A 256,649-nucleotide genomic window follows, 5' to 3' on the forward strand; every position below is an offset into this window, starting at 1 on the left:
TTATCAGTGAGCAGTCACCCAGAGATTTATGACACAAGTTCATACTTCAGACAGGAATAAAAAGGACCTCGCTCGGAAGAGTGTTGGTGAGGAGATTGGGCTACCTGGTAAGTTGTTAATACACATTTCACTTTTGAGTCACGTACACTTTTGTCGACCCGCGGCCTTCCCGCGACGCTGACCCCCACGCCGCTGTTCTGCTCTCCAGAGTACATACAAAGCGGTAGCTCTCTCGACGAACGCACGATCAACATCAGCCATCTTGCAAACAGACAACCGCCTAGCACTTGCCCCTCCCACAAGAAGCGGATTTCGCTTCAAACGCTTGTTTTTTACGCGCGTCTAGAGCGAATGCATTCGAAATGTTCAAGCGGCAAACTAGACGCGGTAGACGCGAATTTGACGCTCTATTCGCGTTTGGTGTGAACACAGCATTAGGCAGCTGTTCATGCTGTTATGCCGATAATTAGTCAGAATTAAAGAAATCTGATTAAAGAAAGAAACGCGAATTATCACCGTTGTGACCCGTGTTTTATTTATGTTAACCACGCCGAAGAGACTGGAGTGTTCACAGCAGAAAATAAGGTTTATAGACTGGTGGCAGCGGTTTCAAGTTCACGAGTTTCTGGAAGTTTCGCGGCAATGGCATTCAACTAAGACGGCGCATTTTTCAATGCACCGCGAAGCGTTGTGGTGAGTGAACTTTGATGAGACATTTACTCTGTTTAAAAGAGACTATTTCATCGCTCGCGCCGTTCGAAGTTAAACAGTGTCTAAATCTACGGGAAAATGTCTATTGATTCTCGCGTGCTTCCCGCACGTTCTTCGTCTCCCAACGAGAGCGATGGGGACGAATTGGACACAACAGCTCGTCGTACAGAGAGTGCGGCTTCAGCTAATCACACTACAAAAGTGCTGCACTTCAAAGTCGATCTTCGACCGTGTTTCCATGGGGACGGTAGGGACAAAGACAGTTTTTCCTTATGGAAAGCCCGATTAGAGCTTGCTGTTAAGGCTTGTGCTGATGTACAGACACAAGATTTGGCTGCCATTTTGCCTACGAGGTTGAGTGGAGATGCTTTAGCTTACTGGCTCTCCTTGGCTCCTGAGATACAACAGAATGAACTGTGTGTTGCTGCATTAAATTACGTTTTTGGAAGGAAGCAATTTTTGCTGCATTTTCAGACATTTGTGAATGCCAGACCACAAATGCCCAAAGAGCCGTTGGAAGTATTTGCTGCTGAGATCACAAGACTTGTTTTAGAACCATTTCCAAATTATGGTGAGTCTGCCATTGCTATGGAAAGATTTAGACGGTTCATAGCTGGTCTTGACCCTGTTCTTCAAGCAAAATGTCATGAACATGGTGCTACTAGCCTAGAGGAAGCTTTAGCCATTGCTTGTAAATGGGAACGGGCACAGGAAGTTCTCAGGCTTGCACCCGTTTCCACTATTAGTCAAAAGACCACTCTGACACCGAACACATCTGCAACTTCACCCAGCAGAGAATCGCTTTCTGCAATGGTGTCCACAAAGACAGCATCAACAGGGGACATTTCTTCTGAAATCATGACTGCAGTAAAGCAACTAACTGCTGATGTTAAGTCTCTCAGGATGGAAGTCAGTCAATTAAAGAAACAGCATGACCAAAGTTTTCAACATGCTTCCTCCAGACAGAGAGGCTACTCACCAGAACGTGGTAAAGACAAACATCGCTACTCTCCACTCTCATCTCTGAGGAGATACCCATCATCACCTGCACCACCTCTACATCGAGATCGTCACGGCAGCCCATCTCCACATTATCAAGATTGTCATGTCAGCCCATCTTCACGTTATCGAGATCGTCATGTCAGCCCATCGCCACTTCATCGAGACACAGTGCTTCTCCACATCAAGATCGTCATATCGGTCTACCTCATCGAGATCATCATTCCAGGCTGCCTCCACATTATGCTGATCAACATGCCAGCCCTTCTTCTTATCATCGCAACCAACATGTTGGCCCCACTCTACATCATCACGATCGTTATGTCAGCCCGACTTCTGATCATCGAGATCATGGTTTACATCACGCCTCTCATCATCAGGATGGCCGTCGTACAACAGAATGGCCCTCCAACAGGTTCTCTGGTGAGAGATATGGCCGACGATCGTCTAATGACCATCCACCCTCATCTGGTGATCATCATGTCAGTTTCGTCAATGAGGATGTTGCTCTTCAGGGAAACGGCTGGTAGCAGGTACTACGGGATACCAGGTATCTGCTGAATCTATGAGCCGGCCCAAACAAACTGAACTGGTTACACCTGTCATTCCCAAACCTTATGTTTTTGCTATCATTGAGAACATTGTCGTACAAGCATTTGTAGACAGTGGTTCAGAAATATCTTTGATCAGCGAAACACTGAGAATGTCAATTACCTCTCTCACAAAAAAACAAACAAAAAACAATTCAGAAATCCTTTCTCTTGGCAAAATCAGTGACTGGTGACTATCTTGACACTCTTGGTATGTCACCTATTACTATTAGGCTTGGTGAGGAAGTGTTCTCACATGATGTTCAGGTGGTTAGGAATGCAACACAGCCAGTTATCCTTGGGTGGGATTTTCTTAGCAAACCTCATGCTGTAATTGATCTCAGAGAGAACAATTTAAAATTGTGGAACTGGACTGTTCCTCTCTTGTGTTCGCAGGATATAGTCCCTCTTCGGAGTAGTGCTGTGACTTTAGAGCCCATTCTGATCCCTGCCAGGTCACAGATGAACGTTTTGGCAAAGATTCAGCCCAATATTGGTGAAAAAGATTTCACATGCAATTATGTTGGACTTTTAGACCCTGAAAGTCAGACAGTTACAGGTCTTTTTGTAGCACGTACAGTAATCTCCGTAAAAGTAGGTGTGACTTTTGTTCGAGCCATGAATCCAACAAATGAGGATTGTCATGTTCCCTGTGGCACAAGGCTTGGTGAGTTTCATTCCTTAGTCACTCAGCCAGGTGAAGAATACACAATGTTGGAACCCACAGTAGCTTAGATACAGACACAAATTGAGCCCTGTCCAAAACTTAAAGTAGACCTCAGTCAGTCTGCATTGGACAGAGAACAACAGACTCGGCTAGAGACTCTGATTTTCAAATATTCAGATGTTTTTAGTGCAAATGATTATGACTATGGTTGTACAGATTTGGTCAAGCATACCATCCATACTGGGGATGTACAGCCAATCAGGCAGAGGGCTTACAGAACATCTCCACATATTCCAGCTGAGATAGATAGGCAAGTTCAGCAGCTCCTTTCGCATGATGTCATTGAGGAAAGTTGTAGCCCCTGGGCTTCCCCTGTCGTCTTAGTGAAAAAGAGAGATGGCAGTTACAAATTCTGCATTGATTTTAGAAAGCTTAATGCTTCATTGGAAAGTTTGTCTTGTTTACCTTGATGATGTGTTGGTGTTCAGTCGGACTTTCAGTGAATATCTTAATAGTCTTGAGGAGGTTTTCAGTCGCTTCCGTTCAGCAGGTCTAAAATTGAAGGTTAACAAATGTCATTTTGCTCGTAGTGAAGTGTCCTACCTGGGTCATGTTGTATCCAGCCAGGTTCTGTTACCAGATGCAAAGAACCTAGACAAGGTCCGATCATGGCCTACCCCTAGGACTGTCACAGAGGTGAGAGCATTTGTTTGGTCTATGCTCCTATTATAGGAGGTTTGTCAGAAATTTTGCTGTAGTTGCTGCACCCCTTCATGCTCTGACCCAAAAAGGTGCTGTCTTTAAATGGTCTAGTGAATGCGAGGAGGCTTTTAGATCACTGAAGCATGCCCTCATTAGTCGTCCCATTGTCGGTCACCCTATATTCACACAGCCTTTTCTACTATACACTGATGCTTCTCATGACTGTGTAGGTTCAGTGCTTGTGCAGACGCAGGATGGGAAGGAACGCGTAATTGCATATGCCAGTCACACTCTGACTCCTTCCGAAAAGAAATGGTCCACCTATGGCCGCGAGTTGTGGGCTGTGGTGTGGTCTGTCTGACATTACAGACATTTCTTGTCAGGGGCCCCATTCAAAATTATTACCAACCACAAACCCCTATTGAATCTCAAAAAGGCCTCAGTTGATAATGATCCGACTGGTAGAAGAGCATGTTGGATACTTGAAATGGATGTGTATGACTTTTCCATTCTTCACAGAGAAGGGAAGCAGCATAGTAATGCTGATTCCTTGTCGCGGCGCCCTAGCTTACCTGTGACAGAAACAAAAGCAGTGCAGTCTAGCCATACTACTGCTAAAAAAGTCTCCTCTCCTTTTGAAGTGCCAAATGTTTGTGTAGTTCTTCCTGACATGAGTCCGACACTGTCAGTTGATTTGGCTGAATTACAAGTTCAGCAAAAGGCTGACTTTTGTCTTAGTACTGTCATGGGCTGGAAAGAGAATGGTAATCAAAGACCACCATTAGGCAGACTGAAACATTCCCCAGCCACACTGAGGAAACTCTGGCATGAATTCCCCAAATTATCAGTCCAAGAGGGTATATTGTGTCGCAGAGTAAAGTCATCTCCTCATAGCCCTCCTGTTTACCAAGTAGTCTTGCCTGAAGTATTCATTCTAACCGCTCTTAAGTGTTTTCATGGGGAGAAGTTTAGTGGTCATTTGAGCACTGAGCGTGCCTTGTTGAGAGCCAGGAAAATATGCTATTGTCCATACATGTCCCGTGATATTCAGAAATTCTGTGCTGAATGTGTATCCTGTCAGTCATGTGCTTCTACCACTCCCCATGAAAGGGCCCCATTACAGTCCATTAATGCAGACAGACCATTTCAAAGAATTGCTGCTGACATTACCGAGCTACCTGTTACTTCACTTGGGAATAGGTATGTTTTAGTTGTAATGGACTATTTTACTCGTTTTGTCAATCTGTACCCCCTGAAAGATCAGCGTGCGACACCTATAGCACAGTGCATTTTTGAAGATTACATTAAGCAGCACGGGGTCCCTGAGGTAGTCCATACGGACCAAGGTAGACAGTTTGAGTCAGATTTGATTAAACATCTGTGCAGTCAACTTGGCATTGAGAAAACCCGTACCTCACCCTACCACGCCCAGTGTGATGGTATGGTCGAAAGACTGAATCGAACATTGAAAGACCAACTCGTCAAGTACATTTGTGAAAGTGGGGGTGAATGGGATAAATATCTGCCTCAAGTGGAACTGGCTTATAATTCCAGCGTTCACTCCAGCACTGGGTTCTTCCTTTCTTTCTTGCACATGGCAGAGAACCACGACTACCTGCCAATATCATTTTGAACTGTAGTCCGGCTATCACTTCCTGTACACCAGGCACCCCTGCAGACTATGCTCATGATGTGACCACACGTTTATCATATGCTTTCAAAGATGCTGCTGTGCGGTCCAATGCAGCTAAACTTAATCAGAAACGGCAGTATGATAAAAAGACATTTTTCCACCCACATAAGCCTGGTGACTTTGTGTTTTTGGATGACCCAGCTCAAAAGCAGAATAAACTGGCTCCTAAATGGAAAGGGCCATACAAAATTCTGAGGAGAATGGACAAGGATAACACCCCTGGTGTATCTTACGAGATTACGGACCCAAGAAATCCACAGTCAAGAAGGTGGGTGGTTCATCACAATCACCTAAAGCCTTACAAGGGTTCTTCTTGGAATTTACCTGCCGTTTCCTCTCCAGTATCTTTGCCTCCTGTTGTGAATAGTGCTGAGGCCCCTCACTCAGTTCCCCTCACTGCATTGTCTGGAGCTTTGCTTTTCCGACCCCCTACACCACCTTATGTGCCTAACCAAACTGCAAAGCAAATTTTTTGCGGGTCAAGAACTGACTATTCAGCTCAAACTCTTTCTTTGTCAGGGCCAGACTCTGTGCCAAGGCCTAATGTTTCCCCTACGGACTCTCAGGGTCAGGAGTGAGACAATTTACCATCAGTGGACCCACCTCAACTGACTCGTAGTGGCCGCATGGTTAAAAAACCTGTAAAGTTTAAAGATTTTGTATGTTGATGCACATATTTTGCATGTTGATATGCAGATATTGGTTGTCTGTGCACTGTACTTGCTGTACTATTTAATGCATATAACGAGTTTCATACAGTATTGTGTCATAGGAATGCAATACAGCATATGAGGAATGTGTTCTAAGGCTTTTGTGAAATAATTTGGTATATCACACAAATTTTGATGCAATACTGCACTTATGCACTTGTCACGTTAGTATGTTGTTGCTGTGTAACTGAGTTAAAGTTATGCAGGTGTCACAGACACGTCAGGTTCCACCTCACTTCCTTACCCACGCACTCAATCACCAGCCTACTAATCACCGCCACCTGCACATCATCACCGCAGTCATCAACCACAGGATAAAAGCCACACACTCACACACACACATCGTCCGGTCTCGTTTGTGATACAACCTGTTGTATGCTTACCTTCAAGGACTCCAAAAGTGATACTTACCTGTCTCCATTATCTCCTTCGTCTCCATCGTCTCCTGGTCTCCCTGTGTGCTTACCTTCCTGTGTGTGAGTGTGTTCGTCTGCCAGCTCCAGCGTCTTCCTCCAAGATCACCTGCACAAAGAACAAGGACAGTATTATCCATCATTCTCAGTCATAATCTTCGTATTCACCAGTCTACTCACCTGTGTCTCTGCTGATCACCTCAATAAACTGCATCATTACTTTTATCTCTGCCTCCGGTGTCTCTGTCATAACAGAAGACCGGACCTTAACAACTGTCGATCAGCATGAGCCATCACGACCCGTTTCAAAAGCTTGTGGATGCTCTCAGACGAGCTCTCACTCCACAACCACCATCACCGTCACCTGTATCCACCGCCGCGGCTGCTTCCGCATCCACCACCATCGCTGCTTCTCCTGTATTCACCGCCAGTCCCATGGCCAAACCGGCGCCCTTCTCAGGATCGGCGGAGGACTGCAGTGGATTCCTCCTTCAACGGGAGTTGGTCCTGGAGATGCAGCCGCACTTATATCCTACCGACATGGCGAAGATAGCGTTCGTGATTTCCCAACTGCAAGGCAAGGCTCTTCAATGGGCAGATTCCCTCTGGGCTCAGAAAGGACCTGTTGTAAAATCCTATGCTGCTTTTGTTTCTCACTTCAGAGAAGTTTTCGGTAGACCCTTGACTGATTCAACAACTGGTGAGAAACTGTATAATTTAAAACAAGGAAACAATACAGTTAACGATTATGCCTTGCAGTTCCGAACACTCGCCGCAAACAGTGGATGGAACGAACAAGCCCTCATCACCACCTTCCGACAGGGTTTGGAACCCAACGTGCGGCTGCATCTCGCTGCATACGAGGACTCCTTAGGACTCGAACGCTTCATCCAGCTTGCCATCAGAGTGGGTTCTCGTATGCAGTCGTGTCTCCTTGAGCACCAGGGCCAGCCACTCGCCGGCACGTTTCTCCGTCGGTCCGAACCCGTCAGCTCTCCAGAACCAGCCACCGAACCTATGCAGTTGGATAACTCCCGTTTATCACCAACAGAAAGACAGAGAAGGCTGACCCTGAATCTGTGCTTATACTGTGGATTACCTGGGCATGTCATCTCAACATGCCCAACCCGTCCTCCTCGACCTGTGGTGAGTGCCATCATTCCCTCTATTCAGAACATGAAACCACTCACTACAATTGTAAACCTTACTGCTGCTGACATTTCCATTCCAGTGGTGGCACTCCTCGACTCAGGGTCAGCAGGAAACTTCATCTCCGGCGCCCTCTGTCGACACTTCGGGCTCAAGACCTCGCCGTCTCCGACTCACTATCAAATCAACTCCATCACGGGCAAACCCCTGAGCCATAAGACGGTTCGCCGTATCGCTGGACCTCTTCAACTACAAGTGGGTATCTTCCATCATGAACTCATCCATCTGCTGGTTCTGGAGGAGTCCACCGCTGACGTGGTTCTAGGGCGCCCGTGGCTGGAGCTCCATAATCCCACCATCTCCTGGCGCACGGGCGAAGTCCTGAAGTGGGGCGACCACTGTTTCTCCAGCTGCTTTCCAGATCTTCCTGTTCCAAAGCATCCTCACCCCAAGAACCTCTCCATCAATGCTACCTCCATCGAAAGCCCTGTAGAAAAACGCTCCGTTGACATACCTCCCGACTACGCCCCCTTCAGTGACGTCTTCTGCCCACAACGCGCCTCCAAGCTTCCTCCACACCGGCCATGGGACTGCGCCATAGATCTGTTGCCGGGTGAACCAGTGCCTAGGGGACGCATTTACCCCCTATCAGTGCCGGAGGAGAAGGCCATGGAGGAATACATCAAAGAGGCCCTTAACCAAGGATACATCCGCCCGTCTACTTCCCCTGCTGCTTCAAGCTTCTTCTTCGTGGCCAAGAAGGACAGAGGCTTGCGGCCATGCATCGATTACCGGTCACTCAACAAGATTACAGTAAAGTTCCGGTACCCACTTCCCCTCGTCCCAGCGGCCCTGGAACATCTCCGTGGTGCCACTGTGTTCACCAAGCTGGACCTCCGCAGCGCGTATAACCTCATCCGGATACGCGAGGGGGACGAGTGGAAGACCGCCTTCGTCACGCCCACCGGTCACTACGAATATCTCGTGATGCCGTATGGCCTGGTCAACGCCCCCTCCGTATTCCAGGATTTCATCCACGAGGTGCTCCGGGAGTTTCTCCACAAGTTCGTGTTGGTATATATCGATGACATCTTGATATACTCCCGGAGCTTGGCCGAACATCGCCATCACGTTGCGGAGGTCCTCCAACGCTTACGGCAATACCATCTGTTCCTGAAAGCAGAGAAGTGCTCTTTCCACCAGCCCTCTGTCCACTTCCTTGGATACATCATCGATCACAGTGGCATCCGGATGGACGAGGGGAAGGTATCTGCCATCCAAAACTGGCCAGCTCCAAGCACCGTAAAAGAACTCCAACGATTCCTTGGTTTCTCCAACTTCTACCGTCGATTTATCAAAAACTACAGTACCATCGTTTGCCCACTCACCAACCTCCTCCGCAAGCAGCCCAAGTCTCTGTCCTGGTCCCAAACTGCCACAGAAGCATTTGAAACCCTCAAGAAAGCCTTCACCACCGCTCCCCTCCTCGTCCACCCTAACCCGGACCTACCATTCGTCGTGGAGGTGGACGCCTCCACCACAGGAGTGGGAGCGGTCCTTTCGCAGCAGCAGGGGAACCCAAGTAGGCTCCATCCATGTGCCTTCTTCTCCCGCAAGCTCAACCCGGCGGAGGTGAATTATGACATCGGGGACCGTGAACTCCTGGCTGTAAAACTCGCCCTTGAGGAGTGGAGGCATTGGTTGGAGGGGGCCAATCATCCCTTTCAGGTATTTACCGACCACAAAAACCTTGAGTATCTGAAAGCCGCCAAACGACTCAGCCCTCGCCAAGCCCGCTCGGCGATGTTCTTCTCAAGGTTCCATTTCACCATCTCATACAGACCTGGCTCTAAGAACCTGAAAGCCGATGCTCTTTCTCGTCTCCACTCACCAGAAGAAAAGAACGAAGAACCTGAAACCATCCTGCCAGAATCCATTTTCGTCAGCCCCATTGAATGGTCAGAAGAGACCTTACCCTCCTCCAATGCCTCCTCACGCACTCCGCCGGGTTGTCCCCAAGGCTTGCGCTACATCACCAGGACACGACGCACTCCACTTCTGCACTCCGTTCACACTTCACTTGGCACTGGTCACCCGGGGGTCAATGAAACCCTCTCGCTGCTCAAACAGCGCTTCTGGTGGCCAAACATGGCCAGCGATGTCAGGAGGTACGTGCAGGGCTGCAGGGAGTGCGCCATCTCCAAGAGCCCACGCCATCTTCCCACCGGCAAGCTTCTTCCTCTGCCCGTTCCTGAGAGACCCTGGTCACACCTGGGAGTAGATTTTGTCACGGATCTCCCCGAGTCTGATGGTAACACCTGCATTCTGGTCGTCGTAGACCGCTTCTCTAAAGCCTGCCGCCTTATTCCCCTGGAGGGTCTACCAACTGCTATGACCACAGCAGAGTTAATGTTCAACCATGTCTTCCGTCACTACGGAATCCCCGAAGACATAGTCTCAGACAGAGGACCATAATTCATCTCGCGGGTCTGGAAGGCCTTCTTCTCCCTCCTGGGTGTGACCGTCAGTCTGTCGTCTGGATACCATCCTCAGTCGAACGGGCAGACGGAACGGAAGATCCAGGAGATCGGCCGCTTCCTGCGTACCTTCTGTCATGGCCACCAGGACTCCTGGAACCAGTACCTGGGCTGGGCCGAGTACGCCCAGAACTCCCTCCGTCAAGCTACAACTGGATTAACACCTTTCCAATGCGTGCTCGGCTTCCAGCCCCCACTGTTCCCCAGGGACGGGGAACCCTCCAACGTTCCAGCTGTCGACCACTGGTTCCGGGAGAGCGAGAGGGTATGGGACTCAGCTCACCACCAGCTACAGAGAGCCCTGCGCAGGCGCAAGACGACAGCCGACCTTCGGCGCTCCCACGCTCCAAACTACCAACCGGGGCAGAAGGTCTGGCTGTCCACCAGAGACATCAAGATGCGCCTGCCCTGCAAGAAGCTGAGTCCCCGCTTCATTGGCCCGTTCACCATCCTGCAACAGATCAACCCTGTCACTTACCGGTTACAACTCCCAGCACAATACAAGAGAATTCACCCAACTTTCCATGTTTCACTATTAAAACCTCACCACCCTTCTGTTCTTCCTCCCACAGAACCTGACGTGACAGCCGTCGAGCCCCCCCTTCCACTCATTCTGGATGATGGAACAGCCTACGTTGTACGTGAGATTCTGGACTCCCGGCGCCGTGGTGGTCTTTTAGAGTATCTGGTGGACTGGGAGGGCTACGGGCCCGAAGAACGCTCATGGGTCCCCAAGAATGATATCCTTGATCCTGCTTTGTTACAGACCTTCCACACCAATCACCCAGACAGACCTGCCCCACGACCTCGAGGACGACCACCACGACGTCGGGGTCCACGGCCCTCTGGAGCGGGCCGTGGGAGGGGGGGTACTGTCACAGACACGTCAGGTTCCACCTCACTTCCTTACCCACGCACTCAATCACCAGCCTACTAATCACCGCCACCTGCACATCATCACCGCAGTCATCAACCACAGGATAAAAGCCACACACTCACACACACACATCGTCCGGTCTCGTTTGTGATACAACCTGTTGTATGCTTACCTTCAAGGACTCCAAAAGTGATACTTACCTGTCTCCATTATCTCCTTCGTCTCCATCGTCTCCTGGTCTCCCTGTGTGCTTACCTTCCTGTGTGTGAGTGTGTTCGTCTGCCAGCTCCAGCGTCTTCCTCCAAGATCACCTGCACAAAGAACAAGGACAGTATTATCCATCATTCTCAGTCATAATCTTCGTATTCACCAGTCTACTCACCTGTGTCTCTGCTGATCACCTCAATAAACTGCATCATTACTTTTATCTCTGCCTCCGGTGTCTCTGTCATAACAGCAGGATTATTTTGAGAAACGAGGACGTTTCTTGTTAAGCAGGGGACGACTGTAACCTTAAATTCATTATTTTATTTTAGTTTCAGTTTAATTCATTATTTGTTTTAGTTTGTTAATTCATGGTTTTATTTAAAAAAGGGAAAAGAAAAAGAATTTTGATGTGGTTGTGAAGACACTAATAATTGATTTAGTAATGTTTTCATTTATTTTCAAGTGTCTTATGCAGAGTTATATTTATATATTAGTTGGGAAGTTATTTTGTGCCTCGGCCCCTTTAAGGGAGCGCACTTGGGAAGAGAAGAGAAGCAAGTTGTACGAGGAGTTAGGCAGCTGTTCATGCTGTTATGCCGATACTTCTGACTCTGTTTAAAGAAAGAAACGTGAATTATCACTGTTGTAACCCGTGTTTTATTTATGTTAACCACGCCGAAGAGACTGGAGTGTTCACAGCAGAAAATAAGGGTTACATTAGTTTGACAACTCATCAAATAAATATTTTCCATCTTATATTCTGCATAATTGGGTGTTTTCAACAACACTGGCAAAAACTATACTATAAAACTATATGTTTTAGGGATGGACAATATGACGATATATAGAACAGCGGGAAAGTGACGTCGATGCATACCCTCTATAAATTTTGCACGTTCAAAGTCTAGTGTGACCGCGGCTTTATAGAGGGTATGCACGTGACGTCACCGTCGACCGTTACAACTGCGGTCACGTCCACTGAGTGGCAAAAGACTGAGCAGCAGCATTGGTTTTCAGTGTGAATGTCGTGAAAAACACACAAAACACATCCAAAACGGGAAAGAGCTTTGTGATTGACTGTACAAATAGCTTTGACACAAACCCTGAGGTATATATTTAAAGACCGCCGAAAGCTACAGAAAAAAGAAACAAATTGATCACTGTAATTCACAGAAACAACTTGACTACAGCAGATAAACATGGATTTGCAGTAATAATTTTTTTGTCAAATTGTTGGATTTTGAGGTAAAATCATACCGTATATATTGTATTGTTATATATTATGTTGACAACTCATCAATTAAATATTTTCCATCTTATATTCTGCACAATTGGGTGTTTTTAAATAAACAACACTGACAAAAGCTATACTATAAAAGTATATATGTTTTAAGGCTGGACAATATGACGATATAACATTGATATGTGATTACGCAGATTTAAACCTACCTATATTGTATAAAATATTCACAGGCAGATTTGCTTTATGTGTTTCCCTGCCGTCGAAATCAGGCACATATAAATGTCAGGAAACACGATTCCTGGCTGCATGCAATATCCATGGATTAGGTTTATTTGTCAAGTTGTAATGAACACATTCAATTCCAACCTTTAGTGTAATTCGTCAGTTTTACTCACGTTTTCGCAGTTTCCTCTATTAAATCCAGTCACGCAGCAGCTTCTTTTGCCACTCAGTCCAGCTGAGGGAGCGTGCTTTCGGCGGGAAAGTGACGTCGATACATACCCTCAATTGTGGCTGCGTTCAGCGCTCGTGACACGCATGAAGCGTTGCTATGGAAACATTAAAGGCAAACGTTCTAAAATAACGGTCGCCTTAAAAAAAACTCACTCTGGGGGGCACCTTTAATATATTCACTGACACATCCGTGCTTTATAATGGCAGTGAGCAAGACCAACGAGTATGAAGCTGAAGAAACTGCTTCCATCCACATTCATCCATAATAAATGTACTCCAGACGGCTCCAGGGAGTTAATAAAGGCCTTCTGAAGTGAAGCGATGTGTTTAAGGGAATTTGGACTTTGTGTTTCCTCATGTTTATATTCCCGTAGAACAGGAAGTCATTCCTGGACAATTTCATGTTCATGATCACCCTAGTTTGAAAGTAAAAAAGTAAAAAAAAATAAAATAAATAATAAATATGAATGGGAATATAGTTAGTATAGTGCCAATAATTGTGGCCAGCGTGTTTTGGAGAAAAACATTTATTTCATAATGTGATTCCCCCCCCCCCCCCACTTCAATTCCTTTCCTTCAATTTAAATGTTAGATTTTTGCAAATTTTATCAAAAGATCAAAAGTACAATGCAGATTTATTTTTATAGTCATATTTGATCATATTTACCAGGGATGTCAATAACTCTGACCACAACTGTATGTATTTATTTTTAAACCCATCTGAAATGCTGACAAAATTAAATAAAAAATAGGCCTACATTATTAAAATATTGACTCTCAATCTATCACAATGGAAGACAGTGACAGAATCATCTAGGTTGGTTGTTGAATGTTGAATGATTGTTTAGGACGGGATGCACAATGTACCGTGCACAACAACAGCACACTTGTTTGTGGCTATGGTTGTAGGCCAACAGTATAGGCTACTTTGTCACCTGAACTACATTTAACCTGACCAAAATAGCATATGAACGAGTCCACCAGTGTATGTAGGCCAAGTTTGCTCAATCAGTCAGCCATTTTAAGGGCTGTCTCAAAATCCTTCCAGTGCACTGAAACTTTCACTCCCTGAAAAAGTCCCACAATGTACCGTAAAACAAGGGAGCATCAATGTTCATTGTTACCTTAAAGCTAAATTTAAGAAGCCAAAGTTCAGATGCATTTTACATTGTCAGTTTGTTTTATGTACACAACTTTAGGATAACCAGACAGATGATCATGAGGGTGACCCTGACGAGCTCTCCATTGTGGTGTTCATTATTCAGAAGGAGGGGGAGAACTTCACGAACCATGTGCTGACATTGGCATTGTGATCAATGAAGTTCAAGTTTTGAATCAACTCACTTCACTCACATCGGCTTGTGCCCTGCTGCTGTGTATGATATACACCAACCTATAAAGGTTTATATTAAATTAAATAGTCATACATTTGAATTCAGCGTGTTAACCTTTTGTTTTTTTAAATCATATTTCAAGTTGCACTTAATGTTGTCCCGGTTTTCCAGGCTCTTCTCCTGAATTTTCCAAAGACATGTTTGAGCTGTTTTATCTGAAAGCAACTTGCACTGACATCTTAAAATTTTTGTCTCAAGACGAACACCAATAATGTTTTTTAATGTTTTCATTTTTATAAACGTTACTTAAATAATTGAACTAAGGTCTGATCCTCTGATCCATAAACATTAGCGTTCTTGTAATTTTCACACCAAAGAATCTTTTTATTTTTATTTATGTAGCTTATTTTATGTTTGTGTTATTATGTGCTGTGTACTTTAGACACTGTAATTAATTAATTATGCAAATATTAGTCAATGGAATATTGTAAAAAAAAATTGTTGTTGTTGTTGGTTTTTTTTTATTTATTTTTCATTTTTTGCAAATAAATTTCTTGGTTACCTGCTGCATTCCCCATGGAGAAGATGACAAAAAGAAGCAGGAAACTTCTCAGCATTGCCATGATGAACCTGAAATGAATAAGCAGGAAAAGTTAGATGTCTGCATGCACACATATGCTGGACACTGGGGATTCTCCAGTGCAAACCACAAAAATACTTTAGGTAGAAAATGTTTTCAGTAGGTCTCAGTTGCAAAAACTCACCTTGGTTTTCAAGCTGTTGTCTTCAGAATCAAGAATGATCAAGCTGACACAGAGCCAGTGAAATACCATAACATTCTCAGATTTATTGAAGGAAGATGCGTCATATTTATACCCATATGATCAGGCATTAAAGTCCAGGATGTCCTGGGCATCCAATCATACTCAAAGATCAAACCTTACCATATATGGCATATGAAGAATTATAGTAACAAGAGAGATCAAATGTTCAAATGTATGTGTGTGTCTTGTGTTCCTGTTTGCATGCAAGTGTGCCAATGTTCAAGGTCTATTTTTTGTTTTGTCTATGAAAAAAACAATATGTAAATTTTCTTTCGCAAGTTTTTGCACTTTTTTGTGTACTTATTTTTAAAAGCTAAGTTAAATTAACTAAGAGAATAAGTAAATTTAACTTGGCCAGTCAAAGTTCATTTATATTCATTTAAAGTTTACTTTGCAATACTTTCAAGTACTGAAAAAAATAATATGTAAATTCTCTTTCGCAAATTTTTGCAAGCAGATTTTAAAGCAAATTTCACATATGGAATTAAATCAAATCTACTCAATTAAGTTAAATAACATTAAAGAATATAACTTAACCAGTAAAAGTTGATATCATATCTACATGATAAGTAAAGTGCAGAGACCCCAATTGGTACACAACACACAATAACAGTAACAATCATTGGATAGTTTTTGAGAATGAATGAGTCATTTTGAGTAGAAAATCACCTCCAGGTGTCACGAAACCGCAAGATACTAAACCTAACCATGAAAGCAACCTACTCAACTTTTTTTTTTATCAGAAAATAACTTTAATACTTACTTAAATAATCATTGTAAACAAACAATTTCAAGTAAAATGCTTACAACTTCAAGCTTTAATTTCTACAATCTTGAATTTAGTTCTAATATAAAATCTTAATTTTTTAATTCTTGCCTGATTAACTTTTTTAATGTAGACATTGTAGAATTATTGTAGAAATAATGTAGAACTGTAGAAATAATGTAGAAATGTTTTTTTCAGTAGTATTTACTTCACCTCAGAATCATTCTTATCAGTAAATGTGTGTCCACGATGTGCACATAACATAACAGAAAGAAGTTACAAAAGAGCAGTCTTACACAAGAACGGTCAAAAGTGAAGTTTAAGAAATGAGAAAATATTAACATATTATTACAAATATTCCCCTGTCTTGTGTTTAAAGGATTAGTTCACTTTCAAATGAAAATTACCCCAAGCTTTACTCACCCTCAAGCCACCCTATAGGTGTATATGACTTTCTTCCTTCTGATGAACACAGTCAGAGATATATTAATATATTTACTGACACATCCGAGCTTTATAATGGCAGTGAGCGAGACCAACGAGTATGAAGCTGAAGAAAGTGCTTCCATCCACATTCATCCATCATAAATGTACTGCAGACGGCTCCAGGGAGTTAATAAAGGCCTTCTGAAGTGAAGCGATGCGTTTAAGGGAATTTGGATTTTGTGTTTCCTCATGGAACTGTGGAACAGGAAGTCATTCCTGGACAATTTCATATTCATGATCGCCCTAGTGTGAAAGTAAAAAAGTAAAAAAAAAAATAAAAAAAAAAAGTAAAAATATGATTAGGAATATAGTTCAGAGATATTTTACTCATAAAAAAATTCTAGGGGTGCCAATAATTGTGGCCAGCGTGTTTTGGAGAAAAACATTTATTTCATAATGTGATTTCCCCCCCACTTCAATTCCTTTCCTTCAATTAAATGTTAGATTTTTGCTAATTTTATCAAAAGATCAAAAGTACAATGCAGATTTATTTTTATAGTCATCTTTGATCATATTTACCAGGGATGTCAATAACTCTGACCACAACTGTATGTATTTATTTTTAAACCCATCTGAAATGCTGACAAAATTAAATAAAAAATAGGCCTACATTATGAAAATATTGACTCTCAATCTATCACAATGGAAGACAGTGACAGAATCATCTAGGTTGGTTGTTGAATGGTTGATCAGGACGGGATGCACAATGTACCGTGCACAACAACAGCACACTTGTTTGTGGCTACGACCTATGGTTGTAGGCCAACAGTATAGGCTACTTTTTCACCTGAACTACATTTAACCTGACCAATACAAACCCGATTCCAAAAAATACTGTACAAATTGTGAATAAAAAAGGAATGCAATAATTTACAAATCTCATAAACGTATATTTTATTCACAATAGAATATAGATAACATATCAAATGTTGAAAGTGAGACATTTTGAAATGTCATGCCAAATATTGGCTTATTTTGGATTTTATGAGAGCTACACATTCCAAAAAAGTTGGGACATGTAGCAATAAGAGGCCGGAAAAGTTAAATGTACATATAAGGAACAGCTGGAGGACCAATTTGCAACTTATTAGGTCAATTGGCAACATGATTGGGTATAAAAAGTGCCTCTCAGAGTGGCAGTGACTCTCAGAAGTCAAGATGGGCAGAGGATCTCCAATTCCCCCAATGCTGCGGTGAAAAATAGTGGAGCAATATCAGAAAGGAGTTTCTCAGAGAAAAATTGCAAAGAGTTTGAAGTTATCATCTTCTACAGTGCATAATATCATCCAAAGTTTACTTTGCAATACTTTCAAGTACTGAAAAAACAATATGTAAATTCTCTTTCGCAAATTTTTGCAAGCAGATTTTAAAGCAAATTTCACATATGGAATTAAATCAAATCTACTCAATTAAGTTAAATAACATTAAAGAATATAACTTAACCAGTAAAAGTTGATATCATATCTACATAAGTAAAGTGCAGAGTGCACAGACCTCAATTGTAGAAATAATGTAGAAATGTTTTTTTCAGTAGTATTTACTTCACCACAGAATCATTCTTATCAGTAAAGGTGTGTCCACGATGTGCACATAACAACGGAAAGAAGTTACAAAAGAGCAGTCTTACACAAGAACGGTCAAAAGTGAAGTTTAAGAAATAAGAAAATATTAACATATTATTACAAATATTCCGTCTTGTGTTTAAAGGATTAGTTCACTTTCAAATGAAAATTACCCCAAGCTTTACTCACCCTCAAGCCACCCTATAGGTGTATATGACTTTCTTCTTTCTGATGAACACAGTCAGAGATATATTAATATATTTACTGACACATCCGAGCTTTATAATGGCAGTGAGCGAGACCAACGAGTATGAAGCTGAAGAAAGTGCTTCCATCCACATTCATCCATCATAAATGTACTGCAGACGGCTCCAGGGAGTTAATAAAGGCCTTCTGAAGTGAAGTGATGCGTTTAAGGGAATTTGGATTTTGTGTTTCCTCATGTTTATACTCCTGTGAAACAGGAAGTCATTCCTGGACAATTTCATGTTCATGATCACCTTAGTGTGAAAGTAAAAAAAATGAGAATGGGAATATAGTTCAGAGATATTTTACTCATAAAAAATTCTAGGGGTGCCAATAATTGTGGCCAACGTGTTTTGGAGAAAAACATTTATTTCATAATGTGATTTCCCCCCCACTTCAATTCCTTTCCTTCAATTAAATGTTAGATTTTTGCTAATTTTATCAAAATATCAAAAGTACAATGCAGATTTATTTTATAGTCATCTTTGATCAAATATACCAAGGATGTCAATAACTCTGACCACAACTGTATGTATATATATATATATATTTTTTTTCACTTTGCTTCTTTTAAACCAAAAAAATAGGCCTACTTTATGAAAATATTGACTCTCAATCCATCACAACGGAAGACAGTGACAGAATCATCTAGGTTGATTGTTGAATGTTGACTGGTTGATCAGGACAGGATGCACAATTTACCGTGCACAACAACAGCACACTTGTTTGTGGCTATGGCCTATGGTTGTAGGCCAACAGTATAGGCTACTTTGTCACCTGAACTACATTTAATACTGTACAAATTGTGAATAAAAAAGGAATGCAATAATTTACAAATCTGCAATGCAAATAAATTACAAATTTTATTCACAATAGAATATAGATAACATATCAAATGTTGAAAGTGAGACATTTTAAAATGTCATGCCAAATATTGGCTCATTTTGGATTTAATGAGAGCTACACATTCCAAAAAATTTGGGACAGGTAGCAATAAGAGGCCAGAAAAGTTAAATGTACATATAAGGAACAGCTGGAGGACCAATATGCAACTTATTAGGTCAATTGGCAACATGATTGGGTACAAAAAGAGCCTCTCAGAGTGGCAGTGTCTCTCAGAAGTCAAGATGGGCAGAGGATCACCAATTCCCCCAATGCTGCGGCGAAAAATAGTGGAGCAATATCAGAAAGGAGTTTCTCAGAGAAAAATTGCAAAGAGTTTGAAGTTATCATCATCTACAGTGCATAATATCATCCAAAGATTCAGAGAATCTGGAACAATCTCTGTATGTAAGGGTCAAGGCTGGAAAACGTCTCAGGTTACGTATGTAACCATAGCTCCCTGAGAACAGGGAATGAGACTCTGCGTTCGATGACGCAATGGGGAACGTCCACGTGACCTGGTGTTTCGAAACCTCACTACCAAAAACTCCAATCCTATTGGACGGCCATAGTCACATGGTGCGAACCGGAAGTATAAAGCCGCGCCTATGGAAGCAGTCAGTATTCATCGTCTTTGAGGGACTGTTCCGCAGGCAGCTCCAAGCATGGTACAGAAACGCAGAGTCTCGTTCCCTGTTCTCAGGGAACTATGGTTACATACGTAACCTGAGACGTTCCCTTTCGAAGGGAACTTCTATTCTGTGTTCGATGATGCAATGGGGAACGATATACCCATGCCTCCATGCTTAGGGGAGTGCATGCCAAAGAATGGCTGAGACAGACGTCCGTACAGTTCTTATAGAAACTGTAGCAACTCCCCCTCGGGTCACACCAGACTTTCAGTGACAGCATTCCCTAAGGCCAACAGCCCAAGCTAAGCCTATAAGAGGCCTTCCTCACAGGAGAGAAGGCCTGATAAGGTCGCTGTTACATCCTGGTAGTTTGTGCCGCTGTGTGGTTTTTTTTTTCTTTTTTCTTCCCTCCTCCTTTCTCCTAGGCACGCCTACACGGGACGGTTATTGGTTCGGGAGGCTGCCAATCGTCATCAGCTCACATGATGACATGCTACCCGCTGCCAATCCTGTACGGGCGCCAGGGTTTAAAAGAGCGGCTTAACGGACGCAAAGATGGTTTTTTTGCTTTCCTGTTTTTGTGCTTGTTTAAATCTGCCCTTTTTGTTAAGTTTCTTTGGTGTAATGACACTCTTATGTTGTACAGTTTGGAGTTGTCAATTCTGTTCTTTTCTTTTATTTGTTTTCTTATTTATTTCGACTGTCATTCTAATCGCCTTATGGAAAATGGACAGGTAGTATGTCACGTGACGTACATGTTGCAACACTCAGTGACTTCAATGTATAGACACATCAGTTAGAAGTGAGCGCCACTTATGTATGTTTTGTTTGGGTAGAAAGAGTAGGTAAGTTATGGCGTTTGGCACGCTGAGGACTTGCTTTCTCTTTTTTTTTTTTTTTTCCATAAGTTAGGTTAGCTTTGATCTTGAGTTAGCTTGGGTTTTGTTTTTGTTCTTTTCTTTTCTTTGGCGCCGCTTTTTTGTCCTTTTTCCCCGGTTTATTACTTTTGTTTCTTTTCTTTTTATGTAAATATTGTCTTTGTTTTTTTTTTGTTTTTTTTTTTGTTTTGTTACTTTGTTAGTATTTCATTATTGTATTATGATCCTTATTATCTTATGTCTATTTCCTCTTTCTTTGATTGTAAAATAAATTCCGTTTTGTTGGCAATTCTCGTAGCGTTTTGTCTCTTGCTACCACCACCCGCACACGCAATGATCACAATTTAATGTTACCCCTTCTAACCCTAGACCAAAATTAGGAAGTTGTAACAGCCGCTAAGAGCTTCTGAGACCAACTCTTCCGCGGACAGAGTGGTCTCTTCTAGGGAATGAGGGCAGGGAGCCAAAGGGGACCCCGACCAGCCACTAGAGAGTTTCCAGAAGAGATCAGGTGTGCTCCAACAGTAGCCACATTAAAATCCAGACTCAAAACACATCTTTTTATCTATGCATTTGCTGATTGTGCTATGTCCGAACTGTTTGCACTTTATTTTATACGTATTATCTTTTTATTCTTTTAATTCCTTTTCCTGTTTTTATTTCATTTTTAATGTATTGTATCTCTTTAATGTATCATCTTGTTATTCTGACTTTTAATGCATTTTAAATACTGCTGTCTGGTTGAAAGAGCTGGGAGAATTAGGAAGAAAATGATTAGGTTAAAATTTGGTAAATTTGTATAAGAGGACAAACCATGGGAAATTTAAGCTGTAGTGCATGGTTAAGATATCTCTGGATTACAGTCAGGACACTTTCCAAAGGGGGAAATTTCCAAAGGGGAAATTTGAACTGCGTTGCATAGGTAAGATATCTCCGGAAGGGGGATTAGGGCTGTGTTGTGCAGTTTGAGGTGTCTTGGCAAAAGGGGAGATTGAAACTGTGTTTATCAGTTTGAAGTGCCTTAACAGGTAGCAGTCCTGTTGTGTGAGGAAGATCCATTCTGATCCGCTCTGATGGATAGATCCGTTTAGATCCAACTCTGATGGACGACAACAACAAACTCCCTGAGACTTCCTAGCTCTTCCATCCAGATAGAAATAACAGTAAAAACAGAGAATTTTGCTATTCCTTATGTTCTATTTTTATTATTCTTTTTTTATGTAAAGCACTTTGAATTACCATTGTGTATGAAATGTGCTATACAAATAAATTTGCCTTGCCTTGCCTATTACGTACACAACCCAAAGTACAAAGCTCGCCTAACAGGTAGACCATGCAATGGGCAAACAATCATGGAGGCCAAAGAGGGGCCTACAGCATGACAAAAACTGGATATGAAATAGCAGAATATTCACAAGGTGGCCTAGAGCAGTGGTTACCAACCACATTCCTGGAGTACCCCCAACACTGCACATTTTGCATGTCTCCTTGATCAAGCACACCTGAATCAAGTCATCAATTCATTAGCAGAGACTCCAAGACCAGAAATGGGTGTGTCAGACAAAGGAGACATGGAAACTGTGCAGTGTTGGGGGTACTCCAGGAATGTGGTTGGGAACCACTGGCCTAGAGGAGCCACCCCGAACATCTGTTATGTTCTGGAGCAGACAGAACACTTTGTTCGCTTGCATGACACTACCCAAAACCAACCAACGAGCAGTGTACTCGGTAAAAGCACCTTTTACTCTTTCAGCAAGAGTACCACCACATATGCCAACACTTCACCAAAGAAGGCCTATACAGGCCTGTCACCTCGACAAATGCATGGCATCAGGTCATGGCAGTGTTCTTAGGCACCAGAAATGATACTAACCGACACAAAGGAGGTTAACTACCATCCGGACCTGTGGCCAACAGCGTGTGTAAAGATCCTCAGATCAAAAATCACATCAACATATACAATATGTTGAGAAAGGCGGCCTATAAGGCTTAAAAACCTTTAAACATATGGCATAAGTCCATTGGCCTTTACTAGGAGCATAAAAAGATCCACCATAGACATCTAGGTACCTGGAGCTCAACTAGCATATTCTCATAGGCTCAGTGAGACAGATGTAGTAAGAAAACCTAACCACAGTAAGGTTCACTACAGTCTACTGAGGGTACTAACCACTCAGAGTACTCAGAAAACCCACTCGCATTCCTACAGCGAGAAGAGTACTCTAGCTGAACTCCAAATGCTACACCGGAGGCTGAGAAGGAGGCCTACCTTAGTATACATCTGGCATCAGCAAGTGGCTGCCACATCTAGACCACCAAAGAGCAGTGTATAAAACTTCCTCAGAAGAGATACACAGACGCTGCTTCCTGATGCAAAACAGGCCTGAAGTGGCCTGTTCGCTCAGGTCAGGCATGCTCTTAAGGTGGTCGCAAACTGAGCAAACCAGTCAACTAAAAAGGAAGGCCTCAGGAGGGCCAACGATCCTAGTAACAGGTGGCTTTACAGCAACTGTAATGTATACCAGACTGTGCCAACAAGTAAACTGAAAAAGGAAGCTCCTGGGAGCCGACCAAATGAGAAACAAGAGGCAGCAGCCCGATTGGAACACTAGAAACACACACCGTGCCATCACGGGGACAAGAAAGGAGGCTGAAGAGGGCCTACCCATTCTCGCCGCATGTGGCAACAGCTCGCAGACAGCACGTGGCTGCCAAATCTAGACCACCAAAGAGCAGTGCATCAAAACTTCCTCAGAAGAGATACACAAACGCTGTTTCCTGTTCGCTCAGGTCAAGCGTGCTCCTGAAGTGGTCAGATTCTAAGCACCCCACACAACAGGTCAGCCAAGAAAGAGGCTCATAGGGCCTACTATCCTAGTGACAAGTGGCGTTCGGCCATTGTAAATATACACTCGCAGACTGAGACAACCAGTCAACTAAAAAGGAAGGCCTAAGGAGGGCCAACGATCTTAGTAACAGGTGGCTTACAGCAACAGTAAGGTATACCAGACTATACCAACAAGTGAACTGGCAAGGAAGCTCCTCAGAGCCGACCAAATCAGAAACAAGAGGCAACAGCCCAATTGGAACACTAAGAGACACACACTGTGCCGACATGGGACTAGAAAGGAGGCCGAAGAGGGCCTGCCCATTCACGCCGCATGTGGTAACAGCTCGTGATCTAATAGGGAACCAAGCTACAGGAAAACAGCCTAAGCCCAAAACCTATGGGGAGCTAATCCTGAGCGACCGCTAATACACATTCCAACAGGCAATGAAGTACAATTGGCTAAAGGGAACCAACACAGCCAACATGGTCTAAAGGAGGCCAATAGGGCCTACGCTTCAAACAAGCACATGGCACAACCTGTGGCAGTGTAAGTAATGTAAGCATACAATGATCAAACCAAAGCAATGCTTACTTAGCCAATGCTAACTAGAGGCTATGTAACAAACAGGCCTACATTCTAAGCTAGAAAGATTAACCGAAGGGATGATCAGAAGCAGGAAGCTAAAAAAATCACCATCTTTCCTCAGAAAGTGGTAAAGCTACCCTGAGTATGCAATCCAACAGGTGATGCACTCAGTAACACCAATAAACCTATCAATGGGGAATATTAGGTCACCAATGTCTACAATAGTGGTTAAAAACAAGCCAGCTATCATGTGACAGGTGCCAACCTGTGGCAGCATACTAAGCTCACATACAAATATGTAGGGGAGGATCTAGAACTTAAAGCAAGCACACAGCAGCTTTAATATATGTCATTTCAAAAAAGGAAATCGTTCTTCCATACAGATTCTCAAATCTGTGCTAAGCCATAGAGGACAAAAACTAAATGATAGTAATGTCCACTCAACTTGATTGTAGCATACAACAAGTGTCCTAGAGGAGAAAACATCTTCCTTATGGACATAGCGTTCTAGAACGTGGGGCCTAGCAAAAACCTGCATAACTTATCTGCCTCAACAACATAAAGGCCTAATCCACCTGAGATAACAGAACAGGAAGTACCACAATAGTTTTACAACCTAGCTGTTAACTCAACCCATGCACCTACATAAATAGGGGATAGTGGACATGCGGCCTAACAACTCCCTCGGGAGGAGGCCAAAACTAGGAATATGTATGCAATGAGGATAATATAAATAAAGTTATTCGCAAATAACCCTCCTAGCTCTAGCCTAGCCGCTAAGCTTGTGGGCAAAGAAAAACAGCAAACAAAGCCTGTTTTAAATATCGCTTTCAATCCTTATAAAAACAGAGGAAAGCAACATACCCAAGCAAAAATGTCAGGCGGCCGATCAAAGCCGCAGACATTGTATAAACTGAAGTGACGAGTGCTAACTCAAACTACTCTAGAAACAGCAGATGAGACACTACTAAGCATGTGGCTAAGAGGCGGCCATTTTGTGGCCTGCACAACATATATAGCCACCTAACCGTTTCAGTTTTGCCCTGAAAAACCACTTAATTTTTTACTGCATGCTCAGAAAACTATACAGGAAAATAAGGTCTTATTTTAAACACATAAAATATAGACCCCTGCCTGCGGCTCAATGACCAAAGACTCCTAATACTCCTTCTCTCATGAAAGGGTGGAATCTAATGTTAAAAGATCCTCTTACTATCAAACAAAATAGCGGGCTGATTATTAATCTGACCATAAGCAGAATCTGATATGTGTGTGTGTATTTATATATATATATATATATATATATATATACATATACATACATATATGCATATATACATATACACATACATATATACATACATATATACATACATATATACATACATATATACATACATATATACATACATATATACATACATATATACATACATACATACATATATATATATATATATATATACACAAACACACACACACATATACATACACATATATACAGGAGGTGGAAGAAGAGGGAGAGAGGGTAGATAAAAAAAAATAAAATAAATAAAAATCGCCCTATTTTTGTAGCTGGGGAATCAATTACAAACGCAACGTTGTTTATAATCGTTCACCCATCTCACCCTCACCTCTTCCGCCTCCCGTCTGTCTGGGTTCAGATCTAAATCTGAAATGGCTAACGCGCTCTCACGGCAGCTGCAGACCGTCAAGAGGCACGTCCCAAACACACAGCGGCTTGCACGCACAAGCCAGAGGAGCACTCATCAGACGCGATGACGTCAAAAACGAACATCATCGTCATTCACTCATTCCGCCAAACCCCGAAGAAATTGAGAGAGAGAATACAATTCCCTCAAAACTCCCAACGAGCTCATCTGCGAGCCCTATGATTGTAGGCACGGTTTCGCCTCGGCATAACCCGGCCAGAACCACCAGGCACAGATGTAGACACCCCTTCCCTCGAGAAGAGTGTCAAACAAGAACGGAGCATCCACAGGGTGACGCTCACAATAAACAACACAGACAGCACCCTCAAACACTGTCTATGCGCGCTCCTCTCCAGACAGAAAACGCCCGGAAAAATGTGTATATCAAGTGTCAAACACGGGGACACAGATACACATACTCTCTTGAACGTTTATAAGGCATATGAACACATAGGGTGTGCGTGTATTCTGGTGTCAAGAATCTTAGACATGAATCAGCACACTTCCTAAAGTTCTTACCTTTCTCAGACATTATCTTGGATTGGAAGGAATTATTAATAAAGAATACACAGCAGAAAGTGACAAACGTCCCGAAAAGACGATGCATACTGACTGCTTCCACAGGCGTGCCTTTATACTTCTGGGTCGCGCCATGTGACTGTCGCCGGCCAATAGGATTGGAGTTTTTGGTAGTGACATTTCGAAACACCGGGTCACGTGGACGTTCCCCATTGCGTCATCGAACGCAGAGTAGAAGTTACCTTCGAAAGGGAACCATACTGGATGCCTGTGATCTTTGGGCCGACGGCACTGCATCACATACAGGAATGCTACTGTAATGGAAATCACAACATGGGCTCAGGAATACTTCCAGAAAACATTGTTGGTGAACACAATCCACCATGCCATTCGCCGTTGCCGGCTAAAACTCTATATGTAAAAAAAGAAGTTATATCTAAACATGATCCAGAAGTGCAGGCATTTTCTCTGAGCCAAGGCTCACTTAAAATGGACTGTGGCAAAGTGGAAAATTGTTCTGTGGTCAGACGAATCAAAATTTGAAGTTCTTTTTGGAAAACTGGGACGCCATGTCATCCGGACTAAAGAGGACAAGGACAACCCAAGTTGTTATCAGCACTCAGTTCAGAAGCCTGCATCCCTGATGCAATGGGGTTGCATGAGTGCGTGTGGCATGAGCAGCTTACACATCTGGAAAGGCACCATCAATGCTGAAAGGTATATCCAAGTTCTAGAACAACATATGCTCCCATCCAGACATCGTCTCTTTCAGGGAACACCTTGCATTTTCCACCATGACAATGCCAGACCACATACTGCATCAATTACAACATTATGGCTGTATAGAAGAAGGATCCGGGTACTGAAATGGCCAGCTTGCAGTCCAGATCTTTCACCCATAGAAAACATTTGGTGCATCATAAAGAGGAAGATGTGACAAAGAAGACCTAAGACAGTTGAGCAACTAGAAGCCTGTATTAGACAAGAATGGGACAACATTCCTATTCCTTAACTTGAGCAACTTGTCTCCTCAGTCCCCAGACGTTTGCAGACTGTTATAAAAAGAAGAGGGAATGCCACACAGTGGTAAACATGGCCTTGTCCCAAATTTTTGAGATGCGTTGATGCCATGAAATTGAAAATCAACTTATTTTTCCCTTAAAATTATACATTTTCTCAGTTTAAACATTTCATGTCATCTATGTTGTATTCTTTTTTGTCAAATGAGTTTATTCAGTCATAGAATAACTTTGCAATTATCAGAAATTCTAGGATTAGTTTTCTGATATGCACAAAAACTTACAAAAACAAACAAACAAAACAACAAAAAAAAAACAACACATTAAATGTAACACCCCTTCCCCAGCCTGTAAATTTACAATGCAGTGACAATCAAAACAGCTTTAAGTTACAATACATTGCGTTAAGGGATAGAATTCCTCTCGAGGTAACAGAAGAAAGGGTCCCAGATCTTGTGAAACTGTCCAATGTTGCCTTTTAAAAGGTATCTGGTTCGTTCCAGGTGCAGAGTAGATATCAGTTCTTCAAGCCATAGTTTAGCAGTAGGAGGATTAACCGTTTTCCAGAACAGTAATATCAGCTTCTTGGCGATTATCAAACAATATGTAAGGAATTTCTGTTGAACACTGTTAAATGAATATGTATAATCAGAATGCCCTAATATAATGAGCACTGGGTTTGGGTCCAAGTATACATCAAGGACATCTGAAAGCACTTTAAAAACCTCACACCGGGAGACTTCCGGGTGACGCCATGCTGACAGCAGCGTGAGGGAATCGCTCCGTCCAAAAGTTTAAAAATTTCCTAATAAAACCAGTATAATACTCGGCGATTCTTAATAAATTCGACATGTCGACAACTAGAGGTAGAGGACAATCTAAACAGGACTCAGTTAAGGAAAAAGGCGAAAACTTGAAGCAGCTAACTCTGATGCAAGCACAGAGTGCGCAATCGGATGTTAATATGCGAGACTCAGAGTCAAAAATTCTGGCAGAGCTCGAAAAGCTGAGGAAAGACAACCAAGATGGACACACTCAGACTCAGCTAACTTTAACAAGGTTGGAAACGTCTTTCGGGGAACTGAAAGGAGAGCTTATTGATCTACAAAAGAGAACCGCGGAGGCGGAGGACTGTATCAGTGCTAATGAAGACACAGCTAGGCGTCATGAGCGGGCCCTTCGTCACTTACTGCATCGAGAGATGGATTTGAATGCACGATGTGAAGATATGCAAAATCGTTTAAGGCAAAACAATCTGAGAATTTATAACGTGGCTGAAGGATGCGAGGGAAGAGATGTTAAGCGGTTTGTACATGATTTGCTTAATTCTGTTCTTCAGCTACAGGGCGCTCACTGCTAAGCCCAAAAACCCTGAAGCAGCCCCTCGTTCGCTGGTCGTTAGGTTTCTGGACTTTTCAGTAAAAGAAACCATACTGAGACAGGCCTGGGAGCTGAAAAAAGTTATGTACGAAGGAAAACAGATCTACTTCGATCATGACTTCTCTCCCGAGCTGCAGAAGAAAAGGGCACTGGTGCGTGATACAGTAAAGCAGCTAAAGATGAAGAACATTAAGGCAAAGTGTGTTTTCCCAGCTGAGAGTTTTTATGGAGGATGGCGTGAAGACCTACCCGACATTGGCAGACGCTGTGCCAGCGCTTGAGAAGTTGGGGGTGCATGCCCGAGTGGATGAGAGGGAGCGACTGGAGATGGAGCTGTGCCAAGACGGGTGGAATACAGCGGGAAGGAGACCCATTGGAGGACAAGCGACACTCACCAACGCCGAAATTAAAGCCTACTTCAACAAGGATAACTAATTTATATCTTCGCCGAGTACATCTATCTAATTAAACTAGTATAGTTAGGAGAAGAAAAGTGGGAATTTCCAATATGGACGAGATGCAAGAACTACTAAGTGGAGGACTACCTATCCACAACCAAGTCGCTAACGAAGCGCTCTGGGAGCGACAGCGATACCGCACACGGCGTGTTTTATCTTTTTTTTTTTTTATTATTAATTATTTTTTATTTTTTTTCCCCCACGGAGGACCAGTCACCAGCCTCCGTCGGGGACTGGGTCATTCAGGTTTGAGTCAAAAGATCCACGTTTTGACCCAGCTGGGTATATGGAAGCCTACATTGTTCAAATTGTTATTTATGTGTTCATTTGTAAATGTTTTTTTTTGTCCTGAGACTTTTGATGGGCCATATTGTTATTTTTAGTAATGACTCCTCTTATAGTGATCCTTACGAGATTCAAGAAAGGGTTATAGTAGTTGAATATACAACAGAATAACAGATGGATAGTTTAATTTGTGTTACGTATAATGTTAAAGGCTTAGGTAGTCCAATTAAAAGGAAAAAAGTGCTGAATCAACTGAAAAAGTTTAACTGTGCCATAGCAATGTTACAGGAAATGCATCTCTCTGATAAGGAGCATATGAAGCTGAGGAGAGAGTGGGTAGATCAGCAATATAGTTCCTCGGACCAAAGTGGGAGGAAAAGGGGAGTTGCTATACTTTTTAGCAAGTCAGTGTATTTTTGCCATGAGAAAACTTTTACTGATAAGGAGGGGAGATTTTTTATGGTTATTGGATGTATAGGGGGCATTAAAATGACTCTAGTGTATTTATATGCCCCAAATGAGGATTGTCCAATTTTCTTTAAAAATATTGCATCCTTGATAGCAGACAATGCTGAAGGGACTGTTCTTATAGGGGGAGATTTTAACTGTGTTCTGAGAGCATATGTAGATAGACTCCCTGCTGACTTTGGTCCAAGGACCAGGAAATCTTTAACTCTCTGTGCACTGATGGACGAGTTGGGTTTGATAGATGTTTGGCGTCGCTTGCATCCCAAGGAAAAAGATTTCACTTTTTTTTTAAATGTACACGGTAGTCACTCTAGATTAGATATGTTTTTGATGACAGGTGTAGATTTCTATAGAGTGACCCAATGTAATATTGAAGCAATTACCATCTCAGATCACGCTCCAGTCTCTTTGACATTAAAGCTGAGTCCTGAGTCCTGAGTAAATACTGGAGAGCAAATGTATCTATTTTAAATAACGAAGCGATTCAACAACAAATTAGGAAAGGGTTATTAGAGTATATTCAATTTAATGACAATGAGACCGTAAGTCCATCAATGTTATGGGAGGGAGCCAAATGTGCCCTGAGAGGAAACATTATTGCAATTTCATCAAGATTAAAGCGAGAGAGGCTTGCAGAACAATTAGAATTGGAAAATAAAATTAGACTGTTAGAGAAAGATTACCAAATAGTACAAAATAATGACACTTTTAATAAGTTGAAAGAAAATAGGCAGAAATTAAATGATTTATTAACCTATAAAGCAGAGGGGCAGCTTCGATTTACAAATCAAAAGTATTATGTAGTATTAAAAGTATTAGTAGTTGTCCATAGAATTAGGTGTCCAAATTCTGGGGAAATGCTATCGCAACCCAAGGATGTGGCAGGATGAAGCCGATCTATTGACACGCCCAATTACAAGAGAGGAAATAAAAAACAGTATTTTAAAACTTAAAAATAATAAATCTCCGGGAGTGGACGGCCTCCCAGGTGAATATTATAAAATGTTTGAAGGAGAGCTTACGCCTCTTTTGGATAAAGTTTATAATTATGCACTTTCAGAGGGGGATCCTCCTCAGTCATGGTCTGAAGCGATTATTAGTGTCATTTATAAAGATGGTAAAGATCCTACTTTGTGCTCGTCTTATCGCCCCATCAGTCTCCTCTGCGTGGATTTAAAGATACTGACTGCCATCATTGCAAATAGAATGCAAAAATATATGAGAAAAACCGATCAGACTGGCTTTATCGCCAGCAGACAGGGGACCGTCAATGTTCGAAGAGCTTTAAACCTCCAAATAGTGGCACAGAAAAGGAATACCCCATCAATGCTTCTCAGCTTGGATGCTGAGAAGGCTTTTGATCGGGTGGATTGGGGCTTCCTACAACAGGCATTGAGGCACATGGGCTTTAATGAGACGTTTATAAAGTGGATCCAAACTTTCTATAAGAATCCAAAGTCACGAGTAAGGGTTAATGGGCACTGTTCCAAATTTTTCCCACTGGGACGCGGTACCAGGCAGGGTGAGGTTCTTTCACCCTCTCTATTTGCTTTGAGTATAGAACTGTTAGCTGAACGGATTAGATCCAATCCTCTCATACAGGGAATAAGAGATGAATCAAATGTTCAGCATAAATTGTCACTTTTCGCTGATGATATTTTATTATTTCTGGAAAACCCTATTACTTCTGTTCCAGCTTTGCTTCACAGTCTCAAGGAATACAGTATGGTATCAGGTTATAAAATTAATACAAATAAATCCGAAGCCTTGATGATTGTGGGGACTTGGCCATTGCAGCTGGATAATCTTGTTTCATTTAGACACTCCAAGCATGGGTTTAGATATCTTGGAGTAATTCTTACCCCCAGGACTAAGCAGTTGTTTTCATCTAATTATGACAAATTGTTAAAGGAAATCAGATCTGATTTAAACAGATGGGATGTACTACTGCTTTCTCTTTTGGGTAGAATTGAATCTATAAGAATGAATATTCTTCCAAGACTATTATTTTTATTCCAAAATCTACCTGTTGTTGTACCACAATCTATTTTTAAATCTCTAGAAAAGCTATTGTCAAAATTTATATGGCAGAACAAAAGACCAAGAGTGCGCCTAAAAATTTTAATGTCGGCTAAGGAAAATGGGGGCTTAAATTTACCAAACTTCAAGTTGTATTATTGGGATGCCCAAATAAAAGCTGTAGTAGCATGGATCATCCGGGATCCGGAGTCACAGTGGGTATCTATGGAGGAATATTCGGTGCCGGGAATCTCTCTCTCTCAGCTCCCATTTCTCAACCTGCAGTCTCAGAAAAAAAATAATTTCAAATTTATGGGTCAAACATACTTTAAAGATTTGGAATAAGGTCCAAAAGCTGTTGAAGGGAAAGACTGCTTTATCTCGAGCTATGACCATTGATCGAATTATTGATTTCCTCCCATCCTTATCAGACATTAGCGGTTTTCGAGGATGGGCTGAGAGAGGTCTCCTCACAGTAAATCAATTATTTGATGGAAAAGTATTTAACCCTTTGAGCGGTACGGTCCCACATATGGGATTTTTATTTCAGTGCCCCTGGGCGTACGGTACCACATATGGGATTTCGAACGTTCAGCGACGTCACATAACTGCCCGATTCAAACTGTGCTTTCGCGCTCTGGCTACAAGACGGACGCGCGCAGCTCTTGTCATATATCACAGCTATGCAGTGTTTTCAGGCACATAATGTTTATTTTAAGGTTTCAGACATTTAAATATGCATAAGCACCATTAAAACAATACATTAAGCGTTTATAATTTACACATTGATGTCTGACATCAGTGGAAGCAGCAATAACAAATATAATTTGGCGACATTTATTCATATCAGACACACATAATGGGCCTAAGTAACTATAAAGTTTACTCTATTATTCTTCCAGTTCACCAGCCACTTACTTGCATATATTTCGGAAGAAAATTATGAATTAACCTATGTAAATCCGACTGACAGGACTCTGTGAACTGCAGCGCAAACTAAGATGGCGGCGCCCATCTCGCATTATAGATCAAGATAAAGATCGTTTATAAAGGTTTTAAAATGACAAAGCACACTCACTTACACATATTTGAGAATCGGAATATCAGATAGTTGATGACATGGTAAGCAATTTTGCGAATATTTTAAATAAAAAAGGAAAAACTAAATAATAGTGATCCATCTGTCATACAGTGTTATTGTTGCTGCATTCAGCGCTCGTGACACGCAAGACGCATCGCTATGGAAACATTAAAGGCGAACGTTCTAAAATAACGGTCGCCTTAAAAAAACTCACTCTGGGGACAGTTAGAATATTTTAAACTCACGGTCGAAAGGGTTAAAACCTTTGCCCAACTAAGAGCGAAATTTAAGTTACCCTCAAGTGATCTATATAAGTATTATCAAATAAGGAGCTATGTCACAAAACATAACGATTGGGACCTGATAAGAAGTGAACCTACAAATATAGAGAAACATTTTATTAATTTGATTGAAAATGGTGGTGTAATGAAAAAACAAATGTCCTTGCTGTACAAAAAATTGTTGCTTGACATGTCAGATAATACACAACATATAAAACAACAATGGGAAATGGAGATGAATGTTACCTTGGATGACAATGTTTGGGTTAATATATGTTCTGGTTGTCATAAGGGTGTGGGCAGTCAGATCTGGAGGGAATTTGATTGGAAGGCAAAAATCAGGTTTTTCAGGACTCCGTTGAAATCTTTCCTCACCAAGAGTAGTATGAGTGACAAATGTTGGAGGAAATGTGAATTGGTCTGTGATCAAACTCATATTTTTTGGGACTGCCCCATCATACATTGCTTTTGGAGGGACATTAAGGGCGTTGTGGAAAATTTACTAAAAGTGAACATATCTTTTGACTCCCAAACTTTTTTATTGGACATTTTTCCAGACAACCTTTCACAAGATCAAGCATTTCTTCTCCGTCTCTTCTTAATGACGGCTAGGAAAATGATAACAATCTGTTGGTTAAAGCCTGAGCCACCTACCGTTACGCAATGGATACAAAAGTTAAGACAAGTTTATTTAATGGAACGGTTGACAGTACAACTGCAACTAAAAGTCACAGCCTTTGAAAGAAGATGGGGTCCAGCTATTGACTTTCTGAAATAGGACACAATCTATGCCTTAATTTGTTTGTTTCTGATTGTAAATAATGTATGAAGCCCACTCTCAGGACAATGTTCATGTATTTTTTGTCTTTCTTTTTGTTTTGTGTGTATTCATAATAAAGTTCAAAAAAAAAAAAACTCACACCAGAATCCCTGTATTTTATGACAGAAAATAAAACTATAAACTAAATCGGCATCTTCTGCTTTGCACTTATCACAAATAGGAAAGACATTGGGGAAAATCCTATGTAATTTCTTTTTAGAGAAGTGTAATCTATGTAGGACCTTAAACTGAATGAGGCATAATCTAGTGTTGATCGATTGTTTATCAATATCCTCCAATCCACTCTGCCAAATCTCTTCTGAGATTCCAATTCCAATCTCTCGCTCCCATTCCTCTCTGGTCAACTTTGTAGTGGGGGAAATAATTGTTAGTAACCTTCCATAAATTAAAGATAGCTGACATTTGTTTTCCCTGAACTGTGTGAGACAATCATCAATGACTGAAGGTGGGATCTCGTCTAGGGAAACATTATGTGTACGCAAGTAATCCCTTATTTGTAAAAATCTGAAAAAATGTTTTTGGAGGTTATATTTCTGTTGTCTCTGTCTCCAAACACGTAATTGAGTCTTAATGACAATATTATTAACTGCTGCTTGATCTAGTATCACTGGGGAGAGTAACACTGCACCAATATCATAAGGATGGCAGTAATCTCGCTCTATCTGAAGCCAATCTGGGGCAATAGTGCAAAAACTTGTGAGTAGCCCAATAGTAAAGGCGAAAATCCGGCAAAGCCAAACCCCCCTCAAGTTTGGGTTTACAAAGATGAATTTTTTTGATTCTGTGACTCTTATAATTCCACGATCGAGTCTAAATGTTTAAAGAAGGACTTGGGCAAAAGTATTGGAATATTGTGAAATAAACATAATATTTGAGGAAGAAATATAATTTTTATTGCATTTATTCTGCCAATTAGAGAGATTGGGAGAGTCATCCAATACTGTATACAATTCTGTAACTTACACAATAAGGGGTTAAAATTAGCTTTGAAGAGCAGAGAGTATTTACACGTAACCACAATTCAAGTATACAATTTTTTCTGTGGAAACTTTAAATGGGGAAGAATGTATTACGGACAAATCCTTTAAACCAATGGGCATGAGTTCACTTTTTTCAAAATTAACTTTAAAGCCAGAAAATTTCCCAAAGGTAGTGATAATCTTGAGTACCACAGGAAGGCTCACCTGTGGTTGAGTAATATAAAGCAAAATATCGTCCACATACAGTGATATTTTATTAATGGTATTTGAAGTATTGAAGCCATGTGTGACCCTCTTTGGTTTTTCTCTGGCCCGTCTTGTCTCACCCTTCATTAACACGCAACTCAGAATACGGATGATCACAGTATTTATTTGTCCTGCACAGAGCAGTGGAAGAAATAGAGAGTAGTGAGTAAAGTTGTTTCAGCTCCATCCACAGCAGTTCTCTCTAGCTCTGCTGCTATCAATATAACAATAAACAATTTGGCTTCTTAAATTAAATGCTTTGTGATCGTATAGTAGTTTTCAATATCAGATAGTAATATGCATAGACAGAAATATTATAATATATTAAATATAAAGATATAATAATCATCCACTTTATATTAAACAGAATAAAATGACTAGAAATAAAAAAATTTTCGTAAAACAACATGTTCTACAAAATAGTAAATTCTTAAATACAAAAACAATTACCTGCACAGAGCAGTGGAAGAAATAGAGAGTAGTGAGTAAAGTTGTTTCAGCTCCATCTATACGAGACACTACACCAGTTCGGGAGGACATGGAATGACGCACATGGAAAGATTTGGTTCATTAAAAACGGAAATAAAACTACCAAATGCACAAAAATATGAACAGAAAACACACTCTATAAGTCAACTAGTGTTCAATGTGTGCAATCCACTTCGTACATCGTCTTACATTCGACATGAAACTTATATTTTTAACTTTTAATATGGAGCTGCAGCAGAAACGACTCACCCACAGCAGTTCTCTCTAGCTCTGCTGCAGATTGTTCGAACTCGGTGGGCTATAGCGCCACCAGCGCAACCAATAGGAAGCGTGAACACATTACAGCAGGATTTATTTAAAGAACCCTTGAACTATGATATTTATCCCGTTACATACACCCCCCTTAAATCCTGCTTAATGTGGAAATACCATAACAAGAAAAACCAACAGTGAACAAAGATAAAGAGAAAAACAGATATGGAACTCACACTTCATGTTTCCAATTACTAAAGAAGAGAAGAAAAACTGCGCACTGAGTAGGATTTTCTGTCAATCAAAAGATTCTTCCATAAGAAGTACCTACAGTCAAGGGTGGCGCCTAACCCCATTCTGAAAGTAGACTAAAGAGATGCCTGTTACACCTCAAAATTTCATAACGTAATAACTCAATTGATATCTAATCTCTGTATCAATCTGCTTCTTTTTGTGTACAACTTTGCATGAAATCAAATGTAACATTTTATGTGAAAATACTTTTAACTAAATAAACAAAAGAACTCACTGTAGAGTCTGGACTGTCTATGTGTTGTTTGTTCATTTCACAAATCAGTCTTTTAGTAGGTTTAATGACTCTGCCAAATCTAGCTTGAGTTACGACAGCCTCAACATGTCTTGGCTGTGTGCACACCACAGGTTCCTTTATAACGTCATTTGTGAATTGCTCTCCTTGAGTCGAGTCAGAATCTTGACCTTCCACTTCAGGTAAATCAAAATCAATTGTTACATTTTGATCACTTCTTTCGACATCAATTTCCATTCTGACATCACTTCGGTCATTCAGGTTCCCAGCACCAGCACTTGCAGAGTCCAGCATCACTGACACACAATCTGACGCATCAAGTGAATCTGTATGGATTGTATGAACATCCTCTTCAGCAAAATCATTAGGATTACTTAATATCCAGTTTGCAGTTCTGTCGTCATGGTCAATTCCATCTCCTTGAACTTCAATTTCATCATTCACATCATTGTCCTTTTGATCTGATTCCTGAGGTTCATCACCTGGTAAGAAGTTCACAGGTAACAAAAGATTTCTATGGACCACTCTCACTTTGTCTGAGTTGATTTCTCGAATCCTGTAAACATTGATATCAGGACACACAGCAATGACTTCATACGGAGATGAATCCCATTTGTCAGAAACTTTTCTTCTACCTTTTTCACCTCTGTTCGCAACCAACACTCTATCTCCAACAGCCAGAGGACAGCCCTTCACCTTTCTGTTGTAAAGTCTGCCATGCCGTTCCTGTTCTTTCAGAGTGTGCATCCTTGCTATGTGTGCTGCTTCACGCAAATCTTTCTTCAGCTTGGACACAAAATCTTTGTAATCCACCACATTCTCATTTGAAAGCACATTTTGAAACAGAATGTCAATTGGGAGACGAGGAACTCTGCCAAACATAAGAAAGAATGGTGCAAAACCCGTTGTCTCATGTTCAGTGCAGTTGTAACAGAAGGTAAGTTGCTGCAACATCTGCGGCCATTTTGCCTTTGCTTTAGGGGGCAATGTCCTGATCATGCTACCAAGAGTCCTATTGAACCTCTCAGCAATGCCGTTCCCCATTGGGTGGTACGTGTTGTGTGGGACTTGTCTACACCCGCCATGGTCAATAGTTCCTTGATTAGCTTGCTCTCGAAATTCGCCCCCTGGTCAGAATGAATTCTTTTGGGGAAACCATAAACTAGAAAGAAGTCATTCCAGAGTCTTTTTGCAACTTGTTTGGCCGACTGATTCTGGCATGGAAACGCATGGGCCATTTTTGTAAAATGATCCGTCACAATCAGCACATCTACAGACTTTCCTTCTTTGACCTCTGCCGACCAAAAGTCGATGCAAACCAGCTCGAGCGGTTCAGATGTTCGGATACTTTCTAAGTGAGCACAAGCATTGGGTTCTGAGGTTTTACCAACCACACATCGATGACAGTTCTTCACATAATCATCAATATCTTTTTTCATTCCAATCCAGAAGAATCTTTGTCTCGCCAATGACAGTGTCCTGCTACGTCCTTGATGACCCGCCGTATCATGGATTCCATGGAGAACTTGCGCTTTTAATGAAGCAGGTACAACAAACAGGTAGACTTTCTTGTTTAGCTTTGGATCTCTTTTCACCTTATACAGCACACCATCACGGACAACAAGTTTATCATGGTGTTTCAACAGTTTCCGCACACTTGTGGATTCCTTTGTTTGTTCTCTCTTAGATGGTTTCCGACGTCTTTCAATATAGTACAGAATCTGTCCTTCTCCTATTCATTCACGATGTTGCTGTGCTGCAAAGGAGGGCTAAACTGTTGTGGTTGTGAGATGGCTGGCACTGACCCCAATACTTCACTCAAACCCCCAGTAGTGTGCGCTGATAACACCGCAGAAACTTCCTGGCTCCCAGAAGAACCTGAAGGAAAGAGTGTATCACTGGTTGGATCACATGAACCTCTGCCATCCTTCTGCACCACCTGATGGTTACTTGTGCACTTGAAAGCATCTTGGACAGTGTCATCAATTACACCACTGACATCCTTCAAGAGAGATAAGTACGGTTCAGTGATAAGGCGATGTCCTATGCAAGACTGGACAAATGGCTCACGGCTCAAAGCATCCGCAACAACATTTTTTGTTCCTGGGACATACTTCAGATCAAAACTGTAGGAAGCAAGTTTTGCCACCCATCGCTGCTCACATGCATCAAGTCGGGGTTTAGTCAGGATATATGTAAGAGGATTATTGTCGGTCCATGCCGTAAAGTGCCGTCCTCTCAGCCAATGGCTAAACTTTTCACAGATAGCCCACTTTAAGGCAAATAACTCTAATCTGTGAGCTGGCTACAGGTCTGGCAATTTCTTCACCTGGCAGAACCTGCGACAATACAGCTCCCACTCCATCGAAAGATGCATCAACAGCCAAAATGAAAGGTCGGTCAAAGTCTGGATGAGCCAGCGTCACATTTTTAGTCAGTTCTAGTTTTAGGGTGTGCAAAGCTTCTTCACAATCAGCCGTCCAGTCAGCTGGGGAAAGTTTGAGGTAACTAATTTTCTTTCTTGGTCTACGTCCTTTTGTGACAGGAGTCTGTTTGACTGACCCTGATGTCAACTTGAATAACGGCTTAGCTTTTGCTGAACATCCTTCAATAAAATGTTGATAGTACAGAACCATTCAAAGAAAGGACCTGATCTTTTTTTGACATGGTGTTTGTCCATCAGGTTCCATCAAATCAGAAGCTTGAATATCGTTAATTGCCTCAACTTTACCAGGATCAGTCTTAATCCCTTCTTCACACACAATGTGCCCAAGAAATTTCACAGATCGTCGCAAGAAACAACATTTCTTTGGAGCCAACTTCAGGTTGTGATGTGACAAGCGCAAGAGAAACATTTCGAGACGTTGGAGGGCTACAGACTCAGAAGGGGCAAACACCATCAAATCATCAAGGTAACAGAGAACGCTGCTAAAATTCTCATCTCCAAAGATAGACATCATCATTCTCATGAAAGTGGCTGGGCTATTAGAAAGACCCTGAGGAAGCCTATTGTACTCATGGAGTCCAAATGGTGAAGAGAATGCAGTGTACTTTTTATGTTCTACTTCTAGGGGAACATTATAATACCCTGAGGTAAGATCCATGGTTGAGAAGAAGGTGTTTCCTCCCAATGCAGCTAACACATCAGACTGGTGTGGCAAAGGGTAGGCGTCTCTGACAGTCCTCGCGTTTAACCATCTAAAATCAGTGCAGATCCTGAGATCGCCATTTTTCTTCCAAACTAGTACGAGAGGGGAAGCATAGTCACTATGTGACTTGCGAATGATTCCTTTCTCCTCCATCTCATTTAACGCTGTCCTCAGTTTAGCATACTGGCTTGGCGGTATACGTCTATATGGGAAACGGAAGGGTCTGTCATCAGTTAAATTAATTCGATGGACAACGCCTTTGGCTTCTCCGCACTCCATTTTGTCTCTTGAGAAAACTGACTCGTACTTCTCAATGATGTGCAACAACTTGTCTTTCCAGAGGGATGACACTTCACATGACTCTAAATCAAGTTCACCAAGGTTCAAATCATTCAAGACACGCTTCATCTCTTTGCTGGATCTGTGTGGTAAGGGTTCCTCAGTACACTGCAGATTAGACTGAATTTGTATCGGCAGCGGCAAATCTTGCACAGCAATACACGGTGACACGTCAGCTATTTTTGCATTTCTCTTCAACACAACACGGTGATTAGTGGGGTTGATGACTTTCAAGGGGATAGAACCATCTCCCCATAGTGGTGTTATGACCCTCCCGACCAATATCTGTCTAGGTCTTGATTTGGACTCGGTCGGTTCTACAATGACAGTGCTTCCCACTGACAAAACAGAAGACTGAGGTAGCTTACCCCAAACTAGATGTTCAGTTTGTGGCTCTAACGTCACACTCCTTTGTAACTTTACAGTACAGATTTTCTCAGGTATGGATTCGCCTCTCCATCTTTCTGCATTTGAGAAAAGAGATAGAAACATACAGCACTCATCACTCTCATTGTTACTTGACTTAGACATGAGCCTCCAGTAACCGTCAGTTTCTCTCAGTTGCATCAGAAGTCTCTTTATAACGTTTGTGCCCAAAATCATCTCTTCGGTCTGCCCAGGCACAACTAAAGCAGGAATTATCATGGGGCAGCCGTACACTGTAGCTTTAAGATCATAGACTGCAGTAGGGGCAACACGATGGCCACCACAACCAACAATGAAAATATCTTGTGCTGACTGGCTTGTCATATCTGGAATACTTTCCAGCAACCTTTCTCCAGCAGACTTGCTAATTGTACATGCCATTGATCCACTATCAATTAAAGCTTTAAGGGTGATATTCTCAACAGAGACAGATGTATAAAACAAGCTATCAGCTTTGGGAACTCTCTGTACACCTTGGAAGATGACTGTTTTGTCTGAAGTTACATCACTGAACATTTGACATAAAGACTCATAATCCATTTCATCTTCAAAACTGTATATGGGAGATTCACTCTCAAGATCTACGTGATCCTCCCTCACACGTAGATCACTTAGTTTGACTGCTGGTTGACTGAGGAAGCATTCTTCCTTTCCTGTGGACACCGGAATCTGGGATGGTCAGGCGAAAAACACTGGAAACAGAGCCTTTTGTCTCTACAGTGAGTAAAAGCAGAATGTGAGGTGTCCTTGCACACTAAGCATGGTGTATCATTCAAGCCTGGAATTCTAGACATGGTGCTTCTCTTTCTATACTCCTTGCTCGCCTGCACATTACCACTATTATTCATCAGAACCTCCAGCATATTGATCACTTTTGTAGCGTATGCACACGTATCAGGATAATCAATAAACTTTGGAGTTTCCAGAACGCTTTTAACCTGATGAACTTTGTTTCTTAATCACTAAATCGGCTCCGAACTGTCTACTAAAGATGAGCCCACTTGACACCTTTGTGGCCCTCCGAGTTATCACAGCAGGCCCAATTTCCTTGCTCTTAGGACATCAAAGGGGCCCCTCATGTGGACTACGGGCCAGATCCACATTCCAGCACCCACACACACTGGCACATACAAAAACACACACACACAGACACACATACAGAAACACACAAACATACACTTTTAACTGCATATATATATATTATATATATATATATATATATATATATATATATATATATATATATATATATATATATATATATATATATATATAGCACCACTATGCTGAAATATATATTTCATATATTTTAGGGCGTATGCATGTTTCCTAGTGTTTAAATGAGTGTATTTGTGCTAGTGTGCATTTTAATGATATCATGTTGTCTGTAAACCATAACTTCTCTCCTATGCCTTTCTGACCTATCGAGTTTGATCTCGTTTCAAAGCTCCGGACTCGAGCTATTCATTGAGACATGTCACCAAACGGACAAATGTATTTTTCTATGTGTTTAATGATACTGTGAAGAACACACTCCGTTTGGAGATCTGATCTGGTAGTCATAAATCATTGGATTAAGTCGTGAGGCCAAACAATGGGAAAGCTTTCCCGCCAACTTTGCACCCATGTTATTGGCTACCCCACCTCAAGGAGGTGTGTCGGCTTATCTGTCATAAAAGCAAAGACGCACAATTTCTTGTGTGTTCTCTCCCGATTGTCTCACGAGCATCTCGTGCACGTTTTTCCCGGACCTCTCCGGTGACCACGCGCTGTCATCGCGCTCAGCTTCGGGATCGCCATCTTCCAGCGAAACTCACTCTCGTCCTCAGTTCAAACCTTCCCGCTGAACGGAGGAAGCCAACGACGTGCACCAGCGCTAACCTGAAATTCGACACACGCAACCAATGCAAGTATACTGCCGTTTCTCAATCTTAGATGATGAAACTGATTTCCGTGCTGGCTTAGGACTGGTTGTGAGTTTGCTACTTGCCTTCTCTCTTTCCTTCTCTACTTCTATTCTTGTACATAGGTGTGTATTTTCTTGTATATATATTTAGATGTATAACCTCTGTATTCGTAGTTTGCATATATTAAAACGTTATTCATGCTCGATTGTTCTGTTTGTTCTTTCAGCTGAAAACCAAGTCACTTTAACGCTTTTCGATCGCTTTATGCTTTGATGCTATAATAACAAGTTATTTTCACGGCCAGAGAATAACTTTGTTTATAATATTCGGTGAGGGACTTAGTTTGCTGGACAAACGAACAGTTTCTCTAAATAATTATTAAACCAGAACTATATGTAATTGATTACAATTCGTTGTAATTGATTCACAATATAAGTTTAATTCCCCGTTGGGTCGATATATGAATCATAATTTATTCATAACCTTATGAATTATTATATTCATATTTCATCCATAAATTGGTTAATAACCGCTACATTTCGTTACACTTTTTCCAGAGCCATGTTTTCTGACTGTTTTGACTGAAGTGAATCTTGTTCAGCTTTCACTGGGAATGGGCTAGGACTTACACGCATCTCATTCATAGCGATTTTCATCTCACATTCAATCTGTCTATTTCCTTGTCCAGCAGCTCTGAGACATTTCTCTGAATGATACTCGTTCAGGATCTCTTGTACTTCATGAGCCGTCCATTTGTCAATGGTTTTTGAATGAAATGTCAGCGCTAGATCTGAGTTTGGACAATTCCTAATGAACATGCGTGTGACTTCAATCAATTGGTTGTCTAGCACCTTCCCTTGTTGTTTTAGACACTCAGCTGTTATGTCAGCAGTATGGTTCAGGCGTAACCAGTAATCAAAGGGATCCTCCTGAGGTTCTGGAAGAGTGGTGTAGAAATCTTGCAAAGGGACAGGAGAATACTGTTGGCAACTGAAATGCTTCCGTAATAGGGTGTAGATTGCAACAGGATTTGTTCTGATATCTAATCCGCTAGACAACATCCCCACTTTAACAACATCTTTGGCTTTGGCTCTCAAGTGGATTAAAATTTCTTCACCCTGCTCTTCAGTAGGCAGGAACCCCTTTCTTATGAAGTTTTTCATGAGCTCCACCCACTCATCGAGTGTAACAGTGTCTGATGCGTCACCTCTGAAAATTGGAGGATCTTTAACTTCTCTCTGACGCACTACTTGAATCTGCGATGCACTTGACATGGAGCTCTGGTCAGGCGTGTATCTACTATTGTGGTTGTTTTGAGTATGCTTAGATGTTACTTCTGTTTGACTGTGCAAATTCAAATGTGCAAGTATACTGTCCGCCAGTTGCAGGCCTACTTGCTGCACTATGTTACCCATCTGACTCATCATGTCACTAGTAAGGACTGGTGTTGATGTACTAATGGGCTGCGTATTTACAGAACTGCTAAAATTTACATGAGCTGCGTTCTCATTGACATTTGGGGCAGGAAATGTGTTCGCTTCTAACCCATTGTTGGCACCACACATAACAGAGCTAGGGCTAATGTCTGGAAAGGGAATTGGTGTCGCTAACAGACCTCTCCCTCGACCAACACTAACTGGAGTTTCTAGATACTGAGATCCTGTCAACCTTGTGTTGTCCATAATCAACTAACAGGAGTGAAAAAATATTTTTAAAAAAAGAGGAAAAGAGAAAAAAAATTGTGTACACTATATTCTATTATGATACCTGGAGTCAATAAAAATATTAAACCACTTCAAATTGTCCATTCAAAAGTCTCTTCCCAGGTTTTTTTTTTTTTTTTTTTAAAGTCCAGGGACAACTATTAAAATCTTAGCTGAAAGTCCCGTGTAGTGAAGAATGATGACAGGCCTGCCGGTCCGATGTCGGATGATCTTCGACCACCTTGATTGAAGTCCTGAGTCACGGCACCAATGTGACCCTCTTTGGTTTTTCTCTGGCCCGTCTTGTCTCACCCTTCATTAACACGCAACTCAGAATACGGATGATCACAGTATTTATTTGTCCTGCACAGAGCAGTGGAAGAAATAGAGAGTAGTGAGTAAAGTTGTTTCAGCTCCATCCACAGCAGTTCTCTCTAGCTCTGCTGCTATCAATATAACAATAAACAATTTGGCTTCTTAAATTAAATGCTTTGTGATCGTATAGTAGTTTTCAATATCAGATAGTAATATGCATAGACAGAAATATTATAATATATTAAATATAAGATATAATAATCATCCACTTTATATTAAACAGAATAAAATGACTAGAAATAACATTTTTTTCGTAAAACAACATGTTCTACAAAATAGTAAATTCTTAAATACAAAAACAATTACCTGCACAGAGCAGTGGAAGAAATAGAGAGTAGTGAGTAAAGTTGTTTCAGCTCCATCTATACGAGACACTACACCAGTTCGGGAGGACATGGAATGACGCACATGGAAAGATTTGGTTCATTAAAAACGGAAATAAAACTACCAAATGCACAAAAATATGAACAGAAAACACACTCTATAAGTCAACTAGTGTTCAATGTGTGCAATCCACTTTGTACATCGTCTTACATTCGACATGAAACTTATATTTTTAACTTTTAATATGGAGCTGCAGCAGAAACGACTCACCTACAGCAGTTCTCTCTAGCTCTGCTGCAGATTGTTCGAACTCGGTGGGCTATAGCGCCACCAGCGCAACCAATAGGAAGCGTGAACACATTACAGCAGGATTTACTTAAAGAACCCTTGAACTATGATATTTATCCCGTTACACATGTATGCAAGAGTTAGATCAAATGGTTTCTGCAAGGGGCTCTACAGTTAACGCAAACAAAAGAGGTGAGAGGGGACAACCCTGTCTAGTTCCTCTTTTAAGAAAGAAAGAGCCTGAAATTGTTTTATTTGTTAAAGGGATAGTTCACCCAAAAATGAAAATTTGATGTTTATCTGCTTACCCCCAGGGCATCCAAGATGTAGACGACTTTTTTTCTTCAGTCAAACGCAAATTATGATTTTTAACTGCAACCGCTGCCGTCTGTCAGTCAAATAATAGCAGTCATTGGGAACTTTAACAGTAAGAGTCGAAAAAACTTCCATAGACAAATCCAAATTAAACCCTGCGGCTCGTGACAGCACATTGATGTCCTAAGACACGAAACGATTGGTTTGTGCAAGAAACCGAACATTATTTATATAATTTTTACCTCTAATACACCACTATGTCCAACTTCGTTCAGCTTCCGGCTAGTGAGGTCAGATCGCGCTCTGACAACGGAAGTGATGTCTCGCGCTGATTGAAGTATATGGGCGAGACATCACTTCCGTCACCAGAACGCGTTTTTTGACCTCACTAACAGGAAGCTGAACGAAGTTGGACATAGTGGTGTATTAGAGGTAAAAATTATATAAATAATGTTCGGTTTCTCGCACAAACCGATCGTTTCGTCTCTTAGGACATTAATGTGTCGTCACGAGCCGCAGGTTTTAATTTTTATTTGTCTAAGCAAGTTTTATTTACTGTTATAGTTGAAGTTCCCATCCACTGCTATTATTTGACTGACAGAGGGCAGCGGTTGCAGTTAAAAATCATAATTTGCGTTCAACTGAAGAAAAAAAGTCACCTACATCTTGGATGCACTGGGGGTAAGCAGATAAACATCAAATTTTCATTGTTGGGTGAACTATCCCTTTAAAACCCGTGCTGATGGACTACTGTATAAAATTTTAATCCAAGTTATAAACTCATCTCCCATATCAAATTTTTTCAAGGACAGCAAACAAATAACGCCACTCCACTCGGTCGAACGCCTTTTCGACATCCAACGATGCCTTATGGTGATAAATTATGTTAAATAGTCGTCTAATATTATGCATAGAGCTTCTTCTTGGAATGAATCCATTCTGATCTGTGTTAACCAATTTATTAATTAATTTACAGAGTCTATTAGCAAGTGTCTTGGATAATACTTTTTGATCAACATTTAGAAGGGAGATAGGTCTGTATGCCTCAACTTCTTCAGGATTGTTACCTTTTTTTGGAATTACCGTGATAATAGCCTCAGAAAAAGTCGGTGGTAGTCCAATTGTTAATGCTTGGTGAAAAATTTTAAGCAAATATGGAGTAAGGATATTGCTGAATTTTTTTATATAATTCAACTGGCAGCCCGTCAGGACCGGGAGTTTTCCCGCTCTTCAAAGTATTTATTGTGTTCTTTAATTCCTCTAAAGTAATGTCTTTATTAAGAGATGCCCGATCTTCTGGAGATAACGTGGGGAGTTTACAATTATGTAAAAATGTGTCCATTACTTGTGGGTCCAACTCAGAGTATAACTTTAAATAAAATTCCTTAAAACACTGGATTATCTAGTTGTGATACAGTGTGTCCCACCTTTGGTTTTAATTTTATGAATTGTCCTTTCACTATCTATTTTACGCAATTGTCTGGCTAGTAATTCATGGGGATTCTCTCCAAATTCAAAGTATTTCTGTTTAATGAAATAAAAAGATCTATTAATTTTAGTAGAGACTATATTATTGTATTCGTACCTTAACTGTAAAATTATCTAATGAGGGGTTTAGTGCATTTTCAATATCTAGCTGATGAATTTGTTTCCCTAAATAAATTAATTTTGTTTTGTATAATTTATTCCAATACCCTTGATATGATAAAACACAACCTCTTATAAATGCTTTTAACATTTCCCAGAGCAGTCCTGATGATGTCTCTGGCTTATTGTTACTATCGAAAAAAAAATTCCAATTGCGAACTCATGAAATCAACGAACTTAGGATCATTGATTAATTGAGGATCCATCCTCCATAAAGGGTGGATAAGAGATGTTTGATCGAAAACAACTTCAAATGAAACTGGGGCGGGGTCTGAAAACAGTATATCATGAAGTTTAGAGTTTAGGATATTGGAAATAAGGTTGCTGTCCACAAAAAAAAAAAAAAAATCAATTCGGGTGTATACATTATGTACATGTGAGTGAAATGTATAATCTCTTTCGGTTGGGTACATAAGTCTCCATATGTCTACCAAATTAGAATTATTAATAAAAGCATTCAAAAAATGTCTTGAATTAGATTGCGGAGAAATTGAGCGATGATCTATCAAGATATGCGTCAAGGACGCAATTAAAGTCCCCACCTATAACAAGATGTGTTTGAGACAATTTAGGAATGAGAGAAAAGACCTTTCTAAAAAATTCTGGATCGTCATAATTTGGACCGTAATCGGGAAACCATAAATCTCACCAGATAGAATATTATAACGACCCTCCCTATCCGTTTTCAGAGTGTTTTGTTTAAATGGAACCCCTTTTCAAAATAAAATAGCAAGATTGAGAGACCTGTCCTATCCAACTACCCTTTAGTTTATCTTTACAGTCCTCTTTGAGATGAGTTTCCTGCAGAAAGATTATATCTGAGGAAAGAGATTTTAGATGTGATAATGTCTTGCTTCTCTTAACCGGATGGTTTAATCCTTTAACATTCCACGAGATGAATTTGAGACCTTTTCTGTTACTTTGAGTTGTTATTTTTTGCTTGAATTGAAATCAGGTCAATCATCTTCACTGCATGTATATTACTTTGAGGTATTTCAAACAGGCCTCCATCCCACATTCCCCAAAACGTAAACATTAATCCAGTCATCTAACCGACCAACTAGAATTTTCGGCGCGATACGAAATTACACAAAAAGTAACGGAAAATAAAATAACAAATGATATAAAAGATACAGTCAAATAAAACCAGATACCTTCAAAAAGTGTCAAACCTTAAACTTCCAAAAACTTGTAACAGCACAGCTCCGTAATAAGGAGTCCAAGGGGAGCATCTCAGTATAACATAACACAATAAGAGTCACTTAAAGAGTCATGTAAAGAGTCAGTGTTTAAGATTAAAGTTCAGCAGTCACATTATTCTTATCTTAACGACATCCTTTACACTGGTCCTGAAACTTCAAAGTTGCTTTCAGCAAACCTGACAGCTTTATCTGGATCGTTAAAGTAGAACTCTTTGCCGTTGTATGAGACCCTCAGTTTAGCAGGGTATTGCAATCCATATTTGACTCCGGGTTTATCCTTCAGCAACCCCCTCGTGCGTTGCTTTACCACAGCAGGTAGATAGTCCGGAAAGATGTTGATTCTTTGGCCCCTGAAGACAATCTGCTGCATCCTGGCCACCTTTTGCATTATTTCTTCCATCTCGTGGACATAATGCGCAAGCGCAGAATGAAGGCACAAGGTGGTTCATCACTTCCAGGACAGGCACGTAGAGCTCTGTGGGCTCTGTCCACGTGCAGAGGTTTCTCTAACGACAAGGCCTCTGTGAGGAGTTGGTCAACGAAATCTCTAGGCTTCACTCCAGATTCAGCGCCCTCTTTAATGTTCAGTATGCGGATATTTTGTCTTCTGCTGCGGCTTTCGAGATCTATGCATTTTTCAGTAAGTTGCTCTACGGTACGCTTTAGCTTTCCCAAATCTTGTTCTATCTTGACCACTGTGTCAGAAGAAGTGGAAGCGTAATTTTCCAGGCTTGTTAATTTCACAGCATGCTCATCCATCGTAACCTTAATCTCAGAAATTGCTGCGCTGGCCTCGTTTTTAAATGCTGACAGTTCTCCTCTGATAGTGACAGCGAGCTGTTCGATCTTTGAGTCTATGATTTCCCCAATGTCTGATTTGATTGAAATAAGTTCCGCGCGAAGGGAAGAGATCGTGCTGAGGATGGCTGAATTACCCGCCTCTGGAGCATCTTCCTCAGGCGTTTCTTCCACACTAGAGCCGGAGGCTATCACAGCCTGGTCTGGGGTTTTCCGAGATTTGGCCGGCATGTTTAAAAAACTGGACAAGTTAAATCCTGAAGTCGGCTAGTAGTTTCTAGAATGTGAGACTATAATTTTATCAGAACTCACAATAACTGAAAAGATGTTCTGACGAAGTTATATTAGATTTTTTACGGAGCCGTCGTGAAGTCCATGCTACTCTCTCATATCGAAACCAGAAGTTCCTATTTATGTTGTATTCTGAATAAAATATTGAAATTTGAAACTTCCACATCATTGCATTCTGTTTTTATTCACAATTTGTACAGTGTCTCAACTTTTTTGGAATCGGGTTTGTACCATTCAATGACTGAACGAGTCCACCAGTGTATGTAGGCCAAGTTTGCTCAATCAGTCAGCCATTTTAAGGGCTGTCTCAATCACAAAATCCTTCCAGTGCACTGAAACTTTCACTCCATGTAAAAGTCCCACAATGTACCATAAAACAAGGGAGCACCAATGTTCATTTTTCCCTTAAAGCTAAATTTAAGAAGCTAAAGTTCAGATACATTTTACATTGTCATTCATTTCCAAATAAAGTAGGCTACAGTATTTTACTGATGCTGGACCAAGGTGTTTTCCTTGTGTTACCTTGGACAAAATCACTATAAAGTGCCTTATCAAAATCACTCAATCATCATGAACATAATGTGAAATAATGAAATTCTGAGGTTTTGTGATAAATGACCAAAAATTTACACACATACAAGTACAATGATAAGTCTCTTTAAATGTGCTTTTCTCATTTTACACCATTTTATTTGATTGGATGTATGTAATTTTGGCATGTCCCAGACACTGCTCAGCTAAATTCAGTGAGTGTAAAAAGTGGTTAAATGACACAAAATATAAATAATTTTTAAATATTGTTATTGTCTTCAACATGTTGTTTGACAAAACAAGTCAAATTGTTAATTTCACCCCGTTTGGACTGTTTACTGTTTTGCACCATTTCCTGCCAGTCTGTCATCATAGTTATGCAATTCACTAACTTGCGATTCAATTTGATAGCAGTTATTTTGGATATACTGCATATCAGGTCAGTACATGGCAAATTTTCTCAAGAAAAAAAAAAAGTCAGAATCAGTTGGTATTACATTAAAATTGAAGGTTAAAAAATGAACTGATTTGTATACAAACTTAAAGGATTAGTCCACTTTTAAATACACTTTTCCTGATAATTTACTCACCCCCATGTCATCCAAGATGTTCATGTCTTTCTTTCTTCAGTCGAAAAAGAAATTAAGGTTTTTGATGAAAACATTCCATAAAATTAAACATTTTACATGTGTCCCTGAAATTGCTGTCCACCCTGACCTTGGTCTTTCTTCAATTCTAGAATAAAACATCTGCTGCAAGTACACTGAGTATCTACAATCATATTTCCTAATTTTCATCATATTGTGTTTGTAGTTGGATTTTGTCAAGCTTACCATGTGCAGTCATAGTGAAATATTAATTAATATAATTAATATAAAAACTTAAAAAAAATGTATCACATGCAAAATATATATCACTTGCTATGAACTTACAATGAATCACTTGCTAACTGAAGGTACAGCATGTGTTCATTAAATGCTAAAGTTTGCCAAACATGTCATGTGCCATTTTCTGATAATGTTTTCACAAGGCTGTCGAGTTCATTTGGTGTGATTAATTATGGAAAAAATAACCAGTGATGGGAATAACGGCGTTATAAATAAATGGCGTTACTAACAGCGTTCCTTTTTTCTCCCGTTACAACGCCGTTACCGTTACTGACAAAAAAATGCTGCGTTACTATAATTGAGCTAGCTCTCTCTCAGCCATAGGACCTGTGTGTGACGATAGACCTGCAAATATAATTTTAAACTGATAATAATGTACAATGCTCTGTCTGGGTGGGTGGGTGTGTGGGTGTGTGTGTGTGTGTGTGTGTGTGTGTGTGTGTGTGTGTGTGTGTGTGTGTGTGTGTGTGTGTGTGTGTGTGTGTGTGTGTGTGTGTGTGTGTGTGTGTGTGTGTGTGTGTGTGTGTGTCAGAGCATGTGAGCAGAGCATGAGCTCAAACCAGAATACCCTTTGTGGCATGCTGGATCGAAAATATGTGAAATAAGTTTTTTCTATAGTCCACTAGTTGTTCATTTATGCCATTAACTTGATTTGACTGAGCACATTTATGTTAATTTGATTACTTTAATACTGGAGAGAATAAACCATAATAATGAGCGTTTACGTAATATAGCACTCAAGCGCACGCATAAAGCTTGCCATAAACAACCGGCAAAAGTTAAGATTATGAAAGTGACAAAAACAGCAAGGATACATTTTAATTGTTTATTATAGCCTAATGTTTTCTGAATCAATGTCAGCTGCAAAGATGAAGTTGACATTGCTGACTCTCATAATCTCCGCACAGTGGACGCGCCTATAGAGAGAATGCACATTTCTTTTAGATTGCATAATCAGAGAGTAGCCTGTTTATTTTTGGTTTGAATTATTTTGCTAAAAAGTAGACATTTCAAGCTTTCTATAGATATATTTATCATGGCTGTGAGGCAAGCAGCCTATAAGCTGAGTTTCGGTTCATTTAGCCTATAAGGCATTCACGCGCCAGTGATCGCGCTGGTGCCTCCATGTTATGATTATATTTTCTGCTATATTTGCTTCTTATTTATTAAATCCAGACAATTGGTTAATGAAACATTGATTAAAATTAAGATACATTTTTTACAAAACGAAATTCACTTAATCAAAACAAAACTTAATGAAGTGCTCAAAGCATGTCTGATCCAGTCCATGACATATATTGCGCATCCTCTTATCTTACTCATGCTGTTCATACATATCATAGGCTTATTTAAACATATGAAACTATGTTTTCTTTAATGGGTACCAACACGTATAGTAAAGTACAGAGAAATTTCATGTCGTGAGGAAGAGCGGATCATGAGTCACAAGTCGGATCAAGCATAATTTACTTTTAGATTATATTTAATATTGGGGGCATCCAAGTTATTTGGCATATTTGATTTTTTTTTAATAACTGTTACTAACTCAGTTAGGCTACTATTTGTGAGAAGTAACTAGTAACTATAATAACTTTTTTAAAGTAATGTGCCCAACACTGAAAATAACACGTTGAAATTAATGCATTTAGCGCACCCTGCCCTGGCCCAGACCTGTACACCTTTGCATGCAGTTTCATAGTGATGGAACATGATGTAAGGCAATGTCTCACTGTGTAAATTTAGCCTGTTAGAATGTGCCTAAAATTCAAAATATGAGTATAGAAAAATTGCCCCGAATGGGTTTTTGTCTTATATTTATATCATAAGCTATAGTTAAGCAAGCACACAAGCAAAAATGATGTTTTCCTGGATATCTGCTCGATTTGCAAATGTGATATTTTATAAAACATTAAAATAAACGAAGTTAATAAACACAATATCGTAACCTAAACAAAGCCACAGCAGAACTGTTGTGTGTCTCTAAGAAACACTCAGCTGTGTTTCATTACTGAATGAATCTGCGTTTTTCAACCAATCAAGAGAGCAGTTTTAGTTTAATATTTAGTAGGGGTGTAAAAGTACACAAAAATGGTGGTGTGGTACCTCGGTATTGAAGTCATGGTTCAGTACGGATTCAGTACAGTAAGAGGGAGAAAAATTAAAAATAATTGCTTTTTTTCTTCTTTATTTTTTAAACGGTGCTTTATTGAACAAAGTGTCTCTGTCTTTAAATAAATTAAATTATGATTAACATTTTCTTAAGGATAAAAAAAAAAAAATCTATCTCTGCTAATGCTGTAAACTATATATAGGGAGCCCTTTCTTGCACATTACTATAATATTAAAGGTTACAATTAACAAAAGAGCCCAAATTCCTAAATTAAGTTGCTATCAATTTTAAATATGATAATCAACACTCACATTGTATGCAGACATGTAAATTGCACATATAAGGCAGTTTTTGCAATAACTTCAAAATCTGTTTCTACTCCGATTCAATGTTAAAATCTAGTCATTTACAGCAGGGGTGTCCAGACTCAGTCCTGGAGAGCCACTGTTCTGCAGAGTTTCACTCCAACCAGCTCCAAAACACTTGCCTGTGGGCCACTGTCCTGCAGAGTTTAGCTCCAACCCTAATTAAACACACCTGAACCGAGTTTGGACACCCCTGATTTACACAGTAAATAACTTATTTTCATGACAGATTTATTTTAACATACAAGGTTAAATATGAAAGGTTAAGTGAAATATAATGAATATACAGTGGGTACGGAAAGTATTCAGACCCCCTTGAATTTTTCACTCTTTGTTATATTGCAGCCATTTGCTAAAATCATTTAAGTTAATTTTTTTCCTCATTAATGTACACACAGCATCCCATATTGACAGAAAAACACAGAATTGTTGACATTTCTGCAGATTTATTAAAAAAGAAAAACTGAAATATCACATGATCCTAAGTATTCAGACCCTTTGCTGTGACACTCATATATTTAACTCAGGTGCTGTCCATTTCTTCTGATCATCCTTGAGATGGTTCTACACCTTCATTTGAATCCAGCTGTGTTTGATTATACTGATTCGGACTTTATTAGGAAAGCCACACACCTGTCTATATAAGACCTTACAGCTCACAGTGCATGTCAGAGCAAATGAGAATCATGAGGTCAAAGGAACTGCCTGAAGAGCTCAGAGACAGAATTGTGGCAAGGCACAGATCTGGCCAAGGTTACAAAAAAAAAATTCTGCTGCACTTAAGGTTCCTAAGAGCACAGTGGCCTCCATAATCCTTAAATGGAAGACGTTTGGGATGACCAGAACCCTTCCTAGAGCTGGCCGTCCGGCCAAACTGAGCTATCAGGGAGAAGAGCCTTGGTGAGAGAGGTAAAGAAGAACCCAAAGATCACTGTGGCTGAGCTCCAGAGATGCAGTCGGGAGATTGGAAAAAGTTGTAGAAAGTCAACCATCACTGCAGCCCTCCACCAGTCCGGGCTTTATGGCAGAGTGGCCCGACGGAAGCCTCTCCTCAGTGCAAGACACAAGAAAGCCTGCATGGAGTTTGCCAAGATGGTGAGAAATAAGATTCTCTGGTCTGATGAGACAAAGATAGAACTTTTTTGCTTTAATTCTAAGCGGTGTGTGTGGAGAAAACCAGGCACTGCTCATCACCTGTCCAATACAGTCCCAACAGTGAAGCGTGGTGGAGGCAGCATCATGCTGTGGGGGTGTTTTTCAGCTGCAGGGACAGGACGACTGGTTGCAATCGAGAGAAAGATGAATGCAGCCAAGTACAGGGATATCCTGGATGAAAACCTTCTCCAAAGTGCTCAGGACCTCAGACAGGGCTGAAGGTTTACCTTCCAACAAGACAATGACCCTAAGCACAAAGCTAAAATAATGAAGGAGTGGCTTCACAACAACTCCGTGACTGTTCTTGAATGGCCCAGCCAGAGCCCTGACTTAAACCCAATTGAGCATCTCTGGAGAGACCTAAAAATGGCTGTCCACCAACGTTTACCATCCAACCTGACAGAACTGGAGAGGATCTGCAGGGAGGAATGGCAGAGGATCCCCAAATCCAGGTGTGAAAAACGTGTTGCATCTTTCCCAAAAAGACTCATGGCTGTATTAGATCAAAAGGGTGCTTCTACTAAATACTAAGCAAAGGGTCTGAATACTTAGGACCATGTGATATTTCAGTTTTTTTTTTTTTTTTTTTTTTATAAAGCTGCAAAAATATAAACAATTCTGTGTTTTTCTGTCAACATGGGGTGCTGTGTGTATATTAATGAGGAAAAAAATGAACTTAAATGATTTTAGCAAATGGCAGCAATATAACAAAGAGTGAAAAATTTAAGGGGGTCTGAATACTTTCCATACCCACTGTATAGGCTAATATAGAGAATAGCCTATGTAGCGAAAGAGTGAATTTCTCTAGCAACCTAACAAGCTGTGGACACTGAATGGCATTTCTGAGGTAAATGCTATAGGTTACATGATATCGTTTACAACCGTTTCATTGATGTCTTTCAACACTAATTGAGCAATTACACAAGATACATTTCAGTAAGTTGTACTATATCTTTCAACATACCTTCAGATGTTCATTTAAGTTTATTTTGTAGTATTAACTACAAAATAAAAAGACCGATCGTTTTGCTAGATAAGACCATTATTCCTCATCTTGTATCATTTAAAGCCCTTTGAAGCTGCAATGAAATGAATCATTTTGACCTTCAACAGTCTGGAGGCCATTGAAGTCCACTATAAGGAGAATAATCCTGGAATGTTTTAATCAAAAACCTTAATTTCTTTTTCGACTGAAGAAAGAAAGACATGAACATCTTGGATGACATGGGGGTGAGTAAATTATCAGGAAAAGTGTATTTAAAAGTGGACTAATCCTTTAAGTTTGTATACAAATCAGTTCATTTTAACCTTCAATTTTAATGTAGTACCAGCTGATTTTGATGCTGAAAGATTTTTTTTTCTTCTTGAGAAAATTTGCCATGTACTGACCGGATATGCAGTATATCCAAAATAACTGCTATCAAATTGAATTGCAAGTTAGTGAATTGCATAACTATGATGACAGACTGGCAGGAAATGGTGCAAAACAGTAAACAGTCCAAATGGGGTGATATTGTGACATACTGATAAGCCTCATCTATCCAATATTGTTACACACTAAAAATTGCTGGGTTAAAAACAACCCAAGTTCGGTTGAAAGTGGACAAACCCAGCAGTTGGGTTAAATGTTTGCCCAACCTGCTGGGTTTAGGGCGCGTTCACATTAGCACTTTTGGCGCGCACACGGGTTCGAATGACGTCAGCGTTCGGTACGTTTGGATGATGTGACACTGTCTTCTGAACTCGGGTGCGCAGCGCACCCGCGAACCGTAACGTTACCCGAATATAAAGGGTGGTCTGGGGTGCGGCTCGCTTCTGATATGAATGCACCAAATTGCGAAAGTGAACCACTATTAATGCCATATTATTTGATAAAAATGTGTGTTTGTGTGTGTTTCACTCACTTTTCCGACGACCGTGACTGACTGCCAGAAGAGAGCTGAAGCACAGCCCATCTCATTTCTGTTCGCCTTCAGCGTTCTACATTCGTGGCAGACAGACGCAAGCGATGTTTTGAACAAAACCAACGGTTCAAAAACAAAAGTATAAATGTGAGGAGAGCAACGTTATGCATTTTGCAGCCTTCTCTTGCACCATCGTTACAACGGAGTAAACAGCTTGATGACGCAAACAAACCGCAGTTCGGACCCAAATAATACACTTAATGAGCGCACAGTCAAAGAGCATACACTAACAAGAAGCGACAGTTAATAGATCGTTCCATTGCAACACCGGCACCCAGCAGCAGCCCTGCGTTTCCGCCATTTTGGGGTGAAAGCAAGTCGCAGTCCACTAGTTTCCATGGCAATATCAGCTGCTTTGATAGAACAAAACATACATTAAAGTAGTCCACTTTTAAATAAACTTTTCCTGAAAATTTACTCACCCCCATGTCATCCAAGATGTCATACACTGCTGGAATTCTAATAAAGGAGAAGAAGAAGAGAGCTAGTTCAAGATGAGCATTTAAGGTTAAAACTTATATAGCTAATTTTCAATTTTTTTCAGTAAATGAGCGATGGTTTCACTAGATAAGACCCTCATTTCTCATCTGGGATCGTGTTGAACAATTGGAAGCTGCAGAGAAACTAATTTTTACCTTCAACTGTTTGGTGCCCATTGAAGTCTACTATAAGGAGAAAAATCCTGGAATGTTTTCATCAAAAACTTTAATTTCTTTTCGACTGAAGAAAGAAAAATATGGACATCTTGGATGGCATGGGGGTGAGTAAATTTTCAGGAAAAGTTTATTTAAAAGTGGACTAATCCTTTAAAGCTGAAATCCAACCTGAATGATGACAACACAGAATAAAATACTATCACTAGTGATCATCAAATCCTTTTAACAGTTTATTTTAGGCTACTAACTTTGTGTTTAAATCTTCCACTTTTTTCACAAAACCTTTGCTCTCTAGAAACCAGGGGGGAGCAATCGAACTCGGGTTCTGTCTAGGCAACTGAACCAAGTGTGAAAGCACCCAAATAAACCCAAAATAGGTTGGAAATTGAAAATCAGACACACAACTAGCTACTATAGAAGCAACAATAATAATCAAAAGGTGAACAGTTATTAATAAACAATTTGTTTAATTATTATATTTAATATTAATAAATGTTATTTTCCAACATATTTTGGGTTCATTTTAAGCAAGCAATACAGCAATTTTTACACAATAGTCAAGTTAAATAAAACTACCCAGCATGATGGACAAACTTGCACTCTTAAAGGCACAATATGTACGATTTTTATATTAACCCAAATGCATGACTGTTTTGCCAATCATTCTTACATTCGGGTCTTTATCAACCCGGATCTATATATAACACGGAAGGATCTCTACCTGTTGCGATAATATAAAACTCCTCTGATATTAGAGTAGCAATTACAGAAGAATAAAATAAATCATATTTTGTTACCTTTTGGAGCTTGAAAGCTTTGAGCAATGTTTTATGCCATCATCACTGTCCTCGTCAGAGCTCATTTCCCAGTAAATTCAGCAAATAATAGGCTAGTTTTATGTTTGGGGTTGCAAATATGAGCCTATTCGCGATCTCAAACATATTCTCAGAACTATATAATTTTTAACATCTTCAAAATCAATATTTCAATCGCTAACAGCTTCACCAGATCCATCCAGTGACAGTTAGTCATATTTGATTGCGTTTAGTACTTGTTCTGCAATAAATCGCTGAGCCATTTCATGTTGTTCTTATTATTATTTCGTTTACTGTCTAAAGAGTTGTCACTCCAGCATTGTGTATCAGACATTGCCACCTTGTGGAATAAAGGTAAATTGCACTTATTCCGTCATCTAAGATTCAATTATTGTTGTGCAGAAAAAATATACGTACACTGATACACACCTCGGGTCGTTAGCGACCCTATACAATTTTTTACAAAAAATTAATTCAAAAATAAGAAAATGTTTTTTTTTTTTTTTTTTTATATTCTTTATAATGAATCGATTGAGGAATACCAAGAAGGTTGAAATCTAACTTTAAAAAAAGGGTAGTGAATGACGTCCCGAATCCTCTGAATCATCACACTTGGCTGGGATCCATTTGCATGCTTTTATTATATATACTTGTAGTCGTACAGGCAGGGTTAGACAGGAGCAGACAGGTAAGGAATAGGCAGAGACGTAGTCGAGTAACAGACAGTAAGTCAGGGCTGGCAGAAAATACTCACAGAACTGAGATAACAGGCAGAGATCAGGGGCTGGCAGCAAAAGATCGATAATGAGTAGCAACAGGATCAGTAACAGGCAGTCAGACAGGTAGATAACGCTCAGTAATGTTCACCACGGCAAAACAAGACTTCACGATTAATTGAAGTGTAAGGCAGTCTTTTATAGTCCTGGTAATGAGTATCAGCTGTAGGGTGATTAGTCCAAGGCACGGGCTTATGGGAAATGTAGTGTGATAGGGAAGCAGAGTGTCAGTATTTGGGAGAGGGCTCCCTCCGATGGTCAGAGGAGGGAGCTACAGAGTTTGTCTCTGTCACGGAGAGATGCATGTAGGAGAGATGCGGAAATGGTTAGGCAGAGCAAGACGGAATGAGACAGGTGTAATCTGATGGATAATCTTAAAAGGACCAATGTACCTTGGACTCAGCTTCTTACAAGGGAGTTTAAGGCACAGATCTCTGGTCGACAGCCATACCCATTGGCCTGGTTGGTATACGGGACCGAGACGACGGTGGCGATCAGCTTGTTCTCTCAGATGGCGCACAGCAGGTTGAAGATGAGTATGTGCCCTATCCCAGGTCTCTTCACTCCGATTCATCCAGTCGTTGATGGCCAGAACAGAGCTGTTCGGCTGTTTGCATGGCAGTTGGAAGTTTGGGTAATGGGATTAAACGGCAGGCTTTGGAGAAGCAATCAATGACTGTCAGGATGGTGGTATATCTGTCTGAGATGGGTAGATCCGAGATGAAATCTATGGCGATATGGGACCATGGGCTGTGTGGTAGTGGAAGTGGTTGTAACAGACCTGCAGGAACTTGGTGAGATGCTTTGTTAATATTACAAATGTGACAGGCTTTGACAAACTGCGTGGTATCTTTTGGGAAGTGATGACCACCAGAACCGGTTCTGCAGCATCTGAATGGTGGCGGTAATGCCCGGATGACCAGAGGTGTGGACCATTTCGAGGACATGGGTGCGGTAATTCTCTGGGACGTAAACCTTGTCGGTTGGACAGCTGGCGGGAACCTCGCCCTCGGCGTTGGCTTGTTCCAGTTCTGATATGATGTACCACTGAATGGGTGCAACGATGAGAGAGGTAGGTAAGACAGTTTCAGGGCTTGCAGAATTAGTCTCACCTTCAAACTGATGGAACAGGGCATCAGCTTTGCCATTCTTTGACCCAGGATGATAAGTTACGGTGAAATGGAATCTTAAGATCAGGGACCACAGAGCCTGACGAGGGTTGAGTCTTTTTGCAGTACGGAGGTACTCGAGATTCTTGTGATCAGTCAGAACAGTGAACGGGTGTTGAGCTCCCTCCAGCCAATGGCGCCACTCCTCAAACGCCGCCTTCATAGCCAGCAGCTCCCTGTCTCCAACGTCATAGTTTCATTTAGCAATCGAGAGTTTCCTGGAATGATAAGCACATGGATAGACTTTAGGCGGGTTACCGTGACGTTGTGATAGGACTGCTCCAAGACTGGTGCTAGAAGCGTCAACCTCGACCGTGAATGGGAGAGAGGGGTCAGGATGGTGCAGGATGGGAGCAGTAGTGAAGCGCTCTTTTAGTTGTTGGAAGTCGTTTATGGCTGCAAGAGACTACCTGAGATGGGACTGACCCTTCTTGACCATGGTGGTGAGCGGGCAAGCTATGGTGCTGAAGTTGCGAATGAACCACCTGTAGAAATTAGCGAAGTCAAGGAAACGCTGTAACTCTTTAACGGTGTTGGGTTGCGGCCAGTTGAGGATGGTTGACACTTTTTTTTCATCCATTGCCACACCGTTTCGGCTGATGATGTAACCAAGGAAAGAGATAACAGTTTTGTGAAATTCACACTTTTCGGCTTTGGCATAGAGTTGGAATTGAATCAATCGTTTTAAGACTTGTCTGACCTGCTGTACATGATCCTCCATGGTCTCAGAATATATTAGAATGTCATCGATATAGATGATGATGAATCGGTTAAGCATGTCTGTGAATACATCGTTAATGAAGGCTTGGAACACTGACGGACTGTTGACAAGGCCGAAGGGCATAACAAGATATTCATAGTGCCCAGTAGCTGTAAAGAATGCGGTTTTCCACTCATCTCCCTCTTTAATGCAGATTAGATTGTAAGCGCTGCATAGATCGAGCTTGGTGAAGTATCGGGCAGTGTGTAGCTGGTAACGGAACTTGACAGTTATTTTGTTCAGACCTCGGTAATCTATGCAGGGACGGAGACCCCCATCCTTCTTGCCCACGAAGAAGAAGCCCGTGGAAGCTGGTGAGGTTGAAGGACGGATGTAACCCTTTGCCAATTCTTCCTCTATGTATTTCTTCATTGCTTCTGACTCTGGTTGTGAAAGAGGAAAGATGAAAGGGAAAGGGAAAGACCCTTGGGAGATGTGGTACCTGGAATCAGATCAATCGCACAGTCGTAAGGGCGATGAGGTGGAAATTGTGAAGCACGTAACTTACTGAAGGCTAGAGAGAGGTCACGATATTCCTCAGGAAGTGACAGCTCAGGAATGGATTCAACGGGTTCACTGAGTTCATCTGTCTGAATGGTTCTTATACACAGAGGAGGTGAGTTTGACAGACACTTGGATAAATAGTTTGGATTCCAGTGAATAATTTGACCCTCTCTCCAGCATACGTGTGGGTTGTGGTTGCAGATCCATGGTAACCCCACGATGATAGATGGGCAGCACATGGAATTGAATGTTTTCGGTGTGAAATAAGCCTGTTTGCATAGTGATGGTTTGCGTGATGGTGTCAACACGTCCCGTACTCAGGGGCCGGCCGTCTATCGCTTCCACTGTGAGAGAAGAAGAGCATTTAATTAATGAAATCTGGTGTTGACCTGCAAAGTTGTGGGACATAAAGTTTCCCGCAGCCCCGGAATCCAGAAGGGAGCTGGTTTCAAGATGTTTGTTGTTGAATAGTAAGGTTATGGGTACAGTGACACATGTATCTGCAGTGTAATAAGGGTAAACATCACTCACCAAGCGAGGGTTCTCAGAACGGGTACGTACGGGGCAGTTACTCCTCACATGCCCGGGGTTGCCACAGTACAGACACAAGCGATGCATCAGACGACGCTTTTCTCTTCTTCAGATAGGTGATAAGCATTCACTTGCATGGGTTCATAAGTTTCAGGATCGACAGGTGACTGAGTACGTAAGTTATGTCTTTGCGCTGCTTTACGAGAGCGAATGAGGTTGTCAACTTGAATGGCAAGCTCGATAAATTGATCCAGACTCTTATCATCACGGCAGGCCAGTTCTGTCTGTAACTCATGAGTTAGACCTCTTCTGAAGCATGTCTTTAAAGTGTCACTCACCCAGTTAGTTTGAGCCGCGAGGGTGCGGAAGGCGAGAGCATACTCAGCCGCAGTTTGACGTCCCTGGGTCAATTCCATCAAGCGGTCACCGGCTCCCTTTCCGTCACTAGGGTGATCGAACACTTCTTTAAATCTCTGAAGGAAATAGTCATAACTGGGAAAAGCAGATCCGTCATCATTCCTTACTGCCGTTATCCAATCCAAAGCCCTCCCCGCTTTTATTAAATATACCCATAGTCGTACAGGCAGGGTTAGACAGGAGAAGACAGGTATATAAGGAATAGGCAGAGACGTAGTCGAGTAACAGGCAGTAAGTCAGGGCTGGCAGAAAACACTCACAGAACTGAGATAACAGGCAGAGATCAGGGGCTGGCAGCAAAGGGTTGATAACGGGTAGCAACAGGATCAATAACAGGCAGTTCTTCTGCTTCTAGAAAATGGAACGCAAAGAATATGCATTAGTTGTATGTTGCTTTTTTTATGTTTTTCAATTAATTTATGAAGCCATTGTAAACTTTATTGTTACAAATTACATTTTTACATTGTGATGCTATATTTTTTTTTTTTTTTTTTTTTTTTGCTGGTAATCAGCTAAATAGAAAAGCCTGACAATGTCACTGCTAAATACCTGTAAGTATTGTGGTATATCACTATGTTTCTGACTGACACGCCCCCAACGCGTACAGATCGGAGTTTAAAGAAAATTGCGAGCTTCCCACTGGTATTTACGACATTGTGGTGGCGTTCATGTCGGTACTGCTCGTAAATACGATCTTTCCAACATGACTTGAATGCACCATTAGTCCAAGGCATGGGCTTATGGGAAATGTAGTGTGATAGGGAAGCAGAGTGTCAGTATTCGGGAGAGGGCTCCCTCCGATGGTCAGAGGAGGGAGCTACGAAGTTCGTCTCCGTGACAATATGCTGGTAAGGTATAGGTTTTGAAGCTGGTATGTTGGATTGAGCTGGTTTATGCTGGTCAAGTGCTGGTCCTATGATGGTCCCGGACCAGCTTAGGACCAGCATAGGGTCAGCATGGACCAGCACAGGACCAGCACTTGCATATGCTGTTTTTTTTTTCAGCAGGGTGGTACGAATACGTGTACCGTTACACCCCTAATATTTAGAGTATCACATTTTGCTTAAGGGTTCTTCTTGTTCCTGTTGTTTCTCTTATGTTCCTGTTTTCTTCACCCATTAAAGTCTTTCTCCACCCTGTCATTTTCCACCTTGTCATCTTCAGTTAGCAAAACAGTTTGTGTGATTTCTTCATAAAGAAAATAAGGACAGTTTATATTGTTTAAAAAGTTTGACCAGATATCATTGTTGTTAGACGTTATTTAGAAAAGAAAGTACAACTTTCGCATATTTGATAGGAAAACAAATATTTTTCAGTAATTTCATTATTATCAAAAGACTTTTCTGATTAATTAAAAAGTATTGTTGAGAAGGGGACCAAATATCTTACTGAAAATCTACATTTTCATTGCATAATGATTATAAAATGTAGATTTTCAGTAAGATATTTGGTCCCTTTCTCAACAATACTTTTTTACAACAAAATCTTTTTTTGTCCATGACAGCGTGGACATATTTTGTGGTTTGCTTGTACATTGTCTGCTTGCAGTTAAGTTATAAAAAGTGCTGGAGCTTGATCAACATGCATTTCTAACAGCCTAAGGTCTCCTAATACAACAAATAAGAAGTTAAATGGAAAATCTCAGCTTTTTGTTTTGGAAATTGTGAAGTTTCAAAGGCATTTTATAGTGATTTGACCCAGTTAGTTATGTAAGCCGTTTAATCTACAAGTCCCTTCTGATTTAAATTAAACCTGTCTGTAACTGTTTATTTGGGACACTTATACTTACTTGTTTATTGTGCCCATTCTCTCCTTCAAGTGGAGAGGAAACAAACAAACAAACAAAAAATGTTTGCAATATGACTAAATGACTGCACCACATTTGATGTTCTGTTTGCAGCTCTCTCGCTCCTCAACAGAGGGTGGCAGTAGCACACTTCCATTACAACAAGAAAAATACGAGCTCTAGTGCACACACACACGCATAGATCTGTTTCTGTATCTTTTTTTACAGTCTATGACCTGTACGGGCTGATGATCGTGGATATACTTTGTGTTCTTGCGTGCGTATCTTTAATAACATCCAATGTGACTCAGAAAGCGTTTTAAAATGTCATGTATCTATCGATCGTTATTTCATAGTTGCTGATTGTGTAACTGCGCGCTATTTGTAAACACGCAGTTGTTACGTATTGCATTTTGTAGGGCAGCAATGTTTCATTTATTACGTCAAAAATCTACGTATAGAGCAACTATTAAATGCAAACATGTGGTCCACTATGAAACACTTCTGCAACGAAACCCAATCCATGGGGCATGGAGGAGGTCTTTCAACGCTGAACATGTAATTTTTTTTTCCTATATATCACATTCAAACCCCCAGAGTGTAAAACTAGTACAGACATGACATTTACTAACAGTTCATTGCAGTGAATTTCAACTCATTTGCATCTGTTTTTCTCAGACTTGCCTTGAATCAAGAGCACTTCCTTTAGTTCATCATGTCAAATACATATGTGACCTCCCTGAAAACCACAGGTTTCCCATGGAAAAGTTCCCCAAAGTCCTGGAGAGTCTGTTCAGAGATCAAGTCATAACAGATAAACAGGTTGGACATGTTTAGTGAATGTTAGTTGCATTAAAACATAGTTAACAAAACTTGATTCAGTATACTTATGTAATATAAATATAGGCTACTTGACACCGTCTTATAGGTGTGGGCCCCTAAGATTGCCTCCAAAGGACTTCTGGGATATGTTCATACTGAGGAGTACCTGTCCAACTTTATTGATGGAAAAATAAGGGAGAAAGATCAGAGACGGACTGGATTTCCTTGGAGTTCTGGTTTAGTACAACGCTGCAGATATGAAACAGGTCATTTAGTACATGTACACATGTGGAGTGAACCTCATTAATGTCTGGTTTATTTCTGCATTACAGTACAGGCCCCTTTAAAAATAATAATGTTACAATGGAAAAAGTTCATTTTCTTAAGCAAAACATTTTTTTTTTCTTTTGATTAAGGACTGAAATATTGTTTTTGTTCGTTTGTTTCTGTGAGTCTTCAGCACTATGTGTTGTTTAATCATTTAACCCATTTTGCTATTGCATACTGAAGTCAGTACTAGATTGTAAAACTACCGTATACTAGTTGTCCTCCCCCTTCAGCAGTCTCATGTAATGTATTTCTCTCATCTGAGATGTGGTCCAGGTGGCACTGTACTGGCAGGAGAGATCGCCCTGCAAAGGGGACTGGCGTGCAGTACAGCCGGAGGGACCCATCATGCCTTCCCAGGCTACGGCACAGGCTTCTGCCTCCTCAATGACTTGGCTGTGGCCGCCAAACACTTGATGGGTGAGTCCGCATCCAAGAGGAAGATTCTCATCGTGGATCTGGATGTACATCAGGTACAAGACTTTTTGAAGATTTTTAAATTTTTTAGGAAGAATGTTTTTAGTCACCATATAAAAGAATTGACAATTCATATTTATATGAAATATGGCAGTATTTATTATATTATCCGTGCACCTTTTTTTAAAATTTATGTGCCTTCATAATCTTTAATCAAAATAACTTCCCCTGCCTCTTGCAGTGACATCTCTTTTCTGATAGAGCTGCATGATTAATCGTTAAAAGATCGCAATCTCCATTGAAACATCTTATTACTAAATGACAACGATTCGCCTGTCTATTAAACTTTTGACAAAATCACACTGGAAGATTCAAATCTGCGTTGGCGCTGCCACTGACCCAGAAAAACAGTTGTCAAGTTTAGGTATGTAACAGCTTCACAAACAGCCTTTTCAACCACACAGTATCACTATTTCTGTGTTACAATAATTCAAGTTATCACAGAAGTACTGGGATAAAAGTTTATAATTCGGATATAAACACTGATGTCTACTGTAGCAAACAAAATAAAAAAAGTAAATCATGATTGTATCAATTACATCATTACACCACTAGGTGGCAACAAGTGAATGTTGAAGTTAGGGATGTTAACGATTGATTGTCGATAATACATTTAATCGATAAAATTTATCGAGTGTCGATTAAGCAGGTTCATGCGCATGTGCGCTGCTCAACCAAGAAACGTATAGCAGACACAAGGAAAAAAAGAAGCGAGTTATGTTTGAGACCATTTTACAGCTAGAGTTACACCTTCATCATGACTAAGTTTGTGTGTGCATTCGCAGCCTTTCGTTTTGTGCAAATGTAAGTTGCAATATTGTGTTTATTTTGTGTAGGCCTATCTATATCTGATTTATCTCATAGATTTGGTTAAGAATTAACGCTGTAGTAAAGCAAGCATGCATTTAACAGACAGAGCCATAGTTTACTGACAAGCTACGCAATATCGCGTTCATTATCGAAGGCGATTCATATCGATAATGAATGCGATATTGCGTAGCTTGTCAGTAAACTATGGCTCTGTCTATTAAATGCCGCTCCGTTTGAAAGCAGGTGATGGCGATTTAGCGGTAATCAGGGAACCGGCTTTACTGACGAAATGCGCGTAAAAATCGCATGCGATATATCGCCCAGCCCTATTACATTCCTACTAGCCCTTTATTTAGATTAAAAACCCTTCTCATTCATTTGGTGAGGAACATGGCGTTTTGAGCAGCATTTGCACACCCTGTCATGCCGTTGACTAAGCATACTACAGTATTAAGGCTAAAGATTAATCAATTAAGTGACTGTTAATTTAAACGACGATCAATCGTGGGAATTTGTGTAAATTGACATCCCTAGTTAAAGTATTTGTCATTGAATCATTCATTCAAGAGATTCAAAACCATTTTGAAAAGAGGTTAAAAAACTTTGATTCATTTATAAGTGAGTCATTTGTGAGTGTGTCATTGAATCATTCAAAAAACCTTTCAAATTAATTCAACATTCTTAATAGACTGAAGCAACCTTTTTTGTCAGAAAAGTAAATTGTTTTGTTTAGTTATATAGTCAGAGTTGATGGAGAATTCTCTATTTGGGGGGGGGGGGGGTTATTCTCAATTTATCCAGAATCATGCAGCTCTGTTCTATGATGACGTTTACTGGTGCGAAGGCAGGGAAAACTGTCACTCACATGAGACTGACCAATAGCAAACCACAACTATCCAACTAAAATCAAAATCAAGTGCCGTCCTACATTTTTTCTTGTTCAAGAAGCTGTTTCACACAGATATATGTCAAAATAGGGAAGAAAAGACTATCACAACTATTGTTTCATGCTGACTTTAATAGAGGATGAATCATTTACATCTGAAAGTCAAAAAAAGAGGCTAACAAAAATCATTTTTTTGTGTGCGCGTGTGTTGTAGTTTTCCTGAATAATAGCAGATGTTTTTCTTTCCTGCATTCACTAGGGTGATGGCACAGCATTCATCTTTAAGGATGAACCCAATGTTTTTACCTTCTCATTGCATTGTGGGACAAACTTTCCTTTGCGAAAGCAGCAGAGTGACCTAGATGTCAGTTTAGAAGATGGCACTGAAGACAAAGAGTATCTTTCCAAAGGTATTATTTATTTCACTCCGACTCACTTTGCACCTACACAAAAACATAAGCAGATCAGTTTTGACTTTTAAATACATTTACATAGATCTCTATTATATCTGTGGTACTATGGTAAAATGCATCAAGTCATTTCCTGTGCAGTCCAGGAACACCTCCCTTGGTTACTGGAGACATTCCACCCTGAACTGGTGCTGTATGATTCTGGAGTCGATCCACACTGGGAGGATGAACTTGGAAGACTTCGTCTCACAGATGAAGGTGAATCATTCCACTCTATTACGCACATATATCAGATATCATAATAATCAAAGTGGTATTTTATGTAATTGACCCTTTAATGTCTGTCCATTTTGCCCACACAACTTAGGACTTTACCAGAGGGATCTTTATGTACTTCAGACAGTCATTAAAAAGGGCATTCCTGTAGCCACTGTCATTGGAGGAGGGTATTCAAGAGATATTGATCGACTGGCACGCAGGCACTCAATAATTCACAGAGTTGCTTCAAAGGTGAGGTCACAGAATCCATAATGAATGTAACATGGTATTTCATGGACCTGAGTGAAATGAACATGGATATTATTCGTGCCTTTTACCAATCTATACATTTATTCAATTTATCTAACTTTTTTTTTTTAAATTGCTATTTTTTATTTTGACAATTGTTTTTCTTTTGATTGTGAGAAAACAGGGTATGTTTTTTTTTTCTTTAAAAAAAGTAATGGAAAAAAAGCACATGCTATGTTGCTGTTTTTTTTGTGTGGATGTTATTATGAAGCAGTTTTTGCTGAACACTTTTATAGAATTGCTTTCTGTCCTTTTAAATCACAAAAATGTAAACAGCAGTAGTGCACTGTCAGAGGTTTATATGCTTTTAATGGTTCATATTTCTGCTCTTAGGTTTGGAGAGAATATGGACTTTAACACCAGGATGGAAATGCACAGCAGATGCTAAACAAACTAAAATCATTGGTGTTGAGAGGGACCATATGAACATTCGGTCACAGTTTAGTTTGAGGAATAAATATTCACTATTAACTATGACTTTTGCCTTAATATACTCCTAATTTACTCCTAATAGTTAGTAAGGTAGTTGTTGTAGTGGTTACATTTAGGTATTGGGTAGGATCAAGTGATGTAAAATATGGTCATGAAAAGTAAGGCATTAATATGTGCTAATAAACAGCCAATATGCTAGTAATATGCAAGCTAGTAATAAGCAACTAGTTCATAGTGAGAATTCGTCCCCAAACTAAAATGTTACCGAACATTCTCTTGTGCCATTGCTATTGGATGCAATAGATCTCATGAATAAAAATGCCATATTTATTCAAGCAAATAATATGCTGGTCTTCTTTTAGTAATGTATTTTTTATTTATAAATGGTTGGGTTTTACAAAGTTTACAAATTTGTACTTGCCGGCTAAAACTACAGTATACTACTTAATACTATTATAAAATAATATTTAATTAAAAATAAATTAACAAAATGATAATGAAGTAATTACATTTTATACTATGGGTCTGTTGAATGATTGAATCTGATTGGTTGACCAACGTTCTAAGAAGGTGTGCAATTATTTTCAGAGAAGTAGTAAAGTAGTTCTATCAGGTCTTTACCGCATTGCAATTCCATATCACTTTGCCAAATGATTAGTTATCTCAATAGGTCCATAAAGATTACGACCGCAAAAGAAACAAAAACCCACAACGACACTGACAAAGCAAATAAATATAGGAAACAAAAGGTTGAAAGCAACAAATTTTTATCATGGTTTTTGCCACAAAATATGTTTTATTGTGTCCTGAAAGCTCCCTCTCTCTTTCAAACGTACAGACAAACACTCACACAGAAACATTTGGTCAAGCTGCTCTGACGAATAATCAGTAAAATAGTTTAGCAACTTAAAAGATACATGACTCACCAGTGAGGTAACTGTGCGATTCTTGAGATAAACTTATAGTTTCGCTAGAGACACTGCTGCCGTTAGAGACGTTCTCTCTCAACTGCGTTAATAACTATCAACAGTATTATTTTGCTATCAAAGTTAAAGCCTCTGTTACTAGTTCTGAAATGACGTTTTGGAATTAGCAACGGTTTGGGATGAGATGCGTAAGAAATTAGTCCCACACACAGTGTTTTAAGGACAAAAACCTGACAGATGTCTTGAAATACACCATTTAAAAAGAGTTTTGAGGTGTGGTAACTGTAGTATAAGCGGAATAGTTGACTCCAGACTGTTGAATTCTTAGAAAATAATGCACAAACCTGACCCGAGGTGTAACTCCGCTTCGCGTCGTGGCCGCATTACCACCTCGGGTGTGCATTATTAAATTCAACGGCCCGTCGTCACTTATTCCTTACTTCATTTTAACCAGTGGGTAAAAACAGTGCTTTTATTATATTATATTGTTTTTTTATATATATATATAAAAAAAAATAATTCTTAATAATGCATTTTCTTATAAGCTGTGTTTCATAAATTTTATAAAATACTTTTAATACCTTTTCACTAAAAAGATTACTTTGGAATCACAGATTTTAGTCCTGTAAGTATGACCAAAATAAGAATTTACGATATGCCACTTTTGTTCTGACCAACTGAGAAAAAAAAAACATTACAATAAATTGCATTGGTAATTAATGATCACTTCGGTCATGTCACATCAAACTATGCAAATTTTTGCACAGTTCCCAAATTGTTAATGTTAACAACATCAGTATTACGTGACTGTATTTAGTCCGTATTAGCGTTACCTGTAGATTTCAATTCCTGTACAGTCTAAACTCTAACATTAATTTGTCATACCGTAAAATCCGCCATCAAAATGATGTTTAATTATTGCAGCTGCTGTGAGAAAAGGCCATAAATGATCCAGCACCTGTAGCATTCACATGATATAGCTACTAGCTGGGACTCCTTCTTCATGTAAACAGATGTGACGTAATGACGCAAAGTGAGCATGCTCAAATTTCCGGGGGAACCCTACCAGTACCACCCGAATTAGAAAACATTATTACAAGCTTACCATTGTGAATCAGGCTAAGGTAAGGAGATAGTTTTGAACACTGGCTGGTTATGTACTTGCTCCAAAATTGATTCTGGATCATTTTTAACCAAAGAAAAAAAAAAAGTTAGGGATAGCAGCTTTAAAATATTTTAAAACAACTGGGAAAAAACTACCTTTCACTAAAAAGACAAAAGAAGCCAATAGGTCAGATAAAAACAAAATATACTGTATTTATTATAAGTCAAAAATACACATAAAATTGGTTCAAGTTTAAAGGAAAATTAAAGACCTTTGTTGTGACAATGACATGATCAAGTTACACAAATACAAACAAACAATTCACAACAACACGGCACAAACATGTTTCAGTTGTTCAAGTTTTCAAGATGGATATTCATGTGCAATTGATTAACAAGCAGCCAACTAGTTAAAATCTTGTTTAAAAGCTTCAGACCACAACACAACTGCTTTATGGTAATACTAACCCCACAATACAACACCTACACAGACAAACCTGCCAAGAGTGTTCATAAGAAAACACTAGTTGTGTGCTCACATTGTTTGGTTCAGAAAAAATGTGCTATGCTTTCTGTTTCAGGCAGGCATTGCTTAAGACAGTTAACAGTGATACACCATTAAAATCAGTGCAAGTTAAGTCAATTATTTGTAACTTAAACTGAATGCAACAGAAGTAGGCTAATGCTAAATTTAGTATAGCAGTTTTCATAGTACGACTAGCATTAGTGTTACAATTTGGACCAACACTGGTCTCGTCAGAGCATCAATACCTCGCTTGTTATTGCCATGGATACTGAACAGCTAATGCTTAATATTAGCTCTCTGGTCCCAATACTTAAAATCTCAAACTAAAACGTTAAAAGACATTAAAACAGATATTATAAATTAAAATACATGTATAAAATGAGAATTAAACCTTCCAGACTTGGACCTTCTCAGCCACCACGCACCAATTGGCGTGGTCCAAGTAAGTGTGCAGAACATGGAGGTCATCAACATGGTTTTGGATCAACTGCGTCAGTTCTCCTTCCCTGAATACGTGGTAGTACCGCAGACAAGAGTCCTTCATCGGTTCGCTGCTCCGTCCATTCATCCCCTCAGTTTCCAGAAGAGACGCTGTGCTTTCCTGCCTCTGCAAGGGCTCTTGTAGGCTTGTTTTTCCATCCTCGTGTCCTTCAAGATTCGACTGATCCCTCTGGTAGGACACCAAGTCGGGCAGTGGAACTGAGGAACAATCATGGACAAGCTCCACAGGAACAGTCTCATTTCCATTCCCAGCACTTCTGTTGTCGAATTTATGGACCCGTTCGTGAGGTTCTGAGATGAAGACATCTTCTTCTAGACTGGTTCTGGAAGAGGATGAAAAGAGGCTGGACATCTGCCTGATGAGCCCCCTACTAGCTCTTCGGCTTCTGCTTTCCGTCGCTTCATCGACAGGAGTTTGTAAAGAGCTGGAAGAGGAGCGGGACATGGTCAGGCTGCCGAAGTCCAACACCGAATCCAAAGATCTGGAGAAGAACCAAAGCCTCTGTTGTTTCTGCTGACTGGGGTTGATCAAGTCACCCTCATCCACCATGGAGGATGTGCTTTTCACTTTCCTGTGCTTGTCACTGGAAGCGTTCTCGTCGCTGATGCTTTGGGTTCCGTTGCCTCGCTGTCGGGTTCGGCCGGTTACTCTGAGGGCAGAAGATGAAGGAGGATTGGGGTTCCAGGGAACGAAGATGTCCTGCTTCTCAAACTTGCGTCTCTTCTGCTCCATGGCCCAAACGTAGATCATGATCCGCCCGCCCACACGCAGGGTGCGCGCCATCTCTCTTATTGCTCGGATGCGCCGTTCTTTGGTGGACATGTGGTGGATGACTAAGCAATTGAAAGAAATCGTGGTTACACTATTTCGATGGTCCAATTTATACATTCTACTAACTATAAGTAACTTTGCAACTACATGTCAACTTCAGTCATTAGAGTATTAGTAGACTGTTAGGTTCGGGTTAGTAGAATAAGTTGACATGTTGTTGCAAAGTAGAATGTCTGTTTGGGGACTATCAAAATAAAGTGTAAGCAGATATTAAGTTGACATGTAGTTAGTTGGCATGTTGTTGCAGAGTTACTTATGGTTAGTATTCAATAATAAGAATAATAATCAATAATAAAGTAACTCAACCTGTCTCATGGCAATTCGTACGTATTTTACAAAGTGGCTAATTTGTATGAATTCGTATGTTTTTTTGTTTTTTTATGAGTTGCCAAATTTGGATGAATTTGTACAAATTACCTACCCCTAACCCCACCCGTCACTGGGGTTTAGACAAATTTGATGACCTCACTCATTTGAATTAGCCACCTTGTAAAATACGTATGAAATTGGGCATGAGATAGCGTTGGATATACAGTCTAGTGATTTTGAAAATAGCTTGTTCCAAAAAATTGTTACTAAAATATTTACTTATAAAATATTTTACTTTAAAATATTTTATTTATATACTAAATATTGTCAGCACGCATGTAATAACTTATGAAGTAACGTGTTATGTAGTTACAATTTTTAATGTAAAATGTAACTTTTTACAAAGTAGAAAATTACATCTGTTGATATTACATTGTCAAAGTATTGCTATGATGATGATTAAGCTAATTCAACTGAAAACTTTGAAATTATTATAAATAGTGAAAAGTAGCATTGTCAGTTTTAAATTAAATAGTTAAAACATTTATTTTAAATATATTTAAAAAATAAAAGCTAATTGATTCAGAAAATTGTCTAAAAATATAATTTAATTTAAATTTATAATTGTATCATCATTATTATTATAAATAGTGAAAAATATATATATATATATATATATATATATATATATATATATATATATATATATATATATATATATATATATATATATATATATATATATATATATATATATATGTGAGTAAATATTGTCTCGATTCTGCCGCCTATCATTATTATTATTATTATTATTATTAATGAATTTGATCTAAACAAAATACAGTGTTTTTATTATATACAAATCAAAATACATAGATAAAAAAACAGTTCAAGTTTTAAAAAAAAATTGACCAAATTGACATGATCAAATATGGAAAAGAGCAGTATAAATGTACTTTAAGAAAACCTTTGAACAACATTAAAGTGACTAAATTATGACCATTTTTAATTTTGGGTGAACCCACCATTTAAAAAAAGAAAAAAAAAAAAAGAAAAAAAAGTGTCCCTATGAAAAACATATCTGAACAATGTAAAACCAAACTCAATGCAGAAAGCCCAGTTCATAGCAGTGGGCCATTTCATGTGTTTAGAATGGGCTTTCAGAGTGTTTAAACCATTATGAGACTCTGATATCATCAATGGCCACATGAATCTTCTCTCTGGGGATTGACGAGAGGTTGCCAGGTGACCCAGCGGTACAGCCTGACAACAAATACTCCCAGGCCTCTTCCAAGCACCACTAATCTCCTGTAGCCTAGTAACACCTCTTGTTTCCTATACCTCATAAAGTCTAAATAAACCTATATAACTGCTCCATTTGGAGTTAATGGCAGCATTACCAGTAGATTGAAATTATATGGTTTGATCATGGAAATACTGGTATGTTAATTTGGGTTTATCACATGAAATGTGCCCCTATGAACATACATCCTCACTGATCATTATGCTAATGATATCATATCTGAGCCTATCAAGCTGTAATGCAGAAAATGTCTGCACTAGATGTTCCTTTTAAAGCAACATGACCTTTTACAGTTCCAGTACATTCTGCACTAAAATAAAACATGGATGTGCAAAAATTATTTTAATTAAATGTGACATTCATAAAATTAGAAATAATTTAACAATTTCATAATTTTTACAATAATTTGGATGGGAATTTTAACCATTTTAAAAGAATAAAATATGGAACTGAATTTTTTTCTTGGTGGTTGCACACAACAAAAAACACAACCAGTGACTTTTATGAGTTGATTCTATATAAATAAATAAATAAATATTATACAGAAAATATTTGTCAGGCTGAATCATTCTAATGATTTACTGAATCATTCCAAACAGTTCTTCACTTACTCACTGAACTGAAAGTCAACTGTCCAACTAATAAAGTGTTTGTGTTAAGAGGAATCTGAATCAAAACAAGATACAATCAACCTGACTGTATTAAAGGGTTAGTTCACACAGAAAATTCTGTCATTAATTACTCACCCTCATGTCATTCCAAACCTATAAGACTTTTGTTCATCTTCAGAACACAAATGAAGATCTTTTTGATGAAATCTGAGAGATTTCTGTCCCTCCATTGACAGTTATGTAACTACCACTTTGACACTTCAAAAAGTTATTTAAAGGTGCCCTAGATTCAAAAATTTAATTTACCTTGGCATAGTTAAATAACAAGAGTTCAGTACATGGAAATGACATACAGTGAGTCTCAAACACCATTGTTTCCTCCTTCTTATATAAATCTCATTTGTTTAAAAGACCTCCGAAAAACAGGCGAATCTCAACATAACACCGACTTTTACGTAACAGTCTGGGTGTACGCCCCCAATATTTGCATATGCCAGCTCATGTTACCAACATTATGAAAGAAATTACACAAGAGGAGCCAGTATTAACGTCTGGATGTGCACAGCTGAATCAACAGACTAGGTAAGCAAGCAAGGACAATAGCAAAAAATGGCAGATGGAGCGATAATAACTGACATGATCCATGATATCATGATATTTTTAGTGATATTTGTAGTTGTCTTTCTAAATGTTTTGTTAGCATGTTGCTAATGTACTGTTAAATGTGGTTAAAGTTACCATCGTTTCTTACTGTATTCACGGAGACAGGAGAGCCGTCGCTATTTTCATTTTTAAACACTTGCAGTCTGTATAATGCATAAACTAGGGCTGTCAAACGGTTAATCGCGATTAATCGCATACAAAATAAAAGTTTGAGTTTGCCTAATATATGTGCGAGTACCGTGTGTAATTATTATGTATATATAAATACAAACAAATTAATGTATATAGTTAAGAGAAATATCTTATTTATGAACAAAATATTTTAATTTATATATAATATAAATTATATAAAAATATAAATAAATACATATACTTGTAAATATTTCTCAAATATATACATGAATGTGTTTGCATTTATATATACATAATAATTACACAGTACTCACACATATATTAGGCAAACTCAAACTTTTATTTTGTATGCGATTAATCGCGATTAATCATTTGACAGCACTAGCATAAACACAACTTCATTCTTTATAAAAATTTCCAACAGTGTGTAATGTTAGCTTTAGCCACGGAGTACTATCAAACTCATTCAGAATAAAATGTAAACATCAAAATAAACACTGTACTTACGCGATTAGACATGCTGCATGATGAACACTTTGTAAAGATCCATTTTGAGGGTTATATTGGCTGTGTGAACTTTTTTTATGTTGTTTAAGGCAAGCGTGAGCTCTTGGGGCGTGGAGCAGGAGAATTAAAGGGCCAGTAGCCCTGAATCGGCTCATTTCTAATTATGCCCCAAAATAGGCAGTTAAAAAAATGAATTTAAAAAAATCTATGGGGTATTTTGAGCTGAAACTTCACAGACACATTCAGGGGACACCTTAGACTTATATTACATCTTTTAAAAAAAAGTTCTAGGGCACCTTTAAATGATCGTAAAACTAATCCATATGAATTGAGCTGTTTAGTCCAAATTCTCTGAAGAAACATGATCGCTTTATATGACGAACAGATTTAATTTAGGCTTTTATTTACATATAAACATTCATCAGCTCAGATCAGTTATGGTAAACGGAAGCTCATGCATACTTGCTTGACGTGTACAAGAACCACTGAGGTTCATTCTCATGTGTTACACAGGGTGATCTGAATCGCTAAGTGAAATCAGAATAAGAACCAGAATCCAACTGAATGTTTTAGGATATCTATGTTGATACATTACCTGCAATGGAGAGCACTGCATCAAAACAGGCGTCTCTGTAGGGTAAACGCAGGCCATCGCAGAGCTGCACCTCGTGACCTTGACTCCACGCACAGTCCACCAACGGACGACACACGTCACACCCCAACTTGAAGATTTCCTCATTGATGTGCAGATATTTGCCATTTCCACATCCTGTAATAATAATAATAATAATAATTAAAAAAAAATCATCAGTACGTACTATAAATAAACTCATAAAATGAATCAAAATCATATAATAGTTCCTCATGGATGATTCACTGGGCTGTTTATCCCAGTGTCGTAGTGTAATAATTTCGGTGCCCATTCATCCTTATTAAACTTTAATATGAGTAATTGTATTTCAGGCAATGGTGAAGTAAAAGCTGTTGACAAAGTCTCTGTGATATAACAGGCCATTACTCACGCAGAGCTTTTTTCCAAACAAAATTATAAGACACGATTAAATGGGTTCCAGTATGGGTGCAAATCATCAGATGAAAACGTGACAACGGCCGTTTACAAAGAAAGCGTGACTGTAACAAGTAAAAACACATTGATCTTGCTCTTCTGAGAGTTTTAGTTCTCATCTGAAAGATATTAAAGATCGAACATGAAGCCTTACCGACATCAGCCACGATGCTGCCGGGCTCCTGCTCTAACAGGAATTGTTTGACCTTGGGCCAAGCTTTGTAGCGGCTGTCGTTGAAGTAGGGTGCGATCCTCTCGTATACGCTGTGAACATGGTCTCTCTCCAGCTGGCTGGCAGCCTCGTCCATGCTGCTCTCTATTAAACCCCACAGAGCATCTTCACCACTTATTAGCCAGACAGAGACAGGAACAGAGAAGAACGAGGCGAGACATGAAATGAGACCAAAAGATTGAGCCGCCCTGTGTTTAATGCTTTGTTTCTGCAGCTTTTTCTAAAAACAAAAATTGAATCCTTTATATTGAAGGATACTGCCTTGGGTGGGCAGCAGCAGAGGTGTAAAGTACTTGAGTAAATGTGATTAGTTACTGAACTTAAGTATCTTTTTAACTACTTTGTAGTTGTACAGAGTATCAAAGATATTGGCAACTTTTACTCGCTACTTGACTACATTTTTGAGCAAGTAAATGTACTTTTTACTCCACTACATTTGTGATGAGTAATGCAATTACGCATTATATTTTTCATGGCACCAAACTTTTTCTGCAGCAGTTTGTTTCTGATATAAAGAAGCGATATCGCCATCTAAGGGCATTGAAGGTACTATATTTTGTGTGTTTTGGCTTTACTCACCCCAAACTTGGATACTTTACGTGAATGCGAGTGCATTAGCAGGTAGTTGCTGATCGCAGGTATTTGATTTATTAGATGAGGAATTGACTGCAGCTGGTGATGAGGCTCAAACCAGCACATACAGTAGACCTTGACTTTAATTTTAATTAACATTGTTTTATTTATCTGCTATAATGACAAGACCGTTTTGAAGGATATTGGTTTACTTATGGCCTTTCTGTGCACTTGAGCTCAACTGAGACTTGAGAGTTTGTAGACGTTTAAAAGGCTGTTGTATCAACCTTGATTTATTGCAACATTGAGGTGTTCAGTTTTATTTTGATTTTAGAAATTAAACTTGATTTATCATCTTACAAATCAATTGTTTCTTATTTTCACCGGCAGCATGTCTCTAAGGTGTTGAGGACTACATTCAGCATGAGTAAAATTCTTAAGTACTGTTAAAATCAGATACTTTAAGACCTTTACTCAAGTCGTATTGGAATTGGTTACTTGTAACTTGTAGTGGAATCATTTTCAATGTAAGGAATCAGTACTTTTACTCAAGTGTTGGTTTTCAGGTACTCTTTACATCTCTGGGCAGCAGGGGGTATCACGGTATGGTTTGAATATTGTTACACCCCTAAAGCCTGGAACACACCAAGCCGACGGTGACGAACTAGTGGTGACGAAAGCAGACTGTGGGGTTAGCTCACGTCGGCAGCATCTGGGTCCAAAGTTGCCCTGACACACCAAACCAACGCTCGACACCCGACGGCCAAGTAGCACGTATGTTCTGCTCCTGCGTAAGATGAAATGCCTTTCCGTACCAGTAGGTGGCAGAAGCTAAACAGCCAATGAGAATGATCAGATGGCCAGACGAGCTCCGACGCTGATTCAACATGTCGAATCGGCTTGGTGTGTTCCGGCTTAATAGATTGAGAAAATCTAAGCAGTCTCAAAGAAATAAAATGTAGGCTATATATTCACAATGAGAGCTAAATGATAAATGGAAACTAATGACAAATGGTTTTCTGTCTGTGAAATTTAGCGGAAACGTTTCTGATTAATTCTTTATTTTTCCTTTTTCAGGTCAAATCATTTTGCAAATTGTTGCTCCTTTGCCACTTGACTGCACCAGCACATACAGACGCAATTGTCACCTCTTCACAGCTGCACATCATTTAGCAGATGTCCAGTACAACAGCATCATGCTTCACAATCAACACATGGCTGTTCATCATTTCCTCACCTCCAAACATGCACTACACCTTCCTCAACAAGGACAATTCAAACAAAGCTTTGAAGCAGAAACAAATCAGAGATTTCTGTGCTCCTATTGTATCCCGTAATTGAAATGTAGATTGGGTGCCGCTTTTCAAATTGTGCTGCCACCTCTGATCGGTTTTCAAAGCCTTTGCTGTTGCATAACCAATACTCCTGAAACTAAACACGCAGGTTTTGGTTTATTCATTTATTGTCAAATATGTTATAACATCAGATAGATTTGAAAAAGTGATATGCTTAGCTGTAAAACTAAACTAATTGCCTTTCAGCTGGTTGAGTTGTTGATAGTTGAGAAGTGAAGTCACGGATCAATAAAAGAACATTTCGAAGCAAATCCACATTCGATGCTCATCTACTCTTCTGCAGTCAATAATCACATGCTCTGGTGAGCAAATTGATGAGGCCTTCATGTGAGCCGCTAGAAGGGTTGAGACAAGTCTGCATAGAGTGAATGAAGGATTTATCCTATTTTCACAATTACTCAACAAATGACCAGAATCTAAAAAGTGTGGTTTTTGATTGTGTAACAAAGCCATTGTGAATAAGCAATTGACCTTTTGTGTAATTTTAATGAAAACATAATTATCTTATTTCATAATGCCTCAGTGGTTTGGTGTAGTCTGGTGACTGTTATGTAAAAACAGAAAGGCTCTTCGGTTGAATCACAAGCTGCCCTAAAGGGGAAACTCCACAGCTGAAATAACAGATGAGCTGTAAGAGACAACACGTGTGGGCTGATCGTATATGTGTGTGATTTGACAGACGGAAGGTATGTGATTTGCTGACAGAAAATAGGAAATTAAAACAGAAATGTAATTCAAGAAAAACATTTCCAATGCAAGAAGTGGTTATATTTGGAAGTGTCTTGCATAATGCATCTTCTAAAGCCAGCATAAAAATCACAATGCACTTTCGTAATGCACATTGTGAACTGTTCATTGGTGCAAGTTATTGTGAAGAAAAAAAAATGTTTGGCTTTGTAATCTTTAATCAAAATGTAATAACTCTCTTTACTTAAAACAATGTACCTTGTTCTCTGACATCACTTACGCAGCATACTGATGGATAATGTTAACCAATAGCTAAACAGTTATATAAGGCAGATATGTATATGTAGATGCCACATTTCGCACCCACCATCGTGTCGTCACTCACAGTAAGAATCAATGATGCCACAATATTGCGCAGATTTAACTTCCAGAAGAAAGAGGCTAACCTTTCTCTGATTAGAATGGGTTGGTTTGTGTTTTTATAAGACTTTAAAAAAAAAAAAAAAAAAAGTACAGGTTTTTAAACTATGCTAACTTTTTAATGTCATGTTAGGTGACACCTTTGTCTTGTAAGTTTAGCAAAATCATCTGCTGAAGTCTAGGCATGTGACGGTCTCAAATTTTCATGTTTTGATCATTTCTGAAGTTATCGCGGTATACGGTATTATCACAATATTGAAATAAGTTGCAAAAGAAGTGTTGTCATAGGTTTAAGAACTCTTTCTTATAACAAAAAGAACTGTGAACATTTAAATACAAAAACGCAATACACAAAAAAAAAAAAGTAAAACGTTTCAAACAGATTAAAGTGCAAAATAATTATAAAGAACAACAAAACGTATTATTTTTTGTTAAAGGTGCCTTAGAATCAAAAATTGAATTTACCTTGGCATAGTTGAATAACAAGAGTTCAGTACATGGAAAAGACATAAATTGAGTCTCAAACTCCATTGTTTCCTACTTCTTATGTAAATCTCATTTGTTTAAAAGACCTCAGAAGAACAGGCGAATCTCAACATAACACCGAATGTTACATAACAGTCGGGATCATTAATATGTACGCCGCCAATATTTGCATATGCCAGCCCATGATCAAGGCATTAGACAAGGGCAGCCAGTATTAACGTCTGGATGTGCACAGCTGAATCATCAGACTAGGTAAGCAAGCAAGAACAATAGCAAAACATGGCAGATGGAGCAATAATAACTGACATGATCCATGATATCATGATATTTTTAGTGATATTTGTAAATTGTTTTTCTAAATGTTTCATTAGCATGTTGCCAATGTACTGTTAAATGTGGTTAAAGTTACCATCGTTTCTTACTGTATTCATGGAGACAAGAGAGCTGTCGCTATTTTCATTTTTAAACACTTGCAGACTGTATAGCTGAATTGGTGCATAGTTAATGATGCCCCAAAATAGGCAGTTAAAAAAATTAATTAAAAAAAAAAATCTATGGGGTATTTTGAGCTTAAACGTCACACACATTTAGGGGACACCTTAGACTTATATTACATCTTGTGAAAGAACGTTCTAGGGCACCTTCAATGTTAGTTAAAAAATACAACTGATTGTTAGTTTTAGTTCAGGTCCATTAAATAATAGTTACAACTTTTGATTTTAGTAATGTTATTAAACATTAACAAAGAAATTAACATTAACTAAGATTAATAAATGCTTTACAAGAATTTTTCATTGTCAGTTTGGTAAAAATATATGTTAACTAATGAAGCCTAAGTGACTACAATAATGACTACACTAAGTTTTACTGAACAATAACAAATAGGCTAATCAGAACATTTTAAATCATTATAGAGCATGTTGTAGCCCAGATTAAAATATTAAAATGTTTAAGTTTGAGAATAATTAGCCTATCAAATGTAATGACTGTTTGAAACATTTTAAATACTGTTCAATAGCGCAGATCCTTTGTTTACAGGGTTTCCGGGGTAACCGCTGCATTTCTGCTATTCCATCATTGCCCTCTGTTGTCAGAAAGTTAACGTGCACTTTCATTCAGCGCGTCTCCTTCACTCGTTCCGCCATGTGCTTTTAAAGAGTGATGAGCACGTGCAGCTTTTGTGTATCGATCATCTGCAAACTATCAATGGTCAGTTAAACAAATGTATTTAAACACACACAATACACAACCGCATTATCCCTGAATAACTTTTGAATCACTATAATGAATATAGCGTAAATGATGAATAATGAATTTATGAATTCACTACGTTCATGTTGTTTACATAATATGCACTTAGGCGCCTATTGCCAACAAAACAAACATTTGAAGCAGTTTTACTCACCACCTGCGGTTCCAACTCATGACCGGGATCGTTACCGCTGTGACTGCTCTATTTTTCAGTTTCAAAAGATCTGTAAATCCAGTGTAGAACTGGGCCTAAGCGCCGATCCTAAGGGCTCAAGCAGCCACAGAAAAACACAAGATATTCTCCATTCATTTTAACCAATAAAAAAAGTGATTGCAACTATCAGTTTCTATGGTTATATTTAATGACAAATATAAAGAGCGCATCAATGTAATATGTGAGCACAAAACTCTCAGCTCCACTTAACGCTGTGTTCTTTGAGAAGCAAAGTTATCTTTCCCTCACAACCAAAAACACAGTTCTTTGGTGACATTGTTGATTTCGTGAAGTCCTGTGACCTGTGCAGCGCTGCCAACATCTTCCGTAAAGCTGAATGCGTGTTGATGGGCGTGCTCTTGCTCTCTCGCTCTGGTCGATGTGCCTCGCTTCCGTACAAGGAATTCCGACCTTTATGACTTTATAAAGGCCCATACTCGAAAAAAAAAGACCCCGAAGTGCATGAGGATTTGGAAGAGTAGGATACAACAGGGCTAAAGGCAAAAGGCGCCTTTGACTTTATTTTCCTCTAAACCACTAGATGGCACAAAAACTTGCCGCAGCACTATCCTAAATATCCGCTTTTCAAAATTTGTCTGAGCCTTGACGTGATCGCGGGCAGCAACGCAAAGTTGATTCTGAGGTAGTTTGATCTAATATTTGATGTTTTTTTAAATGTTGTAAATAAAGTAGCAAATAAGAATCTATTAAATTAATGTTTGTATTTTCAGACAAAGGTCGTCTTAATGATTTTTAGTTTTGTTCAAGGTAATTCAAGCAACAGTTTTTCAATAACGGAAGAATATAAGTAATTATAAGTAACACAGTAATTAACATGATAATGAATAGCTGGCTGACTTTTCCATTTCTTGACATGACATGGTTAGATTCAGATGGCAAATATCATATCTCAAATTGGGTATCCATCTTAGAGATAATACCCATATTTATAATGAAACAATCATTTAAAAATATTATATTATCATATCATAATAAAATATAATTTATTGTTACTACTGTAAAACTATATTATTAATATATATATATATATATATATATATAATTAAAATATGATGGGATCTCCAATGCTTTCAGAATCTTTACTTTTTAAAGTAATTTTGTTTTTTGTATTTTTAAAATATATTTTTATATTAACATATGCCTATTTAAATGACAGTTTGAGTATTAACCTAGACATTATTAAAAACATATCATTTTAGCTGAAGTATTTGTATAAATACTGTGTGCATTTTACCCCATGCTGTGGAGCCTTTTACCCCATGTGTGGGCTAAAAGGCCCCCCTCACCGCCTCATACATTTATAAGATTTTATACAAAATTAACCACTTTTATGATTTATTTTCACACAAAAACTGTTGCTCCATCAATGTTCACTACAAACATAAATATTTTTCCTGCAATCATATACTTTGAGAGTATTGAAAAGCAAATTTTTTCTTAAGGTGTGCCCCATTGTACCCTATTTTTGGCACAGAAACCATCATATGTCCATCTCGTGTTTTGAAACTTTATCCATGTTTAGCATGAGAATTCAACTCTTTAACAGGGTAAACAAGTCAGAATACATGAAATAACATTATATCCCCCCTTTAATCCTGTTCTGTTCACACACAGTTCAGCAATTTACAGGAGTGGCATTTACAAAAATCCTACGCAGTGTGTACGGAACTGAACTAAACAACTAGTTGTTAATGATGCATTTTAACATGAATCAGAGATGTTTCTCTTTTATGTGCGAAGAAAAAAAAAAAAATCTCATTCTTGTTGCCAGATCTTGCTAGAAAAACAGTGCATAATAAACCGAAATATGCTGAAAATAAGACAAAAACCCGCGACCCGCACCTGCACCTCACTTTAATAACTCCATAAACTCGATCGCTTTACGTGCCAAGCTTAAACAACAAGCCCAAAAACGTTTATAATAAGTGGACATGGCAACACTGCATTAATGTTCTCTGTGAAGCAGCCTACAAGCAGAAAACAAAACACTTGACGCTTGTCACTGAATCTTTACAGTGTGTATGTAACCAAAGGCATAGGTAAGCATCACTGACATTTTCTACAGAATTTTTTTTTTTAATCTTTAGTTATTATGCTCATTTAGTCACAATTTTTTTTCCCTATTTTGCTTTTTATTGTGTAATATAGCTGTTTGTAGATGTAAAAAATCTGCAAAGTTTAAAAAACACAAGTGCGGAAGCTTTTGAGAGGAAATTCAGATATGGTAATGGGTGTTTAATTTCTGAGATGCACAGCAAGTGGCAGACCAATCATAACAGACTGGCCAATCAGAGCAGAGCAGGCTCTCAGAAAGGAGGGTTTGAAGAAACGGAATCCTTGATTGAACTGTTTCAGACAAGAGGTGATGCTGCAATGTATATTATGAAAAAATTAAAGTGATTTTTGACCTTGAATGCATCTAAACCTACTGAAGGACACCTCCAAAACAAAATCAGAAGCCTTTAAAAGGGCACTTTAATATCCGCATGACAATTTTTTTTGAGCAGTCATTTTAGATTTGTGCCGTCTCTCTGGCCTTGAGAGGCTTGTCAACAAGCAAACAGTATTAAATATCTTCCAGCACACACCGCATCAAATAAAGAGATAGTGGACGGTGACCTTAAATGTCACCTGACTGAAAGATGTCAAATGGTGTCGCTCCAACACACCTTTGGAAAATATCACACCTCCATCAAAGCAAAATTGTTTCCGTGACTTTCTCAAGCCCTTCCGTCTTGAGCATTAGGATTTCACCTACCCTTAGGACCCTGTGTACTGTTGAGCACTCTGAGGGTCCCTCATTACGAGACTATTTTAAGATCACACCCGCTGACAGAAGGATGGGAGAGGAGCGTTATGGAGTCATCACTTCACACAGCCCTGAAGAGACTCTGATTGTCCCTTCAATTCATTAAAATGCTCAACTCGACAGGCATTATTTAAGCAGCTGCAAGCTGGATGTTGTGAGCATACTGAACAGCAGCATCTAAATTTAGAAACAGGCAATACCCGCCAGACCACTATTCTCTTACAGAGAAACAGCGGGTCTGGCTCAGCAATACTAATGGAAACATGGAATGAATGATAAAGAGATTCATTGTTCTGTAATATATCCGCTGATAGATTTACTCCTTACTTCATGCAAGTTTCCCATAACTCATGCCTTAGAACTTAAATAGCTCTGTTAAGGCCTATAAAATAAGAATGTAGTAGTATAATAATATACAGCAGAGCAGTATAGATACTAGCCTGAGTATGCAAATACATGCCACATTTGATATTTCTGTATTTACACTGAATATCATGAATCCATCACAAACAAGTACTGTGGAAAAATGACTATTACCAGATGGTAATACCATGGTATCAAAAACCATGGCTTTTTTTATTTATGTTAAGGCAAATAATTGTATAATAATAATAATAATAATAATAATAATAATTATTATTATTATTATTATTATTATTATTATTGTTTAAACATTTTTTTCTCAAAATTTCATGTTATATATATATATATATATATATATGTATATATGTATGTGTGTGTGTGTGTGTGTTTTAAATATAATTTTATATCAAAATGATTTATAATATTTTACATGAAAGATAAAAATAAAATATAAATCATTTTGATATAAAATTATATTTAAAACAATACACACACACATATATATTCTATTTATATATGTTATACGCATATATAACATGCACACGGAAATGGGAAATGTACATGTTCTATAAATAAATAAATATATATAGGCTATATATATATTCGTTTTTGTATTAATGATTTATAATTTTTTTACATTTATTATTAGAAAACCATAGACATTTTTTATTAAAAAAGTTAAATTATTATTTATAGATCATGTACATTTCCCATTTCCATGTGCATGTGTTATATATGCCTGATGTACATGTGCATCAATCGCTTAAATGTTAGAAAAATGTCAAATATATTTATATATATAATATTTTTGCGCGCATATATATATATATATATATATATATATATATATATATATATATATATATATATATATATATATATTATATATAGTGTGTGTGTGTGTGTGTGTGTTTAATTATCAACACATGTTTAACTGTCACAAAGCAAAAATGTATATAGAACAAAACATATAAGCTAAACATTCAATCTAGTATAGTATATCAAGTATCACACACTATAAATATAACACGCACAGCATATAAGTGCTTGATTTACATATTTGTCTGTGTCTGTGTGTGTAGTATGTAGTATATACAAGCGATTGATGCACATAACATATGTGCATCAGGCATATAACACACGTGCGCACGCAAATGTACATGATCTCAGTTAAATAACAGGAAATCAGGAACTTGTTCTTTCATTCATTCATGTTTAGGAATCATTACACTATGAGACACATCATCGTGTTGATCCCTGACGAACCTGAATGACTCTATAAAGTTTAAACGCCAATAAAGAGCTTCTTCAGAGAGGTAATCTTCATTAAATAAACATGCATTTCACACACTGGCGTTTCTGTTTATCTTCACGCGCAAACTACACAAGACTGTCAATCAGCGTCAAGTGATACAAATCAATGCATTTGTTCCAGCTGAAAGTTTTATCCCATGTACATTTGCAACAGAAGATTCGGCGCCGTAAACATCCTATGAATCAAACCTACCTTTCCCCTCTCAAGGCTGCAGTCGCAGAGACATCAAAACCGACAGGAGGTTATTTCTGTAATTCGCGACATAATATTTCCGTTAAAGTAAAACACAGCGATAAAACATCGACACCCCACACCGACTGTGTGTGTGCAACCGACCGGCTCAGGGTGCACACTGGGGATGTGTTAATAAATACATGCTCACTACACTCGACCCCTAGTCTAGAGTGATGTCCTGTTCGCAAACGAATAGTTCATATGAACCGATTCTTTTTAATGATTCAATCGAACCGATTCTCAAATGATCTCTTTCTTATAGAATATCTTGGAAGTTTACATTGATTGTGAGTGACTAAAATGTTGAAGCAAATTTTGGCATTATATTACTCAAGAAGGTAGGAAAAACACTTTTCAATATAGGCTACACCTAACTGGATCGCATAGATAGCCTTTAAAACTACAAACTATTAAACCCAGTCAAAAACTTAATACACTGAAGTATTTAGCTGTAAATGTCAAATGTGAGACGTCAGGGAACATTGTAATGAATCAAACGAATTGAATCGTTTCAGCAAGCCGTCCGAACGAATCGACTCGCTTAAATGAATCGGACATCCCTATGTAACAAGACGGGTGAGTGAATTTAATGAGAGCGCAGAGAACACAGGACTAGTGCGCGGCGTAACATCCGCGAATCCGATTGGTCAGCACAGTCATGTGACCCCAACATAACAAACACGCACACTGTGACACATGGCAAACGATTGAGGCTAAGCAGGATTTTCATTTACTGAATGATGATTCAGACTTTTACTAGAGCGTGTTATACGAGACAAAAGAGTAGCTGTGTAAATAGATAATAATTAAACAGCAAAAAACTGATTTAAAAGCTGTAAACGACAGACAGAAACACAGATAGATAGATAGATAGATAGATAGATAGATAGATAGATAGATAGATAGATAGATAGATAGATAGATAGATAGATAGATAGATAGATAGATAGATAGATAGATAGATAGATAGATAGATAGATAGATAGATAGAGAGCACAGCATAAATGAGCACACCCCCTCTGAACAAATACAAAAGATGCATTTTCTTTATGATTACTAATACAATTCATGGAAAGATGGCAAAACTAAAATGTATTAAACATATATATAATAAAAACTGAGAAATGTATGTCATTAATAGCCATAAAAGAAGTAAATTAGCCAATTTTGTTTAAATTAAGGATTGCAGAAATGAGTACACCCCAGATTTAATTCAACAAATGTATGATATTCTAGTACTTATTATTCCCTCCATAATTTTGAATATACTGCTCTGACCGTTCTTGGCACAGAGTGTACAAGTTCATGACAAATTGTCACATCTGTCCCGTTTAACTCCAGGATGATTAAATACCCTGATCTTTAATGGGGAGTGTTGCTCAACTCGTCTCTACAGAATCCCCCACAGGTGCTCAAGAGTGTTAAGATTGAGTGCAATAAATGTCCACAGAAGGTTTTTCAGCTTGGAAGAAAGCATATCCTCATTGTCATGTTGAAAAAAATGCCCAACAATGCAGGGATCGAGGAAAGGGTAACATCTTCTGATTCAAGTTTGTGTATTAAATTACACAGTGGTGTGGGAATGACAGCATTGATAAAGCACAACTGCCTCACACCTTCAGCACTCATACATCCCCATATAAGAGCTTTACTACCACTGAACTTTACTGTGGGAACCAGGCACTTCTCACTGTACTCTTCCTCTAGCAACACCATAACATTTTGGATGCTGTTAGATCCAAAATGATTGATTTAGTCTCATGAGACCAGAGTATTGATTCCCAGAATGCATATTTTGTAAATATGGGCTTTGGAAATGGCTAACTGACTTTATTGTGTTTTATTTGGCTACACTATGTAGTTCCAGTGAGAACAACAACCATGCATGTCATTTCTGCAGGCTGCGTCTTACTCTGAGATAAACAGTCACTCTTTTCATAGCTTTTGCTTGCTGAGACACTCGCTTGGTATTTCTCCTGCTCTTTGTCTAACAAAAAAATCCCTCATCACTAAATGAAAGCTCAAAATGAAGGCCTGATTATTTCAGGGGTCTTGTCACAAGTCCATTGTTTTTGAATTTCTGTGTTACTTTTGCTATATTTTCACACTTAAAACAATGATTTGGTAATCCTCTTGTACCACTGTCCTATTTTTTGTGCTAAGAAATAAGTCTCCTGACAGTTCTCTCCCAAGTGCTTCCATTGTTGTCAGCATTAAGTCTAAGAATGATTCAGTGGGCCATAAAACACTTTTAATTGTCAAGAAATGACTTCTCTTTAAATGTTTTGGTTCAACATACTTACCTGTTGATCAAACACTGCCTTAAACTTACACCAGCAAATTTTTGTTTTGTTTTATTTAGTAGCTTTTAGGAGGGTGTACTCATTTTTTTCTACACATTTTATCACCTTGATAAGAAGTCAACCCCTAGTCTGGAGTGATGTCATTTGTTTAATTTAAATAAAAAAAATATCTGTTTAGTTCCTCACAGACCACCAACAGTGTGTAAATAGCTGTTGCATATATAAACAATGAATTGTTTGTCTTATTTCCTTAATACTCAATTGCAGTTGGCAGTAAGTAGAATTTCTACATAGTGTGGGTGTGTATAAATGCATGCAAATTGCACAAAGCTGTTATAATAGTACAGAACGGCTACATGCTGCTCAGTTAAATGTAATCAAATAGATTTCCAGTTTTAAAGTTAATGCCACACAGCAGCTGGTCAGCAGATGGTGAACTCAAAGAGGGTGAATGAAAAATTATTTTTGCTACCTCTTACAAAAACATGTTCTGTTAACTGTTCATTTTTATCAAAATGCTCACAAAACTTAAAATTATATGTAAGCAGACGTACAGAGCAACGATAAGGCAGTTGAAAGCACAAGGTTTACATCCACTCATTTAATCATCTAACAAGATGAATTTCATTCGGATTTATATGGTTTTTGCTATATAATTTTAAGTGGCCGAACAACTCGGTACCTATAGATTCTGTTCGACCTTCTGATGTCTTCATTTATTTGAATCGCAACATTTTTTAAGACACAAGTGCAGCTGGACCTTCTGGACAGATGTTCACGTTCTAAAATCATTCTAAATTTAAAAGAATATTTTTTTTCCAGCTGATGAACAATAAAAACAATCATCAAATTCATCCTGATTTATAGAGCTCGAGAATTTAAAGCGACAGACCACAAAACTGCAGAGCGTGCTTTTAATGAACAGAACATTATCATTTGTTGGTGTAGACACTTTAAAGTTATCTTTAAAGTCTGGTCAAAAGCATGACATTAATCATAATTAATTTATTCTATTGACAGCCATAGTTTTGCATCTGAGATTAAAGGTGGGGTAAGCCATATTTAAACACGCTGTTGGACATTATTGATTTCAAAAATCAACAAACAAACAGCCCTCTCTTCATTGCTCCGCCTCCAATCCTAACCATCCTGCACCGTTCGCTGAGTGCACTAGGAATGACGTTCAACACTGCATTCTCTAGCGGTCATCAGTGCAGTGGTTTACCTGCTCAACTCTCACTATCTGGCCACTGTTACACACACAATGCGAGAGTGGGTGTCGGTTTATCACAGCTGACGCGCAACAAAATAATCCTTCACGGAAAATAAAGCGCAGATGATGAACGAATGAGGAGGAGGCACAAAAAATGAATGTACAGTACACAAGAGTCAATACAAACAAGAGTTTGTTGTTAGTCTCCAACAGCACAGCAGCCCCAGACAATCAATTACTCTCAAACCCAGTGTTACTCAGATGTGAAGCGGAATCAAAGCAGCCTCCATGTCTGTTTTCAGACCTTACCGTTTAGCTCTCTTTCTAATATTAACGTGGGTCTAAAGCGCTTGCCCAGTCATAAACCTTCATTCCAGTGATTCTTTTGTATTGTCTCATCTCTCTTTCTGCAGTCTTTCTTCAAATCTCCCTCCTGTTCGTTCTGTCTCCTCGACCATCTTAAACCCTCTAATGCTGATTGGTTACACGTTTGTTGTTGGCGTCGGCCTGACTAACTTCCAAACAGTGCTTTTGAAATATAGCTTACCCCACCTTTAAATAGTGCTGTAAGAATTTTTTTCCCCCAGATATTTTACTAAATTTAAATCTTTTTAACAGTATACAAAGCATATACTTATATAGCTGCCTTTATATACGTAAGAGGATTCTTCAAAGGGAATCATAATATTTTGAGGTCTGTTGCATAAAAACTTTGAAAAGTCCAGCCTAAATGAACACTTTACCAATAAACAAATACGCAAGTTATTTATACAGAATATTTTATTGGTTCAGCAGACTGAAAAACTGATTTTGGTGGTGGGGGAAGAATCTTCAAATGTTTCCCAACACAGCCAATATTAAAACCAATGCTCTGTACCATCTCCTCCCCGTTTCAAACACTGATAAAATCAATACTGGGCTGTAAAATGTAACAAATACATGAATTTATCATCAGACCAGTGTTTCTTTTATCTGCAGAGGCACATTTGCACATGCACAACCATATGCACACAAGAATTACACAAATGAGTAGGGTTAAAAAAGGAAAGGATAAAATGACAAACAAATAAAAAAAAGGAACTACAAAATGGTTATTTGTGTAGCACAGTACAGAATGATATACAGAAGACACACAGGACACATACAGTACTGCTAAAAGTTTTTCAGATTTTTTTTTTCCTTTACTTGGACAGATCAGCTGGTGCAATATATTTAAAGCTGGAGGTAAAAGCTATACAAGTTGCCTCCCTAACCTTGGGTGGGGGTAAAGTAAGAGCCCAAAAACTATTTACACTTTCTTTCTCATAAGATTAAGATCACATAGTCGGCACACATAACAATGGAAAACGAACCACGAGTCATGGTGGATAGGTGGGGCAGAAGCATACGGCAGAAAAAGACGGCAAAATACAGCTGAAGCAAATGCATGGCTCCAAAAAGTCCAAACTTTCCAGAAGTTCATTCCTCTTTTTGGGACTTTTTCCTTAAGTATAGCAACCTCCAATCAATCTTGCATTTTGTCTCTGTAAGCACTCATCTTCGGTCCCTTCTTCCAACCTTCCGTCGCACCTATAAAACGTGTCATTAGTACATATTCTCAAGTTTCAATGTTTCTGAACAATGAATTTCAATTCAACAACTTTTTAAATAAGCTAACTGGGCTTTCCATGACCGTGGGAATTGAGAAGAAAGGGAACTCACTTTAGGTGAAGCGTCCACTGACTCATCCTCTTCCTCTTCACTCTGTTGGGCTGTGTCCATCTCCTCTTCAGACTCCTCTTCCTGGTTGGTGGCAGCTCTTGATCTCCCACCACTGAAATAGATGGTACGAGTCAAATGAAACCCATGAAGCAGACCTAGACACACATGTAGACACACTGCGTGGTACTTTTTGGCTCGGCTCGCCACGGCTCCCTTTACTTTCGGTTTGCTTTTCCATTGCAGTTAGTGCTGCTTCATAGTGGGTGGCATTATAGACTGATCATTATAGTTGCGCCGCCTCTTGTCCACCAACAAGTCTGCACCTCATCTACTGACCACGATACAGCAATTTCTTTTTTCAAGGTGTGTGTCGTTTAAAGCAAGTCGTTTTGGTTGTTACTGACTATTTAAATCTAGCGGGTTTGGTGTCTCGTGTTTCAAATCCAATGACGCTGGTAGTGATGATTCTCTCCGACCAATCAGTGATCTGCAATTTACAAGTCACAATTTAGCGGTACTATTTAAGGTGGTACTATTTAAGCGAGTAGAGCCCCATGCAGTGGAAAAGCACCAAAAACAGCCGTACTGAACCGTACCATGCAGTGGAAAAGCACCATAAGGGCATGTTTACACGACAACAATGTACAAAAAAAAACTGAAAAGATTTTTCTTTGTACAGATGACAGATGACAACGTCATCAAAACTATCCCCGTTCACACTGATTCATGCAAACGACTAAATGCGCTATATTACTCATGCCTAACAAATAGTTGGCGACTTTGTAAAAACGCGTATATGCGCAGGCACGTAGTCTTTATTTACAGAGCACTCGCCTCGCAAATGCCTATTCCACCTTATTTTACAGTTTACTGCACTTTGATTTTCTTCTCGTTATAGCGGCTAATATTTTGGAAGTCTCACACATTCACAGAAAACACCTTACTTCAGCATTGAAAAAGAAAAAAAAAAGGTGGATAGACTAAACACACAATACACATGTGCACGGCGTCACCGTTTTCACGGCCAAAACACATCTTTAGTTGAAAACAGTGTTGTGTAAACAGCGCCTAAGTGCTGAGAACTTTTAGCAACTTGGGTCTGTGTACCTGGCTTTCCTAGCTGCTGTCTGTGACTTTGGAGGTCGTCCTCTCCTTTTCTGAGGTGTGGACTCCACAGAATCGCTGGCGGCCTCTGATACCTCCGCTCTGCAAAGAAAGATCGTTATATATTATATATATATATATATATATATATATATATATATATATATATATATATATATATATATATATATATATATATATATATATATATATATATATATATATATATATATATATCTCATTTCCATGGTATAAAATGTCTATTGTTAGAGATTTTGGTATATTGTGTATATCGCGGTATGTAAATATATACACTCTAAAAAATGCTGGGTTAAAAACAACCCAAGTTGGGTTGAAAATGGACAAACCCAGCAATTGGGTTGTTTTAACCCAGCGGTAGGGTTAAATATTTGCCCAACCTGCTGGGTAGTTTTATTTAACTCAACTTGCTTAATTAAAATTAACCCAAACTATGTTGGAAATGAACATTTATTAATGTTCAATGAATAATTATTAAACAATAAACATTGATTAAATTGCTTATTAATACATTTATATTAATAAACTATTAAATTTATATTAATAAAATATTAAAGCTTATTAATAAACATTCACCTTTTGTCTATTATTGTTGCCTCTAATTGCATCTGTTTTTTTAATTTCCCAACTATTTTGGGTTCATTTTAAGCTATATTTATATTTTAAAGAATATAATAGAATACAATTATTTTAAATTGTAATAATATTTCACAGTATTGCTGTTTATGATGAGCTGAGACATGATTACAGAGGTTTTTTCACAGCCTACCTGACTCAAATGCCTCATTAATATGCAAGTCATTTCAGGTCATTATTATGTGATTCTTGTGTCTTCTCAGGTGTAAATGGCCATTATGCATGCAGATTCACGCCTCCACGCATACTGTGTTTCTTGACAGAAAGTGTCTTACAAAAACTAAATCAATATATTGTTTTATAAGAAAGAGTAGTCAGCATAATTTTTACATAATTCTTTAGCAAAAACTCTAGCCTACAACCTCCAATAACCAAAATCCTTGTGAACACAGTTTTAATATATTTTTTTTGGCCTCATTTCAGTGACTTAAGTTTTTTGTTTTTTCAATAACCACGCATAAACATTATTCCTTCAAAAATACAAACATGTACATACATGTTCCTCACATATTATTGTAGCATAGTTTGTGCTGAATACAGTGTAATGATACTTGTGTCATTTATATGTTTATGAACAACTGAAAAAAGCACAAATGTCAGAGCATGTCAAAACTTCTCCAAGCCCCAAATCAGCCTCAGACACCAGAGGGTTAAAGTGACAGCAGCCTAATATACTGCTGCTCTGTGTCATTAATGTGAATCAAACAAAAGAGAAAATAACTTATTGCTCTTGACTGATTTTTTTTAAGCTTTAATAAGGATACATTTAAATGTACTAAATTCTACTAAATTTTAATATTTCAAATGTTAGTTCTATAACTTGGGTGTAGACCTAAATTATATATTTTGAAATATAAAAAAAAATAAAACAAACAAGGCTCAAGTTTCGTAACGAACATGTTCATTTTAGCACTTCCAGTGAAACGCACTACAGCCTGTAAAACATTGAAATAAATATCAGTAAATAATTGCAACTTTATAATAAGAAAGTTAAATAAATAAATATAAAACATGTTTTACATTTCCCCACCAAGATAAATGCGTGATCATATATAGCGCCCTACACTTTGAGAGGGATGTGGGACACAAGCAGGACAGAGACCATCTTTTGTCTAATATCTTCATGTCTTTTCCCAAAGTTCCAAAGCAACTGACACTTGTTGTAAAAGGTATGAAGAGCTAATTTTATTTTCTGCAAGTACAAGACATTTCAGCTATATCTGATGTTGTGCTTCCAGAGAAAGCAAAAGTAAATTACATGTGTGTGAAATGTGCTATACAAATAAACTGGATGTGCCTAGTAAACTTGATAAACTTGAAGTCTAACAAGCGCAAACTGTTAAATAGAATTTGATGTGCAAGTAAAAAGGTATCTGTCCTACAGCCTTTTTCTACATTGAAACAGCAAAGGTGTGAATAGTCATTAAGAGTGAACAAAAGGAAGAAAAGTAGTGCTGTAAACATTCACGTATTAAAGCATGCGTTAATTTTTTTCCCAGTTTAACGCATTAAAAATATTAACGCAAACGCAGAATGTGTTTTTTTCCATCATGCTTTGGCTAGCATTACAATATATGATCACGCTCTTATCCATGCAAATCCTGTGTGATCCGCGTCATGTGCAGCAGCGGCAGCTCTTAAAGTGACAGCAACCATTAATGCCGTCTGTCATTGAAGATAATGAAAGAACAAAGGCAACAGAGAAAATTATTGCTCTTGACTAAAGAACTTTTGTAGCTTTAATAATGATTAATCTATATTTAATTTAGGCTATAAATTATGCAGTGCAGACTGTTTGGTAACTTTATTCAATTTCTGTATTTTTCCTATCTGTAAAAAACAGAAAAAAACAGATTTTTATGTTCAGTAGAATAACTCATAGAATTTTGTTAAATTAATGGAAAATTGGGTGACCAGATCACAAAACAGAATACTAAGCCAACAAATGGATTAAATACATTGGCCCATGTACCTCACTCATTCAGCACAAATCCAAAAGTTTCCATGGTTGCGACTTATTTCTTTTGTAAACAAAGCTTTGTGCTAATATGCATAATATTCATGGAAAACAGCATTCACATACAAAAAACAAAAAAAGTGCTTTAGCGCACCGCTGCCAGTGGGGCACAGGCCTACATGCAGATCTAACAGATTTGTAAGATTCATGGAGCAACCATTAAAAACCTGGTAATATTTATGTTCAAACCTTGAACATAAATATTGAACATATTAAATATGAAGCCTACATAAACCTCAGATTCTCATCAAATATCTTCATGTCTTCTCCCATTGCTCCAAAGCAACTGACACTTTATCATATATATGATATTATTATTATTATTATTATTATTATTATTATTATTATTATTATTATTATTATTATATTATTATTAAGATAAAGAAGAATAGAAGTGCATATAGGCAGCCACTCACCTTGGTTTCCGTCCTCGTCTGCCTTTGGGCTTCACCTCCATATTCTCACTTCCTGCATCCTCCTCATCCTCCTCGTCTTCCTCTTGCTGCTCTTCCTCATTCTCCTCATCTACAGGTGGAGCAGCCTTCCTGCGACCCCTCCTGCCCTTGCTGGGTGTCTCATCCTTTGCGGCCGCTGATTTGGGGGGCCGTCCTCGCCGCCCCCTCTTGGGTGGGCTGTTCTGTTCGTCTTCGGTCTCCATAGTCGTCTCTGCCATGCTGCTGTCCTCACCCCACTGGTCCTCAGCATCATCAGTGCTCGTGTTGGCTGCTTTCTTCCGGCCCCGCTTGGGTTTGGACTCCTGGCCCTTGTCGTCTTGGTTGGCTGCAGCGCCTCGCTTGCGCCCCCTGCTGGGCTTTTCTGTCTCAGATGGGCTCTTCATTGATATGTCTTCATTCTCACTGTGGTCCACATCAGCCGAGTCCAGTCTGGAGTGAGAAAAGTAATGCACATACGGTGCGAGACAAGTTACTCTTTGAATTTTTATAAATCTTGTAAAAGGCCATGAGCTACTAATTAAAGAATGTGAAGAAATCAATAATTAAAGACAAACTTCAAGGCATTTCTCATCTGTTTGTCTTGGTCACATTATAAAGACACCTACGAGTTTGGCCATTGTAAATCTCGAGGGACGACATGAGTCATCTCAATGCCACTGAGCAGTACATCCCCAGAGTGCTCTTTCAGTGTAGCACAGGTAAAAGGAAACAGCAATTACTGTGCCTTCGTGACACAGATCCATAAAATACTCCATTCAAAAGAATCTCAATGACACCTATTCAATAACCGAGTGACTGCAGACAGCCACCGCACGCCTACCCATCCTGCTTTCACTCGTGTGGATGCTGAAAGGCGGTATGATTACCAAGCACTGTGACTTCAATAGAGCTTGTTTAGTCCACAGCAGGATGTTAATACCACAGCCAGATTTTGCAGTATAAAAAAATTGGTTTAACATCTAAAATGGATTCAGATGAGGCTTGCGATCAAACTGCAGGCAGCTCAGATTTTATAACAATATTATTTAGGAGTGGAAGTGTGTCACATGTTATGTATAATGTTTGTGTATTTATGCACACCACCATTGGTTTTACAGGACATCTAGAACAAATTTATCAGTCAGATGGGTTGTTTCTTGCATTCAGAGCATTAAGAGCAAAAGCCATCTCTAGACATGACATGGTGTTTTCCCCTACAACCTATAGTGAGTTCAGATTATGAACTAACTGTCTTTACGTTGGTTGCTAATAAATTGGTTTAACCAAATTGCAAAGCATTCGTAAACTTTTTTAATATAACGTAGAATTTTGTGTAAATCCCAAAAACTTGGCGATGAAAAGAACAAAAAAAAAAGAACATGTAACTACTACTTTTGTAAAAAACACATGCAAATGTAAACTGGAGAATCATTTTCTTTAATTGCTAAATAAAAAAACAATCTGAATGAACTGAATTGCTAAAAATTAATGATTTGATGATTTGTGCTCAGGAAACATTTATTATTATTATTAATGTTAAAAACAGTTGTGCTGCTTAATATTTTTGTAGAAACCTTGAAAAATTTTATTTGATGAATAGAAAGTTCAAAAGAATAGCATTTATTTGAAATACAAATCTTTTGTAACATAAATGTGTTTACTGTCACTTTTAGTAAATTTAATGCATCCTTGCTGATTATAAACTGAATTTTAAAAAGTAAAAAAATCTTTCTTATCCCAAACTTTTGAACAGTACTGTATATCAGTTATCTCACATGTTTGTGTGTTTGTGACACTAACCGTCCTTTACTGCGGCCGGGGGAGCTGGGGTTGGAGTTGCTGCTGGCGTTGCTGATGGTCTCCATGCGTGAGAGTTTGGTCTGCAGTTTTCCTGTGGCGGACAGAGGTTTGTTGACGGCGCCCAGCACGTTTGCTGCCTTAGGCTGCAAAGACAATCAGGCAGTCAATCTCACAGTCCTATTGGACAGTTTTTTGGAAGAAGGTTAAAAGCACAGAATAAAAGGCAAATATGTACCTTTCCTGGAGTGAAGAACGACTTCATCTCGGGAGGCAGATAGTTTTTCGTGTTACTGAAATTCTGAAAGGCAGCAAGGACATTGAAATATAAAGTCATCAAGAGGGAGAAAAATCGATTTGAACAGACATCTGATTGAACTTGCAAACCGATTTAAAGTTTGTACCAGCAGCAGGGCTTACACACCTGCTGACCAATCAATTTCTATGACTTCTGACTAGATAAATGTGTTACATTTATTTTATTTTATTTCTGAGAATGCATTCAAAGAATTATTTTTAGGGCTGGGCTTTTATACACTACAGAAATTTCAATTACTCTAAGATTTCATAAATTTCGGACTTTTCCAGGGTAGAAACGTATAGTTTTCACTATACATAAATAAAGAGCTGCTGTTTATGGGAGATATGGGTTCAAATCCAGTCACAATCCCATACTAGCTCTCTCATTCGCTTTCTTGTCCCTTTTTTTCAGCAAAAAATTCCCGTAATCCCCCCTCCCCTAAAAATCCCTGATACTTCTAAAACTAAGTCCTGCAGCAGTTAAGCACCTTGTCAGGTTGTGTGAAGTAGCGTGCAGGCAGTACAGGATCTTTAGGCGACTCTAGACTGTATGTGGTGCTCTTGGAGATGACGATGTTCATGGCTACATCGCACACTGTGTACAGTTTCTAGAGAGGAGAGAGAGAAGTGAGAGAATTGAGAACAGTGTAAATAAATACATTTATATAGGCGTGGGCGATATACCGGTAGAAATGTGTCAACCAGTAGAGATTTTAGACTATCGTCTCAATGCTGCCATGCAGCAGAGTCATGAAAGATTTATTTGCATGGCTTTAAGAATTGCTGTTTAAGAACAAGTGATTTTAAACCGTTGAAGCACAATAAGCAGTGAAAGAGAACTCATTTCTGTATATGCGTGCACTGTCTGAGAGACACATGAAGTTACTGCTCATAGAGCGCGAGTACTAAACAGTTCTTTTTGCTGCCTTATTGGGCTTGAACATTCAAATTGCTGAGAAGAATTATGAAATATCAAAATTCTGATTTAATAAAAACCTTATTTAAAGTAAAAAATAACTATATAGTGATATATATCATTATGAAATAAAATTACTTATATACTGAGAAGATTTTGGTCATATCGCCCACCCTGACATTTATAAATAATCATGTTTACAGAGCACAAAGATGCTAAATATTGTCTTAATATTGTCTTGTAAATTAAAATCAAGGTTCCAACAATTTTTTAACAATGCATGTAAATTACTTCCAGTCCTTTATGGGGTCAGTTTTAAAATGTTTTTGAAAGAAGGCTGTAATCATTTCAAAAATACAGTAAAAAGAAATATTGTGAAATATTTTATATTCTAATATATTTTAAAATGTCATTTAAAATGTAATTTATTCTTGTGATGTCAAAGCTGTATTTTCAGCATCATCACTCCAGTCTTCAGTGTCACATGATCCTTCAGAAATCATTCTAATATGCTGATTTGCTGCTCAAACGTTTTTTTTTTTGTTTTTTTTTGTGGAAAACTAAACATTTTTTTCCCCCCAGGAATCTTTGATGAATAGAAAGTTCAAAACAAATTGATCAATTGAATGCATCCTTGCAAAAAAATAAATAAATATTTGCATACATATTTTCCAATCTTTAATGGATTCATTTAGATGACTATTCTCAGTGTAGAAATGTCAAAAATAAACTTTTAAATAGATAGATTGATGTCTTAAGAAAATATTCATAATGGCTGTTAGACATTTACATGTTTTGTTAGTACTTCATGAATGGCCAGTTCTGAAAATCATTTACATTTAAAATTCCTTGATAATTCCAAGGAATTTCCAAGTTTTTCCCCTGTTAGAACAACCTTTGAATAGCCATATGAGAAAAGCAAAGCATCCCTGAGAGAAAACGAACCTCATTAATCTTGGCATCGTCCGGACACTGTCCATCTTTTGTCTGTTTTATGTTTTCCACCATTTTCCTGATAAACGCATGGCTGTTGTTTTCATTTTTGGCCATTAGGATTTCCAAAACAAACCATAAAGCCCTGAAGGAAAAGATATGAGAGAGAGGAAGGGAGAGAGAAACATCATTTTCAAGATTAAAGGCAGATGGCAGCTCTGGAACACCATTTATCAGTGTTTTCGGCAGCCAGCCAAACATCTAACAAACTGCACATTTTCTGCACTGTTTATGAAAATTTGAAGAGTAACATATTGGTAAAGAATATCTCATCCAAATTATGCATATGACATTATCAGAGCATGAAATAACAGCCTAATGAAGAGATAAACATTCTCCGATTAAAGATGGAAGAGAAGCTGATGGAGCTTGTGTGAACTCACTCTTTGATATCTTTGAGCTGCTCAATGTCCTGGACTTTCACATAATCTGGATCGTGGACCAAAAGGTGAATTGCATATGGCACCACATACTCCGGCAGGAGTGATATCAGCTTCTCTGCAGCACACACACACATTATGATAATGTGAGTTATAAAATCCTGGGCACTTTCCAGGGCCCACAATATTTTACAATAACATGGGTTTATACTGTGGTTCATAAATATGAATCAAAATTGGAAAGGTTCACATTCTCCAAGGGTCTGAAACTAATAAATCAAAAAACACTGACGTGCAATGAATTCATTCCAAAAGCAAAGGAAAGAAACCGACAAATCCACCTGACAGGGCAGACCTAACAACAGCATCTTCTGCATAATGACCCTGATGAACAGTTCAGCTGAGCATCTAAACATTTCACTGTGCTGAAAGCATGAATATTAACTCATTGAGAACACTAGCACAATTTAATAGGGAATTTGATTCTGCTTCTGATTCCTGAATGATTCTTTACTATTTAAAAGTACTCTCACCGCAAATAACAATTCATATCTTAAACCGATTTATTCATTGTAATTCTTTTTGGAAGGTGGATCAACCCCCCCCCCCAAAAAATCGTTTTAATTAATAATTAATAAATGATGTTGCTTAAGAGATTAAGATGCAATGAGAATCATTTTGGAATGGCTACCTGAATCAAATCTAAATGAATCGTGAGATGCCTAAAGATTTCCATCCCTATAATGCAGTAGTGGCTTGAGTTTAATGAGAATGAATCTTTTTGTACCGATTCATTTAAAGTTTATACAACTCAAAAACAAGGTAATAAATAGCACACTTCAATCAAAAACTGCCTACTACTACAAACAATTTTGAAAATCATTTTGGAGTCAGATTGTGACTCTAAAATCAAATAGTAATGCAAGTAGCTCAAGCTGGGCAGGAATTAATCTTTTTGTACAGATTCATTAAAAGAACCAACTCGGAAGAGTCATTTGTTCGAAAAACTGACTGATCAGTGGTGCTGTATGTTTGTTATTGCATGTAACATAACAGAAAGATGTGTTGTCAACTCCCATCAACATTATAGAAACCATTTACTTACAGTATCTCTGTATTTAACAAAAACAAAACAAAAAAAAGCCCCTAAATGAACCAAATAACAAACTCTCCTTACCACTGACTGCTGCATGCTGTTTCAGGTATTCCCTGCGCAAGTTGATGTTTTTGACCAGGCACTGACGGGCATGCGCCCTGCGCTCCTTCACCGGGTCTTTGGCACACAACGTGAACACGGCCAGGTACTCCAGTGGCAGACGCAATCTGCAGAGACCTTTGTGCAGCTTCTGGGCGAAGGCCTGTCGCACCTGGTAGCACTCGTCCTGAAAAAGACAAGAGGACTCATTAGTTCCTAATGAGTCATTTAGCTGATGCTTTTGATCAACGGTTTACAAAACACTCCAGGAACAATAACCCTGGAGTGACCCAAGGTTAAGTGCCACCATCAGGTTTTCGCAACGCTGTCCATTCCTGCATGGTTTGACGTTTTTGTTTCCTGTACAGATCAACGTGAAATCAAAATGGACCCCATTTAATTTCTTAAAGGGATAGTTCACCCAAAAATGAAAATTCTGTCATTTACTCACCCTCAATTAGTTCAAAATCTGTATAATTTTCTTTGTTCTGTTGAACATAAAGGAAGATATTTTGAAGAATGTGTTAAACTGAACAGTTTTGGGGCACCATTGACTTCCATAGTAGTTTTTGTTTCCTACTATGGAAGTCAATGGTGCCCCAAAGTGGCCTGGTTACAAACTTTCTTCAAAATATCTTCCTTTGTGTTCAGAACAAAGAAAATTATACAGATTTGGAACAACTTGGGGGTGAGTAAATGAATAAAATTTTCATTTTTGGGTGAACTATCCCTTTAATGCACATATTTAGACTTACTGTGAAAGACTGATCTGTTTCTTCCTCTGAACCCACTTTATTTTTCTTCTGATGTCACTTTTTGGCTGTCAGTTAAAATTATCCAACAGACTGCACAGCCTGATTAAGCATTGGTTTTGCAGACATACAATTGGTCTGGCTCCATTTTAATTTGAAAAGCCCACTTTCAACAATCCAGTTAATTCCCACCCTATTTTTATTTTTTTATTTTCTATTTTCAAGAGATTTAACCAAGGGCACTGAAGCTGACTTCTGATTTTAACAATCGGTTTGCAGCCAACAGTTAAATGAGGATTCCTCAAAGATATACTGTTCATAATGTGAACATCAGATAAGATTTCAAAGCGTGACAGGTGATGAAATACAGCGAATCACGACAAAACCAACAAGCCTGTTAGTCAGAGCAACCCATTAAAACAATGTTATGATCTTTGTTTTTTTTTACATTAAGATTATAGATAATTCCATCAGGCCAATATGCAGTCAGATGAAGAGCTGGTGATGGGTCTTACATTGATGACGAGGGCGCAGAGCTGGTACTGCTCCAGGGTGATGATCTCATGGTAGCATGGCTCCTGAGCAAGACGAAGAATCGCACAGCCGGCTGCCAGCCGCAGACGAGACATGTCCGGCTTTCTGCACACCCACACACAGAAAGTCAGCACATAAAATCACTCCCATATCACAACATACAAATAAAAGCATCAGTAATGTTTTACCATGTATGTCATTATTTTCCAGCAAAAGTGTTCATAAATTTATGGCGATGCTGGAGTTTCCTATTATAGTATTATAATGAAAGTATAAAGACTGGGAAAAACCCTAATTCATGTGTGAAAAAAAGTGTAATTAATATTTATTTATTTAATTATATATATTTATTAATAACTAATTAAAATAAATATGAAATACTACATGTAAAAATTATACATTAAATTCTAAACATAACACGCTAAATTTGACATTTTTATGATTTTATATACACTACTGTTCAAAGGTTTTGGGTCAGTAAAAATAAATAAATAAATAAATAAATAAAATAAAATAATGAAAAATTAAAGAGTTAGTTCACCCAAAATGAAAATTATCCCATAATTTACTCACCCTAAAGCCACACTTGGTGTATATGACTTTCTTCTTTCAGTCAAACACAGACATGGTTATATTGAAAAAAATATTCTGGCACTTCTAAGCTTTATAATGGGAGTGAATAGTAACTGAGATTTTGAATCCCAAAAAAAGCACATCCATCATAAAAGCCATACGGCTCCAGGGGGTTAATAAAGGCCTTCTGAAGTGAAGTGATGCGTTTTTGTGAGAAAAATATCCATATTTATAACTTTATAGACCATAATCACTAGCTTCTGGTAACATCCATCTGCGCATTCATGAGAGAGTTGAGTTCCGGCATAGTAGGCGCCTCTTGCACTCCTCTGACATTTCTCGTTTTGATCCATCCTCTGTGCCTCCATGTTTGACAATACGTCATGCATTGGGTCAAAGTTCACTCTTCTGCTGAAATTGATTCTCATAAGGAAGGGATTCTAGTTTAAAAAGTTTTAAATATGGATATTTTTCTTACAAAAACACATCGCTTCATTTCTGGAATCGTATGGATTACTTTTATGATGGATGGATGGATGTACTTTTTTGGGCTTCAAAATCTCAGTTACTATTCCCTCCCATTATAAAGCTTGGAAGAGCCAGAATATTTTTTACTTTAACTATGACTGTGTTTGGCTGAAAGAAGAAAGTCATATACACCAAAGGAGGCTTGAGGGTGAGTAAATTATGGGATAATTTTCATTTTTGGTTGAACTAACCCTTCAATACTTTTGTTCAGAAAGAATGTATTCAATTGACCGTTCACAAATACCCACCCTCTTTAGTAACTGTTGCTAATGTCATTCTTACGCCACACATCATGTTCTTACACAGTTAAAAATATATATCGCGGATCAAAGAGGACACTAACAACTCATCAACAGACAAGAAAGAGCAAGTTACTTTTGATATGAAAGTCTCAAATTTTTTAATTTTTAAAGAAGTTTAAACAAATACCGTTTTGTGGCTCTTTAATGTGTTGCGACAGATCGCTTTAGCGCCTCAGTTCAAGCGGCTCATGAACCAATCATTTCTTCCTACTAGTTAATTTATAGCAGAAAACATGAATGAACATCAGAAGGAATGTTGTTTCAACCACGGAAAGATGTCAGCACACACCATTTTTCAAGTTCAAGTCCACCAACGTTAATCTACTAAATCCCCTGACTGCTTTGTCGGACATAACGGTGGATTCGGTTATGATTGGTTAGATCGTCTCATCAATCAAACTCCCAGCAAAGGGTCAATTAAGCAAAAGTGACAGTAAAGAAACTTATAAATGTACAAAATGTTTCTATTTCAAACAAATGCGTTTTTTCTATTCACTAAATAATGCTGAAAAATGTATAATAGTTTGCAGTAGGGCTGCACGATTATGACAAAAATCATAATTGTCGATTATTCCCTTGAAATTGTAATTGCGATTATTAATTACGATTATCACAATTTACATTGAATGATGTTTTGAACAGCTTTATACCATTGTTTGAAGCAATAATAATTTTTTACTTGGTCTGCTTGATTTCAAATGGTAAACAAAAAAAAAAAAAAAACAATTTAACAGTAATAAAATAAGAAAAAAAATTAACAAATTACTAACAATAGCACAAATAAATACATAAATAAAGATATAAATTAAATGGACTGCTTTCTTTTTTTCAGGTAGGTCTAACAATAGTGATCAGGTAAGAAACTGAATAAAGAAACAAAGTAGGCTAATCAAATGAAAATAACATTGGATAATCTTCATTGTAAAAATTGAATACAGATTAATCAATTAAAGTGACAGAAGTTAATCAGTCAAGAGCAGTAAGTGATTTTTTTTTTCTTTTGTTGTTTGATTTACATTAACAACATAGAGAGCGGCATGTTTATTCGGCTACTGTCCCTTTAAGATTTGACAGACACATTTTTCCTGAACTGTTTTACGTTAATACTCACCATGATGGGTATTGTGGCATTGTTTCTGAGTGTATTTGACCATTAATAATCCGCGAAAACAAGCTTATTTTGGCGCTTGTATGTCAAAGGCGGCTTTATTGTGTGTTTGCGCTTCGTGTGAGCGCGAAATATGCAGGAATGAATAGAATTATGTGCAATCCCGCACCGAAATTCAGACCGGTCACACCAATGCCTTTACGATTACGGATGCCACGATTTCGTAATCGTTCAATCGCGATTAGAAATTTGATTAATTGTGCAGCCCTAGATTGCATAAAAACATTTCTTTCAACACTGATAAAAGTTTCTTGAGCCCAAAATCAACATTCGAATGATTACAGTTATTTCATATTCTAATAATTTCACAATATTACTGTATTTTGATCAAATAAACGCAGCCTTGGTGACCACAAGATGATCTTTCGGATCTTTACAAACTTTTGAACAGTAGTGTTTATTTGTCTGATGTAAATGCTGTTTTTGAGGGCTCTTAAAAATCATGAAAATCATTTATTTATTTTTTTACACTACAGCTCACAAGAGTCACTACTGAAGGATTTGGAACTATGCCTTTAGGGCATGTGTGTTTGGCTCAAAGTGCCACTCACCCCATCTTGCCCTGCTCCGTCAGATCGCCATCGCTGCTCAGAATAGCCGTCAGCATTCTCAGAGTGGAGTTGCCAGATTTACTCTGGTTGTTCTTCACGCCGAGCAGCCACCTGACCATCAGTTTCAGACCCTGAATCTGAAACACACAGAGACAGAGGAACATTGAACTCTTACTTTACACGCTAGCTTCATCTCCTGTGGCTGCAAGTTCAGGTGTCATTTATTTACAAAGAGAAAAAAAAAAAATTAACAGAAAAAAAAAGAACCTGTCTAGCCATATTGGTTGGGAATCAATGCAATACAGACGGAGATGTGAATCACTCTGGTACTTTCTTCAATAAAAATGAATAATAAATGGCAAAAGACAAATCTTAGCTGAAGTTGTGATTTATTTATTTTACTGAGTGTCTCACCTTAGCCAATGTTTCAGGAGAGACTTCATCATCTGGGACCCACAGCTTGGTGGTTTTCTTGCCAGGAATCTTTGCAGCAAACAGAAAATCTAGATCAGTATCAGATGCCTCAAAAACCCGAGAGTGAGGAGAATCCTTTATTGCTTGGTCTGAAAGTTTGTTAACAAGGTTACAACTAAAAATAAGCACACTTCTTGCAATAGAGGCGAGGAGACAAATGACGTGTCACATGTCTATGTGTATTAAAGCACAAAACTTGATTTAAAACCACTGCAAAATGAAACTGTGCCCACAAGGTCAATCAAATGAGATCAGTAAACGGGATTTCATCTGTTTGATACATTCTGAACTTTCTTAGCCATTTACCCTCATAATTATACTGAGCTGATTTAAGCCTTAAGCAAGCACATTCCCATAAAATCACATTAATTCAATAAGTCTAAATTAGTTCATGCTACAGGCAAATAAACAACACATGCATATTTAATGCCGTTCTCTCGACCAGCTACGATATTCATTATCAGCAGGGCTGTCACGATCATGAAACTTTGGCTGATGATTAATTGCTATACTAATAATGGTGATTTAATGTCGAATGTTTTTGTTATATTTTTTCATGTTAGTACACGTTCAAACTGACCTTAAGAACAAAGTCATTATTTTGTATTGAACTTCCTTTGAGGCTTTATGAAAAAACATTAACATTTAATAATTTTTAAATTATATTTTAATCATATGAATGTTCTATTTATTATTTTTGGCATTAAGACATTGCAATGTATTGTTAATAACAGTGAAAGATTTTCAATAGCTAGTGGTTGAAATGGGTACGGGCAGACTCGATGCTCACACGGGATGCCAGTTTAAAGACACGCAACAGGAGCGAGTTCAATTGACATTGGAAGGCGAGGTGTAAGATAATTAGTAGATTTATTGATTTATTAATTTACGATGAGTTGATATTGCATTTTAATATGCTCTAGTTCATAGAGATTTTTAGATGGATGCTGAGGCTTTTTAGGTCGGGTAGAATCTGCGATCTCTGACCCAGTTTGTTCGCTGGCTTCCAAGGCTGCAATTCGCTGCATGTGTTTTCCGCCAACTGGCAACCCGGGGTGGTGAAATACTATTGGGTAAATTGGCAATGTGCGGTCTTGCAAAGACCAAAACAAAAACAGAAATTCCGACACGGAACGCACATTTCAAAGTAAAATAACTGGCTATAGCAATGGTTTTCAGAGAAACGAGTATGTGAACTTATCATGTTTAAGAAATATCTGCAAACATATTATGGTATTTTTATGCTTCAGTACAGTCAAAAACTTACATAGCGCACCTTTAATGCACAGCTTGTCAGAGCTGTATGGCTCTGTGATCAGTACTAAATGCTTCTCCATCTGAAAGCCAGAGGGCGCTCTTGAACAGAAACTCAAAACACGCCCTGCCGCAAGATAACGCGTCACATCACTGTAGCTCAATAAACAGAAGAGTTAAACGCTTTGATTAAACATGACTAATAAACACACGACTTCCTTATTCTGTGTAAGAAGCCACTTGGATGCATTTGGAGCCATACTTATATGATAAGCTTTATTAAAAAAAATAAAAATAAATAAAATCGCAGTCTTTGTGATTAAATCATATTTAAGCAATAATCGCGTTTAGGTTCAATGTTATTTTTCGTATCGTGCAGCCATATTTATTATTGGCATTATGATATTGGAATATATCGTTAATAATATTGGAATATTATACATTGCAAGTCCAAAATATATTTACTACAATTTATTTACTTATTTAAATGTAACTTGTTAACTTATTAACTTAACATATATATGTGTTTATTAGGGGTGGGACGGTTCAGATTTCTCACGGTTCAGTTTGTGTCTGGGTTTCGGAACAGTTCGGTATGTGCTATGTTCAGTAACAAATAGGACAACTGTCAAATTAAGATAAAGAAATTAAAACCAATCTAAATACAAGAAACAGCACAAATAAATACATGAGAGCTAAGATACAAATAAAATAAACAATGCTTTACAGGTATTTCAGGTATCTAACAGCTTTCAGGTACAGAAATTTAATAAAGTAATCAAATATAAAATAACACTTCATAAAAACTTCTTTGAATAATTAAATAAAGATGAAACATTGAAGTTACAAAAGCTATTCAGTAAAGAGTGATTTCTTCGTGCTTTGTCATTTGATTAACATAAAGGGAAAGCATCTAATATTCCTGCTGTGTTTTAAAGACATAATTCAAAGATCCAGTACACTGATACTAATACACATGCGTTGTCTGTCTCGTTTTTCTCTTAAGACATAACCTACTATGTTTGTTAGGATACTCACTAAGATGGGCATGTTGACAATTTTTGTGTGAGACTTGAAAGAGAATTTGTGCGAGAGTATTTGCGCGATGTCACGCTGCTCTCCACGTACGCGTGTCAGATGATTAAATTTACACACAAATGTCCTCACAGCGCGTGCGAGTTCTCTTTCACGTACTACGGATGAATGTTTAAATTGGCAAGGTTTAAATGAGTTTAGTTTAAACACAGATAGCGTCATGACATGTTCAGGTCTCACCTGCACTCGCGTCACGCCCTATCAACACCCGGGTGATGACCGCGTAAATGACTGGTCAGAGCATTCGGCAATCATTGAACATTTGTTTACAACGAGTGACTGTTTTGTCAATTTTATATCATCGCTGTTGTAACATATTGGGATGAATGCATCGACTGAAACATACATTAGCAGAAAGAAAGAAAGAAAGAAAGAGAAAGAAAGAAAGAAAGAAAGAAAGAAAGAAAGAAAGAAAGAAAGAAAGAAAGAAAGAGAAAGAAAGAAAGAAAGAAAGAAAGAAAGAAAGAAAGAAAGAAAGAAAGAAAGAAAGAAAGAAAGAAAGAAAGAAAGAAAGAAAGAAAGAAAGAAAGAAAGAAAGAAAGAAAGAAAGAAAGAAAGAAAGAAAGAAAGAAAGAAAGAAAGAAAGAAAGAAAGAAAGAAAGAAAGAAAGAAAGAAAGAAAGAAAGAAAGAAAGAAAGAAAGAAAGAAAGAAAGAAAGAAAGAAAGAAAGAAAGAAAGAAGCACTTTGGGTTCACAATGCATGTTACACTGGAGCAATCCACAGGCGTTTATACATCAAGTATCAGTTAATTTTTAGTGCTCACATACTGCAACACATCACCATAAGGAGAGATATAAAAATGTGCATTTCTATGCAGTGCATCACTGATTGCCATGTCCTCTCATCAAAATTCAGGTTTTATTGCAGATACAGTAATGTGCAATGCTATAATTTACCCGGTCGTTCATTAGCAGGTCTTTAACGATGAAATTGGCCACTAAAGATTTGAGCGGAGCTGCAAACTGTTCTGGGGCCAGCATGGCCAGGTGTCCCAGCGTCGTTAAAGGGGTGATGAGCTGTTCCATGTTGTCTGTGTCTAGACTCTTATGCAGAGGCTGTGGTAGATAGAAAGCAATTGGTTAGCATGTCAGGCATCCAGGTAAAATATGTGTAGGTAAGTAAATATGTGAAGGTCTCGGTTTTGTTAGCTGAAAAGGAAAGTCATTTCAGAGGAACAGCAAAATTACAAAAACATTATTCCAGATATTTTTTAAGACACTAATCTTACCTCAAATATCTGTGCAAAGTGTGTGTCTCTGTTGGAGAACATGGCATGGATACAGTGGATGGCATATTTGGCCTGGCGAGGAGGACCCTTCTTTGCTTTGTGCTGCAGTACTGGTAACAGGATTCTAGGGGGCAGAAAGAAGTAAAACAGCACCGTCCACTTTATGGATGACTGTACATCACAAAAGAAATTGGTTTTCCATTAAAGTGTCAGGGCATCTCAGAAATCACAAAACAAATAACAGTCTTCAATAAACATAAGCGTGTTTAAAACATCTGAACTGGTGGAACAAATCAAGCAGCATCACTCTTCTAAAACAAACCCGGACGCGCCCTTCAGAACAGCCCAGGAGACAAACTTAAACTTACGATTTGATATGTGGGAAGCTCTCCTCCAGTTTGCTGCCAGTGTTTTTGAAAATCTGCAGTGCGGCCTCTGCAACCTTCTCATCGTCCATCCTCAGGCAGCCCAGCAAAGACTCAAAGGTCTCGGCAGAGTGGAACGACACAGGGTGGGTGAAGGACAGGACCTGAGAGGCGTAAAGGCACTTCAGTACAGCTATGAACACATTCCAACAAACTTATAATAAAAAGGTTACATTCTGTTAAATGTGTATATTAAAGGCTTACTGATATGGTCCACTGGCATTTTATTGGGCAAATAAGATTTGAGTCTCCGATTTAAAATGCAGTAGTAAAAATGCTATAGTATTGGCAAGTTTAACTCGTTGCCATGAATCTGTGCAAACTGTTTCAATGAGTTGATTCAAAACTTGATTCACCCATTTATGTATTGTTACCACCAGATGTTTTTGTTAATTCATAGTTTCATTTAGTGTTGTCAAAAGTACCGACTTCGGTACCTAGTCGATACTGAAATTTAAAAAAATGTGACGCTGTTGAGCGCTGTTGAGTGGATTCGTAAACATCTCTGATTGGCCGTTGTTTTCACGGCTCATCGGATATGTCTGTGATAGGCTTCAATGATCAACGCTGTAAAAAGTCATCAATTAATCTCTTCACTAAGCGCTTACACAGATACACACGGGAGCGTTTGTAAGCAGGCGTCTATCGCGAATTGGTCCACTGTTAGACGCCTGCTTTCAATCGCTCGCGCTCCCACTTTCAAAACGCTTTCAAATTCAAACAATTCCGTGTGCTTTCAAATGCTCCCACGCGTTGATCATTGTAGCCAATCACAGGCATATCCGATGAGCGCGTCAACACAATGGCCAATCAGAGATGTTTACGAATCCGCTCAACAGCGCTCAAAGCGTCACGTTTTTAAAATTTCGGTACCGATAGGTACCGAAGTCGGTACTTTTGACAACACTAGTTTCATTTCTGTCCTAATGGGATTTAACACCAGCACAGACAGTCCAATGTGTTTTCAGGAAGGTCCGTTTTATGCGCAAATTACTCCAAATTTACTTATGAAAGTTTCATGAATGAGGCCCAATAAGTGCAACCATAATTAAAGTACTCTCTCAATATTCAAAGCGCAAACAGAGACCAAAACAGAGACCAGAGCTACGAGGTGGTTACAACTACACAGGGCAGCCTAAGAGGTCTGATATTGGGAGACAGGCTATAGTATGTAGCCTAATTTGAGCGAATGGGGGAGCTTGCGTTTTACTTTCGCTTTCAAACTCGCGATCACACATACTCTGTGTAAAGGGAGCGGCGGTGCCGAGTGCACATTCTACAAGATAAGACATTTATTAGACGCTTTAGGCTCTGTTGCACAACGAATCCTCCGCCATGGTCTTGTCAGTCATCTCGCCTTACTCTCGTCACGTGATCAGTGAACTGTGATTTCTGCTGCACTGTGTGCGACTCTGCAGCTTGTGCTGAATGAGCAGACGTTTACAATTACGGTGGCATATTATATGCATATTTCACCCTCATGCTCTGTCATGGTGAGATCGTGAGACAGCTTTTCACCTCAACAAGAAATCTTGTCACATTTTAATATCAAGAGATCTCATGGATCTCGTCACACCCCTAGTAACAGGTCTAGAGGTTTATTTACCTTCAGCAGCTCCAGGCCGGCTCTAATCGCTTGCTCGGTCGGGACTCCCTCATCTTCATCATCAGCAGTTCCTTCTATAGATTTGTTTACTTGTTTGATAAGTGCACTGCAGAAAGAGAGGAAGCAGAGAGACTGTGAGCAAATGATGGTACATTTATTACCGGTATTTAAAAGTCTCAATGTACCTGATAGATTCTGTGTCGATATGAACTGGTGCTATCCGCTCCAATAAAAACTTCACCATCTCTAGGAAAGGGTTGCTGGGCTGTTTGGGGCTGCCGAGTTTTTTGGTGATTTCTTTCTGTGGAGTGTAAACACAGCCACAAACTGAGACAACTTAAAAACAAAAGGTGAAAAACAGGATTTTTCTTCGAGGTGAAGCAATACGGTTCTTACCACGCAGACCTCGGCCTGCTTACACGAGCAGGATGGGCTCACGAGAGTCTCCAGCTGCTTTCTGATCTTTTCGTCCTCCTCAAGAACCTGAGCGAGCTTCTTCACAAAGTCCTGCGTCTTGCCCGGGTCTGGCAGGTTTCCTTTAACACAGAGATGGAGAGATGTTTCTCCCTCAGTGAATTTTTTTTTTTTTTTTTTTTTTTAAATACACAAAAAGCTAATTGTATTTGACAGGAGATTAATCTAACAGCACTGCAGTGAACAAACATGACTTACTTGTGATAACCATGACCTTTGAGAACACGGCCTTGTTGTAAGAGTCAGACTAGGTGAATAAAGAAAAAACTATTCAAGAATGTTCCAACAGAAGTACAACATATAATATAGAGAAATCAGAAAAGCTATAACCAAAATGAAACAACTGTGAGAGGTAAAACCAACTTTTGGCTGTTTTACAAGATCCAGTAGATCTTTGACATGGTGTCTCAGCATGTTCTGACACTTCCACATTTCATTCAGAGCTCTAAAGGAGAGATGGACCACAACAACCACAATCAACATTCCATGTCTGCAAATGCATCTTTATAGGTCCAATAAACTCTTTTCAGACCCATAATCACCATATAAAACCATTTTTTCATTAAAAACAACATGAAACGATTTTACTTCCATAACATGAAATTTGTAAATAAAATAATATTTAAGAGAATGGGACTTTTGTTGTTTACAGGTTGCATTGATCAAAATCAGCTAATCAATTTCTGCACAAGCAGATGTTTTAGATGAATAAAACAAGAATTACTGCACCTACTTGACAGCATTTCCATCCAGTGTGGCGTACAAGTAATACAGACACTTCATTCGCTCTGTAGTCTCTAGATTGTGAGGCACGAGATATTGGGCGAAGATCCTCTCCACAAGCAACCTAGTGGAAAAAATCAAATGCGATATGATATTTTTTTATTTAATTTACATTCCTTTAAAATTACTCATTGTTTTCTTTGACGTCGTTACCCAAATTTAAATGAGCTTAGACAGCATTCAAGTGAGCTCAAATCTCATATTGATGACCCAATCATAGCACGAAATTGCATTTGCACACAGTTGTCAGCACATGCTTTAATAATGCAATAAGATTATAAACCAACTCATCAGTGAGGAGTTCCAATGGATAATCGGAACAAGCTGCATGCAACACACCATGAAAGCTTGCAAATGAAAAGTACTTTAGTTGCAGAGCACAAAAACACCAACAAGGTCAGAAATGATTACAAGGCGGGATACCGATTCATGTTTCAAACAATGACCGCAAATGAACTCAGTTTGCGTATTTAAATTTGAAAAGAAGTGAAAGAGGTTGTGAGCCACAAACTGTAACCATCTCTGCAGTTTATCCTGTGGCTCCATTCTGGGTTCAGTGTAAGGACAATCTTTGGTCACTAGGGATGCTCCGATCAGGATTTTTGCAGCTGATACCAACTGCGGATTTCATGTCATCATGATCGGCCAATACAGTTCATTCAGTCTTTATGTAAGTGATATATAAGCTCTCTGACTGTCACAGTTAACCCCTTACAACACACTGAAGGCATTTTTATTTCATGTCTAAGTGGCATATTTGAAAAGTAATGGCTTATAACTTTTATTCAGCAAAGACGTTAAATTGATCAAACTAATATATAGTCCCAATTTAGGACTTAAATAACTTTTTTAGGACTTAAAGTTAAATATGAATTAATATCAATTCTGGAATTTTTTTCAATATTCTTTGAATAGAAAGGTCAAAAGAACAGCATTTATTTGAGATGTATAAATAAAAAAAATAAAAAAAAATAAAATTATATACATCTCAAATAAATGCTGTTCTTTTGACCTTTCTATTCAAAGAATATTGAAAAAAATTCCAGAATTGATATTAATTCATATTTAAATTTTTTTAAGTCCTAAAAAAGTTATTTAAGTCCTCGCTTATAGACGAGGCAGAGGAAAGTTACCTCTTATTTCAGCAGAGGGCGATATGTGGTGTATCAATGAGTATTACATGACATCATATCTCATTCTAGTGTACACGAGAAAGTGAAAATGCCAGACAGAGAATATATCTGAATATATCAGAGAATATATATTCGTATATCTGTATATCTACAGATATACGAACTGCACCATCATGTACAAGTGTATCATTCAACTTTGCCCCATGGTCTAGAGTTAAAAAAGCAAACAAAAATCACAACACATTGCAATACTTGTAGAATTGTAATTCTTAAAAATCGCAATACATATCGTATCGGCACCCTAGTATCGTGATGGTATAGAATAGGTGTAACATCCCAGCCCTAATAATAACAATGTTTCTTGACCACCAAATCAGCATATTAGAATGATTTCTAAAGGATCATGTGACACTGACAACATTGTTTATTTGTTAAAAAATACAGTAAAAACACCACAGCTTTGGTGAGCAAAAGAGACTTTTCAAAGTTGCAAAAATCTTAATTAATTGTAACTACCATCATTCAAGGTCCAGAGAAGTAGTAAAGACATTGTTAAAATAGTCAACGTGACTACAGTGGTTCAACCTTTAATGTTATGAAGCAACAAGAATACTTCTTTTGCGCAAAAACAAAACAAAAATAACCACTTTATTCAACAATCTCTTCTCTTGCCTGTCAGTCTCCTATGCAGTTGAGGCAGTACAACGCTTCTGCGTTTACGTCTCAATACCAGCTCAGTCTTGGCCGACACCGTCACATGAGCACAACGATGCATGCGTGTGATGCTGACGCAGGAGCTGGGCAATACTGAGCCGGTGTTCGGACGTAAACACGGAAGCATTGCACTGCGCCAACAAGGTAGGTGAATGACTTGCTTTCTACGGGGGACAAAAAAAACCTCTTGGATTTTATCAAAAATATCTTAATTTGTGTTCCGAAGATGAAAGAAGGTCTTACGGGTGTAGAACGACACGAGAGTGTGTACTTCATGAAAGAAATTTCATTGTTGGGTGAACTAACCCTTTAAGTGCTGTAACAAAACTATTTAACTATTTTGTTGAAAAAAAAAAAAAAAAAAACAACAACAACAAAAAAAAAACATTTAGAAATAAAACAAGCATTTGCATCAGACATATATATATTTATTTATTATTTTTTTTTTTTAGGCAGTATAATGAATAATTTAGGCAGTATAATCGGCCAGCAGAAGAAAAAAAGTGCAAACCCTGATAAATATATTACAACAGTGATTAAACCCATTTATATAAAAAGACATAATACAGTACAATATGTATTATATTACAATATCCACAATGTGTAATATGACAGCTTTATAATTCATTATATACACAGGCACCAAGCAAACGTCTGTCTGGTGACATCACTGTTTTTTCTTTATGAGTGGCCCTGTCTTCAGGGAGCTCTGCAGAATCACTCAACACAGGTTCAGCTGAGGATTTTCACAGTTCTCTTGTTTTCAGGCAAAGCACAGAGGCTTTCAGAGGTCATTTATCTATGTTCTCATTTGAAAAACAAGCCCACTGGCTGTCAATACATCTAAAAGTCACCTCAAGCCTTAAAAACATGACTGGATTTTTAATGTCGAGGAGGCAATGTGTCGTGCCATCAGTACCATCGCAGAGCTTTCTCTGTAAATAGCAACATCTCAAGCCCTCTGTCCAACAGATGAAATTCCAACAGCTTCTGAACAACCTTATAAAATCCAATTACCTAACAGAGCTCCTTCATACAGGAGATTCAGTTTTATAACAAGCTCTTACAGTAGGCTTGCTGCAGTAGTGGGTGTTACACGGCGTTCGTTGTACACAGATTACTTTACTTGGCCACCGCAGCACTGCCCCCACTGTCATTTTGCTATTTTATAAAAATAAAACTAGGGATGCACCGATAGGATTTTTTGGGGCCGATACCGATTTTAACAAACAATTGTTGGCCGATTCCAATACTTGTAATTTCCTCTCTTATTTGAAATTTTGTCATCAAAATAGAATTATTTTGACCATGTTTTAAATCAGCAAAGCTCAAAAACACCTGCATTACATTATACTGGCAGGTTTATTGCTGCATCGTTAAATATTTTCTAATGAACATGGATTAGATCCATTTAACATTCAGCAGGCCAACATAAATACAACAGAACAAAGATACATATGACATAAACATTGCTTTTTACGTAGGTTTAATAGTTTTCAGGTACGGAAATTAAGTAAAGGAATGTAAAATAACAGCATATTCTTCATTGTATAAATTAAATGCATATTAATCCTTTATTGTAACAGACATTATTATGATTAATTCATTTGTTTTTGTATACATTTTAATATTTTTTGTAAGTTTAAATATGCATAAGATCTCCTTTACTAAGGCAGGACTTATTTTGGCAGATTTTCTATATGGGTAATGTAATGGAGAGCACGCAGTTCTTCAGAGATATTTTGCAGATTTAAAGTTAGTCAGTTTTCTAACTTTGTCACAACAAATCATGTTCAGACTCTTGTACGTTACATGTGCATGAGTACGAGCAATGAGTTGCTGGTTGCAGTTCACTTATCAGTAACTGGTGTCGCTTATAACAAGGGTTTCTGAATTCTACATATAGCCCCTTTAAGATTTGAACCAAACAAATTAAGACTTAACTGCCAAGTATTGAATGGAGGCAGCATTCACCACTGACATATATAAACTCACTTGAATTTAAAATACTCATGGATGTCATACAAATATGAAGAGACTACCAGCTTATATTTACTCACCGGTCATCAATACTGTTCTGGTAGTAAATGTGGAGCAGTTTGTCTTTGATCCAGGAGATCTGCTTGGCTGCCTCTTTGCCGGCCTCCGCCTGTAAGGAGTACTTCTTATAGATCTGAGCCAGGCCCATCATAGCCTCCTTACGGACCCGCCACTGCAAGATATCGCACAATGAGAAACTCTACTCAGTGAGATTATTCTACTATAGTGTAAAAATCATACCCTCAGAGCCAACAGAAATAAAAATGCCTTGGTCAAGCAGCCCATTTAAGGCAGAATACATATTTTCCATAGTAAATAAAACATACAACACTACCATTCAAAAGTTTAGGGTCTGTAAAAAAATGTTTTAAAAGAAGTCTAAGGCTGCATTAATTTGACCAAAGATACAGTAAAAACAGCAATATTGTTAAATATAACTATTAAAATAAAATTAAGTGTTTTCTATTTTAATATACATTTTAAAATGTAATTTATTCCTGTGATGGCAAATTACTCATTACTCCAGTCTTCAGTGTCACATGACCCTTCAGAAATCATTCTAATATGCTGATTTGGGGAAACATCATTTATCATCATGAAAAACATTTATTGACCCCAAACTTTCGAACCATCTGGAATTCATAAAGCATCTCTAGCATGCCAATTATGATTACAAAATGTTGCCTTGCTGAACAGCTTACTACATTTTGGAACAGGTTTACAGTAAAACAGTACAAATAAATGCATTAACAAACAAAAATCATATTTAATCTAGTCACATTTTGCCTCAGCATGAATATGTCAGAGAAATTGCTGCTTTTGAGGTTTTACCAAGACATAAAAGTGACAAAACATCCATTGAGCCACAGCTGAAGCCGAAAAGCCTGATATTACCGTTCCTGCATAAAGCCATAGTTTATGTATGGCAAGCTACAGAAGTAAACGAGGTGTAATAGGATGTGATGGAGATACGCCTTGACTACTGCGGTGTCATTTGTCCAGGAACACAGAGGGCTCTTCAATTAAATTCCTCCCTGAAAGCATTTTGAAAAGGCTGAGGAATGGTTATATGTGAGTTATAGTCCAATTTATATCATTCGGTCCCCTCCAGCTCGGGTGGCTAAAGGAGACTGCTGATTAAATTATAGGGAGAAGAAATGGAGTGTGTCTGGAAAGAAACAAGAAGCTAATGTATTCCAGCCTGGCTCTGCCCTGAATGCAGTGATGTCAAAGTCTCTGGTTCATTTGGGGTACTAATGGGAGAAAAGGCCCTCGGATATTATGCATGAAATAAAATGACTGCAGCACTAATAAAGAATGTTTAGGAGACAGCAAACAAACAAGCATAAAGACAGCCTGGCACTTACCCGCTTATCTAAAGTCCTCTCCCTCACAAAGTTCAGCAGGTGATCATTGACGAGAGAGAGGTCCTTTTTGGAAGCAGTCACAATGGACACAATGACGTCGTGTCGAATCGCCTCCTCTGGGTCATGTGACCTTACTTTCAAATACTCTACAGAAGAAAAAGAATGACATGCACAATTTGGTTTAATGTTTATTTGCATAATTTTCCTTGCATTGTGTGATGCATTCAATATAATAAAATATATTTCAATACATTTAAGTGAAATTTAAAAGACATTTAATTAACAAATACATATGTGTATTCAAAATGCTTATTAAAATATATTTAAAAAAAAAACTCTAGATAGATACAACTTTATATAAAAATATATTAAAGGTGCCCTCGAATGAAAAATTGAATTTATCTTGGCATAGTCAAATAACAAGAGTTCAGTACATGGAAATGACATACAGTGAGTCTCAAACTCCATTGTTTCCTCCTTATATAAATCTCATTTGTTTAAAAGACCTCCGAAGAACAGGCGAATCTCAACATAACACTGACTGTTACGTAACAGTCGGGGTGTATGCCCCCAATATTTGCATATGCCAGCCCATGTTCCCAACATTATGAAAGGCATTAGACAAGGGCAGCCATTAACGTCTGGATCTGTGCAGAGGTGAATCAACAGACTAGGTAAGCAAGCAAGAACAACAGCGAAAAATGGCAGATGGAGCAATAATAACTGACATGATTCATGATATCATGATATTTTTAGTGATATTTGTAAATTGTCTTTCTAAATGTTTCATTAGCATGTTGCTAATGTACTGTTAAATGTGGTTAAAGTTACCATCGTTTCTTACTGTATTCACAGAGACAAGAGCAGTCACTATTTTCATTATTAAACACTTGCAGTCTGTATAATTCATAAACAACTTCATTCTTTAAAAATCTCTCCAACAGTGTAGCATTAGCCGTTAGCCACGCAGCATAGCCTCAAACTCATTCAGAATCAAATGTAAACAATATAACAGTATACAATACTCACATAATCCGACGCATGCATGACGGACACTTTGTAAAGATCCATCTGAGGGTTATATTAGCTGTGTGAACTTTGTTTATGCACTCCGTGGGCGTGGAGCACGAGAATTAAAGGGCCAGTAGCCCTGAATTGGCTCATTTATAATGATGCCCCAAAATGAAAAAATGAATAAAAAAAAAAAATTTTGAGCTGAAACTTCACAGACACATTCAGGGGACAACTTAGACTTATATTACATCTTTTAAAAAAAAAGTTCTAGGGCACCTTTAAATATATTCAATATATTGTAAAAAGTGGATTTTTTTTTTTTTATTATTATATTTAATTTTTTCCCCCCTCATTGGAACAACATGCACTGATGAATCATGCAAAATGTTTTAAATTAAAGGGGTTCCATTTCAGCTTCATGTTGGCTTTTATGCTCATTTGTGAAATAAAAGGATCAGTGAAAGTTAGTTTGGGAACAGTTTGTACCAGTGAGATCTTTTGCCAGGTCTGGATGGTTCATCAAGCAATGGCTGGCAAACTTCACACATTCCAGTCGAACAGGGACGTGGATGTCATTAAACCTAAGGAAACACAGATGGTAAAAATCATACAGCTTCGTCTTGCTGTTGAAATGTTTATCAGTTTGTGTAGAGAAAGAATCAGGTAATTGGATGTGTGGTGCGTGAGCTGTACCTCCCAAGGTAGCACTGCCAGAGAGGTTTGTTCTGTGAAGCGAGCTCTGAATCCTTCGCACCAAACATCTTGGCCAGGAGCTTCACAACTTGCAGGCGTTCGTCGTTATCGTTGCTCTACAAAACACACGAGGGTTTCCCAGTGATATAACTGCAGAAAGCGAGGCCCGTGGCCATTAATTAAAAAAAAAAATGAATGAACCCATTTAGCCTTGTCGTCATTGTGCTTTGCATAAAAACAAAAGAATAAAGGCATGACGTCAAATACGGTACATGGAACAACAAGCTCCTAACAGACCGATAACATTCATTCAAACGCTAATCGCAAACTCAGCCTGCTTTTGTCAATGTATACAAGTTTAATAACATAGCCAACACAAAAGAAAGTAATCGCCTTTGCTAGTTTTTGAAAAATGCTGTGCTTTCAGGCCACGCTGGATTAAACCTCATGTGAAAGAAAATGAAAGAAAGGATCGTTGACTCGGCTGAAGTGTAATCATTTTCATGCAGCACGTCAGCATCTTTTCGCTCGGGAATGTCATATCCATTTATTAGATGTGGATTTTAAATGCTTAAAGGTTGTTGGTTTCTATTAACTTCCAGTTAACTCACAAACAACTGAGCTGAGTTTCCCCATTTGTGTGAATAACACACTTATTCTCAGGTAAACCACTGAAGGCAGAATTTATTTGGCAATTAAAACGCTTCTCCATATGTAATCAGGTTCTGACCACAGTTAATACACACAAGGTTTTGAAGAGGGTTTTTTTTACTCGCAGAGGCCACAAGAAAAGTCATAAACAAGGTACTGCTTCCAAGGGGTTGTGAGATGTAAATCATGAGCTATCAAAGATGTCCTAAAGGCTCAATAAAGGTCTCATTACAGGGGTAAGATGCAATCTTAGATGCAGCCAGATATCCATCCAAAACTAGACCAATAACCAGCATGACATTAGAAGGGAAAAGAAAGATTTAGTAGTTCAACTTTGTCCTAATCTAACAAGACTGTCAATAAATAATAGGGGTGTAATGATACACTCTTCGCAGTTCGATGCCAATTGCGATACTGAACTCTCATGTCGTTTTCGCGTGTCACGCAAGTATTTGAACGCCAGCGTTTACCACAGTATGGGCGTTGTTGTAAATCTGTTCATCATATAAAGCCATCTTGTCTCCTCAGAAGACTTCGATTTGGATTAGATGACTTTGGATTAGATTTTTTTATAATGCCTTTATGACATTTTTTGGATCTTTTAAGTTTTAGAGGAATGGACTTTAAAAATGGAGGGAGAGAAATCTCTCAAGTATCATAAAAAAAAAAAAAATCTTAATTTGTGTTTGGAAGTTGAATGAAAATCTTCTAGGTTTGAAATGACATGAGGATGAGTAAATGGCAGAATTTACATTTTGGGGTGAATTATACCTTATAAATACAGTAAGATGAGCCTTGAATAAAATTAACTCTATATCACAAATCATATCGTTTACATCAACGATACATATCGTCGTATTTTTATATCACAATATCTTGATATAACGGTGTATCGTTACACCCGTAATAAATGGCTTCAAATATTTGTCAGTTTTTTCAGTAAATAGAGTAAAATGTGTCTGTATGTAAAAATTGAGCAGCAAGTTTGTGTATTTATTAGCTATTGTATGGTGTGTATATAAGCCATCAGCCACACTGCTCTTGACATATTAACACTGATAGCAGCCTCAGTTTTTAAATGAAGCCAGATTATCTTATCTAATATTATATTATATTAATTATATTATATTATATTATAAATCATTAGGTGTTTTCTCAATGGCCAATACCAAGAAAGCAGAAGCCAAAAGCTGACATAATATATGTAAGACTTTTTAAAATAAACTAATTTACTACTACTTCTAATGATAATGATAATAATAAAAATCTTAATAATAGCAACAACAACAATAATAAACAAAAGAAGACCAGACACTGAGCCCAAAAAAAAAAAAAGTTATTTTTCAATGCCTAAGTTAAGGGGGCACTGACTAATATAAATGTTTAATAATTTTACACTTAGTAAATTATTATTATACTATAGTAATAATAAACGAAATCCAAAACCAAAATAAAAAGTAAGAAATGCTTATTTCGTTGCACACTATTTCACTAAAATAATTTGAAAACAGAAAACCGGCATTTATAACGGCTGTCGTCAGATTTTGTAACTGAGGGAAATACAACTTTTGAAAAACTCAAAAACGGCCAAATATCAGTCTATGTCAGTCTGTCACCACAAACAAATCAATTATACATTTTTATAGATAAGCAAAAAGACCTCAAGGCACAGACAGCCAGTTTTATCTGAGATCCCCAAAAATGCCACACACCATTAACAAGCAATCTTACCTTGAGCTTGAATTCCAGCTGTGGCAGGACGGACAGCAGTAGATGGCTGTCGATGTTGTAGAGCTCCAGGATTAGGTCGAAGACATGTTCCGACAGATCACTGACTGAAGTCTTCCCCAGCATCAGCACCTGGTTAAAGAACTGAGACACCAAACTGCACATCACACACTCGCATCCATCAACGTCTACCACGCTGCACTGGAAAACGGTACCCCTTTAAACTCACTGCATATCCGTCTGGCAGCAGCTCTTAACATGGCGTTGATTAGAGATTAGTCTGAGGAAGCTGGTATTAGATCAAAACAAAAAAGTAAGTGGCTTCATCTTTGGGCAGGAAGGGCTTTCTCCAACAAAGCGCAGATGTACGGAATAGAAAGAAAATCAGGGCTTTCAGATCTATTAGAGTTATTGAGAAGGATTCTTTTCTGGTAAGGACCTCCACACTTATTCTCACCATCTCTGGCACTTTTAATGAGCACTGCAGGGAATAAGGTTCACAGCTTAACAGCGCTGCATGCTCCTGCGGGTGTTACTGATGAATGTGTTTAAGCTCAACATGCTGTTTGAGCGTGGAGAGGCACTCTTGATCTCCGGTTAATGTTGTAAGCCTCAACGAGTTTTTGAAAGCGAAAGGGCTGGAGTCAAATCATGGATGTTCATTAGGGATTATTCACAATTTAAATAAATGAGAAGAACTTTCTCACACCCTTGTAAGTCAGCATGATTATGGCACAGCCGACAAGAGGTAGGGCATACGTTCTATGCAAAGTTAGCTATCATAAATCACGTTTACTCACGTTGGTAATGTATGGCTCTATGGCCTGAGCGGTTCTCTTCAGCAATGCTTTGGCCAGATCATACGCTTGCTTGTTGAGATTCTGCAAGACAAGATGGAGGAAAGTAATAATTAATTACCTATAATGACAGGTATGTGTGTCAATTTCATGACACCTGTCAAGAACCTGTTCTGGCCTTATTTTATCCCCAAAACAAACAAATATAATTAAAGGGTCATTAAGATTATTTTATATCTTGCAATGTTTTTTTGTTTTTCTGTAAATAATTCATATTTTGCTTAAAAATAGAAACCTATTATAAGGGTCATTAAGATTAATTTATAATTAAGCACATTTCATTCTCTCAATTTATTGTACTGCCAAAATGTATATGTATATATGTGTATATATATATATATATATATATGTGTATATATATATATATATATATATATATATATATATATATATATATATATATATATATATATATATATATATATATATATATATATATATATATATATATATATATATATATATATATATATATATATATATATATATATATATATATATATATATATATATATATATATATACATACATATATATACATATATATACATATATATACATATATATATATATATAAAAAATGTACATTGTAAAGCAATTACACATTATAGTAGTATTTTTGTACTGACTTTAATTAAATTTCAGAATTACTGTTTTAAAGTAAACCATAATCAAATCAACACTGAAAACTATTTAGGGTGAAGTGTGCTTAATTGACATGGAAATTATTTAATAAGCTTCATTTTCTTTATATAAATATTATAATATTAAAAGACAGTAAAAACAAATACCAACATAATATAAAAACTTACATGCTAATATGCATTAAACAAAAAATATTAAGTTAACTTCAAACAAAACTAAAACCAAGAAGCTTAAGTTCTGCTAAAAGCATTGTGTCATCCACAGTAAAATTCATTATGTAAAATTAAAATGTAATGTAAAAGTACATGACTCTGTTCATATGTAATGACTTTTTAAATGGCTTTGCAATGCATGAAACAAATTATGTAAACACATTAATACAGTATTATAGACATGCAATTATAGGCCAAGCAACACAAACAACATACTGCCCTGTCTATCTCTCTGTCTCTCTCTCTATATGTGAGATTCAAGTTACCTTGTGTGCTGGGACCAGGTTAACCAGAACAGTATCCAGGAGTTCCTGTGAGACAGAGTCACCCTCACAGACAATTGAGCTCATGAGATCCACCATATGCATGTGGACTTTCTGGTTGTGTCCATTGCTAAAAGAAAAACATCACGGTAAACAAGAACTGACCTAAAATCAGGTGCACCAGGCAATCAAAGTGGAGTGCAAGATGAGAAGCAAGCTCAATGGGGCAAAGAAAACAGAAACACTTCAAGGTTTTTCCATTTACACATGAGAGCCGAGTGCTGCAGTGTCCCGCGCATAGAGGACATTTCCGACTGAGTGAACATCAGTGGCTGAGCTGAATCGCCCCCATATGCAGCCTTTATAGCACACATGCAATGAAGGGTTTCCACCTGGGATTCGCACACATCATTGTCATCTGACCGAACGCGGGGAAATAATAAAATAATATCGGCAAGCAGGAGGCTGACAGCTCATTAGGACATAACAAATAGGCTGCAGCTTCACATTTGAATTTCAAACAGAAAATAGCAAAAAATAAGGAGGTGCTTTACTGCAAGATTCAATGTTGCACAGTCTAACCAAATGACAGCACTATTACAGGAATACAAAAATTATTAGGTCATATAATTAATCCTAATTAAAAAAGATTTTTTTTTTTTTTTCAGAAGCTGCATCTGAATTGGCATTTAGATATATTTACAGACTGTTTATTGAAGCTCAGAGGTGGCATGAATGCATTTACACTGAAAATACAATTGCATAAATAATGCCATGAGATTAATGGGTGTTAAATGGGTATTAGTGCACTCGTGCTTTTCAGGACAAAAACAGCACTCGTGATATTGCGCTCGTTACTCATAATAAAAAACCTATTAAAAGGGATAGATTAGTTCACCCAAAAATGAAAATTCTGTCATTTACTCTGCCTTATGTCATTTCTAACTTGTATGATTTTCTTCTGTGGAACATAAAAGAAGATTATTTGAGAAATATCTCAGTATATTTTTGTTCATACAATGGAAGACAATGGTAACCAAAACAGTCAGTTAACATTCTTCAAAAGTATTTTCTTTTATGTTCTGCAAAAGAAAAAGTCATACAGATTTGAAATGACATGAGGAAATGATACTCTAAATGAGAAACTAAAACTGCCAGTATGTGGCAGCAAAGTGTGTCTTAATTAGAAAGTCATTGGCTGTGTCTGAAAGCTGAAAAATGCTGCCTTCAAGAGAATGCATTCCAGGGTAGGAAGGCATCAAGGCACGTTCAAATCCAATGTTAGCTTCACTTTCTGTCTCCTGATTGATTTTTGAAGGCAGCATAAATGCATCCTTCACCACCTTTGATATCCCACAATCCAGTTTTGCAAAAAAAAAAAAAAAAAAAAGATGGCATCTTAAAGTTGTAGTTGGTGGTCAGTTTGTTTAAATGGACATTTTTTACCAATATTTTCCACTTATGTCATTTCTAGTGAGAAATTACTATTGTAGCAATTAAATATTTGCTTAGTTTTCACCAAAGCTCTCTCTATTTTGCTGGGGATCATCAAACCATTATGCCGCCTCAGAAGTCTGTCCGAAATCAGTTTCATGAGTAACTTCATGTGAAAACACTGCCTGCAAAGTCATTGCCTGATAAAGTAGCAAAGCAACAAGTAAGCTGCCTAAGTTTTCAGACGTAGCCACTGAGTCATTCATTTGATTAGTCAGACGGCTGATTTATTCAAGAACAAAGTACTGTAAATGGCTCTCTTTATGAATGGGCCATTGAATCATCACTTCAACCGATTCATTCAAAACATGGATTCATTCAAAAATAAAACACCGCTGTGTGTTGCTCAGAGATGCACAATAGTTCTGCAGAGGCTTTATAGATAACATTTTTGTTGGCAAAACTGAGCAAAAACAGACAATATTGTACCTAAAATATAATATTAATTATATTTGTATAAAATCAATATCACATTTGCACTCGTGCTATTCAGGATAAAAACAGCACATTCAGGATTCGTGCTATTCAGGATAAAAACATGATATTTACTCATTACTTGTGTGACATCGCTGAACTATATCATATGATATAAATATGAGACAAAAACCCATATACCCCCAAACACAAAGAAAAATACTGATACAATTTTTTACTCTATTGAATGCTTCAGTGGATAGACATGAACAACAGACTCACTTGATCACTTGAAACAGCGTTCTATAGAGCTGAGTAAAGATCTCATTACTGTCCTCCAATTCAAAGCAGATGTTGTAGGACTTCACCCAAGCGATGTTCTAGGGAGCCAGAGGGGAAAGACAAGGTCAGATACTGGTTGAAAAACCATTAAGACCTTGCTTCAGAGTGTATTAGTTGGGTGCCATACCTCCAGTAGATAAAAATATCGATTAAACTGGGCACTTTTGGTGTCCTCCAACCCTTTCAGCTGTCGAGTTATGAACATAAAAATATCCTGAGTGGAAAAGAAGAGCAGACAGTTTAAATATTTTAAGCACCTGCAAAGGCAAGACTTCACAATGCATAAGAGACCGCAGTGTTATTTTAGTATTTTCTGCAGAACAACTCGATCCGTTGCTGTCTTTTGTTTAAGGTGAAGAAAAACAGACACATGCACACACTCTCAATATCACCCTGAAAATGTTCAGTTTTAACACATACCAGAACAATCAAATATTTTTTTTCCTAAAAATAAACCAAATTTTTACTTAATGGGGCCAAAAAAGACTTAGTACTCAGTATACTGGTCATGTAATCGCAACATGGCAGCCAGCATGGTGGGAAAATAAAATGTAATTACGGATGTAAACATTTATAGTTCTTCACTGACATATGCAAGAACTAGCATGGCATTCAATAGACTGAGTTTTCCAACCTTAAGTTTATCAGGTGATGTGTACGGTGCCTCGGGGGCGTAGATGCGAAATATATCTGCAAGACAGCAGGCCACGAGCAGTCTGACATCTTTGTCTGGGTGTTTGAGGAAAAAATCTGAGGCGAGATGCAAGGCCAAGTTCAGATAGAGTTCCTTCTCCTCCTCTGAGTCCTGGTCCATGTCCATGAAGGTTTTCACCACCATCTGAGGTTGAAAAACACCATAGAGTCGCGTGTCAACCACACATCCAACTAAAAGTGTGATGTAAGACAATCTAATGGGAAACATACTTTCACTTGGCAGTCCTACTTAAAAATAGACATAAGTGACAAAGCCACAGAGGGAGGAAACTGTATCTACAAGCTGTAAAAACGTCTTGAAATACGAGCTGAAAAATTATCATTTAATTCTGTCTGATAAAATTTCAGCTGAGGTTTCAGTTGAACAAATCTGAATATGAAGAGATCTGCACAAAATATTTCTGATAAAATATCCAAGGAAAAACATCTGGAACAACTCACCAAAATTCCTAATGAGAATTTCAAATTAATAATTATTCTGATTATTTGCAGTGTTGATGTTGTTAAGTAAAACTAACGATAAGTAAAAATTAGGGTGCACAATTAATTGAATTTAATTAGAAATCACGCTTAAACTGGCTTAGTGCGATTATGAAATCGCAAAGACGTTTTATTTTATGTGCAGCTTGTCAGTGAAGCACGGCTCTGTGATCAGTAGTAAAAGCTGTTCCATCAGAAAGCACTGCGAGTTTGAGTTGCTTATAACGTGCTTCAAACATTTTTCCAAATATGAAAAGGATTTATGAACCTCTGGTCCAACAAAAGACAACATTCAATAACATGTTTTTACACCAAATTCAATTCATAACATCAGCTGAGTGTTTGAAATAACATCCTTCTGTGAGATGATGTGGCTTCTTACACTAAATAAGGCACACAACATATTTCATAGAATTCTATACAGTGAAAAAGGCTATGTCGATTAGCATTGAAGTATAAATATACTTTATTATCATGAAAATACCTGAGAAGGCTTGAAGAATTCAGACAAACCATATTTTGTTGAATTTGTGTGCTTGTTAGTCATGTTTAATCAAACAAAAGCATTTCAACCTTCTGTTTATTGTTGTTGCCCTCTGGCTTTCTCTGGAACACTGAACATGAGTCGGAGCTCACCAGATTAATGAATTTATCTTTAAAAATGTACAAAATTTTCAGACCAAGGATTTTACCACCTCTGCCTCATTTTGAGACACACTAGCGTAAAAGAAAATGCCATCAAAACATTTCCGGACGAAATGCGAGTTGTTCCATGTTATAAATAACATAAATTACACAATATATTTATTATTCATCAGCAGAAGATCAAAATAATCACTTGGCATAAATGTGAGCTATTTGGTGATTGCAAACTGCTCTAAAAGCACAAGCACGCAACAACATCACCGGTCTATTCTTTGAAACATGCAGTGCTGGCATTTTCATTAATCAAATCCTAGCCTTTTAAAGTTTAATTAAGCAATATTGCAGTTTTTCTGTCCCCAGATTTAAAACCTTCTGAAAGTATTGAGGTTTTAAAGCAGCACTGATGGAACAGTGACTGGATCCTATGCCGTGCAAGTTAATGAACGTTCAGTTAATGAACGCCAATGCGGCTCTCTCGCACTGAATGACGTTAACTAGTTGTCCAGTCCGGTTCCGTTTGCACACAGGGCTTTGCCGAAAGTGCAGTTAAGTGCTCTGAGAACCTACGGGTGTGTGAGTTGGTTTAATGCTGCTGCAAACTCCAATAAATATAAATAATTATTTGTATATACATACATATACACTCCCCCTTCAAATTAAAAAAAATCCTCCCAGAAGGGGGAATTCCCCCCTATTTTCCAAAATTAAATTCAAGCCCTGCCATGAATAAATAGAATAAGTTTAGGGCTGGAATGACACATCAATGTTATAGATTACGTGAATTAGTCAATATGCGTGGAATGCGTTGATTCATTGCACGGTTTATGGTCATCCCCGAGCGGCTCAGACTCTTGGGTATGCTGAAAATCAGCCGTCATTACATATTGAGCCGAATCTAAAGTGTGTACATTTTTTAAACAGAGACCAAATAAAATGGTGCTCTGCATGCTCTGTAAAACTGAAATGGCATAGGCAGCACAACTTGAATGCAGTAGCATCTGAAAAGAAAACATCCTGGGGCTCTCCTACGTCAAAACGACGAGACGGCAGCACAAGTATTTGGACTATTACAGTGATTTTTTTAGTGCCATATTTTGAGCTTAATACAGCTGCGTTCATACAGCATTCAGTTTTATACAAACTGCAGTGGGTGCAAGGCTGCTTTAATTTCCTTAATGTACAAAACATTTCAGGATTCTCGCTTGCCGGCAATTGCTGTTGTAAATCCTAAAAAGTGGCTATGACCGCAGCCATAGTATACACCTTTCCTAATTAGGCCTACACTCCATAAACATTATCTTTTGTCATAAATAGTTTCATTATGTACAATTTCATACATAGATTAGTTACAGTTATTATTTATTGCTAAATTAATTGGTGCAATATGTAAGATTTCTGTCTGCTAGAAGTCACTAGAGGCCTATTCAAAACAAAGGCGTAGCTTGATGACACCAAGTTTGAACGCGGAATCTTGGGACATGGTCTTTACCTCAACAGCCGGGGGAAAAGAATTGGGATAGGACTCTAGAAGAAATCATGTTCATGGATGCGATTATTAACGTTACTGTAGTATGAAGCAGAGTAAATAATTAGATTATTATTATAATTAGACATTTCAATTTCAAATTATTCTAATTAATAATTAGATTATTCGATTAATCTAAAAAAAAGAAAAAAAGAAAAAAGAGATTAATCGATTGGGAAAAATTTGTTAGTTCTAGCCTAGATAAGTTAATATTATAAACTGTTTCTGCATTTATTTAGGATTTATTGTTAGTACTGGGCTCACAGTTCATATTGGTAGGGTACTTTGTGGTGGCAGACGAACATGGTTATCCATACACACAGTACAGAGGACCATTTTTGATCCAGGAAATACCCTGTACACATATTGTATATCTAACCGAAGAGTGGTACAGACAAGCCTCAGTAGCCATTATTCATTGTAATTACATTGGGTGGAAAAACATTTTCACCAGTAATCAAACTGTTTCCACTTTGATGAATGACAAATTGTTCCTCACCTTCAGTCTCCGAACCATCTCCTCCTTGGAGATCTTATCGGAGATCTCCTTCACCCCCGGCGGGTAGGTGATTTTGCCGTCCGTGGCTCGATTCTTGGAGTGAGCCATGCTCTCCAATCAGTGATCGCTGCAAAAGTGTCAAAAAAAGAAAGAGACGAATTTGTCAGCCCACAGAACGCTTATAAATGAACAGGGAATTTCCATCAATTACTCTTTTGGAAAAGAATGTGCCATTAAAGAAATGATCTAATGGATCCTGTATAAAGATTTGACTACCCCCCCCCCCCCCACCCCACCCCACCCCCAAAAAAGAAAACATAAGGCAGTTTGTTTTTTTTAGAAAATTGCTGGATGCTGGCCTAAACCTCACCTCCTGTGGATAGTTAAATATTGACGGCTCTAAAAAAACATTTTAGAAAGAGCAGTCTCATGCATTTCATTGCCACGGAGACATTTAAATTCAAAGAAATGCTACACTTTCAATTCAAGCTGGTGTGCACAGAGGTTCTCCAGATTATCCAACTAAAACACTACACCCACATATGAATTATAACACCAAACAGTCTAATCTAAGTAGACAAGTCAAAAATGAATACAACTACATAAATGTTGTGGATAATTCATGAAGTTATAGACCGTACAATTAAGCCTACTGGCATAATGAAGAGTTAAGATTAAATAAGGAAAGACACTATGAAATGCTTCGTCAAGCCAAGTTATTTTCCATGTAACAAGAAGTTGCAGAAAGATGCATTGCTTGTAATTTTTTAAAAAGGTCAATACTCTTTCCTTTACATCACAACAATGAACTATGCTTTACTTGTCATTAGCCAAGTTTCTATCTAGTTTTTGCACTGTTTTGTTATTAACAAAGTAAATACGCATTAAAAAAAAGTTTGTGAAACTTGATATCTCCAGCCTTTTTCCATTCAATTGGCCTTTTACCAACAAAATGGTGTGTGTAATGACGTCATCCATAAAAAAAATGCATTGTCGCATGTTGCCCTTGAGCTATTTCCATACATAATTTCAAGTATATCACAAATTATATCATATCTTGATCTCGAATATTTCTAAAATATAGAGAGTAATGAGACAATTCGAAGTTTGCTAGTGTACGGCTTACCATTTTCACAAATTGTATTATTAAATTAGCAAATAATAGGAAATATCAGATGCCAACGGCGAAGATTGTGTGACAGGATTGCATGTAACTGCCTTTATCTGATGAAGCATACTTTGGACACAAATTTTAACATTTAAAAAAAAATGTAGGGTTCATAAAAAAGATTGGTACAGTCTTTGCATATAGCAGCAATCTTTAACATAAGCTACAATTGAACATGCAAGCCAGTCACGGTGTGACGCAGCCACATATAGCCTAATTCAGAGTTAAATAACATCAGTTTGATCAAAAGCATCAAATCGTTGCCTTTTTCCCCCCTTCCTTTCCTTCAGATACAGCTGTGACAAACATTTTGTTTATTTATGCTTTAAATATGTAGCTTAACTGATGTGGGTCTTTTTTTTTTAATTTTTAAAATTTGTTTATAGCTTTTTGGATTCAACCCACTTTATTTTCCTCATTTCTTTAAGATAAAACTACATTACATATTAATAAATTGTATTTATAAAATTATTTTATTTAAAAGCATCATGTTTGTGATTTCAACCAAACCTTTATTATAATATTTATTGTACTTTATTATAATATAATAAAGTTTCAGTTCAAATGCATGGATGAGGAAAATAGCGTCATCAAAAATAAAAACGGGTCGTAGGCTATACATAATATTATTTTATAAACAAGTGTCACTTTGTTTTGTACTTTGTTATGTAAACCATTTAGATCAATACTTGATAATCAATCAATATTCACGTATTATTTTTTTCTGCTGGCCTATTATTTTTATAATGTGAGAAACAGCTGCCTATTTGTACACTGTAAAAATATTGTTGCAATTAGCAATCACAACTTGATTTTTGTTAGAATAACTTTCTCAAATTTAACTTGTATTAAAAGGAAAATCAGATTTTTGTAATGTAATCATGAAAAAAAATGTATTACAAAAATAAGGATAAATGATGTTTGTCTTTTTCTTACCAAATACCAACAGTAATAAAATGAGTTTATGTACAATTTAATAATATGAATATAATAGATTTAATGCAACTTTGAACATTACAGAGAAACAGTGATCAACATCACAAACACAGATGCTGTGTGTAGACAAATTCTGTCATGTGACACCACAACATTTATTTGCGTCAAAGCCCTTTTACGAGACAAAAAGTATCTTCAAAATAATTCTTGCAACATTTGAAGTATCAATATAGAATTTGTGTGTTAAAGTTAACCGATAAAAAAAAAAAAAAAGATTGTGACGATAATTGAGAAACCATTGGGTAACCTTTTTTCGCAAAAAAACAAAAAAAACAAAACCTTGGATGGAAACCTGGCTATTGATAGTCAGAACTAGCTGGTATTAGGGGGAGGGGCATTCTCATTCTAGAAAGCATTTGATAATATAAAAAAAAAATAAAAAATACAGTGCCAAAAATATACAGCGCAAGAAGAGTTACAGGCCCTTTTCACAGACTGTGATGACGCGTTTTAACGGTCATCAACATTTTTATTTTCATTTTTTTAAAAACATATGTACATTTATAACACTATACTTAGTATTATATTACCTTTGCATCAAATTACAAAAAACTAGTTAACGCTGCTGTGAAGGTGTTTCTAAAGGCAAGTACACACCAAACCGACGCGACGAACTAGTGGCGATGAAACCAGACTGTGGGGTTGGCTAACGTCGGCAGCATCTGGGTCCAAAGTTGCTCTGACACACCAAACCAACGCTAGACAGCCGAAAGCTAAGTAGCACGTCCGTTCTGCGCCTGCGTAAGATGAAATGCCTTTCCGTACCAGCAGGTGGCAGTAGCTAAACAGCCAATCAGAATGATCAGATGGCCCAAGATGACCAATTTCAGCCGAACACACGGAGAAAACTTACCCTGTGTCTCAATCAGCTCCCTAGGTCCTGAATCAGTATATCATGAAAGTGAATGTGACCGACTCCCTGATCAGTGCCCTGACTACTGAACTAGGGAGCTGATTGAGACTAGGGCTGCACGATATATTGCACGATACGAAAAATAACATTGAACTTGAACGCGATTATCGCTTAAACGCAATTCTTAATGCGGCTTGTCAATGAAGTATGGCTCCAAATGCTAATCCATCTTAGAGTCGCTTATAAATGTACATTTGAAAAAGCAACACGCGTCAAACTTCTTTTCAGACACGAGAAGCATTTATTAACATGTTTTTAGTCCAAACTCACTTCATAACGACAGTTGAGCAACCTTTCTGTGTGATGATGTGGCTTCTTACACAGAATAATGCAGTCGTGTGTTTATTAGTCATGTTTAATCAATCAAAGCGTTTAACTCGTTTATTCAGCTACAGCGATATGATGTGTGTTATCTTCTTCTGCGACAGGGCATATGGAGTTTCTGCGCAAGAGCGCCCTCTGGCTTTCAGATGGAGAAGCATTTACTACTGATCACAGAGCCATACAGCTCTGACAAGCTGTGCATTAAAGGTGCTCCAAGCGATCCTGGGTGGATTTACTTCCTGTTGACATTCGAAGTGTTGTCAAACAAAACAGAGGCTAGCTAGACCCTCCCTCCTCCTCCATTACTAAATGATTCACATTAAAGAATGCATTACTATCAACAAACTAATTGTACAATTCATCAAGACTTCGAATTAAAACATCAAACATAACCCCAAAACTCCACCCCCCAATCATTCTTGTCGGTTATTGGCTGGAGCATGTTTATTATGATTCGTGGTCCAGGCTGCGTCAGGTTGTTTTTGTTGCCGTTTTCGGAGCTTGTGGCAACTACAGAGACAACGTTTTTTTACAGTGTGTTCAGGGGACAGGCAGCTAGCAGACAGTAAGGAGATGTTTGCTGTATGTGACAAAAAATTTTTTGGCCTAAAAACGCATGACATCGCTTAGAGCTCCTTTAAATAATCGGAGCCTTTGCCATATCGCATGCGATTTTATCGCGATAAATCGTGCAGACCTAATTAAGACACACCGTTAGTTGGCCGATGAACAAAAACTGCCCAATGGCCGACCGTCAGCTTGGTGTGTTCCTGCCTTAATACAGCAGCTATGGGAGTGATGGTAAAAATTACATTTCTCTCTTCTGACTGACATTATCAATTGCTCTCTATTTTTTCCCCTCTTTTTGAAAGTTGTGAGAACACTATTGTGGAGTTTTTCTTTTGCGATTTGAGCAAAAAATATATTTAATGTGTTTTCTCATTCACCACTATAGAAGTTTACCCAACTTTGACAACTTCTGCTTCTGAGATACCCAGAAATGTGAAAAGGGTCTATTATTCTGGCACAATTTTTCCAAGAGAAAATGACTGTCAATTTAAAATGTGTTATCTTAAACCTGCCATTAGATAATTTGCAATGTTTACAGCCCCAAAATAAAAAAAAAAAAAAAAAAATAAAATATTATATATATATATATATATATATATATACATACATACATAATAAATTGTTAAAATGAAATTGTAGTGATAGATTTTCATTCATGTAAACTTGAAAAATTAACCTCTACAAAAAATTCTTGACTTTACAAAACAATTTCAATAATAAATGTACTTTTATTCTGCAATGATAGCTAGAATATATAAAAACAATGGAATTGATTCAAAACACACACAACATATAATAATCATGGATTCTTTAAATAAACAATATGAATAAATTAATCAAAATGCAAATAAATGCATTATGAGTCCTCTGCATTCCCCTAAGAGCGATCCATGAAGTTATAACAGCACAATTATGCAAGAAATTAATAATGCAAGCTGAAGTGAAAATAGCTGTCATTTCTAGGTAGGATCAAGTGTTTCACATTCCCTGCAAACAGCAAACGCATTTCACAACACCTCTATGCATGCAATTAGTAAACAATGCAACACATTTACAGACACAATTTCAGCCTTACAATAATTTTGCACGGAAAAGAGGCTTACACTCTGACAGCAGGTTGACTTTCTCGGCTGATGTCTTTGTGCTCCTTCACTGCTTTTTCTAAAGCCACAACCAGGACAAAATACAGTTTTGATCACATATCAGCTGTCATTTCATTCCTTTGACAGTGGTTTATCCCGTGCAAACCCAGATAACACCCCTAAGGGGGTGTTTACAGGCTAAAATTCATTGCACACCACTACAGCTCCTCCGTTACTATCTAGATCCAATGCATAACACCACGTCCGATCTCAACATGCAATTGACTATATTAACCCATTAGAAAAATGAATGCAAACTGCAGTAGTAAAATCTGAAATGGTTTATGAATCAGATTTAAACAGAGGCTGAAACGGTTTACGAGCAGCTAAGCTAAGCTAACAGAGCTAAAACACAAACACACTCATATGCATGTACACACACACGAGGCATCAGAAAAGTGCACGGCCCTCTTTTGCAATGAAAACGACCACGATAGCATACGTTACACGTAAACCAACAACAACTGTCAGAGAAATTTGGATTTTGAGTTAAAACTAAACAGATTTTGGGGAAAAGACAGTGAGAGTCAGATGCCCTCGCATGGGTTAACAGAAGAATAGACAACCAACCGCCGAAAAGGAAAAAGCACCTACTAAAACAGCAACGAAATGACAATTCCCATTAACAGACTCCAATCGGCAGAGGTCGATTCCATTCGCGTGCGATTTAAAATCAAATAGTCGTTTACCTTTTTGGAAAAAGTGCGCGCTCCACTCGCTTCTCCCACCACTGTGATCCTCCTGTCGGCTTCAAAATGGCGCCAATTTGTCCCTATCTGCACCAGTCAGTGCAGCTCCGCTCAATACAGACCCTTCACTTCCCTTCTCCACTCGAGCTTATTTATTTAAGGGCATGGCTGTGTTTTTTGTGGCTATATTCGCGGTATTAGTTTAGAAAAATAAATAAACTGCTATAATATTAATGTAAATGGCCAGTGCATAAACGAGCGTTTGAGTCGCTTAGCAGGCTGGAGCGCGGTGTAACAGCGACATCTATAGGTCATGAGGAGGACAGCAGGCAGTCTCCGCCTTCATACACATTGGATGGATACGGCAATGCACTGCAGCAGTGCTGTTACTGTTGACTAAACTATTAAAAAAACGTGTTTGGTCATTTAAATTAAGCTGAGATAAAACAATGTAAATATTAAATGAAAAATTTAAACTTAGAAAATCAGAAATGCTGCCTTGCAACTCTAACCAAAATAAAGAATAAAGTTTAAGAAGTAGCCTAATGAATAGACTAAAGAAGAAAAAGACTAAAACTAAACTTGAAATAAAATTAAAGCTATATATATATATATATATATATATATATATATATATATATATATATATATATATATATATATATATATATATATATAAACACTAATGAAAAGGACAAATTAAAATGATCAAAAAATTAATAATGTTAGTACATAATGCTAAAATAATGGGGGTAATTCTTAAAAGTTGGTGCACTTTGACATTTAAAAAATGAAACCTAGATTTTTAGGAGTCAAGGTTTAATCATAATATGTTATAATGTAAAAAATGTTTTATGCTCAGCTACCTACTTTATTGTTTTTGTCACATCATTGACGCAAGTGTACAAGGAGTGAAAATCTTTTGTGCATTGATCCTAGCAGCAATGCATAACAAGAAACTACAATTATACACAAATAATACACTATACATACAATGAATACACTTTACACAAAAATACAGTAAGACAGAGGTAAACAGTAAACAGAATTATGCAATTTAATTATATATATATATATATATATATAAAATAAACTTTTTTTAAACAATATTTTAATCTTTTTGAAAAACCCACATTATAAATGCCACAAGTAATACGGAGTGGACAAGCATGCAACTAACTGCAATGTCCCATGTGCATTCTTTTTAAAAAATGAATTATTGGCATCATATCAGAAAACATCATTTATTTAAAAAAAATAACAAGCATTTAAGAAAAAGATATCTTGTTCTGTACATAAGCCATCAACTATGTAAAACACCATGAAATGTAAACCCTGAGATTAGCTGCTGGTCTTTTGAAAAATCTTCACCTTGGAATTATAAGGTTCTATCTGACATTTTTCTCAAAACTGAGTTATTCACATATTCTTATTCTGTGACAGTGCATTTACATTATGTAATGTTTTCAAGTTGTGTGAATTTTGGGACTTTTTTTAGAAAACAAAAAGGTTCTACCTACAGAAGAAAACTTTGAAGCTCAATATCTCAAAACTGCTCAGAATGCAGACTGAACCTTATAATTCCAAGGTGGTGAAATAACTGAGAATGCTTAAAAACACACACACTGGATGTGCTGCTCCATGTCACTACAGAATCAGATAATATTCTTTTTTATTTATTCTGGCTTGGAATGTATCTGGAAGCTCAGCACTAATTGTATGTGCCAGACTGTGTAAAGGTCAAAAGCTTAATCAGACTCTAATGGTCTTAAATCTTACCATTGGTCGACAATTATCAATGTGATGATGATTTAGAAAATTTACATTTTTATATTACAATGGGCAAAACTAGGACAGCAAAGAACGTTTTCATATGCACACTAAAGCATAAGTACAGAAGATACAAAAGAAAGTGATACTATTTAAAAAGACATTCTCGATCTAAAAAACAGAGCATTTTTGAAAATCTGCATTGTTCTCAATTTTCACTGAAACATTAAAATCACCACAGTCATCTAAACACCTTTAGCTGCATCAATTATATTAAAAAGTGAAGAAAATAAACCTATTATATTCCAAAAGATGAAACGAAAAATTTCATTTTTGCCTAATGGCATCGGTTCCCTGTTAATGACCTTTGTTTTTATGGGGAGGCACCACAGAATTCATCACAATGTCAACATTCATCGGCCACTCGAAACCATCCAGCATCTTTGCTATTGTTTCTCGAGGGACTCCGTGCTTGTTCCTCCTGTTGATTAAATTAATAGACAGGAAATTACCAGGATATCCAAACTCTAGTAGACTGCTATACAAAGCGGTCATAAATGAAACAAATAATAGAAAGTAACATTGTCTCTTAATCCGAGCAGAGTCAGCTGGTCTTTTTCACGAGGACATGAAAGATACTCACTGATCCTAGACTATAAAACATTTTATCCACTTAAACACAACTGAATTCCGAACCTCTGTACTGTAAGCCAAAACCTGATCCAAAGTCAATAGTCTCTCTCATTCAGTGATTAATAAAAGCCACTGTGTTCCTTGCTTGACATGAGAACCAAAATTATTAACAGACTTACTTTTCTAACTCGGCAGGATCATATTTCCAGGGGGTATCTGGCTCGAAAAAGTCCACTCTGTATCCGTTCTTTAAAGCCTGTGTGAAATAAAACAAATTAATTTAAATATGTTACTAGTTTATAGTTCATTTAGCAAATAGCCTGAGAAATGTGATGTAATGTAATACAAGACCTCTGGATTCAAACATATGGAAATGTTCTAAAGCACTCCTCTAATAAATGAGGGGTTGGTTGTGTTTCAGACAGTTTCCAGAGCCAGTTTAAAGCCTAACTTGTGTTTTACAAAAAGATTTTTCACTCCAATCCCTAGCATTTCTGACACCAACTCACCATTTCAACATAAGGCTTCATCTCCCAGGCTTTGACATTAGTGTTGTCGATGATAACAGGTGAGCAGCCCTCCAACATCGCCTGTTCAGCTTAGAAATGACAAAGCCATAAACAATTAAAAAACAACACTTCATGGTCTTTCTCAAAACATTAAATACTGAAATTTGCAAAAAAGTTTCCATTCTTGAAATTGTCTGAACAATTTTGTAAACGGTCGAATCTCACAAAAATGTTCTGGTCATATTTGACCCCAAAAGCAAAAGAAATTATATTTTGCATGAAGGCTATATTAAGACTTTTTTTGCACGGTAACATTATTTTCATGACTATTGAGCAATTTAAATACATAAATATAAATTCCTGCCTCTTCATAATTAAAAAAGCATTAGGCCTATATGTATTTGTATATCTATATATATTATTTAATCCTTGTTTTTTTGGGGTTTTTTTACTAAAAATTACTGTATTGCAGCAATGACAAATGGCATAATGCTCCGGCAGACAGCGGAATGTTTCACTAGGTTATTGGAGGTGCCACAATATACGGCGACATGTTCCAGAACATTGTCAGCGGCAGAGGACGTAATTATTCAGCACGTCACAAGTTTTAGTTGGCACGTGCCAGTGAATAGTGGCATGTGCCAATGACAACAGGATGTGCCACTAAGCCACAGCGGTTTATGCCAATGGCTTCTGTGCGTAAGATGCCACGCCACTTAATGTTAATACTACTACTCGGAACGGGGATAAGCAAATGGGCTTCGGATACGCACCTAAATGCGTACAAGCAAAAAATGTCAAAATGCATTTTTGGAGAATGCCTTCATGTAAACACAGTAGGTTATGTCTTAAGTAAACACACAGTTGAAAATTAAAATGCATGTGTAACAGTATATTGTATCTGTGCATTATCTCTCTCAGCAGCCTAATTCTGCTGCATTCTGTCATTAATTATTATCAAACAACAAATGATAAGGAAAAACACTCAGTGATTTGGACTGAATTAGTTATGTAGTTTTAATCTATAATTGATCTATATTTAATGTGTACAGTAAGACTAAGCAGTTTCATAGGCCCTATGCAGTGTTATTTTACATTTGTTTATTTAATTTTTTATTGTAGGCTATTACTGTTAGTACATCTTCCTGATAAACTCTTTATTTAATTTGTATTTTCATTCTGTTAAATATTATTTATCCATTTTCTTTGTTTTTATTATATTGCCAGCCATATACTTGTCTTATGTAATTGTTTTGAGGACCTTTTTCTTACATTAGTTAACCTAGTATTAGTTTTTGCTGAAGTATTGATAATTGAGAAATTTCACTGATATTTAAAATTACTCCTATCCTGAAAGACTTTAATCATATCGCCCACCAATAGTCGTGATTTCAATATTGACAAAAATAATCGTAATTATGATTTTTGCCATAATCGAGTAACCTACTTGCCCACAGCCCATTTGAGTAGGCCTGCTCGAATATGGCAAAAATCATAATTATGATTATATACCTGGATATATTTTCATCCAGTCACCCAACTAAAATGTATCTATTTTATTTATTTAAAAAATACTTATTTTAAATATTGTATAATGTAATATAATATAATATATGATTAAAAAGTATTAAAGATGTAAGATGAAAATGCTTCAGTGTCCAATGCATAAAAAGATGTAACATATAGACTTTCCTCACCTCTCTTCTGATTCCAGTCATGTGCATCCCCAAGCAGAGCAGAATCGAAAACATATCTGCTGTCTTGGAAAAAGTAGTCATCTGTGCTCATTATTACTCCATTGGGACCAGTGGACAGGAGCTCTCTGAGAGACATGCAGTGTAATATTAAAAAATCAGTTAAGCTTAAATTCTCAGCATACCTAAACTAATCAAAACATTCTGTGGAGACAATGTTAGCAGAACTTAAATGGTTAGTTCACCCAAAAATGAAAATAATGTCATTTATTACTACCCTAATGCCGTTCCACACCCATAAGACATCTTCAGAACACAAATTAAGATATTTTTGATGAAATCCGATGGCTCAGTGAGGCCTCCATAGCCAGCAATCACATTTTCCTCTCTCACGATCCATTAATGTCCTAAAAACATATTTAAATCAGTTCATGTGAGTACAGTGGTTCAATATTAATATTATAAAGTGACAATAATATTTTTTTGTGCACCAAAAAAACGACCTATATAGTGATGGCCGATTTCAAAACACTGCTTCAGGAAGATTCTGAGCATAATGAATCAGAGGTTCGGAGCGCCAAAGTCACATGATTTCAGCAGTTTGGCGGTTTGACACACGATCCAAATCATGATTCGACACAAAAGATTCATAATGCTCCGAAGCTTCCTGAAACAGTGTTTTGAAATTTCTGCCGCACCAAAAACATTCTCGTCACTTTATAATATTAATATTGAACCACTGTACTCACATGAACTGATTTAAATAAATTTTTAGGACATTTATGGATCTTGAGAGAGGAAATGTCATTGCTTCCTATGAAGGCCTCATGGAGCCAACGGATTTCAACAAAAATATCTTAATTTGTGTTGTGAAGATGAACGAAGGTCTTACAGGTGTGGAACAACATGAGGGTGTATAATAAATGACAGAATTTTCATTTTTGGGTGAACTAACCCTTTAACCATCAATACAAGTATTACTTGTAATAGGCCTCTAGTATTTAATCAATCATTTGGCCACTAATTTAGTGTAGAAATTTCTCTACAACCTAGTTTTACTCACCTGGCCAAAGAGGATTTTCCAGATCCCGGGACTCCCCTCAACAATATGAGCTCCAAATGTTGATATTGGTCTTTTTCATGATCGTGCTGCTGCCAGTGTGATAATAGTGTGTCATATTCCTCAGAGAATCCAGGATGCTCATGTGACTGGAAACTGCTACGTTCATGCCATCTGTTTGAAGGTAATGGTGGCCCTTCCCATGGGCCCCTGCTGTTATTGTAACCTTGGAAGTTCTCCTGAGGTCTCGTGTCTGGAGGATACATGATTGGACCTCCAGAGGTTGGGGGAGGGACGAACTGAATCCTTGGGTCTGGATGAACCCATGGTGGAGGTGGATACCATGGCTCCGGATGTCCTCCTCCACCAAAGTTATCCATGTTCCATTGTAAGCGAGGTCTCCATCCCTTTGGATGGTTCCCGTTTTGGTTCCGTTCATGTGGATCTGGGTAGGGTCTGTAGGCTCTGCCGTGATCAGTTACAACAACAGGACTGTTCGTCCTGTTTGATAGGTTGCTTTTGGGCTTTCTGGATGAATGGAGGCCATGCTCTTCAACCGATTTGGTGTTGGCATCGCCATCAACCTTATCTACTTCCTCAAGCTCTTTGTAAAATTCACAAAGCTCCTGCTCGATAGAAGAATCGGGGCGACAAGTGGGCCCAATAAATGCAGTACTAGTGACACCCAACTTTTTAATGACACGATCTCTGTCTGTTTGGCTTGTACTCTCTTTCGAACATGCGATAACTTTTTTCACATTAGCGTCTGTTTGTATTTGTGTTGAAGGATGCAGTTGTCTGCCATCTGGATCGACATCCTGTTGAGTCTTGAAATGACTTTTATCAGGTAAATAAGCAAATTCAGTTTGAGTATTGGATGAGTTAGTCACTCTGACACCATCTGAGCAAATCTGTGGTGTGGTTTTATATGGTTCCTCTACATTTCCACCGTTAGGTGGATAAGTAGATTTACTGGTGTTCACATTTGGCATCTATAAAGAAAAACAAAACTGACTTTAAAAAAAAGACATACAAAATCGCATAGTAAAGCAATATTGTGTACATTCATAGATTCATTGAGTACAAAGACGAATAGATTAGTCAAAGCCAGGCCAACATTTTAAGTATCGATCACAGGTTAGTAATAAGAATGTATAGACGTTTATATCGGTCTGTTTGACAACCATTTTTTTACTATTTAAAAAAAATACTATTTAAAACGACACAGAGGCAGTTTCGATAATCAGGCTCATGTTTCAATAACGACGTATACTACGAATGATCTTTTGTGAAATCGCTAAAATTGCGCTGAAAAGATTTACCTGACGTGTTGACAAAACTTGTAAGCACAAAGGTTAATTAAATGTTTCGATTATCGACGTACATATCTCGTAGTAACATAGACGGAAATCAACCGACTGATACACAATACCTCAAAGAGGAAACTGAAAGATTTCAAAATAAAAGTCGCTTAAAAAGAAAAAAATATATATATTTTTTTTAAATGTACAAATGTATGATTGTGTACGCATATACGGTACCGTTAAAAAGTCTGTTATTACTATATATATATATATATAGACTATTCTATATAACTATATAGAATACAGTATATATAGAATACAGTATATATATATATATATATATATATATATATATATATATATATATATATATATATATATATATATATATATTTTTTGGTTTTTGTTTTTTTTGCTGAGCCCTAGCTGTGAGACCACATAAATAAAATGGGATGCCCTCATTGGTCTAGCATCATGTAGGTGGGCGGGGCATGCATCAAACAGGAAGTTGACCATGAATGCATGAACAGAGGATAATGACATAAGCTTTTGGTAGTTTTAAAGGGTTAGTTCACCCAAAAATGAAAATTCTGTCATTAATTACTCACCCTCATGCCGTTTCACACCCGTAAGTCCTTTGTTATTTTCGGAACACAAATTAAGATATTTTTGTTGAAATCCGATGGCTCAGTAGGCCTCCATAGAATATTTTTTTGTGCACCAAAAAAAACGAAATAACGACTTATTTAGTGATGGCCGATTTCAAAACACTGCTTCAGGAAGCATCGGAGCATAATGAATCAGCTTGTCGAATCTGATTCGTGTCGAATTTAAATCGGCCATCACTAAATAAGTCGTTATTTTGTTTTTTTTTGGCGCACCAAAAATATTATTGTCGCTTTATAATATTAATATTGAACCACTGTACTCACATGAACCGATTTAAATATGTTTTTAGTAACTTTATGGATCTTGAGAGAGAAAATGTCATTGCTCCCTATGAAGGCCTCACGGAGTCATCGGATTTAAAAAAAAAAAAATCTCAATTTGTGTTCTGAAGATGAACGAAGGTCTTACGGGTGTTGAACGGCATGAGGGTAAGTAATAAATGACAGAATTTTCATTTTTGGGTGAACTAACCACATGAATATGATGCACTGCTACAAAATCAGTAAAAAAAATGTTAATATCATGTTTCTATTTTCGGAATTAGCTTGTTTTTTTTATTTTGTCCAAATTGTGTTTGGGGGGATGAGACCGTATAATTTTGGGTGATTGGGACAGTGCTTAAATGCTTTGCTAATTAAGAAAATTATCAGCCTTGCAATAGAGAACCATTGTTTGCTATATATACTCTATATCAGTGTTCCCAACCAGGCGCAAGCCCTAATCAACCATTAAAGTAGATGAGAGCGGGGTAAGTTGTCACACTTTTCACACTGTCTAACATTTACTGAGCACCATACATCACAATGGTATAAATGTCATACCAAATGAAAGAAGGAAGTCTTGGGCACATATGTTGTATTCATTACATTTTCATATCTTATTTCATTACAGAGTTGTAGACTGTTGAATAGAGAATGTGCACTTGTGACAGTTTGCCCCATCGGCGGGTAAGTTGTCACACTAGATTATCTAAAAATAAGAACACAACTACTTAATTGTTATTATTGAATTTAATTTTAAAATTCAAACCAGAACTGGAAATATAAACAATCATGCCTAGAGAATTTGGAAAAACAATTATTTCAATCCAAACAATACACTTTTCAATCAAAACACATTAAGTGGCGAGACCACTTTACTTTGAACTTTGAACTTGAAGCCTTCTTTTGTGGATGGATTTATAAATAATAATCATGGACTCTTAATGATGATGAACAGAAAAGGAAATATTGCATATAAAATTATATCAAAGTATGAACTAACATGTGAAATACAGTAAATATGCGTACACTACCCTAAATCAATGGAAAGACGTGCTGTCTCAAATTCCCAAATGTGTCCCAACCACCCAAATGTTACCCCCCAATTTTTTTTTTTTTTTACTCAGTGCTCAGTTAACAGAAAAGTGTATGTCACACATCCTTACATTATTATATAGGCTACCATTGTTTGCCCCTCAAATGGATAGTTATCTTCAGTATTACAGAAATGTATCATGTGTTGAGCTGATGTTTTGTGACAAGAAATCTTGCACAAGGCAGAAATTCTAAAACTGTCCCAATCACCCTTAATTTACCATATGTCATATAAAATAATATGAATATGTTGTAATTTGTTAGTAGGATATTGTCAACAAAAAGTACAATTATAAATTTCCCTCAAAACAGAAGTGAAAACTCAATGTGCTCCTCTAGTTAAACCACAGAATGTGTCAGTAACCACTTAGATCCTCTTCTGTGAAGAAATGTGAAGTTTGAGTCCACACAGTTACGCTCTTTGCAGCCTAACTTGAATTTATTGCCAAAACCATATTTTTTGAAGGATGACCTACACAACATAATCACATAAGGAAGTGGAATCTTCAGATCCTCCTGTAGTATAGACTGCTGGTAAACCGCTGGAACTAAACCAAACTGCCTTTGAGTGAGTGCATTTGAATCCTTTCTTAGGCTGTTTGGGGTTAATTCCTATATATAGACTATACTGTATTATTCCAAACACATGATAATGAAAAATGCTATTTTATCTTTTTATTCCTTTAAAAAATAACTTTTCTGTTTTACTGAGCCATACATCTGCTAGCAGAAATACCCACCTTCACTAAACACTGAAAATGTATACATAAATATTGCAAAACTTCTCAAAACTGAGTTTTCCTATAAAATCCCCAACTCACAACAGGATACGTTTGCCACAGGCACATAAGCAAACATGTTTGGTAAAATGTGGGTTTTAACTGAAATCCCCTATAAACACTTGAAGCAGCCAAACACCATGATGGGTGGGAGTAATTCAGAGCAACCTTTGAGAATGTTTTCAGTCATCTCATTGCCAAAAGCATTTAGTCTAGTCATAGACAGGGTCAGCTGGAAATGAGAATAAAAACAAGCGTGTGTTCATAAAGGGACTCAAGGTTTTCATATATGTTTATTAGTCATGACAGAGACAAACGATCCTCTTTGGATAGCAATTTGTGATTAGATATTCTTTTTTCTTCTTTTTTATTACTATGAATGGATAGTTAGGCCTATGTATAATTTACATGTGTTTTTCTTTTGTTATTTTTTTGCTTATTTTAAAGTCATATCACTTCAGTTCATTTTCTGCTTCTATTAAATCACTTTAATATTCATTTAAATGTCCACTATTTATTGTTTATTCCCTGTATTCATTTACTTATGCATTCTCTGTGGACGTGGCCCAAAAATAAATAACATCCATTAACACTTAAGTAACAAATTCAAAAACTCACAGGAAAATTTTCATATGCATTTGTTTATTTTTTTAACAGTAGTATTGTAGATGCATAACACATTTACAGTTTTCAGCTCAATCAATATTTATTTCACTTTCTTTGCTCCACGTTGGATGCATATAAAGAATCACACAGAAGTTAAATTTACCAAAATATCCCAGACATGATTCCAGAATCATGGTTTATAAATAAATGAGAAAATTTCTACTGATTTACCAGCTCAGTAGTTAAAAACACATAAAAAAGAATGTGAATTTTCACAGCAGTTGATAACAATTGACAATCTATGGCACATCCACATTGTAAGTGCTCAACAACCGAGAATAGAGTTGGCCCTCATGATGCGCATGACTTTCCGTGAGGCGAAACTGTATTCAAACTGCAAATGATCATGGTAGAAGTACAAATATCCTGTTAAAAAAAAGAGAAACAACAAATCTTTTCATTCAGTCATCCATGTCTTGGTTCAAATACATTAACTGACACAATAAGAAAGTTATGTAACATTACTAATTTACATGTACCATAATGATAAGCAGCAGCATCCACTTCATCTCCAATTCCGGGAAAGTCTTCCTCAATGGATCGTGGGTATCCACTATCCATGGTGCCTGTCTGCTCATCATAACTGGAGAAGAGATGCAGCTTGCATTAGCTTTTTAGCATTCTGTTGACAGTTGGATTTGCTTCTGGGATCAGAATACTCAATAAATATTATATATATATATATATATATATATATATATATATATATATATATATATATATATATATATATATATATATATATATATATATATATAAAAAGACTTCAGAGGCAAAAGTCTCTTAATAAATGAGCATTTTTATCAAGCTTGTATGTTTAGGGTCAGTAATTTCACTCTAATGGCAATGAAAAGGAACTATTAATTGCCATTAGATTGAAATTACTGACCTAAAACATACCCTAAGATTGTAACATACCTCCAGTATTCCTCATCTACGAAAAGTAGAGTCTTGCCCGTATCTCGGATGTTAACAGCTGCATCTATTTTGCGGACACTTTTCGGGAGACCCAGTTTGTGGATGTATTTTGGATAGCCATCAACTAGATTGTAGCCATTGAGAGCCCACATTTTGATACCTGTAATATTTTTCAATTATAAAAATATTAATACGAATTAGTTAAATCTAACTAAAAGTGTTGCAGTGATGTTATTGTTAACTAAAAAAGGCTAAACTATGTTTAAAAAAGTGTTTTTGTAATTGAAGTAAAGCTGAAACAAACAAAAAAAAAAAAATCAATTGATAAAATAACTTTCAAGTACTGAATTTACTAAAACTGAACAAAAACAAAAAATAAAAAATATTTTAAAAAATAAATATAAATTAAAAAAAACTAATAAAATGACAAAAGCACAACAAAATTACTAAGTGTTGATAAAGAAAACATTCACAATACGTTGAGCAATATAAAGATAAAATAATGAATCTCAAAACTAACCACTGAATATGATGACGATATCTTTCTCTGGGTTCTCATAGGCAGCATCTACTTTGTTTGGTATTTCAGGCCAGGTATTTTTAATGAGGTTTTGTTCAGGCTCAGGCATTTGTACATGTAGCCGCCAGTAAAACCTGCCAAGAACAATAATATCACAAAAAAATGAACCATATTAGGATATAACACATTATCCAAGAGTTTAAAAATGTGCAAGTACAGCCAGGTACAGTTTTATCACAAAAATGACCTGTGGACTATTTTTGCACCTGTCTTTGAAAATGATTGTCTCTCCACGGAGTTCAGTGACGGCATCAAAACTCAGTTCAGGGTCACACTTGCTTGGAGCGTCGGGTTTGGGATTGACTTTTCCATGGTTTGGGTTTTCACCTTCGATTAACCCAAAAGCATAGGTTGAATCAGGACTATGAAGACTTCAAGAATGATCTATTGGTCAGAATGGTATTACTCACCATAGAGAGACTGAATCCCCTTAATGTCATCCTCGGCGAGAGGGTAACCCTTGCCGTAGGTGTACACCGGGTACATCAGTGACCCAGGGTCAGAGGAATGGGCCATACCGAGAGCATGACCAAATTCGTGGGCCGCGACTAAGAACAGATTGAATGCTGCAAAGAACATATAAAGATAAGATAAGAAATCAGACTTTTAAAATGTAATAATATTTCACAATATCACTGTTTTTACTGTATTTTTGATCAAATAAATGCGCATTGGTGAGCATGAGGCATTTTAAAAAATCGTACCGACCTCAAACTTTTGAATAGTACAGCTACTGCCTAAATGTGGTATTTTTTTTGTACCGTGAAAGTCTTTGGTCCATGTTTCATCCTCATCAAAATGTGTATCACCACCAATGCCATTTCCAGGGGGATAAGCATGAGCAAGAAGCCCCTCCGGTCCATCAAACGGGTTGAAGTCTCCATGTTCTGTCATTTGCAAACAAAACAAGGAGATTGATTGAAGAAATATCCTTCATTTTAACTTCAATGAATAATAAAAATAATGGTACCTTTTGCTCCAAAGCTGATCATGATATCAGCATTTCCCTCATACAGTTTCTTAAACTTCAGTGGAGTCACCCTGCTCCAGACATTAAAAGCCTTGCGAACGGCTCTGTCCACATCCGCCTTCTTCAGGTCAGGAGTGTAGTTCAGAATCCTGAAATTGAATTAAACATATTTTGAAAATAAAACAGGCTTTTTTTATCGAATTCACCTATTTAAATGTACAAAAACAAACCTGAAGGTCACATTTGTGGTTTTCCATTTGAGGTCTCGTGGAAAGTGATTATACTCGGCCACATCTGGAACTCCGCAGCGAGCCATTTCCATTATCTCCAAAGTGTCATCGTCCAGCTTTCCCGTCACTTCCAACCTAAAAAACTCTTGCATCTCTCGAATTTTCTTGCTCATGACATCAGATGTTTTTCTTTCTCCCTGGAGACCAGCCGGCATGCCATAGTACCTTCGAAGATATCTCTAAAAAGATAAAATAAAAACAATTTCAAGAACAGAAAATCAACAAGCAAAGATCTTTATCCCACAAAAAAACTCACATTTTAAAGAAAAATAATGCTCTCATACCTCAGCTAACAACACCTCGTCTTTCTCCTCAGTTGAAATCGGTTTTGCTAAAGCGTGTGCAGCGATCAACAACAATACCACAGCTGTGCGCTCCATGTTGGCCGGATGATGTTCTGCTCAGTCTGACAGGGTCCTTTATAGTGCTCTCTCCTGTCAAAAATTGTTTGTGATTCATGTAAAAAGTACCTTGGCCAATCTGCCACTTCCTCAATCCGCACAGCCAGCAGAATGTGGTTAAAAACTGCTTTTAAGACACCTGAGTGAGCAATGATATCACTGCTGTGGTGCTACTTTTAGCTGCAAGTGATTTGTTGACTCATTTTGGTAAAGGACATGAGTAATGAAAGGATATAAAGTCATGTTAGTGCTTCTTGTTTTGATAGTTTATTATGATTTTAGAGTTTTAGGTAATAGTACATACCTCTTGCTCATGTATGATTTAAAAAATACACAAGAAATCTATTTTAAGGCCTGAATGATGCTATGCCAACTTCATTTAAAAAATGACTATTATATTTCCAGACTGCTGGAAAGGATAATGAATCATAGACATTCAGTTTTGACTAAGACCTGGCATATGACTTCTAAACCTGTACAGACGATAAGACAGAGGAAATTTAGCAGCTAATATTTTAGATATTTAGAGTCTAGACACAACATCTTTCACTACACAATTACCAATCAATTAAATTGATCAAAAGTGACAGTAAAGACATGTATAATGTTAAAAAAGATTTATATTTCAAATAAATGCTGATCTTATATCCATCAAATAATTAAATGTATCAAGGTTTCCATAATAGTATTAAGCATCACAACTGTTTTTAACATTGATAATATTAATAAATGTTTCTTGAGCAGCAGATCAGCATATCAGAATGATTTCTGAAGGATCATGTGACACTGAAGACTGGAGTAATGATGCTGAAAATTCAGCTTTGCATCACAGGAATAAATTACATTTTAAAATATATTCAAATAGAAAACAACTCTTTTAAATTGTAGTAATATTCCATAAATTTTCACTAATATTTTAGTCTTTTTGATTCAATAAATGCAGACTTGGTGAGCATAAGAGACTTCTTTCAAAAAATTTAAAAATCTTACCGACCACAAACTTTTGAAAATGCTCTGCATGTTTTGCACAGCTGTTAGGGGCTTTTTTGCAGCTTTGCAGCGTCATCACATGAAAAACAGTCTGTTGGTTTTGTGTGGTGCAAACCCTTGAACCCATTTAAAAGGAGCAAGAAAAGGACACTGTTATGAATAACTGTTGATATTAGATTTACTATTTTTTCATATTTCCATTTGTTTTTCTCTAAATTTGATTTACACTAATAAAAAAAAAAAAAAAAATATATATATATATATATATATATATATATATATATATATATATATAGTATTAAGATATATTATTAAGTCCAAGGTTTCAAAGAGCAAAATATTTTCAAGACTGCAAGTGTAGGCATGTCCTGTGTAGGCAGCTGTCTCCCATATAACACAGTATAATGGAGTGACAGAATTCTTGAAATGTGACTGCTACTGTCAGAGTCAGCAACACCCTCAGCACCAGACCTCTACACTCCACCCACTTGTTCACAGTCACCAGAGTTCTGCACACATTCATCAACCATGCACTATATAAGCCAGCACCCATCAGTTCACCATCGTTTGGTCTCGTCGTTCAACATGAACCACTTACCTGACTGATACTTACCTGTACCAGACCCGTCAGTCTTCAGTCCTCTGTTGTCTACACAGCAAAATCCCCAGAGTTAAATCAACTCTGCTCAGTATGGAAGAGGATTAGGGCCAAGCAATAATAAAAAAATAAAACCATCTCGAGATTAAAGATGTTAAATTTCGAGAAAAAAAACATGTTAAATTTCGAGAAAAAAAACATGTTAAATTTCGAGAAAAAAAACATGTTAAATTTCAAGAAAAAGGTCGAGATAAAATGTTGAGAATAAAGTCATTCAATTACGAGAAAAAAGTTGTTAAATTACGAGAACAAATTCGTTAAATTATGAGAAAAATGTAATTAAATTTCAAGAAAAAAATCGAGATAAAATGTTGAGAATAAAGTCATTAAATTACGAGAACAAATTTGTTAAATTATGAGAAAAATGTCGTTAAATTTCAAGAAAAAAGTTGAGATAAAATGTTGAGAATAAAGTCATTAAATTCCGAGAATAAAGTTGTTACATTACGAGAAAAAAGTCGTTAAATTACAAGAACAAATTCGTTAAATTACGAGAATAAATTCGTTAATTTAATGACTTTATTCTTAACATTTTATCCAACTTTTTTTCTTGAAATTTAACAAACTTTTTCTCATAATTTAACAAATTTGTTCTTGTAATTTAAGGACCTTTTTTCTCGTCATTTAACGAGTTTATTCTCAACATTTTATCTCGACTTTTTCCTTGAAATTTAACGAGTTTTTTCTCGACATTTAACAACTTTAATCTTGAGATGGTTTTATTTTTTTATTATTGCTTGGCCCTAATCCTCTTCCGTAGCTCAGAGTACATATGCTCCCTCTCTATATAGTGTTAAAGTAACACTGAAGCAGAGTTAAAGTTTGTGAGATAATTAAGTGATTAATTAAATTATGATTGAGCATTAGTGATGAACACCTGCTGTTAACAAGCAGAATCACTGAAGAGAAACACAATAACTACAAATGACTTCCAGCCACAGTCTTAGATGAAATCAACTGAAGATAAAAGACTTTAAATCTCTCAGGATCTGATTAAACAACTCCACAAACAGCATATTATCTCATTAACGTTAACTCTGCTTCAGTGTTATTTTAACTCTGTGTAGAGAGGAACCATATGTTCTCTGAGCAGAGTTGATTCAACTCTGGGGATTTTGCTGTATACCAGCTTCAGTAATCTGAACCAACCATCTCCAGTCTTCACCATCTAAAACAGATAAGAACTGTCATTCACTGCCAGCATTACTGCAATTACCAATATCTCAGTTACTCACCTGTTCTCATTGCTTGTTTACTGACATTGTGCCAATAAACCACTTGTTTGGAATATTACCTGTGTTGCATTCTTGTGTTCCGTGACAGCTACTCCACACCTCTGTGAAGTAAACACATTATTAAGCAGACAAGTGTCTCAATAACACTGATTTTACATGAGGTTTGTTAAGAAAATCGCTGCTCAAAAGCACTTGGTACACTTGAGACGTAATGATGCCCAGAAAACAGTTAAACAACACAATATACTTCAAGTAGTTTTCACAATTATAGGTGATTAGGATGGTATGTAAAAATGAGCCCCGTGTGCATTATATCATCTGATGTTTTGTCTGCCAGTTACGCAAGAGAATAATATCTTGGGCAACGGTGGAAATATAAATATATAGTAAAGGGGTGGTTACGATGCTCAAAGTTCAATGCAAAGGGAAATATTATTTTTTGAAGAATTCTGTTTAAGGACTACAACAAATTGCTGGTAGGGACTACAATGAGCTTCTTTCTGGGTTTCTGACGTCACTAACCTTAATATTACAAAAACCCTGCCCCTGAGAACACGCAACAAAGGGCACCATGTTGGGCTGCTTTAGAGAAGAGGAAGAGTTGTCGTAGTAGAGTGTCATTACCATGCCGTCATTTTACGCCTGACCATTCAACATTGGATTTGCTCACAAGATTAACATGACGGCACATGCTAGTCGACGAGTTGGATCAACTCCACAGCAACTACATAAATTTATCCACTAACCGTTCAGAAACATCCAGTTGCATTCTAAAAGTTGTAACTTCTTGAGTCTCTCCATCAGTGTCTGACTCCAGTTTAAACTACGTAAGGCTGAACACCGTGACAATCGTCATTTTGGCTGCATGAGATTCTCCAGCTTGGTTATTGTTGAGCAACCGAAGCGCGAGTTGTTAAAGCTCCGCCCTCTTCTGGAAAGCAGGCCGGAGCAGCAGCTCATTTGCATTTAAAGGGACACACAAAAATGGTGTGTTTTGGTTTTTGCTCACACCCAAATAGGGGCAAATTTGACAAGCTATAATAAATTATCTGTGGGGTATTTTGAGCTGAATCTTCACAGACACATTTTGGGGAAACCAGAGACTTATATTACATCTTGTGAAAGGGGCATTATAGGTTCCCTTTAAAGAGTTAATTCCCCCAAAAATTAAATATTATGTAATTTATTACTCACCCTTATGTTGTTTCACACCTGTAAGACCTTCGTTCATCTTTGGAACACAAATTAAGATATTGTTGATGAAATCCAATGGCTCAGTGAGGTCTCTAGCAATGTCACTGAACCTCTCAAGATCCAGAAAGCTAGAAATATCTATTGATGGCCGATTTCAAAACACTGCTTAATGAAGCTTCAAAGCTTTATGAATCAGTGGTTCGGATCGCGAATCAAATTGCCAAAGTCACGTGAACTATTGAAATTTCAAACGCTTATGATGTAACAAAGCCTTGTTTACTGAAATCACGTGACTTTGGCACTTTGAACCACGGATTTGAAACAAATGATTTGTAAAGCTTCGAAGCTTCATGAAGCAGTGTTTTGAAATCGGCCATCAATAGATATTTTTGAAAAGTCATCATTTTGTTTGGTTTTTTTGGCGCACAAAAGGTATTCTTGTCATTTTATAATATTAAGGTAGAACCACTGAACTCACTTGAGCTGTTTTAAATATTTTTTTAGTAGCTTTCTGGATCTTAAGAGGTTCAGTGACATTCCTGGCAATGGAGGCTTCACTGAGCCGTCGGATTTCATCAAAAATAATCTGAGTTTGTTTTCTGAAGATGAACGAAGGTCTTTTAGAAGACCATGCTGTCTCAAATACTGTGCACGGTATTTTTTCAGTGCCATAATGATTCAAAATTTCTTTGTTCATCTGTTTTAGAAAGAAGCAAGCAGAGACATGTAAAAACACTGACTAAGAGGGTGATGGATGTAATTCATAACTTGGGGCCAAAACTCTCCAGGCTCTATTTCATCAAGAGATGTAATGAACTCCTACACTTTCTCAGAAACTGTAGATGATTGGCACCAGTCAAATCCAGGAACTGAGATCAGATCCTTCAATTAGTGGAAATATCCTCATGTCCTGTAGCGAGGCGAATGAGGTTTATATTAATCTGTCCACTCAATTCTTATTATAAATGACTAAGAATGCATTATGATACTCTCTACTTCAAAAATTGTGGGTGTAAATGACATGATGCAGGCCCAGCACCAGGACAAACAATGTGTGGCCAAGTATGGTGTCTCATACTCAGAATTTCTGTTCTGCCTTACACCCATCCAAGTGCACACACAGACACACCCGATTAGGGGTTAGGTGCCTTGCTCAAGGGCACCTCAGTTGTGGGTATTTGAAGAGAGCACTGTTAATTCATCTACATTTCCTGCCATACAATGAGACTCAAACCCGTAACCTTCAGGTTACAAGGCTGACTCTCTAACCATTAGGCCACAACTTCCCTTAGTTCCCTTAATTTGAACCATAGGGTCAAACATAGGGTCAAACACTACAGACACGCTCTGGATCGTTTGCCAACTCTTTTTCGCTAATAGTAATAATATGCTATTATTACGAAGAAAACAGATCCTAGACCAACAGTTATGGGTAGCTTTTGCCTCTAAAAGGAATAAGAATTGGGCATGATGAGCAATAAATACGCGTTTCAAAATTAGCCATGAAAATGATGGCAACCTTGGAACTGTTGAAAAGGAAGCAGGGGTTATATAGCAACACTGTGAACAAATGCAAACATGCTGAATGAGTGTGAATCATGTCAGAATGAGGCCACAGGAAACTTCCCAGATTTATAATGTGGAATGGATCATGTCCTACATCTGCCAGGAAGATAAATGAAGAAGGTGATGTCGGGAGAGCAGCTGCCACTACTAAATGGTAAAGTAACCACCTACTTGTGATTAGAGTGTCATTTGCTGGATTTATCTGGCCTAATGACAACAATTGGTTTCAATCTTTTAGATGCTACGGACCCCAAAAATATGATCATCCTTGTGTGAGGGACCTCATCCTAAAATTTTAAAGGCATCTATTTTTTTTTTTTTTTTTTTGTATAAAGGCCCAATTTATATTGTGAAAAATTTAAAATATAATTACATCTAAATATCATTGGGAAAATATTACATATTTTTTTCTATTAGCACTGTAATGTTAGAATACGGAAGAGGATTAGGGCCAAGCAATAATAAAAAAAATAAAACCATCTCGAGATTAAAATGGTTAAATTTCGAGAACAAAACTCGTTAAATTTCGAGAAAAAGGTCAAGATAAAATGTTGAGAACAAATTTGTTAAATTACGAGAAAAAAACTATTTAAATGTTGAGAAAAAAGTAGATAAAATGTTGTGAATATAGTCATTAAATTATGAGAAAAAAGTCATTAAATTATGAGAACAAATTTGTTAAATTATGAGAAAAATGTCGTTAAATTTTGAGAAAAAAGTTACGATATTAAATTACGACATTTTATCTCGACTTTTTTCTCAAAATTTAACGACATTTTTCTCGTAATTTAACGAATTTGTTCTTGTAATTTAATGACTTTATTCTCAACATTTTATCTTGACTTTTTTCTCGTAATTTAAAAAGTTTATTTTCAACATTTTATCTCGACTTTTTTCTCGAAATTTAACGAAATTTTTCTCATAATTTAACGAATTTGTTCTCGTAATTTAATGACTTTATTCTCAACATTTTATCTTGACTTTTTTCTCGAAATTTAACGAAATTTTTCTCATAATTTAACGAATTTGTTCTCGTAATTTAATGACTTTATTCTCAACATTTTATCTTGACTTTTTTCTCGAAATTTAACGAAATTTTTCTCATAATTTAACGAATTTGTTCTCGTAATTTAACAACTTTTTTCTCGTAATTGAATGACTTTATTCTCAACATTTTATCTTGACTTTTCTTGAAATTTAACAAGTTTTTTCTCGTAATTTAAGGACTTTATTCTCAACATTTTATCTCAACATTTTCTCGAAATTTAGCAATTTTTTTCTCGTAATTTAGCAAGTTTATTCTCAACATTTTATCTCGACTTTTTTCTTGAAATTTAATGACATTTTTCTCATAATTTAACAAATTTGTTCTCGTAATTTAACAACTTTTTTCTCGTAATTTAATGACTTTATTCTCAACATTTTATCTCAACTTTTTTCTCGTAATTTGACGAGTTTATTCTAAACATTTTATCTTGACTTTTTTCTTGTAATTTGACGAGTTTATTCTCAACATTTTATCTTGACTTTTTTCTTGAAATTTAACAAGTTTTTACTCGTAATTTAATGACTTTATTCTCAACATTTTATCTCGACATTTTCTCGAAATTTAACCATTTTTTTTCTCGTAATTTAGCAACTTTAATCTCGAGATGGTTCTATTTTTTTTATTATTGCTTGGCCCTAATCCTCTTCCGTAGTTAGATGTATTATTTACTCGTTTATTTACTTAATTTCTTATTTTAATAATTTTAATTAAAATTCTTATTTTAATAAAAAAATTATTTATTTGTTGTAATCTATTTTGTATTTAAATTTAAATAAAATATTTTTATTTTATTATATCTCTTTATTACACTGTTTTTCTTTAAATATTTCCATGGATCCCTAGCACTTGCAGCCCCCTAGGGGTTCCAGGAACACCAGAACATATTTAGTTTAATATTGGCTTATTTTATATATATACATGTGTGTGTGTGTGTGTGTGTGTGTGTGTGTGTGTGTGTGTGTGTGTGTGTGTGTGTGTGTGTGTGTGTTTCATAAAGAATAACCCAAAATAATAACCAACAGACAGGCAAATTATTATTAAGCAAAATTACAGTTCTTTAAACAAAAATGTTATCTGTTGGATCTTACATTGTTCTTGAAGGGACATTTTGCTAACCAACTGTCTTTCATAAAAGAAAAAAATTAACAGACCCTTAATTTTACATTTGGCTCCTTGCATTTTCCTTTAGCATTTTATTTATTTATTTATTTTTATTTTTTTAAATGCATGCATAAAGCACGTTTATTATTCAATGTATTCTATTTATAAATTGAAATATTTTGTTATTATTTTATTAAATATATAACAAACTATTGAGCTGTTCACGAAACACAAGTTGTGTAATTTACATTGTTTAAAAGTTAAACAGTTTAATGCACACTGTAGTACCTCACTTTTGTGGCGCCCCTTTAGGACTTTTATTTTAACTTCCCAGCAGCCATCGATGGCTGGGTAATGTTTGTGTGTGGTTTCACACAGCCTCTCTCATGTAAATACAGTGCACAGTTCGTGATGTTACAGGATATTTTTGTCTCCACTAATTGTTTAACACCACAGAGACTGTGAGACTGCGGAAGCGAAGACAAACGAAGATTGCAGAAGGTAGTTTGAAAACTGTTTTAAACATATTGACTCTTTATTTTGCCACTAATATGTTGCATTTTAGATATTTCAGCATATAAGAAGTGCTGCATGTAGTGAGTCTGTATTATTTTACGCAACATTTGACATTGACTATAATCCTGACGTCTTCCTCTTCGCTTAAAAATATTATAACGTAAATATTATATTACGATGCATTTTGATAATGAGATGCAGAACAGGTTCAAGAGAAAACTTGCTCTTACGATTGACAGGTTGGTGAGGATGGAGGAAGATTTGTCAAGTGCTTTGAATTCAGTCAGCCTGGAGCCTAAAGACAACAAAATGGACACTTTTGGGTAAATATTCCATCTCATTCTTCATTTAACATATGCTTTCTTATCATAAATTATTGTATTGTGTATTTTTCTATTGCAAGACACACTAGTGATCAATCTATCACTACCTATCACAGTAGTTATACAACCTTTGGATTTCCAGCATAAATCTTTTAGCAACCAAGCCACAAAATTATACTTTTAACATATATTCTCAAGATGTCAATGCACAGATGTCGGTAAACAATGATCGATTCAGAGTTTCAGCACAAACATGTATTGTAATCATTTTAGATGTTGTAATTTTGTCACAAGGTTATCGTTTAAAGACCTCAAGCTCTTTTTATGTTTCAACATCCAGAATTCTCACACAAGGTGAACAGTTAAGTCTCTTGTTTGCTGGAATGCTGAAAGAATAAAGCAGGGATAAGCACATTAGGATTAGCTTTCTCAACACACTTTGGTGTTACATGTGGGGGGTTTCAGCTGTTTATGGAAAACCAAAGTGTTTTACGGATCAATAAGTTGGCCACTAGTTTCCATACAATATATAGTATATGTATTATAAATGTAATTTCTATAATATATAGAGTTAGTCAAGTTTTCTATTCATGTGGGAGGTTTCAGTTTTTTATGGAAAACCGAAATGTTATACGATTCCTAATTTTGGCCACCAGTGTTTCCTTAATATATTGTTCTTGAAGGGACATTTTAAAATTGTGTGTGTGTGTATATATATATATATATATAAAGACAATTTTAAGCCAATTATTTATATCTTTTGCTGTAGTTTGTCAGTAGGAAATATCAGTTTATGCATAAGGACAACAACCAATATGCTCCACACAGAGATCTGATCCCACCATCATCGAGTCCAGACGAGTCCATATGTTATATATATATATATATATGTTTTTTTTTTGTCACATATATATTTATATGTATTATACAGTCTTGCTAAAAAAGTTTACATACCCCTTGCAGAATCTACAAAATTTTAATAATTGTAACAAAATAAGAGGGATCATACAAAATGCATGTTATTTTTTATTTAGTGCAGTCCTGAATAAGATATTTGACATAAAATATGTTTGCATATAGTCCACAGGACAAACAAACAAAAAAGCAGTGGATCATTCAGCTATTTTTTTCTTGTGGACTATATATAAACATATTTTATGTCAAATATCTTATTCAGAACAGTACTAAATAAAAAATAACATGCATTTTGTATGATCACTTATTTTTTTTATGAATAGTTAATTTTTTGCAGATTCTGCAAGGGGTTCACAAACTTTCAAGCAGCAGTGTAAATGTAAATTATATAAATGTAAGTATAAATAACATTAAAAGATCAGAAATTGATGTTAGAGAAATATATTAGAAATGTATTACAAACAAAATGTCAATTGCATGCATTGGGTAAATGCAGTATTGAGGTTTCCTCTTGTACAGTTTAAATTGAATGTGTTTGGGTGGGCCATGTAAGCCCTTCATAAACCAGATTAAGTGTTTAATCTTTAAATCTAAAGGTCCGCCTACGCTTCCACCTCCTTCTATTCCCCCAGCCTATGTCACACACCTTACTGCATTAATAATTTCTGGAATAACTGCTTTTGCTTCCCTGACACTCGGGACAAAATATCTGTCACGACAATTGAATGCTATTTTCACGTATCCAGCCATTGACAAGCAACATGGAAGAAATAGCTGAATATTTTAACGAAAAGATGCGAGCGCGCTCTGACAGCATGGCCAGCACCGGCACGCAGTCCACCAGCAGCCGTCTGCATGTGCGACAGCGTCTGGCCATGCTCATGACCTGTGTGGACGATCTGGACCCCGACGATAAACTGGACGCGCAGGTGGTTAAAACCTTAGATGGGGCTTTTCATGTCTGCAGGCAGATTGCGGGCCGACCTAAGAAAGACCAGTTCAGGTTTTGTCTTTCACTTCTCTTGTTGTTGTGTCTGGCAGATCTAAACCTGACTTTTGGTTTCTACTCTGGTTTTGTGGCGACTGAACACCTTTTCTCTGTTTTTCCAGAGAGATCCTGTTTGAGTCAATGATCTTGAGGGGATAAGATATTTTAAACCTTAGATGTTAGTCTGTAGTTTTTAAAAATGGTTTAACGGATTGAGCTGTTTAAGAATGTAATCTGCAGTTTGATATGCTTACAATTTCTTGGACCAATTAGTTGAAATGGTGTTATTGTTAATCTGAGCAGTTATGTGAGAACAAGCTGGAGATTTACTTGGAGTTTTTCCAAATGAATTACACAAGGAGGGGGAATGAACAATTCTATTATTGAACTGAATACATCTTTCTTTCTTTCTTATATCCACAGGCTGTATGTCGTCACGTGGAATGTGGGCACAGCTGAGCCTCCTGAAGATGTGGACTCTCTGCTTCAGCTCAGCTCCCCGAAGAAACCCGACCTCTATGTGATAGGGTGAGTTTTGATATCTTAAGGTCTCTCGGACACACCATAAAGTAAATAATGATGAATGAAATATGTGGTCTGAATGTTTTAATGTTTGTCTGTGATGCTGCTCTGGTTCAGTCTGCAGGAGGTGAAGGCTGCACCTCTCAAGTTTGTCACAGATCTGGCCTTCGAGGACTCCTGGAGTCATCTCTTCATGAACACTCTGGCCCCTTTGGGTTATATCAAGGTGCTGATTCTGTCTGCCCTATACTAACATGCTTTTGTTCATATGCTAATCATGTGATTCACTATGAACTACTAGTGGACGATTGGTTTCTTTATTTATTGGTTTATATATAGAGCTGCTCTGACAGGTAGACATGCATGGGAAATTTTAGGTGATTTAATACAAACATACATATAATTATTAATTGATTATAAATTCATGATAATGGTGTATATATATATATATAATAAAAATTATATAAACACACTTCATAATGAATAAATATCATTTATAACTACAATTAACTGTTATATATACACTGCCCTCCAAAAGTTTGGAAATGCCCCAGAAAAGTGGGGTTTTGGACAATATAAGCATGAATCCTTTTTAATTTGTGATAATTTTGCACTGATAAGGGACAACACAAACTACGAAAACATATTTTATTACATAAACAGTTTATACATAGAAAAAAATTAAATTTTCGATTCATCAAAATATCCACCATTAGCAGCTATCTGACCTAAACTGGGTTCTAATTGGTTCATTGTATTCTAAACTTAATTGGTAATCAATTGTTGAAGCTATTAAGGTGTGCCTACCCAAAAATCTTTTACAAACCTGGGCCAAGTTTAAACCAGTAACCAGGCATCACAGCTGGCAAAGGGGCATATCTGACTTTGACATGTATATATTGCCATTATTATGTAATCAAAGTAAAAATTATTATTGCTGGTCTTCAATGATAATGTCAAGTTACTTTAATGTATTTGCACCAAAAAATGATAAAGAATTATACTGATATTGTCAAAACCACACTTTGCCAGGGGTTTCCAAACTTTTGGAGGGCAGTGTAAATTACACTTTAATATATATTTATATATACATTACAATAATTACAATATTTAAATTAAAAATTACATATTTAAATTAAAAATTACATATTTAATATAAAACATAATTCATATAATAAAAATTATATACACTTTAATTATATATTTAATTATTTAATTACAATTATGAATTAATAATAAATTAATAAATATAATTTATAACTACAATTAACTGTTTATATTTATATATATAATGTCTTATTTTTTATTTAATATAAATTATATTATAATTCATATACACACACACACACTTTAATTATATAATTACAATTATCATCAATTTGTAATAAATTAATTAATTAATAGCTACAATTAACTGTTTATATCTTTATTTATATATTTAATAACAAATATATTCTAATTCATATAATTATATATAATTTTGATAATTTTTACTGTTGGCCAAAATATGGAACTGAAAAACAGTTTGGATTTCCATTAACAACTGAAACCACACACATGAACAGGAAAACTTGAAAAAAAAAAAAAAAACGAAAATGGAAAAAAAATATTGAATATTGAGAAGAAATATATATATATATATATATATATATATATATATATATATATATATATATATATATATATAAATAATATTGATGATTAGTGTGTGATGAATATAAATTATATTTATAATATATAGGAATAATTTTAGCATAGAAAATAGTGCACACTTTATAAATAATGAATTTCCTGTTTTACTGTGGCCCATTCAGGTGTCCTCAATACGGATGCAGGGTCTGCTCTTGCTTTTCTTTTCCAAGCTGGAACACGTCCCCTTTATCAGAGACATTCAGGTCACTTACACCCGCACAGGCCTCTACGGATACTGGGTAAGACTTTTGAAATACAAATACTTAAGCGAGCATCTCTTGATATACTTACTGAAAAATATATCTTAATTTTCTTAAAATTAAAGGGTAATAAAGGAGGCGTGTCTATCCGTCTGTCCCTCTACGGTCACATGCTCTGCTTCCTGAACTGTCACCTCAGTGCCCACATGAACTACGCCTCTCAGAGGGTGGATGAGTTTGAGTATATTCTGGATGCTCAGACCTTTGACACCAAAAACTCGCCAAACATTTTGGACCACAAGTCAGTCCATGATGATATTTTATGAATAATTACCACGTAAAAAACAAAACTGTATATTTCTTTAGCTGTACTTTCATTCTTATTTTGCATATTCTTTTATTGATTATGTTCTTATCAATTATCAATTCTTATCATTATTCCTTATCATTTATCTATATTGCTCTTTATTGCATATGAATTCTCTCACCTCATTCTCTAGGGTTGTGTTCTGGTTTGGGGATTTGAATTTTCGTATCGAGGACCATGGCATGCTCTTTGTGAGGAACTGCATCACCAGCCAGCGTTTCAGTCTACTTTGGCCTAAAGATCAGGTACTGATCACTTTTGAATCTTTATTAGTGAAATAAATTGTCACTCTATATTAGATGTAGTAACAATGTCTATACATGTAAATGAAAAATGCATTAATGTATGAATCATTTATTCGCAGTTCCAGAATTAGTAACTCGCTTAATTTGTGCCATAATGTATGTTTGCATCTGTGCATGTCAATATCTTACCAGCTCACCATGATGAAACAGAAGGAAGCTACTTTGCAGAAGTTTGAAGAGGGACCTCTCGACTTTCAGCCCACCTATAAATTTGATTTGCACTCGGATAACTACGACACAAGGTAAATGACACAACTTCTTACAATATATCCTGCAGTATATAGGGCTGGCACGATTATTGATTAATTATATGATCGTGATTATTCTAATCAAAATTATTTGAGATAAAGACAATAGAAAGAAAATTAAAAACAACACTGTTAAAAAGTACACAAAGATTGTCAAAGGTTTTCCTTCATATGAAATGAAGGCTTGTGTGTTTAATCAGACTGTAATATAATATAATATAATATAATATAATATAATATAATATAATATAATATAATATAATATAATATAATATAATATAATATAATATAATATAATATAATATAATATAATATTAAAGTATTACAGTAAACATTAAAATAAATCATGTGGGCATATATTATTAGATTGTATATTATTATTTACAATTCCAAGTAAAAAAAAAATATTAGGCTTTCACAGTTACATAAAAGTGACATAAACAAAACAGAATTAAATATTTAATCGCTATTATTTGTATGAAAATCAATAGCCAGCACAAAATTCACAATTGCAGTGTATTGTACTTTCATTGTCATTATTTTGGAGAGTCATTTGTTTTTAAGGTCAACGTGAAATTAAAATTTAAAACACATTTCTAGTCAAAATGTAAATTATTTGTATTATTGTATGTTATTTGAATGAAATATTTTAATTAAAATGTAATAACTTGCTATGGTTTTTAAATGACTTTTTTTTTATTATTTAAAATTCTCTCCATTCCAACCACATGTCAAATAGAGAGAACTTTTCATAATGCAGTCAAATATTTTGTTTGACTTTGAAATTTTTAAAGGGTTAGTTCACCCAAAAATTAAAATTCTGTCATTAATTACTCACCCTCATGTCGTTCCACACCCGTAAGACCTTCGTTCATCTTCAGAACACAAAGATATTTTTGATAATATCCGATGGCTCAGTGAGGCCTCCATTGACAGCAAGACAATTAACACTTAAAATGCCCAGAAAGGTACTAAAGACATATTTAAAACAGTTCATGTGACTACAGTGGTTCAACCTTAATAATACACTTTATTTTATGTAGCGCCTTTAAAAGTACCATCTCAAAGCGCTTTACATACAAAATGAAATTAAAAAATAAAGTACAGGCTGTAAAAACTAATCAAACAAAAAATGCTATGAAGCGAAGAGAATACTTTTTTTGCACCAACAAAACCCAAAATAATGACTTTATTCAACAATTTCTAGTGATGGGCGATTTCAAAACACTGCATCATGAAGCTATGAATCTTTACAAATCATTTGTTTTGAATCAGTGGTTCGGAGCGTGTATCAAACTGCCAAAGTCACGTGAACTAATGTCTACTGTCACATGAACTATTGAAATTTCAAAACATTTATGACGTAACAAAGCCTCATTTACTGAAATCACGTGACTTTCGCAGAGACAGAAACAACTGATTCGTAATCGTAAAGCTTCGAAGCTTCATGAAGCAGTGTTTTGTCATCGCCTATCACTAGATATTGTTGAATAAAGTTGAATAAAGTTTTTTTGGCACACAAAAAGTATTCTTGACGCTTCATAACATTAAGGTTGAACCACTGTAGTCACATGAACTGTTTTAAATATGTCTTTAGTAGCTTTAGTGGCAATGCAGGCCTCACTGAGCCATCGGATTTTATCAAAAATATCTTAATTTGTGTTCCGAAGATGAATGAAGGTCTTACAAGTTTGGAACAACATGACAGAATTTTCATTTTTGAATGAACTAACCCTTTACAATGGATTTCATGTTGACTTTAATTACATTTCCCAAATAGCTATGAAGAAAACAGTAATCACTATAATATCGTAAATCTCCCTCAGCTCCTCTGCCAGGACTGTTTTTGCTTGTCAGATGTTGACCCGTGCTCTCTTTTCACCCCTGCAGGGTACAGAAGACATGGTTTGGTTTTAAGTAAGCTTTAAATTTCCCATGTGCTTCTTAACTTGAACCTTCCTCCCCTGCTTGTCTAGCCTTCTGCCAGCATTCCGTGAATTTTTCCTTAATTGTAGCATTTCCGTCAGAGAGCGGAAAGACTTTCTTTTTGCCCTAGAGCTGACAGACCTCATCCACACTTTAATGCAGACCAATGCATTGTGTGCCGCCCATCCTGTCCTGTAACACCCATTCATCTACTGCTGAAATGAACCTCCAGAAATAAACCATTAACATCCATATACATCCAGTCTGTGTTTGGACTTAGTTGGTGTTGTGTGTTGCAAAGAGTCTAAGTGTTAAAATATTAGTCATCTGTGTTTCTATGCTGTCGTTTCTAGTAGCTGTTCAAATCTTTGCAACATACATGGTCACAAAGCATGTGGATGACTTGGCTCGCTTTTTGATTTACTGGATGCATTTATGGTGCAAAAAAAAAGAAAAAAGATTTGTATATTTTATGAAAAATAAAAGGGATTCAAACCCACAACTTTATTATATATTTGATTTAATCTTGCTTTCCTCTCTCTTTGTTTGGCTAGTGGTAAGAAACGCAAGCCTGCGTGGTGTGACAGGATTCTCTGGCAAGTGAAGCCCAAGTCCTTGCCGACGGAGGATATTAATGAAGACGGTCACAATGAAGAGGATCCAAAGAAACAACTGAAGGGGGAACTTGAGGATGAGTTCCCTCTGAAAATGACCCAGGACTATTACACGAGTAAAATGGAGTATGGCGTTAGCGACCATAAGCCTGTCATTGGCATCTTCCGCTTGGAGGTGGGGCATCACCGAGTTTGGCTAAAACAATTGTCGTTAACCCTTTGTGTCATAAAATACTACAAGAATGACCATTTGTTAATCTGTTATCAGTTGAGAAAGATGTACGAGACGCCACTCGTGCAGGTCTGTGCTGAAGGAGAGTGGAGTGCCGACTTCGACGCCCTCATAACATACAGACTTCTTCAGTCCTTTCCCTCAAGTGCCTGGGACTGGATCGGTTTATATAAGGTGAGAGAGGTTCCCAAAATGTGCTCTGTCCTGATGGGGTCACAGACTGCAGGTACACTAAAAAAAATAACTCTTTGAACGAACATAAAAAAAATCATGGAAAGGATTTCCACATGATTAAGTTGCTTTATTTCAGCATTATGCAATTCTGTAATTCCAATTTAATGTACTTACGTTGGGTCAACTTAATTTATTAAGGTTGATTCAACGTATTTATTATGGTTGGGCACAGCTTAATTTATTAGTGTCAGCCCAACTAATTCGCAATGTTTTGGACCAAATCATTTACTTAAGTTGATCCAATCTATGCAATTTAAGTTAGCCTATCAAAGTGCTTAATGCTGAAGGAAAGCCATTTAATCACGAGGAAATCCTTTCCATGATTTAATTACATTAATTCAAAGAATAGCTTTTGAGTGTTAATAAATTAAAACCCTTTTACCATACACTCAAAGAAATGACACTTTAAACTAACTCAAGTCAATTATGGACAGTGTTTCCACACAACCAACTTAGTTTTTATTAACATTAAAGGTTTATTTTTACTCTATGCAAAATCCATGAGTTGTGACAAAACAACTAAGGAAGAATCTATGTAAAATAGTTATGTCCAACTTACTCAATTCAATCATGGACAGTGGCTACACATGATTGAGACAAGTAAAATCAACCATGATAGTATCAACCATGTTAAATCAACTAGAATCAATTGTGTTCATTCAAAATAAAATAAATAAAAAGCAATAAATAAATAAATAAATAGTTTTCATATACATTGATTTTTACAATTAATTATTCTTGTTTAATTTTGTGATTTACGTAACTTTTGTGATGTTCTGTGTTAGAAATCTAGATGTGATACTGGATTCATCCTAAATTGCCTTAACCCCAAAAAATTGTAAATCTTAAATTGATCAAAAGTCCATTGGTGGCAATGGTTTTACAATCAACATAGGCTTACAATGCTTTTGGGAAATGCAACCCAGAGCACTACCATAGTAATTACTTTCTTATTAAAGTAATTTGAAAGTTTGTTAGCAGGTGCTCAACCCAAGCACAACTGCAACAATTCACCACAATGGTAACCCTAAAACTATTAATTAACAGAAACTTTTAAATACCAACATAATAGAACAGTAAACATTAAAAAGTCTTTCCATTTTCTCATCTTCCTAAAAACTGCTTAAAATAACACTTTATTTCAACATTTACACTCCTAGTTCAGCCCCTTTGCAAAGCATGATGGGAAGTGAAAATCCTGTTTGATTGAGTCCTGGTTAGGTTTACTTGATTGAAACATGATATTTTCATACAAAAACATCAAGTTAAGTCAAAACGTAATTGTTTCAACTTAATTTAATATGAAGCAATTGAATTTGAACCAGAAACCTAATAGAATCAAAATAAGTTGTTTAAATAAAGTGAAATAATTTTTTTTCAGTGTAAAATAAATAATGGTAATGGTAAATGCAAATTATAAATTGTAATATATAGTATATTATTGTGTATGGTTAGAATAGTAATAATAAAATACTGTGAACTAGATTTATCCGGGGTTTCTTTAATATCGAACTTGTGTCTGTCACTTCATAGGTTGGTTTTAAAAGTGTTTCGGACTATATCACGTACACTTGGGTGAAGGATGACCAGGTGTCTTTAAATGATGAGCTCTTTCAGGTTTGCAACATTTACTCTCTGCATTTCTTGTTAGATAATGTTTTTTTCTTTCACTTAATCAACTAAGTAGATTTAGCTAATTATATTGTCTTTTTTCTCAGGTTTATGTGAACAAAGATGAAATTCCTGTTCTTGGGGGAGAATGTGTGCTGTGCTATTACAGCAGCAACCTGCAGTGCATTGTGGGTATTAGTCAACCTTTCAAGGTGAGTAAACTTTTGCTTCTGTATTTTGTATGTACATTAGTGTTGGGTAAGTTACTCTGAAAAAGTAATTATTACTAGCTCCTAATTACATCTTCAGCAGTGTAATTAGATTATTGTACTAAAAAGTATAGGATTACTTATTACTAATTACTTTCTAAAACTCATATCAACCTCGAAAAGTTGAACAATACAAGGATATACATTAAAGGTGCACTAGAACATTCTTTCACAAGATGTAATATAAGTCTAAGGTGTCTCCTGAATGTGTCTGTGAAGTTTCAGCTCAAAATACCCCATAGATTTTTTTTTTATTAATTTTTTTAACTGCCTATTTTGAGGCATCATTAACTATGCACCAATTCAGGCTGCGGCCCCTTTAAATCTCGCGCTCCCTCCCTGTTAGACTTAAAATTTTGATGTTAAACCCACTAATGTTTTATATAGAATTGTTCTACGTCTGTACAGCATTTAATGAAATTACATCACAAATAACTGTAATTAATTACAAGATTAAAGGTACAATATGTAAGATTTTTTAGATTAAAATATCCAAAAACCACTAGAACAGTGTTATATATTTTATTGACTTGTTTAAATTATCCCAAATGTTTCCAAGAATGTTTAAATCCAGAAAAATAAGCAATTTTAAACAGGACTCGGGACGTGTCCGTGCGTCGCCTCTCAATGACCTCATACCCATGTTACTGTTGATTTCCGGGTTTATTTTGTAGAATCCATGGAAACACCAAAGACGCTTTATTATGTGTTTTATTAGACAGGTGAGCAACTGTTTTGATACAGTAATTGACAGAAAACTAATTATTGTTATATAGCTCAACACACAAAGTTTTTTGTTTGAATCTCGTTTTCTTGATTTACCGCGAGTACCATGTTTTACCATGACTAATATCGATCTAGCTTACTGCAGTGTGCAACAAGTGGCTCATAGCAGCCGCCGGCGAACGCAGAGTAGCACTATAACAACTTTCAACACACAAATGTGTCTAAACAGCGCTGCGTTACCCCACATACACGTGACCAGAAGAAGCGAAAGTGGTTGTCTGCGGCATAATAAAAGTTCCGCTGCTCACGAGCTGCGTGTCACGCTCGTCTCTCATTAGCAATCGCTCCAGCTGCCTTGTTCCACTCCAACAGCTTTAAGCCACACCCTGCTTCATCAATACATTAGCTCATCCATGAATATTTCTGCCCGAGTCCCGTCGGATTCTTTTCCTCCGGCTGTAGACGTGAAGACAACACTTCCCAAGATTCTGCGAAATCAAGGCGTCATGAAGCTACACCTGTGTGACCTCTAGTGGCAAAAAATTACATATTGTGCCTTTTAAAGGTACAATTTGTGATATTTTTTTCCGCTAGAGGTCGCTAGAAGCCTATTCAAAACAAAGGCGTAGTTTGATGACGTAAAGTTTTAGAGTGGAAACTTGGGACATGTGGTCTCCATCTCAACGGACGGTGCAAAAGAATAGGGATTGGAGTCTGGAAGAACTCATGTTCGTGGATGCGATTATTAACGTTACTGTAGTATGAAGCAGAGCAGGACCGAGTGTTGCGGGAGCTGAACGAGGAGCTGGAGCGATTGATCAACACACGCCTCACGAGCAGCGGGACTTTTATTATGACACAGTCGCCGGCGCCGCTTCCGCTTTTGCCGGTCATGAGTTTACGGGAGCTGTCCTTGTCGACAGAACCAGCGGCAGATGGTAAACAGTACTTATGTTCCATAAATAATTAACACAATCCACCATAAAACGTGCAAGAAGTAAATAAGGAACTGCTTGAAGCAAGCTAGTGGTTTGCTGGACGCTAGACTCTACTTCCACATTTGTCCACGGCACTGTTGTCATGTGGTTTCTACGTCAGTAAAGGCGGTAACAAAGTTAACTGACGTCATTGACAGGCGACTGCACTGCCCCGTGTCACTGTTTAGAATGGGAATTTTCTCATGATTTACAAGTAGTTGAAAACATTAGAGATATTGTTAGTAATCAGCTGGACAAAATATATAACACTAGCCTAGTGGTTTTTGGATATTTTACTGCAAAAATTTTACAAATTGTACCTTTAAGAGTAATTAACAGTTTTAACACTTTAATTAACAGTAATTAATTGCTTAGTAATGCATTACACCCAAAACTACATAATTTAATTGCTTTAATTTTATTTATGGTAACATAAAAAATGTATTATAATTTATTTATGGTAGAATATGACCAGTCCAGTTTTTATATAAATAATTACTTTTAAACATTGTTATGACTGTATGTATTGAAAGACATATTTTGTGTTGGCTTCAGTGTTTTACATGTGGTAAGGTATAAAAATCAAATGAATTTACTTTTTAGGTGCAGGAATCCAGAGCGGCGATTGAAGAGGGTTTATTGCCTGAAAATATCAATGGACTTGATGAAACAGTTTCCAGTTAAGACCAAGACAAAGATGTCAAACCAAACATACCTGTGGATTTAAGCAAGTGCAATTTTAATCCAGAATGGGGCTTTTATTTGTATGTGATACAGTATTGTTTTTTTCTCTCTTTTAACCAGGAAATATTATAAATCACATGCAGCCAGTATATTTTAAATTGTAGCCAGCTGGTGGGACCCATCCCAGATAGATTGTGGTTTTCTAAGTAAGCACATTTAAATTTGTTCTGTATTTACTGAAATTGTTTCAAAAACAGATGTTACAAATTAAGAAAAGCATACCAGTAATGTAATTTATTTAATTATTTGATTAATTAATTCACACCACAGCCTTACCAGATTCTCTTAAATCATTTAGTCTGTGTTTAACTTTTTCAAAAAAACGTTTTATTAGTCCACTGTACATCAAAATTTCAATGTTTACTGTTACTGCCTATGTTGTCCTTGTTTCCATTCCATTCAGTCTTAATGCAGACTGTTACACTGTTAAGAAAAGACTGCATTAGCACAATTTAATTGTGTACTTTCATGGCACTTGTTTACTTTATGTGGATCTATTTATGACTGTAACTCATACTGAAGCGGTATTATTATATTATTTGTGTCTCACTGAAATTGAGTGTGAATAACTGAAGGATCTTCTGAACCAGTTTTATTTTTGTGGTCAGTACAATAAGATATTACTTTCATTTTAAGTATAAACAGGCTATGTACAGAATGCTTAAACGGTAAACAGATATACCCTCTTTTGGCTTAAGAATGTGTTTATTTAATGTTTGACTAATGCTAATGTATAAATAGAATATATTTGTATCAGATTATACTGTATAAAAGGTAAAATACTGTAAGAAACAAAATTTCTCTGTAAAGAAAAGTTTTTATTTTCTAAACGACTACAAATGCATACTGTTGACATGAAATAAATGCTATTTAAAATAAAATTTAATAAAAAAAATGAGGTTGTGAAGGATAAACATATAGAGGTCCTGTTTTATGTCTATTTTTTTTTAATTTTTGAGTATTTTGTCTGATGGGAAAGTTTGGAGAATATGCTTTTTAAATTGTTTTGTCATTGTTGATCGACATTTAGATACACAGCAGCAATAATAAGACCATATCTGATACAATCCACTCAAAGCTTCGTTTTCATTAACGAAAAATAATATGGCATTTTACCACCATAGACAATATAATAAACAAATAATATAATGTCTATGTTTACCACCCCCTAGCGTTGGAGCGGTTATGTTGCTATAGTAACCGTGTGTTTACTCGCCGGCAGAGTGTCATCGGTCGTGTTTCAGTGAGTTGCAGGTCTGACAGGTAAGACATTTCATTTACTTTTAATGTTTTAATTCAAATTATTTAATGTTTATCTTGTTTAAAACACTGAATAGATTGTTTAAGACACGAGTTTATGGAGAAAAATGTTTGTTTGACAACAGATAACTGAAATCCTGACAGTTGTATTTCTGAATGATTAGTATTTTGTATTAGAATGTCCTTTTAGTTGTTTTTTGGCAATGGTATGGCTTTGATTCGAGTGTTTAAAACAATTTGATATTAGTTATCATATAGTCTAGTAATCATTGACCTAAATTATTTCAAAACCAAAGAATAACTTTCTTTCTCATTAGAAAAATGTCTAGGCTGATGGGACCCCCTGATAAGTTTCTACCATCTGAGTGGAAGCATGCAAACCAGGTGCATTTCAGGAGTTCGGAGGCAGAACGGGTGCACTCAGAGAGATTGGCTGCAGAGTGTCAAAGACTCATAGAGGAGAGCAACAAATATACCAAACACATGCAACAGGATGCACAAAAGAGGCTGGGTATGCAAAATACATGTGACAGGATGCAGAGAAGGTCAATGGCCTTGCATGAGATGTGCAGTAATACTGAATGTGTAATCATGACACTTAACCTTTTAAAGATGAGTGGTAGAAATGATGAAAAGAGGAAGTTATTTCAGATAGGGTTATTGATTTCCTTGATAAAGACATGTAGTTAATAAACTGGTATGCTTAGTCTTTATATTCTCCCATGAGTCATGCACCTCTTCTTCAGAGCAGAGAATCCAGGATATCAGATTCTGGAGGCAGGAACTGGAGAAGAAGTTTGAGGAGATGGTGCAGGAGATTGAAATGCTCGTCATCTTCAAGAGCCGTGTGGAAAAAGCCTTGGAGAGCTGCTCTGAGCCTCTTCAAGTGACTCTGCAATGTCTGACTGAGAGGTACTTCTCACTTTAGAGCGCAAACAGAGCAGAGGTCATTACTAAAACCAAGTGTTGAACTACATGACCAAACTGATCAAAAGTGACAGTAAAGGCTTTTACCTGTTGTTACAAAAAAAAATATATATATATATATGTCAAATAAATGAGTCCTGAAAAAATTATCAAAGATTCCACAAAAATATTGTTTTTAACACTGATAATAGCTGCATATCAGAATAATTTCTGATGGATCATGTGACACTGAAGACTGGAGTAATGATGCTGAAAATTCAGCTTTGCTGTCACAAGAATAAATTACATTTTATAGTATATTAAAAATGGAAATCAGGGTAACACTTTACTTGAAGAGGTGTGCATAAGACTGACATGACACCTTCATAATCATGACATGACACGTGTCATGAATATGAAGAAGGTTTTATGCATGTTTATTTCAACTGTCATTAAATGTCATTCGCTCAATTATGTCATTTTTAATGCAAAGATGACATTGACTGAGATGCCTTTAGCTTATTTAGCTTTATGGGTTAACATTACATTAAACTTTTGACATTGGCTATCATGAGGCCATTATAATAGTGTCATTGAATATTTTTCTGACCACTTTTTTCAGTGGTACAAATTGAACTTGTCATTAAAATGTCATTAAGTGTTAATTCTCTGTCAAATAATTTCATAACAGCGTCATGAATATTTGTCATTTCATGTTTTTTTGTTTGTTTGTTTGTTTCGTCTAACAGAAGGTCAGATAATAGACAATTTCAAATTTCTTAAAAAAGATGATACTGATATAAAATAATGGTAGCACTTTATTTTAGGGTCTTTTAACTAGTTGCTTATTACTATTAGCATGCATATTACTAGAATATTGACTATTTATTAGTAATTAATAAGCATATATTAATGCCTTATTCTGCATGACCTTATTCTAGATTCTTAATCCTACCCAATACCTAAACTTATAATTAACTATGTTTATAAGCAGTAAATTAGGAGTTTATTGAGGAAAAAGTCATAGTTAATAGTTTATATGTGTTCCCTATTATACTGAAGTGTTACCAAAATAATGTAATGTAATATTAACCCATAAAGCTAAGTAGTTTCTTAAGTTTGATAATTAATCTGCTATGTCATGTTTATGACAGGTTAAGATGTTTTGCTAATGTCAAGTTGTCATGACAAAGACACTGACAGGTTATGATGTATTGGTTTATGTCAAGTTGTTGTAACAAAGACATCTCAATCAATGTCATCTTTGCATTAAAAATGACATAATTGAGCGAATGACATTTAATGACAGTTGTCATAAACATGCATAAAACCTCCTTCATATTCATGACACGTGTCATGTCATGATTATGAAGGTATCATGCCAGTCTTATGCACACCCCTTCAAGTAAAGTGTTACCGAAATCAGTTATTTTGAATTGTAATAATGTTTAACTTTATTTTTGATTAAATAAATGCAGCCTTTAGCATAAGAGTTTCAAAAACATTTAAAAAATTTAGCGACCCCAAACATTTGAATGGTAGTGTAAGATATAAGCCACATTAACCACCCCAATTTGGATTAGACTGACGTCATTCATTACAGTTCAAACCTCTAATTTGTAGCCTAATCATGTGATATGTATGGGACATCCTCAGAGAGAAGCGTGTGGCAATTGACCTGGTGCATGATGAGGTGGAAGAAGAACTGCTGAAGGAGAAGGAAGTGATCGAGGGAGTGATGGTCCTGCTACAGCGAACACTGGAGCAGATCAATGAGCAGATCAGGTTGGTGGGACAGTGACAACTCCAAGGACTAACTTGTAAGGAATTAAATTGTCCTTGATATTTCCTATGAGAAAGTCTGTCAAACCTGTAAATGTCACAAATAATATTATAAAACAATATATTTTTCAATAATAATAATTCAGTAATTAATTTATTAAAGGGGACATATCATGAAATTCTGACTTTTTCCGTGTTTAAAGGTGCCCTAGAACTTCTTTTTAAAAGATGTAATATAAGTCTAAGGTGTCCCCTGAATGTATCTGTGAAGTTTCAGCTCAAAATACCCCATAGATTTTTTTTTATTAATTTTTTTTAACTGCCTATTTTGGGGCATCATTAACTATGCACCGATATATAGGTTGCGGCCCCTTTAATTCTCGTGCTCCCCCTCCCCCGGAGCTCGCGCTTGCCTTGAACAGCATAAACACAGTTTACACAGCTAATATAACCCTCAAAATGGATGTTCATCATGCATGCTGCATGCATACATCGGATCATGTGAGTATAGTATTTATTTGGATGTTTACATTTGATTCTGAATGAGTTTGAGGCTATGCTGCGTGGCTAAAGCTAACATTACACACTGTTGGAGAGATTTATAAAGAATGAAGTTGTGTTTATGAATTATACAGACTGCAAGTGTTTAAAAATGAAAATAGCGACGGCTCTCTTGTCTCCGTGAATACAGTAAGAAATGATGGTAACTTTAACCACATTTAACAGTACATTAGCAACATGCTAACGAAACATTTTGAAAGACAATTTACAAATATCACTAAAAATATCATGTTATCATGAATCATGTCAGTTATTATTGCTCCACCTGCCATTTTTTGCTGTTGTTCTTGCTTGCTTACCTAGTCTGATGATTCAGCTGTGCACATCCAGACGTTAATACTGGCTGCCCTTGTCTAATGGCTTGAACATGGGCTGTCATATGCAAATATTGGGGTCATACATATTAATGATCCCGACTGTTACGTAACAGTCGGTGTTATGTTGAGATTCGTCTGTTTTCCGGAGGTCTTTTAAGCAAATGAGATTTATATAAGAAGGAGGAAACAATGGAGTTTGAGACTCACTGTATGTCTTTTCCATGTACTGAACTCTTGTTATTCAACTATGCCAAGATAAATTCAATATTTAATTCTAGGGCACCTTTAAGTGCCATAATCTGGTCCCAAGTGTATATTGTGTTCAGTAAAATTCTCTCTAGTTATATAAATTTGCTCAAAACTAAATTTTAGTTTAGAAATTATTCCTGTGGCTCTTTTCAGGCTCATTCGATCAGTGAAGTACTATCTGGAAAAGGACTTGCAGGACAAATTTCATGCCGAGCGCATCGATGATTTCTGCTCTCTTCTCACTAACACGCCACCTGATTTAAACGGAGGGAATTCAAACTTTACAAGCGTTGGGTAAGATAATGTTTATGATACAGTATTTGAAATCTACTTTTGTTATATGAAGGCATTTGAATATCAAATCAGACTATTCAAATGTTAACAGATTTAGGTTTTCCAACGTCTTCCCTTTGCAAACCTATTTCCTTTACCGTTTTCAGAATTGCAGTGACTCCTGAGGAATGGGAGAACCTCTGCAACTTAAACATTAGCAAAGCTGAGAAGGAGAAGAATAACTCTCTTTCTCTGAGAGCTCTTGTGGCAAGCTTGCTAGAGCAGACTGCTGCAGACATGCGCAGACAGTATGAGGCTACAGGAAGGGCTTTTGAGCTGCGCATACAGGAGACCAAAACTGCCAAAACACAGCTTGAGAACCAGCTCAACGGGGTGAGTTGCACTTGTGGACAAGTGAATTCATGTTAAAGGGATAGTTCACTCAAAAATAAAAATTCTTTCATCCATTACTTCCCCTCATGACATCCCTGATGTATATGACTTTCTTTCCTCAGATAAACACAAAGGTTTTTAGGAAAATAATCAGTCCATATAATGCCATTGAATGGGTTGAAAGACCACACACACACAAAAATAGACTTAGAAATCGCATTCTGTAGGTAAATTAAGTAGGTACTTCATTTAAATTTGAACTTACTTTGTGACTGTTAACAAGTATGTTCTATATAGTATGAATATGGGTAATATAAATAAAATTCGGATGTATTACAGCCGCCATGTTGTTTCTGTCACATGACCTACCAGCCTCAGTTGCGTCGCTTCACTTACATTCATAAATCCTCTCCAGTGGCCTCATGGGACAGTGAAGTGTCTATCGAATGTGCACAATCTCAGGGAAGTAGTAGGACATTCAGGTACTTTTATCGCGTAAGAACTGGCGGTCCTCTGTGCTTCTGTGTTACTTCTATGCTACAGTCACTGTGGTTTTTCAAGTGTCATCCGGGTGGCGCCCATTCACTTGCATTATATGGACGCACAGAGATTTATAATTTACCTAAAAAATGTTGTTTGTGTTTATCTGAAGAAAGACAGTCATATGGGGATGGCATGAAGGTGAGTAAATGATGAGAGAATTTTTGGGTGAACTATATCCATTTACGTGTATATGTTAAGAACAACATTAATTTATTAATTTACTCATTTCTTATGTATAGGGTTTTATTCTAGTTTTTCTATATATATATATATATATATATATATATAATATATAATTTGACTAGTTTTGTATGTCCCTGTGCTCTCTCAAAGCTGCTAGCAGAGATAGCAAATCAAGAAAAGAATCTGGAGGCTCTAAAAGTGGCTATCGCAGAGAAAGAAGCTCCACTGAAAGTGGCTCAGACTCGACTGTCTGCTCGCAGCCAAAGGCCCAATGTTGAGCTCTGCCACGACCCGGCTCAAATCCAACTGCTGGCAGAGGTCAAGGAGCTCGCTAACCACATCAAGAGGTAAAGTAAAGGGTTTAAATGATACCAAACATATAAAATTTATTACATGTCCCATATGCTAGTAATTTCCCCTCTATGGCTTCTTAGACTGGCCGAGGCACTTGAACTTTCAGAGATGGAACTGAAAGCTTTAGTAAGCCGCCAGCTGAGCCTGGAGGAGGAGATCCAGGTGAAGACCAACTCTCTGTATATAGATGAGGTGGTCTGCCATCAGCTACGTCAGCCTGTCGTTATTCACAACTTCTGAACAGAGCTCATGTATGGTGGAAAGGCTAGTTAATGGAGTTTTGGAAGAAGAGTTTCCTTTAAATCATTTTAAGTTATTTTAATAGTTTCAACACAACATCTAATGTCTTTAAAAATCTCTACTGGGATGTTTCCTCTTAGAATTTGTTTGTTGCACACAGCCTATTGAAGGAGATGTTTTGATAAAATGTCTTCAAAATTAAAAAATAAAAACAAATAAAAAGATGTTCCTAAGTTACTTGGTTCTAGACTTCAAACATTCATTGATGGTTTATAAAATGTAATCATCATAATTCATTATACAGAAATGAACAAATAATGAAGTGTAAAGATATTATCAGTTTTTTAGAAATCATTTCTGTGCTAACAAAACTGGTTTCTGTATTAATCATGGGAGGGTTATCTAGTACACACATCTCTATAGTAACTATAAGAAGAAATTTCTGAAACGTGACAAAATCAGTCAGATCAAGTACAAGCACGAAGCGGATCGGAAGAAAAACTGCTGCTGTCTCTTTTGACCTCTTGAAATATTAGGTAAGCGACCATTTTAACAATTCTGAAAATAAAGGTGCAGTTGTTGTCTTTTTTCATAACTAATAATGTCAAGTAAGACTATGTATTTTATTATCGTCATAATTGTGCTTTAAACAGACATGATTTCTGTATTTCTCTCTCATTATATTAGTCTGAGATGCTGCAAACATTGCTGTTCATCTTAACTGTCCTTCAAATGATAGACTGTTATCGTTTCGGTGAGTGTTAACTTCTGTATTGTAATTTCATCATGGTCCATTTCAACATTTTCCTTTGACTTTGTTTTTAGTCATGAAAACATTTCAGATATTCAAGAATCACCATATAAAAGGCATAATTCTATTATAACCTGTTAAGTCAGATTAAATGGTTTGACTCTATTGTGTTACACATTTTTTTCTGAACTTAAGTGCCTGAAAACCTCATCATCTGCTGCACTTCTATGAGAAGTTCTACTAACTTCTACAGTTATTTATTACTTATTTTGTTCTTCCAGATTAAGAAATATAACTAGGTGTAATAAATGAAAACACAATAATCAGTAATATCAACAGCTGAAAAATAATGTTTGTCTGTTTAAGTCATTGGTTTTATCACCATATTGTAAAACTTTGAAAAAAATGAAAGTGATATATTTAACAAAACTACAGTATTGTGAAGATTTTTGTTTTTCATTTCAGACCGTGATGAACCAACTGACTTCTCCATCTTAGTAACAGAAAACTTCACTGGAGAGGCCGGTTTGTGCATCAGAGTATTCTGTTCTTTCACTGTCCCTCAAAGTGTCTCAGAACCCATTAGGAGAACCTGGTTAAAAGGAGATCCACAAAACCCAACTGCTGAAGTTCCCTGTGTTCACATTTTTGGAGATAAAGACAATGAAAGAGAATGCAGCTTTATGCTGGAAAACTTGGTTCAGGGTGAATCTGATGGTGAATACAGTTTCAAACTGGAATGGGGACAAGGGAAAGTGTATATCTTTCCTCAGACAGTAAAAATTACTGTAAAAGGTTGGTTGTGTGTTTGTATGCTTTTTTTTAAGAAACAGAAACCAAACAAATCCATTATATATATTACATTGTCTGCTGAATATTAAATTCTGATGGGCTAGAATGCATGTGTTAAAAGTGTTTAATGCACAGGTATTTCAAGTTCAAATTCATTGAAATAAAGGTTATCTTACCATGAATTTTAGATCTAATGACCTGCAGATAAAATTAACCATTATTTTTATTTGCGATATTTCGCTGCAAACAACTTGTCCATACTGGCAAGTGACCATGCATAAGCAGGAAAATAACGTAAAACTATTTAAAATGATGGAATAATAAAAATGATTAGTTATATAAATGATAGAATTCCTGATTTCAATAAATCATTGTGTTTTAAGATCTCACCGAGAAGCCAACAATAGAAGTCCCACAGCTCACCGCAGGAGAGAAGGCAGAGATAAACTGTAGAGCTCCAGGGAGTTGTGTGAATCTCAAAACAGAGATTGTATTTAAAGGGATTGAGCCTGATGAAGTTCATAGGAGGATGCATGGTGTGTCTGACTGGGATAATACACCTTCCGTATTCACTTTCCATCCTGAGCCTGAACATCACAACACTAACCTCACCTGCAGGGTAATTTTTCAAGAAAACATTTGGACCGAAAGTACCGTGATCCTCAAAGTAAGACGTATGTATCATTTCACTCATAACACATCATGAAGTGTGTTGTGGACAAATTACCCTTATAGCACTTATTAACATTAACTTATATTTATCATAATTGCCATTAAATGATAATTCATTAATAATTTCATTTCAGATGCCCCTACAATCCTTTATAGCTCCCGTTGTTTGGTGTGGGGTGATGAATTGACCTGCATGTGTGTCAGCAGTGGTTTGCCGTTACCCCAGATATACTGGCCAATTCTGAACGGTGAATATTACAGTGCTTTTTCAGCAGAGAACACCATCAGCATCATCACTGTCTCCATTGCTAGTTTCAGGAACCTCAACGCTACCATTAAATGTGTCAGTGAGAATCTCATTGGTCGGGCAGAAATGGAAATTCAGGTGCAAAATCATGCTGGGAAACCCAAAGGTAGAACACAATCATGTGTTTTACAAGCATTTTACATTTTCTGCCATTGTGCCCATATGTCTAACATCTGTATGAATTCACTATATAATTGTAGATATGGCGTATTATATGAAAATGTCCTTTATTGTTCTCTCATTTTTCTCATCTTTTAGTAAGTTGGAGTTTGTCCACCTCTTGGATATTCTTTACCCTTTCAGCTGTTGTAAATGTCATCTTCACTTGCTGTTTGACTGTCGTCCTACGGTAAGAACTTCATAAACTCAAGAAATAGATGTTAGATGGCCATTTCTATAGCATTAGGTGTTTGTATTAGTCATTAATGCCACACTTTCTACCATTACTGTTTTGACAGAAGGAGAGAAAAGCATAAACCAAAAGATGACAACCATGTCTACATGACTTCATTGAAGAGAGAGGAATCTGTGTATGAGACAATTAAAATGTCCTCAGAGAGATCTTAATGCTTGATCGACACATTACAGCTGAAATGAAGCTTTTTGTTGAGTTTGTCAAGTGGCTTTTCTTACACATTAGCATAAAAAGTGGAACAGTTAGCATGCTTATTAGCACATGCTAATGTCCTAAAACTCTGAACAACGATTGTTTTTAATGTCATTTTTACTTCATGCCAGAAAAATGCTTTAAAAAACAGTTTTAGAAAAGATTTGTAATTTTTATGTTAAGACTTTAATTTTAATTAAAACTTGAGATTAATAAAATGTCTTATGTTTTCTTTTGATAGTTTCAACGCAACATTTCATGCCTTTAAAAATGACTTTTAAGATAGAAAGTTGTTGACAAATTTAAACTGTTAAATTCGGATCTGCTAGGTAGTTTCTTCTGAAATGTAAACGGTAAAATCATTTCACTGCTAGAAAATGTTTGGTTTAATAATAGGGTTAGAATTGTTGCACATTTCCAGATAAATGGATTTTGATGCACAAATAAATGTAAAGAGAATCACAAAAATGAAAGTCATTCAAAAATAAATAGAATGAGATGCACATATATATATGCAGGAGTTTCACAAAAATGAATTAGATTCAGGAATAAATAAGAAATTTACAAATAAAAAAGTATCTACAAATATGTTTTTATGTCACAAACACAACATTGCCTGGCATTCATTTATTTGTGTATTGCTTTCTTTATATTTGTGGATGGCTTCCTCTGCATTTGTGGATCTGCTGCATCTGGTATTACTGATCATGATGCTTGGGATCTATGAATTACCATAATTTGTATAATCCTATGAGTTTATCTTGATTAACTGATCCTGATAGAAATATAAAGAGTGTTTTAACCACACAAACAGCACTTAAGTGTAAAAAACGTGATTGGGTCATAGACTGTAAAAAAAAGAAAGAAAAAAAAAGATGGACACTTCGTGCTCACTACTGCGCAGACACAGGCTCCAAGTTCACTACGCGCAGTCTCGAGACTCAAGATGTCAGCGTCGTATTGGCACACTGACGGCTTCAGTTACTACTACAATGGAAGAGAGTGAATGTGCGTCATCCATCTTTCTTTCTTTTTTACAGTCTATGGTCTTGATGCTAGAAGTGTTTCAAAATCCACAAACGCATGATGTGATCCACAGCAAATGCACAGAAGGAGATTTACAAATGAATGCCAGGCAGAGTTGTGTTTGTGACACTAAACAAATTTTTAATTTGCAAATCTCATTTTATTTGTGAATTTGATTCATTTTTCTAAAACTCTTTCAATTTATGTGTGGATCTTAATATATTTATTTGTGAATTTGATTCATTTTTGTTAAGCTCTTTACATTTATTTGTGTGTTTCAGTCTATTTTTTAATACATTTAATGAAACGGCCAGTCAGCGTCTATTTCTTGAGTTTATGAAGTTCTTACTGTTGGACAACAATCAAACAGGAAGCAAAATGAAATTTACAACAGCTGAAAGGGTAAAGAATATCCAAGAGGTGGACAAACTCCAACTTACTAAAAATGAGAGAAGAATACAGAAATTTTCACACAAGAATCCATCTCCAGAATGATATTGAAGTCATACAGATGTTTGACATATGGGCACTATGGCAGAAAATGTAGAATGCTTGTAAAACGTGTGCTTTTTGTCCTGCCTACCTTTGGGTTTCTCAGCATGATTGTGCACTGTCCAAACAATAAGATTCACACTGGAACATTCAATGAATAATGGAGTGATGGAACAAAAATAACCCAATAAGGAATAGGTGGTGTACCACAAATATTGACATCACTACCGCTGCACATAGCGATGAGTTGCTGAAACTGGCGACAGATCTAAATCAAGAAAAACAGCACCAATCTGATCGCAATTAAAACTGCTGTCACGTCAGGTTATATGAGCTCTTCAAAATCGGGTAAGTGATCATTTATTTCAACATTATTTTAACAGTTCTAGTAATTAAAATCATACAGGCCCTATACAGTTATTTTCTTTGCTATGAATGATTTTGCAGCTTCCTCAAAAATGTTATTACCAAAATACTCATTTTCTTATTTTCTTCAGCTGTATATGTCAAACACAAATAGCCCTCAACATACTTGCGTACTTTTATTATTGTCATATTTGTGCAAAATGTTTAACCAGACCTGGTTTCCATTGACTATGTTTGTTTCATCACATTAGTCTGAGATGTTGCAAACACTGCTGTTCATTTTGACTGTCGTCAGAATGAAAAACTGCGCAAATTTACGTGAGTGCTAACTTTTACATTATTTTTTGTTATAAATTTGATTACTCCGATTCAGCTGTTTTTGTTGTAGTTTTCAACATTTATTTTTCAGTTCTCACCCATGACTGTGATCAAAGTTACATAAGTTACTAAGAATACAACATTGTAGATTTTGTATAGATTAACTCACAAATAGCCAAAACGAGGAAAGTAAAGTGAACAGAAGCTGCCTGTTTTACTTTAGTGTAGTGTAGGCCTACTTTAACAAGACTAGTGTCTGGATATTTAGTTATTTTTTTACTAGACGTTTCTCATAAAAGTGAGTTTTGAGCTCTGGATGCAACCCAGTCTCATATGAAAACGTATCCTGACTACGTTGGTCCAAAGTGCAAAACGTAGAGGGGTTACAATAATGGCCCTTAAATTGTATGACTGTTACATTTTTTTTTTGCCTATTGTTTTGCGTCCAAGTCACGTGACTTTAGAGAGCCCGGCCGTGAGAACAAAAAACATGGCGGACATTTCTCTACTTTTTAGTGAAAAAACAATATTTGGAGTTAGTTTCTGCATAAAAATAAGTTTTGATTACATTTTTAGCGAGAAATATATATTCTATTTTCATAATATTCACTCAGTGAATGTACATAATCACTCGCTTGCGCGTTGTTGCAAAGATTTTTCTGATCTCGCCAGAATAATGTGAAACTGCTACGTTTTGGTTGCTATGAACAATATTTTATTTTCTGCATCAAAATAAGGTTTGATTACATTTTAAGCAAAAAATATATATTATTTATTTTCATAATATTCACTCAGTGAATGTACATAATCACTCGCTTGCGCGTTGTTGCAAAGATTTATCTGATCTCGCCAGAATAATGTGAAACTGCTACGTTTTGGTTGCTATGAACAATATTTTGAGTTAGTTTCTGCATAAAAATAAGGTTTGATTACATTTTTAGCGAGAAATATATATTCTATTTTCATAATATTCACTCAGTGAATGTCAACCCGTTCTCACTCCTGACCGTTCTCACGCTGAAGAAGTCTCCTTCAGAACACATCGCGATATTTGGCATCAGTTCGCGTGTGCTGGATGTTGGTAAGTAGTCGTAAATACGCTGTTCTAATGTTTGATATAATGTCTTTTCTGTTTGCAGATATTAATCAGATTAACGTTAGCTCCCTCATGTTCAGTCACTGCATTATATCTGTCACCTCCGCTGAGGTTTTGCTTTTCATTGCTTTCTATATTAAATACTAAACTAGGGTGATTAAACACTGTCACGTGACGTGCAATATATTGCACAATATAACATATTCATATCAGTTTCAAAGTAGTACAAGTGTAGTTTCAAAATGGTATTTGTTGTAGAAGCACGGTAAAAAACAACACTTACCATGCTTTTTACCACAGTATTGGTCGTTTTAATGTGATTTTTGTTGTAAATACAGAGTGACCACAACACTTATCATGCTTTTAATGCCTAATAATGTTAAATCCAAAAACTGTAAGGTCAATAAGAACTTCTTTCCTATATATATTTATATATAAACCTATATATTATAAATAATGATATTTTCTTTTCTCTTGTTTTAGCTGAAAAGACAAAAAGGGCCTTTCGGAAATGGATGAAGGAGACAGAAAGCTGCAAAGGCAAATAATTGCAATGGTATGTGTGTGTTGCTTTTAACCCTTTATCAAACATTTTATCAAGCATTTGTTAAATAGTCTCACAGTAAATTAAAATTAAAGTCAAATCCTGTACATATTTATCACCTTATTTGTAAATCAGTTGTGCCCCTTCTTGGACAGTTGGACGTCCCACACATAAAAGTTTATATTAATTCCATTGAATTCTTTAAAATGATTACAGATTGGGCCCAAAATGTTCCAATGATACATGATGTCTCTCTGCACCTCATAACTACCTCTGTTTGCAAGAGTGGAAATTATCATTTGACTTGTCACATGACATCAGATATTCGATTATTTTGTCATAATCAAAATAATTGAATATCTGATGTCTATTCAATATCTAATCAGTTACACTGCTGATAATGTCCTGCTTGCATGTGAAACATGTTATTTTTTTATTTTTATTTTTTATTTTTTAAAATATGAATATAGCTTGCTATACTTTTAATCATGGAAATGCCCACACATCAGTGAACTTATTACATAAATGCATTTAACATTTAATTGTGCAACACTCTTTACAGAAGGAAATCCTACGGTTATGTATGAACTCACAAGTGCAAGATCATCATCAAGTGCTGTGCTAGGCACATTGGGTAACAAGTGTCCTCCAACGTATCCAATCTGTGACCACATTCTCCACATCTTCCCATGGGACACCAACATTCTTCAGGCCTTCGTTTCCATGTCTTCCCCTGCATTCTCCTGGTGGTGTCCACTTCATATCTGTCTTTGGGTGTTGTTGTTTGGTCATGCTTAGGGTGTGTCCAGGGAGGTGCACCCTTCACTCTGTCACAGTTTTTAAAAGTCTTCACGTGGACTCCTCCTTATGATCTCCTTGAAACGTGCAGAACCAATATTGAAAATAGTAATTTATCTTTTTCCATATTCTTGCCTTTACCAAAGAAGCACCAGTGCTCATCCGGAGTTTTGGTAAAAGTTCTAGTAATGCTGCGACTATAGTCAAATATGTATTTCTGCATGTGTGTATAGCAGGTGTTTGTCCGAACAATTGAAGTTAGTGAGAGTGTTCAGGAAAACCCTCTGAGAACAATCAATATTTATTTAATTCTGTTTGGTGCTGATATAGAGTATTACAGAAATGACACATTGACATTCTGGACATTATTCTGTGAGTTTGTTACCTCTTCATTTAGATGGACTTGAAAATGTCTTGCATTTTGTTTCATTAAACCTTTTTTTACAGTGTCACTATAGTAAATGTCCACCTTAACTACATCTATGGTATCATTATATCAGTACCTGGATAATGTAAATGTAACATACCCATGAATGTATTTTATAGAAGCATTTTATTGCTGAAAATATTTAACATTTATAAAATGCATTAACTATTTGAATTTGCCTTTCATTTAGTTACAGTAAAAGTGAACAATAAACACAATATTATATTGTATTAAAGTTGAGAATGTAAAATGTTATTTTTTCCCCCCTATTCTTTAAAGAAACATATTTTCACATGGAATTTTATCTCATCTCTTGGTTTGTAAAAATAATACTTCATCATATCGATTTGTGTAGTTATATTTCACTATAATAGATTGCGTCTGTAACTGGATATATTTTTTTCTCACAATTAACTGATTTTTATACTGTTGTGCAGTAGTTTGGGGCCTACATTTGTCTTTGACACTACATATTGGAATATGATTACAAAATCGAGTACATTCATTATGCTTTTATTTATATTTATTTTAATTCCAAGAGTTCAAATGGTGAAGAATGGTATAAATAAGTGATTAAATGTATACCTTTAATATACTACATATCTACTGTAAATGTTAGAAGCACTTTAGTAGATGCAATTATATCTCTTTCAAATATATTTATGCATCAGTTTAAAACACAAAGGAGTCTTTCGTTGTAAAATGTGATTTTTATCATATTTAATTAGATTAATTATATATTTAAGGAATCTTTCTCGTCAGCCGGAACCGAAGGAGATCTGTCGTCATTTACCATAAATGGACAAGTAAGCGTGACGCATCTGTTCAGCTGTGTTGTGATTGGCTGTGACTCTATCGCAGAACTCGCTGTGATTGGACTACCTTTCAACCCATATAAAACGGCGCTTTATCTTACAAAGTTTGTTTTAGTGTGAATATTACGTTACTCATACATTAAGTTAACTATAAAGTGTTTCCATGTTGTGAGAAATTACTCCTTTACCGAGATCCCAACCCTAACCCTAGCTTCTCAATGAACTACAGCGCCATGTTTCCCGTTCATTGATAGAATGACAGAGACATATGGGTAATGTAGTTTAAAACGTTTAGTAAAGAAATGATAAATGTTAAAATAATAAGATCTTTAATGGACAACTCGATATTTAAATATGTTTATTGTGCAAACATTTATTACATATATGAGGGACAGGCTGAAATGTAATATTTTACTGTAATCACTATTAAAAAACCTTTATGCCAGCTTTCCATGTATGTCTGAAAACTGTGCCCAACATTATTTAGTAATCATAGCATAAGCAGTTGTCCTGTTGATTTTCTCTTTGATACGCTAACCGGACTTTGAGTTACAGCCATTTGAAATGTGCATTTTTTTGCTCTTCCAGGGGCCGGTACTGGCCCCTTGGGGGTGGAAGGGCATTAAAATCTACACAGGTGTGTACTCCTCATCATGGATAACAAACTTTGTTGAATCACATTTAAATATTGGAGTATTTTATCATTTCCTCATTTTCCATTCTAACATCATGCTTGTATAGGTTTTTGATGGGTATTGTGAGACCATCTGATGAAATATGGAAATATTATAACAAAATGTTGTAATACAATAATAATAATAATAATAATAATAATAATTGATTAATTGAATAGTAGTTGATTATTTCTTTGCTTTTTTTTTGTATGAACACCAATAAATATAATGGATGAACCCACAACTTGCCATTATCCAGCTGCCAGTGTTGGCAGTAAACTAAAAACTATTTATATTTACACTTCACTATTACTGTTACACAAGGATAATGCACTATTCAGTAAAATAAGAAACTGTGCCAAAATGTCATTATCACCCCCTCTTCTTGCTCCTCACATGCCTGACATCAGTAATGTCCAGCTGTCATTTTGAATGCAGTAGTAGATGTACCAGAATGATCAACATCGATCTTCTTCAACTCTGCTTGAAGTGTTTGTATCAGTATAACCCACTGCAGCCTCTCTTTATTCACATTCCTTCCCTTTATTTATCTGGAAACTGCCATCCTTGTCACAACATGAAAGTATATGCAACTTTTGGTGCATTGTTGTCCCAAATATCATGAATTAGATCGAAAATATTTATGTAATATATATTTATGTATTAATAAGTAAAACAATCATGGAAATTATATGTCATTTTTTTAAATTATGAAATAAACTCAGCTTAGTTAAATTGTATTTACTCTACCAAACACCACGTTCATCATAATTTATTACACAACACTTTATTGGAGGATACAGCATAAGGTTGAAATTTGCATAAAGACAAATGAGATTCAAGATAAATAAAAACGTGTCTTCAAAAATACGTTAACGTCATAATAATCCATTCACAGACTTTACTCCTATTGCACAAATGAGCGCCACAGAATCCCATCCAGTCAACTATGATCCAGAAAACAGATTTGATATTGAGTTTAAAATAAAGATTCATTATCACAGCTGAACTGGGTTCTTGCTCTTCCCTGTACATGTCTCTATCATGTTCATGTTCTTCTTCTTCTAAACAGTTTGTTCAGTTGTACTCTACAGTACAACTAATGACCAGAAGATGTGATCACTGATGTGCTGTAGCTTTTTCTCAACCAGAGGAAGAAGTCTTAACATCCCATTGTCAGGCGTTCTTCAGTCCTGGTCTAAAAGTAAAACAAAAAAACACAGACAATTCAAGTTAAGTAGTTTAATGGACAGCCAGGTCAGCTTATGTTCTGCATGATTTAAACAGTGGTGGGCTACTCTGGCCCTCAGCGTCCACGGTCCTGTAGATTTAGCCTCAACCTCAAACCCAACTGCCTATAACTGTCTATAAGTACACCTGAAGACTTTGGTTAAAATTTTCAGGTGTGCTCAATTATGGTTGGAGGTAAACTCTCCACCTCAAAAAGGAGACAGCAAAAGGGCTAGAGTTGCCTGTTCCTGATTTAACTTTACAAAACAGCAGTACATAATATATATATTATAATAAAAATGCAGCACAGACTGTAAGCTAAGTACTGAACAAAAACTGTTTTACCCATATTAACAGCAACCTGTTTTAAAAGATCTTTTAGAAAGGCATGCTCTCTTTTGAGCCTTGATTTCTTTCAGGACAACATACTCTTCTGTTTCTTGTTTCAAGAGCATAATTTGGTCAAAAACCAAGTGATAACCTGTACAATGTAAAATTGTTAAAATACTGCAATAAAAACTTTAAGGCAAGAATTAAGAATAGGCACAGGACTTACCGTACTCATGAAGAAGCCATGGCCATGCATAGTTTCTGCCTCTTGTGTTCCTCCGTAGCTGCACATCAGTCGTTTTTCCTCTAGGATCTTCTGTTAGTGACTTCACTTGCTATCTGTTTTAAAACACAAATACAATGTTTTAGGTCTGTGCAGTATAAGGCCTTATTTCAAGCCAAAAAAAGTATTACACATAATTTAAAGAACATTTACTATTTAATTCCTATTATACTATATTATATTATATTAACTCATTATCTTCCAAAGCTTCCCTGTCTGCTTTTATCTAAAAAAACAAACAAACAAACAGACAAAAAAAAACAGAAGGAACAGTTTTTAAGAACTTTTTAAGAACTTAATAGTCCTTTGAGAGAACAACATTAAATTCTGTACTACATATTACAGCATTGCCTCAACACAAGACATACCAATGGACTTCTGTCTTCTTTGGGCATGAGATGGTCATGTTCCTTCCTCACCCTAAACAAAGGACTTCGATGAGCTTGCTTTGATATAAGGACTGGTCTTCCTTCTCTGCACAGAAAAACAAGAAAGTCTCTACTTACTCTGTGTGCAATTACTCTTGTTCTTAAAACATACAAATTGAGACAGTTATAAATAAGTTAATTTACCATACCATCCAGGAGAGCATTTGATGAGTAAATACTGATTTAAATATCTAGAAACTTTACCTGGAAAGGGCTGATCACGGCAGGTTTGCAGCGACTCACTAGTAGCTCTTGTGAGGGTCGGCTCTTAAAAGAGCTGTTGAGTTTGATGTTGTAGAGATCCTAAAAAGAAGGACTAAGTAATCTGCAAGTAATCCTGCAAGACAGAAAGGAAGGTAAATTTATTACATCACATTCAAGTTGTCAATTTACACATAACTGTAGGATTTCCTTCTGTAAAGAGTGTTGCATAATTAAATGTTAAATGCATTTATGTAATAAGTTCACTGATATGTGGGCATTTCCATGATTAAACATATGTCTTTAATAGCAAGCTATATTTATATTTAAAAGAATAAATAAATAAATAACATGTTTCACATGCAAGCAGGACATTATCAGCAGTGTAACTGATTAGATATTGAATAGACATCAGATATTCAATTATTTTGATTATGACAAAATAATCGAATATCTGATGTCATGTGACAAGTCAAATGATAATTTCCACTCTTGCAAACAGAGGTAGTTATGAGGTGCAGAGAGACATCATGTATCATTGGAACATTTTGGGCCCAATCTGTAATCATTTTAAAGAATTCAATGGAATTAATATAAACTTTTATGTGTGGGACGTCCAACTGTCCAAGAAGGGGCACAACTGATTTACAAATAAGGTGATAAATATGTACAGGATTTGACTTTAATTTTAATTTACTGTGAGACTATTTAACAAATGCTTGATAAAATGTTTGATAAAGGGTTAAAAGCAACACACACATACCATTGCAATTATTTGCCTTTGCAGCTTTCTGTCTCCTTCATCCATTTCCGAAAGGCCCTTTTTGTCTTTTCAGCTAAAACAAGAGAAAAGAAAATATCATTATTTATAATATATAGGTTTATATATAAATATATATAGGAAAGAAGTTCTTATTGACCTTACAGTTTTTGGATTTAACATTATTAGGCATTAAAAGCATGATAAGTGTTGTGGTCACTCTGTATTTACAACAAAAATCACATTAAAACGACCAATACTGTGGTAAAAAGCATGGTAAGTGTTGTTTTTTACCGTGCTTCTACAACAAATACCATTTTGAAACTACACTTGTACTACTTTGAAACTGATATGAATATGTTATATATATTGTGCAATATATTGCACGTCACGTGACAGTGTTTAATCACCCTAGTTTAGTATTTAATATAGAAAGCAATGAAAAGCAAAACCTCAGCGGAGGTGACAGATATAATGCAGTGACTGAACATGAGGGAGCTAACGTTAATCTGATTAATATCTGCAAACAGAAAAGACATTATATCAAACATTAGAACAGCGTATTTACGACTACTTACCAACATCCAGCACACGCGAACTGATGCCAAATATCGCGATGTGTTCTGAAGGAGACTTCTTCAGCGTGAGAACGGTCAGGAGTGAGAACGGGTTGACATTCACTGAGTGAATATTATGAAAATAGAATATATATTTCTCGCTAAAAATGTAATCAAACCTTATTTTTATGCAGAAACTAACTCAAAATATTGTTCATAGCAACCAAAACGTAGCAGTTTCACATTATTCTGGCGAGATCAGATAAATCTTTGCAACAACGCGCAAGCGAGTGATTATGTACATTCACTGAGTGAATATTATGAAAATAAATAATATATATTTTTTGCTTAAAATGTAATCAAACCTTATTTTGATGCAGAAAATAAAATATTGTTCATAGCAACCAAAACGTAGCAGTTTCACATTATTCTGGCGAGATCAGATAAATCTTTGCAACAACGCGCAAGCGAGTGATTATGTACATTCACTGAGTGAATATTATGAAAATAAATAATATATATTTTTTGCTTAAAATGTAATCAAACCTTATTTTGATGCAGAAACTAACTCAAAATATTGTTCATAGCAACCAAAACGTAGCAGTTTCACATTATTCTGGCGAGATCAGATAAATCTTTGCAACAACGCGCAAGCGAGTGATTATGTACATTCACTGAGTGAATATTATGAAAATAAAATATATATATTTTGCTTAAAATGTAATCAAACCTTATTTTGATGCAGAAAATAAAATATTGTTCATAGCAACCAAAACGTAGCAGTTTCACATTATTCTGGCGAGATCAGAAAAATCTTTGCAACAACGCGCAAGCGAGTGATTATGTACATTCACTGAGTGAATATTATGAAAATAGAATATATATTTCTCGCTAAAAATGTAATCAAAACTTATTTTTATGCAGAAACTAACTCCAAATATTGTTTTTTCACTAAAAAGTAGAGAAACGTCCGCCATGTTTTTTGTTCTCACGGCCGGGCTCTCTAAAGTCACGTGACTTGGACGCAAAACAATAGGCAAAAAAAAATGTAACAGTCATACAATTTAAGGGCCATTATTGTAACCCCTCTACGTTTTGCACTTTGGACCAACGTAGTCAGGATACATTTTCATATGAGACTGGGTTGCTGGATGACAATGTAGGATAAAGATTATGTATATACATTTCTGCAAAACTTTGCTGATATAAATTAACTGATAAATTTAAAAGATTAGACAAATATAAGAGACAAATAATTATACTTAACTCCACAGTCTGTCTGATATCTTGCTTTAATTTTGGTTTTTCATTTTAGGCCCTGATGAACCGACTAACTTCTCCATTAGTGTACAAGATAACTTCACTGGAGAGGCCGGTTTGTGCATCAGAGTATACTGTTTTTTCACTGTTCCTCAAAGTGTCTCAGAACCCATTAGGAGAACATGGTTTAAAGGAGATCCACAAAACCCAACTGTTGAAGTTCCTTGTATGACCAGGAATATATACATACCTGGTGAGACAGAGTGCAGCTTTATGCTAAACAACTTGGTTCAGGGTGAATCTGATGGTGAATACAGATTGAAACTGGAGTGGGGACAAGGAAAAGTGTATATCTTTCCTCAGACAATAAAAATTACTGTGAAAGGTGTGTTTATATGCTTTTCACAGAGAAACATACAAATCCAAATTAGTTTATAGCATTTCTGATTCCAATAAATAATTGTGTTTTAGAGCTCACCCAGAAACCAACTATAAACGTCCCACAACTCACAGCAGGAAAGAAGGCAGAGATATCCTGCAAAGTTCCAGATGATTGTATGAATCCCTCAGCAGATATTGTATGGGACGGGATTGAGCCTGATAAAATTAATCATAAAGGTTCTGGAGTGCCTGGCTGGGAAAAGCGCTTTTCAATAATGACTTTCCATCCTGAGCCTGAACATCACAATACTAAGCTCACCTGCACAGTCATTTTTCAAAAAAGCATACGGACTGAAAGTACTGTGATCCTTGAAGTAAGATGTATGTATCATTTCATATAACATCATAAATTCAAATTTTACATACACTACCATTCAAAAGTTTGGGATCGGTAAGATGTTTAATGTTTTAAAAGAAGTTTTGTCTGCTCACCTAGGCTGCATTTATTTAATTAAAAATAAAATAAAAACCGCAATATTGTGAAATATTATTACAATTTAAAATAATTGTTTTCTATTTGAATATATTTTACAATTTATTCCTGTGATGGCGAAGCTGAATTTTCAGCATCATTACTCCAGTCTTCAGTGTCACATGATCCTTCATAAATCATCCTAATATGCTGATTTGCTGCTCAAGAAACATTTAATGTGTACAATTGTACAGAATATATGTGTACAATATTTTTTTTTTCAGGATTATTTGATGAATAGAAAGTTCAAAAGAACAGTGTTTATTTAAAATATAATCTTTTGTAACATTATAAATGTATTTACTATCACTTTTGATCGATTTAATGGATCCTTGCTGAATAAAAGTATTAATTTCTTTCATTTCTTTTCAAAAAAATTAAAATTAAAATTCTTACTGACCCAAAACCTTGGAACAGTAGTGTTACAGTAGCTTTGTATTTCAGATAAATGCTGTTCTTTTGAACTTTCTATTCATCAAGGAATCCTGAAAAAAAAGTACACAACTGTTTTCAACATTAAAAATAATCATAAATGTTTATTGAGCAGCAGATCAGCATATTAGAATGATTTCTGAAGGATCATGTGACACTGAAGACTGGAGTAACAATGCTGAAAATTCAGCTTTGCATCACAGGAATAAATTACTTTGTCAAATATATTCAAATAGAAAAGTTATTTTAAATTGTAATAATCTTTCACAATATTGCGGTTTTTATTTTATTTTTAATAAAAAAATGTGGTGAGCAGATGAAAGTTCTTTTAAAATCATTAAAAATCTTACCGATCCCAAACTTTTGCACAGTGGTGTACATTGATGAAGACCATCTTTTTAAGAAATAAATTTATAATTTTTCTTCAGATGCCCCTAAAATCCTGAATAGCTCCCGTTGTTTGGTGTGGGGTGATGAATTGACCTGCATGTGTGTCAGCAGTGGTTTGCCATTACCCCAGATATACTGGCCAATTCTGAACGGTGAATATTACAGTGCTTTTTCAGCAGAGAACACCATCAGCATCATCACTGTCTCCATTGCTAGTTTCAGGAACCTCAACGCTACCATTAAATGTGTCAGTGAGAATCTCATTGGTCGGGCAGAAATGGAAATTCAGGTGCAAAATCATGCTGGGAAACCCAAAGGTAGAACACAATCATGTGTTTTACAAGCATTTTACATTTTCTGCCATTGTGCCCATATGTCTAACATCTGTATGAATTCACTATATAAATGTAGATATGGCGAATTATTTGAAAATGTCCTTTATTGTTCTCTCATTTTTCTCATCTTTTAGTAAGTTGGAGTTTGTCCACCTCTTGGATATTCTTTACCCTTTCAGCTGTTGTAAATGTCATCTTCACTTGCTGTTTGACTGTCGTCCTACGGTAAGAACTTCATAAACTCAAGAAATAGATGTTAGATGGCCATTTCTATAGCATTAGGTGTTTGTATTGGTCATTAATGCCACACATTCTACCATTACTGTTTTGACAGAAGGAGAGAAAAGCATAAACCAAAAGATGACAACCATATCTACATGACTTCATTGAAGAGAGAGGAATCTGTGTATGAGATTATTAAAATGTCCTCAGAGAGATCTTAATGCTTGATCGACACATTACAGCTGAAATGAAGCTTTTTGTTGAGTTTGTCAAGTGGCTTTTCTTACACATTAGCATAAAAAGTGGAACAGTTAGCATGCTTATTAGCACATGCTAATGTCCTAAAACTCTGAACAACGATTGTTTTTAATGTGTCATTTTTACTTCATGCCAGAAAAATGCTTTTGGAAAAAGTACTTTCACTGTATTATTATCAGAGATTTTAGAAGAGGTTTGTAATCCTTATGTTAATATATTTTTATAAAAATAAAGACTGACTGTGGTCAAAGGTCTTACATTTTCTTTTGATTGTTTCAATACAGCAAAAAAAAAAAAAAAAAAAAGATCTTTAAGATAAAAAGTTTGAGACAAAACTCAAATTTTAAAAGAGTATTTTGGCTGATTCTTTCAGATCTACTTTCAAATTTTCTCTTTAAATTTGTTCATCAGATCACTTTTCGCAATGTTGGACAGTAATATAAAGATGTCTTGATCTTAATCAAAAGGGTGATTTTCAATCTAAAATGAATGCAAATGTTAAGAACCAATTTCATTTTTAGATATTGTTAAAATATTTTCTTCAGTCTCATCAACTATAAAAATTTGCCATTTGTGAGTTGATTTCTGCAAAAACTACAACAAACATGCAGGGGAAGAATGAGACACACAAAGTGGTATGCTTTACATAGCCTTCTTCAAAGTTTACTGGTCAGATATATTCTCTCCTTGTTATGCATATTCCTTTATTATAAAACAAAGACTTTCAAAATTGATTGGATAAACAAATTAACAGATCGCTCTTCACTTTATATACAGATGTTTTATGTCTTTTCAAGGCATCAACTTAAATGTGTCAAAGATAAAAACAAGATATACACTGCAAATTCAGTGTTGTGCACATACACAAGTAATGTTTAATTTTTCTTCTACACACTAACGTTTAGATATTTAATAGAATAAAACCCCTATAACAATGTGAACTAGGTAGTTTCACTGATTACCTTAAAAGTCCATAGATATGCCTTCAGTTCATACTGCTGTTAACACTTTCTCCGACAAGCGGATGCAATAAGACCAGTTTTCCGGTTTGGTCATGTGATGTTCTACCAAGAACAAGGTGGAGACCAGGGGTGAGTTTCCCGAAAGCATCGTTGGTGAACCATGCATGGTCGTAAGTCCCATTGAACTCTATTGGTAACGACGGAACTTGCGACCATAGTTCGCTTTGGGAAACGCACCCCAGGCCAGGATATATCGAGCCAGACCAAACTCAAAAATAATACATTTACAAAACAAAATTCATAAATGCACAGCACAATTCACATTTACAAAATCCAATTCTTAAATTCAAAACACAATTCAAAAATACACAAGTAGCTAAAAGCGTAAATATTTCCCCAAATGCTCACACAAATGCATCTTACCTAAATAAATTTAAAATGAATTAATTTCCATCACACATTTATGAACAATGTTACATGTATTTATGGATTGTTGAATCTGCATTTGCAAATCGTCACATGTGCGTGGACTGCTTTAAATTTGTGTGTGGAATTTTTGAGACCGTCCTGGCAGGTTTAAGATCTTAGTGTCAATGATCTATGAGGGAGGACTCAAATGCAATATGAGTGTTACAGGTTTATTTATGGATAAGACAAGATGTAAGACAAGATATTGAGTTGAGGAGGTGAACATAGTCCAAACAAGTGAATGAGACACGATGACAGGCAGGCTGTGATAGCGATCGCTGGGTTACCCAGGATGACAGGAGGTTGAACAGCAGAGATGGTATGGCAGTGCAAGACTGGAGAGAAACTTTGGACATGACAATCATTTCTGTCCAACTAATGAGATTCTTGCTGACACGTTTAATGAATAATGGAACAAAAAAGTAGTTGGTGTAGCACAAGTATTGTGCAACAACAGACATCCCGCTGCACGTAGCGATGAGTTGCTGAAACTGGAGACAGATTTAGATCAAGAAAAACAGCACCAATCTGATCGCAGGTCAAACTGCTGTCACATCAGGGTGACAGTTCAAACTCAGGTTTGAGTTCTTCAAATATCGAGTAAGTGATCATTTATTTCAACATCATTTTAACAGTTCTAGAGATACATTTTTTTTTTTTTTTTTTTTGCTGTGAATGATTTTGCACCTTCCTTAAAAATGTTACTACAAAAATACAAATTTTCTTATTTTCTTCAGCTGTATGTCAAATAAAAAAAGCCCTAAACATAGTTGTTTATTTTTATTATTGTCATATTTGTGCAAAATGTTTAACCAGACCTGGTTTCCAGCGACTGTGCTTGTTTCAGTACATTAGTCTGAGATGCTGCAAATGCTGCTGTTCATCTTGACTGTCGTCAGAATGAAAAACTGTGAGAGTGCTAACTTTTATATTATTTCTTGTTATAAATTTGATTACTCCAATTCAGCCAGTTGTTTTTGTCAACATTTTTTCCCATTTCTCTCCTATGATCAAAGTTACATAAGGTACTAAAAATACAAATTGAAGATTTTGAAAGTGGCAAAATGTGCAATACTTTTTGTTTTACAATTCACATAATGGCCACAAGAGGGGACTATTTTTATTTATTTTTATTATATACAGGTGCATCTCAATAAATTAGAATATCATGTAAAAGTGTTTTTTTCCCTGTAATTTAATTCAAAAAGTAAAACTTAAATATATTCTAGATTTATTAGACATAAAGTAAAATATTTCCAGACTTTTTTGTTTTCATTTTGATAATTACAGCTTGCTGCTCATCAAAATCAAAAAATCAGTATCTTAAATTATTAGAATATTTAATTTCAAGTTCTATTAAATGACCATTCTAAATGCTATTGCTATTTACTTTCGTTTAAGACTTAAAGTCTGCGTGAACCGGAAGTTGCAAATGACTTTTCTCCAGTGTTGTGACCAGTGCCCAAGGAAGTCGACCGGAAGTTTAAGTCGGCTGCGTGCCGCCATCTTGTAGCAGAACTTCACTTGCTTTAGCATCCCATTGACTCCCATTCATTTTGGCGTCACTTTGACAGTGAATAACTTTATATCTGAGGCGTTTAAAGACTCCATTTCCAAAGATACACGACAATGTATAAAGGGCTCCATTACCTTCTATGTTACATTATGGCCCCGTAGAAACAGTTTTTGTAAAAATAAGCTAACGATTGCGTCATAACCACTCGACTCTCTGTCGCACAGTAGAGAAGTTACCGTACAGACAGGAGGAGAAGCTCGCAGGCAATAGTATGCATTAAGTTAATATGGCGTACTGGCGTTACATTTTAAAATACTATACAAACTAATTAATCAGAATACTTACTCCTGCTCACTCACGCCGAAGAACTCCCCGCTCAAGCTCGCCGTCTCTGCAAGATTAACGATGGCAGTTTTCACGCACAGCTACTAGAAGATTTACATCTGTCAGACAGGTTGCTGACGTCATCAAGCTTAGTTTGAGTCTGCGCGTCAGAAACGGAAGTGCTAAAAATCGCTAAAAATGGGCTTCACTTGACTCAATTGAGTTCCAATGGGGTCGCTGTGTCCATTTCTTTTACTCTCTATGGTTGTGACGTATTAAGTGAAACAGAATATTGAACAGAGGGCAGAGTTTTACTTTAGCGCTCCTCCTCTCCATCTCTCGCTCATAGCAGACTAACGGTTTCAGAGGAGTGGTTTACGCGATTTCAACTGTTTCAACCCAAGCCGGCAAACGGGCACGTTCAAGCTCAAACCGGTGCGCAGCGTTTTGCTACGGTTTCCGGGTTGAATAACATGTTTCCTGGAAACGGTGTACATTTTTCAGACTTTAATTAAATATTACGAAGCCAAACAATTTTTGTGTGTGGATTGACTTGCAGGGATGAATTGTTCACCACAAAACTAGCAATTTGAGCTAACAAAATAAATAAGGTCAATTTTGATTTCATGTGTACTTTAATGCTTAATGCTATTGCAATATATTTTATATAAATATGTTGTATTTGTTATTGAGAAAGGGTCTCATTTGTTAGTAAGTAGGCTAATATGGATTGAATGAAAGTTACATTAATACGGCATTAGATGGCGGCAAAATTTTCAATGAGTCAGTGGCAAGAATTCGGACGTTGTTTCAGCGCTGTATGTTATGGAAAATTCCCTTAGCTGTAAAAAGGACAAATACAAAGATCGCTTTCCTCAGCGGACATTCAAAAGGATTTTTATAATGGATATAATATTATGGACATCGACCTGAAGAATGAATGTTATCAGACAGATAATGCTCGCTCAGGTGATCGATCTCTCTCTCTCTCTCTCTCTCTCTCACTCGATATCTCTCTCTCTCAAATACTGTACACAATAGTTTCAATGGAGGGACTCAACGTTCCTTCGTCACTAGTTCTAAAGTGACATTTTAGAAGTAGTAACAGAGGCTTGGTCAAACTGTCAACATGAAACTGTCAACATTTAAAACTGTGGTGGAAGGAAGTAGTTCTGCACGAAAGAGGTTTTTAAAGACACTCCGTTGTTATCTTTATTTATTTACACACTTGTGTCGCGGAACTGTTGCATAAACGCAATATCACACTTGTGGCCGTGCGATATGACTGTATATCAGCACGCTGTGATTATAATATACAGCCAATATCGCACAGCTACTCGTGTGATATTGCTAATATATTTTTAACACTAAAACCGCCAGTAGTCGTTGTATACCTAAAACCGAAAAATTTATCCATGCAATAAAAAAACATTATGTCACTGTATTATGCCACTGTCTTCACAAATGTCTTAAAGGTGCTAAAGAGGATCTTTTCGTCGACTGAGAAACCAAAGACTGTTACTGAGTTTTTGAAATGAGCGCATGCATAAGAACAACCCCCCTCCTTCGAAGGAACGCCTCCCAAAACTTGTGCACGAGTGTTTACCACCGGCATTCGCTGTGTCGTGTTAGTGGATTCATTATGTCGGACTCACCGCAGGTAACTCATAATCTGCAGTTGTTACTCCTGTCTCCTGACAAAAACATTGCATGCGGCGCCTGTGAAGTGTGGAAAGTTACTGGAGTGCGCAGCCGCGCACGTCTCTCACAAGGAACGTCACGGCAGTGATTGACAAGCCAGAGGGCCAATCATTTACGCGATGATCGCGTAAATGATTGGCTGATGTTTTTAAGGCCCTACCTTGTGCACAGATGATGTATATTAATATTATTCCTTTCAGTGCACCTAATAAATAGTCTTTTATCAGTTAATAAAGACAGTTTCAAGTAATATTGCAAAAATGTATAAAACAAAACATCCTCTTTAGCACCTTTAAGTCATCAAATGATCATTTTTAGTTATCAACTATGTTTTTGTCCTGTTGTTTTATGCTATTTTAAGGCTACACTAATCACTTTTTGGTGAATATAGGCTAAACCAGCCTGCAATGACAATGAGAATTAGGAGGAAATAAATACATATTTGGGTGCTGTAATATTATAATAAAATGTCATTAATCACATATTAAGCTAATCCATGTTATTTAAAGTATAAAATATCCATAGACAATAATGAGCAATAATAATTCACTGCACTGCATAGGATGTATGATGCAATGACAATTTCAATCAAACAGTTTCACCTAGTTAATTATTAATTTGTTTAGTTATATCAATTATAATCTGAATAAGAGAACAACACCAATAAACTTGCTAGGCTAATCATAAAAATTGTTTTATTCATTACATCATAGATCAAAAATAGGCAGACTTTAATAAATGGCAACATAGTAGCAAACAATACATGATACAAATTGCAAAACAAAAATTAATAAATAATCCAAAGTTTGAACATTTATGAGTAGGATAAAATATCTTTATTTGAACATGTGTTGTGTGACCGTATACACTAAGTCTACACGTTGCTCAAACACAGCACAAAAATAAAGGAATTTTGACCTGCTGGCGGTTTTAGGTACAAATGCCTTGTTTTTAAATCTGATTTTATCTAAACAATTTTTAACAACAGGTGATTGTAAATAACACAATATTAGTAAAAGTCAATGACTGGGAGACTTGGATATTTTGTTGAAAATCTGTTGCTGCTGTGATCCTTGATTGTATTTTTGTCTTGATGTGTATTTGTATGTTATTGCTGCTGCTTTCTTGGCCAGGTCACTCTTGTAAAAGAGATTTTAATCTCAATGAGTTTAAGTTTAAACCTGGTTAAATAAAGAAATTAATGTTATGTAGGCTACATTTGGAAAACAGCCATGGGTAAATTTTATCCTGTGGCAGTTCTAGAGTTAAGTATATTGAGTACATGTACAGTATTAGAACTTTCAGCATCAAGTCAAGTATACTTAAGTGCAACTTTAAGTATATTTCTGAGAAGAACGTGACATAGATATGATATCTGTGGATAGGCACGTTCGCTGGGCCTGGTGTCAATAAAAGCTTTTATTGTACTAACAAGGAAGTTTTTAGTTCTGAAACTTACAGGAAATTATTATAGTATGATGACCTCTTATATATCAAAAGCTCAAGGAAAAGTTGATTTCTCAATTCATGACTTCTTTAAAAGAAGGATAGAAGACTTAACAGTCTTCTATCAGCCTGTTTCATGACCTATGGACTTAATGTTCTACTCAAAAAGACCCATTTATTATAAGTGGTAACAAACAGTGGATTTTTGATTAAATGGGTCCTTGTCACTGTTGTGTGTTGTGTACCACATATTGAGGTGTCTGTGTTCGTTTGGGTACCTCATTATATATTCTGTAGTTATTTTCATCTTAAGTGTAACACAAAGTCTACTGTGTTTACTTAACTGTTATAAGTAAACCATACACTTTAAAAGCATGGCTTATTTCATTGCTACATTTTTTGAGTAAAATTTACAAACAAAGAGTGAGTAAAATGTACTTGAAACAGAGTATAGCAAAGTAAACTTCAAATGAGTAAGTTATTTGACCTTATTTTAAATTTACTTATTCTCTTTGTTAATTTTACTTAACTTAGTTAATTCCATACATGTGAAATTTACTTAAAATATTAGTACAAAAACTTGCAAAAGAAAAATTTTACTTATTGTTTTTTTCAGTGAAGAAGACCTTGAACACTGATACACTCGCATGCAAACGGGAACTCAAGACAAGCACATACATTTGATCTCTCTTAATTGTTACTATAATTCTTAATATGCCATATATTATAAAGTTTAATCTTTGAGTATGATTGGTTGCCCAGGACATCCTGGATTTTATTGCCTGGTCTTGTGTATATAAATATGACCCTTCTTCCTTCAAGAATGTTATGGTACACTGGCTCTGTGTCGGCTTGATCATTCTCCCTAGAAATCTCGCGCTGCTGCTGCCACACATCACAGAGGTTGAAGCGCCTGTGTTCAACTGATGACTGATAGCATTCAGGATTCAGATAGTCTACCTGAAAATTAATCTAACACTTAACCTGTACACACTTGAAATATTATAAAAACACGGCTGTTTCTGGAACTTCACAAAATCTTCCTCTGAGATTCTGAGGGCAAAACCAAGGTGAGTTTTTGCAACAGAGACCTACTGAATACATTTAAAGTATTTTGTTCTTTGTCTTTTAATGCATTGAAGAACCCCTAGTGTGCAGCATATGTGTGCATGCAGACATTTAACTTTTCCTGCTTTTTCATTTCAGATTACTCATGGCAATGCTGAGAAGTTTTCTGTTTCTTTTCGTCATCATCTCCATGGGGAATGCACAAGGTAAACGAGCCTTATTTGTAAAAACCCTCGCTATTTAAAATGTACAACTTTCCATTGACTAATATCTGCATAATTAATGAGGGGTTTACAGTACATGCACATAATCACACAAACATAAAATAAGATACATAAATAAAAATCTTTGAAAAAATCTTTGCTGTGAATTTTACAAGAACTAATGTTTATGTACTGGATGCAGCTGATTTAGCCAAAACATGCACTGTTGGATGGACAAATTTTGGACTCAGATGCTACAAGTACATCTCTCAGCCAGCTAACTGGATCACAGCAGAGGTAATGTGTTAGTTACAACAAGGTGATTTGGTAACACTTTATATAGATTTCTTTAATGATCGATAGATAGATTTAAATGTTAGTATATATTGGTTAAAGACACTTAATATAAACGGGATGGTGAGTTTTAAAACATTCTTTTCTGCAAATAAATAATAAAACTGATACTGAGCAAATAATCAATTGGAGTAGACTTTGTTTGCAAATGTCTAAAATATTATTTAAAAAGTCTTATGCTTTATGCTTATTCTTAAGTCTTATGCTCTTGTGCTTTTTTACTAAAATTAGTATTTTGTATTAACAATAAACAAATCTGTCTCTTTAGAGAAACTGTCAAAGTCTTGGTGCGAATCTCGCATCTGTGCGTAATAAAATGGAAAAAAATTTCCTGCTGAGTCTGTTGCCTTCTTCTGACACACGTTCTTGGGTTGGTGCTCATGATGCTGTACAGGTAAGTTAAACTGTGTCCTAAAGAGACCTGTTTGTTTGTATAAACTGAAATTTCTGTTTAAAAAAGTAAAGGCAAAGTTTCTAATGAAGATGGTTTGACTTGAAGGTGCCATCAAACTTTTTTTTTAAAGATGTAATATAAGTCTAAGGTGTCCCCTGATTGTGTCTGTGAAGATTCAACTCAAGATACCCCATAGATTTTTTTTAAATAAAATTTTTAACTGCTTTTGGGGCATAATTAGAAATGCAATGATTCAGGGCTGCTGCCCCTTTAATTGCTCGCGCTCATGTTATGTCATGTTAAAAATATCATGTTATCATGGATCATGTCAGTTGTTATTATTGCTCCATCTGCCATTTTTTGCTATTGTTCTTGCTTGCTTACATAGTCTGATGATTCAGCTCTGCACAGATCCAGACGTTAATACTGGCTGCCCTTGTGTAATGCTTGAACATGGGCAGGCATATGCAAATATTGGGGTTGTACATATTAATGATCCCGACTGTAACGTAACAGTCGGTGTTATGTTGAGATTCGCCTGTTCTTCAGAGGTCTTTTAAACAAATGAGATTTATATAAGAAGGAGGAAACAATGGTGTTTGAGACTCACTGTATGTCATTTCCATGTACTAAACACTTCTTATTCAACTATGCCGAGGTAAATTCAATTTTCAATTCGATGGCACCTTTAATTCTTTCTGAAGTCTGACTACAGTAGTGCACTTTTCACTCTCTTCATTCATTAGGAAGGACAGTGGTTGTGGAGTGATGGAACTGCATTTTTATATACCAACTGGTGCCCTGGAGAACCTAACAATTCACAAACCGAGAACTGTTTGGAGATCAACATCTTCAGTAAGAATGCAGTCTGTTTTTTGAATACTTTCAATTATAATTTACAATACTATAATTTCATATCATACCTTAACATGAAATGACTCATTTGGATTTTTGCCTTAAGTTGAACGTTCTAATTTTTTTTTTTATTCTAACACCATTATGATGATTATTATTCCACCCTATAGCTAACCGCTGCTGGAATGATTTGGCCTGTTCAAGGACATTGAGCTCTTTATGTGTTAAGGACCTGTGAGATCATATGAAGTCATCCTGCTCCAGTTACTTTGACTGAACTACATTTACTTTTTTTGATCTTTACAAAAATGTTATTCTGAAATAAAACCTCTTCTAAACTTTAATCTTTTCTCAATATCTTTAAACACTCCTCGAATTAATAAAACCATTGATAAGGTAAATCATGTGGACAATCAAATTGTGGACAATCAAATTAATTTATATAAAAGTAAAAGTGTATTGTGTAGCATGGTTTGAGGTTATTAGAATGGCATCAAATGATGTCATCATCAGGGGAGGGGTTTAGCATGCTGCACATAGCTGTGTGTAAAATTTAGTGCGTATATGTCAAAACACATCAGCGTGTTAAAACTTTGCATGCATGTCCATGGCCCTAGATGAGAAAAAGTCACAATTTCAAGAAAAAAAACTATAGGTTAACTGATGTTTCTGACAACTCAAAATAAACTGACCTGCAACAGTACACAATGGTTAATACACACATTTAGCACTATAGAAATGGCCAGCCAAAATCTATTTTTGAGTTTTGAGTTTGACGTTCTTACCGTAGGACGACAGTCAAACAGGAAGCAAAGATGGGTCATTCCATGTCAAATCAACCAAATTTCAGAAACTTCCTTGGCTCAAATGTTTGATTTTTTTTTTTTTTTAATTGAAAGACAAACATAAATAGGGGTGAAAGCCAAAATATTAAATGTCACAGAGGTATATTTACTGATTAGTCCACTGTTTTGTAGAGGGGAGTCAAAATGACCATTTTCACCTGAGATTTGAAGTCGATTTACAGGGGTGTAAAAATGTCTGTAGAAAGATTGGCAGGACTGTTATTTTATTTTATGGATTGGTAAGTCTATTAGTAAACTCTTTTGACTTTAGCAATCTTTGTTACATTATATGCGGAATGCGGTGACAGTTAAAAAATGGCAAAAAGTATGCACACGTATGATTGTTCCTGGGATTTCAGTGACAAATACAAGTCCCAGTTCAGCGCTGGATTTGAAGATTGCGGGTGGTGAGTAAAGCTGCATCCGATGTCTGTGTTTTGTTAGCAATCAGCGCGCAAGCATGTGAACAACACAAACGTTTTTGTTCCCTTTTTATTTATAATGATGTCGCAGCTAGCATGCCATCTCTACACAAAAGCTGCGCGCGCTTATGACTCTTTAGCTCCGCCCACGGCACTGACAGCAAAATCGCCTCCAGGAGCTCTGCTTTTTTCCGGAAAGACTCGGTTTAGCGTATGTATCTTTTATAAATATGACAAAACTAAAGATTAACATAAGATTGGCAGAAACTGTGTGTGATACCACCCCCTAGACCATCTTGCAGTAAACTTATAATTTTTCTTCAGATGCCCCTAAAATCCTGAATAGCTCCCGGTGTTTGGTGTGGGGTGATGAATTGACCAGCATGTGTGTCAGCAGTGGTTTGCTATTGCTTGTATGAGACTATTAAAATGTCTTCAGAGAGATCTTAGTGTTTTGATCGACAATTTACAGCTTTGGCTAAATGAAGCTTTTTGTTGAGATTATAAGTCAAGCGGCTTTTCTTACACATTAGCATAAATAAATAGTTAGCATGCTTATTAGCACAATGCTAATGTCCTACAACTCCAAACTGAACAACAGTTGTTTTTAATGTGTGTCTTATATACTTCATGTCAGAAAAATGCTTTCACACTCTGTATTATTATCAGAGTTTTAGAAGAGGTTTGTAATACTTATGTTAATATATTTTAATAAAAATAAAAACTGACTGTGGTCAAAGGTCTAACATTTTCTTTTTATCGTTTCAATACAGAAAAAAATTATCTTTAAGATAAAAAGCAAAGACAAAACTCAAACTGTAAAAGAGTATTTCGGCAGATTCTCTCAGGTCTACTTTCAAATTTCCTCCTTGAATCTGTTTGTCAGATCAGTTTTTGCAATTGGACAGTAATATAAAGTAATAAGTAATAAGTTGGACAGTAATATAAAGGTGTCCCATGATCTTAATCAAAAGGGTGTTTTTCAATCTGAAATAAATGCAAATGTCAAGAACAAACCAATTTCATTTTTAGATCCTAATAATGTTAAAATACTTTCTTCAGTCTCATAATATGCAGAGCCAACTATAAAAAGGCCATGACTGCACATGCAAAACGTTAATTTTCAGCCTGACAGAAACAAGAAACTTTGGCTTAACAAAATGCTTGCATTTAAAGAGGGACTATTAGTTTTGCAGGCAAATAGAAGGCGAGGGGAGTATTCGGAGAAAGCTGTCTGAAAAAACAGTCTGGATCTTGGCATGTGGAAAAAAAAGAATAATTTATAAGTGATTTTTTCCCCCTGTAAACTTTGCTCTGAAGATTTTGCACAGCTACCTGAAAAATCTAAACATTTTTACAGTTATCCCTCCGGCATGAGGAAGATCCGCTCACCCTCATGTCGTTCCACACCCATAAGACCTTCGTTAATCTTCAGAACACAAATTAAGATATTGCACCAAAAAAACCAAAAACAAATAACGACTTTATTCAACAATATCTAGTGATGGGTGATTTCATGAAGCTTCGAAGCTTTATGAATCTTTTGTATTGAATCAGCGGTTTGGAGAGTGAATCAAACTGCCAAAGTCACGCCCCCCAGTGGTGAACCATTGGAATTTCGAAACACTTATGACATGACATGATGCCTTGTTTAATGAAATCATGTGACTTCGGCAGTTTGATACGTATGATACAGTTCGATACATTTTTTTCGCCCTACCGCGATATTTCCACCTACTACGTCATGCGTAACTTTTCAACGTAATGTGTGGCGCATCACAGAGCAGTGCAAGACAAGCATTTGTGGTTAAAAAGTATATACATTTTTATTGTTAAAAAATGACCAGTCGTTTGGCTAGATAAGACCCTTATTCCTCATCTGGGATCACATAGAGCTCTTTGAAGCTGCTGAACATGCAATTTGGACCTTCATCCCGGGGAACCCCACTGAAGTCTACTATATGGAGAAAAATCCTGTAATGTTTTCCTCAACCTTAATTTCTTTTCAACAGAAGAAAGAAAGACATGAACATCTTGGATGACATGGCCTGCTTCTAATGGCAGCTTACTTGCTTTGTTATTTCTGCATTCACTCAAGTCTTTCTCCATACCAGCCCCTCAGAAGAACTTCCTCTTTGTAGGCGAGCTGAAGGCACGTAATCCAATGCCTCTGTTTTGCATCTCTCTCCCTCACTTGTTGCACAGTCTAGACGCTCTCGGTTATGTCAAGACAGCCGTCCAAAAAGCCATATGGTCTTATCTAGAAATTGAACACTCTGAGAACTGCATGAATCCAACTGACTCTATAAATTGTGACCACAGTTGTATATCAGCAAATAGCTCTGCATTTTAATCATCTCTTTCAACTCTCCCTTAATTTCAGGAGTCTCATCTGTTTGACAATAGTTCCTCATTCTGTTTTAATAAAGTAAGTTCTACCAGAAAAACTCGGGAAGTAAAGAAATGTTTGAATACGATTTATTCAACAGTTTGAATGTAAACATCAATGATAAATGATAAAGTTCTTTGGCGTAGGCCCCGTCCATAGTACAATCCGGAGGGTAGCAGACATTTGCAGATCCTGACTTAAGATGAAGGCAGGGGCGGAGCTTACCCCCGATGTATGGACAGGGACCGACCTGGTGGTAGTGGGGAGAATGGGGGTGAATGCCGGTGATGGTATCTGTGAACACAATAGTGGGTGGGAAAAGAACTTATATACTCAGGCGACGTGTAATGATTGGTTAGATAATGAGCAATGACGTGCATTAGAGTCTTCCGGGTAGAACTTCCACTAAAGCTCCCATTTCTTTGTGGAATGGAGGAAACAGATGTAAACTACTACTTAATTAGCTGTGTATATTACAATGATAATCTTACAAATGCATCAGGATGGGCTATGGTATTATAAAATTGACAATCAACATCAAAGAATTCTTGATAAGTCTCATTTTACTAAGATATCAAGGTTCCTGTAAAATGTCTGTTATATGTCTGTTTAAAACTTCTATTTAGTGTGGTTACTGTTAAGCACAGTTGTGTAATGCAAGTACTGTGCAACAGTAGACATCACTTCCGATCGTAGTGATGAGTTTCTGAAACTGGAGAAAATTTGTTAGATCAAGAAAAACAGCGCCAGTCTGATCGGAAGAGAACTGCTGGTTGTGAACTCTTCAATTGTATTTGTATTTTTTGTATCTGTATTTGTTCATCACTTTAGTCTAAGATGCTCCAAAAGCTGTTGTTCATCTTGACTGTCATTAAAATGACAAGCTGCGAGTATATACGTGAGTGCTAACATTTACATTATTTCTCGTTATAAATCTGATGGACCCTTTTCACAGACTGTGAGAATGCATTTTATCAACATTGCAAAAGTAGTAAAGATTTTCATATTTTCATGTAAAAAAATATATATAATTTATATATATTTATAATGCGATACTTTGTGTTATATTACCTTGTAAAATACAAATAGCTCTGCCACATGTTTCTAACACAACGGCTGAGGGAGTCACGCATTAGCTTGATGTGATAATTCAAACAGAGAGGCTTGATGCAGAAGAATGATGAACCCATTAAAAACATCAGGAACCAAATTCCAGTATAAAACTATGGAGACTATGGCCACGTTCACACTGTACGTTTTGGGGATTGACAACCGCATTTACTTACAGGTGTGAGTCTCCAAATGTCTCGTTCACACAGCAACTTACAGTAGCGCCTCGAACACTGTCTGTATGAACGTGCAACGAGCGTCAAGCCCGTATTCTCTTACTAGTAATCATAATGACAGTGACCAACATAATATTAAAGATGGTGACGTCCATAAAACTGAGAAGTCGGTATCAAATGTTGCGATAATTGCTTAAGCTTTTATCATGGTATACGGTATTATCACGTTATTGAAATAAGTTGCAAAAAAAGTGTTGTCATAGGTTTCTTATAACAAAAAGAACTCTGAACATTTAAATACAATAGAGCAGTACACACAAAAAATAAAGTAAAATGTTTCAAACAGATTAAAGTGTAATATAATTATAAAGAACAGGTAACACTATATAAGGTCTCATTATTTAATGTTAGTTAATGCGTTAACTAAGATTTAGAATGAGCAATAGCTACATTTGTTACAGAAGGTATTTTTTGTTGTTGTTAATATTAGTTAAAAATAGAACTGATCATTGTTAGTTTTTGGTCCATTAAATAATAATTAAAACTTTTGATTTTAGTAATGTGAATAAACAACTAGAAATTAACATTAACTAAGATTAATAAATGCTGATAAATGCTATAATAAAAGTATTTTTCATTGTCAGTTTGGTAATAATGAATTAACATGTTAAAGGGATAGTTCACTCAAAAATGAAAATTTGATGTTTATCAGCTTACCCCCAGTGCATCCAAGATGTAGGTGACATTTTTTCTTCAGTCGATCACAAATGATGATTTTTAACTGCAACCGCTGCCCTCTGTCATTCAAATCAATGCAGTAGATGGGAACTTCATCTATAAGAGTGAATAAACCTTGCTTAGACAAATCCAAATGAAACCCTGCGGCTCGTGACGACACATTAATGTCCTAAGACACGAAACGATTGGTTTGTGAGAGAAACCGAACAGTATTTATATAATTTTTACCTCTAATACACCACTATGTCCAACTTCGTTCAGCTTCCTGTTAGTGAGGTCAAAAAACGCGTTCTGAAGACGGAAGTGATGTCTCGCCCATATACTTCAATGAGCGCGAGACATCACTTCCGTTGTCAGAGCACGATCTGACCTCACTAACAGGAAGCTGAACGAAGTTGGACATAGTGGTGTATTAGAGGTAAAAATTATATAAATACTGTTCGGTTTCTCGCACAAACCAATCGTTTCGTGTCTTAGGACATTAATGTGTCGTCACGAGCCGCAGGGTTTAATTTGGATTTGTCTATGCAAGGTTTATTCACTCTTATAGATGAAGTTCCCTTCTACTGCATTGATTTGAATGACAGAGGGCAGCGGTTGCAGTTAAAAATCATCATTTGTGATCGACTGAAGAAAAAATGTCACCTACATCTTGGATGCACTGGGGGTAAGCTGATAAATATCAAATTTTCATTTTTGGGTGAACTATCCCTTTAAGTAATGGAGCCTTAGGTCATGTTAGTGAACAATAATCAGAACATTTCCAATCATTAGGGCATGTTGTAGTCCATATTAAAATATAAAAATGTTTAAGTTTGAAAATAAATAGTATATTAAGTTTTTAAGTATTAAGTATTTGGTGCTGGGATGAACAACATTGTGAATACAAAAAATTGAATGGCTGTTTGTAGCATTTTAAATACTGTAGTACTGCAGCTGCTTAGTTTACGGGGCTTCAGGGGTAACCACTGCTTTTCCGCTGTTCCATCAGCGCCCTCTGCTGTCAGAGAGTGAACGTGCACTTTCATTCAGTGCTTCAGTGCTTCTCATGCACATTGGGTTTGTTTACATAGTGCGCATGCCTTTTTGACGCCGCATACAGCGACGTTGTGGATTGTTGATAGTATTCTTAAAATATAATATAAAAATTTGAATAATTATTAATAAATAATTATTCACTGTATTTTGAGGTGCCCATGGTAACAATATTGTGCATATTTATGGTTGTTACTGAATAGCAGCACGTCTACATTTGAAATGACAAGAGACTAATTGAAACGCGAGTTCATCCATCAAAACTTCATCAAACAACAGCAGCAACCAAACACCTGCTAGCCGAAGTCTTTAAACCGTTGCACTCACATGTCACGTCCTTTGCGACATCTTGCACATGACACAGCATTTGAATTTTACACAAATTTGACGGGAGCCGCTCCGGTGGATAACAGTAACTAGATCTAACACCTTAAAATGACGCACAGCTCATATCGCTGACACTGCAAGTTATCGAAAGTGAATCCACACACAAAACACTTTAGCAGAGCGGCTCTCTCACCCTGCATGACGTGACAGACAACTAGTTATCCAGTCCTGTTCTGTTCACACAGCACAGATTTTCTGAGAATGCAGATGCGAGTCCTGAAAATTTACGGGTGTGAGTTCGGTTGTAGAATGCGGTTGTCACTCCTGTAAATAACCATACTGTGTGTGAACGTAACTGTATTAAGGACCCAAATACAGGACTGACAACTGTATTCTGCTGCTGTGTGAAGGTGGCCTGGCACAAGACACAAGACTGAACTGAAGGTATCTGGGGGTATAAAAAACAAGGGGCTAATGAAAGACAGTCAATCTCTCTTCCGACTCTAATCAATCTCTCAATATTGTTTTCCTCTCTTGGTAATTCATGAAAATGCTATCATGGATTTTTTCTATTGCTATTAAAGCAAATGGGAATACAAAAATTATATTTGCTGTCGTCTCACATTCACCACTATAGAAGTTTACCCATCTCTACCCAACTTCCCCTTCTGATAAACCCAGAAATGTGAAAAGAGTCATTACACAATTTGAACCAGTTTTTCAACATATTTCACCCATGACTACAATCAAATTTACACAAGCTACTAAAAATACAACTTTGTAGATTTTGTATATAAGTTTAGTCAAAACAAGGAAAGTCAAGTGAACAGAAGCTGCCTGTTTTCCCTCGTTCTGGATGAAAAGATAAAAATTGTGTATAAGCATTTTCACAAAACTTTGTTGATATACAATAATTGATAAATTTCTAGTTAAGACACTTAGACAATTTAGATAATAAGACAAACAATTGAACTTAAGTCTGCCTGATCTCTTTGATTGTGGTTTTCAGAAACGGTTGGGACAACTAACTTCTCCATCAGAGTAGAAGACAGCTTCACTGGGGAGGCCGGTTTGTGCATCAGAGTATACTGTTTTTTCACTGTTCCTCAAAGTGTCTCAGAACCCATTAGGAGAACATGGTTTAAAGGAGATCCACAAAACCCAACTGTTGAAGTTCCTTGTATGACCAGGAATATATACATACCTGGTGAGACAGAGTGCAGCTTTATGCTAAACAACTTGGTTCAGGGTGAATCTGATGGTGAATACAGATTGAAACTGGAGTGGGGACAAGGAAAAGTGTATATCTTTCCTCAGACAGTAAAAATTACTGTGAAAGGTGTGTTTATATGCTTTTCACAGAGAAACATACAAATCCAAATAAGTTTATAGCATTTCTGATTCCAATAAATAATTGTGTTTTAGAGCTCACCCAGAAACCAACTATAAACGTCCCACAACTCACAGAAGGAAAGAAGGCAGAGATATCCTGCAAAGTTCCAGATGATTGTATGAATCCCTCAGCAGATATTGTATGGGACGGGATTGAGCCTGATAAAATTAGATCTGAAGCTTCTGGAGTGCCTGGCTGGGAAAAGCGCTTTTCAATAATGACTTTCCATCCTGAGCCTGAACATCACAATACTAAGCTCACCTGCACAGTCATTTTTCAAAAAAGCATACGGACTGAAAGTACTGTGATCCTTGAAGTAAGATGTATGTATCATTTCACTTATGACACATACATTCAAATTTGAAGTAAGGTGATAAAGACCATCTTTGTTTCCAACTTATAATTTTTCTTCAGATGCTCCTAAAATCCTGAATAGCTCCCGTTGTTTGGTGTGGGGTGATGAATTGACCTGCATGTGTGTCAGCAGTGGTGTTCCGTTATCCCAGATATACTGGCCGATATTAGACGGTGTCAATAAATATTACAGTACTGCTTCAGCAGAGAACACCATCAGCATCAGCAACATCTCCATTTCGGGTTTCAGGAACATCAACGCTACTGTTGAATGTTTCAGTAAGAATCTCATTGGTATGGCAAAAATGGAAATTCAGGTCCAGAGTCATGCTGAAAAACCCAAAGGTGGGCAGGACACAACTATTATGTGTATTTTTATATAAAAATATACAAATCGTCAAATCACTTCTATGAAAATCTGATAACACTTTACAATAAGGTTTCATTTGTTAACATTAGTTAACTGCACTAGTTAAGATGAACTAACAATGAACAATACTTCTACAGCATTTATTGTTCTTAGTCAATGTTAATTTCAACATTTACTAATATATTATTAGAATCAAAAGTTATATCTGTTAATATTAATGCACTGTGTGCATTAATAGTCGTCATTATAACTAAGGTGTTACCAAAAACTTCATTGCTCTTGAATTTCTTTTTGTCATCTTTTAGTAAATTGGAGTTTGTCCACCCCTTGGATATTCTTTACCCTTTCAGCTGTTGTAAATGTCATCTTCACTTGTTGTTTGACTGTCTTCCTACGGTAAGAACTTCATAAACACAAGAAATAATGTTAGATGGCCATTTCTATAGCGTTAAATGTTTGTATCGGTCACTAATACCACACTTTCTACCATTACTATTTTGACAGAAGGAGAGAAAAACTTAAGAAACCAAAAGATGACAACCATATCTACATGACTTCAATGGCAAGAGAGGAATCTTTGTATGAGACTATTAAAATGTCTTCAGAGAGATCTTAGTACTTTGATCAGCAGCACATTACAGCTGAAATAACAAAACTTTTTCTTTTTTACATATACTGTATTTTGGACTAATTTTTTTGCTTATGTTAAGGGCATAGTCCACCCAAAAATTACAATTCTCTCATCATTTACTCACCCTCATCAGGTGCCTGCGCATAGTGGCTCTTTCGATGCGCACTTCTTCAAACGATGTTTTTTTTATTTAAATCTAGCATTTTGCACATTTCTATGATAAGTTTTAGGGGGAATGGTTGGTTTAGGTGACAGAAAATATCATTAACCTGATAATCAATGCAAGTCTAAACAATGTCCTCTGTCTTTATTTATGACTTTATTTATGACTATTTATGGGGGCACATCATAATTAATTCACTGTTGAAGGGTTAGTTCACCTAAAAATGAAAATAATGTCATCCATTACTCACCCTCATGTCGTTCTACACCTGTAAGACCTTCAGTCATCTTCGGAACACAAATTAAGACTTTTAAGATAAATTATTAGTGGATTTAGTATTTTATATGTTTGATAAGGAGGATCAGTGAAAATAATGACAAACTAATCCTGTGCCTTTCAGTAATGTTTATAACGAATCTGCTGATGTCAGTTTAAATTATGACAAAAAATTACATTTATTTCAAAGTACAAATATTTCTTATTTCTTCTCATAGAGAGTGTTTGATTTAGTTTACCCCTCAATGTTAATTAATGCATTCATTATCAAACATGTATTGATGTAGTTAGGCTGCTGTTTTCATGCACAAACCTTTTTGACTCCTGTCGTTAAGGATAGCTCTTCATTGGTTCATGATTAGTTCATATCTTCACTAATCATTAGTTCATGTTGAAGTAACTATTAATTCAGGTATTAGTACTTGATTACTCATGGATTGTTATTGTAAAGTGTTACCATTTGTTGTCTCTATAGCTGCATTAGATATATAGCTTATTAACAGCGCCCTCTGCGGTTAGGATTAATATAACATAGCATGTGATTAAAAATGCTTTTCTGTGCCTGCTGACCTATCTTGTGTATTATATAGTAATGGTAATTTTAACACTTTTGCAGTGTTCAGTATATATTTCAGGACCCCAATTTATGTTTGCTTAAACTAAAAACATTTAAATTCCCTTCATTTAAATGGCATGACACTTGACGACTAAGATCCTACCATATCTATACCTACAAAATAAATAAATAAACTGGAATGATGTCCGATTGTAAATGGCTTTAGTTGAAATTATTTTAAGGGTTTGTCTTCCAGCAGTGTTAGAAAATAGCTGTTTAAAACAGCTGTTTAAAATATCTGTAACTTTAGAATAAGGTCTCATTTGTTAACATTAGTTAATGTGTTAATTAACATTAACAAAAAACCAAAGAGTATTCGTCCCTTCGGAGTGCGAAAAAAAAAAAAAAAAAAAAACAGTCACAATCATGGATCTAACAAGAAACAAAAAAATACACAGCACACGGTGTAAGGCGATTTGGGTGGAAAAGCAACCTTTGACTCATCAAGGCATTGACGAACACTGAAGAGAATAGAGCAAAACAAAACACCGGTCACAAATTAGAAGTCTAAAATTAGAATTTTTAAAGAGAAATGTCAGAGGATTTCGATATAAGAGAAGAGGAGCTTGAGTTTGTTGCACATCCCTGTTTGTTTGAACCGTGAGAGCTACGCTTATGCTACTCTTACATACATACATCACATCAGTGGGTTGCTCATTTGGTGCAAGTTGACTTGCACAGTATGCATAGTGTCATCCTCCGGAAGCTAGGTATTTGAATTGATAAAGTTTTAAATATGGATATTTTTCTTACAAAAATGCATCCCTTTGCTTCAAAAGGCCTATATTAACCCTCTGGAACCATATGCATGACTTTGATTATTGATGGATGCATTTTAAAAAATAATAATAATATTTTTTTTTAAATGTGGCCCCCCATCCACAACCATTATAAACCTTAGAGGACTATGGATATATTTAAATATATCTCCGATTGTGTTCGTCCGAAAGAAGATAGTCATACACCTAGGATGGCTTGAGGGTGAGTAAATCATGGGTACGGTGTACATTTTAGGACTTCAGTTCTTGACTATCAGGACTATCAAGTTCTTGAATTAATTACAATCACACATTTATGAATGATGTTACATGTATTTGCAAATCATCACACATGCGTGGACTGCTTTGAATTTGTGTGTGGCATTTTTGAGACTGTCCTGGCACTTTAAGATATGGTGTACATTTTAGGACTTCCTCACACCTCAGTCATACAGTGAAAAGGCTTCATGCCTCAGACTAAAAGGCTTCAGTTACTGGACAATATGGCATCACGCCTCAGACTGAAAGGCTTCAGGTCTCAGGAAAAACAATGTCAGGTGTCAGGTCTCAGGTCTCGTACAAATAGGCATCGAATGAAACAGCCTCAGACCAAAAGGAATCAGACGAAACAGGCACTTGAAATAAAACTATCAATAAAAACAAAAAAACAAAAAAAAACATAGTAAACATTAACCATGGTTAAAACACCATGTGTTAACACACTTTTAACAATGGCTAATTTTGATGTGTGTTAACAATATAGTTTGCAATGCAAGCTAGTTGCAATGTGTTATTTTGCGAACTTTTTATACATGACACCTGACATCGTTTTTCCTGAGACCTGAAGCCTTTTAGTCTGAGGCATGAAGCCTTTTCATTGTATGACTGAGGTGTGAGGAAGTCCTAAAATGTACACCATATCTTAAAGTGCCAGGACAGTCTCAAAAATGCCACACACAAATTCAAAGCAGTCCACGCATGTGTGATGATTTGCAAATACATGTAACATCATTCATAAATGTGTGATTGTAATTAATTCAAGAACTTGATATATACATATTTGTGTAAACATTTTAAATGTATTTTGGTAAGATGCATTTGTGTGAGCATATGGGGAAATATTTATGCTTTTTACTTGTGTATTTATGAATTGTTTGCTGTGTTCTCCAGGAGTTTGAGGATTTTCATGACTCTCTAATACTTGTACACCATGTGTTCTGGTACATGACTTAGCACTATTCCGGTGCTGCATCACCTTAAGAACTGAAATAGGCACACTTTCTTGAGCAGTGGCCTCTGAACAAAACATTCCAGATTCATTAGAGCAAGTCACCTCATCTAAGAAGTGAACATGCTTTTTAGCCCCATCGCTGTTAAGCGTTTTGGCAGACTTTTGAGCATTTAGCTCAGCCTTGAGATCTGCAATGGTCTCCTTGTGTTTTTTTACACTTTTCAGTCAGGACTAACTGCTCAGCAAGTAATTTATCTAGCTGTAACTGAAGATCTTAAATCTTTGCTTTTTGTGCCTCTGCATTTTTAGAATGCACTTCTTTACATTTAGTCAGTAACACTCAGTCCTGTTACCCAGTGTTCATTCCTGTTACCCAGTGTTCATTCCTGTTACAAAGTGTTCAGTCCTGTTATTAAATGTATTTATTTTTCTAGAAAAATAACGTAAAACCAACCATTTCTTCAAAAAACAAACAAACAAAACAAAACAAAACAAAAAAAAAAAACTTTCTTGAGGTGAATACAAAGGAATTAACTGACATGCTTATTAACATACATATAGCACATGAGTTTTGGTAACAGGACTGAGAAAACATGCATCCATCTTCTGCGTTGAAACCTTGTAAAAATAAAGTTGCCTGAGATTGACCAATACACATTTTGAATAGTTAAATGTGTGTAGTATTAGATTCAGTGTTGAAAAAAGATTAAAAAATAAAGTTTAATTTTGAAGATTTACAACAAGCAAATGTCACCCATTCGGTGGAATGGCCCATCTATACTTGAAAATAGATGTATTGTCGCACCACAAAGCCTCATACAACTTTTGAAGTTTAAAGCCTCAACTATTTCATCACATTTTGATTTCTTTTGATGTTTGCCAATTATGTCCCAACATTTGAGCATTTCATCATCTGAACATTTAATCCCAATATATTGTTTCTTGAGTTTGCACAAGGTAAGCTCAACTTTTTTGCTCCATAAAGCAAACAATACATCACTCTTTTCAGAAATTTTCCCTTCCATCCTTGAGGAGATCTGAATGTTCTCGGATTGTACAGTAATGGGACTATTGAAGCTATTTAAAGCCTTCTAAATTCTGTTTCATGCAATTCATGCAATTGGAGACTTTCCTACCACTAAACAATGAAAAGAGACCCATTCCTTGTTCAGAAGGTCAGCTTTAATCCATTAACAAGATCAACTGTGAAAAAATGTCTTCATTCTGCTGATTGATCAAAGTAAATTTCAGAAAACTCACTGCAAAGGGTCCCAGGATTCAGTACCATCTGTAAGGGTGGTCCGCCTACAGGGGTTCAGGCTGCAGGGTTGCCGAGTGACTAAAGAAACGTTGCAGCAAGATGGTAGAAAACTGTACATTTCTTGTCTATTACCACCCACTGCAACGTATACCAATGACAGAAATAAGCACAGTTATAATAGCAAAATATGTGGCAGAGCATTGCTATAGTGTGACAATATTATATTGTAATAGGGATCACATTAATGTTAATACTACATCAAAAATAGTAAGCACATCTTCAAACAATTTACTGGGCTATGCCTCAAATGGCTCAAATTATCCACCTCCTTCATTCCTATTGTCGATCTTGGTTATCTTCGGCGATCACCGTGCTCGTTACCGGTGAAGAGACAGAAGAAGAAATGCTGAAAACGGGGTGGCTGTGCTGTTATGCTGTGTACACACCAAATGCGAATAGAGCGTCTGGCGCGAATGATTTCAATGTTAAGTCAATGTACAGACACGTTTACGCACGTCTGGAGGTCTTGCGGCGCGAATGAGGCATTTAGCGCGGCGCGGAAATTTGAACTTTGGCGTAAATTCGCGCCGCGTTAACCAATCAGGAGCTTGCTTGCTGCTGTGGCGGCAGGCCCGCCCGGAGTCACTCATTCAAAATGGAGGAACGACTGATATTATCAGTGAGCAGTCACCCAGAGATTTATGACACAAGTTCATACTTCAGACAGGAATAAAAAGGAGCTCGCTTGGAAGAGTGTCGTGAGGAGATTGGGCTACCTGGTAAGTTGTAAATACACATTTCACTTTTGAGTCACGTACACGTTTATCGACGCGCGGCCTTCCCGCGATCGACGCTGACCCCTACGCCGCTGTTCTGCTCTCCAGAGTAAATACAAAGCAGTGGCTCTCTCGATGAACGCACGATCAACATCAGCCATCTTGCAAACAGACAACCGCCTAGCACTTGCCCCTCCCACAAGAAGCGGATTTCGCCTCGGACGCTTGTTTTTTACGCGCGTCTATTTCGCTCTAGAGGCGCGAATGCATTCAAAATGTTCAAGCGGCAAACTAGACGCGGTAGACGCGAATTTGATGCTCTATTCGCGTTTGGTGTGAACGCAGCATTAGGCTGAAGTCCTACCTGGCTCTGTGGTCTCTCCCCATATCTACCGTCGAGGAGTGTGCTTCACAATCCGTTTCGGTTAAGGTTGGGTCTACTTAATTCAAGATTGGTAATAAATAAGACTTTTATTTCACATGATTTTTTTACTTTGCGTGAGTTGGACTGCTTATTTAGTGAAGTTCCTAAACGTAATTTAGGGAGGAGCGAGCCCATCTAATCTTCCAATCAACAGCCAGAAGCAGCTGCTTAACTTACCTCTCTTCAGTCTCAGCTGTTTCAGCATCCGGTAGTGCCGTACTGAACAATGTCCGACACCATGGAAATTCCATCATTCCCCCTTCCGGCGACGAACTTTCCCCGAGACACCAACAGTCACATCTCGCGTAAGATCGGATCCAAACACGGATGCTCTTTTTGAGCGCTCATACAGACCACGCTCCGGATAACCTCTCTCTCCTCCACGCTCAGGATCGCCCGTTTAACTGCGCCCTCATCAGTCTTCTTCACAGACTTCCTCTCTTCATTCTACCGCCGCTAATACACTGATATTACCCATTTCAAATGGTCTGCCAACAGCCTACGTCAAGTCCTCTCCAGCTCTGGAATGAATTTCTCCCGCAGATCATCAAAAGTTAAACTCTACAGTCTTCTTTAGTTCTATCAACAGTTCCAGCATGCCAACAAACACTTCAGCATCATAAAAGCAAGACTCAGAAGTTTCTCTTCCGACCTGATGTCCTTAACATAAACATTTACAGCACGCTAATCCATAGTCCGTTGCCGCCGCACGTACTTCCTCGTCCGCCGTTTTTCCGCCCGATCAACAACATCGGCCGCAAAAACAGTCCCGCTTTTCCAGCTTTTCCCATATGCAGTTCCACTCCTCAGGCAAGAGCTATCCAAACTCCTGTCTCCCGCACTTTACTTCATTCTATGGATTATGAAATGAAGCCTCTTGAATCTTGAAGCTTTTTAAAAATAAATAAATTTACAGCAGCCATAAACCAGCCAGTGCAGCCAAAGAATACAGATGTACAGCTCAGTCATTCCATTAAGCAAATAAAAGCCTGGCAATGTTAAACGTGTAGTTTTCTGATAATATAATTTCCATGTGTTGCAATAACTTAAATATAACAATAATAATACTAACAGAGCAAGTAAATCATGCTCTAATTATGATAGGGTTTTATACTGTCTTTATGGCAGAATGTACGATCATGTAATGTAATTGTATGTATATATATATAATATATATTAGTAAATGGACTTTAAATTCCATAAACCTGTAGAGTAGTGGTCTGGGTTCAACATTCTGAAATGCACAGCATTCATGTGACTGGAAAGATAGTTGAGACGTCTTTCATTTATCACCGCTCCTCTGAAAACATATGCATTCATTATAATTGAGCTGTGTATTCGATATAAGATTTGAAGCTTCAGTTTCATATGTAACATTTCATCCATGCCGAGATGTCCGCCAGACAGCTTGAGATTCATGCAGCTACTGTGGGATCATCTGGTTGGAATGAAAGTTGCGTGTCATCAGCATAGCAATGGTAGGAAAAAACATGTGCCTGTATGATGGGACCCAGTGATGTAGTGTATATGGAGAAGAGGAGAGGTCCAAGAACTGAACACTGACGAACCCCTGTGATCAGTTGATGAGCTTTGGATACCTGAAACTCACAATATTTCCAAACACACAAATAAACAAAACTCTGAAAGACCTATACCTGTGAGATAGTATTCAAACCAGTGAAGTGGAGTACCTGTGATGCCCAGTAAGGAGAGGGTGGACAGAAGGATTTGATGATTCACCGTGTCAAAGACAGCAGATAGATCGAGCAGAATGAGAACTGATTATTTGGAATCAGCCTTTGCAATCTGCAGGGATTCAGTGACCGACGATAGTGCAGTTTCGGTTGAATGGCCGCTCTTGAAACCAGATTGGTTGATGTCCAATTGGTTCTTCTGTGAGAGGAAAGATGACACCTGGTTGAAAACAACTCGTTCAAGAGTTTTTGCTGTGAATGGAAGGAGAGCGATAGGTCTGTAGCTGTCTACAAGTTGTAATGTATTTGTCATGATTGATCAGAGGAAGCAAATGCGAGTTAACTGGTTTATTAAGAAGAAGACAGAATTTGCACACAGTCACTTAATAGGCGGGCCTCTGGTGACGCAGGGATTGAGCTGGTCGGCTGGTGATGCGTGGCTGTGATGAGAAGTGCAGGTGAAGTAATCTAAGGTCCAGACATAGAACGAGAACACGAAGAACACCGAACTGGAACAGGAGAAGACACGACTAGAACTCCTGGCAGGAACAGGACGGAACAACACAGCACAGTACACCAAACAATGATCTGACGGGGAAGAAGAGAATGAGGTGAGCTTATGAGGGTGAGAGAATGAGCAGCAGCTGGTGAGGTGATGACTTGCAGCTGGTTCCACTGATGAGCCACGTGGCCTGGACACACACACACACACACACACATACACGCCCACTGCTGTCACAACACAGAACATGCGACAGAAAGGAAACAATGCATCTGCGAACCGTGACAGTACCCCTCCTCCTGGCGTTCCCCGACTCCCTTACCTGTCGATTGTAATCATCGATAAGGGTGTGATCCAGAATGTCTCTGGCAGGTACCCAACTCCTCTCCTCCGGACCGTAACCTTCCCAGTCCACCAAGTACTGAAATCCGCGTCCCCTCCGCCTAGAGTCCAGAATACGGTTAACCGAATAGGATGGTTCCCCGTCTACGAGTCGCGGCGGTGGGGGAACCGGGGCTGGCGGATTAATGTTGGAATGAAACACGGGCTTAATTTTAGAGACATGGAAGGCAGGATGAATCCTCCTGTACGCCGGAGGAAGTTTAAGGCGGACTGCCACCAGACTAATGATTTTGGTGACAGTAAATGGACCAATAAATTTGTGAGCAAGCTTGTTAGAGACGGATCGGAGAGGAATATTCTTGGTTGAAAGCCACACTTTTTGACCCACAACGTATACGGGAGGCGATCGGCCTTGGCCTTGGTGCGCTCCCTCACTTGGAGAAGAGTCTCACTGGCTCTCGTCCAAGTGCGGTGACACCTCTGGACAAAGGCGTGGGCAGAGGGGACCGTGACCTCGGATTCCAGACTAGGAAAAATAGATGGCTGGTAACCTACACTACACTCAAACGGTGACAGGCCCGTGGACGACACTGGTAACGTATTGTGGGCGTACTCCACCATTGAAAGTTGCTGGCTCCAGGAGGAAGGATTCTTGGAGACTAAACACTGCAACGTTCGCTCCAAATCTTGATTGGCTCTCTCAGTTTGACCATTGCTCTGGGGATGAAACCCTAAGGATAAACTGACAGTCACCCCCAGCAATCTACAAAACTCCTGCCAAAATTTTGACACAAATTGGGGACCCCTGTCGGAAACCACGTCCATCGGGAGGCCATGAAGACTAAAGACGTGGTCCGCGACAATAACCGCTGTCTCCTTGGCTGATGGTAATTTGGGCAAGGGGATAAAATGAGCCGCCTTCGAGAACCGGTCCACTACGGTCAAAACAACCGTGTACCCCTGGGAGGGTGGGAGGGCGGTGATAAAATCTAGCGAGATGTGGGACCAGGGTCTCGAAGGGACTGGCAGCGGTTGGAGCAACCCATCCGGGGAACGATTGGAAGTCTTACCAACGGCACAAACTGAGCAAGCCAACACAAAATCGCGGACGTCCCGAGCCATACGAGGCCACCAGAATCGTTGCTGGACTAAAAATTTAGTGCGTTTAACCCCTGGATGACACGCTACATTGGAACAATGACCCCAATGGATGACCATGGACCGTAATCCCTCCGGCACAAATAAGCGGTTCGGTGGACACCCGGGCGGAGGCGTTACCCCTTCTAAGGCCGTCGTGACCATCGATTCGACCTCCCATGTGAGTGTGGAGACCACTACTGTCTCCGGTAAAATGCACTCGGGAGTAGACGGGCGTTCGGAACGATCAAAATTGCGTGATAAAGAATCAGGTTTGATGTTTTTAGAACCCGGGCGATACGAGAGAGTAAAGTCAAAACGTCCGAAAAAAAGTGCCCACCGAGCCTGCCTGGCGTTCAATCTTTTGGCAGTCCTAATATATTCCAAATACTTATGATCGGTCCATACAATAAAAGGCACCCCTGAACCCTCTAACCAGTGGCGCCATTCTTCCAAAGCCAACTTGACTGCCAGCAACTCCCGGTTACCAATGTCCTAGTTACGTTCGGCAGGAGATAAACGATGGGAAAAAAAGGCGCACGGGTGCATCTTATCGTCTGCGGGAGAACGCTGGGATAACACTGCACCTACCCCCACCTCCGACGTGTCGACCTCCACCACAAACTGCCGTGATGGATCAGGGGCAACGAGAATGGGGGCTGAAACGAAGCAACCCCTCAGTTTGGCAAACACAGCCTCAGCTGTGTCTGACCACCTGAACGTAGTTCTGGGGGAGGTCAAGGCAATCAGAGGTGAGGCTAGTTGGCTGAAATTGCGAATAAAACGCCGGTAGAAATTGGCGAACCCCAGAAACCTCTGTAGGGCCTTACGGGAATCTGGACTTGGCCAATCCACCACAGCCTTAACCTTCTCAGGATCCATGCGTACTCCCTCAGTCGACACGATGTACCCTAGGAAAGGAACAGACTGTGCATGAAAAACGCATTTCTCCGCCTTGACAAAAAGCCCATTCACTAACAACCTGTGAAGCACTCGTCGAACATGCTGCACATGCTCCTGGAGAGATGAGGAAAAGATCAATATGTCGTCCAGGTAGACATATATGAATTGATCGATCATATCTCGCAGCACGTCGTTGACGAGTGCCTGGAAGACCGCGGGGGAGTTGGAAAGCCCGAACGGCATAACCAAATATTCAAAGTGCCCCCTAGGGGTGTTAAAAGCGGTCTTCCATTCATCCCCCTCCCTGATGCGGACCAAATGATAAGCATTCCTTAAATCCAATTTTGTGAAAATAGATGCTCCCTGCAACCTCTCGAAGGCTGAAGACATTAACGGCAAAGGATAGGTATTCTTTACCGTTATGTTGTTCAGCCCCCGGTAATCAATACAAGGTCGCAGAGATCCATCCTTCTTACCCACAAAAAAGAATCCTGCCCCTGCTGGAGAAGAGGAAGGGCGGATGAACCCCGTTGCCAGTGAATCAGAAATATATTTCTCCATAGCCTCCCTTTCAGGAACCGAAAGTGAATATAACTTGCCTTTAGGCGGAGATTTACCTGGCAATAAATCTATGGCACAGTCATAGGGACGATGCGGAGGGAGAGAAGCAGCCCTAGACTTACTGAACACCTCCTTCAGGTCATGGTACTCAGCGGGCACGGTAGACAGATCCACTGCTTCCTCCTGCAAAACAGAACTAGAGACAGACGAACATGCAGAGAAAAGACAAGACTCATGACACTCCTTGCTCCAGGCCACAATGGAATTCTGGGTCCAGTCTACTCGGGGGTTGTGTTTGGTGAGCCAGGGGTGACCTAGAACGATTGGTGTGAGGGGGGAATCAAAAATCAGGAAAGATGTGAGTTCGGTGTGGTTTCCGGAGGTGATGAGTGTGATGTTCTCGGTGCTGTATGAGATGGTGGGTAGACTCTGTCCGTTGAGGGCGTGCACCGCAATTCTGTTGGTAAGAGGGTTGAATGGAATATGGAGTTTAATGGCAAAAGATCTGTCCATAAAGTTACCCTCGGCCCCGGAATCCAACAGTGCTTTGCAGTCGTGCGTGTGATTCGATCATCTCAATCTCACCGGGAGGAGCGTAGATGTAGATGAGGTCTTCTCGGCGGAGGTCCCACCCGACAGTAGCCCCATGTTTACTGTCGGGCTTGCCCCTTTTAACGGGCAGTTGTACGCGAAATGGCCAGCTCCGCCACAATATAAACAAAGTCCCTGGGACCTCCGCCTCTCCCTCTCCTCCCGGGAAAGCCGAGCTCGACCCACCTGCATGGACTCGTGATCTTGAATTGGGCTGACCGTGTCCCCGCCGCTGGATCGTGGACCTTCCATTCCGCCAAGCGATCTGTGGATAGGAATCCTCCGCTCGACCCTGGTCAGTCGAGCATCAACTCTTAGCGCTAGATCAATGAGTCCATTGAGTGTAGTCGGAAGATCCAGCGCGTAGATCTCCTTCTGGACACGGTCAGCCAGCCCATGCAGGAACATGTCCCCCTGCGTCTCCTCGTTCCAGTGACACTGAGCAGCTAACGTGTGAAATTCGATGGAAAAATCAGACACCGACTTCTCTCCTTGACGTAGTTCTGCCAGTAACCTGGTGGCTTCTCTCCCAGCGACCGACCGGTCGAAAACACCCTTCATCTCTGCGGAGAGTGCCTGGAACGAGGCGCAGCATGGATCTTGGTTCTCCCACACCGCCGTCCCCCAAAGAGAAGCCTTCCCGGTGAGTAGGGTGAGCACGAACGCCACCTTGCTTTGCTCCGAGTTGAAAGTTCGAGGCTGTAATGCAAAATGCATAGCACATCGAGTTAGAAAAGCTCTGCAAAAGTTCGGTTCACCTGAGTAGGTGGCGTTCTCAGATGTCGGGGGAAGGACGGCCGGTGTGGGCGGCGCAGCGGGACTCCGAAGAAGCTGGAACTGCTGGGTGAGCTCGGACAGCTGCGTCACCAAAGCTTGAACCGCCCGCCCGGTCTCGTTCAAATTCTGCTCTTGGGAATCCATTCTGCGAATACTGCGGTTGATAAACTCCTCCAACGCTGTCTGCGGGTTACTCGCTGCTTCCATCCCTTGGTCAGATCGTTCTGTCATGATTGATCACAGGAAGCAAATGCGAGTTAACTGGTTTATTAAGAAGAAGACAGACTTTGCACACAGTCACTTAATAATGCATCTGCGAACCGTGACAGTATTTGTACAGGTATTTAATCAATTTATGGGTGAAATATGAATATAATAAATCATAACGCCTTATGATTAATTATGATACATATATCGGCCCAAGAGGGAATTAGGCATATATATTGTGAATTAATTACAACTAATTATAATCAATTACATATGATTAGTTCTGGTTTAATAGTTATTTAGAGAAACTATATTAGTTTGTCCAAAACTAATAGTTAGTAGTAGAAACTGTTAGCAAAACTTACTAACAGTCCTTGAGAGCCAGCACAGAAATCAGTTTCATTATCTAAGATAGAGAAACGGTAGGCTACTTGCGTCAGTTGCATGCTGAGTTTCGGAGAAGTGTGGCTGCAGTTCGTTGGCTTCTTCCGTTTCCGTGGGAAGGTTTGAACTGAGGACTGAGGACTTGAAAGTTAGTTTCGCCGGAGATGGTGGTCCCGAAAGAAAGGGGTGTGCGTGTGATGGGAGCGCGGTCACCTGAGACGTCCGTGCACAGAGGCGATCGACAATGCAGAGGTAATCGAGAGACAATCGGGAGACACCGGAAGATGTTTGCGCTTGTCTTTAATGGACACGCCTCCTTGATTGAAATGGCTATTGACATAGGTGCAAAGTTGGCGGGCAACACTTTCCTTTGTCTTGTGGCTTGATTTGCGTAATTTATGGAGGCATCAGATAGGAGTGTATTTTCTTCACAGTACCATTAAAAATAGAACAGTGCATTTTGCAGTTATGTGACATATTTAGGTGAATGAGACGTGGAAAGAGCTTTAAAAAGAGACCAAACTTGTAAGATAAGAAAAGCATATAAAAGAAATTATGGTTTACATACAAATTTATCATTAGAAATGACACTAGCACAACTACAATCCTAGCTAAGCTTATACAGTGGGAATAACTATATGCACTTTGACATACAACGGCGGTTACATTTAGGCATAATTTTATTTTACACATACAGTCTTCAATGCATGTTTGTGTGTCTGTGTGTGTCCATGTGTGTGTGGTGTGTGTTGGAATTTGGCTAGTCTGGCCCTTAATCTGCAAGAGGGGCCCTTTGATGTCCCAAGAGCTAGGAAATGGGGTTCTCTGTGTAAACTCAGCAGGTCCACAAAAGTGCCAAAGTGCACGTCTTTCTAAGACCGGCTGGAGCCGATCCGTGATTTACACGCCCAGTTCAGGAGGCTAAAAGCATTCTGAAGATTCTAAAGTTGGTTGGCTAAGACTGATTCTTGTACAGATATTACAAAGTGATGTGTTTAAAGGCCAATTCACACCGCCCCGACGACGGCCAACAAACACCAACAAACGCCAACAAACAAGTTGGCCGTTGGATTTAGAATTATATGAGAAAAAACTGTCATGTTCACACCGCCCCAACAAACACCGACCAACGAGTGACATCTGACTGGGAAAATTCCACAACTACACAAGTAACCATGTTAACAATATGTCAGGTTAGTTTACTATATTAATAATATATCATATATATTTTCATTGTATTAAAGTATTGAGGCAAAACAAAAATACTAACCTGAAATCCAAAGCACTGTAGCCATCGATCTGATCGTAACCTATTGCGCTGCGGTTGGTATACCGGTTTTTAAACTTTTTTTAGCGCGACGCTTTTTATTAATGAGACCCATAAGCATATACAACCATGTAGCTAAACAAGTCAAAACGAATTATTAAAAAACGAAACTGAAGGTAAACCTGCGTTGCTCTCATGGTGGTTATAACGTTACCTCTCTCTTTTGGTGAAGTGGAGCAGCTGCTCTTGCTGAATGGCACGGATTGCACCATAGACTATTGTACCTTTTGTGTGTGTGTATATATATATATATATATATATATAAACTGTATTTTATTTTTTATAACGAACAAGCTACGATGTCACGTTTCCAGTGCTTTGTTGTGTGTGCGTGAGGCGCGGGCACGATCAATTAGCTGTCTTTGCAGGGGACTTCCCTCATCATGGAAACGGGTCGTTAACAGGTCAGATTACGTCAGAGTTGGTTGCCGTTTGTTGGAAAACTGTTCACACCGTGCAGACATTCCACGACCCGACAAACGCCGATTAAACATGTTCAGTCGGGTGAAAACCAACTCCGACCAACGCCAACAACGGCCAACAAACGCCAACAGGGGTATCACACCAAACCAACAAACTCCAACAGACGAGTTTGTTGGCGTTTGTTGGCCGTCGTCGGGGTGGTGTGAATTGGCCTTAATGTGGGTTTTTTAAGCAGTGGGGTTACCCGAGCCTACTTGAATGCGGCAGGGAATATGCCTGTGTGGAGAGATGTTAATAATGTGTGTAAGTGCTGGTAAAAGTGTAGGAGAGATGGTTTGTAGAAGATGTGAGGGAATCTAGAGGGCAGGTGGTGGGATGACTGGAGAGGAGAAGTTTGGATACTTCTGTCTCAGTGAGGGGATAGAAGGAAGAGAGGAGATGTGTGGCTGTGTATGCGGTTGGTCTGCATGCGAGTTCCTGTATGTGTTTATAATTGCATTTAAAGTTTTCCTGTAATCTGAACACTTTGTAATTGTCCTAAACAGGTTGTAAATTTTCCTTCATTTCATGCAAATTGCAAATCACATGCATTGTTTTCTCAAAACACTGTGAAATAACAGGTTTTGGTAATAATAATTGAAACTCAAATGACCTTTGAAAAGTAGTCCTGTCTAAATAGTAATATAATGTCATGGTTTAATTTCAAATGAGTGCGAAGTTATTATTTGCAGTTCAATATTTCTATAAGTTAATCAAAAAATGGGTAAACACACACACAGGTCTGTACTGCTATCTTAGTGAGGACATTGCATACAGAGAGAGGGAAGGAGGGTGAAAAAATCCACATTCAAACCAAAATATCTGACTGATATAAAGGTGGCGCTATAGAGGCCCTCCTTCCTGCCCGTATCTGAGGCTTTGCTCATGTCTATTGGATGACAATCCTGACATATGAGTTGAGTTTCATGCAATTTGAAGCATGCTAAGTGTTTCAAACCCATCCAAAACAAATATTGAAGTTTGATCTGTTGCTATGGCAACAGTGTTTGTAAAATATTAAAAATCTTTTTACAGGTCTACATTCGTTATTTCTTGACATTATTCTAATGAAGTTTGAAGCAAATTGGGTACAAATTAGAGGGTGATCTTAAAGCATTTTGAAAGTAACACACCTCTTGCTGCCAGTTGGTGGTTCTATTACTTTGACTCACAATAGTCACATCCATGTGATCAGCCTCCTACAACAATGTATGCATAGGTTAAAACACATTTCCTGTTTCGCTTTTCTCGCCATAAATTCTTTGCCTCGCCATGGCTAAACCATTTGAGATGTCAAAAATCCAATCGCAATTTTACATCCTCAGTGTCTCTGACTTCATGCTGACTGAGTTTGGTGGTTATGATTAATCGCCTAGGATGAGTATATCAAATTCCAGAGCATGCATTTCTCAAACAACCCATTATAGCTGACTTCCTGATGAGCTGGCATATAACTTAGAGATTGAAATTTGTTAGGCACGATGAGGTCTTTATGTGTACTGAGTTTCATAAAAATACATGCAAGTGTGTTTGATATATGGACCAAGTTTTTGGACACCATTCAAGGGGGCTCTGTCGAACCCCCCTGCCACGCCCGGGTCCCATCCTTTGCAGCATCCTAATCGCAGATTCCAATGTGTGTGAGCACATGTGTTTTTGAGGACATTTAGGCCCCCAAAAAGCCCCAGATAATGTAAAAAAAAAAATTCTCCTTAGAAAAATAAAAGGGCCCTGCGCCTGAGTGGCCCTAATAATGTCCAAAAACACTGTTGCAAGTCAAATGGACAAAATACAAATAAGCAGAAACCCGGGAGGAAGGAGGGACATGCTGTCGGAGAGCCCTCGCTGTTGAGGGGGATCGCGGTGCTGCGGAGTTCGGGCAGCGCGGGAGTGTGAAGACCGCGAGAGGCTGCCCGAGGCAGTGGTACTGGAGCCTTGTGAAAGGTGGGACGGAGACCCGGATGCCGTGCTCCTGGGACGAGGTGGGGTGGCTGCCGTCCAGGAGGGAGCGGAGGAGTCGCCGCCGTTCACCGCGGGCCGGAGCCTGCTGCCGTCCGCCATTAAGGGGAGGAGCAGGGGGACGGGGCACTCGCTGCCGGCTGCCCTCAGCCGGAAGAGCCATCGCCGGCCGCCAGGAGGCGGTCAAGGATCGGGCCGTCCACCAAGCGTCCAGTGCCATTGCATGTGGCACCGCGAGGAAAAGCCTCTCTGCAGGCTGAGGACCGAGCGGCAGTGTGTCTGGGAACCGGACCCAGAATTTTTTTCCCCTCTTTTTCCTCTCTCCCCTCTCTCGTCCTGTCGCTCCCCTTGCTTCCGTCTCCTTTCTCTCGTCTCGTCTTACCCCCAGGTGCTGCGGCCGCCGAGACAGGCCCCGGGGGGGAGTAGAGCACAGTCTCGGGTGTACCCCCCGGCCTGCGAGGGGCGATGGGGGTATGTGGCGACCAGGGTGGGCGAGAGCCGTGAGGGAACGGCGCAAGGCCGGTGGCACGAGTGTTAATGAGCATCACCTGGGAGGCGCACCGGCCTTGAGTCCCTCACGGAGGAGCTCCGGGAGCATAAAAGGAGGAGCGACTACAGTGAAGGACGAGAGAGGACCAGGCCTGGACTTTATTTTATGTTTTGTTATGTTTGTGTGGCCGGCAGACGTCCGCAAGGGGTCTGCCTGCATTACTTTCATTTTGTTCTTTGTTTATTTTGAGATTAAAGTTTGGTTGAAAGTTCGCCGGTTCCTGCAATGCTTTTGATGGCTAATGCAACTGTGAATCACATTGTTGCCACATGACAATTCTATGCTCCTGTACATGGTTTTACTGCAGCTATATGGAAAATAGCAGAGTTTTCCACTTAGGGGACAAACAAATTCAACAGTCACACATGCAACTTGAAATTGCTATAGGGGAGAGTGGAGTGATTTGTGCCAGGGGGGAAGTAGTTTCACCCATTGTTTCTAGAAAACCATAGAAAAAATTGGTCATGTGACCACATAATTTTAAAAAGCCATCCATTTTACTCATCCTCCAAAGAAGAGAGACACATGGGAGGAAAGCACATTTTAGCTCAAAAAACGTTTTCTAAGCACATTTTTTGTAACTATTGGCTATTTTTGCAAAACTCTACACACAAATAAGAAAACCCTTCACCAAATCAGCAAAACATTGTAGTTCTCTTGCAAGAGCTAATAAACCTTGCTTAACTCTTCAAACCTTCGTAAAAATGGTATTTTCGTATCAAACGGTTAACACAAGCCATCACAATAAGCACACAATGCACCAACTACACACTGATGGTATGAATAAAAAACACATCTGGCTCTTGCTTTCTCTGTGCACAAGGTAGGCTTTGTCAGTTTGAGGTCATACTTTTGTCATAGTTCTGTAAACATATAGGGATCCAAACTTCAAGTACTGGTGTTTATTTACACACATCAAAAAAAACCCACAAGTGTTTATTTCCAAGTCAAAATACAAAATAGTAATTTTACTGAGGAAAAAAAAAAAAAACATTGTCTACATTGTGTCGTCTCTCTGGGTCCAGCCACAAAATTTCGTCGACATCACATGCAATGTCCTCTGTGATCTGTAAACCAGTTGCGGACCAAAGCAGCCCTATGGAAACGAACATTGTCCTATATGATGACGTATCTGGTCTGCTGTGGTCTCTGAACATTAGTGAGCATGTCATGTAAGGTGTCCAGGAATGTAATAATGTGTGCAGTGTTATGTGGGCCTAGGGTTGCATGATGGTGACTTATAGCTGCACACATAGTTATGTTACCACCACGTTGTCCTGGGACACTGATTATGGCAGGGTGTCCAATAATGTTCCAGCCACGTCTCCTTGTTTTAGTGAGGTTAAAACCTGCCTCATCCACAAAAAGCTGCTCATGACCCATGGCATCTGCCTCTAGCTCCATCACTCTCTGGACAAGACAAAACAAATGCAGCACAGCAGGCCCATGCACAGTACAGTATGCACTTCCAGATTCAGTACCAATGATACTATAGCTTACCTGCACATAATCATATCGCAGTTGTTTTACACGTTCACTGTTTCTTTCAAAATGGACTCTGTAGATTTGCAGGCAAGTACATGGCATAATACAGAAATGCTCACATTGTGTATGTTTTGGAAGGTGGTGTCATCCTCAGTTATGCGCTGCTGAATTTCCCGTAGCCTTATGGAAGTATTTGCAATCACCATATTGACTATATGGGCCTCTTGTTCTGCAGTGAACATTTTTCCTCTGCCCCCAGCATCTGGACGTCTAGCAATTCTGTAAAGTAACAATTTCAGTATTTTTACATGTATGGTATTGTTGTGTTTCTCATTAGAGTATGGCAGTGCTACAAAACTTAGTGCAAAGTGACTGTACTAACCGATTCTCATTTCGAAATGTCCTTTTGATGCTTGCTACAGGGCAGTCGTGGCCTAATGGATAGAGAGTCGGACTTGTAACTCAAAGGTCATGGATTCGAGTCTCAGGTCCGGCAGGTATTCTCGGTGAGGGGAGTGAATATCCAGCGCTCTCCCCACCTTCAATACCACGACTGAGGTGAGACCCTTGAGCAAGGCACCATACCCCCAACTGCTCCCCGGGCGCCGCTGCAATGGCGTGTGCGTTCACGGTGTGTGTGTTCACTGCTGTGTGTGTGCACTTGGATGGGTTAAATGCAGAGCACAAATTCCGAGTATGGGTCACCATACTTGGCCACGAGTCACTTCACTTCAGTTCACTACAGTGTAGTGGCTCAAGTTAGGCTGAACCCGTTGGCCAGCTTCCCTCAGGGTCATTCCATGGTTGATTACATGGTCCACTATTGTAGCTCTGATGTTATCAGTAATTCGATTTCTTACTCTTCTTACCCTTACCCCCCCCCCCCTCCTCGTCCTCCTCTTGCTGCTCCTTGTCCTTGTCCTCTTCCTCTGACTTCACCTCCTTGTCCTTGTCGGCCTCTCCTTCTCGCTTCTTCACCTCAGCGTCCTCTTCCTCCTCCTTTTCCTCCTACTTCTGCACCTCCATGACCTCTTCCTCTTCCCTTTTCTATATTTCTCACACTTCTCACTCTTCCTGCTCTCTCCATTGTACTCGACACGGACAGCTTACCTGTGGCTTATTTATAGTGCTTAGGCTGATTGCAAAGTGAACTATTTATCTAAAACAGTTTTCACATGTGACAGCATGCCAGACAGTTGGCAAAATAGTGTAATAGCCATACATGTGTATAGTTTAGCTAGGAGTGTGTTAATCATTTGGAAATTGAGTGTAAAGCAGTGAGTTGTGTTTACAGTTAAACAAAAAGAGTGCTGTGCAGTGGATTGTACCTACAGTTTTGCAAAGTGTGTGTTACAAAATTGCAAACTGAGTGCAAAGCAGTGTTTGTGCTTTTAGTTTTGCAAACTCAGTGAGTGGTTTTGCTATAACTTAAGTATTGATAGTTTTAGAAATTGTGCCATAAGAATCACGGTTAGGGTTTAAGCATTCAGAAAAAAACTGTAAGTTTGGCTGAACTCATTGCCTAGCCTCCCTCATAGTCATACCATGGACAAGGACAACAACTAGTGGCACGAATTTCATCTGAGACTCCTTGTGTCCTTGCCCCTCATCCTCGTCCTCCTCTCTGGTGTCCTTGACCTTTTCAATCACATCTCTCTGAATCTATTGTTCCAAACCTGAATGAACGACTCGGGCTCTTTTATCTCTCTATTGAAGGTTCTGATTGTTGTGTGATAAATTTGGACTCTTAGTGTTTCCACGTGGGTAACTGTGTGCTAATTGAGCTCAAGCTGTGCTGACTTGAGTAAACAATATTGAATGCTAGTTCTTTCTAAAAGACAACATGGTGTAGGCAATGAGAAATTAAGGGATTTGTGTCTAGAGTTTTGCAGTGACAGTTCAACAAATTCTGATTCATATGTCAAAACAGGGGAATACTGTTTATAGTTTAGGGAAATGGGTGTGCTTTTTGATAAATGGCGTGATGGTTTTGAAATTTTAGTTCAAATGCCTGGTTATAGTGTTTAAGCAATTAAGAAAAACTGTAATGAAAGTTCCTTTCAAAAAATTAATTGTATTAAAAGGGCAGCTATAAAAAAAAAAAAGCCAGTGTTGAGCACCAAACAGGTATTTTCATCCTCAAAAAGATCTTTCTTCCTCCCCATATTGCATGAGAACTGTGACTTGCTTAATAATGTGGAACGACCTCTAAGTAGGGTTTCCATAGACCTGGCAAATTATTTTGTACCAGTTATCTATAAAGACATGGATAAACAAACTTTTTCTTAGAAAAAACTAAAATCTGAATGTTTATTCTACTGAAATCTTACTGATATGTCACTTATAATATGTCACGCATAATAATTTGGAACGCGGTGTATTCTTGTATGTTACATAATTGACAGACAGCATTGCCAGTTATGTCCCAACATTTGAGCATTTCACCATCTGAACATTTAATCCCAATATATTGTTTCTTGTGTTTGCACAAGGTAAGCTCAAATTTTTTGCTCCATAAAGCAAACAATGCGTCACTCTTTTCAGGAATTTTGTACAGTATTGTACAGTAACGAGACTATTGAACCTATTTAAAGCCTTCTAAATTCTGTTTCATGCTATTCATGCAAATGGAGACTTTCCTATCATACCATTAAACAATGAAAATAGACTTACCCATGCCTTAGTCAGAAGGTCAGCTTTAGTCCATTCACAAGATCAACTGTGAAAAATGTCTTCATTCTGCTGATTGATCAAAGTAAATTTCAGAAAAACTCACTGCAAGGGGTCCCGAGTTTCGGCACCATCTGTAAGGGTGGTCCGCCTACAGGGGTTCAGGCTGCAGGGTTGCCGAGTGACTAAAGAAACGTTACCAGCAAGATGGTAGAAAACTGTACATTTCTTACAGAGAGTGTCCAAGAAAAGGGGCCGAGAATAATAGAGACAGAGCAACAGTTACAATCTTCTTTTATCCCTTCCTTGACCATGTGACTGAAACCAAAATATGAGACATCCAAACTGACCAAACAGAAGATTAAAACTTCCCCTATTGTACTAAAGGTGTGACAATTCGTAGACCCCCATTGTACACACATCTTGGCCTATAGGCCAAGTCTTTCCTAATGGCCCTTGTAACAAGAGAGAGGGAGTTGAAACAGTAAAGCAAATGTCTTTGAAAATATCCAAAGATATTTTAAAATGAACAATCTTACAAAGAAAAGGGCAGGATTGAATAAATAGCAACACAGCAGCAAACAATACCGGTAAAAAACAAAAAATAATAGTTAATCTAAAGTTTGAACATTTATGAGTAGATTAAAACATCTTTATTTGAACGTGTGACCGTTTACACTTACAGTAAGCCTACACGTTGCTCAAACACGGCGCTAAAATAAAGGAATTATATATGGTTAAATTTGACCTGCTGGCAGTTTTAGGAATAAATGCTCTGTTTTTTAATCTGGTTTTATCTGTTATGTAGGTTACATTTGAAAAACAGCCATAAATTTTACCTTGTGGCGGTTCTAGTGTTAAGTATATTGAGTACATGTACAGTATTAGACCTTTCTGTCAGTACAAGTCAAGTATACTTAAGTGCAATTTTAAGTATATTTCTGAGAAGAACGTGACATAGATATGACATCTATGGATAGGCACGTTCGCTGGGCCTAGTGTCAATAAAAGCTTTTATTGTACTAACAAGGAAGTTTTTAGTTTTGAAACTTACAGGAAATTATTATAGTACGATGACCTTTTACATTTCAAAAGCTCAAGGAAAAGTTTCTCAATTCATGACTCCTTTAAAAGAAGTATACTAATAGCACACTTGAATAAACTTATTTTTCATAAGAGATATATACGGTGGCTCAGTGATGCACAAGCGAAATTAAAAAAGCAAACATAAGTTCAAAACACAACAAAATAAAGCCACAACACAACGGAAACAAGCCACAACACAATGAAATAAAGCCACAACACAACGAAATAAAGCCACAACACAATGAAATAAAGCCACAACACAACGGAAACAAGCCACAACACAATGAAATAAAGCCACAACACAACGAAATAAAGCCACAACACAATGAAATAAAGCCACAACACAACGGAAACAAGCCACAACACAACGAAATAAAGCCACAACACAACAGAATAAAGCCACAACACAACGAAATAAAGCCACAACACAATGAAATAAAACCACAACACAACGAAATCGGGCTACAACACAACGAAATAAAGCTACAACACAACGGAATAAAGCCACAACACAACGGAATAAAGCCACAACACAATGAAATAAAGCCACAACACAATGAAATAAAGCTACAACACAACGAAATAAAGCCACAACACAACAGAATAAAGCCACAACACAACGAAATAAAGCCACAACACAATGAAATAAAACCACAACACAACGAAATCGAGCCACAACACAACGGAAATGCTCCCGACCACTAGGGGGCTCTCAGAGCTTGGTATTAGTATTCCTTGCCACTGTTCTATAAAGTCGACAGTCTTACAAAGATATCAACACCATGATTAGTTTTAAGTATGTAAACATTGTATATCGACATGAAATATTAATTAAAAATCAACTACGTGCACAATAGCTTCATATTTATACTTGTGAATGATTTGACGCGATACAGCGCATGATGAAGGGAACATCCACCAATTCCACCAAGTGGTTAAAATGTATAATTTGTATCCATTACAATGACTTTGTTTAACATTTAAAAACAGACATGTTCAAATTCCAAAGCTTGTTAGTTCCTGTTGGTAAGAATGACAAGCTTTGGAATTTGAATATGTCTGTTTTTAAATGTTATAAGTAATTTTAATTAATACAAATTATACGTTTTAACCACTTGGTGGAATTGGCAGGCGTTCCCTTCACCATGCACAGTGGTAGCACGTCAAATCATTCACAGGTATAAATATGAAGCTATTTTGCATGTAGGTGATTTTTAATTAATATTTCATGTTGATATACAATGTTTACATACTGTTAAAACTAACTGTGGTATTGATATTACTGCCGACTCTATAGAACATTGGCAAGGAAAACTAACTTTACCGAGCTCTGAGAGTCCCCTAGTTGTTGGGAGCATTTCCGTTGTGTTGTAGCTTTATTCCGTTGTGTTGTGGCTTTATTCCGTTGTGTTGCAGCTTTATTCCGTTGTGTTGTGGCTTTATTCCGTTGTGTTGCAGCTTTATTCCGTTGTGTTGTGGCTTTATTCCGCTGTGTTGTGGCTCGATTTCGTTGTGTTGTGGCTCTATTTCATTATGTTGTGGCTTTATTCTGTTGTGTTGTAGCTTTATTCCGTTGTGTTGCGGCTTTATTCCGTTGTGTTGTGGCTTTATTCCGTTGTGTTGTGGCTCGATTTCGTTGTGTTGTGGCTCTATTTCATTATGTTGTGGCTTTATTCTGTTGTGTTGTAGCTTTATTCCGTTGTGTTGCGGCTTTATTCCGTTGCGTTGTGGCTTTATTCCGTTGTGTTGCAGCTTTATTCCGTTGTGGCTTTATTCCGTTGTGTTGTGGCTCGATTTCGTTGTGTTGTGGCTCTATTTCATTGTGTTGTGGCTTTATTCTGTTGTGTTGTAGCTTTATTCCGTTGCGTTGTGGCTTTATTTCGTTGCGTTGTGGCTTTATTCCGTTGTGTTGTAGCTTTATTTCATTGTGTTGTAGCTTTATTTCATTGTGTTGTGGCTTTATTCCATTGTGTTGCGGCTTTATTCCATTGTGTTGTAGCTTTATTTCATTGTGTTGTAGCTTTATTTCATTGTGTTGTGGCTTTATTTCGTTGTGTTGTGGCTTTATTCCGTTGTGTTGTAGCTTTATTTCGTTGTGTTGTAGCTTTATTTCATTGTGTTGTGGCTTTATTTCGTTGTGTTGTGGCTTTATTCCGTTGCGTTGTGGCTTTATTCCGTTGCGTTGTGGCTTTATTTCGTTGCGTTGTGGCTTTATTTCGTTGTTTTGTGGCTTTATTCCGTTGTGTTGTGGCTTTATTCCGTTGTGTTGTGGCTTTATTCCGTTGTGTTGTGGCTTTATTCCGTTGTGTTGTGGCTTTATTTCATTGTGTTGTGGCTTTATTCCATTGTGTTGCGGCTTTATTCCATTGTGTTGTAGCTTTATTTCGTTGTGTTGTAGCTTTATTTCATTGTGTTGTGGCTTTATTTCGTTGTGTTGTGGCTTTATTCCGTTGTGTTGTAGCTTTATTTCATTGTGTTGTGGCTTTATTTCGTTGTGTTGTGGCTTTATTTCGTTGCGTTGTGGCTTTATTCCGTTGCGTTGTGGCTTTATTCTGTTGCGTTGTGGCTTTATTTCGTTGCGTTGTGGCTTTATTTCGTTGTTTTGTGGCTTTATTCCGTTGTGTTGTGGCTTTATTCCGTTGTGTTGTGGCTTTATTCCGTTGTGTTGTGGCTTTATTTCGTTGCGTTGTGGCTTTATTTCGTTGTTTTGTGGCTTTATTCCGTTGTGTTGTGGCTTTATTCCGTTGTGTTGTGGCTTTATTCCGTTGTGTTGTGGCTTTATTCCGTTGTGTTGTGGCTTTATTTCGTTGTGTTGTGGCTTTATTTCGTTGTGTTGTGGCTTTATTTCGTTGTTTTGTGGCTTTATTCCGTTGTGTTGTGGCTTTATTTCGTTGTGTTGTGGCTTTATTTCGTTGTTTTGTGGCTTTATTCCGTTTTGTTGTGGCTTTATTCCGTTGTGTTGTGGCTTTATTCCGTTGTGTTGTGGCTTTATTCCGTTGTGTTGTGGCTTTATTTCGTTGTGTTGTGGCTTTATTTCGTTGTGTTGTGGCTTTATTCCGTTGTGTTGTGGCTTTATTCCGTTGTGTTGTGGCTTTATTTCGTTGTGTTTTGGCTTTATTTCGTTGTGTTTTGGCTTTATTCCGTTGTGTTGTGGCTTTATTTCGTTGTGTTTTGGCTTTATTTCGTTGTGTTTTGGCTTTATTCCGTTGTGTTTTGGCTTTATTCCGTTGTGTTGTGGCTTTATTTCGTTGTGTTTTGGCTTTATTTCGTTGTGTTTTGGCTTTATTTCGTTGTGTTGTGGCTCGATTTCGTTGTGTTTGCTTTTTTATTTTCGTTGTGTTGTAGATATAGATATAGTCACTGGCCAATAGAAAAGTTAAAATGTTAGCACTGTACCAAGTTAAATTTACTTATTCTCTTTGTTAATTTTTCTTAACTTAGTTAATTCCATACATGTGAAATTTACTTAAAAATATTAGTGCAAAAACTTGCAAAAGAAAAATTAAGAAAAATGTACTTTTTTTTTCAGTGAAGAAAACCTTGAACAATGTAACACTCACATGTAAACGGTAACTCAAGACAAGCACATACATTTGAACATTTGATCTCTCTTAATTGTTACTATAATTCTTAATATGCCATATATGGTCAAGTTTAGAAATCTTTTAGTATGATTGGTTGCCCAGGACATCCTGGATTTTATTTCCTGATCCTGTGTGTATAAATATGACACATCTTCTTTCAGTAAATAGTCAGATAGTCTACCTGAAAATCAATCTAACACTTAATACTTGTACAAATTTAAAATATTTTAAAATCTTCCTCTGAGTTTCTGAAGGCAACAGCTTGAAAACCAAGGTGAGTTTTTGGAACTGAGACCTACTGAATACATTTTCTACTTAAAGTATTTTGTTCTTTGTCTTTTAATGCATTGGAGAATCCCCAGTGTGCAGCATATGAGTGCATGCAGACATTTAACTTTTCCTGCTTATTCATTTCAGGTTAATTATGGCAATGCTGAGAAGTTTTCTGCTTCTTTTCGTCATCTTTTCCATGGGGAATGCAGGTAAAAGAGCCTTATTTGTAAAAACCCTCGCTATTTAAAAACATTTTGGAAATGTTTACAGTACATGCACATAATCACATAAACATACATACATACGCTACATAAATAAATATAAAAACATTCTTTGCTGTGTATATTACAAGAACTCTAATGTTTATGTACTGGATGCAGGTGATTTAGCCAAAAAATGCCCCAATGGATGGGCAATTTTTGGACTTCGATGCTACAAGTACATGTCTCAGCCAGCTAACTGGATCAGAGCAGAGGTAATGTTACACTTTATATTAGGTATCTTTAACGATAGATAGATAGATAGATAGATAGATAGATAGATAGATAGATAGATAGATAGATAGATAGATAGATAGATAGATAGATGATTAAATAGTAAATTATTATTCAAATAAATTAGTACAATGTAAAAACATGTATGTACAATAAGTGCATTGTATCAAATGATTCATTTAAATGTTAGTACATATTAGTTAAAAGACACTTAATATAAAGGGAATGGTGATTCTTTTATATTAAAACTTTCTTTTCTGCAAATAAATAATACTGAGCAAATAATCAATCAGAGCAGACTTTGTTTGAAAATGTCTAAAATATTGTTTAAAAAGACATGATTTATGCTTAATAAATTAGATTTTGGATTGACAATAAAAAAATCTGTCTCTTTAGAGAAACTGCCAAAGTCTTGGTGCGAATCTCGCATCTGTGCATAATAAACTGGAAAATAATTTCCTGCTGAGTCTGTTGCCTTCTTCTGACACACGTTCTTGGGTTGGTGCTCATGATGGTGTACAAGTAAGTTAAACTGTGTCCTAAAGAGACCTGTTTGTTTGTTTGTTTGTCTAAACTGAAATTTCTGTTTTAAACAGTAAAGGCAAAGTTTCTAATTAAGATGGTTTGACTTAACTAGAACTTTATTAACTTCTTTCTGAAGTCTGACTATAGTGAACTTTTTGTATTCACTCTCTTCACTCTTTAGGACGGACAGTGGTTGTGGAGTGATGGAACTGTGTTCGGCTATACCAACTGGTGCTCTGGAGAACCCAACAATCACCAACAGCCTGAAAACTGTTTGGAGATCAACTTTTCCAGTAAGAATGCAGTCTGTTTTTTAAATACTTTCAATTATAATTTACAATATTATAATTTCATATCATATGGTAACAAAGTCTCATTTGGATTTTTGCCTCAAGTTAAACATTTTGTTTTATTTTGATTCTAACACACATTAATCAGAATAACTTATTTCATTATTCCTCCCTACAGCTAACCGTTGTTGGAATGATGCACGCTGTTCAGACTCAATGAGCTTTATTTGTGCTAAGGACCTGTGAGATCATATGCAGTCATCCTGCTCCACAGTTACTTTGATTGAACTACATTTACTTTTCCTGATCTTATCTTTACAAAAATGTTATTCTGAAAGAAAACCTCTTCTAAACTTTAATCTCTTCTCAATATCTTGAAAAACTTCTCAAATTAATAAAAGCATTGACAAATCATGTGCATTGTGGACAATCAAATTCATGTATATAAAAGTAAAAGTATATTGTGTAGCACGGTTTGAGGTTATTAGAATGGCATTACAGTTTTTTTTTTTTTTCAATTGCATACTTTTGTCCAATCTTTAGTCACATTGTCACAACTCTAAACACATTTAGCACAACATCCATCTGTTGTGGCCATACCATTAAAACAATTCATGACGTTTTCACACAAAATGCAGTCAATTAACACGTTTCAAAAATGCTTAAATTTTCTTTTCATATAAGCTTACCCCATACCAAAATCATGGATCTTTCTCATCTTACTTGCAAATGCTTAAACACAGCAAGTCAGATGAAGACCACATGAAGACCACATGAAGACCCAATGTTCCAATCATTAAATATAGTATAAAACAGTGGTTTTTCAACAACAGCAGCTCAAAAGTATTGAAAAAAATATATAAAACAAATACTGAAAGAACTGATAAGTATTTTGAATGAACAGATCACTGAAATATTGAGATATAGCAGATTCCAATCTCAGTTGGAGGCATAGTCAGGTGTTCAATTTCTTTCCATTACATGGACACGTAGTAAAATAGGACTCTTTGAATTGGATTTGTTCAGTGTGTATGAAGAGCAACACAGAGGAGAAAAAAATAAAAATAAAAAAGTCTGGGTAAGTGTCACAGACATGCCGGTGTTACAATATATTCGGTTCCTGAAATATTCTGTTCCACTGGGTGGCGCTTACGCGAATATTCATGATATCCTCCTTTTGTGGGCGTGTCCTTGAGACAACGCGCAAGCGAATGGAACTGAAAATATTAGCAGACGTTTCTCAAATCGCATCGGTTTAATGGATTATTTCGAAAACGTAATAAAATATTCCTTTGGAATATACCTTTGGAACTTAGTTTTGATGACAGTCTTCATGCCAGCAGCTACTTAAAGAATGTTATTTTTGTTCAAAATATTATAATTATGATAGGAAATTATAGTTTAGCTTCATTATATTTAAAGTTTGACAAGGCAGGATATTGCAATACAAAACCTTGAAATGTGTCAAATATGACACATAGGCTACTCAAACAACCTTATGTAGGCCTACCTGATTTAAAACAATTTAAAAAGCAGTCAAATAAAATAATTCTGATGATAATAATAATAATAATAATAATAATAATAAATATATATATATATATATATATATATATATATATATATATATATATATATATATATTTTTTTTTTTTTTTTCTTTTTTTTTTTTTTTTTTTTTTCTGTGAGGTAATACAGCACAAATGAACAGAAAAAAATAAACAGTTGGGTAGCTCTGGCAGTGTGTGATCTAGACATAATGAAGGCTGTTCCCGAGTGCCAAGGCCCTGTTTTAATATTTACCTCAGTACCTCACATTTAGCATTTCCTCTTTTCACACATTGTTTTGTCTTTTCAATTTGAGTTACATCAATTACTACTGTACTTGTTATAACATTTAATGTAATTAGTATTTATATGATTTGTTAAAAAAAAACACCAAAAAAGAAAAGTAATTTTTCAGGATAATATTTTAAAGAATTTTGTACAATCCAAATGAGCTTTACAGATCTTTAGAAAGGGTTTTAACAATGTCTGTCATGTTTTTCAATTATTGCACATGCACCTATAGGTCAATCAAGGCCAGTTACAATAACTTAGGACAGTTATACAATACAAAGAGTCCTTTCTACTTACTCTGAAAAACACCAGAATAAAGATGCCGAGGGTCTCTGATCACCTGTGTGAACGTGCCTTATTCCTGCTGCAGGAGACAAGAGGACTGCAAATGTGAACAGAGCAATAAACTGCAATGTCCGTAATGTAAGATGCCTGAGACAGTGGTAAAGGGAGACAGAATGACAGCTGATTATCCTTCCAGTGCTAAACCACATGTAACCATAAGTACCCCAGACATGTTTGAGAATGTGAAATGCCTTGGTGGAAGATTGGAGTAACATCTCACAACAAGAGCTGCAAATCTGGTGCTGAGGATGAGATGCTATAAAGCAGCTGGTGCCACATCAGACTTTCAAATACTCTGTTTATCAAATGTCTGTGAAATTTGTTCAGTTTGTCTCAGTTGTTGAATCTTTTTGTTTGTATAAATACTTTAAGAAATTTGCTGGGGGAAAAAAATGCTCAAAGTGAAAAACTCATTTTTTTTTTAAAAATTTTGTTGTTGCTTTGCAACAAAAATATGTGACAAATAACATCAAGTATTACTTGTTTGACTTTGTCATGATATCCAGTAAAATATGAGAAAACGGGAAATATTTGTAGTTTAGAGTTGATAAGGGTAGCCTTACTGTGGTGATAAACACTGAAAATATCCAAATAGTAAAGAAATTAAGGATGACACAGTATATTCACACCAGGCTATAGCTTATACACTTTTTATTAGGTCACAGATACATTTGTAGAGGTTTATTTCAAGTTGTCAACACTATGCAGTAGATAGTCACAAAATGAAAACGAAGGAAGCAAACTATCAAACTATTCAAAAACTTTCTTAAAGCCTCATGAATAAAAACGCTAAACAGAAAACACATCGGTGTACAAGGTTATTCGCTCATGTTTGCTCTGCTGTATCCTTCTGTTTATCTGAATGCCTGTACTCAATCAGGCAAAATAGCTCAGACGATCATATTAAACAAACTGCATTGCTTTGAACATGTGAACTGTTGATTAACACTGAATATGTTATTACCTTTTCGAAATAATCCATTAAACCGATGCAATTTGAGGAGCGTGTACTAATATTTTCAGTTCCATTCGCTTGCGCGTTGTCTCAAGGACACGCCCACAATAGAACGCTATCATGAATATTCGCGTAAGCACCACCCAGTGGAACAGAATATTTCAGGAACCGAATATATTGTAACACCTGGCTCCAACACTGTCCAATCACAATGCACTCTCTCACCCAAATACTGATCACACGCAGCTGCACTCAAGCAGCACGCTCATCGGTCACCACATAAAAGACACTCACACACACCCAGTGTTTGTATCAAGACTTAACCTTCATGCTTACCTCAAGGACGCCAGTTGATCTAATTACTTGTCTCCAGCGTCTCCTTCTGTGTTTCCAGTCTGTGTGTGAGTTGTCTATCGTTTCCAGTGTTATGTCTCTCCACAATCACCCAGAATCTTCATCACTGCAAACACAAAGGATATTATCATTCATCTATCACTCGTCATTCACTCAAAGATCTTCTGCATACTCACCTGCACTTGTTATCTCTGCTGTGTGTCCAATAAACTACTAAAATAAACTTTTTTTTAAATCTGGTTTGCTGTGTTTTGGGTTAGTACGTTGAAAAAGGTTTTTAGTGTTTTGAAATCTAGAGTTTAACAAAATATGGTTTTAAGCAGAAAATTAACTATTTGGCTAATTGTGTGATGTATATGTATTGCTGTGTTAAGAGTTTAGAAAAAGTACTTTAAGTATTGGTAAACGCTTGTTAGCAATTGAGAGGAAAAAATACTGTAAATGATGTCATCAGGGGAGGGGTTCTCTCAGAAACACTAGAAGACATTTTGCATGCGTGTTTCCTACAATGGATTGTAAGCAAATGCAGATGCACAGTTATTTTACCAATTTATAAGTTCCTCACTCCACTTGATGTCTGGTCTCATATGGATAAGCACTACGTCTTTGTTTACCCCGATGTCAAGCTCCACGAAAACCTTACCTTGTGTTCCTGGATCGTCTTGCCTCACCTGTGGTTCCGGTCCCACCCTGGCTCTCCTCAGTCCCTGCTCTCTGTTGCTGCTTAACTTGTTTGCTAGATCACCTGGAAAGGAAACAAAGACTGCATCAGTAACAGATAAGATGTACCAAGACTTTCCTATTCCAAACCAACTTACCTGGACTGCTTTCTCTGCTGTGATCATTTGTCTGCTTTCAATAAACCTGCTGTTATTTGCATCACTTACCTCTGTGTTCCTCGTCTATCCACTGACACTGATAAACAAATGCTAAGGCTTGGGTTGCTGAATATTAGATCCCTTTCTTCAAAAACTCTTATTGTAAATGATATCACAGACAATAATCTAGATTTGCGGTGTTTGACAGAAACCTGGTTAAAACCAGAGGATTACAATACTTTAAATGAGTCTAGCCATCAAGGTTAAGATCATTGACACAATCCTCATCAGAAAGGCAAAGGGGGATATCTTCAGTATTACTCAAGACTTTCAAATATAATTACTTTGAAGTGTGGAGGAAACAGCTGTAAACTACTACTTATTTAGCTACAGTACATTACATTTTACATTTACATTTAGTCATTTAGCAGACGCTTTTATCCAAAGCGACTTACAAATGAGAGTAGTAGAATCAATTAAATCAACATGAGAACAACAGTGTATAAGTGCTGAGTGAAGTCACAGTTATGTCAGTAAAGTGCTCATAGCGAATTTTTTTTTTTTTTTTTTTTTTTTTTTTTTTTTTTAAATAAATAAATACACAGATAGGAGAAGAATATTAGTCAAGGTAAGTGCTACTACTACTGGGTCAAGTGCTGACGAAAAAGATACGTCTTTAGCATTTTTTTGAAAATGGCTAGAGACTCGGCTGCTCGGATAGAGCGTGGTAGGTCATTCCACCAGCCAGGAACAGTCCCGGAGAAGGTCCGTGAGAGTGATTTTGTGCCCCTATGTGATGGCACCACAAGGCGCCGTTCACTTGCAGAACGCAGGTCTTACAATGATCTTACAGTATATTACAATGATCTTACAAATACATCAGCATGATGTATGGTATCATAAAATTCTAGACTCCATATATGCATATCTCTAGTAATGGAGCATAACATTTCACAACCAACAAAGAATTTTTTTATCTTGATATCTTAGTCTCATTTTACTAAGATATCAAGGTTCCTGTAAAATGTCTGTTATATGTCTGTTCAAAACTTCTGTTCAACTTAGTCAACCAATCTTGTTGGCAACACAATAACGGGTTATTTTAGCTAGCAAAAATAGTATGGAGTAATATCTTTGTTGACATGCAGTTAATATTTTACTTTAAATTCATTTATCTATTTTGCACTCTTTGAGCTCCCACTCCTCAAAGTTTATGTATATTTTTAATCTGTCTGAGCCAGAACATAAATCAAATTTCATGAAAATCTGTCCAGCCAAATGATCTAAATACAGTTGCACATATCTGTCCTATTCATTGTCCTAAATCTAATTAACATGGTTTTGCCCTGGTTTTTGCTTAGTTGGAGTCTGACCCATGATTCACCACAAATTAACACAACACTTTTAAAAATGGCAGCGTGCCTGATCTAATATAACAAGGATAGAACAGAGCAGGAATGGATTTGTATCTTCACTTATTTATATTGAACTTGGAGGCCAATAGTGGCAAAAAGTTGAGTTGAAGCAGTACGCACTGGATTGTGAAAATCACACCACAATTGGAAACCCTACAGCCAACAGTACTGATCGTCAATCAAAGGATATTTTTTGTGGCCACAGAAAAATAACTCTTTCTTAGCATGTAGCTGTAATCACAATCGTTAAATCGCAAACACAACTAATCTAAACAAACACATACACAAATCATGCATTACTGTGTTAGTTTAGTGTGGTTTACTGTTAAGCGTGGTGGTGTAACGGAAGTATTGTGCAACAACAGACATCACTTCCGCTCGTAGTGATAAGTTGCTGAAACTGGAGAAAATTTGTTAGATCAAGAAAAACAGCACCAATCTGATCAGAAGAAAAACTGCTGGTTATATGAGCTCTTCAAATAATTGATGTATATTTATAATGTGATAATTTGTGTTATATTACCTTGTAGAATACAAAGGGGGGGGGGGGGGATTAGCTCTGCCACATGTTTCTAATACAGTGGCTGAGGGAGTCACGCATTAGCTTTACGTGATAATGCAAACAGAGAGGCTTGATGCAGAAGAATGATGAACTCACTTTTAAAGGATTAGTCCACTTTCAAATTAAAATTAAAATTTATTCACCCCCATGTCATCCAAGATGTCCATGTCCTTCTTTCTTCAGTCAAAAAGAAATTTTGGATTTTGATGAAAACATTCCAGGATTTTTTTCCTTATAGCGGACTTCAGTGGACCCCAAATGGATGAAGGTCAAAATTACCGTTTCAGTGCAGCTTCAAAGGGCTTTTAATAATAACAGAAGAACGAGGAACTATTTAGAAAAAAAAAAAAATTATATGCTTTATAAAATGTGATGGATTTTTTTAATTAATCATAACTTAAACTTAAATGTCCTCAAACCTTGGGCCTAAGTTAGTGTGTGTCTGAATCATGTCCAAAAATAAGAAAAGTGGAAATGACACTTAGGGACAGCTAGACAACTATCTAGATATAATAGCTCCAAGATATTAAGTGTATCCTTCTTGCTTTGATTGATACGATGTCCTCTGGCCATGAGTAAAGCATATTGTGGATTAGGCATAGACTGGAGTCTTCTGGTTATTGCTGCACAGCAAGTTAGGGAACACTAAAGATCTTATTCTTATTCGTGTTGAAAAAAAAGGGTCAAGACGTTGACCGACTCGAAACAGCAGTTGTCGACTAGGAGACACAGTGCTATATTATAAATATTATTGAGTGTCGCTAGTAGATGCTCGGGTGTCGATTAGGAGACACCTCGAGTAAACAGGTATTATTGAGTGTCGCCAGTAGACGCTTGGGTGTCAATTAGACACCCTAGGTGATCAGGTAAACTTAAGTCAAGTACGTAGGGGAAAATCTACCACAAAACACAAATGCTCACCTTCCCCAGACCGCCTTCCGTATTCTTCAAAAAGCTTACGCTGTATGTCCAACAGCTTCCCTATTCAACTTACGGAACTAACGCGGCACCAGTTCGTTTTTTCCGTAAGTTGAATAGGGAAGGTGTAGGACATACAGCATAAGCTTTTTGAAGAATACGGAAGGCGGACTGGGGAAGGCGAGCATTTGTGTTCATAAAGCATATACATTTTTAGTTTTTTTTAGAAAATGACAGTGTAGTGATTTTGGATTAGCCTCACATGAGGGTACCATAAATGTAGTAATTTTTGGTCTTAAATATTAATATTAATATTTGTATTAATATTAATATTGAGTCAGATGATTCCTATTTCGGGGCACCAGTCAGGATTCTCACCTTGACAATAAAGAACAATCATGAAAGATTTTTAACTGAATTCATATTTTTTAAATTGGACGAAGTTTATCATCTGACCAATCTCAAGGATTTAGTGAGATTCGGGCGAGCTTGTAAAGCCTCTGATTATCAACACAAGAATGACACAGTTTGCATTAAAATGATTTTATTAACAAAAAGATATACAAGAGTAAAATAACACACTCACTAAATACTATGAAGGAAAATGACTAAACTACTAAGGAAAAATGACTAAACTACTAAGGAAATTGAATCAATAATCAAACAGAAACTACAAACTACAACACAAATGGATGTTAACAAAACAAGTAGATGAGCAACGGATTGAACAAAGCAATGAATGGGTAATTAGCAGTTTATGAGGTGGTCAATTGTGGTCTTTCTGGATGCTGGTATTAAAAATAAGTAAATAAGCATTTACTCTGAATACAGATAACGTGTCTAATGTATCTATCTGTGTATGCTGACCCTAGAAAAACAGTCTCTACACAAATAGCAATCTCATTTAGCAACAACCTAATGCCAAGGCTTTTGGAAAAGGTTTGGTTAGCTTATATTTACGTTTCACTTGGTCGGGTGATCAGTCCAGGAATGGGAAACGTTGTCCACCGGTATCCTTCCGTGTGCAGTGCGAGATTGGATTGCTTTCCAACAGCTGCAGAGCTGCACTGAGTGCTGGAGGTCTTTGTGTTATCCAGAGAACTGTAGATGGTGGTCCTTCAGTAGGATCTTCTGTAGGTTGGAGGTACTTGGGTTATGCAGGTCAGGAGTCAAAGTCCTCTGCAGAAGCAATTTGGCTGCTTGAATCCGTGTTGTTCTTCCCCCTTCGAAATGCTTTATTTATTTTTCAAACCTTTCTCAAAGTCCTTGTGGCAGTGTTCTGAACTCATAGAGTCCAAACTTGATGTGAATTGGTTGAGGTATCACACTTCTGTCTCAGTGGGTGTAGTTGCATTGGCTTTAATTCCAGATGTGGTTTACACTGTGTGTGCATAGTTTCCTGGATGAGTACAAGGACACATTCCTTACAGTATTCCTGTCCATTTTTGGTGATTTCAAGCCAATATGTTTAGAAAATGTCTTCCTTTCTTAGCATTTCTTTGTTCTGCAGTGCTCTAGCCAGAACCAGTTTGGCAGCCCTAGGAGTCCATGGTCATTCGCACCTTAAACTCAGGCATGGAAGCCTGAGGTGAACAAAGGCAACTTGTGATGAGATTAGCCTATCATCAATGGGCCGTTGATGTCATCTTTCCTGTCTCCCACCTTTGGCAGTCCTGATTACAATAGTCATTTACTTGTCGTTGAGGGTCCTATCACATTCCTTTGATTAATCAAAGTGGGAAAAAAGAATGTCTGTTGTGAAGCTCTGGTGCCATCACCTCTGTTGTTCACTACAACAGATCGTTTCGCTAGATAAGACCCTTATTCCTCATATGGTATCGTATAAAGCCCTTTGAAGCTGCACTGAAACTGTAATTTTGACCTTCAGCCGTTTGGGGCCAATTGAAGTCCACTATAAGGAGAACAATCTTGGAATGTTCTGTAATTATGAAAGAACAGGCAGAGGCAGCAGGAAAATCCATGTCAGCTTTTTGGGTGGCAAGGCGTCACTTGTGGTTGTCACAATCAAGACTCCAGCAGGAGGATTGTGATTGTCTCTCTAGACTGCCCGTCAACCTTCTGCCATGTTTGGACCAGATGCTCTCCGTATGCTACAGCAGGCCCAGGAGGCCCGCCGTTATGCTAAGGAGTTTTCGAGCACACTTGGTCAGCGTAGAAGCTTCAGACCAAGACAGACTCAGCATAAGGATTCCCCAGATCAGACTCAGTAAGGTCCCAGGAATCTGAGGTCTCAGCTGGAGGCATCTTGAAGGGGAAGGACTCAATAATGTAAGAAGAGAGATGGTGGAAGGGGCCAGTGGCGCCCACCACCAAGCCCCTGGGTCTTTTCGACTATGACTCAGGGTTACCGGTTGCAATTTTCCAGTGTACCTCTTGTGACAAGAATTCCTTCATGGCAAACAGTCATAAACCTTCAACACAGAGAGATTCTGTGGGCAGAGATAATTGCATCTACATAATTGGCCGTCAGGGAGGTTGAAAAAAAGCTACCATCAAACCGAGTTTTTCTCTCGTTATTTCCTCACACCCAAATGAGATGAGGGCCTACACCAAATCTTGGACCTCAGGGGTCTAAACAAGTACCTTCGACCTCTGAAATGCAAAATGCTCACAGTTCCAAGGGTATGACGAGCAATAAACAAAGGCGATTGGTTTGCCACTTTAGACCTCAAAGACGCCTAATTTCAGATACCAATCTGGAAAGGTCATTGGCGGTTTCTGAGGTTCCAGTTCAGAGACAGGACATACGAGTTCAGAGTCCTCCCTTTCGGCATTGCCTTGGCCCCTGGACATTCACAAGGTGCATGGACGCTGTCCTGGCAACTCTTTGTCTTCTAGGTTCTGAACTATCTAGACAATTGGTTGGTTTGTGCCCAGACAAAAGAAATGTGCAGGCAGCATATGTCTGTCCATGTCCATATCCAAAGCTTGGGTCTTTGCATAAATATGCAGAAGAGCAAGCTGGAGCCATCGCAGGTCACACCATTTTTGGGGCTGATTTTAGACTCCAGGAAAACAATTGTGACTTTAACCTTAGAAAGACAACAGACAATAAAAGAGTTCATCTCTCAATTCCGAGTAGGAAGGAGAGACACCTGGGGACTGTGTCTTCGTCTAATGGGTCTTATGGCAGACATTCCACCCCTCCTTTACGGGACACCATGGGAACTCCCAATCAGGAGGGATCTACTTTCCCAGACATAGGGCAAATTATTCCACCCCTTCACTCAGGGTCTCAAGCTCTGGGTATGGGTTTGTTGCTATGGGACTATCAGACAGAGTGGTTAAGACACTGGAAGAAGCTCATGGCCCCTCTACAAGGGCACCCTTTACATTTAGGTGGGGTATGTTTCAATCCTGGTGCAAGGGGCACAATATAAATCCTTCCACATCTACAGCCTGTGATATCCTACAGTTTCTGCAGGATCAGCTGGATGCAGGCAAATCCGCTTCCACTCTCAGAGGTATCGTGGCTGCAATTAAGTCCGCTGGGAATTACAAATTATCAGAGAGCTGTTTTAGCCTGACTTCTCATGTTCTCTGACTTCTCAGGTGCACTTAGATGTACAGCAAGCAGTACTAAGCGTGTTGTACCTCAATGGGACTTAGATCTAGTCTTAAGTGTACTTCAGCAACCCCCATTTGAGCCCCTTGAATAGGCAGACCTAAAATGGCTGTCCTTAAAGACTGCCTTCCTCCTGGCAATAACCTCTGCCAAAAGGATTGGGGAACTCCATGCGCTATCAGTGCATGAAAGCAAGACCTCTGCCCTCCATTCCTGAATAAGTCAGGGGAGGTGAGCCTCTGGTAGCATTGGCGCCTGGCTCAAGTTTGTAAATATGTAAATATTTGTAAATAGTTCATTGGTCGCTGCACCATCCCTTCGTGGGGTGTCTTACAGAGTTTCCCAAACATATGATATATATAATGGAGAGATAGTCTCGATACGATAGAGAACGTTCAGTTACGATGTAACCTTTGTGCTCTGAGTGAAGAGACTATCTCTCCACCTCGAGGCTGCTCTGGGACAAGTTCCGATCAAAGGATAGCAATGAATCCGCGCCACTATGAGTGTTTTATAGGGCACTAATTAGAGCGTGACCGGCACAGCCGGATTGTCTTAAAGAGTATCCATGTCACCATCTATAATGTATTACAGTTTAGAAGTAACTTGCACAACACTATGACACAAAACACAAGACTATGAACAGAAGATATCTGGCGGTATAAAAACACTAGATGAGAAGGGGCTAATGAGTGACAGATGAAGGTGATTAGTTGTTATGGAGGTCAACAAGGGTAGCTATGGAAACTATCAAAATGGCATTAGAAACAGGGAAATAGGAACTAAATAAACAGGAACTGAACACAGGCATATCGGGACAAAATATCAAAATAAGTCCATGAACAAAGACAGAGGGTAAACGTGACAGACGGCACATATCAATCTCTTTTCCGACTCTAATCAATCTCTCAATATTTTTTTTCCTCTTTTGGTAATTCGTGAAAATGCTATCATTGGATTTTTCTTTTGCATTTTCTTTTGCTATTAAAGCAAATTGGAGTTAAAAAATTTTATTTGCTGTTGTCTCACATTCACCACTATTGAAGTTTACCCATCTCTACCCAACTTCCCCTTCTGATAAACCCAAAAATGTGAAAAGAGTCCATTACTCCATTTGAACCAGTATATTTTTTTATCGTAGTTTTCAACATATTTCACCCATGACTGCAATCAAATTTACACAAGCTACTAAAAATACAACTTTGTAGATTTTGTATACAAGTTTAGTCAAACGGAGGAAAGTCAAGTGAACAGATGCTGCCTGTTGTCCTTTGTTCTGGATGAAAATGTCAATAAAAATGGTGTATAAGCAATACAGATTGAAACTGGAGTGGGGACAAGGAAAAGTGCATATCTTTCATCAGACAGTGAGAATTACTGTGAAAGGTGTTTGTTTATATGCTTTTAGCAGCATTCTGATTCCAATAAATAATTGTGTTTTAGAGCTCACCCAAAAACCAACTATAAAAGTCCCAAAACTTGCAGCAGGAAAGAAGGCCGAGATATCCTGCAAAGTTCCAGGGGATTGCCTGAATCCCTCAGCAGATATTGTATGGGACGGGATTGAGCCTGATAAAGTTAAACATGGAGCTTTTAGAGTGCCTGCATTATACAGATCATCACATCAAACCACTTCAATGAAAATCTGATAACACTTTACAATAAGGTTTCATTTGTTAAAATTAGTTAACTGCACAAGTTAAGATGAACTAACAATTAACAATACTTCTACGGCATTTATTTTTCTTAGTTAATGTTAATTTCCACGAGCTAACATGAACATTAACATTTTTTTAAATAACAATAACAAGGTTAATAAATGCTAAATATATTGCTTATTTTCAGAGCTGGGTAGTAACAGATTACATGTAATCTGGATTATGTAATCAGATTCCAAAAATCAAGTACTTGCTATTAGAGTAAACTACTTTTTAAAATACTTGTAATCAGACTAGTTACTTTTTTATGAATTACATGATTACATATTATTTAAACAATGGCAGCAAGTTATATATAGATGAAATTTAGTTGAATTTATATGAAATATAGATTAAATATATAATAATAATAATATATGAAATCAAGATGAAATATTTGATGTAGCAGTGATATTGCTGTGAATTTCATGTTTTTTAAAAAACAAATTGTGATGTTGCTGTTTTCTAAATGTGCTTCATTTTAAGTGAATATGTTTTAAAATCATAAGATGTGATGTTGTTTTATTCAGTGTTACTATCAGCAAACACTAACAGGTACATTAGTGTTAGTATTTTAAAGTATTAACTGTTCATACAGTGCACTTTAAAAATAATCTGTTGAGGCTCTTGTTGGTGAATAGAATATATTTTTTTGGAATATATTTTTTCTTTGTATCTGTCAAAATAGTACAAGATTATCCTACAATATATGTGACATCAAATAAGGGTTAGCACAAAATTAATCTAAATGTAATACAAAAGTAGCCAGATTATGTAAATGTGTAATCTAAGAGATTATATTACTGATTAAAATTTTGTCATGTAATTTGTAATCCGTAACTGATTATAATTCATAAGTAATTTACCCAGCTCTGATTATTGTTAGTTTACATTAGTGCATTAACTAATGTTAACAAATGAGACCTCATTGTAACTAAGGTGTTACCAAAAATCTTCATTGTTCTTGAATTTCTTTTTGTCATCTTTTAGTAAATTGGAGTTTGTCCACCTCTTGGATATTCTTTACCCTTTCAGCTGTTGTAAATGTCATCTTTGTTTCCTGTTTGACTGTCTTCCTACGGTAAGAACTTCATAAACTCAAGAAATAGATGTTAGATGGCCATTTCTATAGTGTTAAATATTTGTATCAGTCACTAATACCACACTTTCTACCATTACTGTTTTGACAGAAAGAGAGAAAAACTTAAGAAACCAAAAGATGACAACCATATCTAAATGACTTCAATGGCAAGAGAGGAATCTGTGTATGAGACTATTAAAATGTCTTCAGAGAGATCTTAGTACTTTGATCAGCAGCACATTACAGCTGAAATAACAAAACGTTTTCTTTTTTACATATATTTTGGACTCTATTTTTTTGTTTGTGTTAACGGCATAGTCCACCCAAAAATTACAATTCTCTCATCATTTACTCACCCTCATGCTATCCCAGATGTATAGGTGTGCTGTTGGCATAGCGGCAATTGCTTTCGAATCGCTCTAGTGGTTTTGATGTCATATACCGATCGGTCTGCGCAGGGCCGCTTTAAGTCGAACGCAATACACCTTCTTTCTCCAGATGAACAAAACATCACAAATAAATACTATTAAAACTTAATTTTGGAAAAAAATATTTGTATTAAATTAACTGGCTTTTTATTAATGCAATACAGTGAATGGCAGCTGTCTGTGGTCTCCCAATGG

The 256,649-nt window shown here is 37.3% G+C and overlaps 12 protein-coding genes and 1 long non-coding RNA gene across 16 annotated transcripts; 7 read left to right on the top strand and 6 right to left on the bottom strand.

The window, feature by feature from the left end:
* Positions 1–35,767: 35,767 nt before the first annotated feature.
* On the bottom strand, positions 35,768–37,529 carry LOC137005253 (uncharacterized). Its single transcript, XM_067366071.1, has 2 exons — positions 36,244–37,529; positions 35,768–35,784 (listed from the first exon to the last, which is right to left on the bottom strand). The coding sequence occupies exon 1, from the start codon at positions 37,506–37,508 to the stop codon at positions 36,495–36,497; it is 1,014 nt and encodes a 337-aa protein (XP_067222172.1). The 5' UTR covers positions 37,509–37,529; the 3' UTR covers positions 35,768–35,784; positions 36,244–36,494.
* A 26,393-nt stretch (positions 37,530–63,922) lies between these two features.
* On the top strand, positions 63,923–68,865 carry hdac12 (histone deacetylase 12). The gene is made up of 8 exons (XM_067365399.1): positions 63,923–64,302; positions 64,423–64,566; positions 64,673–64,832; positions 65,170–65,366; positions 67,326–67,476; positions 67,618–67,734; positions 67,844–67,986; positions 68,377–68,865. The coding sequence occupies exons 1-8, from the start codon at positions 64,171–64,173 to the stop codon at positions 68,398–68,400; spliced, it is 1,068 nt and encodes a 355-aa protein (XP_067221500.1). The 5' UTR covers positions 63,923–64,170; the 3' UTR covers positions 68,401–68,865.
* Positions 68,866–70,759: 1,894 nt separating this feature from the next.
* trmt9b (tRNA methyltransferase 9B) lies at positions 70,760–86,987 on the bottom strand. The gene is made up of 4 exons (XM_067365398.1): positions 86,874–86,987; positions 77,110–77,300; positions 76,485–76,658; positions 70,760–72,366 (listed from the first exon to the last, which is right to left on the bottom strand). Exons 2-4 carry the CDS (start codon positions 77,261–77,263, stop codon positions 71,417–71,419), a joined length of 1,278 nt encoding a protein of 425 aa, XP_067221499.1. The 5' UTR covers positions 77,264–77,300; positions 86,874–86,987; the 3' UTR covers positions 70,760–71,416.
* A 4,239-nt stretch (positions 86,988–91,226) lies between these two features.
* pds5b (PDS5 cohesin associated factor B) lies at positions 91,227–137,174 on the bottom strand. Of its 2 annotated transcripts, XM_067365733.1 has the most exons (35): positions 136,924–136,961; positions 136,196–136,253; positions 131,122–131,248; positions 127,893–128,096; positions 127,386–127,472; positions 127,199–127,296; positions 125,012–125,138; positions 123,832–123,912; positions 123,035–123,175; positions 120,653–120,768; positions 120,446–120,540; positions 118,946–119,091; positions 117,599–117,750; positions 113,642–113,755; positions 113,272–113,353; positions 113,107–113,155; positions 112,831–112,970; positions 112,620–112,735; positions 112,435–112,540; positions 110,772–110,932; positions 110,404–110,527; positions 110,072–110,230; positions 106,766–106,834; positions 106,352–106,488; positions 103,211–103,334; positions 101,926–102,130; positions 100,752–100,866; positions 100,321–100,453; positions 98,948–99,067; positions 98,398–98,460; positions 98,163–98,305; positions 96,345–96,812; positions 93,240–93,338; positions 92,133–92,244; positions 91,227–92,000 (listed from the first exon to the last, which is right to left on the bottom strand). In XM_067365733.1, exons 3-35 carry the CDS (start codon positions 131,227–131,229, stop codon positions 91,965–91,967), a joined length of 4,230 nt encoding a protein of 1,409 aa, XP_067221834.1. In that variant the 5' UTR covers positions 131,230–131,248; positions 136,196–136,253; positions 136,924–136,961; the 3' UTR covers positions 91,227–91,964. The 2 variants fall into 2 exon arrangements, with proteins under 2 accessions (XP_067221834.1, XP_067221833.1); XM_067365732.1 differs by lacking the exon at positions 136,196–136,253 and having other exon boundaries at positions 136,924–137,174.
* Positions 137,175–137,747: 573 nt separating this feature from the next.
* On the bottom strand, positions 137,748–144,028 carry n4bp2l2 (NEDD4 binding protein 2-like 2). Its single transcript, XM_067365084.1, has 6 exons — positions 143,912–144,028; positions 142,593–143,581; positions 141,533–141,657; positions 139,836–139,924; positions 139,506–139,582; positions 137,748–139,174 (listed from the first exon to the last, which is right to left on the bottom strand). Exons 2-6 carry the CDS (start codon positions 143,579–143,581, stop codon positions 139,051–139,053), a joined length of 1,404 nt encoding a protein of 467 aa, XP_067221185.1. The 5' UTR covers positions 143,912–144,028; the 3' UTR covers positions 137,748–139,050.
* A 3,310-nt stretch (positions 144,029–147,338) lies between these two features.
* On the bottom strand, positions 147,339–150,506 carry mmp13b (matrix metallopeptidase 13b). The gene is made up of 10 exons (XM_067365246.1): positions 150,405–150,506; positions 150,061–150,299; positions 149,831–149,979; positions 149,622–149,747; positions 149,271–149,426; positions 149,067–149,187; positions 148,801–148,934; positions 148,281–148,440; positions 147,842–147,945; positions 147,339–147,728 (listed from the first exon to the last, which is right to left on the bottom strand). Exons 1-10 carry the CDS (start codon positions 150,498–150,500, stop codon positions 147,628–147,630), a joined length of 1,386 nt encoding a protein of 461 aa, XP_067221347.1. The 5' UTR covers positions 150,501–150,506; the 3' UTR covers positions 147,339–147,627.
* An 8,174-nt stretch (positions 150,507–158,680) lies between these two features.
* On the top strand, positions 158,681–172,627 carry inpp5ka (inositol polyphosphate-5-phosphatase Ka). 2 transcript variants are annotated; one of them, XM_067365241.1, is made up of 13 exons: positions 158,681–158,814; positions 159,069–159,152; positions 161,479–161,583; positions 161,695–161,803; positions 163,392–163,508; positions 163,595–163,770; positions 163,970–164,081; positions 164,274–164,383; positions 166,870–167,104; positions 167,198–167,335; positions 168,929–169,012; positions 169,114–169,218; positions 171,582–172,627. In XM_067365241.1, the coding sequence occupies exons 2-13, from the start codon at positions 159,079–159,081 to the stop codon at positions 171,660–171,662; spliced, it is 1,446 nt and encodes a 481-aa protein (XP_067221342.1). In that variant the 5' UTR covers positions 158,681–158,814; positions 159,069–159,078; the 3' UTR covers positions 171,663–172,627. The 2 variants fall into 2 exon arrangements, with proteins under 2 accessions (XP_067221342.1, XP_067221343.1); XM_067365242.1 differs by lacking the exons at positions 158,681–158,814; positions 159,069–159,152 and adding an exon at positions 160,518–161,070.
* Positions 172,628–172,913: 286 nt separating this feature from the next.
* Positions 172,914–179,343, top strand: tekt1 (tektin 1). Of its 2 annotated transcripts, XM_067366165.1 has the most exons (8): positions 172,914–172,985; positions 173,300–173,493; positions 173,729–173,894; positions 175,545–175,673; positions 176,951–177,091; positions 177,238–177,463; positions 178,340–178,536; positions 178,624–179,343. In XM_067366165.1, the coding sequence occupies exons 2-8, from the start codon at positions 173,304–173,306 to the stop codon at positions 178,781–178,783; spliced, it is 1,209 nt and encodes a 402-aa protein (XP_067222266.1). In that variant the 5' UTR covers positions 172,914–172,985; positions 173,300–173,303; the 3' UTR covers positions 178,784–179,343. The 2 variants fall into 2 exon arrangements, with proteins under 2 accessions (XP_067222266.1, XP_067222267.1); XM_067366166.1 differs by lacking the exon at positions 172,914–172,985 and having other exon boundaries at positions 173,346–173,493; positions 173,734–173,894.
* Positions 179,344–179,414: 71 nt separating this feature from the next.
* Positions 179,415–196,030, top strand: LOC137004196 (vascular cell adhesion protein 1-like). The gene is made up of 11 exons (XM_067364392.1): positions 179,415–179,537; positions 180,000–180,329; positions 180,710–181,000; positions 181,133–181,411; positions 181,564–181,654; positions 181,767–181,867; positions 193,573–193,902; positions 193,989–194,279; positions 195,291–195,569; positions 195,722–195,812; positions 195,922–196,030. The coding sequence occupies exons 1-11, from the start codon at positions 179,477–179,479 to the stop codon at positions 196,028–196,030; spliced, it is 2,253 nt and encodes a 750-aa protein (XP_067220493.1). The 5' UTR covers positions 179,415–179,476.
* On the bottom strand, positions 189,232–192,262 carry LOC137005323 (uncharacterized). Its single transcript, XR_010892229.1, has 5 exons — positions 191,704–192,262; positions 190,944–191,076; positions 190,680–190,785; positions 190,255–190,367; positions 189,232–189,666 (listed from the first exon to the last, which is right to left on the bottom strand). It is a non-coding gene; the product is annotated as an uncharacterized lncRNA (long non-coding RNA).
* Positions 196,031–203,326: 7,296 nt separating the features above from the next.
* LOC137005174 (galactose-specific lectin nattectin-like) lies at positions 203,327–205,763 on the top strand. Its single transcript, XM_067365997.1, has 6 exons — positions 203,327–203,554; positions 203,691–203,758; positions 203,958–204,052; positions 204,378–204,503; positions 205,250–205,358; positions 205,529–205,763. The coding sequence occupies exons 2-6, from the start codon at positions 203,698–203,700 to the stop codon at positions 205,594–205,596; spliced, it is 459 nt and encodes a 152-aa protein (XP_067222098.1). The 5' UTR covers positions 203,327–203,554; positions 203,691–203,697; the 3' UTR covers positions 205,597–205,763.
* Positions 205,764–209,783: 4,020 nt separating this feature from the next.
* LOC137004198 (sialic acid-binding Ig-like lectin 7) lies at positions 209,784–221,113 on the top strand. Its single transcript, XM_067364393.1, has 6 exons — positions 209,784–209,912; positions 213,410–213,739; positions 213,826–214,116; positions 214,208–214,492; positions 214,823–214,913; positions 221,044–221,113. The coding sequence occupies exons 1-6, from the start codon at positions 209,852–209,854 to the stop codon at positions 221,111–221,113; spliced, it is 1,128 nt and encodes a 375-aa protein (XP_067220494.1). The 5' UTR covers positions 209,784–209,851.
* Positions 221,114–241,043: 19,930 nt separating this feature from the next.
* Positions 241,044–242,876, top strand: LOC137005047 (galactose-specific lectin nattectin-like). The gene is made up of 6 exons (XM_067365798.1): positions 241,044–241,148; positions 241,292–241,356; positions 241,528–241,622; positions 242,038–242,163; positions 242,348–242,459; positions 242,635–242,876. Exons 2-6 carry the CDS (start codon positions 241,299–241,301, stop codon positions 242,700–242,702), a joined length of 459 nt encoding a protein of 152 aa, XP_067221899.1. The 5' UTR covers positions 241,044–241,148; positions 241,292–241,298; the 3' UTR covers positions 242,703–242,876.
* Positions 242,877–256,649: the final 13,773 nt, after the last annotated feature.

The sequence above is a fragment of the Chanodichthys erythropterus genome, chromosome 17, assembly GCF_024489055.1.
Source record: "Chanodichthys erythropterus isolate Z2021 chromosome 17, ASM2448905v1, whole genome shotgun sequence".
In the NCBI taxonomy this organism is placed as follows: domain Eukaryota; kingdom Metazoa; phylum Chordata; class Actinopteri; order Cypriniformes; family Xenocyprididae; genus Chanodichthys; species Chanodichthys erythropterus.

What these genes read in the sequence shown, in the direction of transcription:
- mmp13b (XM_067365246.1), bottom strand. Translation starts at nt 150,500, where the DNA reads ATGGAGCGCACAGCTGTGGTATTGTTGTTGATCGCTGCACACGCTTTA. An exon ending in ACCACAAATGTGACCTTCAG is followed by an intron (nt 149,980 to 150,060) that starts GTTTGTTTTTGT and finishes ATTCAATTTCAG; the next exon opens with GATTCTGAACTACACTCCTG. An exon ending in GTAGATGAGGAATACTGGAG is followed by an intron (nt 147,946 to 148,280) that starts GTATGTTACAAT and finishes TCTCTTCTCCAG; the next exon opens with TTATGATGAGCAGACAGGCA.
- hdac12 (XM_067365399.1), top strand. Translation starts at nt 64,171, where the DNA reads ATGTTTCATTTATTACGTCAAAAATCTACGTATAGAGCAACTATTAAA. An exon ending in AAGTCATAACAGATAAACAG is followed by an intron (nt 64,567 to 64,672) that starts GTTGGACATGTT and finishes ACCGTCTTATAG; the next exon opens with GTGTGGGCCCCTAAGATTGC. An exon ending in TTCACAGAGTTGCTTCAAAG is followed by an intron (nt 67,987 to 68,376) that starts GTGAGGTCACAG and finishes TTCTGCTCTTAG; the next exon opens with GTTTGGAGAGAATATGGACT.
- tekt1 (XM_067366165.1), top strand. Translation starts at nt 173,304, where the DNA reads ATGTCTAGGCTGATGGGACCCCCTGATAAGTTTCTACCATCTGAGTGG. An exon ending in CAGATCAATGAGCAGATCAG is followed by an intron (nt 175,674 to 176,950) that starts GTTGGTGGGACA and finishes GGCTCTTTTCAG; the next exon opens with GCTCATTCGATCAGTGAAGT. An exon ending in CTCGCTAACCACATCAAGAG is followed by an intron (nt 178,537 to 178,623) that starts GTAAAGTAAAGG and finishes ATGGCTTCTTAG; the next exon opens with ACTGGCCGAGGCACTTGAAC.
- LOC137005253 (XM_067366071.1), bottom strand. Translation starts at nt 37,508, where the DNA reads ATGTTGCAGCAACTTACCTTCTGTTACAACTGCACTGAACATGAGACA.
- LOC137005174 (XM_067365997.1), top strand. Translation starts at nt 203,698, where the DNA reads ATGGCAATGCTGAGAAGTTTTCTGTTTCTTTTCGTCATCATCTCCATG. An exon ending in CTCCATGGGGAATGCACAAG is followed by an intron (nt 203,759 to 203,957) that starts GTAAACGAGCCT and finishes TACTGGATGCAG; the next exon opens with CTGATTTAGCCAAAACATGC. An exon ending in TTTGGAGATCAACATCTTCA is followed by an intron (nt 205,359 to 205,528) that starts GTAAGAATGCAG and finishes TCCACCCTATAG; the next exon opens with CTAACCGCTGCTGGAATGAT.
- trmt9b (XM_067365398.1), bottom strand. Translation starts at nt 77,263, where the DNA reads ATGGACGAGGCTGCCAGCCAGCTGGAGAGAGACCATGTTCACAGCGTA. An exon ending in CAGCATCGTGGCTGATGTCG is followed by an intron (nt 76,659 to 77,109) that starts GTAAGGCTTCAT and finishes TTATTATTACAG; the next exon opens with GATGTGGAAATGGCAAATAT. An exon ending in TGCAGTGCTCTCCATTGCAG is followed by an intron (nt 72,367 to 76,484) that starts GTAATGTATCAA and finishes TCAATTGCTTAG; the next exon opens with TCATCCACCACATGTCCACC.
- inpp5ka (XM_067365242.1), top strand. Translation starts at nt 160,793, where the DNA reads ATGCTATTTTCACGTATCCAGCCATTGACAAGCAACATGGAAGAAATA. An exon ending in CCCGACCTCTATGTGATAGG is followed by an intron (nt 161,584 to 161,694) that starts GTGAGTTTTGAT and finishes GCTCTGGTTCAG; the next exon opens with TCTGCAGGAGGTGAAGGCTG. An exon ending in CCCCTTTGGGTTATATCAAG is followed by an intron (nt 161,804 to 163,391) that starts GTGCTGATTCTG and finishes TGGCCCATTCAG; the next exon opens with GTGTCCTCAATACGGATGCA.
- pds5b (XM_067365732.1), bottom strand. Translation starts at nt 131,229, where the DNA reads ATGGCTCACTCCAAGAATCGAGCCACGGACGGCAAAATCACCTACCCG. An exon ending in AGCTTCCCACATATCAAATC is followed by an intron (nt 110,528 to 110,771) that starts GTAAGTTTAAGT and finishes TCTGCCCCCTAG; the next exon opens with AATCCTGTTACCAGTACTGC. An exon ending in CAGCTCAAAGATATCAAAGA is followed by an intron (nt 100,454 to 100,751) that starts GTGAGTTCACAC and finishes CTTTTCCTTCAG; the next exon opens with GGCTTTATGGTTTGTTTTGG.
- LOC137004198 (XM_067364393.1), top strand. Translation starts at nt 209,852, where the DNA reads ATGCTCCAAAAGCTGTTGTTCATCTTGACTGTCATTAAAATGACAAGC. An exon ending in GACAAGCTGCGAGTATATAC is followed by an intron (nt 209,913 to 213,409) that starts GTGAGTGCTAAC and finishes TGTGGTTTTCAG; the next exon opens with AAACGGTTGGGACAACTAAC. An exon ending in TGTTTGACTGTCTTCCTACG is followed by an intron (nt 214,914 to 221,043) that starts GTAAGAACTTCA and finishes CTCCACGCTCAG; the next exon opens with GATCGCCCGTTTAACTGCGC.
- n4bp2l2 (XM_067365084.1), bottom strand. Translation starts at nt 143,581, where the DNA reads ATGCCAAATGTGAACACCAGTAAATCTACTTATCCACCTAACGGTGGA. An exon ending in TGAAGCCTTATGTTGAAATG is followed by an intron (nt 139,583 to 139,835) that starts GTGAGTTGGTGT and finishes TATTTCACACAG; the next exon opens with GCTTTAAAGAACGGATACAG. An exon ending in GATCCTGCCGAGTTAGAAAA is followed by an intron (nt 139,175 to 139,505) that starts GTAAGTCTGTTA and finishes TTTAATCAACAG; the next exon opens with GAGGAACAAGCACGGAGTCC.
- LOC137005047 (XM_067365798.1), top strand. Translation starts at nt 241,299, where the DNA reads ATGGCAATGCTGAGAAGTTTTCTGCTTCTTTTCGTCATCTTTTCCATG. An exon ending in CTTTTCCATGGGGAATGCAG is followed by an intron (nt 241,357 to 241,527) that starts GTAAAAGAGCCT and finishes TACTGGATGCAG; the next exon opens with GTGATTTAGCCAAAAAATGC. An exon ending in GTGCTCATGATGGTGTACAA is followed by an intron (nt 242,164 to 242,347) that starts GTAAGTTAAACT and finishes TTCACTCTTTAG; the next exon opens with GACGGACAGTGGTTGTGGAG.
- LOC137004196 (XM_067364392.1), top strand. Translation starts at nt 179,477, where the DNA reads ATGCTGCAAACATTGCTGTTCATCTTAACTGTCCTTCAAATGATAGAC. An exon ending in CGTGATCCTCAAAGTAAGAC is followed by an intron (nt 181,001 to 181,132) that starts GTATGTATCATT and finishes ATTTCATTTCAG; the next exon opens with ATGCCCCTACAATCCTTTAT. An exon ending in TAAAATGTCCTCAGAGAGAT is followed by an intron (nt 181,868 to 193,572) that starts CTTAATGCTTGA and finishes TTTTCATTTTAG; the next exon opens with GCCCTGATGAACCGACTAAC.